Consider the following 288,358-nt stretch of genomic DNA (forward strand, 5'->3'; position numbering starts at 1 on the left):
ACTGTAGGTTTAAGCAAGGATTCCTAGAACACTGGGATTATTCTAGTTAAATGAAACCTCATAGTCACTGAGTTAATTAACTGGCTGATGGAATACGTCCAAAGGTATTGATGATCCAGTTTATGATATGGCTTGTTGATGTAGCAGTGTTGGGCTGAGAGCTGGGCTGTGGATGACAGACGGTGGAAGTGTAAGGACAGATCCTGACCAATGATAGTGTTGTGGTATTGGTATGAAACCCAAACTGTGGACCCATTGTGGGGGTTTTGACTTGCCCTGGAAGTCCATGGAGAAGAATGATATGAGTGAACAGGAGCTGGGCCGTTTCTTCTGCAGTGGACAGGTGCACAATGACGAGTTAGTGGGCTGTTTTTGGTTGATCATTGTGAGGAGTACAGTTTGCCCATTAGACATGGGGAGCTTGAATATAAGGTCCGTAGCTGGGTAATAGCTGCCCAATGTCAGGAGAGGGTCTCAGAAGGCATTAGGATGCTAAGAGGTTTCAAGCACAGTGTGTCTATGCAGGCACATGACTCATAGGAATCAAAATATGAGTGGATCATTATGCACATTCAGGGTCAGATTACAGCAGCTCTGTCTTAATTTAACTGACGGGATCTTGGCAGAACATACAAGTGGATCTTGACCTAGAGCAATCTATGCTGGATACAGTATTGCCCTGGGTTGCTGCCTCAAATTACTTGGAAGGGTGCTCCTTCCCTGCTGCTGCATGGATCAGTGTTATGTGGTCTTGGGGAATTGCAGCATCTGGGACGTTCTGGGCCTTAAGAACTCATGGGAACTCAGCATGGGTGGGATCTTGGCTGGCAAGAATGTTGCCCATTTTTTGGAACAAGGCATCTGGTTTTATTTTGGGCTCCAGGTGGTTATGTGATGGTGAAAATGAAATGTGTGAAGAATGTCCCAGTGAAGCTGCCTCTGATTCAGCACCTTAGAGTACCTCCACTAAGGCAAATTCTTATGATCCATGTAGACTTGTACTAGGTACTATCCCAATAGGGGTGCCATACTTTGAAGGTTGCTTTGATGGCTAGGAGCTCCTTATCTAGAATGTCATGATTCTGTTTGACTGGAGTCTGTGAATAGTAGGTACAACGGAGGAGGTACTGTTGGGCCCTGCTCTCCCAAAGACATGGTCTCCAACTGCTACATTGGAGGTATCGGTCAACAACAAAGAGTCATAGGGCACAGGTAAAGGTCATCGCGAGCTGGTCAAATGCTCACTGTGCCTCTGGAGGTATGGTGAAAGTAATTTTTTTGTCGAGAAGCACTGTCAGTAGGGGAATTTGGCCTGAAAACCTTGAGATGATGCACCTATAAAAGCTAGCAAACCTAAGGAAGCATTGTAGCTCTTTATGTTTCAGGGGAGTGCCCAGGTCCATATCACCTACACCTATTGAGTCTATTTGGATGGCCCAGGGGACAAAATGTAGCCCAGGAATTCCATGGAGGCTGGTTAGAGGTCTACGTAGAGTATGATGTACTGGTCTAGGATGTCATGGAAGACCTCGTTCATCAAGTGCTGGAATATTGTGAGGCCAAATGCATTACCAGGTATCCATAGTGGCCATATCGGGTTCAAAAGCACTGATTTCCACCCATTCCCGGCTCAGATCTGAACCTGGTTGTAGGCTCCCCTCCCCGGTACATGGTCCAGTAGTTCTGGGATGAGTGGCAGGGCTACTGATTCCTGATGGAAACCTGATTGAGGGCCTGATAATCCATGTATCGGTGCAGGGGTCCATATTTCTGGTTGCCTAAAAACTGGGGCACCGGCAGGAGAGGTAGATAGTGGAATGAAACTTGTGGCCAAATTTTCCAAGAGATAGGAATGCAGAGCAGCCAGTTCAGGTTCTGGCATCATGTAGTTAGGACTGAAAAGTAGCTTGACCCCAGCTGCAGATCAATCAGGCTGCCATAATTCCAGTGTAGTGGTAGGGTGTTAGCGTTCTTCTTCCTGAAGACATCACTGTAGTCGCTATCAATGGGGGAAGTGGGGAAGAGCAATGCTGAAGTCAATACTGGTGGTGGACCCAGGGCCAGGAGGAGCATCTCTTGGTTCTGGGGTTTGTCAGGTGGTGTGCATAAGCAGACTTGCTGGCAGAATTTGGAGCAAAAATTAATCTGGCACTCTCACCAAAGGATGTGTGGATCATGAGTCACCCTCCACAAGAATTATGGGAAGTATGGTGACTGAATCATCCTGAATTGGATGAATTCTTAATGGCCCTGAATAACCACTTCCAGAGGCACCGTCTCCTATGTCACTGGCCTCAGTGACAGGAATGAGCCACCTATACTTTCCACTAGGTTAGGGACCATCTTTTGGGTGGTATCTGAATCAATGAAGTTGTCCACTGCCCCAGAATCCACAAGTGCCCACTGTGGTGGAATTCTGTAAAGCTTGCCTGGAACACTGAGGCAGACTCAAACTTTGAAGTGCAGGAAGTGCTCACCATGCCTGGAGCATGTCTCAATGAGAAGCAGAGGTTATTATCTCAAGGCTCACCCAGGCCATCCCCATCTACCAGGCCTGGGCAGGATTGTTGCCTGTACTGGGTCATGCCAGAGCTCATGATGAGCAGTTTGCAAGAGTGGGGCCAGATCCTCCACAGTAAAAGCACAGCCTGTGGTGGCAACAATGCTTTTTTTCTTCAGGGGCCGCATGGCTGTGGGTGGTATCCAGCTGCAAGGCTTTGGGGTCCATGTCAGAGATTTGTACCAATGGACACTGATCAGGTGGTGGCTTAGGGACCATTCTTCTCATGTTACTCATGCTTGTGATGAGCTTGACAAAGGTATCAAGGTTGTAGCCTCCACAAGAGCTAGCTCATCTCTTTGCGTAGTCCTCACTGGAACTGGTAGAGCTTGGCTGCTTTGCTTCCACCCGGTGTCAAAAACTAGCTGCTGAAAGTGGGCAGGGTAGGAGGAGGCAGGTCCTTGCCCCTGCTAGTTTGCTCTGGGCTGTCTCCACTGAGCAAGCATAATGGACATTGCTTAATGTGGTGGAAAATGCCTGAAGGAAAGCATCCCAGACAGATAGCATCAGGCTTGCTAGTTAGAGCAGGGGCCAAGCCCCGTCCAACCCATGTCCTGGCAGGAGGCTAATAATGAGTCCTGCTTTTGCTGAGTCTGTGGGGTAGACCAGGGGCAGGGCAGAAACAACAGGTAGTATTGAGTATTGGTTAGTAAATCCCGTGAATTTTTTGGGGTCCCCATTAAAACATTCTGAGTTGGGGGCTGGGAGTCCTGGGTCTGGATATGTGACTGCATTACATGCCGAGAATGTAGTGGTCTCATCCCACTCTCATAGCCTCTGGTTATCTGCAGCATGCTGTGCCAGTTGGGCCTGCAGTGTAATGTTTTCATCATTAAGCTGGTTGATGGCCTGCACAGAATTTGGTTCTGTGTTGTGAGCTGTGAAAGTTCAGCTTGCAGCGTGGGGAGCTTCTCCTGGGAGTGGTCAATCCTTTCAGGACTTTTCAGGACCCTCTGGGGCATGCCAGACAGGGAATACCCCAATACCCTTTAGGGTGCCATGTTCCCTCAGTGTAGGCCTTCACTATAGGCTAGGGTGTTCTAGGCAAATTGTCAGGATCCTGACAAGAGCTGTCAGGATCAAGGGTCAGAGCAGGGTCAAACCTGAGGCTGAGAGTAGTGGAGAATTTGTAGTGAAGTTCTTGGCTGGGGTCAGAATCCCAGTCAGGTTTCAGGGTTTATATAGTGTGGGGTGTCAATCAGAAGCCTTGAGACTGCTGCCTTTTGAACCCCTTGAGGCAGGACTTTCCATGGTTTGTCTCTGCAGCAGAGCATAAGCTGGTTACAGCTGCTACTGGGTGGCAGTACAGCTGCCTGGCAGCTCTGTAGGCCTGGTTTCAAGACCTGTTGGGCCTTACACACAGGAAATCGACAGTAGAGTCAGGAGTTCAACCGAACTCTCCTGCATCCCAGCCCAGTGTCTTATATAAATCCACAGTTCACCCACAACTTGAGTACTGAGTGCAGTTCTTGTCACCCCATCTCAAAAGAGATATTAGAATTGCAAAAGTATAGAGAAGGACAACAAAATGATTAGGGGTAGGGAACAGCTTCCATATGAGAAGAAATTAAAGACTGGGACTGTTCAGCTTAGAAAACAGACAACTAATGGGGAATATGCTAGAAGTCTCTAAAATAATAAATGGTATAAAAATGTGAATACTTCTTCACATAACACAAGAACTAGGGGTCATACAATGAAATTAATGGACAGAACAAAGATAAGGAAGTATTACTTCACACAACACACAGTCAACCTGTGAAACTCATTATCTGGGGATGCTGTGAAGGCCAAAAATATTACTGGATTAAAAAAGAAATAATTAGGTCCATCAGTGGGTATTAGTCAAGATGCACAGGGACACACAACCCCATGCTTTGGGTGTCCCTAAATCTCTGAATGAGAGAAGCTGGGACTGGGCAACAGGACTGATCTCTGGATAATTGTCCTGCTCTGTTGAGCATCTGGTACTGGCCACTGTTGGAAGATGGGAAACTGGGCTACATGGACCTTTGGTCTGACCCAATATGGCTGTTATGTCCTCAATCACAGAACAGTTATTTCTTCTGAAGTTTGTAAGTCCAACCTATTTGATAAGCCTCCTCCATGGGCTGAAGTTTTGTTGGGAAGCAGTTCCTAATATAGACCTGAGTGCATATAATTTCTTTCTGAAAAGGGTAATCTACACTCTACAGTAATAAAGAAGCAGATGAGAATAGAGCAAAACTAGAAGCAGATACGCAAACTTGACATTTGAACGGCCAAATGATTACAACAAACAGAAGTATATTCCCCTTTGTCAAAGGAGAAAATTCATAGTGAACCTAGCCCAGTAATTATAACATCCAAATAATCATTTTTTCTCATCTTGCAAAGGAAAAAATAAAAATAGGCAACAGAGATCCTCTTTAGCATAAACCTAACCTGGTAGAGCTATATGAATGTAGTCACCTGAGTCTGATTCAGAGTCACCCACCGAGTGCTCTGATTTTATTTTCTGAAGAAAAGACTTTGCTGATGAGTCTGCAAAGATTAGTCCTGATCACCAGAATAGGCATGTTTGCTGGACTAGTGGCATTTTATTTACCATTACTAGAAGAATGATAAAGCCAAATTCTGCACTGACATGCACCTTGTGCAACCGCATTACTATCCAAATAATAGTTAAAGAGACTTATCTGAGAACGTATTGCAACCTTGTTTCAACAAAATTCAACAAATGTGAGGCTAGATTGTGCTTTGAAAGCAAAGGCCTAGAGGATGGTCACAGTAAAGAAAGAATATGGACAGGAATTCTAGCTGAGGTGCCAGAATTCCTGTTCAGGCTCCTTAGAGGAGCCCTTTGAATTCCTCCTGGAGCCTTCCACAGGATGCACCTTTTTCAAGAAGCAGCATGGATTCCTCTCATACTCAGTCAGCTCTGCTGGCCAGAGCAGACTGTGAATGCAACTATAGCTCTTTCCTCACCCCACCCATTTGGAGAGGCTAGCACTGTTGGTGGCCCTTGCCTAAAACAGTTCCTCCAGTCACCAGATGTGTAAAAGGAAATATTCTTTGTGCCCTGCTGCCTCTCTGCTGCTTGAACATGCTTACAGATATGCTCTGGCCTTTTGTTTGTAGATCAGTGTAGGATAGAGCCTTTATGTTAATCAAAGATTAAATCCAACTGCTTCTGCTTCTGCTGGCATAATGGAGGGCCCTCTAGGTAGAAAGTCTGCCAAATGAAAAGTTGAAGTGGCAGAAAGCAGCTGCTTTTCTTCTTCTGTTGGTATCTCTGGTGTCCTGTGGAACCCCGATCATCATCTACATGTTTCTTTTCCCAGGGGGGAGGCAGCAGTCTTACTGCCTGTCCATCAGGTCCAATGTCCCCAGAAGTGGGATCCAAATTGTAATCCTTGAGCAATATTGGGTGAACCTGGGTCAGGTCTGAAGTTGTATCCTCTAGATAAATTCTTAGCCTTGTCCAAGAACCATCAGTGGTCAGCTGTGTTTCTGTGGTTGATGAAGTGATGGTTTGTCTGCTGGTGCTTTCTCTTCTTGTTTCCATTTACAAGATCGCATTAAGGAGGCCAAAAAATACATTAGAATCATTCCTAATTTTACTTTTTTATGTAAGTAAATGCTGTAGTTACTTACAGTGAGGCTGCATGGTTGTCAGTGGGACAGGTAGTGGATTGTGCATTAATGAGAAGGAGAAGAAAATTGCCTATGCTGCAACCTGCTTGTTATGATATGGTAACTGCTACTCTATATGCACTGTTACTTATTCAGTCCAGTAATGTATGCTATTTCTTTTGTTTAGTGATTGAGATATTTTCATTTTATAATCTGAATCCAAATCTACATTTCCTTCATCAGTTCCTCGGCTACAGTATAACTATAGTACTTTTATCATACCACCTGACTTTGTGAACCCTAATCCTACACTCAGATCCCATGTAGTGTCTTGTTACTTTGATGTTCATTGGACTATTGATGTTAACAAAGGCAAACCAGAAGGATGTGACTTTTGCCACTACACAGGGCACATGGACTGTGTCTCACAGGAGGGGGGAGCGTTGCCTTTTCACAGGTAGTTTATAGACTTTTCAACCTTGCCTGCCTGCTCCTACAGGTTTTCTGATAGAAGGCAGTGACTTGGCCCACTGTATGCCAGAATACTTGTCAGTAAGATCTATGAAAATTTACCTTATAGAGTTGAGTAACTGTAAAAGTATCATTCTATTGAGTTCACAACTTTAGTAATCTTAATATTGTGACCCATACAGCAAGGCAAGGAAAGAAGGCAGGTGAGGGGAACGGGGAAAAAAGATCTAAAACCTATGAGTATGCTGTGTATATATTTGATTCCTAACACTGTTATCGTTTTTGGTCTCTGCCTCCCCAGGGCAGTTAATTGTGCACCGCATCTTGCAGGACTAAGTGCTGAGTGTCAGATTAGACACTGTTTCTTGTAGCTACTTCATACAAATATAAGTCACTTAAAAAGCAAACAAACAAAACTGCCATCATAGGGAACTATTTCTTATGCTTCTAGAAACATCAGGTGCATAATGGAAGTGACATGTTTTTACCTTCCATAGAGAACATGCCAACCACACTATAGTGAGAATACCTCATCCCTAGCTGATTTCCAGGACAGTATTTAACTTCAAACTGTGAAATTTAATGTATTTTGCCTCTGAGGTTCAGTGGTGAGCTCAGCTATGATAACAACATCCAAAGTTTGATCCAATGTTCATTGATTCCAGTGGAATGGGTTCAAGTCCCTGGGAAGATGGAACTCAAAGTATATCAGAGTTTGGAATGTATTCTTCTACTTAGGCATGGCTTTTGTGCCCCAAAGTTTTTTTAAATATTGTGGTATTGTTTTTATAAAATATAAACATACATACATACACAAGATGGAAATAGCATATAAATAACAAAATTCAATGTTCATTATATGCAAAACCTGGGGTGGTGGTGGGGGGGGAAGCAAATAGCCCTTCTGAACCCGTAGAAGTCATACTGGGCATCAATTATTAAATTAACTGAATAGATAAATGTATGAAGAGTCTTTGGCCTCTAGGAAGTCCAACAACTAATACAATTCCTGATCCTGAAGTTCATCTGTAGACTAAATGTTAAATGTATTGGACTATTGTATACTAAACTTCAAGGGCATGCAACAGTTTCATGTGTGATCAGACATCCTCATATTTTTTCAATCACTTCTATTAGACAGACATTCTTTTTCATTAATGCTGAAGTAGAGAGCTCACTAAGCCAATCTGTGTATGACAGAGGAATTGCAGTTTTCCATTTTCTCAAAATAACTCTTTTGTCCACTAAAATAGTTACTGCAATCTGTTTCTTAATGATAGTATGACCTTGTCCTGCACCTTAAAATACACAAGTTTGGAGAAGGAAAGATAGTGACACTTAATTATTTTTGTGGGAGCACTGATCATGGTATTGCAGAACACATGCATTTTTGATGGGTATAGAGGATGTGTGAAAGTTGACATTTGGCGTTTTATATCTTTAACATCCAGTGTTCATTGCCAGTCTAGCTTTAAAGAAATGTTCTGGTGTCCAGTAGGGTTGCCAGCCTTTCAGGATTGTTATGGAGTCTCCAGGAATTAAAGATTAATTTTTAATTAAAGTTTTTCACATTCCCAGCAACAAGGCTGACCAAATTCTCAGGTCAGGATCTCCCCCCAAAGTCAAAGTACTGGTTCCTTTGTTGTGTTAGGTGAAAGAAGGAGAGAGCTTGGGGTGCTTTTGCCACTACTTTTATAGTACAGTCACTTTTTGAAATTCATTTTTTTGATGGTTACCCTTAATAAAGTTCATTCCAACCGTGAGGCTGGAGATATGGAGTCTTGTGGTAAAAGAGGTTCCATTGTGTTGTTTTCTAAAAGGCAGATCGATCTATTCCTGCCTCCCATCAGTGCCAAAGAATGGCCACTTGACAATGATTGCCAATCAACTTTGACATGTGGCTAGAGGCATCAGTTTGTCCTTTGCCTTTGAAAAACAACTTTACCCTCTCTGTAGACTTGTCTGGTAAACCTTATATTCATAACTCTTAATACACACTTTGTACACACATTATACAAGAATATTGATCAGTATTTGTTTTTTAAATGATACCTCACAAGTCATATTTTGCACAAAGATTACAATAGTGTGTATGGTGTGAATACAGGGGTATCACAGCCACCTCTCTACATCCTTGGAAATTTCTTTTAATATATAGTCCATATTTACAGAAACAATTTTGGGAAGATTAGGACAAACCTTATTTAGAAGTTAAGATATTTCCTTGCATATTCCAAATGGAAAATGTTGAAACTGAGAAGGATCTGGTCTTTTGAATATATTCATTGCTTGTGATTTATTCCACTTAATGCGAAAACCAGAGATCTTTCAAAAAATGTCAGTGATGGGATTGATGCAAATGGATTCTTCAATAATACAAAAATGTCACCATATATACTGATTTTGTATTCCTTCCTGTTTATGGTCATGCCTTCAATGGCTGAGTGCTGATATATGTACATTGGCAGGGGTTTGAGACATTAAAAAAGAGAGTCAAGAAAGGACAGTCCTGTTGTGTCCCTCTTTCTAGTTGAAATATGGGAGAATTAATTCCACTGGTTGATAGTGAAGTGAGAAGAGAGTTGTATAATACACTGAACCAATTCAAGACTATTGTTCCAAATCTGGATATGGATATATATATTTTTTGGAAAGCCATTAGAGAAGGCCATTCAATCTTATCAAACAGCCAACAACTGACAACATTGGACTATTCTGACATGATTGTGTTGTCAGCTGTTGGCTGCCTGTGTGTTTTGTGTGTTAGCTGATGCAACAGACCTTGGTCTTCCCAGAAGACCACAGATTTGGTTTAGCAGTGAAGGTGCTCAGCCAGGTTTATCATCAATAAAGCATGGTAATAGCACCGCATAGACTCTCCAGGAATACTAAGACATGTATGCCCATTACAATGGACCAGCTCAGTGAATGGCAGGACTATCCGTTTCTCTCTCGGTCAGACCTCAGCCCCCTCAGTAACCTCTTTTCTATACACTGATAAAAACAAGTTACATATTGACCTTCTGATGTGGTTAGTTACCAACCTTTACTTTGTAAATGTTGGTTTGCTCAAAACATCTTTACTATCACCCTGTCATCCTGACCTTATCTTTAGAAAGTACTGGGTCACACTGACTATATTGTCTGGGAATGTGTTTACACCATAACATGGTATCACGGTGTTTTGGTACTACCCTTTTGGAATGTGTTTACATGAATACTTAGTGCCTCAGAGTGCTTATGTTTCTGTAATGCCAGCCCTGTTCTTGCCAAGTTCGTGTATCAGATAGTGAACCTGCAAGGAGGCATCTGCTTGATAAGAGGGCCTGACTTTTGCTCTTAGCTTGACTCTTGCTAACTTTGCTTTATCACCACAGAGCCTGACTTTAGTTCAGGCTTCAGAAAAGACCCCTTATACCAGGCCTCATGTCTCAGGCTCTCTTTCTACTACAGGGAGGTTTTCATTATTTGGGTCAGTCTTGTGCATTCTCTGCAACTCATCTATTTCCTTGGTCACAAAGTCTAGTAACTTATCATCATTTTCTCTTCTTTTGGGAGGCATATTTCATGCATTCACCTCCTTTGGCAGTTTTCAGAGCTGCCCATAAAGGGTATCTGAGGTAACTGAGTGATTATTTTCTCGTATCAAGTTGGAGATGACTGAATCAACTGTGGAAAAACATTTTGCATCTTTTAGTAGCAGAGTATTCAGCTTCTACTTGGAAGACTTTAATGAGGTGCAATCATCTATTGTAAATATAATTGGAGTATAATTTGAAAGTAATATATATTATCAGTAGTTGCTTTGGGGTTGCTGAAATCTGTTCTGAAGACAACAACAAAAGTCAATTTTGGAGCAAGATGAATTTACTGTAGAGAAATATATATTGTCATGCTCCTTGGGGTATTGCAGTTTCCATATCTTTTAAATCAAGTGCATTCATTAAAGAAGGTTGACCTATTGTGCTTTGAGACCTGAGTGTCATGTAATTGGATTTGTCTGGATGTCTGTCTAGCGTAGTATTCTAATGGCCTCCCAAAATTACAGGAATGTTTATAATAATAATAATAAAAAAGAATGTCTGCAATGTCTTTGGGAAATTCAGAATTATCTCCACTTGGATTGTAAATGTTTCCTAGAATTAACTTTTTGAGTTGAAACAGTCTTCAAAAAGAACTTCAGGATCAGACCAAGACAGTACACATTGAAAAGTTTTATTCTTTTATGAATTTAGATAGATAGATAGATATACCTCTGTTCTTAGAACTCAATGATGAATGATACCCAAAACCTACCCACATCTTCTTGATTCTATCTCTGTCTATTTCTGCTAGATGAGTTTCCTGCAAAAAAGCTACTGTCTTTTTTATCTGATGTGTCTGAGGATTTTAATTCTTTTGGAAAGCTGATTTAAGTCCCCTAATATTCCAAGAGCATACTCTAAGAAAATTCATGGCAAATTTTTTAAAAATATGTGTAGCTTTAGAATAAGGTTATATTTATCCATCAATATTGTAAAATTATATATATAGGATATGGTCTGTATTTATACGTATTAGATATTGGTAAGTTTTGAATGAATTTATGCCTTCAGTTGAGTCTCTAAGGGTGTCAAGTTTACAAAAAGATCTATAGTAAAATATCCTGTCTTCCAAAGTATATTTGTAACAGAAAACAAAAATTAAGACTTAAAACAAGCCAACATGGCCAGATTTAGATCTCCCCTGATGGCTTCACTTCAGTGAGTTCTTCCCCTACCTATATTACATTAGAACTTGAGAGTTACAAACAACAGAGTGAAGAACTGACCAGCCAAACACACATCTCATTAGGATCTGAAAGTACGCAATCAGGCAGGGGCAGATTTTTTAGAAAAGACACAAATACAGTACAGTACTGTGTTAAATGCAAACTACTTAAAAAAGGGAAAGTTGAGGGTTTTTTTTGACAAGGTAAGCAAACTGTTTCTGTGCTTGTTTTACTTAAATTGAGATGGTGAAAAGCAGCATTTTTTCTTATGCATAGTAAAGTTTCAAAACTCTATTAAAAGTTGTAAACTTTTTTGAAAGAACAGCAATAATGTTTTGTTCAGAGTTAAAAACATTTCAGAGTTATGAACAATCTCCATTCCTGAGGTGTTCATAATTCTGAGGTTCTACTATGTCTAATAATAGTCTAAACATCTCTAAATACAATTATATTTGTAAGTCAGATATTACTCTGTAAAAACCATTGGGTATTCTAAGAACATGTATATTCCTGCATATAGAAATTTTTGTGTGTATATAAGTGTGTGTGTATGCACTGACTTACCCCATGTAAATTTACAATTGATTTGGTAACTCAAATATTAATTAAAACAAATCTAAATATGAAAATACAATATTAAAAATCATATTCATAGTATGTCAAATGCCCTGCAGAAAATTGAATAACCACTCTGCTATTTAAGATTTAGGTTATAATCTATTATACATGTCAGGAGTATTGGCTGTTCCAAGGGACTTGTGGTTGCCATAACATGATGCATCAGAGGCAGAGCTAGTTAGGAGATTCTGTCTAGCAGTGCAAGTTGTGGTGATTTGTGCAGATAATACTTCAATCAGTAGCTGGCGCTATATCCCCCAGCTAGTGTTTAACTGTCCTCTATGGACCACTGTACTATAAGCGCTATTACGCTTACTTCCAAAGGAGATCAATAGAAGAGTTCAGCCAAGCTGGTTATCTGCTAGGAATTGGAAGAGAATATAATATTACCATATTTATAAGGATACATAGAAAAACAAACTGCTTTTAAAACTTGTTGAAGTACGCTTTTTATTATTAAAGAAAAATTCCACTATTTTTAGTCAAATCTGATCTCCATCTTTGAAGTGTCTGCCATGCAAAATGGTTCGGAGTATGCTAAACCCATAGTGAAGGTGGATGGGTCCCTGATGCTGTTTCTTTATGCCATTTGAATGAAGCTCTCTCTTTGTTAAGCTGATCTGAGAAATCAGGAAAAGGAGGAATTGTGTGCCCTTTTTACACAGTGTTTCAGATTCTCTGGCAGCATTCCTTAACAATAATTTATTATTGAACTTCAGCAGCTTGAAGATGAGGGGTCTGAGCTTGTCAGACTCCTATTTTCTAGTACAAGGTATTCAATGAGTCTCTTTAATAGCTAATGTGGGCAGCTCGGGGTCCAATTTAAATGCCGGGCAGCAGCTTCTGAAGAAAGCTGATAATATCCTTCCCCCTCTAGATCCTCAGCAATATCCCAGAGGCAAAAGTTGTTTCTTTGCCATCTGTTTGCCAAGCCATCCTGTTTTCCATCTGATTTGGCAGCCTAAACTTTAAGGAGCCAGTTTTTTCTATAATTTCACTGATTTCAATGACCATTTATTTTGTAGCACATATTCAAAGTGAGCCATTTGGAATTTTATGTCACATGCGGCTTTAGAGAGGCCACAAATATCTTTTGAGATGGAATCCAGTTGGTCAGTGAGGAATTATTTCAGTGCCTTGATATCTTAGGCTAGGTTCTGCTGTGGCTTTGAGGTCTCCCCCTTCAGTTGCGTAAGTGATTTAGGTTGAGGTCTTTTGTTGCTTCTTATTTTTTCTTTGGAATCCATGCTCAACATTTTGAAGTTTGTCCAGGGGATTAATTAAAACCCTTATGACAAACTTATTGTCAGCTTGCTACAGAGGTAATTAACAGAGACACATTAATATGTGGGGATGAGGAGGTCTGGGAGCAGAGAGTCATCTTCCTCAAAGGTAGCACGTGACCTCATCTGGAAAACTTTTATATTGCATCAGAATCCTAATGTAAAGTTCAATGAACATTTGGGACAGTTAAATTTCATATGAAACAGGGGGGAAAAACAAAAAACACATAGACTTCTGTTGAGTAATACATTATTTCATTGAAATACAATCTTGACATGTATTGATCTCAAGTGTTTTAAAAATATATTAAGTTGTTATTAATCTGACCTGTGGCATATACTAATGTAGGTGCTTTCACAGCCTTAGGAGATTGGAACGTGGTACAGAGCTATTCCACATCCACTTCTAACCTATCCTATATAGGTTCTTATCACTATAGTATCTGAGTGCCTTCCAGTAGTTCATTAAATGACATCTGTCGCATTAATTTCTCCTCCTCTTCCCCAAGGGGAAAGTTGAGTTTGAGTATGTACATACAATGGGGTGTTTTATTTCGGTATGGTTTCTTTGTTTTGTTAGTTCATGTACATGTTGTTATGAATTTATATTATATATCACAAGATTGGAGAAGTACATCTTTCATTTAGAGTGGAAAGGAGAATTTTGAGATCGTTCTTAGTTCCTGTGAGAATTAATTCTACAGCCTTGGACAAGTTCCCAAGAAACCTTAGTCTCTCACAAAGATGAGCTTATCCCTTATTGTGAAAAGTCAAATTGTGTCATAGGAACATAGATTATAAGGCTAAAAGGGGCCATCCTGGTGGTCTAGTCTGACCTCTTGTATAGGACTTAACCAATTTAATTCCTGTTTTGAAATGGAGTATATCTTTTAGAAAAATATCCAAACTTGATTTTTAAAATTAGTGGTAATGGAGAATCCTCTACAACCCTTGGTAAATTGGTCCAGTGGTCAATCATGGTCTTCCTCTGAGGTTTTTTTTTTCAGTCTTTTAGGTATTCTGGACTTTGCCAGTGGGTATCTTGAAGATAATCACCGAGACCTTGAATTTCACTTGTTCTATGTAAAGCCATTGTAGAGAGTGGAAGATAGGTTTGATAGCCCACATTGCTGGTGAGATACCTATGGTGTTCTGTACTACTTGAAGTTTCCTATGGGCTGATAGCTTCATGCCCAGGTAGATTGCATTACTATAGTCCAGAAAAAATGTGGCACTTGAGGCCCAGTCATTGACTGCAGGATGGGATGGAGTCTTCTAGTCAACTGAAAATATGGGTATCATTACTTAGTAATTCTTTGTATGTGACAGCTTATTTTTGGGATCCCAAAACAATCCTAAACAATGGAATGAAGTGACCAATTATGGGTAGGAACCTTCACCCAAAAGAAAATGTGTTGTCTCTGCAAACATTTCAAACTGCTTTCCACTAGCCACCAACATCATCTCGGTCTTACTTGGGTTCAGCTTCAACTGCTGCTGTCCATACATGAGCTAATCTTGTCCACGCACTGGGCTGCCTTGGTGGTAGTGATTTGATCGTATGTGGTGAATGATAAGAAGAGCTGTGCTTCAGCTACATATTCCTGGCTGTCAACTTCATGTTATCTGACTGTTCACCTATCTGTTGGTGTCATCCCTCAGTTTCTTTTGCCATAGTAAGTGGAGGGAAGCTCTTTTTTACAATATTACAGGTGGATTTTGGTGAAACTAGTGCTACCAATCCTCATATTCGAGATTTATATGCAAAACTTAATATTTACATTGGTATCAGTTAGACCCTGTTGGGAATGTTTTATAAAAACATTTTTCATTGGAAAACTTTGATTTGTCAAAAACCAAAACTGTTTGCAAGAAAGTGTCCATTTAATCTAATCTCCTAATTCAAACACAAATTTAGAAATTGTCAATTTCCCATTTCAACAATTTTTAAACAAAATATTTTTGGTTCGAAATTCTTTGTTCAGAAATTTTCAACCATAAAAAATGGTTGAATTAAATAAAATATTGTGATTGCCTTGATATGAGATACAAAAAAATATATTATTGGTTGGCTAAAATGTTTGAGATTTCAGCTTTTCCTCACATTTTGGATGGGGGACATTTGAAATCTCAAACCCTTGTGGGATGGGAAAAGCATTCCTTGCTCCTCTTGTCAGAAATTGTGATGGGGATGGCCATGCCTAGTGGTAGGAGGCCTGGCAGTCATTGCTAGTGGTTGCAGTCAGGGGGTCAGAGTCAGAATCAGGAGTCCAGAGTAGAGTTGGAGTGGGACTAGGGATAGGGCTCGAGTAAGAGCAAAGCTGGAACTCTATTGCCATTATCAGGGGGAGAAAGCTCCAAGTCCTGGAATGACATTGAGCAGACTGAGCTGCTGTTCCTCCTGTGAAATTGTGAAACTGAGAGTCACTGCACCAGTTCCTGGCTTGTAGATTGTCTGGAGCCTAACACAGGAGTGACTCATCACTTTACACAGGTCTAGTATCCAAATGAATTTGCAGCTTTGATCCCAGAGTAGAATTTTACTGTTTCTATTATTAGGCATAAGATGTTGCTGCAACCATAGCATGACTTTACCAAGACACAGTCAGGAATGTTTATGGGGAAATTTCAGCATTTTCAGTGTGATGGCATTCAAAATGGCTTATCTTTTCTTTTCATTATATTAAAGGTAGTTTCTACAAATGGCAAAAGATTTGAAGCAAAAATCATTCAATTAAAAAAAAAATTCTCCCAGTGTTATCTTTTGTGAGAATTGTTTGCACAGTCCTAATCACAGGTTGGTTGCGTAGGTCCATTTCCTAGTCGATGAGTATCCACACCACAGAATCCATCATCACTACTGGCTCTACCTGGCTCCCTTGTTTGAAAGAGATTAAGGAATAGACTGGGAAACTGCACTCCCCTTTTTGTTCTGACAGACGGTTAATATTAATCATGCCAGAAGCACAATCACAGGGCAATATATGTAATCTTGCATTGCTGCTGCCTGTGTTCTTTTCCTCCAACTGCACATATAAAATCCAGCTGCCTGAGAAAGTGGGAATAAAATAGAGACAGACAATAGAACATTCACATTTTCAGAACTGTTGCTGCTGTTATAATGAGACAACTGGGGCATTGTCGTCTGTTCTGTTTATCTCTTTGGTCTAAGTATTTGATGTATATGGCAAATAGTACTTTGCAGAGATCTACACAGTATGATACAGCCAGTATTTTATTTTTACTCTCTGCAATGGATAATGATTTTTCATTTCACACAGAAATTAAAAGCTTGCAGCAATTCCAAAAAGGCACATACTCTTATCCTTGTTTGCCACCTTGATTGTATTGGACTATTTTTTTCTATGAAAAAATTAGACCTGATTAATGATGATAAATATTGAGAAGGACAGTTTAAATTGTTGATGTATACCATATCAGTAGCATCTCTTTCACCCCTCTTGACTGTTCACCAATTTTTCCTCATGCACGATGTGAGACCTATGCAGCAAAGGGAGCAATGTGCATTAGAATCTATCTGAAACTGTGGGTCTGTTCCAGCAGTCCTTACTCTGGCGAGCCTCCTCCGGTGATGAATGTGAGTGTTATATGGGTAAGGAGGATCTGAGGGTCTTGTTAAAGATGGGACTGGTAGCACTGACAACTATTAAGGTTGCCCAACACTTCCCATTATAAGGCCCTGTTTCCGTTGCCTGTAGCTTTGCCAAAATGTAACTGTTTGGGCTGAAGTTGTCCTTGGTTTTTTCTCAGGCTGAATTGTTCTGGAAAACTTCAACCAAAATGGTTCAGCCATTTCTGAGAATTAGCCTTTTGCCATCCCTATGGAAATCTGCCCAAATCTGGCTAAATTATAAACCTTTAAGAAATCACATATGCTCAGTAGAGACTTACATTTTAGCAGCTAAATTCCCCAAAATTCCATCCACACTGAGCATGCTGCATCTCAGAACTGAGCAGGACTTTCCCTGTAATTGCAGCTGTAGGCTACTGCTAGTCCCAGGCCCCTGAAATGAGATCCAGGAGACTGTTTCCTGTACTCTGTGACCTCTTCTTGGGTCCAGGGAGCTTGGAGGAAGCTGCTTCATTCAAATGCAAAGGGAACAAGAGCCAGACTTGGGTGGTGGTGCTGCAGAGGAAGTTGATTGGAATAAGAGCCTGATGGGTGGAAGAGGTAGAAACAGGACTTGGAGGTTGGCAGTGGGGAGGAGAAACTCGGGTTGGGAGAAGACACTCTGGCTGTCTTTGCCAAGAGACTGGACCTAGGAGAGAAGAGCAAGAACTGGGACTGGAGAACAAGAGAGTCTCCTTTCCCAGCCAGAGACTGGAAGCTGGGAGGGAAATGAGCTGGGAGCCAGCAGGTTGGGGGGAAAATGAGATCAGATGAAGAGCTGGGTGAGACTGGACTGGCTGGGCAAGGAGAATGACTGAGAAGCAGCGAGGCAGGGTATAGGAGATGAGGGATGATGGGGGAGAACTAGAACTGGCTTGGCAAAGACTAGGGGAGCACTGAGATTTGTTGAAGGCTCTGGGGATGGACTCTGACTATGAGCCAATGGGGACAGGGAGTGTGGTTGGGGGTTGGTGTTTGAAGAGTGTTCAATAAATAAGGCATAGAGCTGCACATTCAACAACAAAGGTAAAACACAATTTTGAATAGCTGCTCATTAAGTGAACAGCTTCTTGTGCATTGAATCCATCTTGTGTATTGAAGGAGGTAAGGGTCCATGGAAACAGTGTAAGGGTCTAGAATTACATGATCAACCAAAAAAGTGTAAAAACAAGAGGACCAAAATAAAGTTGAATGTTAATAATGTCCTTTTAATGGAGGGGTGTGTGAGAGAAAGATTAAAACTTAATTTTACAATAAGAACTTATTTAGGCTCTTTCATTAACTTTTATAGAAAAAGCGTACTTTTAAAGTATAGCATATCAAATATTTCAGCAGTGGTAAATAAATGGCAGTGGGCAAACTTGAGCCTGATGTAAATCCAGTGAAGTTTTGACTAAGATCTTTCTACAGTGGTGTAGCTAGTTACCTGTTTGGTTTTATTTCCTCTGTATGGTACAATTTAATTGCTAAGAGCCTCCTGTCTGCCCATGGCAGCTGCCTTTTGATTAAGCAGAGTGATTCTGACTGTAACAGGAGAGACACACACTGAGCTGTCTACTGAACAATTTACAGTACTTTTGGTTTGTTGTTCTATCAACCTAAAAGGCCATTCTGACTGAAAGTGCATTGGTTGCTCTTTATGTATGCAAACTCTAACCTTTATGAAGACTTCTTCTGAAATTTTAGTGGGATAATTAAACAATATTATGGTACAATTAATAATTCAAAAATAACCAAATTAAGGCCATGGTGATGGTAAATCACTGTTTAATTATTCTATAAATAATTCAGAAAAAGGAGCAGGCAAAAACATTTCACTTACTTCTAGGACCTATAGAATAAATTGTTGTTCAACGCATTAAATATTAGCTTCATCTGTAAAATTTTGAAGTGAATTGCTATAACCTTAAAAAAAGCGCGTGCTTTAGGTTAGTTTCCTTCTTATATCTTTCAGAACCAAATACTGATGAATGACTTGCATTCTTATCCTGTTTTAACATAAATATTTCCCCTTATGAGACATACTGTGCATGAAAGCTAACAATAAAATTATTATTTCTAAGAATAAAAAAATAAGATTTATCAAAGGAAAGTATAAGTGACCTTTGGGAAAGCCATTCCAAGAAACTGGTTTGTTTTTCAATAGACTTGCAGTGAATATTTGAATCTTCTTATCCGTGCAATATGTAACTTCATACCTTTATTATGATCAGAGTCTCCCATCACAATTAAATTATGAATGCATTGCAGATTTTCTATTTGTAATATAAATTGCACTGTGTGAAGGGACTTATTTTTTTTTAAATATATTTAAAGTGAAAACTGGACATTCAATACAAGAACTGAAATCAAATTAATAGAAAGATTTGCTACTCGGTTGAATGGTGTATATACTAAGTTCTCCAGATGCATGCCAATTAATGCATGACAACTAGTAATTGATACTAAGTTAATGATGTTGGTTATGAGTTTTAAATCTCTAGACTGTCTAGGATTCAAGTACTTGAGAGCATGCCTCTTTCATTGTGCTATCATATTAGTTAAAGAGACCATGTCAGATCAACTATGGTCCCAGATCAAGGTTATATAAAAATAAGGTTTCTACGTAACCTAAATCCATTAGAAATTAGTCCCGTGTGACTATTTAAAAATTCCAAACTTTTCTACTTTCCTGAGGGTAGGTTTGTCATGCAACCTTCTTCCTAGATGCCTGGCTTCTGGTTTCTCCTCCTTTCACTTATTTTTCAAGCTCCATTGAATGGACTATATCGCAGAACATGTCTGGGAGCATGGCTGACAAATTATAATCTCCAGTTGCTGTGATTGACTGGAACCATGATGTCATTGGTGGGAAAGAATAATAAGCTTATTGATTCCTTGATGCATTTCCACAACACCGCACAGATGACTTAGATTATTTCCATACTTTCCCCCTCCCATTAGAGAGGTGCAAGGGCTACATCCCTATTTGGACAGATATTGGGGCTTAGTAATATTAATACTCTGAGCAAGGATCATAAAAGAGACACTAGATAGTACTGTTCATAGTATCTGGAGTTGGGAAAGATGTTCTATCCTGACAAATTATTCTGGCTGATTTGGATTTTTCATCTTCCCTGCTGCTGTTTTGGAAGCATCTGTTATGAGAGTGACTGTCATGTTTATGGTTAGCTTGTGAGGATGCATGGCTGTGTTTTGTTCTGATACTAAGAATGTGGTGGTTTGGGATGAGTTGCCTACGGGCAAGGAGTCTTAGTTCATTTGTTCTTGGTCACAACTGTCCATTTGCCAAACACCTGTGTGGAGTGTATCCATTTGCCTGGGGCATGAAGTGATGGTGTTACTTCCACAGCAATGTTGAGCCGGAAAGTGAAATTTACAAGAGGTACATTATATTTTTTAAAATGACACTTATTGGCCTACTGAAATATCCAAACTGAGGAAAATGCAACAAAGAGAAAAACACTCCAAGAATACTTTCATTTTTTTAAAATGAGCTGAGGTGGTGTTTTTGACATAGATAAGGAAAACGGATTTCTAAATATATTTTTAACCTGATAGTGCATGTTAACACTGAATGGGCTGCTCATGGTGTCAAGGCCGTCAGTTTTACTTTCCAGAACACAGAAGTGTTATTTATTTGCATTAGTGTAGTCTTTATTCCTCCTTCTGAGTATAAGGTGTAGCACCATCAGACACCATCTTGCCACTCCCTGCCCACTTCATCTTTCTGATGCCAAGTACATTCAAATGGTATTTTTCATTTTTAATGTAACCTGTGCCAGCTTTCCCATACAATACAAAACATACACATTCCAGGTGTCTACTCTTGTTACAGATTTGGCTGCTGGTATTCAATATCTTGCTCTCAGCTTTCTTTGGCTTGCATTGAGATCAGTCATACTTGGGTTTTGAGGTTCATCTGCACCTACTGGCCTCATGCTTTGATTTAATTGAATTGTTTCTGTTGCAGTAAGGCTTTATTTGAATGGCTCACAAACCCTACTGCAGAACCCTTCTTTTATCTAGGCTTGGGATTGGGACTGTTGGTAACAAAGTTACTGCTGGTAGCAGTGGAAGAATTAAGTGTTAAATTAAATACAGCTCAGATGGTTGAGACCTGTCTGCCATCTTCCATATGGTTTACCTGTTAAGCAAGCATTGAATTGGGAACCTGAGTGAGGAAGAACTGACAGACAGTGACAGAGAATATCGAATGCACTGGCACCAGCTGGGAAAGAAGTACCATAACTAGTAAGGGACCATAATCAGTGGAGGGACTGGACTGCCTGATGTGAGAGAGGCACAGGGTGAACTAAGGTCTAAGGAAAGTAAGGATTACAGTAGTAGGCAGATGCAGTTCAATGGGTGCAGTATACAAATCTCTAGTGTAAGTGTTAAATCAGATAATATCTTCTTGGACATATTAAGATGTAGTCATGGGGGTCACCAACCAGCCACAGCAGCACCCTTCACTTCAGCACCACAACCCTAATCCCAGTCCTGAGGGGAGGATCTGGTAGGGGGAGGGGCAGGAGAGCGAGCCCACCTTACATTTACCCTGCAGCAATAGCTCCTGTCCCATGAGGTTGGGGCTGGTTCTGGGCATTGCAGCCTGGCGCATGGGGTCGTAGTGCCCCTCAGGTTGGCGCCCTTAGTTTTATGATTTCTGTGGGTGCAATTGAACCCATGCAAAGGAACCCATGCTGGAACTGTCCCTGCAAAGGCCACAACTAAGATCAGAGCCCAGTGGAGCTCTGTAGTGACCTCATGGAGGGAGGAGGGGAGAGCGAATTTTAAATCTTTAAAAATTAGTTTTAATTTAATGTGAGAGCCATAAACACTAAAAATGTCTTAATAAAAATCTTACAATTATTGCATGGGGTCATTTCAGAGTGACACTTGGGTTGTTTGGTGCCTTAATTGTATATTTCCATGTTTCAACAAGCTTAGTGTTCTTGTAAATTTAACTTTAACTGATTTTCCTGGGTTTATAAAACTTATTTTGGAGAAAAATTCTGAGATGTATTCTCCCATATTGCTGATATATGCACTCAGCTGTAACTCCATTTTAACACAGTTTCTATACGGACTTTTTAGATTTTTGTTCTAAATAAACAGATTCTAAAACATCTGACTTCTATTTTTTTGCAAATGGATAAAAATGAAAACACTTTCATGATAGTTGAGCCCTTTTTCTTTCCTATCCAAGCCCTTCCCAGAATCAAAATAAAACCGCTCCCTGCAAGAAAATCCCATTCATGGACAGTAGTGAAATCACAAGGCTGTTGAGGCCAGATCTGCTACCTTATCAGTCATTTCTCACCGAACACAGTTTCTGAGGCAACAGCAGAAGCTCAGACAGGATGAGCTGCAGTGACATCAGAGGCTTGTGAAAGCTCCTGTGCTGGCTGCCCCTTCAGCCATTTTAGTGCATCCGAAGGCCCTGGCCCCCCGTAGCAGAAAGAGGAAACTGGAGTTCTTGTTCCATGTGGTACTTTATCAGTTTCTACTGTGGGTCTAGTGCCCATTACGTGCACAATGTCCAAGTTCAGGGAATTATGGTTGAGAGTCAATCCTGACTGAAAATTCTCTCCCTCTGGAGGTTATAATAAAGGTGTGGCACACAGGAGTGCTTCCCCCTTAAGGTAATTGTACTTACATACTACAATAATAAGGATCATATCTCTTTAAATATTTATCTCACAACATCTGTGAGGAAGGGAAGTGCTGCTATTCTCATTTTACAAATAAGGGAACTCAGGCACAGTAAGGCTAAGTTTCTTGTCCAAGATCACACAGTAAATCTATAGTAGAGCAAGAAATGGAACCCAGGTCTCTACCTAGCACCATAACCAGTGGGACCATCCTTTGTGTAGTGAGGGATGAGAGACTGTTCATTTCCTGGCCCCAGTCATCCAATATGGGTTAATACCTTGTTCACATGATGGGTCAATATCCACTAATTCCAGGGGCTACTCTACCAAAGGCCATATTTTGTGGACTTTAGAGTACAATTTAAGTCATATTTACTTACTGAGGGCTTTAATTAAATTTCATGGCAGACCCTATAGTTCATTAATTTAAAGTGGTTGTCTGTCAATGAGAGTAATTTATGCTTGTTTTAATTGTTGGGTGCCACCACAATAAGGGCTGCATAAAATACATACTGCCTATAAATAAAATATGAATTAAAACAAGTGAGTAATTATGAATACATCAGCCTAAAGGCAAGAGGCATTTTAATATCAGAGCCAAGGAATGGTGCATGAGTTAAGAAGGATTAATTTTCCTGAGACAGTTCAGAAGTATTTGGCCTTTATTCTGCTCTTATTTACAATGTTTCATATGATACATAAAAATATGAGCTGTAACTTGAGGTTTGAGAAAATATTTTGTTCTTGCCAGCTGATGTTCTTCAACATTTTGAAGCTCCCTTGAAACTCCAGTCCTAGAAACTGCTTTCCATGAATGGATTTCTGTGCTCTTCAGGACAGAGAGCTTCTGCTACTAATCTGTGTTTGTACAGTTGCCTGTCACAATGGGGTCCTGTTTGTGGTTGGGCTCTAGGCACTCCCATAACAAACATGATTTATAATAACAATTGTGTGGAGCCACACGGATGCTTTTGGCAGGATAATAGTCCACCCAGGCAGATCAGCTTCCTGGATCAGGGCTGTAATCTGTTGAATAGGTGCAATCTCCACACTTGTCAGAATGCTGTGATTTTTTTCTGATTCCTTTGTGACAAGAACTTTGGGGGAGGGTGTTAGAGAAGGGCCACACTCTGCTCTTAGTGCACCTGTGCAGCCTCAGCCCCATTTAGCTGGGATTGCAGATATAATTGAAGGTAGAATCTACTCCACTGTGTGTGGAATAGAATATTCTCTGACTTTGTCTTTTGGGAAAATAAGAACCATAAATGTATTCACTTTTTGTTACAGCATAACATGTATAAGGTATGATCCTGCAAGGTGCCGAGTACTCTGGCCCTGATCTGGCATGCCACTTCACAAAATGCTTAACTTTCAGCACATGAGTAGTTTCACAGACTATTTATTTCAATGGCAGTACTTGTGTTCAACAAGTTAAGCATGGATCAAAGTTCTATGCTGGATGAGGGTAGGAGTACTCAGCACCCTGCAGGATCATACCTTACACTTTTTCGTTACAGCGTAACACGTGACAGACTTGCTAAGGTCAAAATATAAAGCCATGGTAAAACTCTATGATTGTGATTTGCTTTCTAATATATTGAAACATATGATTTGGAAACTGATACTTTTGTCATACAAGAGCTCATCTAACTGATTTGCTATTCATATGTACTTGTTCGCATCACACAGCCGCCACATTTTGAAATCATTTGTAATGGTTAGAGGTCTCTGTGGAGGAGAGGCCCAGAACTGGAAAAGGAGAGGTGGTGCAGAGCAAGACTGAAGGGTGCTGGCGTGCAACAGATGTGTTCAGGAAGCTTAAACAGCTTTTGCATGCACTATGAATGGCTTGACCCAGGGCTGCTGTTTATTCACAAGCATTGTATTCAGGAAAGATATTTAAAACTAATAATATTACTATGGACATGTAATTCTTACTCATATGAGATTTTTACACTAGGTGCCCCCCATTCTATATCACCCCATCGCCATTTCTCTAATTGGAGTCGGGCATAAAGGGACCCAGTCCTGCAGTCCTTGCTCACATGCATTATTCTATTGACTTCATGAACAAACTGCTAGACGTGCGCATAAGGCTGTACGTGAATCAAATGTAAGCCTATTCAAAAACAGATGCGCACTGGAGCTGGCTGAAATATTTCAAAATTGGAAATTGAAAAACAAGTTTGAACTTTGTCATTTTGGTATTCAGAAAAAAATGGAAAAACGTTTTTGGGGGGCAATCATTTCTACTGCTTTTTGACCAGCTCTTGTACCCACTTCTGCACATGTTCTTCGAAAAACTGTCTGAAAAATCTTTACAATTCTATCTGAAAAGCTCCTTCTCAATTTACAACACAGAGGGTCTGACTTTGCACTTCATACTTATGTCACACTCTCATTGGTCCCTAATCTTGACTACAACTGCTTCTGTGACTCTGGAGTTCACAGCCTGCCTGGGTTCTGCAGGTGTGAATGCTCCATAGGCCCTGGAGAAAGCACTAGAAAGTTTTTTCCCTGCAAGAGGACGCCATGACCTAGGAAGCTCAGTTTTATAGTAAACTTTGTCGCTTAAAAGTATATCTGGCAATTCTTTATGTATGAGTGGATCCCCTAGCGGATTTTGTGGTAGTCAAAGCTCACTCCCCCCAATGGCACTAGGATCTTCCACCAACTGCTCTTAAGAATTTCTTGACTTTAGGAAAGGAAAATAACAAACTGCACTTCTCTGTTTCCTTACTGGATGTTTCTAATGATGCGTTCTTTCTTCCTTCCCCTCCGGCCCCCCACCCTCCCCCCCACAAAAAAAAAAAGCTTTCTGGCAAAATGTTATTCTTTCCTTGCTGAAGAAATACATTCAGGGCCCTCTACAGGTCAAATTTAACTGGTTTTCATTTCTTCAGTGCCAGGGCCTTCTCCTCTCCTTTGCTGGCTAGCAGTTTAAGATGAAGTCAAATTCTGAAGAGATTGATCCTTAGGGAAATCGAGCCAGTCTTTCCTGCAGTATCCCTCAGGCAGCAGGTCCCCAAGACCACATAGCCCTCATGCATCACAGGCTCATGTGGGGCAAATGGCATGACAAGAAGACAAGATCAATGGAGTGAATAGGTTCCCCAATACTTGTCCAGAGAAACACAGTGAGAGGGGAGCAGGGAAGTTGTGTGACCAAGTTAAGTTCCTATCCATGTGGATAACAGTCTGAACACAGCTGCAACAGCCATTGGACATGAACTCCAAGACCAACAGGAGGTAAGTTCCTCTTCCTCCAGTCACATTCCTATAGTTAATACAAAATCAAACCGTTGCATAAGGCTTTAAGTTCTCTTGGTCAAAATGCTGATTATTTCTCAGCAGCTAACAACCAGTGCAGGAACCAAATAATAGTATTCATGCACATACTCTCCACCCCTACAAAGATCCTGCACTTTCTTTCTTGTCTTTTTATATATTGATTTTAGCTGTCCCAAATGTTCTTTCTTGGTGTGGGTACAGTTTACTACATCTCTGTCTCAGCTGCCTCAGGGCACAAAAGAAATAATTCCCCCCCCTTTTTTTTTATTGGAGAGTCTCCCCCCAGCCAAGAAGATTGGTTGTATTTGTGATCAAGGGTTTAAACTACAGCTTCCCAGACAAGCTGACTTGTGCTCTTTATGCTTTTTCTCTATAGGCTTGTTTGACATTACCATCACTTCCCTTCTCAGCCTCTTGTGATACAGCTGCAAGTCTGAGCTCCCTCTTAATTTTCCATTCTGCTTTTTCTGGGGTTTTATTACCTTTTCCTCTGACTCCAAGGACATCATCACTTGAGCAAAATAACTCTTGGTGGTTGTTGCTTGATTAATTTTGAGCACTTTTTTTTTTTTTTTTTTTTTTAAAGGAGTGTGGGGTATTAGGCAGAGAGCATACAGGGAGATGCTATGTTGTCTTCTATAAGTACCCTGGAATACCCACTGATGGATGGACATTTTTGGTTAACTGTTCTCAAAGGCTGTTGTTTTGTCTCCTTTTATTTGTTTAAATAGACAAATACACAGTGGCATGGTATATACTATAAAAGAAAAAAAAGTTACTTTTTATAAAATTGTATTAATTGCACATACGAAGAGTTTGCCTAATTGTTTGTATTTTGTTGAGATAAACAAAACCTTATTATGATTTTCTTACAGAATAGAAAATGTATTTTAATTATTCTACCTTAATTTGGATTGTCACATTAAATTCACCTGTTGAGTGCTATCAATTGATGTTGGCGTCTGTATCTTGCTTGAAGATGTCCATATTCATTACTGGATTTCTTTAGCTTAACAAAGCTTGGGATTAAATGCAACCCACAAAGCAAGCATTTATCATTCTGAGATACATTCATTTAACAGCACTAGCACTCCGTGTATTGTTTCAGCCATTAGTAGTCCAATCTGATTACGGGTCTCAATCTGTTTCTGGTGGGAACCACTTCAAGAACAACATCATTACCATCTGTGTCCTCAGCAGAGACTTCATATCTGAACATGTAGCATTTCAGAAATCCTACAGATGTTGATATTGCATTATTCATTTTGTCTGCCACAGCTGTGTACTTTCCTGTATATTTTTTCAAGCAATCTGGCATCGACTCTAATTTGAGCTGTGCAAAGTGGAGTGCAATTTTTAGGTTTGGGCCTAGCTGGCCAACTAAAATCTTGGAGCAGCAAAGTGGGACATGTCACTGCACACTTGTCATTTTGGTAATCCATATGACAATTTAATGAATTGAAAATGAATAAACCTCATACATATGGGCCAGTGGTACTGGGATGATTTTCAGAGAATGCTTTCAAAGTGCTACATCAGACTGTCATCAGAGAGATTGATAGGGTGGAAAAGATAAATTGAAAGAAAGAAAAGCGGGGAGGGGGGTAAGGAAGAGACTGATAAGGGGAAGTACGCAAGTTGAAATGCACAGAAAATGAACCATAGAATGAAATGAAGGAATCTGAATAAGAGGATACCGCGGGGGAGGGGGATGAGAATTGTAATTAAATGACATTAAAAAAGACAAGGAAAAACCCAAACTGAACACACGTAGATGTATGAAGAGTTTATTCGAATACTGTCTAAGCCATGTAAATGGGTTAAATGCACAAAATGCAAAGTGGCAGAAACATCAAAATACATTAAGGTTTCTATATTAATTATAATTAATAATTTGTTTTTAAAAATGCCAGGATATTAACATTCAGACTAAAACATGAATCCATAAGGCCAAATCTGAACTGAACATAATTCCTTCTCATAATTGACCACAAATGGGTGATAAGTGGAACTATGTCAATAGCTGACTTTTCAGTTCAGTGGCAGAACTGGGGAGAGAAAATATTTCAGGTTGAGCAATGCATTTTATTCAGCCCAAAATGAAACATTTTGATTCACTTTTAGGGTTTTTACATAGGTTTTAAAATAAAATTGAGGGAAAATCTGAAACAAGTCAATGATTTTGTTTCACAAATGCCAAAATACACCATTTTGACACTTGCAATTTTTTTTTTTCCCACCCAAACAATTTGCTGAAATCAACCCAAATCTGCATTCTTGGAGTGAAAAAAGTATTCATATGAAAAATTCCACTCAGCTGTACTCATAGGGCCTGTTCATTGTCTCACAAGATTGCGTTGGAATGATTGAAACCAATTAGGTTTTTAGAAATTGTGAGGAAGGGCCAAATTCTGCTCTGTTTTGACAAAATAAGTCACAACAAAGTCCACTGACTTCCCTGGAAATACTGTGGAACTACATTAGTATAATTGAAAGTAGCATGTCTGTAGGCACAAGGTCTACGGAAGCAGTTTCTTGGCACATTTAAATGATTGTTCATTGGAACTGCTACTTTTGGAGTACACAGGAGAGAGGTTAAGTAACGTGAATGAGTTGATTGAAGAAATAACTGTTGTTGAGCCTCTGAATGATATTCACCACAATATAAGTTCAACATCCTAGAGGGAAGTATTGTGCCACAACTACTCCCTTGCCATTTAAACTTTTAGAAAGGGTTTTAAAAAAGAAGCTAAAGGAACTTAAGAATGAAATGGCTGAACTGCTAAAACAAAAATATGCAATCTCATTAAAATGAGCCACTGTAGTAGAGCAGTGGAGGGTAGCAATGGTGAACTTGGTATTCCAGAACAGTGAGCCTTACTTCAATATCCTTTAAAATGTATAGAACAACTGAAAGAACATGATATAATAGTATGGCCTCTGAAAAAGAGGATTTTGGTTACAATTTCAAAAGCACCTAACTCCCATTTTCAGTGATGACCTGTCCCATTGACTTTCAATGGACAGCATGATTGCAGATGAAATCCTATGTTAATAAATGCAGTGTAGTACATATTGAATTTAAGTTACTCCTCTACAATGCTGATGTCTAAATTAATTGCACTTTTTAAGGAAAAATGCCTCCCCTCCCCAGTTGAGTAAAGGAGGGGGTTTGGTTGAACAGCAGCCTTTAGGGTCCTGGTGCACAAGGGAGTTAGAAGGAGATACCTAAGCCTTTGTCTTCCACCAGCTGGTGGGTCATAACTTCTCTTTCCCTTCCCCTCTATTCCCCTATTCCTAGGCATGAAGAACAATATGTTTGGAAGAAGGGAGTTATGCCTCCCTGTGCAAGGCTCTGACTGGCCATTTTTTGAGGGGGCTGGAGGAGGTTTCACAGGACCAAGTCCCCTTTTGGGCTAAAAGGCTCCTCCTTAGAATGGGTGGCCATTCAGCCCCCACAGACTTGCACCCATCTATCCCACCTTTGCTTCCTGTTGGTCTCTGACTGAATATACTGTGAACCTAGCCAGACATCTTTCTCAATGTTCAGGAAGGGATGTTAACACACAGCATCCATGGGACTCAGGAGGGAGTGTGACCAGCCCGGATTTGTTTGAGATGAGGGTGTTTTGATATCTTGTGCAGATTGAGCCAGCGTTGTGTGCACCCTCTTCCCCCACAGGTGGGGAGAGAGCATGGGATTGCAACATGGGCTGAATCCATGGGTAAGGCTAAGTGTCATCACCTCTCCTTGTTAAATTGTGTATTCTTATTGGACCCATTAAATAACTGCCTGGCCAGTTAAAGGAGAGGCCGGGGGAGTTTCACACCTCTGCCCTACTCTTTTGGCAGCATTTAATAAAGTTGCAGACTTCCACACTAAATCAGTCTTGTTGTCTGTGCCTTGTTTCTCTGCACATCCAGAGAAAGACCTCCTGTCACGGACAGCTGCAAGAAAACATCTGCTCAATGCTCAGTAATAGTCAAGCCTGCAAACTTCTATGCTGCATAAAGAATGGAATAGAAAATAACAAATAAAATAATCCACTAGAATTTTTTTTTTTAATGCCCTCACATGGAATACTGAGTTCTGCTTAGATCACCTGATCTTGAAGAAAACTGAAGATATCTGAAAAAATGGGTGACAAATTATTAGAGTGACATTCTGTATGAATGATTGATAAGATTGAGAACAGTTAGTTAAGAAGAGTGACATTAGAGAGAGATCCAAAATTATGAATAGTACAGAGAAAGTAAACGAGGCACTCATTTTTACTCTTTCTCATAATACTAGAACAAGTATACCTTCAATGTAGTTGATAGGCAACAATTTAAAGCTGATAAAAGGAAATACTTTTTACCAAATGTACAATTAACCTGTGGAACTCAGAGCCACAAGATATCACTAAGCCCAAAATCTTATTAGGATTATATATTTATTTGGGTTATGAGGACACCCACAGTAACTAGGATAGCATTTGTGTGTAAATATAATGAACATACTCCCTTGTATTGCAGGGTTTAAAAACCAACAGTAATAGCTGCTGGTTCAAGAGAAACTTACTTCACAGACAGGTTGTTCCATAATTGTCTGTTAAGGGTTTTCTTGCCCTTTCTTCTCATGTAGCTGGCCACTGTTAGAGCCTGGATACTGGACTAAGTGTAGCATTGATCTGATGTGGCATGGAAGTTCCTATGTGTATATTTTCTCTCTCACATATATATCTGATGCACTTATCTATATCTGATGCACTTTTTCCTAAATTAAAAAAATTAAAACATTTAGAGTGACAGTTTGAGACCGCCTTATTAAACAAAAACATTGTAAATAGTTATCCCCGAAAGTAAAATCCTGTTTTTTCCCATATTTTTAAATCTAATGTAGATGTGAAATATAACCATATTTAATATAGACATTGTGTTTTTGTATTTAGTGGACATGCTCACTGACCTCTCTGCATGATATTGAAGCTCTGAATTTCTAATTTCCAGTCAAGCTGTTTATCATAAAGTAAGTGTGAAAATAATAAAATTAAATTAGATAATGATGTGCAGCTTCTTGCTCCTCTCTAACCAAATTTCAGTTCATCTTTCTGTTTTTAAAATATTCCTGTCCCTGATTTCTAATGTTCTCCTTTGATCCTTACTGGTCCATTATTTTTGAATGAAGTCTGATTTTTTTTTTTTTACCAGCATTTGTGCTTTAATTTTTGCTGAATTTTATTAACCAGGAGTGTACTTTCATCTTTCTTTGCATGTCCACACTTCTTAGCATCAAACAGTAAAAAATCCTGTCAACCTTAAAGGTAAAGGAAAAGTAGAAGTGGGGAATGGGTTATAAATGATCATTGAAATCTATGGTTTTTTATCTGTGACGTTATAAAAGATCAAAGGTTGAAAGTTTTAAATATATTGATATCTCATCCACAACTGTAAAGTATCTCTAATTCCTACGGAGGCTGCAAAGGGAAGGTATAAAGGCTCCGATTCTACCAAAAACACAACCAAAAAAACTACTACAAGAAAAATCCTATGGCAAAAGTATCCTTGACATCAGTGGAAGAAAATCTGGGCCCAGTGCAAGACCATCTGATTCCCACTGACATCAGATCTGCACAAACAGTCATTCTTGCAGGATCATAGACATGAGCAGGGAGCAAGAAGGAGTTAAATCCTGATCTCACTAGTACTCGTGTGTGCTTATCTTTTTGACCACCAGAAGTCCCAATAATTTCAGGTAGACTACACCTGGTATAAAATTAAATGTATGCATAAGTGTTTGCAAGATCAGGGTCATAGTGGATAAAAGACCAGGGTCCCAATCCTGCAATGGACTCTGTGTCAGTGCAGGACTCCATCTACGTACAGCTTATTACAGGATCAAGGACTGAGTTGTTTTCTTCCCATTGCCTTTTATCCATTATCAATTTGTAATTGTTTCAAAATCACATCACTTCTTTAAGTAATACTTTTTCCTTGATTGCCCACTTCTAATTCTTGGGTAATGTATTAATAACTTTCCATTACAATTATTATTATATGAAAAAAGAAAAATAGCACTCATTTAGGTTTTCTTTCTGTTAACGCTTTGCCTAATTGTTTTTAGAAACATTTTATTAAAAATGGATACTCGGATTTCATCAAATTTTCTCTTTCTTAATAACCTATAAATAAGTTCTTTGGAGAAAATATTTTATTCACATATGAACAGCAGACTGGGTTAAATCCTTAGTTAATGTAAATCAGCATAGCTTCACTGAAGCCAATAGAGCTATGTCAATTAAACACCAGCTCAGGATATTGCCCTAAGTGTGTATGTTTACAAAAATGACACACCTATTTATATCACCTTAGTACCTAGGAGCCCCAGTAATGGACCAGGACCCAATTGCGCTAGTTGCTGTACAAACAAGACAGAAAAGATAGTCATAACTCCAGAGATTTTAAAGTATAAGACAAGAGACAACAGCTGGAGAAGTGAAGAAATGACCTGTTCTTAGACAGTTTGCACTGGAGCAGGGTGAATACTGTATCATTTTCTCTGAAGAGTTTTTGCATTTCTGAACTGATTCATTTCAACAATGTCTGTTTCCCACTTGCATTTGCTTTGTGCATGTATTCTTGAGTGCACACTCTACTGCTTGTGTGACTTCTTGTAGGAAGGCACAGTGGCCATCCTCTGAGTTTGGGCTCGAGGAAGGGCCGCAAGGGCACGATCAGGCTCTAAACAGGCTGGCAGCCCAGTCTGCCCGGCAACTGGGCAGCCAGCCACCGATAGGTTCTGCCGGCCGGCCAGTCCGGCAGCAGGGGGGCGGAACCTCAGTAAGGACTGCAGCTACAAAAAGCAGGCCCTGGGGCTCAGAAGGGAGAGGGCTGCCGCCAGAGGCAGACGTGCTGTCCCGCCAGCTGCAGTGAAGGTCCGAAGCGGGCCGGGTCTCCGCCCCAGGCAACCGCCTCCCAGCATCGAGGCCCCAGGAGCGACCCCAGCGGCCCGCTTCTAAGGCCTGGATCGGACCTCCGGGCCCCCTTGACTGGCCAAGGCCTACAGGCCCGAAGGACTGGGCCTGGCCTCGGGCCCGGAGCGACTGGGATGAGCTCCCTGAAACTGAGGGATGGGAGTTCCCCCCAGAAGCTGGCACGGACTTGGAGGAGCTGCCGGATGCCGAACCCCCGGAGGCAGGACCAGACCTGGAGGAGTTGCCGGAGGCTGAGCCCTGCCCCGAACCCTGGGACCTGGAGGAGCTGCCCCTTGCCGAGGAGCTCCCCACCTTACCACCCATGGACGAAGAAGAACTGGCTGGTCTACCCCGGGCAGTGTATCCCGGCAACCCGGAGGAACCAGCGGACGCTGATACCAGGGAATACAGGGAGGAAGGAGCCCAGGGACAGCCATAGGCGTGGCTGTACAAGGGGTAAGCCCAGTCGGCATGTTGTGGCAGGAGCCCTGCCGACTGAGTGGCAACGCCTTTGCCACTGCTAGGGCCCTGGGCTGGGAAGCAGTGGAGTTGGATGGGCCTGCGTCCCCCTCCCCGTCTCCCCCATCCTTGCCACCCCCAAAGAGCGAATATCGTCTCCTGCCCACTTGACTTGAGGTCACCGCTCCTTCCTCGCCTGCCCTGCCTGGGGGCCGGGTCGAAAGACTCCTTGGTTGCCCGCCCTGCCTGAGGGCCAGGGCGATAGCCTGCGGACGCTAATATCCCCTCTTTGGTGGAGGGTGCAGTGGCCTTCCGCCGAGCCTGGGCCCGAGGAAGGGCCACCAGGACCAGACCGGCAGGAGTCCGTTCTACACTGCTGCAGGAAAACTCATGGGAAGCAGAGGGAAAGAAATTGGATGCTCCGTGTTTCCCCCACCTTGTTTTTAAAAGCATTTCCCCACCTTGGTTTTGCTCTGAGTAAGTTTATCCTTATCGTGTCTGGGAAAAGGACTGCACTTAAGAGGGGAATCATTATAGAGAGGAAGGGCTCAATAGGAATGGTAACACAATCTCAAGCTTTTACACTTGTCTTTGGATATAAGTATGGGATATTGAGGAGGGAATGGGGGAAGAAGTTTGTGTCCCCTGGCCTTGTACCTGCCCTTTGCTTACCCACTCAGTCTCGACCCTCTTCTCTGCATGAATCCCCATGCCAGTGAAAGGGCGGCTGTGAAATCAGGGGAATGGGGAGCCAGGGGAATGCACTGGGAGGTAACTAATGCAGCTTCCTCTGTGGGTCTGTGGGGTGCAGGCTGCCCTAATGTGTTTTTTGATTTCTTCTTCCTGTTGAGGATTACAGAGACTCTCTCTTACAGTAATGATTCTTCAGAAAATATTTATTATTCCATATACAAGCAAAATGTCTCTGAGCTTATTTGATTATATGTAAATACAAGTTCACCAAGCACCAGGCGAAATATCATGAAGTCAAGTTTGTTTCACTTATATAATGACATTTAGTCACAGGATATTGAGATTCTATAACTGATATGCCTTTCTACATTATAAAGTAATGAAAATTATTAAGATTTGGAAAAAAATTAATTTCTAATAGCAACATTCCCTGGCGTAAGGACAGCAGAAATTCCTTAAAGGCTCTACTTAAAATGCTAATCGAGTAGGCACAAAAATGCAGCATCCCTTTAGAATTCAGCTTTATATTATGAAATCCTTTCTGGTGGAAAACATTCCTGCTTCCTAGTGCTAGCAATTTTGTTTTCAAAAATATTGTTTTTAAATTTTCATATCTTGCTAGTTGCTAGAGTAACCCTTGTCTTTCCCTTTAATTTAAAATTTTCCATTTTTTAATATGCAAATTGCGGGGCCTGGATGGTACTGTGTGTTAATGGATTAACCTTTTACTCCAGAGACATGAGATGCAAATAAAAATGTGTCCATTCTTTTCCTTATGGCTTTTTCACTGAGTGGACATTTGACCAAATCGGAAACCCTTCCACAAAAACTCTACTGAGTAAAGTATGCAAATTATGATAGCAGGGACATTTTATCAGTATGTCAAAAATGGAATATACAGACAAATGTTATATAAGTAAGCTTGCACATGGCTTGCTTGCACTATACAGTGTGCTTATTTCTTGCTAGTGCTCTGAGGCCAGGGTGCAGGAAAGAATCTAAGCATGTGTTAAACTTGAAGTGAGTGAGTAATCCCACTGGAAATCACTGTTTGATACACTCACATGTTTTTGTGCTTTTTGGGATCAGGACAGTTATTTTTTTTTTTTTTTAAACATTCATGACTTTCCCAAGCATACATTCAGATTTCCCAAGAATTTTTTTCTTTTAAAATAAAAAGGCAAATTGCATAAATGAAAGATGAAATCCAGAAACTGTTCACTGCAGTTTTAGATCCTAATTAATGTATCTGTTTTTAATAGGGATAGTTAGACTTCTGCAGTTCCATAAGAATTCAATTATAAATTAACTTTAAAGGGAATGTTAGTTTGAATGGCTCATCTTTTGAACATAATGTCTCAGATTCTTGGCTTCTGCTGAGAATCATGCAGTGTAGCTCTAGTGAAAGGGGTGCAAAAGGGTTTCCAGCATTCCTTTGATCTTGGGACCAAATTGTGCCAGACTGATCCCCAATACAAGATAGAGTAGCAATAAGGCTGTTCCTCTGAAAATTGCTCTTATGGTGTTTGGAGACTGATGGAGCACAAAGAACCCCCAGCCACACCTCCTTTCCCCCTGCCACTCTGTGATGGGTTGGACATAGTAGTAATTATGTTGGCTCTTAGCCATTTCAGGATCTCCCTATGCTGGGATGTATTATATTGTGTTTGAAACAAACTTGGATTGGTAGCAGGGTACACAGCATCATGAATGCAGGGGAGAATTTGAGCCAATGTATCTGTTTATCTATCTAGCTTGATATGTTTTATTTCAGCGCAAGAATACATAATGTAGAAGTCATCTTTATTAGAATGTATATAATTGCAAATAGCCAACATTTTTATTAGTAGTTCTCATGAAGTAAGAAGAAATGACTGAAAATTTGTCACTGAAATTCTTTTTTGGTTAAAAATGCCTTTTGAACTACAAGTAATTTTTTTGGAACCTGTCTTTTGTTTGTTTTTTCATCACCAATTTAGGGGTGGTTTTAATTTAAAACAAAACAACAACAAAAAAACCCTGAAAAGCTAGGGGGGAATCCTTCCTCCAATAAAGCTATTAGTTTTCAAATTCAGTTTTTCAGTGAAAATCCCAATATTTTTTTCATGGTTTCAAAAAAAACCCAAAACAAATAGGGACCATCTCAGGGTGGCTGACACTGCAAACTAGGGTGACCAGATAGCATGTGTGAAAAATTGGATCGAGGGTGGGGAGTAACAGGTACATATATAAGAAAAAGCTCTGAATACAAAGACTGTCCCTATAAAATCAGGATATCTGGTCACCCTACTGCAAGCAGAGTTGGTTCAGTTCCCTTGTGTCAAAGCAGCTGTGGCCAGTGAAGCCAATTGAAAAGGACTGGCTTATACTTGGTGCTATAAAGGCCACTGTCAGAGGACAGGAAGAGGGTGGGGAGTTATTGGGACAGGCTATGCCTCAGGAGAGGAGCTAACCCCTGCAGTGGGTCCCTGGAGCAACAGGCCAGGGGTCCTTTAAGGGATACAATCTCTAAAATAAAAATTAGTTGATATTCTCAATCTGATTTTGAAGTGTAGACCTATCTACATCCTTCACTCTGTCTTAATTTTCCTATCACCTTTTCCATAAACTTGTACTGATGGGAAAAATATTTCTTCTATTAAAGGAAGTTGTCGTGATCCCTGGGTAGGCTGCCCCTTCTGAGACACTTTTTCAGTCCCCAGAGTGTACCACTTCGAAGTTACAGACCTATGCTTTGACTTTTTTGGAGGGCAAGATCCTGCCATCCAACCACTCCTCCAACTGAGTCTCTGGATTACACCTCCTTGGGTGTCAACCATGTTGTTCAGCCTGGGCTTGGAATCTGCCAAAGGTCTCTTTTGGGAGGCTGTGGAATGGTTCCATGACAAAGAAGCCATTTCTACAAAACAAAGTGTGATTTATTTGCCCAAATGGTACACAGAGCTAAGAGAAGTAAATTTAAAAATGAGAATTATATTCGTCTATAACTGTTTTACCTAAGATTGGCATTACCTTCAAGTCTTTAGGTAGACACAGCTTAGCCTTAGTGTCCCCTGTCCTTTCTGGGCAGCAAGTTTAATAGCTAGCTTGCTACAGCCTCTCATGCCAATCTGTCAGCATCCCTGCATGCTGACACTGTTCCTCTGTCAGCTTCCAACTGAGCTGGCTATTTCCCTCTTCTTTTTCTACCAGGAACACCTTTTTAATCTTTGAGGGTCTTTTGATCTCTTCCCTAGTTTTGGGAAGAGAAAAATAATCCTAATTTGGATAGTATCAGTTGATGGTCCAGCTATTGTCCTAATTCCTTTGAAGTAAGTACCTGAGAGTCTGTTTTATCTGTGTCGCTGTTTTACCTTTTCTGGAATCCTTAACAACCCCCGTTTACAGCTTCCTTTTGAAATATAAAATTGAACAGGGATGCTAAATGCATTCCTAAAAATAATGCAGATATTTTCCCAGATGTACGTAAGTGAAGAATTGATGTTCTGCCTTCTCTTCGCAAACTTATTCTGTCTTGCACATATCCATATGTTTTATTCTTTTACCAGCACTTAATTTAGTACATGGACACTTAGTTAAATATACAGTGTCTGCATCTGATGAAGTGAGCTGAGTCTCACAAAAGCTTATGCCTACAAAAATTAAATTTGTTAGTCTTTAAAGTGCCACAGAACTATCGTAGTGTTAGAGAAGTACATGTTGTATTCCTTATCTCCTATAAAAAGAGAGCAAATTCCTTTTTTCACATGGTCACAACATGAACAGTTTGAAGAGCACATGCTACTTTCTGGTATATTTTGCAATAAGTGTTTTTTCTAGTGTCTTTAAATTACTCCAACTAGCATATACCTCCTAAATGTCTCTTCTAAAAAGGGCAAAGGGGTCATTTTAGCAAGTGGAAATAGACTGAGCGCAGTGATGTCCTGGCCACATCAAGTATGCTCCCTGCACCGAGAACCATCACCTTGGTTGTGTGCTAGCTTTGCAATTCCCTTACATTAGAAGTATTCCCACATGACCAGATATGCTGGCTTTATAGCCCCTTTTCAATGCCACTGTGCTATAAAAGACACCATAACACCATGAGCAGTTGGGCCCCGTATTTCTTTATTAAAGAGATACTTAAACAAGTATAATGCCCATCTCCAGGATATGATTGCTATGTAATCATAGCAATGGACGTGGTGCGAGGAGCGCCAGGAGCTGTAGGTCCTGGTGCCGCAGATCAGAGCCACTGACTACACCATCATCACCGCCCGTGCCCGGGGCATGCTGGAAAGGTCCCTGAAGGATGCCACTCATGCACTGTACGGGGAGGACCTGAAGAAGAAACCTGATCAGGGAAAGGCCTTCGAATTGAACAGCAAGTGGGATGCCAGCAACCACTATCTGCCAGGGGGCAGTTTCACCCAATTCGCGGACTGGCAGTTCATCCACCGTGCCCGACTCAACTGCCTCCTGCTGCCATGGGAACCGGGACAAACGCTGCAGGAAGTGCGGGTACATCAACGAAACCTTGCTCCACGTCCTCTGCAGCTGCAACCCCCACTCCAGAACCTGGCAGCTGCGGCAAAACGCAGTCCAGAGCTGGCTTGTGAAAGCCACCCCGCCTCACTTGGGAAAGGTCACAGTGAACTCCGCCATCCCTGGATCCAACAGCCCGCTGAGGCTGGATATCGTCATCACCAACGAGGACCGGAAGAAGATCATTATGGTGGACATCATGGTCCCATTTGAAAACAGGACCTCGGCCTTTCACGCAGCCCGAGCTCATAAGGAGGAGAAGTACGCTCCTGGGCCAACGTCCTGAGACCAAAGGGCTATGAGGTTCAGACAGACCCATGCCCTGATTATCGGAGCCCTGGGCTATGAGGTTCAGACCCATGCCCTGATCGTCGGAGCCCTGGGCACTTGGGATCCCCACAACAAGTGTGTGCTGCGGGCCTGCAGTGTTGGTCGGCGCTACGCCTGGCTGATGTGGTGGTGGCTGATGCCTCATGGAGTCTCACACCATCCGGTGGTCGAGAGACATTTACATTGAGCACATCACTGGGCACAGACAGTACTGGGACGAGTAAGCCGGAGCACCACCGCGAGGAACTTATCAATTAAAGGACTATCTACACCACATAACTGATTTAATGAGGGACAATCCACTATTATGGACATACCTACTCCCCATTAACCACATCCTATGTAACCCCTGCAATAAGTGATGTTCCTGAATTACTGATCGCTTGTATTGTTAACTGTCAAACCCATTACTCCCCCATCCAGGAGACGACAGATTATCCTTTCATTGTACTCCCTGACTCCCAACCAAACTCTGTACCCACTGATAATCTGTACATTATGCCTCAATGTCCAGAAACTCTTCCATTTAAACTCTGTAACTGACCATTTTTTTAAAACATTATCTTTAATAAAATTTTTAAATATGAGACTGAATTTTTTGTTCTTTCAACATTAATGTTCTTTACATTTTTAGGAATCTGTTAGCCTTCTGCATCACCTTTGTGTTATAAATGTCCAATTTTAAAGCCATCTTCACAATGTATCCTTTTTCCTTCTTCACTATTTTCTTCCTCCTAAATAATTTCATGGTAGACCTTTTCAAGACGAATAGGATGAAGACCAGAAAAAAGGTAACACATTATTTTACAGTTTAATAAAATTGTAGTTATTAGCGCTCTTTCCATTCTTCATACCCTGACATCCAAATACTATAGTCTTAGTGGAATTTGCTGTCAGTTTAGCAGAGCTGTGTCTGTGCCATCACCAGTACAGAACTCTATAGTTTAAAGTCACTACAGAAAGTTTTCTAGTTCTTCCTTTCTCCATAGCTATACAAAATTGGAGGCATCTATCAAAATATATTTCATGGCCAAACACTTTGCTTAATAGCCAGCTTGTTCTTCCCATTGCCCCTTTAATGAGACCAGCAGAATACTGGCTCATATTAGACCCTATACCTGTAACTGTAATGTGCTTCTAAACACTTTGGGTCAGATTGTCCCTTTCACAGGAAAAAAAAAACAAAAAAAAAACTCTTTGGAGAAGGCTTGGGATGGAAGTAATGAAGGTTCCCTTGTGGTTTTTAAAAAAAACAAAAAAACCCAGATTGCTCCATCAAGGGAGGAAAATTTTGCTTCTGACCCTCCCACAGAACAAACAATGTATTAAACCCCCCAAACCTTATGGATTCCCTGAGATCAGTTTGTCTTTTGGAGATTTATCCACATGGGGGCACTATGTTTTCATGCTAGGTCCCAGATCCTGGAAGTACTCCATCCGCTTTCATAAGCATGGCTCAGGTGAAGCCTTGCTGCCAGGATTTTTTTCCTGGTAGCCGCTTAAAGAGGCCTCTTAAAAGGTGATTCCACAGCACAGGAGGTTCTGCTCAGAAGTTGATGCTGTAATAGAAGTTGTTTAAAGCCTCAGGCTGTATTCATTTCTGAGCAGATTCACAGAAGGGCTGATGAGGTAACAATGCATTCTCTATGACTTCCTCCCCATTCACAAGTCCCCAGCCCCACAGAGGACTATCCATTTGGTCTATAGCGGGGGATGGTGCCATGGAGTTGGTTGTTCCTCCTCCCCTTCCATCTGAAGGGAGATTTATGCATGGAGAATTCTTTTTGTGCCTGTCTAAGGAGCATGGTTTAGTTCACAAAAATAAATCATATGGAGTGTGAATACCCTCAAATGTTGATTATTCAGGTGCTGGACCAACATCTATTCATCCAGGTATTTTATTTTCTTTCTTTCTTTCTTTCTTTCTTTTTCTTTTTTTTTTTTTTTTTTTGCCTCTACTCCTTTACTGTGGTGAATATTGGAATAAAGGCTTGAAATGTTCATGATCACCAAGTGTAACCTTCTTTGTTAACTGTACCTGTTCAACTTATTAAAACAATCCATAGTGTCCTATATAACATGTATGAGGAGAGAGTCTTACCTTCTCAAAAAGACAAACCTGTGGAGTGAGAAATGGATTATAGAGTTTCTCCTGAAACAACTGGAGTCCCCAGGATCCTATGTTGCACTTAGCTTTTCTGAGATCTTTAAAGATGTCTGGAGCAAACATACTTTGTTTTATTTACTTGTGAAAATATAATGCTTCATGGGGGTATCTTCCTCCCACAAACCTTAACATGCAACTTTCCATCTACTGGAAATCTTGATGCACAGAGCTTTCACCTCAGAATGCCCAATTCTTGTCAAATTGAGAAATACAATACCCTTGCTAGAAATCTTGCTACCTATTTGCTAAGGGTCATATTTTCAGTTGGTGCTAATTGGTGTTGCTCCACTGATGTCAGTCAAGCTGTCTGTTTACACAAGGAGGATGTGGCACTGCTATTTCCATTGAAGTCAAGGGCAAAACTCTCATTTGCTTTAATGGTGCAGAAACCAGCCCCAATTTAGCCTTTGTTGTGCTAACTAAGCTTTATCTCAGTATGTAATTTCAGAAGGTAATGAATATGATGGTTTTTATTTAATGCTACTATCCTTAGAATTTGAATGCTTACAGTTTATTACTAGCTCATTTTAGTCATAAGTTTTCATCAGGGATGAGTGAAGCTCTAAAGGTTTCTCTAAACCTTTTGACTATTGAGTGTCTGGCATAAGGGTAGTATATTTACTCTCCTGGCTACTTCCTGTTTTGTAATTAACTTCCAGTCTCTACCCACTTTCACCACCATTTCCACACATTTAAAAAATAGTTGTTAGATTCCTCAGCATATAACAGATCATACTGGTTCAAAATTGAGGAAAACTAAATATAGATGAAGCCCAGTTATCCAAAGGTCTCAGGTGACCCTGGAAACTTTCAGAAAACTAGGTGTTTTGGTAATGGGGGAGCGGACTCAGCCTGCTTTAAAACTCTCTGCACTTGGGACCCTCAGACTCACTCTGTTAATAGATGGATAGTTGTCTTCGTCACAGCTGCTTAGATCGTATGAGATGCAGCAGCAGCAGCAGCAGTTCTCCAGGTTTTCAGTACATATATCTTTATGTGTGGCCAGACTTAAGCATATAAATCTTTGTGCAGTGAAGTTTTAATGTCCTGAATCAGGCATGAAGGCCTCCGTATGTAACTCATATGCACTTAGGCAGTGAAGCCAAACCAGTGCATAAAGAATTGTGTGCTGATGTTAAAACTTTGGGGAAATATTAGACCTTTTAAATACCTATTTCAATTAATCAGGATGTGGGGTAATCAAAGTTTCACTACATTGACATGTGTAAGATGTCCAACAATTTCATCAAACATTGCTAGGGACGCACTGAAAGTATGAGGTGGCTATGCAAACACCTGGACAAATCCTGGTCTGAAAAATGTATGTAATTCTAGAAAATCAGAAAAGTTAGTCATTCAAAATATGGTTTAGATTTTGAAAATAAGACACTCCTAACTATATCATAATGACTGGCTAGCAGAGGATCAGAAATAACACAGCTTTTTTTGTTCCTGGATGACCGATTCTCCTGTAGCCCAGATCAGTTGTGGCCAAAGTTACTAAATGGTAGCTGTTCAATGTGGTCTTTGACCTGAGTGCCTGTGCACTGCAATACCTATAAATAGAACCATTGTTCAAATTTGCACCTTGTTGATCCATTTTACAGTTCCATTGAAAAAATGGGAATTTAGTCTGCAGATGGACTTCAGGATCAGGAATTTTATTAGTTGTTGGACTTGCAAGAGGCCAAACATTGAATGGGCATGGAGAAAGAAATAATATCTAGTGCTTATATATCACTTTTCATCTACAAATCTCAAAGCTCCTCTTAAAAAAATCAGTATTATATTATCCTTTTTATAGATAGTGAAAATAAGGCTATATCTACACACTAGGAGCTAGAAATGTGATTCACAGCCCATTAAATATACTTGAGCTAGCATGCTAAAAGTAGTAATGTAGCCACGGTAGTGCAGTAGCAGCAGCATGGGCTAGCTTTTCTGAGTTTAAACCTAAACCCCCTGGGCACTAATTCAGGGCAGCTCACCTATGCTACGACTGAAACTGCCGATTCTGCCGCAGTTACACAAGTATCTTCAGTATGCTAGGTCAGATGAGAGCTAGCATGATTGTCTAACAAGCTGAGGATCACACTTCTAGCTCCTAGTGTGTAGATATACTCTGAGATGCAGAGAGGTGAAGTCACTGGTCCAAAGTTACCCAACAGGCCAGTAACAGCCAGGGGTAGAATCCAGGAGTGAAATCCTGACCCACCCTCTTCCCCCCATTACACTCAATAGCAAAACTCCTATTTGACCTCAGTAAGGCCAAATTTTATTCCAGGTCTTCTGAATCACAGCCAAGTGCCCTATCCACTGGGCCATACTGTTTCCTACCTTTCCTCTAACCAGTGCTGCTAAAAGTCAGGACTATGGCATATAATCATGGGAGAAGCTTGGCTTGCTGGAACTTGTGTTGTCTATTCAGTAACTAAATAAAGAGTTACAGATTCCAATGACGTTGGATTGACAATAAGGAAGAGCACAGTATTTCATTTAACTTTGGAACAAATAAGACTCAACGCATCCTTGAAACATTTTGTAATAAAACATATTCTGGAATGACCTTTTTAATATCCTGCATAGACTGGAATGTCATACACTTAAATATTTTGGAAGTCAGTTGTTTGTCGATTTCCTACCTTTTCATTATAGTATACTGATGCTTTAAGCAGTGGGGAAGAATAGCCATCCAATCAAATAACAGAATACTGACAAAGGTCAAAATAGTACAGCTTTTACGCCATTTTTTGCCAAATGTACAAGGTTCATACATTTCCTGAAGGGTTTGATCATGAATTGTTCAGACCAGTGGAAACTTTGCCACTGACTTCAACGAGTGCAGGCTTGAACCATAAATGCATGCATGTGTGTATCTATGGTTAATTCAAGTCCTCAGAGATTCTAGACATTTTTTAAAACCTAACTAGCATGTCCTAGTTGCTAGCAAACATTTTATATCCCAAGTGTTACATTGAATTCCCTGCCTCTCAAATTGAGAGTAGGACGTTTGTGTCCTTACCCAATGTAAAATTTGCCATCACTAATGAAAACAGACAGTTATAAATATTGTACTCTTGAATCATTAATATGTTTAGTCTTTTTTAACAAGATTGTCTGATAAGCACTAAAACTAAAGTCAAATTGTCCTTTTTGTATTAGGCTTGTTTTCCATAAATTGCCAGAAAACAATTTATTCAATCAGTCTTTCTTCCAGTAATTGATTATGCGGCTATTATTTATCGTACTGCTGCAAGCACATCTTTGCATAAATTGGATGTGCTTTATCATTCTGTGTTATATTGTATTTACAAATGCTCCATTTTCTGTTCATCATTGATGACTTTATTGCATGGCGAACTGGTCTTCATTAGATGGTGTTAAGCATTAGTATTCATTTATCAGTGAGGGAATTTGCAGAAAAGCCCAACCATGTTTTCTATCTTTATCAAATTCTTTTCCCCAACAAATGTACTCTCAAATCCCCAGGCAGTCTTACGTTTGTTTTTATCTACATAAAAAATTATAAATAGAAAAAATGAATTTTCTTTTCCTCATCCCCATCCCTGAGACATTTCTTTTAACTAGCATTCAAGTTTACAAGCTATTCCAGTTGTACTAATTAATATAAAAGAACCTAGCTTATGCAGCATGCTTCATTGCTTGGCAATTTGTCTTGAGTCTTGATAACTGCCTTCATCAGGTTATCCTTGTTAAAGAGAAATGAAGTTCTCAGTGTAACAATTTACTTGGTTAAAGGAAGGGTTGATTGCATATCTAAAATGTTTACTCTTCTTTTGTGAGCCATGAATAGTGACCACATGTGCATCAGAGGTTGGCTGAACCTAGGGAGCATTGGTACAAGTGTAAATCGTTCTCAGACACTGGAAAACCTGCTTGTAGGCTTTCACTTCATAGCTAGAAAAGCTGTATTTTGCCATAGCTTTAGTGTGATGTAATTACAGTAACTCATCTACAGTTGGAAAATTCCAGATTTGAAAAATCTCTTCTGAGATTGCATGGGAAAAAATGTTGTGTTAAAAAGTGGAATTTGCTTTAGTGTAAACCAAGGGCTTGACCCAAGAAACATTTCCTGTCAGGTGCTGAGCATATTTAGTCCCTATTGGAGACATTAGAAGCTGAAGATGCTCAGCAACTCACAGGAACAGACCAAAAATGCATTTATAGCCAAATCTTGTCCCTTCCTCCATGGTAATGGAGGGCCCCAGTGCAAGGGATCATCTGCTATACTAACCCACTGCAATTATTTCCTGTTTAGGGTTGCTGTAGTCCTAAGAATGCAAGACTGGGTATAGGGTGGTTTGGGAGCCCACCACTTTCCCTCCCCACAAGTCTGACCATTCAAGGTTGAGTGTGTGTGTGCAGAATACATGTACACTAGAAAACATTGTACTATACTGCAGTAACAGCCAGCAACACTGAAGCTTCACAAGTGCTAAGATGCTAATGTAGACAGGGCTCAGGCATTTTTCATGGCACAGTGATAAAAGTACTTGAGACTTACCTATACTACTGCTTTCAACATTGCTGCTGATGGTACAACTGCACTGTTGTTGGAAGTTGCTATGATGTGGTTATTAATTTTTTCTAGAGTAGTTAGAGCCAAAGGCCCAACTTTTTAAAGGTATTTAGGCATAGCTTTACTCAATATCTCAAGGTCTAAGTGACTTGAATCACCGAGGGCTTGTCTATATAAACATTTAGTGCACACTTCAGCTATCCCGCTAGATAAGAGCACACTATGGAACCTGTAGTTTACAGGAGCAGGGTCCACACAAACAGCGTGCAGGAAGCTGGGGGGAAATCTACCTTACATCACCTACTGCTCACTGTCTGTGTGGACCCTGCTGCTGTACAAAGTCCCATTTTCAAAAGTGACTTTGGCCCCCCACTACAGGAAGGATGTGGACAATTTGGAGAGAGTTTAGCAGAGGGCAATGAAAATGATTAGGTGACTGGGGCACATGATTTACGAGAAGAGGCTGAGGGAACAAGGCTTATTTAGTCTGCAGAAGAGAAGAATGAGGGGGGATTTGATAACAGCCTTTAACTATCTGAAGGAGGGTTCCAAAGAGGATGGAGCTAGCCTGTTCTCAGAGGGGAATGATGACAGAACACGAAGCAATGGTCTCAAGTTGCAGTGGGGGAGGTCTACGTTGCATATTAGGAAAAGGTTTTTTCACTAGAAGGGTGGTGAAGCACTGGAATGGGTTACCTAGGGAGATGGTGGAATCTCCATCCTTAGAGGTTTTTAAGGTACAAAGCCCTGATTGGGATGATTTAGTTGGGGTTGGTTCTGCTTTGAGCAGGGGATTGGACTAGATGACCTCTTGAGGTCCCTTCCAAGCCTAATTGTCTATGATTCTGTACTAGGGATGTGAATGCCTAAATGTTTAAACAGTAATCAGCTGTTTAAACATTTTAAACAGCTGATTACATTTAAACTGCGGGGGAGCTGCTTGGCTCCCCCTGAGCCAGAGCAGCTGGGCAGCTCTGGCTTGTGGGGAGGTGCGGAGTCCAGCGGGGTGGTGGAAGTAGGGGAGGCATAGAGCCCAGTGGGGGTATGGGAAAGAAGCCACAGCTGGGCTCGGCTCAGCTCCCCGCCAGCAAGAGCTGCCCAGCTACGGCTCTGTAACAGAGGAGCTTCAGTTAGGCAGCTCTCGCTTGGCAGTGAAGACCAGAACCCAGCACAGCTCCTCCTCCACATGCACACATTTAACCAGTTAAATGTTTTATATTTAGAATGTTTAAATGGATTTTTAAATGAAGTTTTACATCCCTATTCCGTACCTAAGAATTGGATTTACAAAGTGAGTGAGGAGCTACCTACACTAGCCAATGGGAAATGTTAAGAAGTGGGGTGGGTTCTCAGCTCTGCCTCTATTTTTTTCACTATTGTTAAGCACCTAGGGGAAAGAGATCTACATATTTGTTCAATAGTAGTAGCTGAAAATTCTATAACATCACAGTAGTATACCATATTATTTAGAGTCCGTGCTATGGAATGATGTTGTATATTCTTATTGGGAAGTACACGTAGAAATGATCCTATTTTGGTTTTTGGGTCTTATTTGCCTTCTTTATTTCAGTCTACTGCTTTTTATTTTCTTTCTACATAAGCCTTTCACACTCATGTTGGCAGTCTTCCTTACATACAATGGCATTTAGTCCTAACCCTGACTTCTCTGTCTACCAGCTTGCTGGGAATTCAAGATCAATTTCAGTTTCAATTTCAATTTGTAAAGAAGTAAAACAAACAACAACAAAAAAGGGCACAAACCCAACTTTAAAAAGTAATTTGCAGGTCACTTGTAAACTACTGTAAGACTTATTGGATGGATGCAAAGTATACACTTAATTTTTTCTTCTTGCTTTCACGCGTCATTTGTGTGAATGCTTGTGCATTGCTAATGTGAAGGACACAATCCTTGTTTGTCATATTTTAATGGCCTCTGTACCAAGGCTCTGACATGGAGTTTTAGGAAAGTTGTTCCCCTACTATCAAGGAATTTACCATCCCATATAAAATACAATCTTCTGATATGCATACCAAGCTTGTGTGTGATAAAAATCACTTTTGGCTAGCATTCATGCAAGTAACTATTATTTGCTTGACCGTTCACAGACAGAGAGTACAAAAGGGGCCCAAGAATGGCTGGAATTAATTCAATTTTAAACTTCAGCAGATATTCATAGAAATGTTTTTGTGATGTTCAGCTCTAGTGATGGTAAGGGATTCACCTAGCTCATGATTTGTAAAGGACTGCCTGGACTTTATTACTAACTGTAAGTCTCTTTGCAGACTCACCAGCCAGGGAAGGAAACAAAGCCCTCACTACTCATCTTCTTTTCACATTTTCCTCCGGGCTTCCCTTATTTCCAAAAGCACAAACTCCAAACCAGAATAAATCAATTCAAACTCATGGGTAATAACCACCATAAGGCCTTCCCCTATGACAACATCCTCTGCACCAGCTTCCCCTTTCCTTTTCTAACCCTACCCAGATCAGCCATGTATTGAGCAAGTAACCCTATGTATGTGTTGGAGTGCCTTGTCTTTGTCACACTATTCTTATGCAGTAGTTGGTCATGATGATTTACATAGATAGGAAAGACACAGTACCTTCGCAGGAGCTCACAATCTAAGAAGAGCACAAAACAGGACACTTTATAGATGGCATTGGGCAAAAGGATGAGGAGAAAGGGATGAATTTAAAAAAAATTAAACCTCACTCCCATAACCAGGGATTTTAAATAAAGTTACAGCCTTGGTTATCCAAAAATGTATGCATGTGTCACTGGTTTAAAAAAAAATTGCAGAGATTCGGGAAGTCAGAATTTTTAAATTCTTTGGGTGGCACCCCTCACACAACACAATAGAGAAATTCCTTTGGAGGACCAGGTCTGTGAAAGGCGCATTCTGTGTGGTGGGGGCAAAAGCCTCCCAGTTAGAGTTCCTTCCCAATCATTCTACAGAGTGATTTGCTCCAGCTTACCTCTTTTTGCAGGGTTCCTGTGGCAGGGGGGGCAATGTGACCCAGTGTTTTTAAAGCTCTTTGGAATGATGGGTGATATGAATGGTGCTACTGATGGCCATGTTGTTGGTCAGGAGGCAAGTGTGAGCTATATACAACTTCAGAGCTTTATCTACCCCTGTAGAAGCTGAATGAATATCAAATCAAATGTGTATTACTATATGCGGTGGTGTAATTTCTTCCAACAAATTCTTTTCACTGAGTGAGAGTGTACCTATTCAATATATAGCAGTTTTACAATGGTGTATTATGAGTTTATTGTAAATAAAACTTCATAGCTTTCAAAATATACAAACTGCACTGGGGCATTCTGTGGTGCTTTATTGGCAGACTATCATGTAAAAAACTGATAACATTCTCCTTATTAGCATTTGAATTGTAGCTGTAAGAGGTAAAAATCAAGAAAACCCTCTTTATAAAGCAAAACAAAAAATCTCTCAAAAAATGCAAATCTAAGGAGTGATTGATGACAACCAGAGAAATTAAACATGAGAAAAAGATTGACAGCAAGAAAAAAAATAAACTGTTTGAAGAAATAATTAGATCTTACTAACTTGTCATGAAGCAAATTGCCAAAAATACCCAATACCGGAAATAATTTAAACAACCTTGACCCCCATTGTTGTTTCTCACCCTTGGATATGTGTGTGTGTGTGTGTGTGTGTGTGTGTATATATATATATATATATATATATATATATACCTCCTATCTGTGGTTTCTACTTCATGCATCTGACAAAGAGGGTTGCAGCCCACGAAAGCTTATGCCTGCAGAAATTTGTTAGTCTTTAAGGTGATACCGCACTCTCCTCGTATCTGATTGAAATGCATAGAGAAGCACAAACCTAGAGATGGCATTACTGGGTTGGCAAAAGTCTCTTGAAAATCTAAGTGGGGTTACAGAGCATTGCTTTACAGTCCCATAGCAGATGGGAGTTTATGTTGGGGGAGAGAGGCCTTGACTTGACGAGCAACAGGAGACAGCGGCTTAATGTGTTAACACATTGATATTGAATTTAATGTGGCATTGTTCATATTTCAGTCAGAGCTCCTATTTTTAAACTAAGGTTAAGTCACAAACCAAAGTTTTGTGGGTTATTCTATTTACACGGTAGCTGCCTCCTGTATTCCCCTCACTAGTTAGTGTCTCCATGGACACCTGATTCAACCACACCTGTAAATGTTCCAAAATTAAACCAGAGGAGATGGTGTGGTGCAGGGGAAAGTCCACCTGTATTCTCTCCTTTTCTTTGTCTGCTCCAGGTCCAGAATTCAAGAAGTACAGGTATTAGAAAGGAAGTGTTCAAGGTGTGACTTTTTATTTCTGAGTCCAATATTAAACAGAAAGTGGCTTCGGCCTGCCTTTTGAGGACACTGAATATAGATTTGTGCAACAGAGACTGAATCTCTGGTGAACAGCTTGCTGCAGTTATAATTTTAATGAAAATTGAAAGCTTAAGTGCCATCGTTTCCCATATTACTTCTACCCCTCAAATGATTTATTGACCACTTATACATGATACATTCTCCTGTCATGAATAACACACTATATATTTATTTTCATGAATAATGGCCACCATTTTAATTGATAGTTTCAGACAGAGTAGTAGATTTATTCCTACAATGAATAAAACTACTCACAATAATACAGCCTGTATAAATTATTTTAGCACTTATTCTAGTTTTCCCTTTGAAACCCAATATGCCCTTAATGTTAACAGAAATCAATCAAACAAGATCTAATATATCACTATTCAGCAGCTTCTATAAAGTACACTAAAACATTTTTTCTATAATGTTTTTGAAATATGTGTTAAATGATGTTGCCAAAAGCTTTTGCTGAACCAAGAAGCTTTTGACTTGTCTGATATATCTATCTGTAAGATGGCTGTTTCATTTTCCTTTAGCTTATTTGTCTTTCCTTGGCATCCTACCTGTATATGTAAGATATCTCTTTTACTTTAATTTATTATACAGGCTTTCAGAAAATAGTCTTCCCATTAAAAACATAAATGAAGCTTGTTCCACATGGATTTTTAGACACAAAGTTAAGATTCAGCTGAGATGATAATCAAATATTGATTCCTGAAATGCATAACCCTTAAAGGACAGGTGAGTTCTGCATTCATTTCTGTGTGTGATATACCAAATACAATGAGGCAAGTCTGTGAAGGCTTCTTTTAATACTGAAAATGATCATGGTTCAAAACTAAAATTCTCATTTCTTGCAAATGATTTCATTCTGTAATTAATGTTTGAGGCAATATGTGATATACTGTGTGCTCACTAATATGCCCCAGTTGCATGCTACAGCACAACAGACCAATAAAAGAATGAGATTGAATACATTCCTACGTATAACGTAAAATCACAGTGCTCACAGTGAATCATTTAAAAATGGAATTAAAATGCTACAGAGCATACAGGAAGAGATTTCATTAAAATACAGACAAACAAACAAAGCCTCTTGAACAAATTGCATTATGATGCATTGTCCCAAATATCATTACAATGTGTTCACCTACCAGTTATTTTAGAGATCTATTGTGGTTTTTTTTTTTAAGTGAGGAATAATAATGTTTTCATTTCTTCTTTATTAAAGTCTTTTTTTTAAATCAAGGTCAGCATTTTCAAATATGAGTGCTTCAGGTTCAGCACTTAAATCCATATTTAGGCACCCAATAAGGTATTTATAAGTATCCATAATTCCCAATTTTCATTGCCTTAATTGGAAAAATGTGACCTACACCTAAATAACACACTTCAATATTTTTGGGCATCAACAGATAGTTGACAAGGGAAGAACAAAAGAAGGTATGATTGGTGAGGGGCTAAGAAGAAGAGTCGGCAGTAGGTTATAAACCAAAAGGTCCAAATACAGGTCCAAGAATGTGTGTTAAAACATGGAAGTTTTGTCAAAGACCGAATAGAAAGATTAATGTAAGGAAGGCATATAGGGTTAGAGTTAAATATTCTTCATTCTATTCTTGGCTCTGCTACTGACTTGATGCATTGTGTTGGGCAAGTCACTTTACCATCTGGTTGACTTAGTTCATTAATGTATAAAATAGTAATAATTCTTAAAGGCAAGTTCCTACTTTCCATTGATGTTTGTAAAGTACTTTGAGATGCTTGGACGAAAAATACTATAAGAGTGCGGAATATTATTAGTATAATGTGTCAAAGTATAGATGCAATCAGGTGAGCTACCACTTTCAAATAAGGCAATTATACAAGATGTATTGTACATAAGATATACTTTAAATACAATACAAAACTTCAGTACAACATTGCATTTGCTGCTATATATGTATATTTTACTTGGCTAAAGCTACGTTGTTTGAAAAAAAGGAAATGCAAGATGGTATAATATTTGAGTTGCTTATTTCTGTATCTGTATTGTTTCTTTTCTTTTGCTCTAAATTATGTAAGCAATTTCCATGAGAAAACACAGACCATGTGATTGCTAGACTCTATAGTTTGCTACTACAACTAAGAAGTCAAGAGCTGTTTTAATAAAATACTATAGTCAATTAAATTCAGTTTCTAAAGAACGGAAAGTAAAGACTGCTGAAAGTCGATCAAAAGACACCACTCACTGCAGGGGGGCAAGTTAAGTAGAGGAGAACTAGACCTAAAGCAATAGAGTTCTTTCTATTAGGCAGCAGCAAAGTCATTTACATTATTCATTGCACCTTGGAAAAAAATAATCATGAATAGATTGAAAGGAATAGATGGAACCTAGATGTCAAAGAATGCAGACATAAAGTAAGGGAGGGAATAAAAAAGCAAAATGGAATAATACTATCTAGGGAAGTCAAACTAAATATGAAAGGGTTCTAGAAATACAGAGATAATAGGAAATATGAGACCACTACAAAAAATGAGAAAAAAGAACATGCAAATGAGGACTTCAAGATGGCTGAAAAATGTTGAACTAATTTTTGTACAATTTTTAAGGTAAAGGAAGAATGAAGAAAGTAGAGAATATTATGTGGGAAACAATGGGCCAAAGTTTAGTTTAACTTGTGCATAATGTCCTTTATTATTCCCCCTTTCTTTCATTTAATAGTGCTTTACTTTGAGACTAGCTCCACTGAAATCAATGGCAGTGGGAGCCGGGTCAGGGCGGAAATGACAGAGCATATGGATGGGCTCAGTGGGATGGCTTAGTAAGGAATTGTAAGACGGGCTTTTATGAGAAAACCACAAAATCTACGTTAAAATATTGTGTGAATTCATTAAAGTAATGAATGAATGTTATAACTTGATTATCTTTTTCTTAATTCACATCACCTCTGAACCATTTATATGTTAAGCTTTATAGACTGAGATTCTTTAGTCTACCTCTGTAAGGTAGGTTTCCAGACCTAGAGTCATTCTTGAAGCTCTTTCTGAACCCTTTCCAATTCGTCAATTTGCCTAATTGGTCTCCAGAGGAAACTGACAAGGGAATTAGCATTAGGCAATAAATGAGGTAAATTGGATTTAAGAATTGAATGTCTAACTTGGGCCTCCAAAGAAAAGTTTGCCATTTGAGGCTACTGTGTGAAAAGCAAATGCTATTCTCTGATGTATACACCTGATTCAAAGCATGTTGATGTCAATGGGAAACTTTCAGTGGACTTCAATAGGCTTTGCATGAGACCCTATAGAATAGAATCATATGTAAAATTTCTGAGATAAAAGGGCAGCTTTACAAAGGCCTGATGTAACCGGAACAAGAATATTGCATGCAGTTTTTTCCCTTCATGAAAGCTATAGAAACTATAGAGGAAAGGGATAAAATGAATATTGGATAAGATATATGTGGAGAGACAGGGAACTAAAAGTATACAGTTTAGAAAAAATAGTACAGGAGATACATGATACCAGTCTATAAATCCTTTCCAGGTCCTATATATTTTCCCACAATCTCTCCAGGAATAACCTTCCCTCAATCACTCAAGTAATATAAAAAAGGAATGTGATGCATGCTAGACAACTGAGCCAAACTCTTATTAGTGAGAACTTCCCTTCCCTTCCCTCCATGACATCTCTCCCTCAGTTAGGTCACTTCTTTTTTTCTCTTAGAGCTCAGTCGAACTCCCCTTGAAATTTTCCCATTCTCTTTAATGGGAGGTGCATTAGGGCAGTAAGAGATCATTTCTTTAATTTTTCTGCAGTGACTTACACAGCTATGGCATTATATACACTTAATAAAAATAATATTGCTAATGAAGAACTTATTCAAACTTGGAAAGGAAAAGAGACAATGGCATGAAACTAGACATTCAGAAAATATCTTTTATGACTCTGCTCATCAAAGGAGGATGGATCATGGCTCCATTTACAATTAATGGCAAAATTCCCATTGATTTCACTGAGGCCAGGATTTCACTTTATACCTATATTCTTGTATGTTTCATTAATGTTCATCCATTTGTCAGTGACAAATACAGTGCAATTTAGTACACACAAAAATATGCACACAGCTCTTGGCAGCCTAAATCCTAGCATAATATAAAATAGTATCCACTATCTTGATAATCCACCTGAGACATACCCTAAGTTTCTTGTTCTAAGAATGTATGTCCACACAGCAAAAATACCCTGTGACTGGCCTACGCCAGCCAACTCAGGCTTGGGAAGCTGGGCTGTTTCCTTGCTGTGTAGACTTCCAGGTTTGGGCTGGAGTCTGGGCTGTAGGACCCTCCCACCTCTCAGGGTCCTATAGCCTGGGCTCCAGCCTGAGCCCAGAAGTCTATACAGCAAGGAAATATGCCTGCCTGCAGCCTCAGCTCTGCAAACCCGAGTCAGCTGCCATAGACCAGCCTCAGGTTTTTCTTTGCTGTGTAGAGAGACCCTTAGTGGTAACACTTGTAGATTAAACAAACACAGATTACTTGTCAGCACCATAGTCAGTCAATAAGCAAATCCATTCTGCATCATATTATAGCTTTGTTAAATCTTATGGCCAACATTTGCAGGGTACATTGTTTGTCGCTGAAATCTGTGTTAAGAGGAAGTGGGCCTATCTTTAGAAGTGCTAAACACCTGTAGCCCTCATGGAAGTCAGTGGGACATCACTTCTGTGAAGAAAAATCATTGTGGTGGGAAGAATACTTTCTCTTCCCCTTTCTACTCTCCTCGTCCTCCCCTCTCCTCTTCTAGACACACACAATGAATGTTACAGCAAAGAATAAAATCCAGCACTACAGACTCCCAGTCCTTTGTCCAGGCTGCTTCTACAAATATTCTATTTTCACCTAGGTCAGGACCTTTTTAATCTAGTTTCTATTTAAGTTTTTTGAATGTCCTGAGTCACCAGATCACAGAATATCTGATGAACGTCTGTTGATATAATTATGTCATATAATTAAAATAAAGATGAACACCAAATATAATTAGAATAGAAAAAGTTTTCCTTTCTCATTTTTTTTTATTACAGGTAAAATATAAAGCTAAGGTGGGTTTTCAACAATTATTAATACTAGGTCCCGTCAGTAAGAAAAACTTTATATATTATAGAAATATATAAAATATTCAAATCAAAATGAAAAAGCAATTAAAGTCAGCCTTGATTGGTATTCAGCCTTAGCTCACAAAATGGCACTGATTCCTATAATTTTTGTATGTAGCTATCAACAGTCCATCAAACCTTTTACAAGTGGTTGATCCACTTTGAATACTCCTGACAAATCTGAAGCTGCAGTTTGCTCATCAACTTTAACTTGAAATGATGTTCCCTAGGAAAAGTCACATGGGTTAAATTGCATAGCATTGTTATATGACTATTATTTCCACTTCAGTGTGCAGTTGACTGGAATCCTTAGCATCTTCAGAGCAAATGGCCAAATCTTCAAAAGTAGTCTTCTCATAATAACACCACTGAGTGAATAAATACACACTCTCTCTCTGAGCTAAATTTTGGCATATTGGCTTCAAGCTCTGACTAGGGAATGGCAGAGAGCTGCTGTAATTCAAGGAGCACAGTAGAGACTGCTTTGGACAGATGGTCAGTCCCACTTGATGCCACTCAATGTGCAGGGAAGTATGCATTTTGCACGAGCCGTAAGATGGGTCAGGTGCGTGTAGGTAGAGCACGGGAAAACATAACCTGCCTCCTTCTCATTTTCTACATCCTTTTTTATTATTCAGCTTCCAGCAACAAGCAGTATCTGTACTGCATGGAGTGCAGGGACCATTATCATGAATGGAACTGGTCAAAACTCAGAATTTCTGTTCCACCGAAAATTCTGATATTTTGCACAAATTGTAAAAATGTCACAATTTCCCATGGAAAGGAAATTCTGGGGGGAGGGGGAGGGGGAAACCTGTTTAGAAAAAAATATATAAAAAACAAAATAGATCAGCAGGTTGCCCCAATTGTTGTGGACTCTTTGAACCATCCCAACTACCAAGGACTTCCCAGGCTGCACCTGACTTTGGGGGATTCCCTGGGTTGCTCATACAGGCAGCCAGGATGTCCTCTGAAGCCTGGGACTCCCTCATTGTGGAGTCTAGAAGCCCTGAGAGTCTTGTCTTCTCCTGGGGCTCCCAGGAATTCCAGGTTTCGGTCTCTGAGCCAATCCACATGGAGAGGCTGCTCCGGATCCTGGAAGTCCTCAGACCCCCATTTCTGAAGCAATCTATGTGGTAGGACTACCCTGGAGCCATGCACCCTGAAAGTCTGGGCTCCCTGACTCTGAAACAGTCTGTTATGACAGGGCTCCCCAGCAGCCCACAAAGTAAACTGACAAGAAACCAGGCAGGATTCCATCAGAACCTTACCTGTTTTTTGAGGGAAGTTTGTCAGAACCATAAAATTTCTGTGAAACATCTCAGTTCTGTTGAACTGAAATTTTCTAGTGGAAAAACCTTGCAGTTAGAAAATTCCCAACCAGCTCAAAGCATGGTCCTTGCACAGCTGCACAAGAGTTAGGAAAGCTTCTGGCTCCCCACTCCAACCCTGTGTCTCTGGGCCAGGCCCACTCACAATCCAAGTAGTGATGTTCAGTGTTGGCAGACTAAAAGTATATGTAATATAGGAAGTGTTGAGGAGGATAAGTGAGTGGAGACAAGCATGGTCTTGTTCATCAGAATAGAAGTATGAAGCCTTAGATGAGACTGCCTGGGGTTCAGATCAGAGTTCAGTTCTTAACTCTGCTTTAGATTTTCTTTCTAATGAAAGATTTTTCCTCCCAGCCACTCTAAATAAAGCAAATGACATTACTGCAAGATGGATTGGCCCTGACGTACACTTTTATTTTTTCCTTATTACTAGTGCACAAATCACCTTGTTTTCCCAATACCTTACAGGATTTTCCCTTTTCAATTTTCCCCCTAAGAAATAAAAGGCTGTTGCGTTAATCCTCTGTTCCACTGAGCCCAATTCCAGACAAGTTTTAAAGAGGAAAACAATGTAGTTATTTGGCAATGTAATATAGCTTTATTTCCATAACACAATTATGTGAAATTAAGGTGTGAGTGAATGTTGTAGATCACCTTTCATTGTAATCCTTTGCATTTCTTTCACTCGTATCTTATACTGAAAAATTCCTTGAGGCTCAAAGTTTCCAGGACTGGTCTGAAATTTTTTCTGCTTCTTCTTTTTTTCTGTTTTTCCTCGTGTGTGTGTGTGTGTGTGTGTGTGTGTGTGTAAATGCTTGTGCAAAAAGGGTTCAGCTCTTTCCAAGTTTGATGGTTATGCAGAAGATTAGTAGAGACCCATCAGGCTGTGTTATGGGCTCCTGCAAACTTTGCAGGGAGGGAAAAGAAAGAGGAAGGGTCCCAGTAGATTTTATACTCTGCAGGTGGGGAAGGCATTTTGTGCACCTCCTCATGGGGTGCACAAGACAGAGGCCCTCATTCCATACTCCTACGGAGCCATGGAAGTAGATCAGTTCTTGGGGCCCCTTGAACAATTTGGATCAAATGCTCAGCTGATACAAATCCATAGGAGTTTGTGGTGCTATGCTCACTCACAGCAACTGAAGAGTTGCCCTTTAATCCTTCCAGGTGGATATAACCCTATTTGACCAGAAATATTTTTCAGTATTACCCTTAACACCATAAATTATATTTAGTGGATGCTGCAATTTCATAGGATACTGAAAAAAAAAATGTAGATTATGTGTATGCATAGAATGGTGATGAGTGAATGACATCTTTTTCTCTATTTTAGAATAGGTTATGTTCTAGGTTACATATAGCTAAATATACATCTCAACGTATATCAAAACCTATTCTCTTTGAATAGATAGGGCCTGCTTCTTTACCGCATTGCACTTTGTGTAGTCTCTTGCAAATATGCAAAGTGGATGTAGGATGCTATCAATCTGTTTTGGTAGCCTTTTACAGCACTTTCTTTGTACAAGTATAATGACTGTACACAGTAGAAGGCAGTGAAGAATCAGGCCTACATTTTTAGGAAGGAAGGTCTGTGATCTGATGCTTTTCTCCTCATCTTCTTTTCTTCATTCCCCACCCGATTCCTTCCAGTTTTATCAGAGTGTGGGATTTTTGGAGTGTTAGAGTTTTTGCAGGGTACTTCACTCAGTCAAATGCAGTAAAATATCACTTCCTGGGGGAAATTTACCCCTCTGCAGGAAGGCCAAACAATGTCCTCTAAAAACCCCATTTTTGGTTAAATTACTTTTCCCTGCTTGCTGGTGAAGTGCAGAGTGGTAGGCAAGTGAACATGCGACATGGTGTACCCATGATTCCAGCCTATTATCTTGAGTAGAAGCTCATAGCTCCTTCTACCACTTGTGTGGTATGCTGGTGCAAATACAATATATAAGCAGGGACAGTGCAGTCCCTGTCTTGGCCATTCCCAGGCCTGTTTCCATTGCTGTCTTCTATGCTGGCTTTCAGGGAGCTGATGCTGCAGCTCCTCCCATAATCTCAATGCAGGAATTACATGTTTGGAAGGATGTGGAAGTGGCTTTTTCTGCTATGCGTGAATTTCACCCTAAATGCAAATGGCTGATGTTTGTCAACTATTCATATGTCTATTTAGTACTTGCTTAAACTTGTAGATCTATCTGCACTACTCGCCAACTATAAAATCAGCTGTACAAAAATCTGATCTGATACTAATAAACATTTATACACAGCAAGAACTAGTCAACAACCTTCCATTTGCAAAAAGCATCAAGACCCAGGATATCTCCAAGTTGATTTATATGATCCTAATACAACTGCCATAATCAATCAGGAGAAACTGATTCAAAATATTAAAAGAACATCTGCAGACTGATTTCTCCTTTGAATGCCTCTGAGGGACATAAACTAGCATCCATTAAATGATTGCTTCCCAGATAAATTAAGAGCCAGATTTTTTCCCACCCTTTCTCATGTGGAGTATTCTTTACTCCATGAGTAATGCCGTTCAAATAAATGAATAGAATACTATTTTAAATGAGGAAAGGTGGTAGAATTTGGCCCTAAACATGTTATCCAGTGGAATCAATGTTCTATAAGCAGTTTATTTATTGATCTAATAAACAATAAACGTTTCTTTGATAAAATAAAATGCCTCATTGTAAGTATTAAGAAATTTAAACACAAAGTAAAGTGGAATTCTCTAAACTATTAGTTATGATATACCTCACTTCTTAGATGTAATCATAGCAGATGATCTAACTGCATTTAAAATTCTAGAAAAAATATAATCTCACTCTCAGCTACTTTTAGAACTACTTACAATTAAAATATTTCATTAAAATTTTCTCAGAGCACTTCTGTATCATTAATTCTCACATCTAAGAAACTTTTCTAAGAACTGAAAAAGCAAGAAAAGTCTAATTTATCACGTATTAAATGGCTGAATAATAACTAATAAGCTGGCAAAGAATTATCAGTAGAATAGACTGTGATAATGGGGAAATTTGGGAATTTATATGCAATACCACATTTTTACATTTTATTATTTGCTGATTGCTGCCAACATGCCCTGCACTTCACAAACAAATGTCACACATTCCCTCCAGAAGGATTTTATGCTGTTATATATTGCCATCCTTCTCCAAGAAAGTCTGCAGACCCTTATGATGTCTCCCTATTCCGCATTCAGCTCCCTGGAGTGAGAATCAGATCTGTCAGTCAAATGACCATGCCCCTGAAGACCCTACCAGTTTTTTCTTCCTACACCAGCTGCAGGCAAGCTTCCTCCTGCTCACTATCTAGTCTTCCTATTTCATACATTAAGTAGTAATGTGGATATGAGTTAAACTGTACAGGGCCAGTCTTAGCAGTTCAGATTGTATACTAATAGAGGTTCATGTGTGTTGTCTCAGTACCCAGAATTTAAACAAAAATGTTTGTAGGGAGAAAATCTTATGTGAGAGAATATAACGTCATGTGTTGTAGTATCTCCCTTCATAGTTCCATGGAAAGGTCTTGGCTTGCAAATGACAATATATATATATATATATATATATATATATATATATATATATAAACAAATAAAAGGCACAGCAAAGCAAAATATAAGACAATTTACAAAGATAAACAAACTAACTTTGAATAACTGGAAAGCTCACTCTTAGGGCTCAGTAAAAGCCAAGGTGAGTATTTTTGTGTGGTCATAAATGATGAAAAAGCCACATTACAAAAAAGGAAACTTCACAATAAAAGAGAGATGGCATATTTTATTGAACACATTGTTAAATATTGATTACCTGTATTGTGCCATGACAGCTTTCTAGGAATGGAGAATCAGCTATCTGTATGGAAGCTCTTTGTCAGCATAAAACTTACTGTAATATAGTAGTGATCTGCATCTCATTGCAATGCTTTATTAATATTGTCTGAGGTCAATGCTAATTCTTAAGGAGGGGGATGTTACCAGATGAGTGCATCAATTAGGGACCCATTGCATAATGATGACTAAATAGCTATTTGAAGATATTAGTAGCTAGATTGAAGCAGTCACCCTCAAGATGGTCTAAATACCTCATACTGTGTTCATTAGGGAACCACTGTGTTTTGTGTTTTGGAGTCACTGGGTTCTGTGCTCAATTTGATCATCTTTAGAAGCTCACAAGATCACAAGCCAGATTCATCAAAGTGAGAGATAAAGGAGTTATTTCCCTTTGTACAACTTGGTGGTGCAGTTATTTTAAATTAAACAAGATTTTATCCAAATTGGTTTAAAATGTATTAAAAGTTCTGAATTTTGCCCTGGACTGTTGCAAAAGCATGAAAGAATTCAAGAAAGCTGTATAAAACTACTCATATATATATTTATATTTTACACCAGTATGTATGAGTACAATTATGTATAAAATAAAGTATAAAATGATGTTAAATTGAAGCTAGCCCAGAATCTAATAGCAGGGCCTTGTATTGCAGGTTTGTGGGGGAGAAGGGGTTGAGTGGTTTTTTTTTTGTTTGTTGTTTTTTTTGGGCATACAAAATAAGTTTCATAAGCAGAAAAACTGAAAGTTTTGGTTCCTAATTGATAAAAGGATGGATAGACTCTTGTAGCCAGAGCTGAGCTTAGGATCATGAAGCCTGTGTCCATTGGTCCTTCTGGTCTGGAAGAACTAAAATAGTTTGGTGAAGGAGAATTGTGACTTCTTTTTCTTTCTTTATAAGGTAAGTTTCTAGCCATTTTTCTTTCAAAGAGAGTCTGGGAAAAGTAAACTTGAAGGAGACCAGTCACTAAGACTGAGATGAATAGGCATTTGGGAAACAGGATCCTGGGGACACGGGGGTAGCTCATGACTTGGAGATAAATCAGACTTGATACTGTCAGGACCCACTGACCCCTTTGGAAGTACCTCATGGGAGTTGTTTGGGTGCTTCATATCACCATTTTCCTCTTTGGGTTGTACTTTCCAGCCAGACTACGTCTCATATAAGGCATCATGGTCTTTCTTCTTCCTGAATGACTACAGTGCATCTTTGGAGTCTATAATCATGGTACATCAAGGCAGGTGTAGCCCATGAGGGGACCTGGCCCATAGAGGAGAATAGGAGCATGAGGTATCCAAACTACAACTCAAAATTAGACATTATGGTGATAATTATTAATCTTTTTTGGGGGGGGAGGGGGGGTGGTGAGCGGGGGTGGCGGGGAGAGGGATTTTGGCCAAAATATAAATAAATAAATAAATAGGGGGGTTTGACTGAAAACTTTTATTTTTTTAAAAAGTCAATTCTCCCCCCTCTCCCTCAAGTCCATTTTGTTGAAAACCCAATTTTCTATCCGAAAACTCTCAGTCTTCTGATGAGTTCTAGTGGTGACAGCAGGTCTGGTCTCCTTCAAGCTTTGAAATGGGTTTTAAAAAAAGCCCTCAGTATAACACTGTTAGATACCAAATATAGGCAAAAATGAATTAACAGGAAAGGAATCTGAAGTTCTCTTTATATAACAGTGTAGAATTAGACATATGCTTATGAACCACTGTCTACTTCCAACTTTACTGATGTTCAAATTACTGCCCAGCAGTCAGTATCCTGTATATCACATTAACATTCTTCTCTAATGCTCAGTTAACAGACATCTAATCTAGAAATTTTTCAGGCAAGTGCAACAAGTATCAGAGAGAAGCAATTAATTGTAAATGCTTTTGGACAGATTGTTGCCACTGAAGATATTTGTGTTTTAGTTGATATGATCTTAGAGGCAAATGCTCACCCAAATGCATCATTACCCATGAAATGATAGAATAATTTATACACAACTCTTATAGTTTGATACTTTTGCACACAAAGACATTCCCCAGTAGTAAATATCTTCTAGCGTTTTAAATAGAAAGGACAGTTTACCAGGTATACAATAGACTTCCAGAGGAAAACATTCCTGGGTGTTTATATTATTTTAATGGAGATAGAAAAGAGAGTGAGAGAACATCATTATGGAGGAAAGTTTGCAGGGCAGGGTAGAATTTCATTTAAGAGGCTCTGTATAGTAGCTCCATTCTGTTTCCTCCCAGGACCCAGTTGCTAACCATTAATTTTGAAAGCATCTCTCTCAGCCCTGAATCTGAGATAAATTTACAGCAGACACAAAAATTAAGATGAAAGATAATTTGCTTAAAAAATGGGCTCAATTCCAGAAGTCAGAATTTGGGAGATTTCAACAGTTTGTAATTCCAAGTTATTTGAATACACTTGGGACCTGATTCATTGGTACAAAACTTGAGTGAGACAGTGGGGAACCAGCACCTGGAAGGTTTAAGAGCCTTCCTATGCCAGAGGCCTTAGTAAAACTAGAAAATACAAGAGAGGTATAGTCTCCTAAAGTGTACACATTGCAGAAGACCACATTTGGTTTCTTACCAGGCCAGACTATTTAAAGGAGAGGTAACCAGGAAGGAAATCTCTGCTCCATGGACATAAATAGCAGAGATACTTAGAGAGTTGGGGGATGAATAGAAAGCAATTTTCCATGGTCCCAATCCTAAGGCACACAACACCTGATTTTAGTGCCTCTGCCTACAATATTTACCTTTATTTGGGGTTCATATAAGCTGTGTTAAGCGACTTGTGTAATTGCAGCAGTGAGAAGAGTTTTCTGTTGTGGTACTTGTAATGTTGCAGGTATTTTTGTTCTGTTTATTGTCACCTGGTAGCCAATATGAGAGCTATTTACTGTTAGAAGCCTTTAGACTGTACTGATCATGCTTCAGGGGGCTGTGTGTGTATGCACGATATGAAATTTCCCAAGATGGAGGTTAATTAGCTGTCTATGTGGACATTTCAGATCTCCATACACTACAGTATTTTACTTTCTTTAAAATCAAATATCTTTAGGTAAATGGGGCCACTTTTACCCATGATTGGTATGCCTGTACTTAGGTCATTGTGGAGGAGACTCATGCCCCCAACACTGATCCATTCATTTTGGAAGCTCCCTCTTTGTCTTCTCCTTCCAGTACCAATGGGAAAGAGAATTTTCAGTCCAATGAGCACATTATACCTTCCCAGATGAACTCAATGCCTTCTTCAATAGAATTGCTTAGAACTGGGGCCTGTTTCTGACTTTACTTACATGGTGCAAATCACGAATAACTCCAATGTAAGCAAGTCGGTGGAGTTACACAAGTGAAATCTGGTTACATAACATCAGAATCAGACCCTTAGTTATGAGTGCTTTCTTTTTAATGTAATGCCAGCAGTTGTAGGATACTTATGCTTATTCTAGGCATGACTGGTAACACCACCTCTTATTAAGATTGTTTGATGTTTCCCATTATAAAAGCCTTATTCAGTGGTTTATAACTTTGCCAGTCATTTCAGGCTGAAGTTTTCCATTGTGTGTGTCTGCTTCAGGTTGATTTTTTTTTTAATTTAAATTTCAGCCAAAGCTGTTCAGCTATGTCAGAGAATGAGGCTAGAATAAAATGCATTGTTTTGCCCAGAGGCATGGTGGGACTGGTCATGGGGAGGGGAGGAAACTAGAAATACATGAGGATATTGGGACTCGGGCAGTCGTCTAGAGGGGAAGACTAGGAACGGTTGGGCAAGGAAACTGGGATATAACTGAATACTAGCATAATGCATACACACAGGGGGGCTGAATTAAGATTGCATGGGCCACCTTAATTCTGTGTTTTCTACTTTTGAGTGCTTGACTTTGCAACCTTAAACATAGTTTGCAACCTTCTTTTAACACAGTTTTCTTGTGTGCAATTTAATGTATAATGTACTGTGTAGTTACTCATTTTTTCATGTCACAAATTATGTGCTGCAATTCAAGAACAAAACACTTTTTAAAAAAGCATTGTTTTATACAAAGCTATTTAGCTGACAAGAGGAGGGCAAAAATCTAAGTCCTGAGGGGAAAATTCTCCTCCCTAGTCTATGCTACAGATCTCTGATTCATGCTGTAGACCTCCATTCTATATTTTGTGTGCTCATTTTACATTAGGTCAATGGAAGTTCTGCACATAGGATGAATGCAGAATATGCAGCAGTAATTTGCACTGCAAACAAGGGATCTGCCCTGTGAGGAGGAGGAAGATGAGAAGATCTGTTTTGTAGATGAGAGCATAGAATTTTGCCATAATTCTTCATATTCCATAAAAATGCCCATACTTCCGGGTATATGTATGCATATCTCTGTTGTCCTGGAAATATCACCTGTAATAAACCTCACTGCATTTCAGTTACCACAGTGCTGGACAAATCTATTAAAGTGTATCAAAAGAATCATTTTTGGCTGAGACTGACTTTTCTAGAAAAATAGCAGAAGTTTATCCCTATGCTGTGTCAGAGGAGCAAATGATCCCAGGAACCAATCTATTCAGGAAAAACCCACTTAACTGCATTCTAGACTTTTTTTGATTCAAGATGGAATCTTTTAAAGCATAAAATATCTATATTGCCCCTAGAACTTTAGGTTTCATGTTCGAGCCAATAATTTTATTCATCTGGAAAAAGGATTAAAAAAAATCCCCTCAAAGCAAAGGAAATTCAGACTTAAAACTGAAACCCAATTCTGAGAACCATAGATTTAGGAGGAGCTGGCCCGGCATTTATATTATCTGACCAGTTTCTGCCCCAGGACTTCAAATATTTTACTTATTGAAAGAACTATGATTCAGTATTGTATCTATTTTATACATTTTATTAAAACTCTTAAACTAAAATAAAATCGAGGAAACATATTACCAGAACTAAAATAAAACTGTCAAATCAGAATCAAATTCTGATCAAATCAGCAAACCAGTCTCAGTACTAGCTTGGAGCTAAATCATCAAATTAGTACTCAAAATAATCAATCCTTATATCATTTCTGAGGAGTCAAAGAAAGTGACTGTCCATTTGTTTATAAATCTCAGCTAAAGAATGTAACTAAAGTCAATCAAATCTATAATGTTGAATTTGGTTAAATAGCTTAATGCTGAAACTAATTATTACCTAATGTCTATCTCAGCAATAGCAGGGCCACTAATAAAGCTTCTTTTTTAGACTTCAGTCCCTATGTGATAACTAACCCTCCCCCCTAACAGAGAGATTTTAATATTAGTTTTAACAGAACCCTCTTAACAAGGAAAGGTTTAACAGCTCATAGAGTAGGAGCTGGAACTTCAGCTAAAGAGCTTCCTGCAGTAAAGTTCTGTCTGCTGTAAAGAGATCTATACCTTGGGGATTTTGTCAACAATTCCTTCAAGCGTGGTCATCTGATGCAACCAGACTATATTAGGAATTAAAATCCACCAAGAATGATCAGGAGGTTTTTGACAAAAGTAGAGACCTTTTTAACCTTCTAGATCAAAGCAGTCAAGAGTGATGGAAAGAAACTGTTTACAAATTAAATTTCAAACATTCCAGTCACAAAGCCTGACAAACTATTAAGAGATTGAGTGGAGTTTCTAATCTGGGCAAGAAGGAATACCCAGTGACAGAAAACTCCATTGCATCCAAACTGGTGGCTAATTGCAGAGCTGCTAATTGAGACAAAGCTTTCAATCATGCAGTTAAAATGGTGGTTGCTGAGAGACAGCAAGCACTGAGTTTAGGCATGAACCTGGTGGCTGCTTTCATTGATCAAGAGCTCAACCTGGATATACATCAAAACCAGTCTAACAAGGTTCTTGGTATAGATAGTACCCTCAATTAGTTCATCTCCCACTTTGGACCAATCACTGAAAGCTTGATCCTAAAATGACTAGTTTGATTTCTGAATCATTGTATCCAGGATTGCAACTTCCCAAAACAACTGACAGGTCCAAAGAGCTACCATTTGATTTCTCTGCTCTGTTGATGGAAAGACTAATCCTGATGTAGATTAATTAGTTGAACCTCAGCTGCTTCATGTTCAGGTCAAATTCAGGAAGGGGACGAAGCATCCAAAATCAGGAATTTGTCTGACTCACACATCTGAGTCAGGAAAGAGTTGGTGCAGTCCTTCGTAGAATATAGAAAGAATAGTTAATGGGTTTTGTGCTTTATGATAGAATAGTAAAGTATATAGCTTGGGAAAAGGGCTGGAAGGACCTGGTAAGGGCTGTCCGGGCGCTAGCACAGCACAAATAGAGGGCAAACATAAAAACAAAAGCTGACCAGAGCTGACCACACCCAGCTAAATAACACTTGAAAGAGCCTATAAGTCAGGATGCCTCAGCAGAAATGCTCACTGATCATGATACTGACCCAAAAGTGACACTGTTCACTGATCGGTTGCATACTGATAGCAAAAGTGACACTGTTCACTGGTTGGTTACATACTGATTAAGCTGATCAGTTTGGTTATCAGCCTGAGAGTATTTAAACCCCCAAAAGTCAGTGGCACTTCAGACTGCAGCCCGCTGGGATCCTCAGTAGCTGGACTGAGCCCTTCTATGAACCAGCAGCATCCAAGGGATAGCTAACACTTATCAGAGTCTACTCAGCCTAAGGGGCTTAAGGAGAGAAACGCTTTTGGCCACGTATGAAAGTAGCACTTACTTTAAGATAACAAATGAACATCCGTCTATTTATCTGTCTGTGAAAAGTAACTAGGATTTTACAAACGACCATCTGTCTGTAAATAACTGAGAGTTTACAAGTGACTATCTGTCTGTAAACATAAAATGACCAATAATAGAATTGTGTATTATGAGAAATGATTGCATGCATAGAAAAATATTAGGCCTTTGTATCCTTCTTTGGTTTCATGTTTGTATTGTTTACATTTATGCTCTTTACTTAATATTAATGACTAAATAAATGAGCCATATTTCTTCAGTTAAAGCCCTATTCGTATTCTTGTTTGGTCACCCTCACCCCTCAGCTGTGGCAACTCCTCTGCTTCCAGAGACCCACACTCCTAAAGCTAAGGCCTTTCAGGCCGCTCTGAGCACACATCCTTATCAATCTGATCTTCGGCACAGTAGGCTGACTGCCAAACTGCTGCTGCAAATTATTCCTTGTAGGCTAGTGGTGTGTTCATCCAGGAAATGATTAGCAACCAAAGCTTCATCCTGAAAGTTGGGAAGAAAATCAGATATCGTAAATGTTTCCACAATGACCTTCCACAAGGGTCAGTTCTGGCTACCCTTTTGATCCATATATACATATAACACCTTCCTGAAACATAGGCCAAGTAGTATTTTGTATGCTGATGATATCTGTATTCCTGACACTGGAAACTACTTCCACAGGATTGAAGGAAATCTCAGCTAAGCTATGGATACCTCGACCATTTACTTCCAGCAATTGAGACGAAATCGCAATGAAATAAAATCAATGGCAACTACTTTCCATCTAAATAATCATCTTTCCAATCAACCCTCTCTATTTGTGTCCAAGGACAGCAATTACCATTCCATCTAGTTGTCACATACTTGGGAGTTAAAGTTGACCATTGCCTGTCATACGAAGCTCACCTGGAACACTTGAAAATGAAGATCTTTATCCATACCACCTTGATATGACAACTATTAGGAATCTCCTGGGGAACCCTTCAGTCATTCATACAGCTGTATTGGCCCTTGTGTTTGCTCTGTTTGAATACTTCTCTGTTGTCTTGGAGTGCGTTGCCACACTCAGTTTGCTAACAAGGAGCTAAATTTGGCTACTTATATTATTAGTGACTTTTTGAACTATATATCAGTCTCCCGTCTGTATGTGCTAGTGCTCACAGCCTTGCCAGACCATTGATGAGATGCCATTGTTGTTAAGTCTGCTTGGAGAGCTGTGCCAGATTAAACCAACCTATTACATCTCTGGTTGACTGATTCCCTGTTTTCACATAGGAAACAAAACTCAGTGCCAACTTGAAAGTCTGCTCATATTCAGGGGAGGAAACCTATTCCTGCAGACTGGGGTGTGATACCAAAACTGATCTCTCTATATCCCTTTTGCTACGGCAGCTCACACACTCCTAGACAAGAGCTACTGGCCATTCACAATAAATGGATGATCAGCACCATCAGGGAGCCAAAAATTATGTGCTTACAGAGTGGAAGCCCCAGTGGGAAAGAGAGACTAAGACACTGAATAATTTTAGGAGTCCATCATTGCACCTGCCTCCTTATTTATGTGATCATAGATCTGGGACCAGGCTCAATAGGCTGCTCAATAGGCTACTCGTCAGCTCAACCAGAGTTGCAACAGTCACGCCCTAGCTTGGCCTAGTTTTCTTCCCACACTGTGGGACAGGGTCATAGACAATAACCCATGTGGTGGAAAAGTGCCCAGCGTGACATCTGGTTTATTTAGGTTTATAACACCTAAACTTCCTTGATAAAGAGGCATTGTGCTCAAACTGTGTATGGATATGTATACTACTTGAATGTATTGTCTTTGCCACATGCTATTGCTGCTGCCCTAGATGAAAGCAAAAAACAATGGTGAAATGATCTTTTGAGTAAAGTAGAACTGCATTCCGTTCTCTGTTACATCCACACAACCTCATTGGCTTAGTTGGAGTTGCACTAGTATAGCTAGATCTGTTTAGAAAATGTTTGGGGTTTTTTCCATGGAAAATGTTGATTTTTGAGCAAAAAAAAAAAAAAAGACAAAAAAACTTGAAAACTTTTAGCTGAAAACCCCTTTTTTTATTTGGAAATACCAGTGTGGTGCCTCAGGGGAATTGTTGTTTGGTTGCCTCATGACTCTATTCTCTTCCGTGGGACACACTCCCTTGCCAGTCTACACCTCTCATGTTGAGCCACAGATTTTCCTCTTGCTGAGCAGTTGTGGTTCATCATGAGAGTGCTTAGTAATGGTGCATCATAGGAGATGTAGTCCATCCAGTGAGCCTGGCACAGATAGGAGAATGGTAGGAGTGAGACAATTGAACTAAAACTTCCCTGAGGTACCATGATGGCATTTCCAAAATTTATTTATTTATTTATTCAGATTAAATTTGTTATAATAAAAGAGAAATCATATTTGACAAATATGGATGTGAATGTGGGGATATGACATACACTGATTAAAAAGAGAAAAAGATGAGTGTTCGGAAGGGTAGATGGAGAGGTGCTTTAATATGAAAATATTGACTAAAAAACTAAACACTTCATCCTGGGAGAAGAAAAAACAAATACATGTTAATAGTGTGTATTTACATAAGACATAGCAGTCAAAAGGATAATGTTTTTTATCACCCCTAAGAATGTCCAAAAGAATAGAAATAAAAAGGAAGCATAAGACAAAATGGGAGGATCTGTATTGACACAAGATATGATTCAGGCTCTAGGAAGGGACTTGTTAGCAGTGGGATAGAAATACTCATACAAACTATTTTAAGCATTACCCATTTGTAACTATAAGAAGCATCCTATCTAAGAAAGAACATAGTCTTGAAATTAATTGTTGTTTTAAGATGAAATTTTCAAGGAAAGGAAAATTAACTTCTTACTGTAGGTGAAAGACAAAAGGGAATGGGATTAAAGTTATACAGCCTGGAACATTCAAAGACCTGGGACAGAAGGGCAGCCATTCCCCAAACAGTATTTCCATGTTACTGACTGAGATCATCTGGGGAAGGGGGAAGACTAAACGTGCAGGGGACTGGCAGGACAGGTGTATCTATGAATGTCTATGAATGTCACTAAGTATAGAAATAGAAACTTGGTACTTCATGAATATTAAATTATGTTACTGTTAACTCTGTCTCTTTCAAGGATATTGAAAAGTGGTGCTTTTATGACTGTCTAGACCGGGTAGTGCACTGTTCAAAGGGAGATATAGATTAAAAAATAGTCCCAACCACAAAGTATTGTTGCCCCTTTTCAACTGAGAAGCTAGTCAAAGTTTGGGGCTGCTGGAATGTTACAGATTAAAGTAGAATTTTCTTTCTGGTATTTTCTTTGGTGCAATCTTGTTTATTTATAAGAAATGTATGAAGTCTTGTGTCTCTGAATGGAGACGGAACCAAGAATAAAAGGAGCAGTTTCTTAGCTTCTGGCCCCCAAGCCTCTTAACTAATGTCAGAACCAAAAGCTCTCTATAGTTTTCTCCCCCCTCTCCCTTTTCTCTTCTCGATGTCTGTGTGGAACTCATTGCCAGTGGATATTGTGAAGTCCAAAACAATAACAGGGTTCAAAAAAGAACTAGATAAGTTAATATAACATAGATCAGGGTTGCAACCCCATTCTCTGGGTGTCCCTAGCCTCTGTTTGCCAGAAACTGGGACTGGATGACAGAGGATGAATCACTCAATGATTGCCTATTCTGAAGCATCTGCCATTGGCTGCTGTTGGAAAACAGGATACTGGGCTAGATTGACCATTGGTCTGATCGAGTATGGTCATTCTTACGTTTTTCCCCTCCCTACCACCTCTATACCTACCCAAAACTATACTCAGTCAAAAGCTCTGGCGTAGATTCGGACTCACACATCCTTTGTTTTAGGTGGAGGCTTATGTTTACTGTTATGTTAAGTGAAGGATGAGTTCACACCTATTAATCTCAGAGGGTTTTAACTCAATCCATGACAAGGTTTCACCCAGCTCCTAACAGTATATTGCAAATCCAGTTTACAGACTTTTACTCTGGGTAAATATGGTATATTTAATTACTTAAATAGAATAGAACCACTATTCATTAGCATAGTTCTTTATTTTTCCTGTTATCCTGAGTTATGAATACATATGCTGTATATTAATGTTATATGAGTTAATATTTCCAGCATAGTTTACATTGTTTTGTTTCTTAATTTTTTCAGTTCTTTCTTACATTCTAGCTCACAATACACAAAGCAAACCTCTAGACCCTTCCGCAGCCTGAGTAAATGGGTTCTACTCATGGGAACTATGCAGGGGCTTGGGAGATGAAATCCTTCAACCTGGGGACACTACTGCTCCCACTACTGCACTTGCTTCACAGAAGTGGTGTCTGTGGCCCACTGGTCAGCCCTGTCTTTGGCAGCTGATATATGGAGCCGCTGTATACAATTATCTTATAAATAGTTTAGCTTAGGCATGAGTTGTCCTCCTGCAGAGCTTCTCTGTGTTTTTCCCTTCTACTGTAGTGGAACTGAACTGGTTCTGTTGAGAGTGGGGCTTCTGTCAGTCCTTGCATATCCAGCAGGATTTGCCCTTTAAATTACCTGGTCCGAAGTCAATGGAAAGACTCCTGTTGAGTTCAGCGGTCTTTGGATCAGGGCCTGATAAATAATTACATGGGAAAGAAAGCAAGAAAGAAATCCTTTCAATATGAGACTGGTGGTAAGGACACACGGAAACATGCACAAAGCTGCTTGATGAAAAAATGATCAGGTGTTTATCACCTTGACTATCAGAGACTTCTGATCAGAAGCAAATAGGAGGACTTGAGAGTGAATTGAAGAAATTGTGAGAAAACTAGGAGCAACAAAGAGCTATTGAAGCAGCATATGCTGCTGTGTACACTTATGGCGCTATATCAATAAAATAATAACCAAGGAGGAGCTGTCTTCCATTTGCAAGAAATATAGACAGTGTTCTAAAGAGACTTCTGTGTGTAATAAAAACTAATGCCTGATGGCACACAATATATTGAATAGAAAGACTAAAAATAAATCCCAGTATCTTTATTTTATTTTCCAGCATGCGTGTATATATTTCTGTGGATTCACTAAAGTCAGGTGTCTGACTTCATGATTTCTTTGCAAGGCTAATGAAACTAGTAATTAAATGAAGTTCATGTGTTTTAATTCCTCACTCTTAGAACAAATAAATAATATGATAACAAGGTGTGAATGTGTGCACATGCATTTGTGGGCAGTGCCTAGCACAATAGGTCCCGGATTCCGGATAGCAATAAGAAAGCACTCCAGCAGAATTTCATTTTCAGCCCACTGTGTACAGAGACCCAGTTTTGTGCCCCCTGATAGTGTGATCCAATGCTGAGAGTTTTGCCCGGACACCCATCTGCTAGTATAAATGGGTTGCTTTGTGCACTTCCACAGCTAAGTGATCCTTTGCTGCAACTGAGGATCTGAGCATGAACACATCTCTCACTTGCTTTATTGTGTTGGGGTTAATAATCCCTGTGTTACTTCTCAGGAGTGTTGAATGGCAAGTGCTTTAAGATCCTAGGATGCAAAGAACTATGGGCTACATCAAGTGATTAGGTTCAGTTCTCAATAAGTGGAGGTATACAGCTGTGCCACCCCAGGAAGAGCACAGCAAGGAGTTGTGACTTGGTGAGTCAGGATCTCTTTTCTGCTTCTCTCCTGCTCCCAGGGGCAAGTAACTTACTGCTGCCATGAATGATGTAGCTTACTTCCCTCTCTTGCTTCTAGCCAGGTCTATTGGATGGTGCATTGGGAAGGGGGTGGACATAGGCCCAAGCCATTCCTCAGACCTTGGCCTTACCCATTTGTTCATGGGTAGGAAGCAGCAGCTGTTCTGTGGCTGTGCTCCCAACAGAACTTGGAGCTGTAACATGAGCAATCCTAATTAGGCTTGGCCAGAAAACAAGAATTGCATTTTGTGAAGACTGTTGAATTTTCAACATTTGTTTCCATTATGCATCAGAACAAAAGTAAGACCTTATGAATTTTTTTGTGGAAAAATGAGAGAGACCAACCCATCTGCCCCAGAATAGCCAATATCCTGATGGTTGGGGCACTCACCTTCGGTGTGAGAAATTCAAGTTCCAGTCCCTGCTCTGCCTGATTTTGATGAGGCACTTGAACCTGGATCTCTCTCATCCCATGTGAATGCCCTAACCACTTGACTATTCTTGAGTCAGGGTCACTCTCTCTGATTTTGACAAGAAAATTCCATTCTGGACATGAGAAACTTTCATGACTAAATTTTCATTGAAACTCACGTTTCCACAAAACATTTTGGTTTTGACCAAACAGCATTTTTGACAGAAATAGATGAGGGCTTTAATATCCTACATGGCCACATTAGGTTTGTTTCAGACCTATCCCTTTATATGCTCAAAGTATTCTATAGAGCCTGACAGGATGAAGAATGTTGAATAATTTAATCTGGAAAAAAAAATTATTTGATGTCTCTGGCAAATATTATTCAACCAGCACAAGTATTATTAACAAGATACTCTACCTCTTTTCTCCTTGTTTATTGACGAACTGGTAGTTCATCAACCAAAGCCATCTTTCCTTTACTGGGAGAGCTATCATAGGCTCGAGGACAAATATAATGAGGTGGCTAGTAGGTTTTAGGTCCAGCTATTTAGTTTTTTGTTTATAAACTGGCTGACTAGCTCAGAATCACCATGCCAAAATATAGGAGACTTGTATATTATTTGAAGGAGAAACAGTATTTCTTATGGAGCTCATTGAAAGGGCTATATTGGGTCTGATAAACTTATTAAAAGTTAAATTTTAAAATGATATTTTGCCATATGAAAATAAATGGTAGTTTTAGTTAGATTCTGCTTTATATTTATTTGTTCTTATTGTTTCCATCAGAGAAAGAACAAGAAAAGAATTATTGTCACTCCTGGGTTTTCTCTTTTTCTGATAAACATTTGCAGTTTTTTTCTTCCTTATCTTTATTCTCTGAATAACTGTAAAGGTCTGATCTTCAGATCCCAGAGGCCCTTTGCCAGCTTGTTTGCTTCTTCCAGGGTTGTTGGGATTGTTTTGGTGGTTGTTTCAAATTGATTTACAAGTACAGTACGAGTGTGTTAAGTCTTGAATTCAAAACTGGTCTCACAATTTATGACAAACAGAAATCTCTGTAAATCTTTTGTCCAGTGTTTTCCCCAGTCTCTCTCTGCTAAATATCTAGAAAATGCCACTGCTCTACTTTATTTATTATATGGTTACTTTTGTTACAGTTTCTCAGCTTGCCCAATAAGTTGGAGCCTCCTGAAATGTGTGTTTTCTCTATAGCCAAATAGTTTCTAAGATATATATATTCCAATTATGTTTGGAAGAATTGGCCATAATGTAACTTGTAAAGAAATAGTCTAGACAATTTCATGTGTATAAAAGCAGTATGGAACTGTTGAATAATAACCCATAGGTATCTAACAAAAATATAACTACATATCTAATGCAAGTTTCTCTATTTGAATAAAATCTGGATGGTCTTTTTAATCTTTATTTTCATATTATTTTTTTACATATCTTGTGAAAAGAGTGCGTTTGTTTGCTTGTTCCTCCCAGTGTTTCCCAAATAAAAAAATATCAGACTTTAATTTAGGGCCAGAATCTGAGTTCATTAACACTTGCATGGATTCAGGATTACTCTACTGACTGAGATCAGGGCAGTTCTCACAGATTCACAAGAGCATAAATGCACCTGGGTTTTAATAACACCTAGCTCTTCTAGAATGCTTTTCCCCATTTTACAGCCACAGAGTGGTGAAGTGACCTGCTCAATGTCACCCAGCAGTTCAGTGGCAGATTTAAATGAGTCTAACAGCCAGGCTATTGCCCTGTCCACTGGATCATGATACCACCCTTCAGCTTGGGTTTCCATAGAAGCACCACTTTTGAAGCCTTAAGGGTAATGGCACCTGTGAGTGGGCATATAAAACCCCATCCCTGACTAGAAAGGACTAACCAATGGCCTGAGATTTAATTAGCCACACCCTCTTACATCTGGATTACCTGATAAATTTGAAATCAGAGTTAGAAAGGGGGAAGAAACCAGCAGTTGAAGGCTGGTTGGGGAAGCGGAGCAGATAGACTGTCCTGTGGTGGGCAAGGAGAAAACTGTGCCATTAGGCAGTGAGATTAAATCTAGGGCATTGGGTTGGCTTTGTTGTGCAGTTTTTGCAGCAGGAGCTGCCTGCAAAGGAAGACTCTGATAGCTGAGTCCAGCTGGATTGAAAATGTGTTTGTTTTAATATTTTTTGTTGGACTTTACCTCAGGGACTCTGAGACCGTGAAAGGAGCTGCATTCTGATATGTGGCTTGGCTGAAGGGTCAGGTAAATCCTACGGCCAGAAAAGGCACTGGTGAAACTGAGGCAGAGTTGTTGCTATACCACTTCCAACTATGAGGGAGAATGCTGAGGTGGCACTTCTATGACAGAACCTCAGTCAGAAAAATCATCTTCCAGTTCTGATTTCTGCTGATGCAGAGAAAGGAGGGCATCTAAAACAACCCTGATCCCAGAAGAGGGTTTTCAAGGAAAAAGAAATTCTACTGTATAGTAGATTTTTGTTGTGCCTTGTAGCAATATATTATAAACAGAGGAAATAGCAGAATGCTTTTAAAAATCTACAGGTATTATTTTCTTAGTGGAAATATTATTGCAGGGTCTTCCATCAAGGAGAATGGAGTTCACTCTAAGATCTATGCTCTTACTTTTCAGTTTTTTCATTCAAGAGCTATGTGGGAAATCTCTTGGTCCAGGAGAGCTGAAATGTGCTGCTGTCAAAACTTAGCGTTGTTGTTCCTTGATTATCAAGAAAAGCACTGAAGAATGAAGGAATGCATTGCGCTCTCCACAAGGAACTGAAGCACTCCAACCATCTGCTAGCCAGTGAATGACTAAAATGTTAAGATGCAGATTTTCAAAAGAGCTCAGCTCCCATTTAGGCACCTAAATGCCTAGCAGCACCCATTATTGGGTTCCAGAGGGGTAGCTGTGTTAGTCTGTGTACAGCAAAATATGCAGGAAATACAGGAAAATGCCCTTGGATATGTAAATGTTGCCTTCTATATATTTTCTAAGTTTCCTATTTTGCTGTATCATTTCTACCAACTGCATCTGAGGAGGTGAGCTGAGGCTCACGAAAGCTTATGCCTACTGAAATTAAAATTGTTAGTCTTTAAAGTGCTACAGAACTCAAGTTGTTTTTACCCATTATTGGGCTGCTCTGTTCTCTCTCTCTCTCCCTCTGTCCTCTTCATTTAAAGCTGCAGTGTTGCTGGAAAGAGGAAAAACTAATTCCTTACATGACGTTCCGTGCTGCGTGGCTGGTGGAGAAAGACTTCCTCTGGAAAAGGGGAACAAGGAGTGAGGAACCCACCAGCTGGCATAGTGTTGGGCTGTTGGCTGGGACTCCAGTCTCTGGGATCAGTGTTCAAAACCCAGGCCTGTTGCATCCTGTTGATTACTAGCTCTAGAAAATGTACTCGTGGGAACAAGACAGCATCGTCTCTCCCCATCTCCAATAATATATATGTCCATGACAACTTTAAAGTTTTGGATTTAAGTCATTTTTGTAACGATCTACCTTAAAAAACAAAACAAAGTTATTGTTTTTTTAAAGGGGAAAAGCTTTTCATCCTTTCCAAGCTCAAAAATAACTGAAGAGATTTTGCTCAAACTTGGAAAAAAAAAAAAAAAAATCACTCTCAGGTGGAGACCAAGCACGGAAAATTTCAATTTAAAAGGGAAATATTTCAGAAAGTTATAAACATGGGAAAATGGGATTATAACTAAACATGTTTTGTAACTTTAACTATAACAGGTGCCAGTGAGACTCGCTATACTAACCTTTCCCTGTATTTCTTCTTGTATTTAGGGTTATAAGACATAAATAGAAGTCTTAATGCCAAGAAAAAATACTACATTTTTTTTAAAACAATGCAAACATTTATTGGATCTGATAGACTTTACTGTCTTTTTGTCATACATTCTTTACAAATACACAAATTCACATGAGCCAAGTAGGTTGTCTAAAGTTAACATTTCTATCAGGAGATGCATATCTGTTTCTATCATTGACAAAACAGAGTGTTAAAGCTTTATTCTGAATTGACACATAAAAACCATTATTTAAAACTACATTTTAAAAACCATAATTGTGAAGCCCCTGTAATGTCTGTTGATTATATGGTGTATATTTTAACATTTATAATAATCTGCAACTGGTAAATTTATTAGAAAATATAAAACTGTTCATTCCCTACTACTAAAGCTTCTAATTTAGGAGGAAAAAACAAAACAAAAAGCCCTCAAGGAAAAATCAAAATAGGTTTTCTAGCAAGTAACGCGCACGCACGCACACACACACATAGTGTTGTCAGCTCCGTCAACAAATGCTGCCAGTTCAAAATTAGTGATTTATTTGTCTATTCTCTAATAACTCTTGAATTTTGCTCATACTTTGTAAATTCCTTTTGTCTCTCTGTTCTCTCCATGCTTTCCCTCACCTGCTGATTTAACTCAGTAGTCAGTGGAGTGACATTGGTGTATAAATGGTGTAAGTGAGAAAAGAATCCTGTCCAGGGAACTTTCCTGATAGTATGGGCCAGATTCCAGTGCCTTTGCTCAAGTTGAGGCATAATATTGTACTGCCCAAATAGTCCCATTGTTTTCAGTGGAAGTATTTGTGGAATAAGTGTATCAGAATCTTGGCTCTTGAAAACAAGCAATGGACGTTGGCCATGCACACTGAAGTCATGGCAAGACAGGAAACATCATTCAGTTTTATTTTATCTCTTGCTCACTATTTCCCTTTTTCATCAGCTACCCATATCCCAGCATGTCAACTTTTTTCCCCATCTGAACTGACCTGAATATTTTTTCTTATTTTAATTAAAAAGGACCTCCATTCAGGATATCATATAATCTCTTTTTTAACTTTAAGCACATGCTTACAGTCGGGCTTAAAGACAGTTGAGTGGAATGATTTAGTTGGGGTTGGTCCTGCTCTGAGCAGGGGGTTGGAATAGATGACCTTCTGAGGTCTCTTCTGTCCCTAATCTTCTATGATTCTAAATGTTTAAGTACTGTGCTGAACAGGGATGCAGTGTTGAGTCAGGGCTACGTATAAAAGCAAATTTACAGTTGCAATTTTTTGTGTGCAAAACCTTAATCGGGACATGCAAATCAGAAATTGTGCATTCAGCTACCACTGAGCATATGCAAATAAATAGCCATTAGTAAAATAACAGTTTTGCACCTGGAATTTTGTGAGTGCAAGTTTAAAAAATACTTTTGAAAATTAGGCCTATACAGTATAAAGACACACTGCATTAAAACTGAGACAGACAGTACAGAAAGACAACTTATTTTTCAGACGTCAGGCTGAGAATACAGTGTTAGCAGTTATAAAAATCTTGTTTTGACTTGTAAAGTGAGAAAGTTGCTATTAGAATGGAATAAATATAGAACACCCAGATGTCATTTATACATTGTCACTTCTCTGACCATAACCACACATTAAAATGAGACTTCAAGATAAAGAACATTCAGCAAATGACATGAAGTAATACATCTACTAAAGATTACATGACAAAAATTGACTTTATTGGAAAGATGTGCTCTCTGATTAGTGTTAATGAACTCTATGTGAAAACTATAGATTTCAAAGAAATGTTGAAAACTGAAATGCTGGAGGAAGGTAATAAAGTGTCAGAGTTTCTGCCATGCTATTCGCTTTAGCATAAAATGAATGACTTCTTTGGCTAGAAACTGTTATTTTCAGATTATTTTTGAGGAGCTATTAACTATTTCTGAGAAAGTTATTTTGTTGTGGACATGAAAAAACAAAATAAAACCCTTTCTCTTCCACCTCTAAAAGTATAAGTGCAATGCTGAGTTATCAAACCTGCCCTCTGCAAACTGAGTACAGCATTCCCAAAGGGCCAAGTTAAATAAACCCGCCTACTTGCTCATACCAATTGATTACCAAACAATTAGATGTTTTCTATACCAGCATAGTGTTAAAAAATGAAATAAGAATTCTGAGAATACTGGGCAGATTCCTCCCCTAAGGAAACAAGAGTGGATGGTGCAATTTTGCAGAGACAGTATTTACATATGAGAAGGGCAGGCAGTAGAGCCCAATTGTAAATCCATCTGGATTTCTATCACGGTTGGGGGCTGCCTGGATATGTATTGAATCACGCACACAATTTCAGAATTCAGCTTCAGTTCAGATTCCATAAACATCTACAACTTTGGATGCTAATCTCTTATTCAACCACTGTAGCCCCATTCTCTCCACATCTTTTAACTCATTCTCTACCATTTATATGATCCTCCTCCTGTAATCCCCTCCATCAAAAGACCCCTTCCCATAGCTGGTATCTTGTAACATGGGAACTAGGGTGAGGGAAGGGAAGATCTAGTAGTCTATCTGTTCCAAGAGCTTCAGAGACCAGATGATATCCCGCTTCCTCCCAATTTCCCTCTTCCATCTTTTTCACCTTCCCCCAACTCTCCATTTTTCTTTGATGGAACCTGGAAATGCCCAAGAGTTCTTTGGGCTATTCACAAATCCCAATTCCCATAAAATGGGGCTGGACAACATCTGCCCCAAAGGTCATGCTAATGCTGGTGGAGTTGGGAGATTAGGCCAACCAGCTTGTCCTTAATGAAGTGGAATGCAGAACTGGCCAGTGGCTCATTCTCTGAACATACTGGTAGGAGAGTCATAATTCAGCGCAACTGCACCTACATCTCCCCTCAGTGGTTCAGCAAAGGCACCTTCTGTGAGCTTCCAGCTTCCTCAAGCTATTGCCTTTCCAGATGGAGACCTACATCTCTCTTCCTTCTGACAGGCTGCATTATCAGGCTGCATGGTTCCCTGCCTTCATTGTGTTTCCCAGCAAAGGCAGTCTGCCTGAACAGACCTGCTTGTTTTCTCTTCAGAAACTGATAACAGAGTGATTGCTACTGATATGTTACAACACAGTTCTTTCTAACCATGCCTACTTTATTTTTATGGTACAAAACATTACAGAGAAAACATTTAATCCCTCCTCCCCCCCAAAAAAACAAGCATACTAATAAACTTGCCGGACATCACCCCCAACCTAGGGGTTTCTTTGCAGTTACAAATTCATCTGGGCATCAGCTCAGAACAAACACGCAGTCTTATGGAGCCTTATTAGGCCAAATATTTCCCATCATCCCCTAAGGACTGAGGCCCTCTGTGGACCAGGTGTCCTGTCCATTTGCTGGATCAGGAAGAGGCCCTGAGTCAGCTTAAATCCAGGATTTTTATGCAGTACTCTTTTCTTTGTTGGTCTCTGAAGAATCCAGTTTGAACTAGTATATGTGTAAGCAGGGGAATGGGCCCGCTACTGTGGGGAACTTTCCTTGCTCATACACTACCCCGGTAGAGTTGGTTATCAAAAAGATCTGAGTCCCTGCTCCCACTCTCTTTACCCAGAGGCCCACCTGACCTCGAGGGCTTCCCTCCCACTCTCCTGTGTGGTGGGGTCCCTGTAACCCCGACAAGGCTGGGCCCAAGATTCCTGGGCTCAATGCCCAATCTTGCCATGGTCCCTTAGGGCAGGGGCTAGGGTGTCCCCACTCCAGGGTACTAACTCTGTATTGGGCGCTTCCCTGACCCACTAACCATTGCATACAATGCAAAGCAATACAATTTATTAAACAACAATCAAAAATCAAATAAAAAATAAGAAAAGAGGAGAAAGGTTAAAGGAAAACACCCAACACTGGCCCCTGGCACGGGGGGCACCACAAACAGTGTTTCAGGGGTGTAAGGGAGGTTCACAGTCTGTGTCACACATTGCAGGCCCACGGTCCAGGCCCTGACTATGCTGCAGGGATGCAGAAAGTCAGACACTTGCTCTGGCAGTAGCCACACACTCCCAGGGTCCCCCTCGTTCTCCCCTGCTGCTCACCGCACCCAGCTCCAGACAGCCCCGGCTCCTGCTCTGCTCAGTGCAGCTGTGTTCAGCTCTGCTTAGCTTGGCTCTCTGGGCTGTCCCTCTGGCTCTGCTGCTATGGGCCAGCTCATCTCAGCTCCTTGGGCTCCTTCTCTGGCCTCCGCACCCAGCTCCAGATGGCTCCAGCCCCAGCTCCTGCCTTGCTCTGCTTCAGTGCCGCTGCTTGGCTCTCTGGGATGCCCCTCTGGTTCGGCTGCTGTGGCTCAGCTCAGCTCAGCTTTCTGTTCTCCTCTTCCGGCCTCCCAGCTGCTGACTGCTTTGTCCTTAGCTCGGCTCCACTCTGCCCAGGCATGCCAGGCAGGCAGCTCCAGCTCACACAGAGGGCGGGGCTCCCTCCACCCTCCTGGCTTCCTCATTGGCCTACATGCCCTGTCAATCAGGTTGACCTGAGTTGGCTTCTCCCCACTGGCCCTGGGGGCTGTGTCCCGCTTACTCAAGAGATGCCAACCAAAAAGAGGGTGAGTTTCAGTAATGGGCTAATAGACCCCTTACATATGCCCATCTCTCCATAGGGGATGCATCAAAGATTGATAATGGAGAAAGTTCATTAACATCCCCCCCCTCCTGTTTTCTAGGGAAGCACCACCACAAAACATACACAATTGCATTTTAATACAATTTGCCCCAAAGGTATTAACCCTAATTCAATAAAGTTCATCTTAATTCCATAAAGTTTGATCAGGATATTGTCATTCTGTTACAGGGAATATTTAGAATGTCCCTGTAAGAACTAAGTTTCATGATCAGGAGCCAGGTTTAATTGGATCTCTTTAATGAAGTTCTTTCCTTGTTTCTCAATCAGATCTACACAATTCACACTTCCAGCTAATAGTTAATCTACAAAATTTCTTCTGCAACTTGATGTATGCTCACACCCACATGAAGTAAAAGATTTTGCTAAGTCATCTTGAAAGTTTCATTTTCCTTTTTCTCCATCCCTCCCCTTTCAAGTGGTACAGAACTTTTTTATTATTTTATTAAAGGAGTTTTTTGTGGGTTTGTTTTAACTTTTCCATTACTTGATAAGCTTTTGTACCACATTTAAACAAAACCTTCATTTGCGTTTCTTTTTGGCCTTGGGAAGGTTACATGTAGAAAACTCATGGTTGTGGTCCTGCCAGAACAGGGATCTAGAGGGATGGGCTATGAGGTAGCAGACAGTTCCAAACCGATGGACACCTGGAAAAGCAAAATGAAAGAGAAGCCTGTTTCTTTTTATTTTAAAAGATTTATATAGCCATTAGACTGCCCAGCTGAATTCCATATTATGAGCTTGTAACTGTGTAATCTGGAGTCCTTTTGTTTATCATCACAACTTCATGTGAAATCTCTGGTGAATAGTTTGCTGAAGTGAAGATGTTGACCTGCGTAGACAGTATGATCTCAGACATCCATCCCTGCCCACTATGCATAACTTTTCAGGACAAAAGAATTTTAAATGGGACCGTTTGTATATGATATTTTATGATCATTTATATATTTTAGTTTACATGGTAGACTAGGAGATATCATTTTTATAAGATAAAACAATGCTCTTTTAACTGGAGCAGGAGAAGTAGCTCTGCTACTGTTTACTACTTATGCATGTAAATGATTCTCACAGCAGGAATAAAAGAGCATTGAAACCTTGGGTTCAGCTACCACAGCTTATTTTGCAACATGCAGTAGAATTCACAAGCCTGTCATTTTTAATTGGTTGGTGCAGGCCACTCAAACACACTGAGGGGTGAGAAGAAAATATCAGCACCATTCATCAGGACTGGTACTGTGGTAGAAGAAAGCATATTTCTGATGTGTGGTGGTTTTTTTTAACTGTTCTCAGTTAATTATGGTGAGTAGCTTCCTGGTTCTAAAGCACTAGGAAGGCTTAGGCTCCAGTTTCACTAGATGATTACTGTAACCTATAAAGGGTAATCTGCTCTTTTATTTTAGCCTTTAATTCTATCCTTTAATTCTGTTTTCTCTTGTAAGCTCTTGTGCATATACACACACGCCATCCATAAAACGAACCACCACATTTGGTTGACATACATCCACAAAGTAGCTGTTCTTACGCAATCATGTGTCACTCAGATTTGTGGGAACACAACTGGCATACTGCATAACTGTGCTTATATATGTGCCTTCTGGGAAAATCTGGATAGCTATCCCATATACCTCAGTGGAAGACAGAATCCAGAGGACATACATAGAAAAATGGTACAAGGAACATGGAACAATGCACTGCATGGCAGATCATTGCTACTATTTATACATCACACCACTTCAGAGGAATTGTGTAGATTGAAGGGCCACCAGAAGTAGAGCGGGAGGAAGAATTGGTTGTGTGCAAGCAATCACTTTTTATCTATGAATTTTTCATTTCCTTGTTGTTTATGAGAGAGTATCATAGGAAGTTCTCAAAAGAAAATGAAAACATAGGAAAAATGTTAAGTGGCGTAGAGTTGTTTTATTAATGTCGTCTTTTTAACTTGACATTGGATGGATTCTCGGTTCCATACACTGTAATAAACTTAACAATTTTACATTTAGAGGAAAAGGTAAAAAAAGAACTAAGACACCTCATTTTTCTCTTCTTTAAAAGGAACTTGTTGAACAAAGGGTGTTGTTTTAGGATAGTATGATCTCAGTCACTTTGTTTTAGCTGGGACTGTGAATGAACAACTTTGTACAGGCATGTAACTTAGGGGAGATAGATATTCTTAGAAAAGAATGCAATTTTAAGAAAATAGATCTTAAATAATATTTATAGCCATCTAAAATAATAAGGTCAATCAAAGGTCGGTTTTCGAGGAATAATCTGATCATCAGGTGTCAGGATGGAATTTTTTCCCTGTAATTGAGGCCAGTGGCAGCTGTTCAGTGCTCAGCATTTGTTAAGATCAGGTGACTTATTTAATAAAAAAGAATTAAAAATCTGAAAAAAGAGTCAGAGAGGCTCATTAACTATACAACACTGCTTCACTCCCTGAGCACTGTCCATCCTGTGCACTGAATGAGGCTGGCATCCTATGGAAAAAGTAGTGTGATAATGTAATTAAAGGCTGTATTATACTGCATATGTACTGTGAGGATTCAATTTAAAGTTGCACAGGCAATCTTATTTCTGGTATTTCCCAAAATTTGAGTGCCTGATTTTGTGACCTTAATATTCTTTTGCTATCCTTTTCTGTATTAATTAATATATAAAATGGAAGCTAATTATTACTGTTAAATTAATTATATAGAGGGCTTTATCCTGCTACTGCTGCAATGAATGGAAGTTGTGTCATTGTGCTGGATTCATCCCATCTTACTTTATAAAGCTTTCAAATTTTGGTATAAAAAATAGGCATGCATTGCTTGGAATTAACAATAATATATTAACACCATTTTAATAATACAAATGAATAATATAATTTTTAAAGGAGAATGTGGCTTTGCTTAGGATTCCATCGTCTTTGACAGTTGATGTTCAACAATTTGCAGTGCCCATCATGCTGTACTATCCAACTTCCCTTTGATGCTGATTAACTGCATAAACTACTTGACATTCCATGGTGACTTAGAATAATATGTTAGAAGTAATGTATGGAAATTGGATTTGTTTGAAATTAATATGGGAGTCCACCATGTATATATCTTGCATTCTTTGATTTGGCTCAGATAATGTGCAAATGTAGCAGATGGTAAGAACTTTTGAGTTAAATTGGACTGTGTAGGAACAATTGAATGACTTTGACTTTGTGGCTGACATTACTCTACTCTCCAGTAACTCTTATAAACTGTATAAAGTGAATGATTAAATGGGAAGCTGGAAATATCTGTGGTGTCAGTAATATAAATCAGTGTTGTATGCATGTGGAAGTGTTTGACTGACTGTCATACTGTATTTCTTAATTGGGCATAATGTCCACTGATTTGGACAGGAGATTTGCCTGAGTCAGGGCCACAGGATCTAGTTCTCTTCTGTCAAGCTGTCTTTCAGTGACGCAAGAGTGTCAGTACCAACCTCAGGGGAGACTGTTAAGAAGCAGGGCATAAACCACAAATTAGTTGTGAGTTCTACCCAACCGTTTATTAAGTGTAAACTCCACAAGCATTATAACAGCCTTAGATTGGAGTACCCAAGGAACTGTTAGTTACTCTATGTTGTCTTGCTACACAGGTAAGCATACCTTTGTGATAGATGGTCCCTTACATCAAAGATCACAGCAGTATTCAGGTAAATGCCAGTCCTAAAGGACAAGTCACTTATCCCAGGATCAACTGCACCTTAGATCTTTTACCAAGACAATGCTTGTAGCCAATCCTACAATAAATTATCTAAAGCTTTATTAACTAGGAAAAAGATATAAGAAGTTTACAAGGTTAAAGCAGGTAAGCATATATTCACACAAGTGATTTCCCAGTCTTAAGTTTTAAAAAGTAATAGAGGCTTCTATAATAAGCAAACTCTATATGTTCTGTAGGGATAACTCAGTCCAAGCAGTGAGGATCTCTTGCTTATGCCTGGGAATCTTGCCTCCCTACAGTCCAAGCAGCAAAGAGATACAGTTCCTCCTTGTTAGGGCTTTTTATTCCTTTCCCCCTTCTGATATGAGTTGCGAATTCAGCTGTTGGGAGGAATTCATTTGCATGTCTCTTCTTCATAGGAGCATGGGGGGACAGCAATCAACAGTCTTTTGTCCACTGATTTTTCCACAATAGTTCATCTGGTCTTGATGGGCCTCCTTTGTTCGGCAGGAGATAACACCTCTTGATGGAAACTAGTATTTCACACTCAAATGCTTCACTCCTATGTGGTGATTTATGGTTACAGAGCAAAAATTTACATATTACCTTATAATCTGGGATAAAGATATTACAAGTGAAACTAATGTATGCAGCACCTTATAAGCATTCCATAAAGTCTAAAAACATTCTTATAATTTCAATATCTATTTTCAATAATACTGTCACACAGATGAGTCAAACTGGTTCCTGTTATGTATTTGTCAGCGTTCAGTTGGGTTCTAAGGGTCTTGGCATGAGCTGGCACCTGGTCTACCAATGTCTCCTCTTGTTAATGTGACTGGGTAGTCATCAACTCCAATTCTCTCCCAAAATGTTGGGGTTCACATAAAGTAAATCAGAACCACATGTACCATCTGTAGCACAAGAAATGAAAACACCCTTCTGCTATTATTTTCTGTTTATTTCTGCACCACCATGATCACCTTAAAAAGAAAAATGTGTGATAAAAATGTCAGGATAAAAAGACACATGACAAAGTTAACTGATTATATGGATTTTTAACACTCAGATGAATTATTATTGTTACAATAAGTAACAAAAATTGTAGGCATAAAATGTTCTAACTCTGCTTTGCTCTTGAAGGCTTGAAGCCTAAAAACCTAAATATTGTAACTATTCTTTATGTGCACAGAGTCTAGCATGTTGTTGAATATTTTTTAATTTTGTCCAACTCATAAATTAAAAACCTGGTATGTTCTTAAGAAACAACTTTAAAAGAAAAAATGATGCCCTTTGACCAAATCCTTCAGTTGGGCCTGCCCAGGTGAATGCATAGGCCCACATGGAACCCCTTTGATCACTGCTTGCTTGTATGTATGTGCTTCCCTTGACATACACAAATAGTCCCAGGGAAGTCATGTGCGTAAGTGTATGTAGGATTGGGCTCTTTGTTTTGTTCTCAAGCTTTTGGATGTTAATTCTGAGATTGCTGGAAATGTGGCTATTTGGCCATATATCTTACTACAAAAAATATTTGTCCAAGCTCACAGTCAAGATTTAAGTGTACAATCTCTGCAATTACAGATCAATTGTACGCTATTGGTCCCACTAGAGCTATGAAGAAACAATTTCTCATTGCCAGTAAAACTGCCAAGAAAAACTATAACCACATAGTTTCATAGATTCCCTTTCATAGGAAAGGGAAAAAGCTAAGATTTTGCCTCCCAATTCAGGAAAGCGCTTAAGCATGTGGTTAACTATAATATATGCTCACATCCCATTGACTTTAATGGGACTTAAGCACATGCATAAAGGCTTTCCTGTCTTGCCACCATCAGATAGATTCTTCAAGATCAATTGAGTGGAAGTGAAGACCCGCTCGATTGATCTGGAAGTTGATTTAATAAATCCACCCCCAGAAAACAAGTAATGCTGTGCATTTCCCATTAGCACAGCGAAATGAAGATGCTGTGGAAAGTAGAAGTTAAGAAGTTGATGGGAAATACGCAAGCTACTCTATGTAGCTTGCATATCTTCCGTCGACTGCCACCATATTTCCTGTCAGTGTAGACCAGGCCTGACAAAGAATCCTTTCCCAAACTGGGGCCTTAAAGTTCTTGCCACATAGCTCACTGAGGGCATGATTCTCCCCTCCCTTTCACTGGGATCTTTTTTGTGTGAAAAGACCCAGGGATTTCAATGTAACTAATTGTAAAGATGAGTCCCAGCCAATCTAAAGGTGGAAGAATTGGGCCCAAAATCATGCTTGTGTTTCATGTGCTCACCCAAAGTGACTATCCACCACAAGGAGAAAAAGGTCAGCAAAAACCTGTTATTTCAGCTACAACATTATAGCTATTCTTTATAGCCAGTTTTAGCCTGCTACTTTATTACTGCTTTTAACATTGGTCAAGGAGACCTTCTGTTAAAATACTATAAATTGATATTAGAAATATTAATGGAGAAACAATTATAAAGAGAAACAATACCTTGTCTTACACACATTCTGAATAAAGTACCAGTATGGCAAATTGCAAAGCTTAGTCCTTTCTATATTCAATGCTACGTTAGAAGAATTTGTATTATTTAATTCAAAGAGGAAACTAGATGAATGTCTTCTTCCCAATTCTAATAATATCGTTTGTTACAGTAGTATCTGGTAATGGAAATATTTATCTGCATACAATATTTATCTGGCAATATTTATCTGCATACAATACATGAATTTTTAAAGATATAAAGCAGTCTGCACTGGGGTCAATTACTTGACCAATTCCAAGAATATTATAACAATCCCCCCACCACTATTAAAAAACCTAATAGTTCTTCAGTTTCTTTTAATCTTATTACAGGTACTGCTATAATGCATAGAGTAGATCCTTAGCTGGTGTAAAATTGTCATAGTTCCATTGACTTCAATAACAATTTATACCAGCTGAAAATCTGCCCCAATATGTTTAAATTGTATTCTACATAATTTGTCCTAAAATTTAACGTTTGATATTTTTATAACTACATTTAGAATACAAAAACCAATTCTGTTTCCATTATTTATGTTTCTGAAAAACTGAAAAATGTAGATTCTGGAAGAAAAAAATTGTTTCTTTAATGAATAAATTGCCAACAAATATATTAGTAATGGCATGCTAGAAATACAAACATATTCTCACTTCAACGGTTCAATCGTTATTATTATTACTTTCCTTTACAATAATTCCACAGCCTTCCATTAGGATGATGCTGTACTGTGATATGCATTGTATAAATATATATCCCTGCTTTAAAGAGCTTACAGATAGAGCTGGGCAAATTTTTTTCCCAGAAAAAAAAATTTCCCCAAATTATTTGTGAATTTGACACAAATATGCTGAATAGTTTTGGCCAGAAAATAAATAAATAAATTTTAAAAACTGGGGGCTAGATTCATAAAACAGCCAGAGGGGGTGGTATCACCTCTGCCCACCTTATAACAGTTAGCCCAGTGGTGAAAGCACTCATGTGGGATCTGAATCTAGTTTTTTAAATAGGACTTGAAACAAAATGTTTGAGTCAAGTGACATATTAAATTCAATCCAAAACAGACTTTTCTGATTTGCTGAAATTTTTAGGATTCTTTTAATTTGGTTTGACTCAAACTGACTTAATATTTTTGCTTACATGCTTTGCTGATAGGGATGGGGTTAAAGATATGCTTAAAGTTAAGCATGCGCTTAAATGCTTTTCTGAATCAGAACCTTTGAGAGATGGGAATCTTTTCATAGGTGATGGACTGGACATTCATCAGAACTTCTATAAGTGACTGGTTTGGAGAAAGCCTTCTGTTCTGATAATTGGTCCAAATGCCATCAAGGTAAATCAGATGACAGTTGTTCCTGGTTCTGGTGTAATTTCCTTTGTTTGAGCAAGACCTACTTCTCAGACAAATCTGAATTGGATGAATATCCTTCATAGGCATTGATACAAGAGGGCAAATAAGAACACTCATTTGACCTTTTTATCAATCGTTATGTTATATCTGTATCATGCTTCTTTTTATTCATCTCTGTTCTAAACTGTCCTTTACCTGTGATTCACTGTAAAGGTCACACAGATTCAGCAGTACTGAGTGCAGCTGTACACCTTCTGAATGGCTGATAAGAGCACATCACACAAATACTATGACTCTTCATGGGGTGCCAGTAGCTACTGGTTAAAATATCAAATGTTAGTCAATATGGCCCAGATTTTTAAATGTTGTTGTAGCCATGCTGGTCTCAGGATATGACAGAGACAAGATGGATGAGGTAATACCTTTTACCAGACTAATTACCTCACCCACTTTGTTTCTTTAATATCATGGGATCAACATGGCCTATGACAACACTACAAACAACAATGGAAGATATTCAATTTTGCCATCAGACATGGAATCTGCACAACATGAAGAAACAAGAAGTAAAATTTAACAGCACCATCTACTTCCTGAGCAATTGCAAAAAACAATTCTCAGAAGGTAGTCCGTTAAAATATGGACTCCCTTGGCTGTCAGATTTTTAAATGCACTTAGGTATTACTGCACTCAGCACTGCAATGTCTAACTGATTTAGGAGCCTAAGTCTCAGTTTCAAGCCATTTTCATTGGCTTACTTAAGAAGCAAAATCCTATGGACATTTGGAAGGATTTAATCTATTAAGTGCCTAAATACCTTCTGAAATGAGACTTGGGTTCAGATTTTTAAAGGTATTTTAGGCATGCTGAGCTCAGCATTGCAACGCCTATGTATAAAGTCCTAAATAGCTTAGAGCAGTAACTGTATCTTGGCCCTGCCTCACAATCTGTACTCGACTGGTACACTCCAGCTAATTTTCCCAAGGACAAGGGTTGTTGAAACTCATGGTGGTAACTCATTGCCTTTGAACTTGTTTCCACCAGAATTCACTTAAACCCAAGCTTTACTGCTCCCAGAAAATGCTATGCAGTACACCGAGATGAGCTGGTGGTCCCTTCTGGTTTTAAACTCCTATGACACCTGTTTGATCAGACCTTTCCATAAATACTGACTCAGTTTTTCCTATCCTTGTTAGGATACCTGGCAGATATCAGAAGTCATGCTTTTATCATGGGTAAGAATACAAAACTCAGTATTTATTTTTTAAACATACAAAAACAAAATTTTTCATTTTCAAATGTGAACTTGTTATAGTACTAATCATATTAATTGCTCAGTCAATAATAGTTGTAAAGCGTTTAGAGACAGCAATACAATAAAATACACACAAAAATCTGGGGAGTAAAAATAAAAGCAACTAGCAAGTATTTCTTGTTTTCATAAACATATTGTACTTGCCTAAACTACATGGTTTTATAGATCTGTCATCTGAAGCACATCTTTATACAAAAGAAAGGAAACTTCTTACAGAAACAGTGTTTTAGTAAAGAAATGCATTTTAAATGCATCTCTCTGAACATTTCCTTTGTCTTCCACCATTAGAACTGATTTTAAAAAAATCTATTCTCATATGTGATAGGATATACAACGTTTTTGGGTCTTGAGAAGACCCTAGAGTGGGGCTAGCCAAGAAGAGTCAGACTAAAAAATCTTTCCTTCTTTCATGCTTGTTGCCAGGATTTACAGCCCAGGCAGGAAAGAGGTAAGAATCTGGGACATTAAGATAGTTGGAGCCCATCAGGCAGCCTCATCCAAATGATTTATATACTGAGAAGGAAAAAGAAGCCAGCAACTAGAGTTGGGATCCCTGATATTAGACAAAAGAGATTATGGATCAGGAGAGAAGTTTGCAACATTTGTTTACTTTTTGAGGCTGTTTGTACCCCAAAAAGGAAGAAACTTATTTTGGGGACTATTTTGTTCTGGAGAGGAGAAGGGCTACTGAAGGAGCCTTTATGATGCAGCATTTGATTGTTTTAAGTCCAAAAGAAAGGGAGATAAGCAGTGGAAAAGGGGATGTGAATTTTTGTTTGAATCACAAGTGCAGAGAGCAGAGCAAGCAGCTCAGCTAAAAGAGCCCGGAAACATCCAGAAAAAGGGTGTGGCAGTTACTAGACATGCTCAGTCGTGGTTTCTGAAACTATATAGAAAGTTTCCATTAAGGACAAGCAGTCTTGGAGACCTCATATCTATTCCACTATCTGATCACTGAGCTGATCAGAGCTTAAGAAGAGAACAATTATAAATACAGACGTTAAAGACAATCCTGTGGATGACAAATGCAGGACCAACAACTGTTTCTGCTGTAAGAATTGGGTTCCCAATACCTATACTACTTTGGAAACAGGTTGCAGATTTCCTGTCTCTCCAGGAAACTGAGGAGACCAGTCAATTATTAACTGAAGGATTAGAATGGTGCTAGCTGTAAGGATCCTCAGACTTTGATTTGCTGACAAGGCTGAAGTGTCTGAGGGGGTAAAAAAGAACTGAGATGTTGGCATTTTTTATACATTCTGAATACATACATTCATTGTACATTTTAAGAGAGACTGAGGCCAGGTCTATGTCACTCAGGGATGTGAAAAATCCATACTACTGAGCAACGCAGTTACACTGACCTAACCCCCTGTGTGGACAGTGCTAAGTCGATGGAAGGATTTCTCCCATCAACATAGCTACCATTTCTTGGGGAGGTGGAATAACTTTGTTGATAGGAAAAGCACTCCTGTCAGGATAGGAGTGTCTTCACTAAAGTGCTCATGGCGCAGCTGCATCAGTGCAAGTTTATATTGCTATGAATAATTGGCTTCTCCCCTCTCTTGAGGGGGCTAACTTCAGCCATAGACTTTCCTCTCTCTCAAAAATTGCTGGGGAGTCGAAAGGAAAAGGCCCATATCTTACTTGCTTCACGTGACCTAGACATAGATAGAATTGAACTCATAATATGCAGGGAACATCAACCTCTTACAAAAGTAGAGTGGGGGAAGGAGAGAGGCACCAAAAGCTTAAATGCATCTGGTGCTTATTTGTGGATGCAGCATGAACTAAAACCAAAGGATGGTTTTGGAACCTTTATAGTTCAAGTCTAATGCCTTTCTCAGCTCTAAACTGCATTCTCCAACCTTCATCTTATTCTCATGTTATCTTTTTAGTTTATACTGAATGCAAAGATTATTTGGAAAGTTTGGGCCAGATCCTGAGGCTTAGCTGAGCCGTGCTTGTCTCAATGAAAGAAATAGGTGCAAAGATGACTTTAAATCATCTTCACACTCCTGAAAGCCTGGGGCTGTTGTTCACTCTTCCAATGAACCACTTCCAGTTAGAGCACTTTGGAAGGGCCTTAACTTGCCCTAACTACAGGTGCCTCCAAGGGGCCATTACAGCAGCTGAGGATTGAAGGAGCACAGGAATGCTCTGGCCACACTGCCAAGCCAGCCACATGCATGGGGAAGCAGGAGTCAGGTGGTATAGGAACTAATCCAATGCACTAAAGAGTCTGGGTCTTTCAGAGTAATTCTAAAAATATATGCTACAATCCTTTCAACGAAGTCAGAAATCTCTGAATGAAAATTCTTGTTGATCATGCTGATCAGACTCATTTGGTCAATATATTCCAAGCTATTAATGATGCTAAACTCACAAACACACTCACTGTTAGAGCAGGGTCTAGATTCATATTTAGTTTCATTAATACCATTTAAAAAACACAAGTCCCTTTTGTGTATTAATAGTAGAACAAACTTCTTGTGTAGTAAAGAGCAGAATGTGGTAAATAGTTTTCTGCTTCAGTGTAATGCAAAGTGTCTGAATTTTCTTACAAAAATGTGGCTGCAGACTGCAAATGGAGAGTGGCTAAAACAAATAGGGCTGTACATACCAAGAAGATATTAAAAAAAAGAGAAACAATTTTAATAATCAGCTTAAGACAGGAATTCAAGCCTCTTAAACGTTGTCATCCCCCATAGTGTATCCAAACACCTGCTTACACAGAGGTGTACCTAAAATCCCTGCTTTGCCCCTCCCCTAATTAACATCCTACCTTTCTTAGGGGGATCTTATTTAATAAGTACTCTGTCTGCCATTTTGAATTCTTTTTTCAAAGAGACATAGCTTTCTCCACAGGGAGCAGCCGGAAGGAGGTAAATTTATATTACTATGTTATACTACCTTATTTCTTCTGTCCATATTTCCTCCTCCATCTTCCTGCAAACCATGACTCCTGTTGTATTTTTATATTTCTCCATAATCCGTTTCCATAGTGTACTAAAACATTATAGTGGTTTACCTTAAGTACCTGCCTGTTTTTCTCTAGATAATGTTGCCTTTCTATTTGCATTACTCCGTATACTTATGGGAACTAAGCTGGGACCCTATGTTTGGAAAGTAACCTTTTTATTCTTAATGTTCATCAAACAATGGTATTTTTTTGCTACCAACAACCTTAAGTGCCTGGTTTTTCATAGAAAGGGATAATGATTTCCCTCTGACAGCTTGAGAGTTCTTTATTTTAATGTTACTGGGTGTTTTTTTTTTTATTGTTGAGCTGTTTGGTTTGGAAAATAAAGCTATTAGTCAAGTGTTCTGAGCATAACATTGGGCTGAACAGTTCAAAAGAGCTCCATCTTTGTTGAGGATAATCCTCTTTGCAGAAGATATGAAGAACAGAGGCTCAACTTCATTTTCATTCATGGGAATTTGGTTATGAGAACTGAGACCCTAATCCTGCAGTTGGTTCAGGGTGGGTGGACTATTGTGCCTGTGGAGATCTCCAGTGAAGTACCTGCTTCTCGCAGCCCAATTGCAGGAAATGGAGCCTACATCTGTTTTTCGCACGTCCAATCATCAATCCTATCATAGCAAAGGATTTTTTAGATAAACTCATAATTAAAAATATTCTCTGCAAGATTTAGAAATTACTAACCTTAGAAGCATGAATGAAGAGTTATTAATGAGATAAAGTGGAGATTACTAAGTTAAGTAATACAATATGACAGTATGGGAAATATTCTGAAATGTGGCTGGAGACACAATGAGTGATTAAGGACTATAGAATTAGACTTCACACCTTGAAGCTCTTGCTAGTGGAGGCTTAGTAGATTTTAAGAAGGACTTAAGTAGTGCATAGGCCTTGTGTAGTACAGGTATGATTTTCTCACAGCAGGAGATGTACTCTATAACTGATGTCTGAGAATCAGGATCTCCTAACAGAGACAACTGACTCCCTTTGTGGCCTCAGATAAGTCACTCAGCCTTTTTGCCCCTGTTTCCTATTTGTAAAGTTGGAGTTGGTGCTGCTTATTTATTTCTTAGGGAGCTAACTAAAGTTCTTGAAGCAAAGGTGAAAAGAGCTTTTATAGGTGAAAGTTTTGCATAGGTCTTGGGCTGGCATGGAGGTAAATTTTATCCTTTAAGTGGTAAACACTGCAGTAGGCTTATAAAATGGCCTGACATAAGTATAAAAAAGGATTTTTTAAAAAAATTATAGAAAAAACGCAAATGAAAAAATAAAATTACCAAATATAAACCTATTACCTATTTTTCAGTTTTTTATTTTCACAAGTTTCTTGATGCTAAAGGTTGTGGCCTTGTCCATCCATCCTTTCTGTTGTATTGATCATAACTAAACTGTGTTGCTGGAAGTGGTAATCTGTTATGTCTCTGGCAGAGAATGTTTGTTTCCTAAAATTCAGTTCACATAGAAGAATGTTGAATCAGAGATTTTTCAGGAATTTTGATCCAATTAATCTAAAAACAAAACAAACAACTGAGCCCCAACTGTTGCGCTGATCAGAAGTTCCTTAACTAAAACAAGGAAATCCAACCCCCACCACCAACTTTCAGCTCTCCTTCAGTGCTGTTTGGGGCCCAAATCTACTTTTAAAATACAACTCCTCTTCTTCCCCTAATAACTGAATCTGTATGCTCTATGCCATGCATTTGTACCAGAGTAAGAACTAGGTGATTTTTTTTATCCATCCAGTATATTTCCTATAGATTAGCAATTCAGTACAATGTTTTGAATTAATTTTCTTAGTCCACATATACAATATGTTATTGAAACAGTCAACTTTCACCACCATTGATAGACAGAAGATTTATATGAAGGAAGAATCATCAAGCTAATGACAAACTTTTGCTTGCTGGGAATAATTAATTTTTAATTAATTTAGATATGATTTGAAAATGAAACCAAAATCCCAAGTTTGCATGATAACTTAATGAGGCTACTGCTCTGATTGGGTCACAGTCACCCTACATGGTGTTAGCTTCTTGAACCAGCTATGTGTTTATAATCAGGCTGATTATTTACTTAGCAATAAAACCACAGTTCTGTGTGTACATTAAAGCTTTGTGTGTGACTTCTGGTGTATTCTTTCTCCCAGGAGTCCATCAAGTTGCTTTTCAGCACTTCATCTAAGACCTTAAATAAACTTTTGCCCCATATTTAACATCTAATAGATAATTATCTCATTTGTCCCAAATGTAGCTTGCTTTCTTTAGGGTCTGCAAATTATGGGTAAAACAAATAATCCATTCATTGACTAGCATGAATATCTTGCTTTCTGCTGACCTGAATATTTCCCAAGCTATCCAGGCAACATTTGACTGGTGAATGTTCTTTTTCCATTCCTGCTAATGCAGATAGCAACTGCACTGTGTTGTCAGCAGCAGCAGGCAAGAAGCTTCATTGCAGCTCTTAGATCAACCTGAGATTATCTGGGCATGCCCCCCTTCTCCCAACTAGGCTCTGTGAATGTGTGGGAGAGAGGAAACATCTGAGTCTCTTGGTCTCATAATGGAGGGGGATATTATGGGTTCTGTTGTTGCCTCCTGAATTATCAGAACAAAAATGTCTCACACCCTGCTATTGAGAACGGGGTTTCCACATAAACAGTGAATTCTCAGGTATCTCTCATCCTTGTAATGCTTTAAAGGACTGTGAGGAGCAGCGACAGAGACCCAAAGGTATTTCTGATGCTGTTTCATGATGGCATGAGTAGGCAGCTTGTCTTCCCAAGGAAGATAAAATGCAGCATTAGAGAGGGAGTGGGTTTAGTGTCATCTTACTGAAATAAATGGGAGGAGCAGCAAACTGCCTCCTGAGCTTCCAGGAAGGAACTACCTAGCAGGGGGAGAGGGGATGGATAAAAGGAAGTTGTTACCCTCACGCTAACTAAACATAACAGTTTGTAAGGGAAGGCAACAGGGAAGAGGGAGTAACTGTGATGTGGAATGAAGTTCTGTGGATCAGAAGGTAGTTGTTCATTTTCAAATGCTATTTTTATTTTTGGGTCAAAGCATTGACTTAACACTAAGACTCTTAATTATTAATGTTCTCTGAATAAAAATATTTGGCTATTGAGGCTGGGAAACATTTAGTGTTCCTCTTCCTACAAAGCTTTTGTAGTGCCGCTGTACATGGTGTTGAAGCAGTTTCCACATCCATCCTGGTGTGCTGGCTTTATAATGACGTATTTGAAAAGCTTTAAGTGGAAGTCCCCAAGAATTGGGACACTTATTCAAAAGTTGAAACTTCAGGGGTCACAGTTTAAGAATGGGGATGATGAAAGAAAACTGGTTCCAGTTTCGCCTTTCTGTATTGTAAATAGAGGTGGCTAAAAAGGCTATAGGCTGGTGTTGGCTTTGCAAATATTTGTTGGTGAGATTTTAGTTTAAGCGAAACCCAAACTATGAGAGCCTCACCAATGTTTGAAGATCATGGGGCGTTAGATAAATGCTTCTGGTTTTGGTCTGTCTAAAATTGTGCTGCCCCATGTTTGAGATTTTCAAAAGTGGTCAGCACTGGACTAACTCTGCTCTCCTTAAAGCCAGTGACAGTATTATTGCTGATTTCAATCTGAAAAGGATTAGGCCAAAGTGGAGTATTTTCAAAAGTCCCATCCCATAAATCTTGGAATTTTTTCTCCCTTCATCCAAGTCACTGATCACTCCCTCAGGAACTTCACCACAAAGATTTGCCCCCCTCCCCCCCTTTTTTTTTTAAATAAACCTAAATTGTTTTGTGATGTCTTATAAGAAAAAAGCTATAGGAAAAGATTGCACTCGATGGTATTGCCCAGTTCAAGGCCTTCACTACTTAGGGCTCAGATTTTAAAAAGTCTATGCTTGTGAGTTGCATGCCTAAAATACTCATTGCACATATACATGCTAGCAATGCACGTTTTAAAGTGTGGATCTTACTTTTGTGTTTATTTTCTTTTGGGTCCCCAAGGGTAAAACTTCAGTCCTGTCCAATGAGGGCCTAAGTGCTACTAAAATGAATTTGATAAGTACTTAAGACTTAATTGAAACTTTTAAAATTCAGGACAGGGATATTTTAAAAATGCAATTGATTACAAGGCCAAATAAATTAGCTCATTAGGCACTTCAGATAGAAAGGCCAATCTAATTCCAGACCAATGTTTCCGAAGGAACTAAATGACTTCATTTACAAAAAAAAGAAAACTCTTGTCAGCTCCTCTGCTTTTGTCATCTGACACCTATAACTAAATCCCTTCCCCAGCAGGACTTCTTAAAAAAATACAAGAGAGTTTAATTTCATAGTATCTAATGCCAGCAAAATAAACATATCAGAAAGCTGAATTAGTTTGTTAGCAATACTCTGGGTTTCTGCTTTTCTTTGAGGAGCAGGGGGAGAAGTACAATAGGTCTCTTATTTAAGCTAAGAACTAAGAGCTAAGAACAGTCTAATTGCAGAACATATTGTCAGAGTCTCGCCCAAAATCAGTGGCTTCCTTCACAATCTAACTTTATTAAATGAAAAAATGTCAAGTGCCCTGAGTTAATGGAAAAAGAATTATCAGTTTAAAACTAACTGTAGAACAGAATTATTGGGCAATGGATAATTCTACAGAAGTACACTATAAGCACATGAAGTATTTTTCTTTTCAGACCTAAATACTTGCCCCTCTTTGAGAATTATACAATCTTCCCTTCAGCTTCACTGATTAAAACCTCTCTGAACTGACTGCCTGACTCACCATAAATAACAAGTGGATGGTGTTGTGACAGGGCAATTTCCTGCAATATCCTTGGAATACCATACTATCTTAAGTTTATGTATTATTGTGGGACTCTATGGTCCCTCTAGGGAGGAAATGCAATATGAGGCCTGGGAGTTCTAAGGACTACATTGGAAAAAGTGCTAGATAAGAATGGACTTCTGGGACAATAAGTGTTAAGTGGATTTCCTAGGGAAAACCTAGAGAGAAGTTAATACAAATTCACCATCTCTGGTTATGCAAAAGCATAACCTGTTGAAGTTAGGCCCTGAGGAGCGGGTCATAGTCTGCTGATCTCCTGTTCCCCAGAGACTGGAGATCAAACGCACAAGCACTATAGGGAAATGACTGAACTGCCCCACCTGGGTTCTGGTTCTGAATCTGCGATAATTATGAACTTGTAATCACAGGAGTAACTTATTTGTGGGTTTTGAAGAACTGACATCTACCAGAGCCCAAGGCTGAAGTTGGGGATGACCTCTGATCAGCTTTTTAGCCAGTGTCAGGTTTTTATTGTTTAATATGTTATCTCTCCAATTTTTTCACCTTGAGTACATGTGCTTGTCTGGGAAAGGCTGTGTGGTAACTGAGACACTGTTGGCAATTACACTGTTTGTAAACTCTGGAGAGAAAGTAAAATGTAGAAGCTGGCCTTTTAGGCAGTATTGCTTGCTGGGTATAAACACAATGTAGGTAAGGAAATGTGCAGCCTTAAAGAACCCCCTGGTCAGAAGGGAGAGAGACGGCAAGTCTCTGCCCAAGAGAGGTGATGGCTGGGACCTGGAAATCTTTAAGTGGGTTCACTCGAGGGACCATGGAGGGGGAATACAAGACAGGTGCAGTTACCTTGAAACTTTGAGATATATAATACTAATGTGTTTAAGATATATGACAGTGTGATTTATCATAAGTGCAACGGCATTGAAAGCAAGTACTATGAACGGGGAAAAAACAGAGAAAAAAAGTCTCATAGCCTTTTTGGGACAGGAATAGTGAAGAGAGACAGGGGAAAATGAGTTATGAACAGCTGAAGAAAGATCAGCTAATTGAGCTACACAGAGAAAGGCAGCTCAGCACTAGACAAAGACACAGCTAGCTGACTTCCGGTATTCTGATGATCAGAGGAGGAAGGATGGTCCAGGTTCTCAGGGAACATCCACTCCATTAGCAGAGTCCAGCAGGCAGAGGAAATTTTGGAGCCTACTCCTTGGAAGGAGTCCAGAAAGCAGTTGACAGAGGACATGGTCTCATGTCTGGCTCCACTGCTGGAAGGGACATTTTCTTCCTCTGCGTAAACAAGCTTTGTTGATAAAGTTTAAATTGACCCCTGATGTATATAGGAGAAGATTTTGGGGAGTTCAGAAAAAAAGGGGACATGACCTGTGCAGCAGTATCATCTCATATTAGGGGTTATGTAAGAATATGGGGAACTGGCTGGGGGGGATACCAGAGCTGATGAGGCCTATGAATTAATAGGTTTAGTATAATTCTAGAGATTGTCACTCCAACCTAAAAGCATGGTTACTAGACAAAGAGTCTAGGGATGTCATGATAGCTTGGAAACTGCCAGAACATGATGTGGGTTTGATAGAAAGCCTAATAGGGATGGAATAGGATCAGAGGACAAGGATCAGGCCCAAGCTGAGACCCACATTCAAGATAGGAAAGCCACTTCCAAGAAGCCCCAGGATGGGTAGGGAAAAGCATTGTGCCATGCATGGCTAGTGGGTCACTTCACCCAAGGTTGCCCAATGAGGCCCAGTGCAGTGTGGGAAAGGCCACCTGCAGCCCAACTTCACAGTTAACTGTGACTGAATCTCCAGAGGGAGGGAGCCACGCAGCCAGTCTGTTAATTGCATATTATGTTCATGCTGACGCATTCACCGCCTAAATCACTGCCCACATATCAAGCTGTACCGTCTTGGGTGCAAATCCATTGGATCCAGTGGGAGTGGAGGTTACTAGTTAATGAGAAGACATTAATTGAATGGAGAGGTACTGGAGCTGCTAATACTATAGTTAAGTCCCATGTACTGAAACTCATCAAATGCTCCAGTGTGTGAAATCTGGATTAAAATTCCTGCTGTAAAAGCCTTTGCTATACCTACAGCGCAGATTTTTATACAGAGCTAGGAAGGGTCAGGGATGGTAGCAAAAGCAATATTGTCAGATATTCCCTATCCTTTGCTTTTGGGGAAAACTATTATGGCCTTAAAAGCAGAAGGGGTGAATCAGTCCCCCTCAAATAGCTCCAGAGTGGGAAGGGACTGTGTTCTCCATCTGCATTTTGGCTCAGCTGACAGTGAGGTGTGGGGTGTATTCCCCCTGCCAGTATCCAAGAAGAATCTAGGTGCCTACCCAGAGTTTGCAAACAAATATGTGGGGAGAGAGGTGTGTGACACAGCTTACTACTCCAGGGGAGTGAGGCACTTTTCTGACTTGAAGGGAAATTCTCTGGTTCCTGAACCCCATGCCAGGGAAATAAGCTCTATGCCTATCCTTACCAGGGAACAAGAGGCAGTACAATGCATGATGAATTCCGTGTGTCCAGTCAAAAATAGGGACATGTATGTAGCTATGGTGCATGGACAAACCAAGAGTGGGAAATGCACAAATAAAGCGTATGACAGCTGCTTGGGAAATGACAAAGCTAACTGCAGCCAGGAAGGAAGGGAAGCTTCTTCCCTGACTGCCTGTTAGTCTGTGAAAATGTATAGGAGCCTGAGTCTGGTGGGGGAAGAACTGATGTGCATCTTGACACAGTATATGGGGATCAAAGGAGAACCCGTGTGTGTGTGTGCGCGCTCGGCGGCAGGATCAGTACTCCTCCTCCCTCCAGAGAAGCTGAGGTTAGGTCACTGAGCTCTCCAGCCTGCATGCCTGTTGAAGACAGTAGGAGTCTTTCCATGGACTTCAATTGGCTTTGGATCAGGGCCAGAAAAAACATAAATAGGCCTTCTGTCTTTTAATACTTTGGATACGGATTGAGGGTAGAGTGTGAAAATATACTCTGCTAGTGCTTTAGAATGACTCCCTTTTAGCCCTTCCCCCACATCATGGGGAATATAATTATACAACCTTGGACACTCAGGACGAGAACTTGCTCTTGAACTTTCATGTAATTAAAAGGAGGACTTATGTTCTGGAAGCTGATGTCCAGTGTAGGCTATCCCCTGGAAATCTTAGCAGGCATCCACATTGTTGCTGTTGAAATTATTCAGGGTCATAACAGCAGTATGTCATGAAAGTGTCCATTTAGCTGAATTTTCCCAAACTAAACCCAAAAAATCCCCGATTCAGACAAATTGAGAAATTGCCAAAAGTATTTGTTTAGAAAGATAATAGGCGTGAAAATAGACTTTAAAATTGGAAAAAAACAAAACAAAAAACCAATGCAATCTTAACTGTGGAGTCCCCACCCATTAATGAATGGCTTGCTCCTGTTCCCAGTGAATTAGTGCCAAAGTTCCCATTGGTTTTAATAGTGCATGATCAGATTCTGACAGAGTCACGACCATGTTAACTTGAATTCCTTAACTATTGCTGGCAGTTCTTAGCTGCCCGATGAAGCTGCTTTGTGGCCTAGTTGTCTGAGAACATGCCTTGATAATCATGGAAAAGTAATTGTTTTGATTTTCAGTCTGGTCCAACCTGTGAACTGGGAATTTTTGGCCAGCCACTAGGTCTCATTGTTAATGTCTCTGGTAAACTGGCTTTCAAATGGGACCTCACACTGAAAGTCAGAGGCTGTAACGGGAATAACTTTCCTGAGAGCATTTTTTTAAATAAAACCCCTCCACATAAATATAAAGGCCCACTTCATTGAACTTTAGCATTTGATTACAAAAGACCTTTATGGACACAGTAATCTAAGTAATCTTAAAGATATCACCATGAAAAAAAGTATGTGCTGTTTTCACCAGGAATGACTTATTAATTATCTGAAGACATTTTGCTGGTCTAATGAGTAAAATAACCTAATAACTAATTGAAACATCATTGAAATACAAAGTCATTAGACAAGTAGTATCATATCTAAGTAAATTAACTCAATTTTCTATCCTGAATTATCTAGCTGTTGTGCTTTGATCACAGCTGAATTGGATCATTAACTAATTAAAAGTGAAGCCAATTAAAATAGCAAAGTCTTATGTAAAGATACTGTATTTCTCTTTCACAAAGACATTTTAATAAGAAGTCTTGAAAGTTTTCCTCTGAAAGTGCTTAGGAACTTAGCAATTGCCATACTAGATCACACTAGGGGTTCATCAGTATCAGTACCCTGTCACCACCAGTGGTTAGCACCAGGTGCTTCAGAGAAAAGAGTAAGAAACCTTAGAGTAGGTTGATATAGAATAATCTGCCTCCTGGGAAGTGTCCTCTTAGCCTCCTGAGCACAGATGTACTTCAATACCTTTTTAACAATATATATTAAGGTTTAGCCTACCCATTGACATTGTCCCAGACTCATTGAAAGAAAGACAAGAGGCAAGGGATATAGTTTAATTAGGTTGCAACTTTATTATCTCATCTGGAATAATTCATAGAGGTCAGGCCATCATTTCTTCCTGAATCATTTCCACCTGGTGGATGGCTGCTATCAGTCCCCAATACCCCCACTACTGGTCCCAGCCTGTTGCTGGAACCCCACTGTGAAGGGGCTAAGAGGCTGGGGAAAGTGGGTTTTCTCATTTTAGGAACCGCAATCCACTTCTCTCAGCTTCTTTAGGGGATGCCTTTATGTTAAATCCACTTCCACTGTGGTTTTTCAGGGCATCAGACCCCCTATAAAATAAGAACTGCCACTGGACACCTGACACACAGAGGTACCAGCAATTAGCTTGGCTGGGCTCAGGATGAAGGGGCAAGGTTTATATACAGTCCCTTGGGTGCATAGGTTTACACTTCCAGCTCAAGTGGGGCCACCCCCATTTCCCAACACCTGAACAAAGGAGCCACTTTTCTCCCAGTAGTCCAAACAAAGACCACTTTAAAGGTTCCCTACTTCTGAGGTTTTAGAAGGTGCATTGAATGTTTTTCTAAAAGATATAGGAATTGATCTGAGAAAGTTCTATGGCCTGTGTTACACAGGAGGTCAGACTGGATTCTCACAATGGTCCATTCTGCCTTGGAATCTATGAAGCTATTAATTGGGTTGCATTGTTAAGACTGCTCTCCAATCTTTGTTCTCAAATGCCATATATTAATGAATGAGGGACTGACACTGATCAAATGTACCACTGCTTCCAAATTACCCGTTTAAAAGAAAAAACAAAAACAAACAAAATTAGTTGGCCATCATTTGGTCACATTTTAAACTAATCATTATTATGAAATTACTTAACATAAAAACTAACGTAAAGCATACATATGACTAATTCAAGCTACCATACAATTGTACATCTGTAGCCCTTCGTTAATGACCGATTGTTGCCTCCTTTTTTTAAGGGAGGTGAGGGTGTCACACTGTTCCTATTAGACTAATAGGCATGTCTGGATATCCTTTGACCTTTAAAGGAGATCATTGTTCCCCTGATGGGTGAATATATTGATTAGTTATTAGGACTTTACTCCGCCTCCCTTACAAAAATATTTCTGGAATAGGTCCCAAGATTTGCCCAATTTCCTATTCACATTTCTGTGAGTTTTTAATACTGATTCCTATGTTCTATTCAACTTATTAAAAATGGTTCAAATACATACTAACAGCTTACAATCAAGTTATTACAAGGTTTTGGATCATTACTCCAGAATTCTTCAGTGTTTGACATTTTCTTTTCACTCAACTAGTTCTGTTGCATTTACTCTTTGCTTTTGGCTTGGGAGAGGCAGAAATACATTAAATCTTTTGCAGAAATAGAAATAAGTTGCTAATTTAACAAATCATACTTTTAAGTTTTTACAACTCAGGATTTCCCTTCATAATTTTTTTGGATCTGGGTTATGTTGCCCAATGGAGTAGGTATTTTATATTTTGGACTTCACCTGAAGTGAATCAGTCTAAGGGAAGCCAACACACGCTGGTGAGGACACAAGCATATGTTTTGGGGTAGTTCATATAGAGGAATTTCTGTAAGAATTTGATTATAATAATATATGAGTGCAGACAAGTCTTGTTTTTCTACAAGATTTATGTCTGCATGCAGTGTTAGAACTATCAAGGTTGTCAGCATGTTAATGGACAGACATATGTTATGACACTAGAAATCTAGAAAACCACCCACTAAACATAGCACACGGTTAAATAACATAATAGAGAGGAAAGTTTTGAGTCTTGCTTGGAAAGGTTGCCATATTGCAAACTTAGCTAGTCCATAGAAAAATGTGCTTGTATTTAGTGTTAGTCTATTTTCTCTCCTCCCGCTGCCCTGTTAGTTGAAGACAAGAAGTAACAAGTGATTGAAACGTATAAAGATCCTAATCCCACAATCTAATCTTCACTGAAGTCAGCACAATTTGGGCAAAAATATGCTGATGCACAGCACATTGTGGCAATGGGCAGGGCCCTAAAACTGTGAACTTTTTTACTGTATGTTTATACAATGCTTGGCACAATGGGACCTACCTACCCACCTCAGTTGGGGGACCTTGTTGCTACTGTAATATAAATAATACAGGTGACCCAGGATTATGTGATTCAAACTGAAAAGCTAATGGTAAGGAATCATGCATCCCAAACCATTGCAAATATTGCTTCACTAAAATGAGACTTAATCAATATACTAATTCAGCAATAATACCGAGCATTTATATGGGACTTCACCTGTTCAAGGACCTGTATTAACAATAATAAATTAAACTGAAAGCTGTTAAGGACTAAAACATATGAGACAAAAAAGGAGAGTTATTCTTTGAGAACTAAGTCTTAAAGAGCCAGTGCTTAAAAAGCTATGGGCCAGTTCATACCTTCCATGGTAAAACACACTGAAATGACCAGAGGAAGGAAATTTATGCAGTAACCTTGTGGCATGCTACCCCAATCCTTTCTTCAGAGAGTTTTCCCTTTGTTGGAATAAGCCGCAGCATCCGTATCTTAAAATGTACAATCTGCGTGGCGGTAAGTACATCATGGGGATCTGCGGGAGACTGGTTATTTGAATGAAAGTCTTTTGCTTCTGTGCCTGTTCTATCCCATCAGCATTCCCACAGCTGCTTCTTGGCAGCATGGCTTCAGTACTAATCCAGAGGGCAATCTCCATTGTGCAGGTAACTCCGTTAATAGAAGCTCACTCTATTACTTTTCTTGGAGAAACTGTATGGAGCAGGTGAGATGTTGTGTGCATCCCTTGTTCCTACCCAATCCAGGGCCATACAAAGTCTCCTTCGAACTTCTAGGTGTTTTCTCTGGGAAGTGGCTTCCCATAGGACTGTGGGCTGGGAAATGGTGTGACAAATGCTGATAATTCCTCCTCTTCTGTAATGAGGCTTGAGATCTACACAGGCAAGTCATAAAGGAGCATAATCTGCCCCAGAGGCATGCACAGGAATAAATATGTGATTCCCTTTGGAGGAGGACATTCTATGCTGTCACTATAGCTGGAGGCCAGAGGAGCTCACGCTCCCAACCTGGCTCTACAGGGGATCCTGTGCTCCCCCCTTGACTGATCCCTTCCTTGCTTACCCCACCCCCAGTGGTTCTGCTCACTGCCTCGATACTATTGGTTAGGAGGATTTTCACTCATCACCTCAGCTTCTATTTGGTAGAGGCATAAAAAGGGGCAGGATGGATGAGTTGAGAACACAGTGTCCTGGAGCAGGTGATCTGGCTGCCTAGTACTGCATCTAAGAGCTTTGTCAGCTCCAGACCCGTGGCTGGAGGAGTTCTGTGCTCCTTTGTGCACGCACCTGAACTGACCCAAAACACCAAAGTGGGTGTACATTGTATAAAACAGAGTGTAGGCATATTACAGAAGCAGAAAACGAGGTCTCAAAGCAGTGTGACCAGATGTCCTGATTTTATAGGGACAGTCCTGAGATTCAGGGCTTTTTTTTATACAGGCATCTATTAACCCCCACCCCGATTTTTCACACTTGCTATATGGTCAACCTATCTCAAAATAAAATGAACTGATATCCATGAAGTGTTAAACTGTGCAAAGGCATACGTGCCACATAAGTCCCACTTATTTTCTCAAAATAAGGCTTACAAGGGACTTAAATGGTGCATAAGATTTCTTTTGGCCTTCTGGAATTCCCATTTCGTTGTTAACTTTGCTTAATTGGTACCTCAGTAAACATAGCCCCAATCTTGCTCCTATCACAGTCATAGTCTAAGTGCCATTTAAGTGGCGCAGGATCAGACTTTGTATCCATGAATACAGAAATGAATACCAGCCAAAATCAAACAAAAAGTTGTGCAATTATTTCTCCATCAGATTTATTACTACTTGGTTTTCTGTGAACAATTTCATACCACATTAGTTGTTTCATTTAAAAGAATGTCTAACATAATGACCTCTGTGGAAAAAAAAACAAAACACTCTTTTACACATGGAACCCTTACAATGTAGTTAGGCAATTTAGCATTTAATAAATGGGAAAAGTAACCTACATTTATCAGAAAAAAAACTGTAATTTAATGAAAAAAGACTTTTGTACAGCCTGTAAAATTTCTTCGGTATGAAATGTTTTACAGGAACACACTAGAGTTAAGCTGGCACGTATTTCTTCCATAACTCCAAAATAATTTCCCAAGGCAGCAATTTATGTTGCTTGTTTAAAATGCAGCATGAATGATTATGAGGTGACAAAGACTAATGAGACTTCATTGTTACTCAATTGGGACTTAAGATTGTGCATTATGTGAAAGACTATTTAAAGGAAATACTGTTCAAGAAAATTGGGGAAAATATCAACGAAGGAAAGCTCATTAATTTTAAATCTAAATTAGCTATTAATTCGAATGGTTCTGCTTTCAAAGCTGTAGAAACAAAATGTCGTTATCTTGTTAATAAAACTGTTGAAATGATAAAATGTAAAGTTGAATTTGTTTTGGCAAGAAATAATTATTTGTGCTTCCATTTACTGCTGAGAACCATGCTGTTTCCACAGCAGATAAAATTATTATAATTATATACAATTATTTTGTACCTGTCACATTATTTCACAAATATTCTATAGTACTAAGGGAATATAAATATATTTTACATGCACATACAGTCTGTGTGGAGATATTTCCATATGCTATTTTCACTGGGTTATATGTATTGTCATCTATTAATCCTCAGTAACAACTCAAAAGTTATTACAAGTTTAAAGGACTTAATTGAAATGTTTGCAATATGTCATTTTTTTTAAAGCTGCAATCTTTTTAATAACTCTCTTGCAAATTTGATGCTGAAACCTCTTTCTTTACAGATATGTTTTCTCTTCCATTGTAGGGTTGCTCATAAATGCTAGGTTGTTGACACAGATTTAAGTACTTATTTGAAAGTCTCTCTAAATAATTAGAAACAATTTTACCTCTCTCAGTCTTTTCTCATATTTAAGTGCACACATTTTCAGGAAAATAGGACTTTAGAGATTGTTTACTTATTTCACCCACTAACCCTATGAATTCATAATCCTTAATTTAGCATCATAACAGCTCATTCTGGAAGTTGTGACAAAGTGACAGGACTATAAGTAGACAGCTAAGAAAAACTTTGATAGGACAATTTTCTGTTGGGGAATGAAATTCTATCGAGACACTTGGCGAAATGGTGTCAAGCTTCCCAAAATTTCATTTTGGAGAACAATCAGAAAAAAACCCCCAAACAATTCCAACAGTGCTGAAATGTCCATTTTGTTTTGTATTGACTGCATTTCCAAATGTTTTTATTTTGTATTTATATTATAGTACGAAATATAAACAAAGTTTAAATTGAAATTAAATTTTTTGATCCCAAACCATATTTTTTCACACTTTTCTTTGGTGGAAAACTTTGTAATTTTGGGATTTAGTTCCAATTTGGAATGAAGCCAGATGTTGAAATGTCAAAATCCTTCACAAAACAGAGTTTGTGTCCACTGCGCAGCTTTAATTCTCACAGTAGGTGGGGAATATGTAGCAAACATTTGAGAGAGAAAAAAAGATCCTTATTAACAAAGAATGAGGGGAAAGGAATATGAGTAGACGTCTAAACAAAATATTTTTCAAAGTTTTTCCATAAACGTAAGCAGCTCTTTAAGCATACTCAAAATCTTCTTTTTCTGCAATTTGCAAACACTTTCAGCATTTCACATTTGTCATCTAAAGCAATTTGAAACCTGAAGAGCATTGAGAGGAAAAAATATGCATTGTATGTGCTCAGCATACTGTACTGACTAAATTTCTGGCTAGTGCCTGAAAACAGCACTAATGGCTTCCCAATACACAAACATCCTGTAATAACAGTGCTAAAATATCTATGGATCCTAGCTTACATCAGTCCTATGCACAATTCCCTTGCATAGTTTAATCCGAGTAAGAACAGACAAGATCTATGTATGATAGATGTAGAGGCCCTTGAGAGAGAAAGGAATGTGTGTAAATAAATGTGCAAACAACATCCCTGAAACCCCTCCAGGGCTCTGGGCCGGTGGAATAGCGTCTCCATTACTTCTTAGAGGCCAGAATAGGTGTGGACAACATCATCTCTGTCCTCCTGCTACTGATTATAAATCAGGTATCATTTTCACTTGTGAGAAAATAACTTCCTTTATCCATGAGTTATTTCTTATGTAGAAAACTACAGTAGTGATCAGAACTATATTGCACATATCCATGCAATTGTGTGATATAAGCTTATCATATTTACTGTCAACCATCAATAAAAATAGACTGAACCAAATATTCTTAAGAAAAGTAAATTAGCTTGCTGAAATTTGGATCTTTTAGGGTATGTCTACACAGCATGCCAATGAGTTGATGGGATGATTCCCTGCAACACAAGCATTACATAAAAGTGAGGGAAAGAGTATCAAACCAAGTGTAATTGAACTTCTCAACTTGAAAAATGGCCTTCTTGATGCATTGGTGAGTAGTAGCATAGCCAGACACATAAAAGATATACACCTAACTAACGTACGATGATTATTTATAAATTTATCTGTTGAAATGATTATGGCATTTAACACTACATTAAGTTGATGCAAAAAAGCTAAATGAAATAAAGGAGTCTGTAGCTGGCTAGATTCATTATGCCTTGTTCCAGAATGGTGGTTATCTTTCAGGACAACTTCCTGAAAGAAAATTCTTGCTTTAGATCATTGTATTTTATGTTTATAGCAATTATCCTCTTATTAAATGGGACGGTTTAAACTGTGCAGATGGTTGTTTTGGCCTTGTCCTTTATAAAAGGAGAATGTTAACTAGAGAGCAATCTGAGCCACAACTGTATATCCAAATGCCCCCAAAATGTTATGCAAGGTTGACCTGAACTTCACAATTCTCCCAGCCTGTAAAATGAGCCAAGCTAAATCAGTAGATCTCAACATCAATTCCTTGAGATTCAGAGAAGTTTGGATCTGAATTTTATGGCTTGGGCCAGCTCTAGTTTTAAACTGCATAACTTAACCCATTATGCCCTGCCCACACTTCTGTCCCTGGCTGTCTTCCATACTGCCTCCAACATCTGGAGATCGCTCTCTGACTCAGACTGACATGCTTCATCCTCTCCTCCTTAAAGTCCTTTATGAAAACTAGCTTCTTCAAAAATACCTTTAAATCATAGTCTGCTTGAACTCCCTTTATCTGTTGTGATGATGTGTACAGTCACACAGTTAAAAAAAATGTTGTGACACTAACAGTATATATACTTAACTTCACGGCTGATCACATGGCCTCTGCTGATCTACTTTCCCCATCCATTTTCACTGTGTTGTCTGGTTAGATTGTAGGCTCCTTGATGCAGGGAACACTCCTTCATATTTGGCCATAAAACATCTCGGACAATGTTGGTATTGTGCATATAAATAAGTAGTAACACATCTATATATGTATATAGATAGATTTTACTTCTGAATATGCTAGGTTTAATTTATTGTTGGTGGGTATGTTGCCAAGGGTGCATGGTAACAGAATATTTTGTCAGATGAGTGAAATTACATGATATTTCCTTGCAGATGTTTAATTAGAACATATGCACATTGCAAACTTAAATTCAGGCCATTGATGTCATGCTTCATATATATTAGTGGGGATAATGTCTTATTTGGAGTTTATTTGCTTTTAAACATAAAGCAAGATGAATATCTTGTCTGGTTTCAGGTTTTAGTAGAAACATAAATTCAGGAGATGATTTAAGCTAGCCGAAGAACTTCTCTACAACTGCTGTCTAGCTACAAGCCTTGTAGCTTCACCTCCAACTTTCCTTTATTTTGAGAGAATCAAAAAAAACCCTCCCCAGTTGTAGCTGGAATAAAAGTTGGTTCAGAAGGAGAATTGTAGTATTAGTTACTGCACCAGTGCAAGTAGTTAGCAGATGCATTTTGTCACGGTGCCAGGGTCACTGTATTTTTATCCTCTCCATGGTCCGCTCCAGGAGAGCCCAGTCAGTCTCAGGTCTCCATTTGTCACCTGTCTCTGGGCTGGGGCCTTTGTCCCACTCCCTTTTGACCATAATGGGGTGGTAGGGTTAATTTACTCAGCTCACTGTCTTAGGCTGCGATATCTCGAGCAAGCCAGTCTGCCTGAAGGCTAGCCACCCTGTGCCTTGCCTTCTTTCTGAAGTCTATGACCAATGTATTACCAGCAGTTAGAAGTTACCACACAGTACTTCATAAGCAAGCATGTTTATTCTTAAGGTAAAAGCATGAGAGACAAAACATAAAAAACAATAACAATTCCTACATGCTAAAAGCTTACCAGAGGTCACCCATCAGTATTATGGGACCCTAGTAGGGTATCCTTCCAGCACTTCTGAAAGGGTTGAGGCTCCCCTTAGACAAGAACTTCTGTCCATTTGCTGGATTGGAAAGAAGGTCCTGAGTCTGTTTAAATGCAGTCTTTTAATGTCAAAAGCCCTTTGTCTGTTGGCATCTAGAAACCCCAGGGGGTGGTACCTCTTGCTGATTCACCATAATCATCCCCCACTCTTTCTTGTTCCTGGAGGAGTTGAGGTACCCCTGCTCCCTGGAGTTGCATACAATCTATGGCCCACTGTGATACATACATTTCATATTGTATGGCCCCCAAATATATTCCATGGGATTGTAATATTTGTTTCTCATTTTGCATTAAAGATTGCACATTGTGTTGTGACTAGAAAGCCTTGTCTTCAGTCAAAAGATCCTATGGAATTGTACAAATTCGTTAATTTTAGAAACTTCATGTTTTTTCTTTAAACTACACTGTTAATCTTTAACTGGTATGTGTGTATAGGTTGGTGGATATGGGTGGTTGTGTGTGTGTGGGAGGGTGGGGGTGGCTGTGTATGTTTAATGTTTAAAGCTGATATGTAGGATAAGTAAAATTATGAAAATGGTGCATTCTATTTCTTGAGTACTATAAAAATTAGGCCAAATATTTTACTGCAAAAATGTGAAATTAACTAATTTACCAATATTTTCTAGTTTCCTTTACAAAATTTGTATTACGTGAAAACAGTAAAATGATCTTACTGTTGATACATTTATTTTGCTTATACAGTGAAACTGGTAGGGTTGGATTATATTACTGAAGTAGATCATGCCTTTTGGTACTATTGCTGTTTTATCTATGGCATTCAATTTGTTTCTCTTAGTATATAAATTAACATCATAGTCAAACTCATAATATCAAAGGTTTTAGATGCATTGTTATGTTAAAAAAGCCTTATCTCTAGTGGATTCTAAACATCAATTCTATGTAACTGCTGTCACAGTCATTGGGCATATTAGTAACATTTTATTTTAATCATTGTAGTACCTAATTGTAATACACTCATTTGGGATTCATGTAGAACTAATATTTATGTCCATACAGGGTTTCACAGTAATTTAGCATTTGTTCAATTATGAATGCTGGATTGCTGTCTGTTCATCTGTCCATCTTTTTCTGTTGCCTAACTGTTAAGTTTGTAAAATCATTTTCCTACTTCATTATGAATGAGACGGTTAAATTTGGGACCAGACCCTCAGCTGATGTAAACTGGTTTAGCTCCATGCTGAAGGTCCAGACTTTAATTTTTTAAATTCTGTTTTAGGAACATAGATTATTTATTTGAAAAATAGCTTATGTGAGTAATTTATTCTGTGTATTTTTGAGCATCAAATACAATGGCTTTCTTCAAATGCCTCATAAACACATAAAACTACCTTTTTTTCTTTGCGTCATCTTTTGAGTATGTTGTAGATCAGATCCAATGTTGTTGGATATTTTCAATAGAATCAAATATAGAGTAAATTCCCCTATGACCATTTGGGGTAATACAGCATTGTTACGTGATGAGCAACATTCAGGCATGATATTACTACAGTCAATTCCAGCTGTAATTCAGTTGTCGATGTGAACATTTAAATCTAAATAGTCAAGGAGTTTGATGTGAAGAACTCATTTCTAGATGTCTCCTGGTCAATATGCATGTATTGCATAGCTTCACTTCCAATGGCTGTAGTCTTGATAATTATGAAAGTGAGTAATGGCTCTTGGAAACAGATTTCAGAAGATTAGAGATTTATGTTTATGCAGTTTGCATGCATAACTACTGTATATCAAAATCTGTTTTCTACAGAAGGTGCTAGATTTTCAAAAACATTGGTACTGAAAAATTGATACCTTTATTGCAACACTATTCATCACAAAGATAAAAGGCAAATAATCCAGTCACATCCAGGTAATTGGATTTATGTATTAATGATCAGTATAGAAATGTAATAAAGAATGGATTCCAGATATCAAACAAGTTATTCACAATCCCATTGTTTCTAAAGACATGAAGATTTCATGTGACATAAATAAGTTAAAGCAATAAGACTTTTGTGAATAGTTTTGCTTAGAGTACCTCATATATCAAGTAAATTTATGCTGTACAAATGGAAATGAGAAACAACAAAATAGAAGCATTAATTAACAACTGCTGTAGCTTGCATAAAATGCAACAACAGACATCAGTGGCCCACACTAAGCAGATGCATGTTGAGGTTCACTATAGGGCTATGCCACAGAATCATACTAAAGAATTGAGAATGCTGTGAAAAAGTTTTTAAATGGGCAAAGTTAGTTTGAGAGTATTTTTTCACAGCAAGGGCTCAGTCCTTCTATCCAGCAAACACCTGAATTGCCATTGTTGTTATAGAATACTAGAGAAACAAGGTGGGTGAGGTAATATCTGTTGTTGGACCAACTTATGTTGATAAGGGAGATAAGCTTTTGAGGTGACAGAGCTCTTCTTCAGGTGACATTGGTCCAATAAAGATATTACCTCACCTGTCTAGCTTTTCCATTGATTTGAAGCAGAACTGGGCCCTAGCTATACAACTATTTTTACTTTCATAAAGCAAAATCAAACAAACAAAACATCTGTTATCAGAAAAGAGAGTATAGTTCTATGGCTAGGCTAGATTCTGTGGCAAATTTCACAAGTTAGTCAAAAATATCATATTTATTAAACAACATGCCCCTATGTCTAAATTATGAAGGTACTGAGAAAGTCAGTTGCAGTTACTCGACATCTCACAGGATTTGATCTGTACTCATGTTTATATGCCATTTTCCACTGGATACACAAGTGTGTTGCAATCAATTTTTTAATTTTTAATTTTTTAATCAATTTGAATTCATATAATCCTTTAACCAATAAGAAGGAATGAAATGTCCCTACAAACCAGCTATGGGCCTGAGCCATGAAATCAGGATCTGGACTATCCCAGATTTTGAGGAGCAGAGATATGGCTCAGTTCTAGAGTCCCAGTTCATGTCCATCTCTAATAGGTAAAGTTTGTGAAGAGACAGTCCAATCAACACTTCAGTCAAATTAAAGATAAAGCTGGTGATTATTTTTGAGAACTCATAGAGGACAGGTGAGGTCCCAGAGGATTACAGAAGGGAGAACATATAATACCTCTCTCTCTCTCTCTCTCTCTCTCTCTCCCCTTTTTTTTTTTTTTTTTTTTTTTTTTTTTTTGTAAGGACCACAGGAATTATAGACCAGTCAGCCTAACTTTGATAGCTGGAATGATACTGGAACAAATTATTAAGCAATCAATTTGTAAGTACCTAGAGTATAATAGGGTTGTAACAAATAGCCAGCATGAGTTTGTCAAAAACAAATCATATCAAACCAACCTAATTTTGTTTTTGGACAGGATTACTGGCCTGGGGAAGGGATGAGTAGTAGACATGATAGATCTTGATTTTAGTAAAGCTTTTGATACAGTCCCACATGACATTCTTGTAAGCAAACTAGGGGAATGTGGCTTAAAATTACTAGAAGGTGGGTAAACAACTGGTTGAAAAATCATACTCCAAAGTTTTCAGTGCTTAGCTTTCGAATTAGGAAGTCATAGCTGTGGGGTCTTGCAGGGAACTGTCCTTGGTCCAGTACTATGATTTGGTTAATGGAGTGGAGAGTATGCATATAAAATTTACAGATGACACAAAGATGGGAAGGGTTGCAAGAACTTTGGAAGACAGGTTTAGGATTTAGAAGGATCTCAACACATTGGAAAATTGGTCTGAAATCAACAAGATTAAATTTAATAAAGACAAATGCAAAATACTATCTTTAGGAGGGAAAAATAAAATGCAAAAATACAAAATGGGGGTTAACTGACTATGTAGTAGTACTGCAGAGGAAGTACTGGCTGTTGTCTAGCTTGTAATCCTTTTTTTCTTTTTGGTACTCTAATTTTTCAAAACATCAACTTTGAAAAAAGTTAATGGCAAAAATAAAAATGATACTGAAACACTCCTACTCTGATATTTTAAGTATGTCCAGAATTTTGATTTTTTTCAGCTTTTGAAAATGGAACAAAACAGAAGTTTCAGTTCAAAGTTTCCTGTTTAGAATTTTTTTTTTTTTTTTAAAAGGTAATTAGTCAAACTTTTGTCCCCAAAATGTTGGTTATTTTGAAAGCATATTTTTCTGTGGTTAAAAATTGTCAGATGAAAAATTTCAACCAGCTCTGAATTGATGCATCTTAATGAAAATGGACATAGTAATAACTATTCTGCACTCCTTTCAATGAACTTGAAAGGAGAACACATTCAAGGCACAAACAGTACCAGCCACCTGGAAATTATTATATGCCACATATCCAAACCTACTACCAATATAGAAGATAAATCTTCTTAAAAATTGATAAAGGCGTAGCCTGTATGGGTCTTAAAGACTAAGAAAGAAGGGGAACTTTATACTTCAAGTTAAAACATACAAAGCACAGAGGAACTAAATAGAAAACAATGATTCTTGGAAGCCGTATATCCTATTTTTCTTTGCTAGGATCAGTGTTATGGTACATAAGTAGAAGGAGAAAAATGATTGTTTTTCTGGAGCAATAGCCTTATGAGGAAATGTTAAGACTAGACACATTTAACTTGGCTGAGTAAACAATTGAGATGAAACATGAAAACAAATATTTGTGAACAAACACCAAGAGTAGATAAGGCATTCTTAGCAAAATATGGGATTAAACGTTAATGAAAAAGATAATTTCTTTGGAATATTGGGAAAATCTGTTTGACAATAAAATCTACTAATTTGTGGAATAAGTTCCCAATGGAAGCCTGTGCAACAAAACTGTAATAAATGGACAGCAGTCCTTTATTGTTTGGGGGATGGATTGGATAATTGTATAGGACTTTTCTTTCTCTAATTTTGAAATTCATAGGAAGGGTTAAGACGGTGTAACACTGACTGAACTGGTGCATCAGAAAGACCTCATGTATCTTCAAATTAGTTCAACTCATTTAATTTGACCATAGTTCTGAGTCCTTTAATATCAAGTTCTAGGGGAAATCGAAATGTTTCAGAGGTTTAAGATCATAAAGCTGCTTTGCAATAAAGATGACAACATAAAAAGCAATTAGCAAACTGTCAAATGAATATATGTTCGCTAAAGCTTTGATGCACTTAAAAGAACTAATTACAAAGAAAACTCCACTGCTGAATGTAATGATTAGCAATATGCAAATCACTCAAATTCAGGCAGACAAAGCTCTACAGAGACTGAAAGTTTGCCAAAAGACTTCTAAATTCAGTACATGATGGTTTAATAAGGTTTGTGACTGTTTTTCCTGGAGCTAATTGACATAGTGGTCATTATTCAAGGACAGTGAGAAACAGTAATGTAGATTACATCATCATGAAATCTATCCTTTCAATGCAGCCATTTCAAACTAGGTACTGTGGAAGAGCCTTTAAGCCATAAGATGCCATTTCTATAAAAAATGACTGAGGATGATAGAAGTCCTCACAACTAGATTCAAATTTATGATCTGCCCTTGCCTGCAAGAAATAATTAAGTCACAAGAAATTTTCCACACCTAAAGTGTGGTTGAAGTTTTAAACCTCTCATTTTTTACAGAGAGAAATTGGATATTGTTAGCTATGTCCTTTCACAGTGTTATATTGTAGACCAATTTAAAAAGGGATAGTGTATACACCTGGACTAAAGTGGAGTCCATAAGAATTGTACTGTTTTTGTTGGCCATAGATGCCAGAACATGATCCCTTTTTTAAACTAATATTCAGACTTCCAACTTTTGTCTAAATCTAGAGATTGAACTGGAAGAGGGGAATGAAGGATAACCTGGCGCTCTGTGCTCATCTCCACTTGAAAAAAGTGAGGAAGAGAATTATGTAAGAAGAAAAGTATTGGCCATCAGGAAGAGGAAGAGGAGAGTTAGTGGAAGAAAGAGATGATGGTAGTTAACTGCAGGATGTAGTGAGGAGTGTATGAGGCCTATTGCAATGGTTGGGAATGGAAAACTTGGCGTTGGAGAAGGAGCCAAGAGTGATATTTCTTATACCCTACAACCTTGATTTTTGGGCACATTTGCATTGCTAAGGAACCTTCAAGTAGATGTTTATTTCTCAGTGAGTCTAGTGAGACCTTCACTGCACAGGGAGGGCTTTCTCAGCCTTGTTGACAGCCTGAGAAACAATAGCTAGTTTGTGACCTCCTGCCAGGAGCCAGTGATTAATATTCAATAAACTGAGCTCTTAAACAAACACACAAAAGCCCTCTACGGACTGATTTAGTCTTGGTTATACCAGTGGCATAACCCAGGGAGAATGATTCCCAGGAGTGGAAAGTTTAGTAGTTGTGGACACCTTGCACCACAATCCCTGCTTCACCAAACATCTCTCAGCCGCCCAGATTTGTCCCAAACTGAATGTCCCAAACTCTGATGTGTGGGTCATGGTCCAGGACACTCATGCTCCAACACCACCTGCTTGCCTGCACTGTGAATACCTTTCTTGGCACAATAGTCCCTGCTTCTGTGGGGCTGAACTAAATCCAGCAGAATAGGATACAGGTCAATTTACAATCCAAATAGTAAAAAAAAAAAATTGCACATTTTATTTCAATGACTTTGGCACATGTGTTCAGGCCTATATGCTGAAATAGCAAACTTGAATGTCTTTTAGGCAGCATAGAAACTAATAATTGTTGTATGATTTTGAGAATATTTAAATAGGAACCGAGGAGAGACCCCAGTAACCAATGGAAATGTTAACCAGATCAGCATGGTCAGTGCACTTTGGTATAAATGATAGTTCCTATATCTCATGCAGATTACTCCCGCCTCTGGCAGGAATAATCTTTCCATGGAATCACAGCCTATTTAAACATACACGTCCACATGAATGTATCTTTTTGTAATGCATGAATGTAATGCCATCTACATACCAAAATGGAATAGGACTTGAGTTTAACTCAGTTTGTGGGAAACATATGGAAACAAGATGAACTAAAGGAGATGTCGAAATATTCCCATTAAATTCAAACTTTAGAAAAGAGTAAAGGATAGGATTAGTCATAAAATTATGCTACTAAGCCCTTTCCTTTTAATTTTAACTTAAAAGTATTTGTTGTATCAGAAGTGATCATGAGGCATTCCTTATATATTTACTTAATGGCCCTACCAAGTAAAGAAGTGGTAGTACATTTCATAAATTATTATCAGTCATTAAAGCTAAAAGTGACAAGTATGAATCACTTGTCTTAATTAACACATAGTTGTCATTTTCAAAATGAAAAGGCAACAAGTAAAAGGCAAATTTGTGTTCAGTTAATGTATTCACAAAATTTCTCCCCCATCTCCCACCAATGCACTCTAGAAATTCTATACTCTAGTATGGGAGATCTATTTTTTGCAATTATAATGGATGCTTTGCTGATATATGCATATTGTTCTTTCTTTAGAAGAATGTTACATATTGTACTGATTTAGGATTTTCTGCATTCCTTGTTGAACCCAAGATTTCTCAACCCAAAGATTTCAGTATTGGGACTCCAATTGTATGTTGTAGATCCCACTACCTATGAGAGTGAGAGGAAATTGCATATTTCATTTTCTGAAAACCAACATTTAATAGGATTGAATTGTATCATTTTCTGAATTAAAATAGTTTTTGCTAACCAAACTGCTTAATATATTTTGCTGGCAGATATTTTATACAATTAATAGCGCAAGGTACATAGTTTATGGATCAAACTGTAGTCTTTAACATTAGTACTGCATAATTGTATACTTTGCAGTATGAAATACATGCATTACTGGCAGCTTATTACTTTAACATGCTTTAGAGATTAAATTTCATCTTAGCCATTGAGTTGCTTTTCTTTCTAACAAAGGTAAAAATTACATGCTTTGTTAGCTGCACATTGATGATGTGGTACAAATTTAGCATACTGAGCTTCACTGCTTCGATTTTTCAGCAGACTAAGTTCAATAGCATGTTAGAGCAAGATCATAAACACTTTTTGAGATTTAGTAGATAATATGGATCAATAAAATAACACTTAGTGTATAAAGAAAAAGACCTTTATCTTAGACAGTTCACACAAGAACTACATGGCTTGCAAATGCCCACTTCGAAAGTAAACTCTGAGTGGATGGCCTCCCCATTGAAGTGATGGGGCTTGGTTGAAGGTTCAGTGTCTCTGCCTGTGTGGATTTCAGTGAATGATTGGAGCCTTATACATTATCTAGTCATGCCTCCCCATCCTCCTACATCCTTATTCATTCTCCTATGTTCAATCAGTATCAACTCTCTTCCAGATCCTCAGTCTCATCCTCAGTTGTCAGCAAATTTAAATAAATTTGTGAAATATGTTCTATAGATATTTTGTTCATTTACTTTTTAGCCCCACAATCTGTTTCAGCATCTGCCAACTAATGGTAGTGTCTGGCTCATGTCACATTAAAAAAAGGAGTAAATTAGAATACTCAGTGTGATGGAAATTATGGGTATTGCTCTAATATAATATCAATCAATGGAATTCTGAATACCTCACTATGACTTTTGCTTGAGTAAGGACTGCATGATCAGACTTGTCAAATTTTTTTTTCTCAGTTAGTTTTATTTTTCAAGTACACTATACCAGACCTATGCTAACAAGGAATGCATTATGTCCGTGCTAAATTAATTTACTCCATACAGTTTGTGTTTGAAACAATGGGAGGGGTGGAAGACGGAGGAAAAAACACCCCCATAAAAATAATCTTCCAAAACCCAATTGTTTCTTCCTTCAAGAGATGCCTACATTTCACCGTAGGAGCATGTAAATACCATGTATCCTGTTGCTCTTCATGAGAATAAACAAATAAAAATAAAATAAAGGATAATGATTGTTGCAGGGTCAGTTGAAGAGAGAGATTGAGCTGGGTGGAGTGATAAGGAGCATTTATTTGGTAACAGCCTCTAGTCCACTCGTTCCCCTTTGCCTTGTGACCAAAAAAGTGAGCCCCGAGTTCACTACTTTACAACTTTTTATCTAAAATAATATGTAAATGCACACACTTCTACAACGCCCCATAAAATCCCTATTTGGTGACATAAATGGTTATAAAATGAATATTGATGGCTATGAGAGGCATATAATTATACCCACCCCTGTTTGTTGTTTACTACTTAACCTGCATGGCATATGCATTCTTACTATAAAAAGAACAAACTAGCAACAAGGGAGAACCAGAGGTCTGGTAAAGAAGAGATACCACTCTTCTTACTACATTCTTTGTCCAGGTGATGGGGGGAGGAATGAAAGGGAGAACATAGCCCACTCATATTATGCCTTGGTTACCATGGTACCTAACTGGTAGGTCTGCCCTGCTCCAGTCACTGCTAGAACGTTGCCCTGATTTGCTCCCTCTGTCCCTAAATTCAAGGCTAGAAGGTTGCTGTGGTTTGCACATGATTATTGCTTGTGTAGTATATGGCCTTTTTAGCCCAAGTCAGGGGTCCTGCAGAGGACAATTCATGTCCAAAGCCTGGGCCCAACTCCCAACCCCCCCAGGAATGTGGCCCAGCACAGACATCCTTTGTCCCATGCCCACAGTGATAGAGATGGGCAGAGGGATTGACGAATATGGTAATGGAAGGTTCAGATGTGAAGGATGGGTATGGGTGATGAGTATCAAATGTGGATCCAGTGGATCAGAGATCCTGGGCTTATTTCATGAAGTGATGCTTAAGTTGGTATCCTTGTACTATCTTCCAAGATCTAGGACCTGATCTACATGGGGAAAAAACCTGCATTAGCCTGTGCATACTTGCTACTTTGTGCTAACTCCCCATGTGGACACCCTGACTGAGCACTGAGTGCCTTTATGCATAGTAGCCTAATGCACTTTGGAAGTGTACTAAGCTAAACTGCCTGAGGGCACTCCTAGTGCAAAGTAAGTGTGTACACATGGGGAGTTGGCTTACCATGCACTAACTTCCTCATCTAGACAAGCCCTAAATCTCATAGAGGTCAGTGGAAAGACCCCCAGTGAAGCTAATTTGGATCAAGCCCTTGGTAAGTAGGTCTCGATTGCCCTTTCTTGATAAGGTGATTTCTTCCATTGAAGTGTAAGTGCAAGTCTCATTTTCCATTCTGAAAGTGGGGGAAAGCCAGACTGTTTCACCTTTCTTAGGATACTTTTTGTTTGTTTGAGTAGGTCTGTGAACCTATTTTCTGAGGTACTTTTGTATAGAAATGTTCCTGTCAAAACCAACGAGAATATGAGTTATACAGAGAAGGGTTACAGGAGAGTTTAGTGTTTCTGAAGATTGAAATCAGATGAGAGATATTTCTGTTAAGAGAGTGGTGAGAAGCAACAGAGAAAGTGATAACAGGGGAGTATGGATGGAGTGTGAGTTCCCTCAGGTAAATTGTCCTTACTTTTTCTTGAATCTTACACTCAAGTTAAGAGATTATTTTGGGGGATAAAAGCTACAGTCTGGTTTAGAGGCTATAACTAATTGCCAGGGCTGCAGCTGTTATGGGAACAGTTAATAACAGCAGTCAATAAAGCAGTCAAACTCTGATTGTAAAATTGGTTTAAGCTTAATATTAAAGGACTTTAATACCTTTTACCATTACTCTTTCAGTGAGGCATTGTACTAGGCTCTTTGGAATGAGAGACTTCAGGAGATTAACTACCAACGATAAAGGATGTGGAAGGAAATAATCCCTTTGGGTTTGGTTCCACATACCTATATGTACAGAGCTAATCAGCAAAAAGTCCTTCTCAGGTGAGGAGAGGACCCAGATAAATTGAGAAGCCACTCCAAGCAGATAGAAGATCAGCAGTGCACAGGGTGGGTTTTGCCCTGTTTATTGCACAGACTGCAGAATGAACAACCATTTGCCTTGTGTCCAAGTAGCATACATATGCACCCAGTCCTCAGAGCCTATAGTTCAATGAGGTAGAGAAATGTAGAATAAAGGTCCTGGAAGCTAAATTTAGATTACTAATTAGAAGGCTATGGGTCAGGGCCTCATTGGTAGAGGTGGGCAAATGTTTTGGTTTTATTTCTGGCTGTATTTAAAGGGCAAGATTCGCAGAATAGGATGAGGAGGTGGTGGCAGTGCTGGTGCCTCCTTTATAAGCTTTAGCCCAGCAGTTAGGGACACACACATGGTGTAAGGGAGACCTAGGTTCAATTCCTCCCTTTGGCTGATTTGGAGAAGGGATTTGAAATTGGGTGTCTACATAGCAAGAGAGTATTTAGCCACTGGGTTATGATCTTCTGATATAGCTCACTCTGTCTCTTCTGTTGCAGTTGTTCTACTGTTTATAAATAATTAGTCATTGGAACAGGGATATGAACTTGATTCTCCCATCTCCCAGGTGAGTGCCCTAACTACTGAGCTATACTGAGTAATTCTGTCCCTCTAATGTAATAAGCATTTCAGCTGAAACAGCTTCAGCAGGTGACATTGAGAAAGACCCAAATCAGATGTCAGTAATGCAATGGTATCTGTGTATTGAGGGAAGGGTAGAATGCAAATCAAAACTAAAATAGAACAGGGACAGGATAAGAATACAAAGTTAAATTCTGTAAAATCAGCAGGGTCAGATTAAAGAGTTAAATAAAAAAGATAACTAGTCCAGAGTAAAAACTATAAATGTCTATATTTAAATACAAGACGATTAAAAGCAGAAATAGGTGAATAAGAATGGCTTGCAATTGATGAGGACTTTGGTGGCATTATGAAAACATGATGATTATGAATGATGAAAACCAATAGGATACTGTAAATTCTGGTTACAAATTATACAGGAAAGACTGACTAGCGCAGAGAGGTACAGGAATAACGCTGTATCTAAAGGTTTCCATAGAATCTATCAATATAAAAATTGAATGGAGTGGACCACTCTGTTGAATCTATATGGGTACAATTCCCAACTAGTAATAATATTAATAGGGCTATGTTATCAGCCTCTGGAAAAAGAAAATAGGATTGAATGTACAATGCTGAGAAAGATCAGAGGCAATAAAATTGAACAAAATGATTGTGTGGGTAATTGAAGTCCCCAATTACTGGTCAAAAGTCACAATAGGACAAAGTTTAGAGAAACAATTTCTCAACCCTTGAACTGATCACTTCTTGGAACAGTTCTAGAGCAGAAAAGAGTGTTTTTAGTCTTAAGCAACACACAGGAGCTAATTCAAGAAGTGACATTAGCTGATCCATGAAGTAATAGCACAAAATACTTGAGTTCAACATCCAAGGGACAGGTAGAATATCAAGAAGAGACACAGAGAGACAAGGTGGGAAATATCTTTTATTGGACTATTACTTAGTGGCTCAGCTCCTGTCACTTCTTGGTACTCAACCTGCCCCTTGTATATTGCCGCTTACACATGGAATGGATGTTCCTTTAAAAAAAAAAAAGTGTCTTTGAAGAAAATAATGAGTCTAGTACCACAGACCAAAAAGGGAACAAAGGAGGCAAGGAGTAAACCTATATGGCAAAGTTTAAAACAGTATTTGAGCCAAGTAGAAATCCTTCAAAATCTGGAAATATCACTCTAGCAAAGCTAATACATAGGACCATAGCTGACAGCAGGCATTAAAGTAACAGAGAAAATTAGAAGGGCCAAATGGATTTTGAAGAGCAAATAGCTAAAGATATAAAACAAACAAGACACTTTAAATATCAAAAGCAGAAAACTTATGAAAACACTGGTGAGTCCACTGGATCACTAGGGTTTAAATAGACCTATTAAGGAAAATAAAGACATTGCTGAGAGCTAAATGATTTCTTTGCATCAGTCTTCATCACTGAAATTGTTGAGGGAGATTTCTACCCTGACCCTTCTCTTCTCTGTTAACAAAGCTGAGGTACACTCAGATATTGAGGTGTCAGAAGAAGAGGTGCTGGAGCAGCTTGATTATTTAAAATACAATTAGAAACCCAGCCCAGATGTCATACTACCAAGAGTTCTGAAGGAGCTGAGGTATGAAGGAGCTGAATTGCTACCAAAAATAAGCAATGTAACATTAAAAAAGTGATAGTGGTAGAGGACTGCAGGGTTACAAATGCTGCATTATATTTTTTAAATAATTTAGGAGTGATCCAGAGAATAATGGACCAAGTAGGCCTTCATCTGTAACTGGCAAATTGGTTGAAAATTGAAATTAAAAAGCAGAACAACACGTGGAAAATCATAATATGATAGGATCTAACCAGAACCGTTTCTGCAAAGGAAAACAGTGTCTTACTAAACTCTTATAGTTATTGGAACATGTCAAAATAGTATATAAATGAGGACCAGTTGATGTAATTTATTTATGTTCTGACAGGTTAATGATCCCCGAGAGTCAATAATGAGTCGATTAATGACTAAATGAATTGTATTATAAAACAACAGGAATAATATAGATTTTTAACCATTTCTAGACTAATACAATAGAATATGAAACAGACAATTACTATACAATATAAACTGAATTTGAACTGACAGTGAACTGCAAGACACAGAATGATTTTAAACAGACAGTTAACTGCCAGGTACAAACTAATTTTAAAAAGACAACAAACAGTTAACTGCAAGTTACAGACTGATAGGGAGGAAGGAATGTGAAGCTGCAACACAGACTGACAGTTAACTCCTTACCATCCAGGCGAGAAGGACACAGCATAATAAACGTAAAAACTTGAACTCGGCCGGCTAACAGACGATTCGCGCTCGGGGGGGGGGGGGGGATGCAGGAGAGTCCAGACCAGGTGATCAGGCTGGTAGTTCGGGAAGGCTCTTAAGCAGGGACGTGGATAAGACCCCTTTTATGGGCTTCGTGCCAGCACCAGATTGGCCGGGGGATACTTGCAATAGGTTTCGTTTCCTGGTTGATGTTAAGTTTCGTTTGCCATATATGATGTGGGAGCCGAAGGCACAGCCGATTGCATAGGCATACCCTAATAAGGTCAGGTCGTGGATTGACTGTTAGCACCGAATGGGTGGGGGGGGGGGGCAAGGGGTGGTCATGGCAGAATTGGTGCAGTGACAATTTAGACTTTCAAAAGGCTTTGGACAATATCCCATACAAGATGCTACTAAAGAAGCTGTGTAGTTGTGGGGTGAGAGGCAAAGTATTGTCATGGATCAAAAACTGGATAGGTGACTGAAAACAGTAAGAATAAGCAATCAAATTTTATCCTGGCAAAAGGCTAACAGTGAGGTTCCTGAAGGTTCCATACCAGGTCCCATGTTTAATATATTTATTAATAATCCGAAAAGGGGTTGGCAGAAGCTGCAGATGGCATAAAGTTCTTTAGATTAGTCAGTACCATAGAGAATTGATGATTACCAGAAAGACCAAAATGAGCTAGGTGTATGGACAACATGATGGCAATTTAAATTCAATGTCGAAAAATGCAAAGTAATGCATGTTGGAGGAAAAATTGAAATGATTCATACACCTTACAGGGTTTGAAATTAGCTGAATAAGCTCAAGAATGGGACATTTGTAGCTGTGGTAATGAAAAATAAGATGTTAACATGCACAAGGAATGGGATGGTGAAATATATACATAATATAGTATGGTCTTGTATATAAAATTGATGCAGTCTTATGTGAAGGACTGTGCACACTGCTGGTCACCCCACCTCCAGAAGAATCTTGCAGAGGTAGAGGGGGTTCAGAAAAGAGCAATGAGAATGAACCAGGTCTGGAAAAACTCTCATATGAAGAAAAGATTGTTTACCTTAGACAGGAGATAAATAAGATGGTATGTGATGCAAGTATACAAAACAATGAGAAGGTCGATCGGGAGTTATTTCTCCACATCTCATAACACAAGAATCAGAGGACATTCAATAAAACTAAAAGTTGGCAAATTCAAAACAAGGAAAAGGAAATTATTTTTCACGTAATGTGTAATTATACTGTGGAAATAACTGGAAATAATTGCCACCAAAACCTTAAGATTAAAAAAGGATGAGACCTAATGTGGGGGGCAGATTATCTCACTACTGACTACCGGTGAATTTCTTACACTTTACTTTGAAGTATATGGTACTGGCCACTGTGAATGACAGAATACTGACTTAGCTCTGACGTCAGATCCACAGAGGAACTTCCTATGTTCCTCAATCAGGGGCTAGTTGGTTCTCCAGCAGGCTTTGGAGTTTGCAACTTTTAATCTTGCTAGAATCCACAGAACCTGTTCAGTGTTTGATTTGAGCTACACAAAGATATGTGATAATTCTAGTTGCCTGGTTACATGGCATTTTACATAAACAGAGATTATGGTATGAATTATGAATGAAATATTAATTTTATATCCCTAATGTTCATTTAAAAAAATTCAGACATTCTCCATATGTTTAGATTACATTAATGGAAAGTATAGGGTACTCTGGGGAGGCTAAAATAACACTTCCCAGTTTACATGTAGCTGGAGTATTTTATGGTGCATAGGAAATAGCTGATGCAAATAAATATTTTTTTCCAATTTGCCTGTAATAAATGGCAGAACAATGTTTGAACAAAATCTTTGAAGCTTGATTTTTATATATTTATTTGCAATGCAATTGTCTGAGAAGAGTTAAACAATAATGAGCCACTTTGGGCCACTTTGGACTTTGCAAAATGTCATCAGATGTAAGTACTGGTTTATGATGACCTTGAAGTAGACATTAAAATTTACCTGAATGTTACCAGACTTAAGGAAGATTGATTTTGAGGAAGATGGGACAAGCTTTTTTTTAACTTTATAAAAAAAATCTTATATGACTGAATTTACCAGATTAAGATATTGGTCATTGGAATTCTAGACTGACAGGTGTTGAATCTTGCCTGGACATGCTGAAAATGACATCCACAAGGATGTTAGAGCTGGAGTGGGTGGGAGGATGGTGTGACAAACTAACATGATACCACCACAACATGACTTGTTAGATGCCTATGTTTTAAATATACTCTCCCCAACACTCAAGATCATGTGCACACATTGTTGAGGGTAGGGGAGAATCAATGGGAATCGAGAGTGCTCAGCACCTCTGAAACTCAGGCTTTTTATATTTATGTGAATAACTTTGAACAAGCAAGCTTGAAAATGTTGGCCAAGAATTTTAGTGCATTGGCTCCCTAAATATGTATACTCATAGCTTTTGTTTTCCCTTGGTTTTTATGTATGGAATAGGATTGAGGAAGTTAAATTTAGAAGCTATGAATTTGATTTTTGCAAGGCCTGTTCTCAGATGTCAGCAACTGCATCTGTGGAGCTGATTATTTTATCTGGGGTGGAAGATGACCCTAGGCTATTATCTGGTTGTAGAAAGATATGTAAATGACAATATTATACACTTGCTTTTCTATGCCTGGATATATGTTATGTGCATGTTTTTTAACAAAATTCTCTTTGATTTTTGCTTAAAAAAAAAAAAAGCACTTCCCTGATAATCCTGCTCTCTCCGTGCCCATCCCTGACTTTGTGAAAATATAGGACCCATTGAGAGAATCCACCATAAGAAGCTTAGCAGAGGCACAATCTGAACCTGCAATTCTGTGGGTCAGCTGAATTTTGCCCTCAGTTCACCTATGTAAATTCACCTATGCCCTCATTTCACCTATAGCTCTGTTTCTGACTGCACACCAGGTTTACATCAACATAAATCCACTGTCTTCATTTATTTGAGTGATCCTAATTTACATCATTGAAAGGCAAATAAAGCTTTTTATCTTCAAATTAGTGTTTGGGCACAATGGTGCAATCCCATTTATGATGAGAGAAAGTGGCCCTTCAAATGGAACTTAGTTAACAGATCTGTTGAGGATACATAAGTCAGGAAAGAATCCATTGCTTTCTCCCATAGTTTCATTGTGTCTGTAGTGATGAGTGAAATACTAAATATGGGGTTTTATTAGTATAGTTAGCAGATCTTTTATGACTCTGAATGTACACAGGGAGAAGTTCTGTTCAGCATGAAGGTGCCATTTTTCCATCATCGTTTTTCAGAGTAGAACGTTTTAAGGCCGGGAATAGCTTCAGGAGGACAAAGGGAAACACAAAAGAAAGGCACATGGGAAGATGCAAAAACTGTATTCTAAAACTTCCAATTAAAAAAAAGGAAATTAACTGTAAGCAATCAATATTAATTTTAAAAGATGTATTGGTTAATGAACATATTAAGTATGACATTGAAAATTGTACAGTGAATGCTAAAGCTTTCACTTTTTCTAAGTGAATTATTTCTACAGGGGCTTCTTGCAACCAATATTGGTTTATATGTAGAAAGTACCTTGAGTTATTTAATCTATTTTGTTTAATAGAACAATGGGAATACAATTATTTATTTAATTAATCTTTAAGAATAGATACTGTTGCCTATAAATTGAAGTATAAGATTTCCATATGATAACAAAGAGGCTCTCCAGGGAATAACACTACAATCCCAGATGTACCAATATTATTTTGCTACACTTTTGCTGGAAAAAGAGGAGAGAAATTATGGGGTGAATGAATACATTGAGGATGTGTGGAATATACTTTACTGTGCCATATCAAAATAACAGAATACAGTGGATGAACTCAGCATGGCTTAGGGAGGTGAAAATGGTTCTAACCAGCCTTTCTGCCTCCCCTGATATTGAGGCTGGTGGACGGATTCAACCAGCCTCATCACAAAGTTAGAGCAGCCTAAGCTGCTATAACCTCTCCCAGCTTGTGGGAACTGGACCTGTATTTTGCTTAGTATTCCAGTGAGGGCACCCATTCTCAGGCTACTAGCTCTCCAGCTGTTGGCTCTCTTGGATGGAGACATGTGTCCTTCTCCCTTTTGACTGGGGTATTTCCAGGCTGCACAGTTCCCAGCCAACACTGTTATCTCCAGCACAGACAGGCTGCCCCAGCAGAAATTGCTTGCTTTCTCTTTAGGGACAGTTAACACATGCAAGTGCCGCAGTGATAAGGTATCACACCATTTATTATGCAAGTCTTACTTTATTCTTAAGGTATAAAAATTACAGAGAAAATATATTGAAAACAATGAAAGAACCTACACATGCACTAAGTAGCTTACCAGTTAACCTAACATGGATTCTAGCAGGAGCAGTCTTCCAGCCCCCTCATTCAAAGGGATTCCTTACAGTTACAAGTTTTTCACAGCTTCAAGCTCAAAACAAGCACCTAGTCTTATATGGCTTCCATACACCCAGTCCTTCCAACTCTCCTCCAAAGGCTGGACCCTCTGATGACCAGATGTCCCGTTTGTTTGCTAGAATAGGAAGAAAGCCCTGACTCAGTTTAAACCCAGACTCTGTATCCAAAAATCCTTTCTTTGTCTGTTGGAGCCTGGAGTTTCCAGTTTGAACTAGTATATGAGTGCCTCTCCAAGGCATGGCTTTGAAGGGCTGATAACAGAAGAATTGCATTAGCATCCTCTTCCCCACTAGAGAAAATACATACAAGTCTACAATAACACATACACAATCGCGTTTTTAATACAATATATCCCAAAGGTACTAACCCTAAGTCAATAAGTTTATCTTAATTACATAAAGTTTGTTCAGGAAATTTCCAGTCTGTTACAGGAGCAATTACACCAGTGAGGACTGCTAGACTGCTGTGTGTCATGCCCCCACTAATCTCCATGATGCACCCTATGCAATGCGGTGGAACTAGGATCTAGCACAGAATCACATACCTTAGTATTATGCCTTCAGTACCTTCAGTATTAGCTGAACATTCCCCTATGATAGGGCTATTCTCAGTTACTCCTTTAGAACAAGTGTAAGGTCTCTTTATGCACTCTGGAGTCCAAAGTAACCATAATAGGGATGAGGATCTGGCTCAGTATCTGACAGCAAAATAAAAATAATAAAGACCAGTTGCTGTCTTAGCTGTTTTCTATTGCTGTTTAAATTATGTGATTTTTGTTGTTATTCCATCTCTATTTTTTTAAACTAACATAACATTTTAAAATATGTTCATTAAATCAAACTTTGTACATCAGAATTGGAATCATATCAGTTACATTTACACATATCTTTAAGAGCCTGCCACTTAAAAAATTTCTGCTAGAGATGGGCCTGAACCAAAGAACAGGTCCAACTTCCTATGCTTTTGTCTCTTTTAACTCAGCATGTGACAGAACACACTGGTTCCACCGTGGCCAAAGAGACAGGGACAGCATTTGCTTCCTTAGTATATAAAATATTGTTTTTTTGTTGTCATAGATATGGTAGCTGCAGTAGGTACTCCCATCTAGTAAGAAAAAGATAAGGAGCAGATAAAAGGAAAGAGGCATGACTGAAGCAGATGGATTAACAGACCTGGCTTAGTCTCACATAGTGATCATAATTTATAGAGATTTATTTAATAAATTTGCTGCTTTTTTTCTTTTAAATAAATCCTTTGTCACATTCTCCTTTCTGATCAATGTGCTGTTAAATTCTATATTAAGCAACAGCTTTAAACAAACCCTTGTTTTTGGTATTTATTTCATCATTTTTTTTTCCAGCAAGGCATGTATCTTTTCAGGGCAAGTGTTAGTGGGGTTTCTTTAGTAATTGCTTTTTTTTGTCATTGAATAATAGCTTAATTAACATAGCAAATCTCCATCCTAACTCTGTAAACAAATCAGAGTTCTCTCTACACAGGTTTTTCTCACAGATCCATCCCTTTTGTCCAGATTCCTCCATTTTTGAATAACATAATTTTGTGCTATGAACAGGTCAATCCATGTTTAGTCTGACATTGCCCCTTTGTGTGCTGCCTCATTTCTCTAGGGAATAATGGAGTGTTTGTCACTTCTTCACGGGGGAGAGGGCTTTAATGAATTGCAGAGGGTGTGCGCTAATTGGCAGTAATACATTCTGTATTTTTTTTAATTAAGTCTGTAAAACTTCCGCAGCTAAGGTGGATAATTGTTTTCTGACTTATGCCCTTCTATTTGTATTGGTTTGCCTAATCTTAAAACTTACATTAAGTAGGTCACTTAGGGGACAAAGAACGTCATTTCTTTAATCAGATTATTATATTTAATTTTCTCTACCACTTCAAGAATAATTTGCTTATATAGAAAATATTTCTATTTGATTTGATTTTATTGTTAACCTAGGAAATGCTTTAGGAAAAAATAGTATTGAATGATTAATGTAACCTCCATATTCATGTGTCATTATATTTTCAAACTGAAAATAAATTAATATTTTTTCTTTATTCTTGGCCTGTTTAATTTGTATCATAGTTTATTCAGCATGGGTGAAATTCGCCCTTTTTCAGAGGGTTAATACAAGGCCTACACATAAATTAAATTCCACTTAAACCCATTGGGCCTGATTCAAAGCCCTTTCAGATCAATGGAATATTTTCTTTTTGTTCAGACAAATAATAATTAGTAATCTTACTTAAAGTATTTCCAGCATAGAACAAATAATAGAACAAGTTAAAAATATAACTCAGTTGTGTCTAGGGAGAGAAAAAAAGATGTTTAAAGTGATATCTATCAGCTGGATAATGTTGGTCATTAATTGTCTAAAGGGGGCAGGGAATAAGAAGCCATTAGTGCAGCAATCTTGGGAGTGTGTGGTGTGATGAATTGCACATTGATGCAACATCAAAGGATCTTTCATCTTCTTTTTATGGGCATGTGAATGGTCAGCTCTGATTTCTGTAAATCCACACAATCATTGAGGACCAGTGGACCTACTTCCGGGTGCATCTTTCTTGTGTACATTTCTTACTATCATATGAATTAGCTCTTAAAGGATTAAAATAGAATCAACTGAGATCACAGATGTGAAAAGCTGTTGTTGAAGCTGCTCCTGGCACTTTAAAGAAGCAGCATGAAAACTGAGTATTCAAATTCAACATGGGTCTTTGCTGTTCTGAAAGAAAGAGGTGTGGCTTATACACATTTATAGAACTCCATAAAGTCTGTGTTAGCATAAAGTGTCCTTATCCTGAATAAAGGTATTTTATTACTATAAGATTAAAAACAAAACAAAACAAAACAAAAAAACTGCAGTACATCAAACCAATTATGTTACCTTGCTTTTGTTTTATATAAATTAGCAAATGAAAATTTACAAACATCCTGACATTGATTGCTTAGGGCTTGGCCAAACCCAGAAAGGAATTTTAAGACTTTAAAAACATTTTTGAAATATTATTAATGCAACAAAGTATATGGTTAAGCCTGCATTGGCCCCAGGATGAAAATGAGCAGGAATCACTAGGGTTACAAATGATATGAGTATATGCAATAAAAGGTGAATCTTTTGAGCCTCTTTAGCAATTAAAATTAAGTCCTACCAGTTTTTTGACTAGTTCTATAACATAGACAATAAAACTGTACTGTTTAGATAGGTAGTAGCACATTCATGTCACTGAAATTAGTTTATTAATACTGGTCCTGTACTCTCTTTATGACATTTCAATATTTCTACCAAACGTTTAGTTAAAACCAACACATGAACTCCAACATTTCATCAGCAATGCATTTCAAACCATTCCATCACCTGATTTTATATGTAAAATAAATACATTTAGTGGTGGATTCTACTAAAATTTGCCCATATAACTGTTTCCATAGTTACTAATGTATTTCAAAGGGGTAGAGCAGATTAGACTAAAAACAAAAAAATAGGTGGCATAAACAAAATATGTGATAGGAAGAAGTGTTATAAAATTTTATTCATATTAGTTTGGGAAAACATGCCACTTGTGAGTAATGTACTGATGCCAAACAGATGATACAATAAAATATGTATGTTATGTAAACAGTGATCAGCTTCAAAAGAAAAAGAATCTATACTAGTGTTCGTATATGATCCAAAGTCATAAAACGAGATTATTGTATTATCATAGGATGTACTGTTTAACCAATGATATTTTATATGTATTGATATATTCCCTGGACACTGATACAAATTGTTTTAGTATACCTTTATTTATTTATTTTTTAATGTGCTGAAGTCCTTTGGAGCACATGAGGTGGAATTCCGGCTGCTTTGAAGTCTATGTCAAAATCCCACTGATTTCAAAGCGGCAAGGATTAGATCCATGGGCTTTAATGTATAGAAACAGCTTCCGCATCTGATCTTCACAGTAGGAAGTTATGGGAATGCTCACCAGCTTCTTTTCAAGGATTTCTTAGGAAACCAGCTATGTTGCCCAGATTCTTTGAGGGAGGCAAAGTTGAATGTCATTTACGGGCATCCATCAAATATAGGAAAGCAATGACTGATTTAATTTTGGTGATATGACTAATATTTAACAAATCATGTGAGCCCAAGTAGTTCATAAATACATAGTTTCTGAACTTCCAACTTGATTTCAAGGTACAAGAGCTTCTTCTCCTGCCTGTTCATATCACAACCCTGTGACATAAGAAACTACACTTTTTAAGGATAGACTATTATGATATAGATATGTGTACATGTATGACCTTTTAGTTAGAAGCAGCAGGAAGGATAGATGAATAAAAGTATTACTCCAGTTAAATAATCAGTCCTTAAGGAGTGGGAAATGGCTGAAATTTACTGTAATTTAGATTTATATAGCATAATCCTGCAGTCTAATTGTGGAAACTCCTCTTTAAAAAGTCACATTGTTTAAGGCAAAACTATAAATTGTTATGAGCACATTTTATTTTATTCTGCTTATTTGAGGAAACTAATAACATTTTATTTTTTGTTATTCGGTTTACTATTAGTGCCTATAAAATAAGAGAAGAGAACTCAGTGTCTTATCCTTAGAGTTCAGGTTCCCAATTTTATAAAGACTAACCTTAAAGTAACAGGTGATTTTGAAACATAGTTATGTGTGAAAACAAGGCAAGTGAGCCTATGAAATACGGTACCCAGATTATCACCATTGGATTAACACACAGACAACCCAGGGATGCTGCACAGTATTTTTCTGCTTAGAAGAAATAATCCAGGCCAATATGTTCAGTATTTCCCTTGAAGGAAAAATATTTCACCAAGACAGAAAAATGAAATTTGAAAGAAAATGTTTGTCAAGGAAGTTTCTTTTCTTCCATACTCCAGAAAGGTAGATAAAATGTGTGTTTGCTAGAAACATAGGAACTGTAGATCATATTAACAGAACACATTTAAAACTTGTATTTCAATCTCATAGCTGGTGATTTTAGATTAGACTTTTTGGGGAAAGGGACAGCTAGCTCTCTGTCTTCTCAGAGTTCACACTGAGGACTTGGGTTATTTTATATCTTTTTTCCAGCAAAGGAAGAAATAAAGGGTAGACCTTTGCTTTTCCATTCTTTGATTTCACTTAACTATTTTTTAAATGTGAAAACTAGACCAAGCCCAATAAAGACATTATTGGAATGGCTAAAAAAAAAAAGAAAATTTTAAAACAAATTTCATACCATTCTGAATAAAAAAGTGTATTGAAACTTTATCAGAATGGTTATTGAAATTTTTAATTTTTCAAAAATGTACACTTTGATAATCAGCAACAACAGAAAATAATATTTTTATTCAAAAAAGAAAAGAAATAATTCTGTTTGAAATGCTGTCAAATACAAGTCAAAATATCATTTTTTTCACATTTTTGTTTTCATTTTTTTTTTGGCCACCTCTAAATATTGTATCTGAATGGGGAGAAAAGCGTTACCTTTTCCTCTCAAATGATCTCATCTTAAAATACAAGGTCATCTTTTTATATATCTCAAGCAATAAGGTAATCTGTTTTCTATATATGTAGAATAGTCCTTACTTATGTTGAGCAGTACTTTATTCTGCAAGTAGATCCATTGACTCAAATGGGATAACTTGTGGAGTAAAGTACTATGTGTTATAAAAAATGGTGGCAGAAGCTAGTTTATTATATAATATTATATTGCTACCATTAGGAAGTACCACTTCCAAAATCTGAGACATGCAACTATAAACTTGCCCTTGTTGTCATCCTCATCAGGAAATCTTTAATAATATTTTAATGTTTATTTCACAGAAAAGCAAGCAGAAGATAGCACTGTTAAGACATCAACAGCAGCAGGTGCAGATACGTTGCTACCAGCATTGTCCTCATATTTAGTTCCATTGAAATCTGCATTTCTCATGTGGGATTTAGCCCAGGGCATTCTGACAGTTTGCAACCGACACAAAAGAAGTGTCTATTCCATCCCTACCAAATATGAGGGATGCAGACTCTTGGATCTTTCTCATCCAGTACAAGATAAAGCAGGGTAGGCTCCAATCTGATATTTAGTCCTTGCATAAGAGAGGATTTCATACACTTATAGATTTTGATTTACTATCCAGGCTTCATTGGGATTCAGGAAAGCTAGTTCAGATACATTCATTGAAAATGCATACATAGGACTCAGAGAGAAACCCGTGAAGGAGACAGAGCTTTCTCTGAAGGCATTCCGAGATTGTGGGACAAACTCACAGGAATTAAGGAACATCACAAACCTCATCACCTTTTGCTCCAAGTGTAAGACATACTTCTCTAATATAGCACATAGCAGCATGTACATATTCTTAAAAAACAAAACCCTACCAAAAGAAAGCATGCCACAAAATTGTCTCCCCGTGGAGAATATAAGAGAGAAGATAACCCACACATGACAGATGTTGGTCATGTTGCTTAGTGCATTAATGAAAGGTGCTCAGTTGGACTAGTTGAAATAGTTTGAATGAAACATTTTCCCTTTGGAAAATGGGGTTTTGTCTAAATCAGAGTTTTCCATTCTAATGCTCAGATATCGCAGTGATGCGGGCATTATAAGAACCTCTATAAAATAGGATAGGAACATATTTAGTTGACAAATTCCTGATACTGAAAGAAGAGTTGTTAATTGTAGCTAAATGATTTAACTAAATATTAATATTCCATTAGGAATCCTATTAGTCTGGCTAGAGAGGAACCCTGACTAGCATGCAAAACTCCATATTTACAGTGAACCCAGGGAAAATGGATATGATTGCAGAACTATTGGTCATAATAATAGCAATAGATTTACCATCTGTCGCATTTCTGACCAAGTATATCTGGATATAGATGCTTCACGCTTGAAAGATACTTTTAATTCCCAATGTCTTTGACTTCTCCACCAAATAAAGTCCTTACAGATTTATTTGTTATACTTTTCCATCCAGAAAGCAGAAGCTCGCGAGTCTTCTCATGAAATTTTGTAATTGGCAGACTCCTTGACAGGAGACAAATGATCTGAGGTCCCTGATGGTAGCGTTGGTCCTCTACTTTCCCTGCATATTGGCTCACTGTACCCAGATTCCTTAGCATTACAGGAAAATCAACCAGAATTTGAATTATTCAGTGAATCCATGGTCTAAATTCCCCAGGTGGTAAAATCAATAATAAGGTTCTGGCCAGTCCATCACCGGAGTGTATATTACACACTAGGAAGGAGTGTCGTGGAATAGGTAATAAACTAGAGGTCTGCTCATTGGATTAAGAATGCATCTTTCTTTATTGCAGCCTTGTAGAAGAATCTAATGAAGAATTTCAGAGTTCTGTAAGTCTGAACACTGGGAAACCAGTGACGTTTTGCCATAGGTGCACAATCCCATTTCACTTTCCTGAATAGGAATGCTATTCTGATTTGGGACCATAAAGACTACTTGCTGCTCTGGCATAATATCGAGATTTTTATAGCCAGGTTGGTCTTCTGCTGTGATCTTTTTTTAAATATATATTGGGTCTTTTACCTACTCTCATCCTGGAATCTGAAGGATCTTCTCCTGCTTGTCTTTGAGAGATCTGTGCCTAGACTTCCTTGAATTTGTAAATATAGAAATGATAAGGGCTTTCATAGTGTTATGTTCATCCTTCTGCACATGAAGTCAGGCCAGGATGTGTGTAACAAGGTTTTGCTGCTTTTGGCTGTATGGAGAAATAACCATTGGAAAGAGAATAAGGCTATTAGAGATCACTGCAGCTTTTTAAAATTACTTTTGTGACAATGGTAGCAAATATCACTACTTGAACTACTTGTTGATTTTTTTTTTTGGGGGGGGGGGGGCGGGGGGCAGAAAAGTGAATCTCCAGAAGTGTAAACTGAAGGAAGAGGTCAGAATGCATGCTTACAAACATGAAGCCTTTTAGCAGCTGTGCTATGTACAAGTCTTTGCAGTCTTTCTGCACAGGACAAACATCATAAGCCTCCAATAGAATATTGCTTCTTTCCAGGAGACTCTTAGGAATGCATTTGTAGTATAGATGCACTGGAATACTGAGGGAGGTTTTATTTAGGTTTCTTTATGGAAAATTCCCTTTGTTTACAGTCATTTTAAAATGTTCCTTTACTGCCTATACATAATGGCTAGTCCTTAAAAAAAATAAAAAAATGAGGGAACTGAGTTCTGGTAGTTGCCTTATATATTGCAACAGGGTATTTATCATGTTTATGAGCCTTGTCTTTTCATCTTAAACCAAATGGCCTAAAGGAACAGTATGCAATGCAGCATTTTAAAATACAATACACATTTCTTTTAATTAGTACTTCTCAAAAATACACTTGTGGGAGCTATGTTGTTCTTTCCAAAGAGATGAAGTTGTTCACCAAATCTCAGCTCCAAGTTAGCAGGACATTACAAGACCTTTATTTCAATATAGAGTATGCCTTGTGAATATCAGGAAACCAAACACTATATAGGAAGCATGCTGAAACATTCCACTTCAGTTTTTGTAAACACTGTTTGAGTCATGGGGTGGAGATAGGCTAAATGACTGACTGGTTCTTTGCCTATATACTAAAAAATGGTATTTTCTCCACAGAATAAATTGAATTTTTGTGTGTGAAATATTGTAGTGTAATATAATTATTATGATTCCTGAAGGATTCTGGCTGTGCAACTGAATTAAGCATTCTCTTTCTGTTATGAATTCCAGGCAGTAAGCTTGTGGGAGATCCTATAATTCAATTATGTACCCTATAGGAAATATCAGCGAAGTCATGAAGATAGTGGGTATCACTTCTCAGTGAGGTCAAACAGTGAAAGTCATATAGCCTGCCTGCTTGCATTAGAACACGTGTCCATCATTCACAAGCTGTGCTCAGCATATCTTTTTTGAAAAATTAAGAATAACTTTCTGTTCACGCAGTCTGCTCAATGCTTTTAGTCCCTTAGTTATTCATTGAGACAATCTGCTCACATAACAAGAGGCCCTATAGAGAGAGACAAACTAAAACAGATTGTCAATAATTCAAACACCATTACTTACAACCATATATCATTGCAAGATGATATTTATAAAGGACAGGAAGGAATTTATACACAACAGAGAAACTGCTCTCCATTGCAAAGATTTTTCTCTTTAAAACACTTCATTAAAATTACCGTATTTATTGAATGATCATTCATCTTAAGCAAATTAAATAATTCATCAATAGTGAAACTGCAAGAACAAGAATTTTACAAGTGAAAAGTATGTGCAACCTGCTTTGTTTAAACTTATTCTTTTAAGAGCTCAGAATGAAAATGTAATGTTTTCTGCTCTTGCAGAGAATGGATTTTTAGGATATTTCTATTGGCTATAGAACATTAAATAACATTTCCATCAAACCTCTTCATTGCAACTGATTATAAGTTGTGTCATTCATTTTTTACCCAAATTTACCTCTGTCCATCACAAACATATCATCTCACTCTTATTGTAGGTGGCTGACAAATGCTGAATCAGGAAAATGAACTTACAGAAAATGTTAAAACAAATAACATTTACACCACTTCAGGCTTCTGCCTCTGTTAATTTGTGATGTGTAGCTCACAGTGGTTTTTGTTACATGTTTTAAAAATCCTTAGTCACATATTTGAGACTTAGTGGACTAGGAGTCTCTATTATCTGTCATCAGTTTTAATCTATAATTACTTGAGCTTCTTTTTCTGTCTACCATACCTCCCTCATCTTAAATCCTGTGAGTTTTATATGATTTCATGTTAGTTAACTAACATCAACAAGAATAGCCAAAGCTAATACATAAATAATAGAAAATTTGCTAATGTATACAACAATTATATTCCAGCTCATTCATTTTGTTTTCCTTTGTATTTCTTTTTTTACAGTACTCAACATTTTAAAAAGTCAACATTTTACAACTGCTATCAGGTAATTCAAATACCTTGGTTATTTCCTAGTAGATGATAGCAGCCCTTTCTTTGGGAAGACAGGGCTATCAGTGTTGATAGCTGGTGTACACTAACTCATGTTCGGTGGAATTATTAGTTACATTATTTTAGTCAGAGAGCAGCCTGTGATCAACGAAGGGATAATTTTAACTTAATCATGATCATTTATGCATGATTTTCAGGGTCCTAGTAATACAGCTTTTGATTTTTCAATGTATGGAAAATAGAATGAAATAATGTTGCCATTCTTTAAAACACTGTAAAACTGGGAAACAAATGGACAAATCATTGGTTAAGGTAATGTTCAAGTTGACATTTCAACCAACAACAGTGGAAATAATATGCTCATAGTTTCATAAATTCTAAGGCCAGAATGGACCACTGTGAACATACAGTCTGACCTCCCGTATATGACAAGCCCAAGAACTTCCCCCAAAATAATTTCTGGATCACATCATGCTCCCAACACCTCCCTCCCCTTCTCTTCCTACTCTCAGGTGAAATCCCACATTCCTATTTTGTTTTTAGAATAATAATAATAAAAAAAACCTCATAGGCTTGATCTTCTTGTTTGTCAGGGAGGAGTGGGGACTTTCTACCACTACCCCAGTATCTGCGCTGCAGGATAATGGCACCTGGTCTTTAAGAGCTGCTGTAAGTTTCACTGACTCGTAATGGCCCCGGGGCCATTACTCCAATAATTATGCATTGCCAGAATGCAAAATGCTTCTGCCAATCTCCCTCCTGTTCTTGCCATACCTGTAAGTAAGAGGTGATGTGGAACTGGCCGGGTTTACTCTTCTTGAGGACTCCCACAAACTGAGAACATACTCAGTCCCCTTTTCATTTTTGGAGTCCCACACAGGGAGATGAGACCTGTCCCTGTCTAATGACAATTTTTTTAGATTGTTCCACATGGTTGTTGTTAATTGTACTCAATTTTTACCTTCTCTCTTATACCAAACACAGCAATATCTTTCTAAACATTTCTAAAATCCAAATCAGTTCTTCTCTTTTTAAAAAGCCTAGTGGGGAACAGAACATACAGTACAAATTCCTGGCTACTTCATTTGTTGGCTGTAAATAAATGGCTCAGAATTTTTATTTTTTTTTTAATCAAGGTCTCACTGGGATGGAAAAATCCATAGGCTCAGCAGTATGTTAGTTAGTAAGACTCCATGTGAGTGCAAACTGCACTTGACTTAATCCTCTCTGATTATAGATGTATTATTTTCAATGAGGGAGTGAAAGAGTTAAAAAAGCTGACATTTCCATTTATCTTAGCTCTATTTTGTATCAGCAGTATGTTCTAATGACCTCTCCACTTAGGAATCTAGCTGTTTTCTTTTTAAAAGTGGTTTCATTTACATTTTAACAATACCAAACAGCACACACGTGATAGTTTCGCAAATACAGTAAAAGCATCGAACACTGAGGCATTATGATCTGACAGCATGGATGTCTAAACCCACGCCGAGTCATAGTGAAATCAACTGGATTCTGTGGGGGCATAACAATCAGCTCTTGTACATAGCATAGCAAGACCCGGGCCTTAAATTGTCCGATTTTATTGCAAACAAATCTTAAGCCTCCCAGTCAAATTTTATGAGTAATGAAGAGTGTTGAGTAAAAGGAATCCATTTTTCCCCTAAAGCTTTGGTCCTGTATCCCCAAAATATATAAAGCCTTCAATTGTTCTCCAAAGAAGAGTGATATACTTAAAAGTCATTCCTTTCATATGCTAGATGACGTCTATGCTGCACAGATTAGATGCTTGAATGAAATACTTTATGGAGGAGATCTACAGGCATTTGTGATGCACAGCAGTAACCTCCTTAGGTTTAACAGATTCCAAGGTCAGAAGGGAGCACTGTAATCAGCTAGTCTGACCATCTGTATAATACGGGCCATAGAGCAAAAAATCCCTAGAGCATGTCTTTTAGAGAAACATCCAATCTTGATTTAAAAATGGTCAGTGATGGAGAATCCACCGCAACCCTTGTTAAATTGTTCCAATGGCTAATTACTCTCACTTTTAAAAATGTATGCCTTATTTCTAGTCTCGCTTCAACTTTCAGCCATTGGATCATTATCCTTTTTTCTGCCAGATTGAATGCCCCTTATTAAATATTTGTTCCCCATGTTCATACTTATGATAGTAATTGTCACCCCTTAATCTTCACTTTGTTAAACTAAATATATTGAGCTCTTTGAGTCTAAAACTATAAGGCACATTTTGTAATCCTTTAATCATTTCATGGCTCTTCTCTGAGCTGTCGCCATTTTATCAACATAGGACTGGAATGGACCTTGCAAGGACATCTAGTCCAGTGCCCTGCACTTATGGCATGACCAAGCATTATTTAGACCATCCCTGACAGGTTCTTGTCTAACCTGCTTTTAAAAATATCCAGTGATGGAGAGTCCACAACTACCCACCTTGAATTGTAGACATGAGTACTGGACAACCATATTCTAACAGTCATCACACCAGTGCCAAACACAGAGGTAAAATAACATCTCTATTCCTACTTGAGATTCTTCTGTTTATACATCCCAGGATCACATTAGCTTTTTTGGCCATAGAGTCACATTTGTAGATCATGTTCAATTGATTATCCCCCACAATCCCTAGATCTGTTTCAGAGTCACTGTTTCCCAGGATAGAGTCCCGATCAAGGCCGATATTCTTTTTTCCTTGATGTGTGTATTTGCTTTTAGCTATATTAAAATGCATATTGTTTGCTTGAGTCCTGTGTACCAAACAGTCCAGATCACTCTGAGTCAGTGAGTCATACAGATGTACACAACACATTAGGATCAGATCCTGAATTTGTTTAACTTCATGGGACTATACTCCAGAGTAAAGCTCAGCAGGTACATAAGCATTGGCAGGATTTGACTCCAATTTTTCATTAAGCCTAATCTCTGATCCTACACTGTGATCTATGCAGCTGGACTACTGTGTCTGCACAGAAGTTCATTGTCTCTGGTAGGACCCGTGCAAGTGCAATAGTGCATCACAGTGCAGGACTGAGGCTCAGATAACAATTTTTATTTTGGTAAATATTGCAGGTAGAAAAGCTATCCCAATATGAATGTAAATAGTTTCTGAGATCTGCATTGGCAGCAAGAACCAGAGCTCCTCAAATTTTGTGACATATTTTGTAAAATTTCAGAGCTACTCATCATTGCATAACCCAGATACAAGTTTATTAAAATAATTCCTCAAAACTTCCACATTCAGATCAAAGACATTTTCATTTTCAAAGTTTCTCATATGTTTTATGGAAATTGATTTTTGCACAAATGAAATTTTAAAAATGTTCAGTTCCACTCAACTAGTCCTATTTGCAAGTGAAATATATGAATTTTCATTGGAGAGGGGTTGTTGAACCATATTTAAGTATTCAAATTGAAAATCAAAATCCTCAGTTTTCAAATATTTCATGGTTTGTTTAGAATTTTTCACACAGATGTACACAACACATTATCTTAGCATCATGGAAAGCATCAAGGAGATACTTGTGATAGATCAATAGATTAATTTTCTGTTGGGGGAAAAAAATGAAATTATTACCTATAGAAGATTTAACAAATACATGTATGTACACGCAGGTCTAGCATGCCACTTAGTTCTGTTGATTATGACAGTAATGGATCACTTTGGGCTTGTTCTTGTACACTCATCAGGAATATTGCTGCCACTGTATCTTTAAATGATATGACCTATGCTCCTAGTTATACTGTCTTGCTTTTTCTCTGAAATTATTTTTACTTTTGGCTCGTCGTTTTTTGTACTTAAGCAGAGAGGCACAACTGACTGATTTGTTGTAATACATGATCTCTTGCTCTCTGGAAAGGTGATGAGTTCTTAGGTTCTGAGGCTTTTACAAGAGATATTTCCAGGGGTCATTTTAAATCTAAATTTGGCTCAGTTAGCAGTCATCTCTGTACGACAGTTTCATTTACTTCACATGCTAATCTGTCACTTAACATGGCATCTCTCATTGCCCCCAAATTCACAGCATTCATTTATTAGCTTTATATTTGCAACAAACGTGAAAACAGATTCACCTTAATGCTGAACCTTGCCATTACATTTGAATCTTTTTGACTGCTGATGGTTTGGGGGTGAGAGTGCTGTTTTAAAAGTTCTATAATCTCTAGCAGTAATTATCATTTGCTGATTTAGTTACAATTTAGCTGAATGCGTTTCACGTTCCCAAATGATTAATAAAATGATTTTTTTGTTTTTGCCATATCCATAATATAATTTGCAGGGGGAAAAAAAACCAACATCCAAGTATCTTTGCAAACTGTTTCTCGGTGTTTACAAATCTCGCTCTTTTCCCATATTGTGTCATGGAAACCTACGTACATTGCATTTGCAAGATTTATCACAGTAACTGATTTTACCTCCTTAGCAGAATTTTAACAGCAGTATTAGGCACATAATAATAATAATAATACCTAATTAGGCACATTAGAATTAGGCACATTATTATAATAATACCTAACTCTCATAAAGCACTATGTATTAATATGGTTTCAAGCATTTTACAAAGAGAGAAAATATTAGGTGGTCACATTTTCTGTTACGTTATTTTGGAAAATTTGGTTTTTGTAAAGTTGAGATTTTTCTAATTTCTATTTTGATTTTGCTGAATGTTTTGATTTTTATAATGGGAAAATCAAAATGAAACATTTCATTTAGGGTCAGGTTGATCCAGACTGAAAACATTTGGGTTTTCCAAACCAAAGAAAAACATTTTATCTCAGGTGAAAATTATCTCTGCTTAAGCTGTGTTGGTGCCTGTGTTGCATAATTACAAACCAGATTTCCCTGCTTTGATAGCAATATTTTCTCTCTAGTCAATGATAGGCAGTTTCCTTGGCAAAAATATTAATTTTTCTGGTGAATAAAGAAAAATATGACACACAATTTTATTTTATATTCTTATAATGTTTATAGTGAGATCAGGGTTTTATTTTCTAGGCACCTTACAAATATTTAGTACTTAGAATATAGACTCAGTCTTTACCCTACAGAGTTTAAAATCTACACAGACAAAACAGACAAAAGGTGAGCGGGGAAAGGAGAGGCACAGTGACTTGCCCCAGGTCAGACAGGAAGTCAGAGGCAAAACCAGTAATATACCCCAGCTCTCCAGACTCTCAGTCCAGTGCCCTAAAGACTGAATCCCTCTTCAGGTGATTTCATTTAACCTTTTTTTTGTGAAAACTTGGAAGAGATAAGTCATTGGTTTCACATTATCTGCAATAAGCTTTTTGAACAGTTTTGGCTGCAAATCATTGTAAATATAGTTTTCTACAGTGACAAACACTTTAAATGTTTCACTTTCTATAGGAAGTGCTTCATTTTTTTAATCAGAAATGAAGCTCGTATCTAAACTCTACTACTAGTAGTACAGTAGTTATGGAATTTAAAAGAGTAAAAATGTAGAAATATTCCCTCGACGCTCACAGCTATTGAGAATGGAAAAGCTAAATGCTAATATAATCTGAAAATTTCATTCTGCTGCTTTTTTTATGTCCTATACATTTAATTTAATATGGTAAAAGGCTAATCTGGTTTTGTGAAGGAGCTGTAATTTAAAATGATTATATTTGTATTGCTTTAGGCTAACATGGAACAGAATGATATAAGATGAAACTGAAAATGTAGGATTATGTTAAATTTTGTGTGGCAAAGCAGGTGTTAGATTTGGTGGGTAGAAAAGGTACCCGATTCTTGTCTCATATCATTTTACATTAGTGTGACACTGTCAACTTCATTGTGTTTACTCTTCATTTACAGTGGTGGATATACGAACAGAATCAGGTACATAGATTGGTTTAGGAAGGATTGCTTGCCACACACTAATAATATGGGAATGTAGTACATTTACTATTTGATTCTCACAAGGCCCCAGTGAGGTTGGTAAACAAATACCCTCACTTTTTGGTTGTGAAAACATTGATAAATTATGTTTATGTGATATATCAAAACTACCTTCCAACTCTAATATTCTATGATTCTATGATAACTAGGATTACAACTCAAAAGAATTTATCCTAAGCCCCAAGCTCCATTCACTAGACCATACTGTCTCTAAAAAGAGCAAAAAGATATATACAGATTGCTAAACAATTGTAGAATGAAGCAGTGATTAAAGTAATGAAGCATGACACAGTGTCTTTTTGCAACATACGTTGCTAAATATACCATAGAGAAAGCTGAGTCATATCACTATGGAAATCAATTTGTTTTATTGAATATTAAAATGATGTGCAAACATTGCCTGAATTTATTCTTAGTAACTATTTCAAACCAGCTGCTCCATTCTTGCCCTCCTAGCAATTTGGATTGCATATGCTATACTATCCATCCAGTTGAATTTAAGTGAATCACTTTGGAGCCTAAAATTCTGAGCTGCGGGGATATTAAGAATTAGTTTTCGGTATCTTCCACTCTACTATTAGCCAAAACACAATAATGCAATATGTGACAAGAAGACTTTCCACTGCCCACTGCTCCTGATTTTGTTCGTGAGACTGAAATTTCCCATTGGGAGAGCTGTGTAATGCCATTATGCCACTGGGCCCCCTAACGTCTTTATTTTGTTTGTTTGCTAGTGTGTTACCTAGCAATCTTAGCAGAAAGGGTTGAGGGGGAAATCTGCACCACATGTGTACTTTTGCTATTTAAAATAAAAAGGGCTATATTGATTTAGACTCTTAATTCTGCACTGTAGTAATATTTTATCTTGTACAGTATCTTGTACTTTCTTGGTAATTTCATACATTGAAAATCAACAAATCAGATGCCTTGGGGGGGAACATTACTTTTATTTTTTTTAAACATAAAATAGATGATAACATCTTAAAGTTCTTTTGAAAACAATGTGAACATTGACATCGCTATTAGGTCATACCCTTGAGGCATGTAAAATCCTTTAATTGTTGTATAATGTCGCTTTAAAAATGCCTTTTCTCAGTTCACAAACATGTAAGAAAAAATCTGACTTGATGACCTTTCCATTGATATTTATTCCTGAATTAAGATTTAGGAAGGTTATAATTAAAACTTGCCATCAAGGAAACTGCTCCTGGTTTCTCAGCTTCAACTTGCCTTTATTCCATTGTATGTTATTAGTATACCACATATTACAATTGCAGTGGTTTTCTTTTTCACAATAATAATCACTTCTAAAATCATGCCCAGTGATATGAAAAAATATCTTCTGTCTAAAAAAGGAGTAGAATTATCAGAAAGCACTAATTCTGCATAATAGAAAAAAAGTAGATTAAATGTTATGAAAAATGTGATAGGTATCAGAATGGATATCAGTGGATTAAGCAGCCAGGGAAGTTTGTGCAATCCTTTTCTTTAACAGTAGTCAAGTCTAGACTGGACAGTGTCCATTTGATAGAATTTAGGAATAATTGAATTAATCCTGCCACAGTGTGGAGGGCAAGGAAATAGCCCAGATAACCCACTTTTGGATATTCCTTGCTGATCCAACTGATCCCACTAGTCTGTCATTTTGTTGCTTGTGAAGTTACACAAGTTATGACATCGATTTATTGTCTAGTGAAGAAGAGAATTAAAAATAGATTTGCAACTGAATTGTGTGCCCATGGAGAAAAATCATCATAATATTCCTCCCACTTGTCTGCACAGGTTGCTCAAACCTTGGATCTGTTGTGCAGGACTATAGGGTATACCTCTCAAGGAAGAGAAAGTGGATGGCAATAGGGGTGGATGGAGCCCTGGACCCCGTCCCCACCCATGGAACATGACAGTCAGCATAGATGAGCCATTGCCCTGGGAGTAGTGTTCGCTGCTAACGTTGGCCAAATCCCCTACAGACTAGAGAGTGGTGGTGGGTGGAAGGAGGGAAGAAAGAGAGTTCTCTCTGAACCACAATTCCCTGACTGCACTGCTCCTGGGGTGGTATAACAAATACCACTCCTTGCTATGGGCTGTTCTTAGGGACATAGTCTAGCTCCTAAAAACAAAACAATTTATTAAATTTGTTCACATTCGGTCTCTTGTCCCAGACGACAGATTTCCTCTGTCAGTGTATTTTGGCTGCATAACTGCTAACCAAATGTTCATCTACTGCATTTCAGAGTGTATTGGAAACCTTTGGGGCAGATGATGTAAAGGGAAGGGAAGGGAAGGAAATATTCAGAATGTTCCAACCTTAAATATATTTCTCAATAAACTGCAGAGGGTGTCTACAGTGACTAACTTCCATTTAATATATTGTTCTTTCGTAACAGTACATCCTCCATCCTGGTAATCTGTATTGATAAAATAATATAACCCCACTAGTAAGCTCAAGGGGTCTATGGTCTAAATATTTAAAACTGAATGTAAGCAAGAATGTGTTATTCAAATACTCATACTAGATTTTACTTGAAGGGACCTTAATATTCAGTGGAGAAAGAATTTATGTAGTCTGTTGGAGAATTACAGGCTCCAGGTAACTGAGTTAAGTGAAATATCACTTTAGAGATAGGAGAAATACCTACTTTTAAGAGATGATGGATGTTACTTAGGGTCTTGTCCTGAAACACTTGGGCAAAACTGCCAGAGAGCTACCTGCAGTTGGCCTAATCCTGCCTTCTTTGACATGCCTAAACTCTCACTGATTTCAATGAGAGTTTTGGGTACACAAGGAATATAGGATCTGGCCCAATATCCCATCTGTCCAATCCCCAGAATCATGATGCTCAAAAAATCACAAAATAAGAAAGAAAATAACTTTAAATACCCTTTTTACTGGCATTGTCCCTGCCCCTGTAACTAACTCTGTGCAGACTTATTGCTGCACCTCCAAGGAGTCCCCTTAATTTCAGCTTGGCACATAACACATGGCCTGGATGGAGTTTGAATGTTTCTGGAGGAGATTGGAAGAATATAGGATTAAATTATGTCTAAAATTTGAAAAACATGAGACCCATAGCAGCTGCTATCCCAAAAAAATGTACCTTGAAATTTCTGGTTGGACAGCAGAATAGCGAGAGGGTTATCTTGTGTATTTTTCTATTTATTTTCACCTCTAGTACTAATAAAGTAGAACTTCCTTTGAATTTCTGACATACGATGTGGTTACAGGTTGATGAATCCAAATTTTATAAGCATCTGCCGAACTCGCTTTAAAATATTGCCTCATTATTGGATCCTGTTGTTGATTATTCAGCATTGAGCTAGAGAGACAGAAAGGGCACATTTTTATATGTTTTCCTATTAAAAATTGAATCAAAGGCTGATATTTTGAATTTGATCAGGGCTGAACAACTCCTAGAATGAGTATCAGGATATTTGGCAAAGAGAGATTTTATTTATCTGTTTAATTCATGTATTTTCAGTTGTGGAAGTTGTATATGGAAATTAGATATGGATGAGCAACTGGGAGCAGATGTGTTGGCGAATGGCTGCTAGAGATTTTGGCAAACATTTTTAAATCTATTTTTGAGGATGAGAATCATGATTATGAGCTCTGAGGTGAGATATGTACCTGGATGTTGCATAGAGAGGAGGGTGAAAAAGGTGTCAGACAATTATGCAATATAGTATAAATGTTTGAAATTGTCAGGAGGTTAGCTCCTTTCTGCACTGTCCATATGACTGCCAGGCCCATGGCAGGGGAGTAGGTCTTTTCTCCATCACCTGATTCCATAGAGCTGACTGAGGAAAAACTGGGATGGCATGTGAATCAGGTTCCCATTCACTTTCCACTTTCTCACTCTTTCCCTCCATAAGAGCCATTTGATGTTCTCCCATCACTAACTGCAAATGCGTTGTGGGCCCTGGACAGTTTGTTTCCAAAGACTGACAAAACGAGTTGTGGATGAGTACTTGCTCTGTCAGGCAGCAAAATAATTGATTTTATCATAACACTAGTTTACCCACAGTAAAGAAGAACAGTGATATTAAAGTTTATTTTCTTACCTTCTAAGACACTCAAAATAGAGCTCCCAGAGATTCCCTTGCATAGCTTTATTCACTGACTGGGAGGCTTACTATAGAGAATTTTGCCAGAGGCTTAAGGAAGTCCGTGCCAGCATTCACACAGCTCTTAAAATATGTCTCCAGTGGATGTGACTAAACTTTGAAAGCTCAGTTTATATTGACCTGAATATATATTCACCTTATATTCACTCTGAATTTTCTCTTTTGGAAAATGAATTTTTAAAGACATATTTTTTGTGAGTCCTAGATGAACCCTTAAACTGCTGGCTGGGTTGTTTTCCTAATTATTGTGCACCATCATCTTCCACACATATGCCAACAAAGTCAAATCATTTTGTCTACCTTGCTGTTGCATAATGTGTTGTGTATATTTTGCTGATGTCTGATTGTTTCTTGGGAAAATTAAATGCAGCATGTTGTTTTTAATCTTTCTATTTGGCACAGGTGTGCAATAACAATAAAAATATTGCACCTTACATAATTGTACACTTTGACAGTGCTCTGCTGAGACTTAATCTACATGCAACATTTCTGCAGCATGTAAAAGCCTTAATAAGAGAGAGTCAATGAGCCTCATGTACCTTTTATAAAACATGACATAAGGCAATATAATTAAAACTAAACTTATTTCCTGAGGTGAAATTAACTTACAGAAATGAAGGCGTTTATTTATTAAATAGGATGTCTGGAGCTCTTGCCTTATTCTTTCTCCTCCTGGGAAGGTTTTGATTGTTTGTTTCCTTTCTTTGGCCTGTTTGCTGTGTAATTTAAAACTGGTACCTTCCTCTGGGAAACAAAATTTGATCGGAGAACAGCCTGCATCACCAGCTAAACAAATTATCTATGTTTTATTCACTTTTCTTCCCCAATTCTTTTTTTTAACCATCAGAAGAAATGTGTGCAGAGGTTTACAAGTGCTATAGTACAGTCCAGATTGAATTTGCTGCAACAAGGACACATTGGTCCCTTTCTTGATAGGTAGATGCTTGATGGCTGTAAGATAAGAAGACAACAGGTTATTGTTCTCTTTTGCTATAGTTGGTCTTTGTGTATATTTTTGCAGGGGAGGAGAGAGATCAGGAGGGTGAACTGTTGTTGAGCACTCTTAATTTAAATTATACAGCATCTATCTGAAAACAGATAGAAAGATGTTTTGTGCAACAAATTAATCTATGGAACTCACTTCTGAGATATACTACAAAGGCAAACGGTTTAATAAGATTTACAAACAGATATAGTTACATGAATAAAAATAACATGTGAAGTATCACTAGAAATTCAGATTAGAATGACTATCAGTCACCATGCTTCAGCCTTTTATGTCATTATCAGATTGGATCAGGAAGCAATTTTTCTCCTATAGTGTAATAAAATTATAGATAAATTAATTAGTGGAGTGTTTTTCTTCCTCCATTTTTTAAGGCCTCTGAGTGGGTGCAGAAATCTGGATTAAATGAATGATTGGCATATTCTGTTATGGACATTTGTTTCTTACAGCTTTCTGATTTCAGCTAATAGGATTTATGCAAATATTAATATTCCGTAAGAAGTCAAGCAGGCCATATGCAAGCCCTTACATTTTTGGGAAAGTTTAGTAAGCTAGTGTTTTTATTTGAGGATCGCAAAGCACTCCATGGCTTGGACAAAATCTGGAATGTCCGCTCCAAACATCCTTGAACTTTGAAGGAGTTTGCGTTTGGTTCAAAATCTGGTTCTGATGTGCATGATACTTGAATTCCTTGATAGTATCATCCTCTTCCATATAACTCTCTGAACAAATAAAGTTGAAAGTATGTTACTGATTTAGTAATACTTAGAAAATTGATCACAATTTATACCTTCTTTGTGTGAAGAATATACAGATTTTGTTTTTCCATAAACCTGTCCTACAATGATTAAATATTATAGACTTTGTTTACAATTTCTATATTATCTTTGAGATCTGAGAGTTGATTTGGATGTTTGTTAGAAACAGTGAGAGATTAGGTATGGTTGCATAAGGGCTCCAAGCCTTTTCATAATTCAATTTTCTCCACTAATCATTAAAATTCTCTTAGAAAATTTACAAAGTATAAAAGCAAATATTTTGTCGTGCAAGTAGGCATTTTGTAATCTGATGATTTCAAACTGTATTGATATCTGGACAGTCTTTTCCATTTGAGGAGTTCTTTATTGTAACAGTATATTGCAACATGGTGGCTATATAAGTACTGTAATGTGTCCATTGTAATGATTTGCTGAAAGTACTGGCATTAAGTATTGTTACACTGCTCTCTTCATCAAGACAACTCACTTTTAATTTGGGGCCATTTCTAGTCTGGTGTCACTGTTGAAATGTCCATTTTAAGGATTATAGCTGTTTTAGGTGAGATTTTGAGGGGGGGAGATTAACTTGAACCTTTATTATTATTTAATATTGTTATGATTATTTTTTACCATGATGCCTAAGAGCCCAGGTCATAGAGATAGGGGCTGTACAAACACTGAGCAAAAAGAAACTCCCTTAAGGGGATTTGTTTTGACCCTCTTTCCAGAACAATTCATATGTATGTGTTGTAGTAGCTGTCTGAACACTCACGAAAGGGTGGTACCTGCTCCAGGAAGCTCACAGTCTAAAGACAGACAGAAAAGTGGATGAAGTTAAGGGAGGGAGCATAACAATAGGAAGTTAATATAAAAGTCAATTTGACACACAATTTGACTTTCACAAGCAGCAAGGATATTTTTAAAGCTACAAGCAAAAACCTGTTCCTGTGGTGCCGAGCTACTATATGATTCCCAGTAATCTTGCATTTGGGTTTTTATTTTTAATAAAATAACAGAAGCCAATAATTTAAAAAATATTTGTCATTTAATAGCCAAATTACTGTAGCTAAAGGAAACCTAAAAAAATGCACACTAGTTACTTAAATGTTTTAGATTTGCTAAAGTAAACCAAACAAAGAGTGACTCATTGCACTTTACTGAGACTCCCACAGTGCAATAGTGAACAGAAAGACTACAGGTACTGATACTGCTCAAAGGACCAAGATAGTTTTTACTTACTGGTTTCAGAAAAAAATATTATTCATGAGTCATCCTATGAAAAAGGATACATTGTTAACTCTCTATCCTTCTGGAAAGGGAGATGAACCAATAGACAGAGAAGCCCACCTAACTGTTACCCAAAGAAATAGACCTTTTCTAACAGTGATTCAGATTTGTTATGGTTGTGATTTGATGAAGAAGCACTTTGGCTTGACCTTTATATGAAGTATCAAGAGGAACAAAAATGACTCTAAAAGCTGCCCGTGTGGAAGTTAAAAAAGCTCCTTAACCTTTAAAAAAGCATACACAATACTGTGCTTGTTTCCATGGCCCCAGCAGTATTTTATTTTACAGCTTTTTAACTTCATTTTTATTTTACTGTAAGGTGGCCAGGGAAATGGGCATTAAAAGATTTTTAAATTGAACAAAAGTCCTTCTGGAAAAATATTACTTGCACTTGCCTAAAATAAGTGCTCTTGTTTCACAGGTATTCTCTCTAATGTTTAGAACTTCTAAAAATTCCTTATCTGTTATAATTTTTAATATCTTAGTTCCGACTTTTCTTATTTATCTCCTAGGGTAAAACACAATCATTCCATAGGCTTTAAAAAATGCCCCATTATGCACTTTTTTAAACTCTGGATATTTGATTTCTGAAGAAATTAATTTTTCTCCTCCTGGAGCTTCCCATTGACAGTTTCAGAAATGTCACCCTCTTATTTTAAAAAGAATTAGTCATAAGAAATGAATATGTATTGAAAAATAGACTTCAAAGAGGTTTCTTTGATTCCATAATCAGACAAGTACCCTGCTTCCATCGCTAATCTTGTGAATCTGATTACTGTTGACTTAGTCACATGATCATTCTCTATATCTGGTTTCCCATGTGGATTGCAGATCATCATGGCTCTATTTGGGGGCCTTAGCTTAACCCCGGGAATTTTCAGACATTCATATGGCAGAATAAGGGAATGAAATTCAGTGTCTTCTGAAGCTTGAGTGCCCTCATCTAGGTTCTCCTACTTCATGTGACGAAATGTATTAAATCTCTGTATGTGCAATGGATAGACATCTCTTTCCAACATCAAAGACCTCTTTCTTACCTGATAATTTCTTGGCCATTGTGATCAGCTGAAATATTCATTGCAACTCTCCATTTGGGTATTTTGTTGGGGGGTGTTTTTTCCCAAATTAAGTTATAGGTCAAATAGAATAAAGTTCATTCAGTCAATTTTTCTATATCTACGTGTCATTGCTTCTGCGTCTAAATCAGTGGGTACATGCTGACAAAGAAACTGCTTCCTCATTTAGAATCTGGATTTCATTCAAATGACTTGTCCTGCTTCCCAGTGCTGGTCATGGCAAATCTGATTGCTATGGCTCAGTCATTTGATGTCCATATACATTTCTAAACTGTTTTAGGATGGAAAATATTCCCTCTTCTCAGTTTAATTTTGTCATGCCACAAACTCGGACCAGACCCTGAGCTGGTGTAAGTCAGTGGCATTCAATGCAACTATATAACCTTATATTGGCTTATGAACTGGCCATCTTTTTGTTGTTGTTATTGTTTGTTTTAATGTAGTGCCAAGGAGTCCTGATTATTGACCATGACCCCAATGTGCTAGACAATATAGAAACAGAACAAAAAGACAGTTCCTGCCCCTAAAGCATTTATAGTCTAAGTGATACAACAGATAGATTTAGATAGACCTCTGGGGGAGCACAAGGAAACAATGAGACAATATTGAGCAGCAAGTTAGGCAGTGATCTTCCTTTGTGATCTTTGCCTAGTCCCTGAATGAACCTGGAATCTGATTTTGTCTGTTTCTTCAGCCATTTGTAACAGGCATTAAAATGTCATATCACGTTATGGATCTCCAGCTTTTTTTTTTTTTTTTAAGTGGACTTTCTTGTCTTCAGCATCAGCCTTATTCATACATGTTTAGCTTGATACTTAGTGAAGCATGGACTAATACAATCCTTTCTGAAAGTCATGCCATGATCACTGAATTCCTATCCAGTTAAACATTTTTGTCTATCAAAGATTACATGAATCTCCCCATGAATATTTGTCAAAATCATCTCTCACCCCACTACTATTTAGACTGGAATGGATTTAGCAATTTTAACTGCATGAATGCATAGTGAATACCTACATTGATCATATATTTTGAAGGTCTGAATGGTTCCATGAACTATTTCAAAGAATGGCTAACAAAAGATGATGTAGTGTAATACTCCCATCTTCTTTCACCAGCATTGTAAATAATTTGGTTAGGGATGATTTCTGCAGTACTACTCTACTATGTTACTGGACAGTGGGCTGAATTTTAAAATTAGAAATGAGGATCAGTCCACACTGTGTGTGTCTGTGTATGTGTGTGTGTTAGCTACTGCTCACATGCTTTTTTTATGTTACTTGGTTATATTGCTTTATTCAGTGTTGGGTTAGATCCTCAGCTGGTGTAAAATGGTGTAGCTCTATTGATTTCACTTTACATCAGCCAATTTATACCAGCTGAGGCTCTGTCCAATGTGTCTAACATGAAAGCTTGCTGCAGGATCCATCACCATAGTACTGAAATGCTGATAGTGTCTGTACCTTTGATTTGGTAACATCTGAGCAAGGACTTCAGAATCTATTCTGTTATATGCTTGCTGTTATTGCAGTATGTTAAAAAAGATGATACATTTTCATTTACATGCTATCTCTCATATTTTAGCATGAAGAATTATGTCCATGCACTATGTGCTGATTCTAAGCCTTCGCCTTCAGTGCTGGATGGGAACATGCAGGGGGGCATCAAAGAGCCTTTCAGGACAAAGTTGAAAAAATACCTTGTACAGCATAGAAAAGGCTGGACTTATGCCATTTGACATTTCTATTCCAAAAAGGTGGTTTTCATAACACTATCATATAGTAATTTATTGAAAACCTCTGTAAGAGCAAAGCACATACTCATAGTAATGGTCTTTGATGTCCAAGTTATTTGTCAATAATTATTTCAATGGTTTAGCTCCGAGGTAATTTTGTTTGCCAACAACAGCGTCTTAATTAAATCATTTTAACTAAATAACATAGTGTGAAGAAAGCCTTTCCTTCCTTCTGGAAAAATTGAATTTAGGAGCAGGTTCCATATTCATGTTTTATTTACAATAGTAAATGCACATTTTTCATCAATATTTTCTGACAGGTTTGTATTGGATTCAGGCCCAGAAGGTTTTCTGTGATACAAGGTTTCCAAAAGCTATTGTTTTAGTGATTTTTCATAGTGTATTATAAATGGCTTGTTTTCTTTACTGATTTCTCTTCATTTCACTCTATCTGAAGACATGCTCTGCAGATTAATGAATTCCTACTGGGTCCAACCAGGGTTAACGTAGCCCTTCATGAACTGTTCTTGTTTTTGATGTGGTTGGGGACTATGGCTTTGAGTACTTCATGTTTGGAACTAAAGATTTATAATCTGTGCAGCCTTCATTCACCTTTCTGCCATAAATACACTGCATGCTTCCTCCTCTCCTGGCAATAAACAACATTTAGGATATAGCACTTCATTTTCAAACATGTCTCAGTAGTTTACAGTCCTTAACCATTACCCATGAATGTGGTTTTCCTAACTTTTGATTGATGTTTAGCTTTGACATAATTTATATAAAAGGAGAGTGATAATAATCTCTATACCTTATAAAACACACATGACTTTTGTGAAATGTATTATAACCTAAAAGTGTGGGTAGGTGGGAAATCGCGCGCGCGCGCGTGTGTGTGTGTGTGTGAGAGAGAGAGAGGCCTTTTAGCTTTTTATTAGGGAAGTGAAACTTAACAATAACTTTAAGTTAATGCAAACATTTTAACTGCGTGAACCAAAGCTGCCATAAAAGTTGAGATATGGGAGGAGGACTTTCAAAGGTGCTCATGGGTGGCCTAACTCTATTCTTATTGAAGTCCATGTTAAAGCTCCTGCTGCTGTCATATGTAAGTGCTTTTGAAAATCCCATTCTATATATATTAATTAGCTTTATATGGTGATGCTTCCAAGGGGATTAATATGGTGCCTTCATGGTGAGTTAATTGATTGAAGATGGAGGAAGACTAGTTTTATAGTTAAACCAGTGGATTGGGATTCAGCAGATCTGAGTTCTATGTTCGGTTCTTCCACAGAATCTGTGTAGGATCTTTAGCAAATTGTATAATATCTCTGTGCCTCATTCCTCAGCTGTACAATGAACATAATCATACTTCTTTTCTTCCACTGTCTGTCAGTTTTGCTTGTTTAGACTCCAAGCAGCCTGGAGCATGGACTGTCGCTTATATACAGGGCCTAGCACAATAGGACATTTGTTTTAATTGGGGCTTGTAGGCACTATTGTAATAAATATAATAAAACAATTGAAAGGGGAAGATAAAATTTTGGCCAGCCTTAATGTTATGCTTCAACTCCTGACCGTGGTTAAAACAAAGTTTCTTTCTTCCTGTACTCCTGTCTATAATGATAGATAGATAACCATGATGCAGTACAGTTCTTGAGCCACAATGATACCTTTTCTTTCAGGTCTTTGCTGGCAGGCCACAGTATTTCTGAGATGGAAATATAGTAATACCAGAGTTTCTACTTAGGGACTAAAATGTTTGCACTATATTTTGTCTCCCCATAGAGTTTATTTGCCACAGGATGAGTGGCTTAGCTGCACTGTACTTGGAGGAAGAGCTACGGCATGGACTGTTTTACAAGGTATTCAGAAACAATAACAGCAAAAGAAATGGTAAGAACAAGGAGATATTTCTAACTGATATTAGAAAAATCCATCTGTTACTTAAATGCTTTGGAAAGAATTGTCTTCCTTATGTAACTGTTTCCCCTGGAAAGCTGCCAGAGCCAGCGTTAGCTTGGGTTAGTGGTCATGTAACAGTTGATGAGGCATGTCAAAGCTGCCTGGAGTAGTATAAGATTAAACCTGTGTATCAAACTCTTTTCCAAAGATCCATATAGATAGAGATAAATAAATAGAGAATTATACAACCATGTGGGCACTGTGGCATAGCTGCAAAATATTAAAATACCAGTCCAGTTGCACTAATTATTACATATTAAATAACTGTGTAAGTACATATTAAATAACTGGTGTAACTTTTTTGCTTATTCTAATATTTTGCCGCAAAAGCACAGAGTACTTATCTATTCACCTGGTCAATGTTTAGAGAATCTCATTTTTTCTTGTGACTACGAATGATTGTGATGGAATGACTCTTCCAGCTGATTTAGAGGAAATCTGTGTTTCTCAAGAGTAATTTTCTTATCAACACAAGAGCCATCAAACTGACTGGAAGAGTATATGGTTAAAATAGGTTTCTTAGCATTTCAAATTAGTTCTACATATTCAAATTCTGGAATGTCTTCAGGTTTATATGGAAATAACACAGACACAAAATAAGATGAATAGTTATATTAGTATATGTAATTCTGGTTTCAAGGAAATATTTTCAAGAATTTGTTTGGTAATTTAAACAATGGGACTAGGAGAACAAGTTATTCATAAAGAACCTGATGCTACCACCCTTATTCATGCTGAGTGCTTTCTTCCTTAGTGCATTAACTTTAACGGGACTATGTGACCAGTAAATCATCCCTCAATATGAATCAGAGTGGTAGAACTCAACCCTTAATCTCCTCCATTGAGATCAAATCAAATGACTTTGAACTGCAAGATTTGCATAATTACCGGCTTTCCGCTGTTGACTCTATAAAATGTTGTTACCTTTGGTTTATGACAGAAATTTTCATTAAAGAATAGCTTTGGATAATTGAGCTAATACCTTTGTTCAATGCATCCCTTTACCTTTCTAATATCCATTATGGAGAATGTCCAAAACAGTGTGCACTTAAATAGTGCACTTAAACAGTGTGATGTCATTTAACAAAGGAAAAGGATGAGGGAAGGATGAGACAGAAAGTTTCCTTGAAATGTGAGCATGTTGCATTTTATTTTAATTGCATGTTTTAAAGATATCTGCAGATTTTCTTTAAATTAAGCCTGAAGTCTATAAACAAAAATGCATGTGTAGATATGTATATATAATTGCCTGATTTGCATACACAGTAATATTAATTACAAATATCTTCATTTTCGGCATGGATCTGAGTGATTTATCAAAAATATGTACTGAATAGACCCATAAAGTGTAATGTTGTAGGAAAGTGCTCTGAAAACCAACAAAAATTGAAAATCCACAATACTTTTAAAAAAGTAAACTGAATTTGTTCTGCATCTGTTTTTGATTGCTTAAGCTCATTGTCTTTCCCAACCAAATCTCTCTCTCTCAAATGTTGAAACAAGGTTTGCTAGATGCCAAACACCTATCTTTATAAACTCAAAGGAATTGCAATAGGTGGTTGTTACAGTTTGGTACTAGCTGTACCATTGACCCTCCTTACTCCCTCTTTCTCTCCCCCTCTCATCCATGGGCACCCTTTCCAGTGACAGGCTTTGTTCCTTCACTTGTCTCAATGTGGATTCTCACTACAGGCTCTGGCACCCTTGTGTACAAACGGATTCCCTTTGGCAGCTATAACCAGTAGGTGATACAGTGACTCAGAACAGCTGTTTAAGAAAAGAGTAGTATTCATTTACATCAATAGGAATATAGCAGCCAGAGAAAAGTGCTAAAATAGCCTATATTCATTTGTCTTACTAAATCTTAAGTAGTTGTAATTTATCTCAGAAACCCCAATCTCTGGGAGTGAGGTGTCAGTCTGCTTACCACTGCATCCTTAAGTTTCTCTGTCAGCTTCAGTTCTGGGGTTTCATTCCACAAAATGGAATTTTTTGAAAAGTCAGGTTTCAGGTTGAAAAGGTCAGGCTTTCACTCCGGGAGTTGGGAAGAGGACAGGATTGTCTCTCTTTCTCTAAGTGACTAGATGGTCTACCTGGACCTCAAAAACCTTCCTGGCAAAAATGTAGTCAAAAACCTCTGCATCTCCATCAAAGATTTTTGTCTTTGATAAAACAATATATTGTGATGAAAAACTATTTTGTTGAAAAATTTCCAGCTAGCTCTGTTTTGGTGCCTAATGAGAATTTAAATGTCAGTATTAACCCTGCTGAGCATTTAAGCATAAACTTTGAGCTATTGTGCTCATTTATCAATGTTCAGGCAAACACTGAGATGGGGAACATGGGTAACTAGTTACTATTGCGCATTCCAGGAATGGGGAAATGAAAAACGGAACCCTTCCAAAATTAGAGTACCCTCTGCTCCTGCCCAAAGGGAGGACGGGAAAGTTGATTACCTTCCCCAGAACCAAAAGCCTCAACTGCCTCCTAACTACTAGAAATCAAAACTACCTCCTACATTTTTCTAAGTGCTGAAAGCCTCGCATGTCTCTTATCCAGCTGTCAAAGCCTCCAGCTTTCCTCTGACAACTTATGCAATGTAGCAACTCATGGTCAGTACAGAAATCTGCAGCACTTTGAAAAAATTGGAGAATAAAACAAATTCCTTTAATGTTGAAATAAATGACACAAGAAATACCAGATTGGGGAAAGTGACAGAGAGGATCTGTGGGAGGATAGTGCTACATCACTTTGTGGTCTCTGCCACATAATTTAGGTCTAAAGTACTGGACAGAACATGGGGTTTGACTATTATTCTTTGGATCTGAAGCTGCAGCTATGTAATATGACAGTATTGTTATCACTTAGTTCAAAATGAAATTAGCAGTTCTGATAGTGGCTAGTTTCCTAGAAAACATCCAAATTGATTCTCCTGTACAGTATCTTCAGCAGACTGCCTTCCGAACTGTCCTTCACAGCATGAGGTCCTAATTTTACCATGTAGAACCAGGCTTTGTCACAGCAGGGATGAGAAAATGTCCATACATAGCTGCAAAAAACCTCAAAAAACAAAAAACAAACAGGCAGAACAGAGTCCCAAATAACTCCAGTCTCTGCAGAGTCCACCTTGATGCTTCAGTTATTTTTCTGTCAGTTAGGATACCTACATTGACATAAAGGAGACTTTGTATACAGATTCAGAAAAGGAACTTAGGAGGGAAAAGTGAGGAGTTTGGTGAAGGAGTGCAGAACAAAGGGTTGGGGGGCAGGTTATGTGTAAAACTGTGATGCTTCAAATTAAATACTGCAGCTATCTAACAGTGTCATACATATAGCTGTTTCATAAGAGGAAACATTGAGAACAGAAGTTAGAAGTGGGTGTGTCTGGAAAAAGTATAGGTTTTAAAAACAAAGATTCAACAAATTCAAACTCTTCCTGGGCACAAGCGTACGTAATAAATGGCTTCTCTGAGCTAAACATGACCATTCACCTGTAATTGTGATGCAGTATTGCCAACCCTAAGCATTCAGAAATCACAAGTCCAGCCTAAAAAAAAATCATGTTTAAAAAAGAAAAATAGATTTTGGATTCTTTATCTTTGCCGTCTGGTTTTGGAAACTTTCGAGTGTACTCAGGTCACATTTATCAGCTTTTCTCCACAAGAAAATTCCTCCAAAGAAGCTCACTCTGCTTTTATAAATGAAAGCTGAGAGTCTCCTTTGACTTTAGAAGCTGAGGCTTTCCCCAAAACACCAAGTACTGTGAGACTTGTGATATAATCACAAGAGCTGGCAACATTGCAATACAATAGTGTTGTAGAGCTGGCAATAGTGTACAACTATTATCACACTCCCTTTTCTTGTGCCTCACCTTCACTCCTTGTTGCAGTATAGGCCACAGGCCTGTCTTTTTTAGGACTTTTCAGAAAGCATTAAACATACTCAAACTGAGGACTGTTTTACTGAAAATCCTGTATTCAGGTTTTTTTAGAAGCTGTCAGTCACTTTCAAAGAGAGAATATCACACACTTGTTCAGTACTCTAATTTGCATTTAACACAAATAAAAGTCCAATGTTTTACTTAATGGCCATTGTAAAGGTGTTCTATTGGAGAAGGTTTGGGTCGTGAAATATGCTGACCAGGAATTTTGACCATTCACCCCACCCTGGCCTCCCAGATTCTACACCCACCCTCTGCAGAGAGATTGAGGGTGTAGCAGAGAAGGATGAAAGACGTTGGAGATGTGGCTCTTCTTTGGGCTAGTAGGTAGATCTGCATGTCAATGTTTCTCTTTTACTTGTGAATCTAGGGTCACTGTGATGCACAATTTTTATTTATTTCTTGTAGCTATTTTTCCAAAACCCATACCTTTCATCTGGTTTCCTGTTATGATTTTGACAGTCAAAAGGGGAAACTTGTCAGGTTTTCCTTTATGTGCAGATTTTTGATCTGATCTGTACCAGTAAAACAGTCTTATTGTGAGTAAACCTGTCCTCAATTCATTTTGTTTCTCTCTTCTGTGTGCCTACATTTAACATATAAAATACAGGCATTATGTTATGCTGAATGCAGTTCTCCTGAGTGCTCTAAGTTGAACAAAATATTAGACAGTCTCCTGTATTTTTGAAATGTAATGACATCCAAAAAATGACAATGCAAGTCTTTTCACCTCGTCCTGTGCTAAAAGAATACTTGAAATGTTACTGTTTGCAGTGCTCTGGTGATATCAGAGAAAATTTCTTATGCCCAAAACTTTTATTTTAAAGAAAATTTCACAAAGAAACAGGCAGCTTTCAATGTTTTTGGAAAAATGTTATTCTGAGAGGAAATGTATCCATATAAAATGCCAACTGGGAATTAGTGCTACTTAACAGTAGCAGCATGTGTTCAAACAAAGAAAGCTGCTATCTGAGGGACAAAAAGGGATGAATAAATATTTGTTCTGGTTCAGTATATTATTATGGAGGAAAAGTTCTGACATATAGTGGTCAACATTAAGCCATCAACATTTATCCAAAGTGGTGGTAGAGATATTGCAGCAATTCTCTTAGAACACGAAATGACTATCGTTTCTCAGGCACCATAGTGATAATTGTGGATATAAATGTTTATTTTGGAAACATGACTTATTTAGGCTCAATCTTATGCTCATTTTGTACATGAGATGTCCAGTGAAGTGAGTAGGAGTTTTAATGGTAAGGACTGCAGGAGTGCTGAAGAATAGGCAGTAATAACAGTGGATGCGGTAGGATACAGTAAAGATCAGTTATGACTGGGTGATTATACTATAATATGTCAATGAACCAAGCCATATAGTTTAACTACATGTACTTGTTAGAACTAAATTAGGGCCAGATCACACCCTTTACTGCCCAAAGTAATTCCAACCCAGGGGGGATCCCTGACATGGAGGAAGAGCATTGCAACTTTCTTCATGCATACATGAGTGCTCCTCTGTTGGTGCAAAGGAAGGCCAGAGTCTTGATGATGCCTTGTCTCCCAATTCCTCCACTCCCCCCATTGTCTACTGTGTGGGACTTCATTCTGCCTGGCCTTTGCATAAAGTAGCTCTTTGTGCCTGTTGCCACACACAAATTCCACACCACCTCTCTAGGCTTCAGAGCACAAGCCACAACTTCAAAGCACTGGCTACACAGCTAATTTTAGGCACTAAAATGAGCCCCACTAGCCAGAGGCTGTCCACCTTGGCTTGTGGCTCACTCCTGCTTAGTCCAAAATGCCATGCCCTTTATTTTGTGTTTGTACAGCGCATAGCACAAGGGGATGCAGTCTGGTCATGGCCTTTATAGTCCATCACAATGTAAATGTTAAGTATTGATAACATGCATCATACCAGAAAGATACATAGTGGGGAAAAATTAGGAAGTGTAAAGTGATAATTAAATACAACTGAAGTAGAACATGGAGACACGGAAACCAGACTCTTAATGAAAGTAGAGATTAAAAATCAATGTGGTGAGTTCAAATAAAACATGGCCTTCATGGTCATTGCTCACAAATGCCCTGCTTATAAACTGAAAGTTCAAATGACACCCTTCTTTACTATGAGTCTGTTCACAAAGTCATTTATCCAGTTCTTGCTCACACAAAGCTTTTTGGTAGAATAGTATACCTTACTATATATCAGAAATGCAGAGTGTGTCAGTCAGATTATTAAAATGTGGTGTATGAGTATGTATATCTTGTCAAAACTGAATGGATTATAAATTATCCTGACCGGAGAAGCATGGAATGGAGATTTCTCTTTTCTGTTAGTGGACAAAACTCCTCAGCAAGAAATTTTAGATATGCCCATTTCATCAGCTAGCCTTTCTATTGAATTTCTTTACTTATTTTTCTTCTTAAAAACAAACATCCTTATTTCTCATAATATGATGGAGTACATGAGGATAACACCACCTGGTTTCAGTACTAAACACTGAAACAGAAAGCAATGGACAAAGAAAATATGCTCAAGGTCACTTATTTATTTAAAGAAAACAATGAAGTTTGGTGGAAAGAATCAAAAAAGAGAAGCAAAGTAACATTCTATCATTTAAAAAAAAATGGCTGACTTCTAAAATATCATGTACTATAGAATAATTATGTATCTGATCCCAAAAACGTCTTTTCTAATAAGCTTATGAAGTAAAGACTAAGTCATCCCTATATGGACGTGATATATGTTTAAGAACAGCCATGTTAGTTCATAACTAGTGCTAACTAAGCAATATCATTATTAGACACACACAGAAAATTAAAGACCAAGTTTTCCCTAACAAGGGGGTTTGTTTTAAATAAACCATGTATAGGCCAGATCCTTCATTCCTTGCACATCCCACACTCTTATGGTAGTTGCAAAACCTCACACTCCATGAGGTTTGGTCATTCCTGCTTTAATATATTACCACTCATGTAGATAAATGTACAGTATGCTATAAAATAGAATGTGGAAAAAATGGAAATGCGAAACACAGGCAAATTAACATTGTGATACAGACCTAAAAGTCTGGGATTTTCTGGCTTTTGGATGCTTGATTTTTAAACATTAATATCATGTTAACATAAGTTGTTACATTTTATTTTTATATATAATTATAGTAAAATACACAATTTTTTATTTTATCCATCTAGATAATTACCACTTTCAAAAATCACTTCAAAAAATTAAACACTCCAGTCTCAGTTCTCAGCCCTATATCCTAGTATAGAATCTTTTATTCACTTCCTCATGTAAAGCTGAATCTGGCATTTCAGCTTGCATGAGGTATCATTGTCTAATAACTCATGACTTTTGGTGCAGAGTATTTGACAAGATTAATGATATAACTAACAGCTTTGTGCTTTTCATTACCTATACTTATCTTAAAATCCACATGTGAACATCTAATATGGACTAAATTTGTTTAACCACCGAGCTGAAAACAAGTTATGACACATGGAAGGATGCAGCCTTAATTAAATACAGGTCACTAGGTAAATCTAATAAATACCAAACACAGATTTAAGAAGACTTATACTTAGAAAAATACAATGTAAACCTTATTTTGAGTAACTAGTCTCTAAATACTATGGCTAATAATTCTCTCTGACCTTCCAATTTTAATGTTTGCTCTGTTTTCAGTAAACAGAAGAGAATATTCTCTTGAGTACCAATGCTATTTATATGTTGGATAATTTGTAATCAACATGATAGATATTTATACTGTTGTCAGTTATTTAATAGCTTTTATTTTCTGATTTATTTGTTTTATTGCCTCTTTTAAATTTTTTTCTGAAAACTATTATTTCAATAAAAACAGGGAAGCACAAATTTGAGAGAGATTTTACAGTCAAGATCCAAATTTTGTAAGTGACCAAGTAAATCCAATCATAATGTCCAGGCTTATTGATATTCATTGTAAAGATAACAAAAAGTGATGGTTTGGCTTTGCAATGTTTTATGATGTGTATTGCAACTGCCAGAGACCTCACCTTCCAAGCATTAACCAGGCAATTTGAGGTAAAATGTCAGCTAAACACAGTGATTGGCTACACTCTCCTTAACTATTTAGTATCATAAATACAGAACAAAAGAATATGTCAGAGAGACAAGGAACTGTAAGTGCTCTCTTACCATGCTCCTTTCCTTTTCTTTTCACATCCATTATTCTTCACTGAACTCCAGCAGTGTGCTGTATCTAGCAATCCCTCTAAGCAGTCTATTGTACCTTTCCATTTAACACAGGTTCTCCTAGATCAACTTATTTAATAGTGGTATGTGCTGATCCAATATTTTGAATTTAGTTGAAGTCTGTGGCGATGGAGTCAGAACTACTTCCAGCTGAGAGAACCGTAGTACATATTCTATTGCTCCTACTCATCCAGGGGATGCAAGCTCTAAAATTCAAGCAGTAAAGCTTCTACCCTGATATCATATGTATCCCAGCTGTTGAAGTCCCTGTCAGATAATTGTGTAGACTGTATAGGACATTTTTTGAAAACACACTTCTCTTATCCTTGCATGTCTAATCAGGCACACAAGTGGCACTTGCTCACTTTGTTTCCGAAAGATGCCATTATGATGTGTATTACAGTAGCACCAATAAAATACAACTGACATCGGGACCCCATTGTACTAGGTACTGTACAAAAAATAGAGGGTAAAAGACAGTTCCTGCATTGAAGTACTCACAATAAAGAGAAACAAAACAGGCAAATGATGAAAGAAAGGAAGTTGTATCCACACTGAGAGACTGTGACTTATTCAAAATATCACAAGAAGCCTGTGACAGGACTGGGAATCAAACCCAGATTTCCTAACCCAGTCTACCTTCCACAAATCATCCTTCTTCATGGCTGGGTATCCATTCCACAGAGGGGACCCAGTTCCTATTCATGGATCTAGGCTTCTGCTGGCAGACAAGACAGCAGCTCTTCCTCCTCAACCTCAATGAACTTCATGCTGGCAGAGGATTAGGTGTATACGGTGGGGACAGAGGATGTAAATGTTTACTTTTCCTGCTTGTGGGTTAGGATAGCATCAGAATGATCCAGTGGATCATCAGCCCTTAAGCCAGGTTAGAGCAGCTATTACATAAAAAAGATTACATCATTCAGCAGCAAAGAATATGTTGAACGAAATAAAAGATCCAAAGGCACCTTAGATGGGGAATGGCAGAATTTTTTTTTTCCTTTAAGAATATAGCTACAACTTTCAACCTTCCTAAAATGATATTGTAGATTACTACATTTTAATCAATAAATACACATTCAGTTAATTATCTGTAACAACTCTCTATTTGCAATGCTTTCTTTTGCATTTTCTCTAATTGAAATTACTCAGTGGCAGGTGGATTTGATCTTGAAATATTTTTTTTAAAGTTTTCTGCCACACGCGTGAGTTATTCTGAAGATGACATTCTTACCCAGCTATTGAGATACACATGCTAAAATATATACAGTTTACAGGTTGTCAGAGAGACTAGTGTGATGATAAATTTAGGAAAGGAGCTAACTTTGTTTTCCATAGAAAGCAAGATCAGGGCCTTATGCCTGAAGTACTTCATATACAGAGAGAGAGAAGTATATCTTTGCAGACGTGAATAAAAGTCAGACAACAATCCAATGGTATCTTTGTTTAAAATGACACCAAAGACTTGAAATTGACAAAAATGTGACAACATTTTGAGTAATAAATAAAACCCATTAATCTTAAATATTTAATTTTGTGGAGCCATTAGCCAAGGATCAGACTAATGTGATTACCTTCTGAAATACTTTGTGAAAGGGGACATTTGGAATATTGAAATTCAAGAAAATGTAAAAATGTATTTTAGTAAAAGTCAACAATTAAAATGCGGCAGAAAATGTACTGAGTGAACAAAGCACTTATCTGTCAAATTCAGTAAACACTATTAAACTACAGGGGAAGCAAATGGAGTATTTTTTTTTATCAACAATCAAGTTAAACAATAAAGTTTAATAAATATAGTAAAGTTAAAAAATAAGAAATCAACCAAAGTTAAACTAATGGGAGATTTTTCTCTGCACTTAACTATATTTGTTCATATTTTCTTATGTAGATGCAATTTAGCAAACAGGAAAAAAAGGAGCGGGGGAACACATGCTAAGCTAAAATATGATCATTGGAATTGATGCTCATCTTCTTTCACCTAACCTTAATACATTTCAATACATGATCAAACTAAACAGTGCAAAGATAGGAGAAACATTTCAGTTAGGTGTAACAATGTTATTGCCAACGTGTCAATCAAATGGCTACATTTTGGCCAATCATAATCCATTCAGGGATGTGCATGTGCCTTGGTGCAATGCAATAGTTGACTGACTTCAGACAAGTATTTTCTCTGGAAACAATTATTTTGATGATGGATTATGGCAGTAATTTCACTATTGTATCCAAACCTCTCAGACATGGGTGGCTCCAGATATACATTGAGGAAGTGAAAGGAATTAATTATCATAGATGGACCCAAAAGAGAAAGGTCAGATGCAAAATTCTTCAATATTTGGAGACACTAAAGTCTCATTGGCTATAGTAGGATTAACCTAACATTAAAAGAAAAAGGGTGATGATTGAAAAGACTTACTTAGACTAGGTGTAAAAATATAATTTCTTGTTTGAAAGCACAATTATTTTAAATGAAAGCTAATGTGACAGTTAATAACCCCACAATAAACTTGTATGGGGATGTGCACAGAAGAGAAGAGTCGCAGTATAATTTTAAAATGGCCACTCTGGAATAAACTCAGTAGAAATTCTGACTGCCTAACAGGCCTGACAGACAAAAGACTACATGGGAGGTGGTTGTAGCCATTGGTTTCAGCCATCAGTAGCTCTTTGTCCTACCACTATTAGTCTGGCAAAACTTCCATTTATTTATGTGACTACTTCTTCCCTGGGTCAGCCAGTGAACTTACCTTATTAGTTGGTGTACTTTATGTCTGAATTATGGTGTTTGATTTCAGTGGGCTTTAATTAAACAATGGAAAGATTCCCATTAACTTGAGTGGGCTTTGGATCAGGTTTTTAGATTAATTCCTTATGGCAAGATCTATGTCTTCCTATGTCACACGTACAGCACCAAACCCAGTGTCTCTCGGTACATAATATACGACAACAGGTGAATGGTAGAATGTGGTCACTACAAACCTATAGTAACATAGATTTCCTTAAGTAATGTACAAATGAAGGACTATGTATCCTATTCCCCTGATGGCTTTCTCTTTCAAAGTGTTTTGAACTCTCAATACCAAAATGAACACCAAGGTTAATATATCAAGCACTCCTTGAAACCGTTATAATCACTATGTAATTGCAAAGGAGTTGCATAGTAATTGTTATATTTATTGACAACAGTACAATGGTTATACAGATCTAAAGCTGTAACAAGTTTTGATTAAGACAACTGACGTCATTATCTAGAAGTTAGAGTTTGAGAACCCTTGACTGGAATGATGTGGTGTATTCTAAAATGTCGCCCCATAATATATAAAATACACACACACTTTAGTAAAGAGCTGCATGACAGATGGCAAATACAACATTAAATTCAGGCTGTAGATGTAAGTTACTGTAAGCTTCTCTAGCAGTTATCGATGTGCTGTTCATTAGAGGTAGCATTGACCAATAAGGATGAAGAAACATCCTTATTAAATGAGCTAAGTGACATCATATACATTGGAGCTACATGTAAATATAGATATATCACTGCACAAAGGCTGATGATCTAAAATATTCACGATGAATATGTCTACAAATGGAGCTTGTTATTAATTTTGATTTCTAATCTTAAATATTGTATTTTACATACAAATCAAGAGAATACTAAATACAATAAATACAACAGGTAAAAGTGTATTTGGTATCTACATTTGGAATTCCTCCTAAATCTCAATTATTATACAAATTGCTTGTGTAACTTGTTTGCATTGCTTTTGAAACGAATTGAAAATCTTATTTCCCTGTTATCTTTATATTAAAGTGGATTAGTGTGACATTTTGGAAGAGTGGGATATAGTGACATTTTGGAAGAGTGGGATATAATATTCTGCAGTGCCCTGCTTTGTTGAACCATCGCATGTTCTCATTTAATACATTTTATATATAAAACCTAGTTTAAGTTTCTTGATGTGGAGGCAGAAAAAAGGTATTCCCTCACAAGTATTTCTTTCTGGTGATACTAAATTGTATTTCCAAAGTGCTAGATTAGGTCACATCTTGTATATGTAAAAAGCGTAACACAATCTGATATGTCAGAAATTTATTTTTTAAAGAGAGAGGCCTTTTATAAATTCACACATTTGAATACCATTTTCTCAGACAACCCAAAAGGGGCGAATGGAAAATACTGGATGAAAAATGTGTACAGAAAGTTTTCACACATCATTCTATACAATTCTACTTGTTTCCAAACAGGGAAATTATTTTCTCCTACATCACGGTATTTTTTTTCTCTTTTCTTGTGATTAAAGAATCAAATGTCTTATTGTCCTTGGTTGATCAAAAAAGATACAGTAGGGTCCAATCATTTAATCTATATATCAGTATAAGATGTCAGAAACTGGGATGTGGGTGATCAGGGCTAGTGATCAGAACGAGTGTCAGATCTAGTGGTTAGAGCTGGAATCAGAGGTCAGGACTCAGGGCTAAGGGTCTGAACCAGAGCTAGAACTTAGAAATTGGAGCTGAGGGTCAGACCTGGGTTCCTGAAGTGGGGCAAGGCTGGGAACAAGACAGGAGCTATCCCACTCGTGTGTGGATGCTTTGAGCAGCTGCTAAATTGCTGCTGCTACTTGGCTTAAGAGCTGGACTCCAGACTTCCTACCAATCAGGCGGTGAAGCCCGTCAGGCAGTCTGCTATAGACCAGCTGTGCTTGTTAGATTGCCCAGAGCCTGTCTCTGCTGCAGGCCCTGATTCCTGACACAAACAAATTAAATAGTTGATTGATTTATGCTGTACATGGATTTAGAGCTTATTGAATCTTCAAGTTCACTCACCTAATTTTCAGTAGCTCTTAAAATAAAAGCATTTTAAGGCCAGATGCTGTGTAAGTAAAACTCTTTCAGCATGATATCCCACTAAGAAAAATTCACTGATTCTGCCATTTAGGCACAGCCCTCACCGAATAGGGGTTAGCAAGATGTCTTGTGGCTACACTAATGTTGATGTATATGTATTGCCTCCTTGAAATCCTCAGTGCACAGGTGAAAGGCACCTATTCACCATCCCTTAAGAAGGCATAGGTAGTGACCTCCTTGGCTGGTCAGCTCTGCCCAACAATGTGGAGGGAACGGGACAGTGAAAAATATAATGTCTAAAATTGTGACTGGCTACAGCATGGGGGCTCAAGAGCATGTTATTGCCTGGCCCTTAAGCTGTAGAAAAAGGTAAATGTATTTGGCAAGTAGTGCCAAAATGATATTGCTGTGTTATAAAGTGCTACAGTTCTTTAATTGGATACCCACATATTCTAGCTCTGAGGTTGGGGTCACTAGGATTTTCAGTCTTGAGTTAAACAAATAAACACAATAAAGACCTGGTCCAATCCTCTCTGAAAGTCAATGAAAATCTTTCTATTGATTTTAATGGGAGTTAGACTGGGCCTTAAATGTTTCCTGTTCTTGATACGTATCAGCAGAAATTTCTATTTATATGGCAACGTACTATAATATATATAAAATTATTATTGTACTGTTACAACTAGGCCAACCAGGTCAAGGGCTTTCTGAAAGCTGTGAAAATAATGACGTGGCAACAAGCTATCTAGCCATGCTCCATGAAAATGAAATCAAGGAATCGGTGGATAAGTACAGGTGAAGCTATCTGCAAAGTAAGGAAGATGGAAGGGTTTTACAGGTTTAATTTCAGATTGGGATGCCTGGTAAAATTGTCATGAGTGTCTTGTAGTATAATGTAATTCTGTTATCAGAACGCATCATATTGCAGTTGTGCCATTATGCTGGTAGCATGGCTCTCCTTATAGTAGCTGCAGATAAATTTATATTTTTTCCCCTGATGGATCCCATCTATTTGCAAAATGCAGGATTCTACATTTTCCCTGGCTTCAGACCTTCTTCCCTCCTCTCCTCACCCAATCCCCTTCAATCCTTGATATTCTCTTCTGTTATGGTTAATATCTTTACTAGGTAGGCCTGAATCAATTCCCTTTAATGCCAGACAGTGCTACTTTTACATTAGTCAGCTGAACAGAGCTACTCTTTCTCTGTCCTAACCCCAACAAAACCTGAAATATTGCTTTATTTATGGTCTTCGGCCCAGGAATTGAGACTTGGATGATATTTAACTAAGAACACATCCAGGCTACAACCAAACTGTATATTACATTTATGAATGAATTTCAGAGCAGAGCAGCTTATTCCAGGAAAGGGTTCACTGCCTTGAAATTCAAGTGGAGGTAGATGCCTCCCGTCGACTGGGACTCTGGGGCTCAACTCCCTGTGAAGGGCAGGGCTTAGGCCACACCTTTCTCCTCAACATTTTCTGCTGGGTAGCTTAGACAGCTCCCTGCTCTGCTTGCAAGCTTCTGTGAATCCCATTCTTGTGTGCTTAACTGTCCCCATGTTTTTAAATAGGGAGCCTGGGAATGTAAATAAGGGATCTGCATTCCATTAAGGACCTGGGCACCAAAAGTTAGTCGCTGCAACAATGAATCTGTGTCTTTTGTGGATTGTGCCTTTAAGCTCTTTGTGCCTCAATTCCCTATCTGTAAAATGTGGATAATAATGTTTCCCACTTAACTGAGGTGTTGTGAATATAAACTCATTAAAAACTGAGTGTTGCCCAGATACTACAGGGGCCATATAGGTACCACAACTCGACAAAATGAAATTAAAAAAGACCCAGACTGTAAAAGTTTTCCAGTTGGGAAAGTTTTCACCCTCACTCACAAAAAAAAAAAAAACACTTGGGGAAAATTTGTGCACACAAATGTAGAATAAACAGATTTATTTTTTCTAAATTGTATTTAACTGTGTTCTCCAGGAACTTTACAGCTTTATGAAAATAAATCACAGCATCTTTTTGTGGAGAGAAACCTCATCTACCCATGTAGATTGCATTTTGTTTGTTTTTGAATACCAACCAACCTTGAATGCAGCAAAATGCAATTTGGAAATGACTGAATAAATCCATTTGTTCAGACTGTGTTAATTTAATGTACTGTGGAAAATACGCAGAAATAATTAAAATGATCAACATGTTGGTATTGTATGCTACCTACAATGTTTGTTTTGCATAAAAAGGGCACATAGGAAAAAAAGTCCATACTTTATGGATTTAATTGGCAGTTTCTGCTTATTTGAATAGAGGATTATTTTCATTCTTAATGTACTTACACTGAATTTAGCATTTGTGAAAGGTTGAAAGGTGAAAGATTAGGTAAAAGGTTGACTGTAAAAGGTTTAGCTCTTGTGGATTGACAGCTCTGGGAAATAGAGACTATTTATTTACAGAATCACATATAGCGCAGACAGTCCCAGAGTGAGCCAGGTGAATTCCTGTGGTGAAGTAAGGCAAGGGGGGTAGGGTGGGGTGAGGGGAAAAGGCAGTGGGGAAGGCTGAGGGATGGGATAGGGCAGGGGTATGTGAGAGTGAGGGAAGGTGGATGGGGCAGGGCAATGAGGAGAGGATGGGGCAGGTAGGAGGGGAATGGGGTTGGAATGGAAAAGAGAAGGGGCTTAGGGGAATGCTACCAAGCCACCAAGCCCCACTTCTCCAGGACCTGGACTCCCCAGAGTCCCACACCCAGACTCCCCTGTGAGCTCCATCCCATCCGCACCCAGACCTCCAGCTGAGCCGCACTACCTTAACCCAGAACCTGCCCCCCAGGAGTCCCTGGGCATTCAGATCTGCCACTGAGTCGCCCGCACTCAGATTGCCCTGCACAGAACCCTCTCACCTCACACCTGGATCCCCCCACACTAATCCTCTCCACACTTGGATCCTGCTGGGCTGAGCTTGCCTGCCCACATCATGTGTGCCTGGCATAGAGGGACAGGGTCCCTGGGTATTTCTGGGGCAGGCTTGCTCTTGCACTGTATCAGGACCAAGTGTAGTCTCACTGCCGAGTCCCTGTCCCAGAGGATGAGGGGAGCTGTAGGGTTATTTCCCATCTGTGTTCCCCACTGCCATTCTGGAGCCTCCACATTTATTTATTTTTATTATATTTTTATAATTTTATAATTATTTATTATATTATTTGACAAATATAATATGCAGGATTTTAAAATACTGTGGACAGAATTTTTTTTTTGGTGCAGAATTCCTTCAGGAGTAGGAAATGTTCAGTGCATCAGAGAGTAAAAAGAGAAAACCAGTGTAGAAGGTATGAGAAGACTTTGTTTGTTTCTGTTCATACCAGTGAGTTAGTAAGAGTACAAAAGATCGAGTCCCTTCGGAGTTGAGTGCTCTACATGTGAGCAACATCATTAATGTGACACAGATAATAGGTTAGGTTAGATTAAATGTTAAAAGGGGAAAATATGTTGACAGCATAATGCTTGGCATCTACCTGTGGTATTCAATTTGAGGAAGAAATTACTAATATGAAAAGCTGAGTATGAGGAGTTGAAGCAAAAGATAGCAATTGATGCTTATTGTTGTAGAGTCAGTCACTGAAAAACTAGATGTGATCAGATTAGGATTTGTGAGAGAATGGCTAGGGTACACGCATGAATGAGCAGCCTGAAACTTTATTACCTTAAATATTAAAGAGTGGGAAGAGCGTGCCACCCCGAAACCTTTCCACTTGATTCATAATTCAGCCCATGGCTCAATTTCATCTCCCCGTGTGAGGGGAATGAGGATACAGTTAAGGGTAGCTTAGTCTGCAAAGAATTATGATCTCCTTTTGCCTCCCAGGCTAACAGAGTCAAGCAGTCCCTCCCAGGTCTTGTGCTCAGGTTTATCTCAACAGTTGGCTTCTGGAAGCCTCTGGTCCTCGCTGGACAGTAGACATAAATTGTGAAAATATTTGACATTTATTCCCCTTCCTAGTTTATTTTCAAGGGGCTGCCTTTTCTCCTTATTATCCCCATCTACCACTCTTCCAGGATGCTGTGAGGAAGGGGAAAAAGCTTACCAGATGCCCTACCAATCTTATCTAGATGGAAAAAATCTTTTAGTGCGCTAGCTCCACTGCAAGCCTAGAAACTCACTTCTGATAACTGCACTCCCTATAGAGCAGGGTGGGAAGGGCAGCTTTCAGCAGGCTGCTGTGTGGGCCTAAGAATGCTTAAAGACACAAAGGTGTGGGGATAGAATTCACTGGAGCCAATCAGCTCTGTCACCATGCCACCCCATATTAACCAATGAGTGGCTAGAGTAGGTGGAGCCTTGCTCCACTTCGTACAGGCTCCACCACATCTGGTCCAATGTGTACTTTGGGCAGAGGAAGAGGGATGGAGATGGTTCCTGATGCTAGAGGTATGTTTTCTCTCCAACCAAGAGTCTAAGGGAGTGGACATTCCTCTGAAGGGAGGAATCCCCTGCTGCTAAGATCTAAAGGGGCATGAGAAGAATTAAAACTTCTAAGGCCTGGCTTACATAATCATAATTTTTCACTTGAAACATTCTAAGGGGTAATTTATAGTGGACCTTAAATTCCATCTCTGCCCTAGACAGAAATGAAAGGCATTAAAGGATTTTATAATGGACACCTCTGGAGCATATAGGCAAGGTCTATGACCAGTCGATATCTGGTACACAAGAACCTGACAAAAATATGATCATCTATATTTTAGATAAGAAGGAACATATAAAATTTAACACCAGAATTTAAAAAACAAAACAAAAACACTTTTAACGATGCTAAAGCCATGTTAAATAAATACTTCAAATGGAAGTTTTGCCTCAGGCAAAGATCTCAGGATTTGGCTCGCTAATTAACATATTATTAAGCCACTTTTAGATAATGAATCTGTAGGATTTTCACACTCACATTAGTCTCATCTCAGTAACAAGAACATAAGATTAGAGCTAGATCAAGTTCTGGTTTTGCTTTGCTTGCTCAGAATTAAAATAATTATATCTGAATGTTGGCAAGCATCACCTTTTTGAAGCAATTCATGACGCAAAGATGTGTAATATCTCCTTTCAACAAAAAATAGAAGCTCAAAGCTAAGAATACAACTATCTGAAATGCAACAAGTTTGAGAGATTTAGGATTGGTAGCAGATCGTTAACAGCAGAAGTTATTAAAAGTTCAATATTTGTCAGTCCTTATGATACAGATATCACCTGGTCTAACTGTAGAGCAAAACTGTGGTAATCTTAGATACCAAAAGTAGCACTACTGCAACCACACCTGGAATATTGTTTGGCATTTTATTTTCATTGATGGGATTTGGGTGCCCAACTCCTTTGTGTCCCTTTAAAAATCTTGGCCTAATAAAAGGAGGCAAGGCTGAAGGAACTAAAATGAAAATAGAAAACAAAGAGAAGGCAAGATTATAATCTGAAGTACCTTTGAAATAACAATATATTTCAAGGAAGAAACTATATAAAGTTGGTAGGGCAAAGAGCAATAATTGAATATAGGATAAATCACTTAACAGTAAGCATTTAGGCAGAGGACATACTACCAAAGGAGTTGTTTGAGGAACCATCACTGCAATGATTAAAGGAGAGATTGGGCAAGATGTTACTGGGAATGATGTAGTTTAAATTCTGCTAATGCCAGAGGTTTAATAGAATGGCCGAGGTGGTTTCTTTTGGCCCCTATCTGTGATTCTCTGAGTTTGTTTGGTTTATTTAGAAATCCCCAAAATTTTATTCAAGTAATATACCTTAAGAAGGCATTGACTTTTCTAGAGGCAAGCATCAATCTTTATTGACTGGAGAAGTAAATATTGACCGAAGAAAAGCCAAAGTCAATTTTTATCTCAAAGAACTATAAACCTTAATGTTCACCAAAACATAAAGTCAATATACAGTGTTCACCATTCAAACCTTGACAAACAATTTTACCTCTGCAAATAGATAACATTGCCATGGTATTCTTACACTTATTAGAGAAAACTGTATAGCTGCTGAGGTAGCGTTAAATATATGCAAAGGTATCTGTAAAGATTTAAATGTTGCTTATTGCATGTATTGTTACAAAAATGTTTTTCTCCATCATGGCTACAAATTTCTTAAGCGTAACAAAGAGTTTTGGGGATTTTTTTTTTAAACTAACATTTTAAAGAGGAGATGAAAATTAGAGTTTAAGGGCTTTTCATTTTTGAGATTGACATATCTATGTGATAGTACTTGCTTCAGCATGAGTTCAAGGAGGAAAGGCAATGACTTCTGAGCCAATTAGAATAAAATGTACATTGATAATACTAAAAATAATTTATATGTACGTTTTCAAATAACAGAATTCAGTTTGGTTCATTCTTTGAGGTCATATTGTTCCTGAGTATTCAGTGTTTACAAAAATGATAGCAAATATTTAAAGTTTGACCAGTTTTCTCATAAATTATTATTTGTTTGAACATTCACACTAGCCCTATTAGCTTTTTTTTTAATCGTTGTAGTCATTCAAGACCCAATTCAGCAAAGCAAGTAAGCATGTGCTTAAAGTTAAATGCATATGTAAGTCCCAATGAAATGCTGAATCAAGGTTTCAGCCACACAAAAGCAACAATACTGTTGCTGTAGGTCCCTGTCTTGCAGGCTGATGGATATGGGTTTATAGAATTCAGTGGGTCTCTAAGTTGACATAAGGGTCTGCCTGTGTGGATCAGCCTGCAGGATCACAACCTCAGGTGATTAGTCTCAAATCATAAACAATGAACAGGCAAATAGTTTGTAAGCAAGCCTTTGTTGACACGTTCTCAGAAGCTCTTTGGGGAATGCTTCAAAATAACAAACACATTCAGTGTAATCTGGATTGATGCATGAGCCATTTGTAACCAGAAAAAAGGGCTGAATTCATAATGATTATTATTTACAAGAAATAATATGATCAGCCCAAAATCTGATACAGGACTTTACACATTGATCTTACTTATCACACTTGTCCCAAAATTGGTAGTGTTATTATTTAATAGCCCTCATCATACTCCTTGCCAAGCCATGTGGGACAGGAGCTCCCCTCCTTCCAGGGCAGACTTTCAAGCGCACACATTCCTGGTAGGTGCTACAGTGTGGAGCAGGAGTTATTTTGCACAGACCCCAGTGGCATAGTGGTGACATCAACAAAACTTTTTTCAAAAGAGATCTGTGCTTCAGATTATAGAATAGTAGCTCTTGGAGACAGTGATTACTGAACCTGACCATGGGACAATGATATAGCCATTATTAACTCTGACTGTAGCATGAGACGCGGGGTAGGAAATGAAGACCAACAAGCCTGTTTTAAAACAGACATACAAGAATCATCATTAATCCCAGGCAGTAAGGAGTGGAGAGGATGGAGTGCAGGCAGCATTTGACCACAGGGAGTGTGGGTAAAGGGTGTTAAGCTGCAATCAAAATATGGGTTTCCAATGTTTAAAATGTACAAAATGAAGTTAGGAATTTAATTAATAAATAAGAAATAAAAGAAATCAGTAGCTATATATAAATAAGGAGTCTGGGGTTTCAAATCCTAAAAGTCAATACCAGTGTGACCCAGCGGACGGTGCGTGTTATTGGCCCTCCTCTATGCCTGATCTTCAGTGAACATGAAATAGTTATAGCCCCCAGTTACAGAGTCATGGCTATTTAGCTCAAGTTGTCAAGATTCATGTGTTTAGTTCTCATGGTTCCCTATTGAATCCCTATGTGTCTGCCACTATGGCGGTTATTGGATGATAACAGTTTTCAAGTACGTAAAAGGTTGTTACAAGGAGGAGGGAGAAAAACTGTTCTCGATAACGTCTGAGGATAGGACAAGAGGCAATGGACTTAAATTACAATAAGGGCAGTTTAGGTTGGACTTTAGGAAAAAAAATCCTGTAAGGATAGTTAAACACTGGAATAAATTGCCTAGGGACATTGTGGAATCTCCATCATTGGAGATTTTTTTAAGAGCAGGTTGATCAGGGATGATTGAGATAATGCTTGGTCCTGCGTTGAGTGCAGGGGAAGGGACTAGCAGACCTTTTGAGGTCCCCTTCAATCCTATAATCCTATCATTCTATGAATGAGGGTTTGTCTGGGCCGCAATCAGGCACTTGGGATGAGTTGGGAAGTGGTGTAGATGGGCAGTAACAGATGCACATCATCTGTGGATCCAGGCTCAGAGGGCCACATGAAACTCACATTAAATATAGGCCAGACAAAATTAGGGCCTAGGTTAAAATATATAGATAACAGGTATATTGGGAAGAGTTTTGTTTTTAAAGTAAAATGGACATTTTATTTAAAAATGTGGTAGGGGAGAACATGTGTATATTACACTTTCCTTTTACTTGTGCATTCTTTTTATCCTTTTCTCTCACAATTTTCTAATTTATCTTTTATGCTGTGTCCCTGCAGCTGCACGGGCATTATCCACTGAAGTCAATTATGCTCCTCATGGGTGTAGATATCCCCTTGCATAGATCCAGTTGCAGGACCAGGTCATAGAATATAAACTCCTTGAGGTAGGGACCATTTCTTTTGCATCTGTGGAGCACTTAACACAATGGGAGACCAATCCTGAATGGGGCCTCCGGGTGTTACTGTAATGCTATTATCATCACTACTTATTATTTCTCACTCTACGATTAAACGAATGAGAGTATTGATTCATCATGACTGCTTCAGCCAATCATGAGTCAAGTTTTCTGTTCATAGAAAAGTATTCATTACACAATGCTGAAGTTTCAAGGAAATGTTACTTAACTCATGCTATTTAGAATCGTTTGCCAAACTTTAGATGTCAGAAAGAAAGGAGGGACTTATTTTGGGGCATTGATTCAAGGGATTGAAATTTCCAAAGAGAGGCAAACCTTTTGATATTTGAGTTTTTTGTAATAAGTGTCTCTTCAAGAATGGTTGGAGGAAAGGAATTTGAGTGACAGACTGTAGAAGGGATGACAAGTGGCAGCATGTGAATATGATAGGGCGAGCAAGTAGCATCTGAGTAACAGGAGCATTGTGTGATGATGCAAAGAGACAACTCTGAAGACTTAGGCTGTGCCTACACTACCACTTACATTGGTATAACTTAAGTCACTTGGGTGTGAAAAAACACCTCCCTGAGCAACACAAATTACACTGACATAAGCGCCAATGTGGACAGCACTATGTCGGCAGGAGAGCTTCTTCCACTGACATAGCTACCACTGCTCATTGAGGGGGTTTAATAAAGTTGATGGGAGAGTTCCCTCCTGTCAGCATAAGCGGCTACACAAGAGATCTTACAGTGGCTTAGCTGCATCAGTACACCTGTGCTGCTGTAAGCTGTCTAGTGTAGACAGGGCCTTCGTGTGTCCGAGAAGGAAAATTGAGAATGAGAGAAGAACCAATTTTTGGTGCTATGGCAAATTTGAAAAGTTGAAAAACAACTGTTTCAGATAGTCATTTTCAAAAAGTTTTAGCAAATTGGAAAAAGAAAAAAAAAATTGTTCGAGAAAAATTTTAGTACAACTTGAAGCAACATTTTTTTTTTAAATTTCTAGCATCTTCCAAGTTTGTTTATCTTTATTTTAAACTCGTTTTGAGCTAAAAAAAATCATTTTGGTGTTCCTCAAACTGCATTTTTCAGTGGTCAAAAATTTTTGCCCAGCTCTAGGTCTGAGCAAAAATAGGGGAAAACAAAAAAGAGTGAGAGGAAGAAAACAGAAATAAAATGATTGTTGTGATGTGATACTGAAATTCTCCCTATCCCATAAGATTCTTAGGAGCAATGGGAATACCCCCTTTTCTCCCTCCTTCCCTCCCTCTCTCTTTCCTCTTCCTCACAAACTTCCTTTTCCAATTTAGGAAAGCAACCTCAACATTAGGATCTGTCACCCATCTGCATGATTCCATCCATCCCCAGACCTGGACCCCAACTGGGAGACCCTTTGTGGGTCTTGGGATCTCTTTCTTTTTTAGCATGTGATCTTTCTTCAAAAATAAACAATCACAGTTTTGAATGGGTAGTGAACAATCTGTATGCAGGACTTTTCATATCCTGCTGTCTTCTACCCATATTGCAACACAGGATGCCTCAGCTGAACTCTAGTCTGATCTGCAAACTGGAATAGCACATTCTGGTGCAATGAGAGAGTTTCAAAATTTGAAATAGAATGTAATTGTTTAATTCTAAATAATTCTAGCTTAAAGGCAGAAAAAAAATCTAATGACTTCCTTATGTAAAACTATATCTCAAAGAAATAATGCCACTTCCCTATAACGTTGTCACAGGATAACGGTCTCCTGCTGCTAGGTAAATGCTGAAGCAAGATGTCTTGTATTTTCAAAGCAGGAAATGCTGTCTTTGAAATAATCTTGTAGATATTATATGACAGAATGCTAAATAGGAGACTGATTCAAGATCTTCTGACAATGTTCTATTATAATGACTTTACTGCTATTATACCAAATGATTGATGTAGAGGTAATCATTTTGTCTGATGGATGTTAGCGTAGCAGAGTGACATTTGCTTTCTGTACTATTTGAATTCTGATTTGCTTGCAGAATAAATTTGAGCAATGCAGTTTTTTAAAAAGTTTACTATACTTGTGTGAATAAACTAGCATCTGACTGACATTTATTTATTTTTATCACTATAGAGGGGTCAGTAATCCTAGCTCTTTCATAGTTTAAAGTGAATTTTAATGCTTATGAAAGGTACAAGATTGACAGCAGAAGAGATTGAAGTCCTCTCTTTATACTGTAGACATAGCATAGACCGGAGACAGTGCTGGAATCAACTCTGAGAGTTCATTTTCCATTTCAGTTCCATCTTATATGGCTTTCAACATAGCCCAAAGCCCAAACAATCTGAATTAGGGTACCACTGTTATAATAATTTTGTGACCATATAGGGACACGTTGTGATGTGGCCCGTGAAGCCATACAAACGTAAAAAGAACAGTAAGACTCCAAAGTTTCCACACAGCATCCCTGATTTTTTCCTGTGTGGGGGGTATAGGCTTGTACTCCCTCCCTTCCCCCCCCCCCCCAAGCAATTAGATGTGGAGTGGACAGAGAGGGATGGGGAATGGGTGGATCTTTGGCTACATCCACCACAGTATACTGGCTTTAAAGGTTCAGTAGCAGATTATTACCCCCTAGAGAAAACCTTTTCCTATACCCTGCCATTGTATGTCTTTTATTACTACTCTTACTATTTGTCTCTTTCTAGGACTTCTAACAAGTGTTCCAATTGTGATGGTAGTTTCTATAATGCGGGCATTTGTCTACTACAGATTGTTTTGGGAGTACCTGCTCATTTTACAGAAACCACCAAATAGTTATGAGGGGATAATAATAAGTGACTTTTAGGGCAACACTTTCAAAAGCTTGTTTTAAGGTTCCAATAGTCATATGAACACTTAACTCAGGATATAAGAAGACAAAATGAAAACATAGGATTTTCAAATAGAATGCCTGGGCAACGTGTGTGCAGTAAGGGTGCATGCTGAAGGTTGGATTTGCCAAAATTGACTGGGTTACAGGCATAGCCTCTGGGAAAGACTTGCAAAACTTATTTTCAGAAATATGTGGGGCTCAGCAAGGCTGACATATGTGTTTGTCCTGGGTCAGGTAAGGGCTAGCCAGGAAGCACATATGGATTTGGCCTTGACTGGTCGCTCTTTCTAGCCACTGGTACAAAAGACTTAACAGTTAAAGGGAAAGAGGAGGCCTACATATTAAAATCTCTCAACCATGCAAATTCAAGATGACAGTTCAGTTCAGTCATTTCTGGCACATGGCAATTAATTGAGTGAAGTAACTGAATAAAAAAAAAACCCTGCCTATTATAAGGAGAGCAGGGTTAATAATGGACTTTTTTGTTCACTGGCTAGTATGAAAAATAATTTAAAAAAATTTCAGGTCTAGTCAAAAAATATTTTTTTAATTTTTGAATGGGTTTTTCTTTTTTGGTGACTAGAAAAGTAAAAAAAAAAAAAATTCTGATTGAACAAAGTGTTTTGTTTTGATTTTGTTCACTTTTTCACTCTTAAAAATGTTTTATTTTATTATAAAACTACTAAAGCAAAAAGTTATTTTAATTGAAAACTCAAAATGTTTCTTTTCTAAAATGTTGAAAAAAAGTGTTTCAATTTTTTCAAAGATGTTTTGGGGTTTCTTTTTTTTACCAAAACAATTCAGTGAAATCGACATAACGACCAAACATTTGCAAATTTACTTTTTTTGCCCCCCCAAAAAAACTTCATCCTAATTGTAACATTGGTCATTAGATATTAAGTTGTTTTTTTTTAACCTTATCTCAGTCTCAAATCCAGCCCAGGTTGAAAGCTAAAAGATAAATGGAAGTCCCATTGTAAAATTTCTTGGCAATACCTATTTCTAATCTAACTTTCAGCTTCCTGAATGTGCTCATAAATCTTTGAAAATAGACATATTCCTCTGCATGCATGCATTCATACACATTCAAATACACACAAGAGTATTTGAAAACGTGACCCTCAGTGATTGTTGACTTGGTTTAAGATGACCTGGAGGGAAAAAACTCAATAGTCATGTATGATATATCAGTTCCCTTTAATATTATACAAGACTGCCATGTAGTAATTGTGATTCACATTCTGGTTTTCAGCTTCTTTAATTTGAACACATGTTTTGTATCTGTAGCAGTGACTCTAAAATGTGGCAAAATAATTCCAGTGATTCTAGAGTATTTCTTTTAACTGTGCCGGGGCCTCATTCTGTCACCCTTTTGTTAAGTAGTATGTTACCCAGTGAATAATCCCGTTGAAATTACTCAAAAAACTTGTGGAGAAATATACTATTCAACTCAAGTCAGGGTGAATCTGGCCCCAAATCAGCCGAGTACAAAACTAATTACTGTAGGGAAACAAAGTTCCATTTCCAATAATTCAACTGAGATGGAATTCTCTAGTATTTCAGCTAATCAGCACAACACTAAATTCAGTCTCACTCAGAGTCTGAAATCTTTAAAAAAATTCTCTGATTAAGAAAGACTGTGATTTGTGGTAATTTTTTTAACCTATCTTGTGGAAGGCAATAGTTCTGAATCTGCCACTTTATAGATACAATAACATCTTCCTTTGAAATTGTGGCTTATACATATATATGCATATTCACATAATCCGAATGTGATTGTATTTTTGATGCAAACTCAGTTCTGGTTCTGGAAGGACAGTAGAAGCATTGTCTCTGTATTAGCACGTTAGAGTAGGGTTTTTTTTAACAGTTCAGAGAGATTTGCAGACATATTTGGGGACCTTTTAGGAAGAAAGGCACTCTATGAATATATTTAAGGTCTGAAGGAACCATTTAATCGTCTAGTCTGATCTTTTGTACAACACACACCATAGAATTTCACCCAGTTACCCCTATATTAAGTCTAATAAATTTTGTTTTACAAAAGCATATCTTCCAGAAAGGCATTCAGCCTTAACCTGAAGACATCAAGAGATGGATAATCCACCACTTCCCGTATTAGTTTGTTCCAATAAACCTCACAGTTAAAAATAAATAAATAAATGCACCTTATTTCTCATTTTAATTTGCCTACCTTTAACTTCCAGCCATTAGTCTTCGTTATGTCATTCTCTGCTAGATTTAAAAAGCACTTTAGTACCTGGTGTTTTCTCTCTATGAAGGTACTTATGCATTGTAATCAGGTCACCTCTCAATGTGCTTTTTGATAAGCTAAAGAGACTGAACTCTTCAGGTCTCCCACTGTAAAGCATTTTCTGCAGCCCCCAAATAATTTTTCTGGCTCTCTTCTTGCAACCTCTCCAATTTTTCAAACATTTTTTTTTTTAAATGTAGACACATGAACAGGATGTAGTACTCTAATATTATATAGAAACCCAAAATCACCTCCCAATTCCTACTCAATACCCTCCTGTTAATATATCCCAGTAGATATATATATGCACTGGGAGTTTGCTGAATTGCTTTTCTGTTCTGATGTTGTGATGGGCTGTCTAACCTCACAGAAGCTCTGAGAAGGCTAATGTGGATCAGAAAGGGCCAATTATTTTATATGCTGCACCTGGAGGGCAACCAGGGATTAATAGGGCCTAATGGCAAATGAAGCCAGCTGGGCTAGGATTATGAACAAGGAAGTGAGAGCAGAGCAGGAAAGGGCTGCAAGGAAGAGGTTGGAAGTCACTTCCTAGAGAGAAATGGAGTTGGCCGGCAACAAGGAGGAGATCCAGGAGGAGAGTAAGCTCTGGGATCCTGACCTAGACTGATGATTCCAGAAAGAGGCAGAAAGGGTGAAGTAGCCATGAGGAGCAGAGGAATTTCTGATAGTAAACTAGATATAGGCAAAGAGATAAAGAGGTGGGGTAGGAAGAAGCCCAGGGAAATAGCAACAGGGTCTGAGGCTGAGCAGCCCTGGATTGCTAGTCATATGGTCTCTAGGCTGGAACCTAGAGCAGTGAATGGCCCCAGGTTCTCCTACCTCCAGGGAAGTGACACAGAACTTGGAGTCTTGGAACAGAAGACAATCTGAGACAGTATCTGGACAGCATGTCCAGTGGGACTTTGTTACCCTGGAACGGGGGAGGGACTATATGGTGTCCTGGCTGGAGGGCTGAGTCACAAAGAGGGAGCATCCCCAATCATGGAGGGAGAGAGGGGGTCATAGTGCGAACAACTGACAGAAGAGGGCACTAGATGGGGTGAGAGCTAATGCCCAGACCTAGCTACAAGGAGGTGCACTTGTGGTGAGTGGAACCCCTTTACAGACCCCTACATTTTCTTCAGTCATTGCTTTCCAGGCTACCCTATTCTTTATTCTTAGATGTATAACCTTGCATTTGTCTATATCAAAACAGACTTTATTTAAATGGGCTGAGTTTGTTTAAATGGGCCTAGTAATCTGGATCATAAATGTAGAAATATTATTTAAATATAAATGTAAGTTATTTTTAAGGTCTGCTTTTGATTACCTATGTAAGAGGAGGACTGTTCGAGCTCAGGCAGCTTTGCAAGTGTGCTTGGGGATGGGTTTTCCTGTCAATTTAAATTCTTCCAGAACTCATTTTCTATTGCTAGCCTGGTAGCTGATTTCATACTTTTGGGTGGAATAAAGTAAAGTGGATAATAAACTATAGTTCATATATAGTACAGATAGTTTGTATGGTTTCTACAAGGATGTGATAAATACACTTGTTTGGAGTTTAACCCATTCTCTTGTACTTGCTCATATTCTTTCTCAGATATCAAATGTGAATACAGAAAATCAGAAGATCAGAGGTAGTGTAAAAATGTAAAATGTATGATAACATTGGTATTATAGGTATTTGACATTTAATATATGTTTCTCCCTTTTGACTCAAGCGGTTAGCCAAATTTTGCAGCCCTATGAGTTGTTTTTTTTCAAAGATCATATGTAAAGTTGGGTTTCCCTGAATACAGTAGGAATCAAACATCAGGAGACAGTTTATTTGCTCACTGTACCATATCTGCCTTTCTAGCCAGTACTCAGTGCCTAAAAAGCTTTCTGTCCTAGCTTTCTTTCACTGCCACATTAATGTTACCATCACTTTGGTCTTCTGGCTGCTTCTGTGTGTTTCTGCCTCTGTCACATACACAAACATACACGTCCTCACAAAACAATACCCAGTGAAAAAAAACCTTGCACGTATAGCTTTAATTGTTGAGGAACCTCGCCTGTACTTTTATTTTCAGCAGCGATATGTACCAACGTTTGGATTGAAGACTGCTATTATTTCATAAAAGAGCCTGTTTCTTACAGCTATCGTAATGGCACTTACACCCATCAGTTTCAGTGATGTTTTGCCCAACTCACTACAAGGACTATTTGATAGACACAGCTAGGTCTCATTCAGCAGGCTATGGCTTTTTCTGATTCTTCACACTCCATGGCCTCTTTCAGACTTCATACTGATCCATTTTTGGCTGTACTTTTTGAATTGATATTCTAAAGTGAGGACAGCCCTGTTAACCAGCTTCTTGGAGTCTCTTTGTGTACTTGATTTACTCATGTTTCATCATGACTACTGTTGTGTAACCAGAAGCTGTATTTTAGAACATTTTGCACTCAATGATAAACTGATTAGTCATGTGGTAAAAGCTCTTGCATACATGACTGCTCCTTTTATTGCTTGCTTTCATAACCAAAAAAAAAAAAAAAGACATCTCACCAAATGTTTCATGATTGGCTTAATTGAATGCTAATTGACTAGTCGCTACCTTTGTGGCTGTACCAGCAGGGACCATAGAGGAAATGCCTGTATTTGGTGATGATGCAGTAAGTGGTGCATTATGCATATATATCTAAAGAAAAGGAATTAAATGTCTTCTATAGGTTTAATTCATACTGAAATCAAATCTAAAGATTTGTCACAACAATAGCTACTTAGAAGCATCGGTAAAAGTAGATTAAATGCCTAGCGCTCAGCAGTTGTGGTGGCTGTTTTCATGGGTCTCAATACTATGTGGTAATGAAGCATTCCCTCTTATGATGATGGGATGCAACAAGGGGAAGAGAAGGTGCATGAAGATAAATGGATATGAAAGATGTTACTGTTCCCAACAGGCCTACAACTAGTCGAAGATCCCTGTGCATGTATACAGTGCATGGAGTTGGGTAAGGGCACAGCCCTGGGGCTTCCCACCATCATGCCTATCAATGCCATTGTTCAAATTTGACCAGAATGGAGAAGCTATATTAATGTTAAAATACAGGTCTGATCAGGCTAATTCCTCAGAAATTCTTTGAAGTACCTGATGTAAAAAAGGGCAGAGGATCCAGAGGAATGTTCTTTCTCTACCCTTGGAAGTAAAGGGAAAGCTAGCAAGTGGGACAGATCTTATTTTCTGGAGAGAGGAGCTGAATAATGGACTCATAGCGGAGACAGTTGCTCCATCCATTTATAGGAGACATGAGTCCAAAAAAAATCCTCAGCCAGGCACAAGCTGTTCCTGCTGCTCCTCCTTCAGATTCTCTGTTTGGTGCAAGGTCATTTCATCAGTCAGAATAAAGGAGGGAGTGGGAGGGGGAAAGCTTCCCCAAGCCAGAGGGAGGGTGATCTTTTAGTAGAGAAGAGGAAGCTGTGTCATACTGCATGCTCTTATTTTCTTCTCTGTGTAGTGTTAAGATGGAGAGATGGTTTTAATTACCTTTCCTAAAAGACAGCAACTTTTTAACATTTCTTGGATTAGTTCCAGCAGTGCTGAACTTTAACATTTATACTCAGGGACCAATTTGCTTTAATTTAAAGCATCCTTAATTTACATAGATCATTCTAAAAATGTCAAGCACTTATAGGATGAGGTTGTACAGCTGATGTTCACAGGGGACATACAGCACATTAAATTCCTTACATAAGTGCTGCTATGTATAGGGAATCACATAAGTTGAAAGGTGACAGTTCAGTAATTCTTGACATATGACATTTCATACATCTGAAGTAACCTAATGGGAAAAAACCCAGCAGTCCTAAGGGATTGGTAATTAGAGAGTGTTTCACCCCATGTTGGTGTTTTAAAAATAATTTGAGTTTGTAGCAGCCAAAACGTGTTACTGTCCGCAGGCTGTGTTATTGGCCTACATGAAATGAACTGATGGTATTAGTGAAGCTCAGATGTCTACATCACATTAAGCCAGATGTCTACATCACATTAAGCACTTCTTAGATTATAAACTTCTCAAGAATAGGGGGCTGTGTCTTCACTTGGGTTCTGTACAGTGACAGTACTCAAAAAATAATACATCATAATAGTGTACTCTTCTTAGTATTTATGATGATAATGATCATTATTAACAATTTCCGCAGAGAGTCGAAGAACTTATAGGCCATGAGACTGAATTACACTCTCATCACTTAAAGGTTGGTCCTGCAAATGGGGGATGATTTGGGGAAATAGGCATCATTGTTGCCCAAACTATGCTCTTTCTCTTATGTGGAAAAAAGAGCAGTCTACAATCTCCAGGCCTGTCAATCACCTTTCACAAGGTCTGAGGTCATTTACATTTCCCTGTCCATAAAAATAATAGAAAACCATTATATTTTTTAAAAGCATGTTTACATTCGTTTTGGGAGAAAAATATAAGAAGTGAAATAGATGTCTTTGGACAAAAATCTATTAGAATATATGCTCATGTGTTTCTAGTATGGAAAAGTGCTCTAGAAGAAAAACAAACATTTTCTCCAAAGGTTTTACCTCCAAAAATGAGACCGGTAGCTGTGATAAAAATGCCTGTTGGCAGGGTCCCTTAATAGGGCTAAATCTTACAGTAGTAATATTATTATTGTAGGGGGAGAGCTTACATAAATAAATAAAAATGCCTTTATTGTCCTCTCCTGTATTTTAAACTTACTTCTAATGAAGTAGGGGGTATAAAACAGAAGCAATTAAAGCAGAAAAAATAGCACTAATAACATGTGGTGCCACCATGGGCCATGATGTAAAACAGGAGGTATAGATAAAACACCTTAAAATTAGACAGCCATTGATGGAGGGTGAAAGCTTAATATCCAAGCAGAGAAGCTCACTTTGATCCATATTTTTTTTAAGCAGCACCTTTTAAGAAAAGCATGGCCTAGTAGTGCTGAACTGCTATTTTATTGAATGTCATTGTTCCCTCTTCTTTTTTTTTTTTTAATGGCACATTCAAAATTATTACCAAAGGCCCCAATCCTTCAATGGGATCTGTGGAATCAGAATCCTGCCCCTGTGTGGACCCCTATTGTGTTCCTTGGGAACACCACCACTCCAAGTATAAGTGAACTTGTGTGAATTTCTTTGAAGGACTGGAGCCCAAAACCAGTAAATTCCCCATTCGTTCTCTTTCTGTTCATAGCAAATGTGACATAGAAAATTGAGAGCTACAAGAAAAATGCCTTCCAGGTAATGTTATATTATTATTACATTACGTCACACTTTTCTCAATGATAGATGTTCCTCATCCAAGCTCTAAACAGAAATATATAGTTAGCTCTGCAATATTTTAGTGTAACAATGTATTCTTGCTAGATTTGGTTGGAAAACGTTTTTTCCCTCCCATTGAAAATTTTGACTTTTTAGGGAAATTCAAAAACTGAAATATTTCATTTACAAAAACTGCTGCGGAACCTCATGAAAGTTGTAGTTTAGGTGCCTCATGCCTCCATTCTCCTCTATTATCCAGGCTTCCTGGTTGCACTACATTTCTCTTGATGCACCATAGTTTCACTCTTGCTGAGGTGCACCATAGGAGTGACATGACCAAAGTTCATCATAGGCTTCATCCTGGGGAGCCTGACCCATAAAGGAGAAATGAGATCTGAGGCAATGGAAAAACAAATTCCATGAAGCTGTGTGGAAGCATGTCCGAAGAGAAATTTTCAATTTTCAGCCAAAATATTTTTATTTTTGGACAAAAGATCTAAATGTTCTGCAGAAATTTTTTTTCCAAAAAAATTCATTAGTCAAAAACCAAGAACAAAAAACCAATGTTTCATTAAAAAACAATTTCAATGGCCAAAGTATGATCAGCCCTACTTCCTGCATCTATCCACGGTCTTAGCTATAGTGAGATTCCACTTCTGATGCTTTTATAGTATTTAATCACAAAAAGTGGTAATTCAAATAAAAAATATTTAGGACTAAGCACAAATTATGAAAAAAGAATACTACTTTAATGAACATTTTGCATAAACTGTATGTATAATAATTGAAAGTTGAATTTAAAGTTTAGCCCTACTGAGGAACTCAAGGAAGTGAAAAGGCTGCCTGCTGTAACTTTTAGGATTTGCTCTAAAATGATGCTAAAACTCGATTATGGTGTATTCTTTTTATCACAGTTGGAAATGCTATTATACGGTATGCCATTATCATAATGTTTTTTCAAAGGAATGCATTAGCTACTTGTAATGCCACAAGAAGCTGAAGTCACCACATAGTATATTGGAGTCACTAAAGATGTTCCATTTGAAATACCTAACCTTCTCACAGGGATTTCCTGTTAGCTCCAAGCACTGGACCTAGAATTCAAAACATTAATCTAGAAGGGGTTTTAAACACTGAACATGCATGTGTTTAAACAGCATGTGCAATGTCATTTCTGGAAGTACAGCATTGCTACCAATAAGTAGAAGAGTAACTCCAAAGTGGTGGCTGTGGGGAGGAGAAGAGAAAGAGACTCCAAATAAGGAATGGGGTGGGGCACCACTGGAGAAAGGCCCCAAACTGGGGAAGGACAAAGATAAAATACAATGTATCAGAAATAGAATCTGTTAACCAGAGGACTATTTTCTAAGCACAGTGGCCTAGCTTAATCCCCACATATTGCTTTGAAAATATACCTGTTTGATCTGTCTCTTAAGATTTTGGAATAAAATACCACTTCACCTCTCTATAAAGCACACATTGACAACATTTGCAGTGATCAGCATTTCACCTTCCATGCGCTGGGAGCTACGTATTGACCTCTTAACCTCCACATGTTTGGAGATTGCAACATGTAACATCAAACTTCCTTGACCCATCTCTCAGTATTTTCATGTGCCTTTTATCTAAGCATTGCCAATTACTTTTTATTTTTAGAGGATTTTAGTGTCCTTGATTACAAAAGACTGATAACACTTGTCAGAATTAGGCACAGCACTGATAAACACTGTGTATATTTCTCCACATAACTACAACAGCAACCTTCTACTCCAGACCTGGTCCAATTTTAAAAGAAGTTTTCTTGAAGAAATCGTGCTGCATTATGCCAGATGTTATTGTGATGTCAATGAATATCCTTTAGGGAAAAGATTGAGAACAATAATATCATTTCAACTGGAACCTAAATCAGATTTTAAAAGTCATCATGAAAACCAAGGGCCTGATCTTGCAATTCTTACTCAAGCAGAATTCCCACATGTCAATAATAAAGGATTTTTTAATATATCAAAAACTTATTTAAATAATACTGAGGTTATAACAAATATAAAAGGAAGGTTGTGCCCCACTGACCTAAGGATGGCAGAGATTTCATATCAAACTTTCATACCACATGTGAAGTAATCTCTAGGCATTGAAGTCAATGGAAGTTTTGCCTGAGTAAAGACTGCTGATTTGATTCCCATGAGAGATTGATAAGAGTATTGTTTCTGACATTAGAATCAGCTAAGGGTAACAGACAATAACATGGCTGATTACTAAAGTAGAAGATGTAAATTCTTTCACATTTCTATGAATTAAAAAGACTTAGTATTCCTGAATTTTAATATAAAATACAATGAAGTGTATCAAATAAGATTCCCTATCATGCTTTGTAATAATAAATTGCAATGGGCACATTCAAAGGACAAAAAATGGCTTTAAAGAGCCCTTGCCTCATAAGGTTGAGAAAAAAATCTTATTTTTACTAAAATTTCTTTTAACTCTCCTGTATCTTTTTTTTTTCTGTATTTCCTTTCTGTTCTAATTATTACTATACATGTGTGTCTGGTCTGTGCCCTCACTAAAACCAGGTAGGCAGAAGGTGGATGATTAGGATTATGCTAATGAAAGCTTTTGTGTATATATAATGGACAATCAGCTGTAATGTGGAGGGAAATATTCAAGTATATGAGAGTTTATATGGTGAAATGTGTTTTGTAGAGTTTTGCTAACTCTGGTAAGATTTCCCATTCCCTCCCTCCACCTCTTCAGTTGTACATATCAGGCCAGAGTTTCAAGTATTTGGCACCCTCTATTAGAATCACATTTTCAAAGAACTCAGCTTTCATTTCACCATCTAAATGAAGTGGCTAGGTTTTCTAAGGAGTTCAGTGCCAGTCAACTCCCATTTAGAATAAGAGTTCTTTTGAAAAACCATGAACTTTAAATATAATCTAAACGAATCTACTTATAATATATTTATTTAACCCCAGTGTCTGTGCATGGAAGGGCTACTGCTCAATGACTACAAAAGAGTAAATATAATATTTACCTATTTCAGCCTTGTCAGGAAGAGGATATGAAAAAAAATGAAAACCCAAATTTTTTTTCCAATTAAAATTATAAATCAATAAAATAAAAAAAAAAATACTCTTGAGCCACTAATTCAGATCCAAATTATTCCATAACTTGGGAGAGTTTTGATCTATCATTAACAAACTGTGTGTGATTATATAAAACTGTGACATCATAGATCAAATATTTCAAATGGGAACAGTATTTTAATTTTTCTTTTCGTATAAGACAGTGCGGTTTTTAAAATTGATTTTGAAATGATACCTGGTTTTTAATTTTTCTTCCATAATAAGATTTTAAAAACCTGTTGGCATCTGTAGAGTCATGTGACTTGGGGAATAATGGCATTTTCAGCACAGTCTATGAAATTTGAGAATGTTCTAACGCTGCTGCCAGCTGTTCATTTCCCTTTGAAATGAACACAGGATCACCAAAATGAGAGCAAGGAGCTTTCAACTAAATTACTTACATGAATATGCTTATTGTTTTTTTATTTGAGGAGTAATTAACATAAGACATCCTATCCCACTTTTGTTCATCTGATACCCATTATCATGAGGGAAATAGCAGTCAATATCAGGTCTAGTTTTCAGAAGTTAGCCCCCTGTCTGAAGTTCACAAAATTGGTATTTGTATTCAACTAGTTTTCTGTGCAATTTATTCAGGAAGAGTAAAGTCCCAACCTTTGGATATGTCTTCATCGACAGTGGCAAATTCACCACAATCAGATTTATTTATCCGGATCGATTGAGCGAAAGTGAAGACCCGCTCAATCGATCCGAAAGTCAATATAATAAAACCAAATCCCAAAAAAGCGTAGCTCTGCATCTATGGGTATGTGTTTCCCGTTGGTGCAGTGCCGTGGAGATGCACAATAAACGGAAGTTATGAAGTCGATGTGAGTTACGCATCGACTGCCCATCGACTGTTGCCAAATTTACCGGCAGTGTAGACCAGGCCTTAGTAGTCCCCTTGGTCACCAGCTAATTGCCTAGTCAGAACTTTAGTTAAGATGCCTACACCTTTCTATTAATTTGTCTGTTATATCAAATTACTGTTGTTGTTCAAATGATTCATGATGCCTACTTTTCTTGGATATTGTGCATGCAGTGCAACAAGACTGCTGATATAACATGCTCTGAAAATACAGTGAATCAAATCCATGATAAATAAAAAGACTTTATATAATTTTATACACACACAATGATGAGTGAATATCCTTGTACACAAATAAAAAGTTACGGTACTTTTTTACGATTCTATCCAAGTTATTGGATATTTTTTATGTTTACCATCAGATAAAAATGCAGATCAGATTCTTGTTTTGAATAATCTATACTATACAGAGAGCCTTTTCTAAAGTGAATTACCTATTCTCAGCTCAAACATTTAGCACACATTTGCATTGTCAATAGATGGCAGCATAACTCTTCAGGAGAGCACCATCAGTTACGTATCTATTTAGCATTAAGGTAATTATCTTGGTAAAAGTTAATTCCAAGTAAATGTTATTCTGCTACATTTTCCTGAGTTCTATAATTATTTTTCTGCTATATACTTTTCAAACTATACCTAGAAAAAGATGAGGATGGGACAGAGGATATAGGGTTGCTTGTATACTTAGATGTACAGTACTATGATAAACTTATTTTTATCTGCAGTTCTGGTCCATACAGAAATATGTTGTCCAGTCCCAATATATTGATTTATGAGCTATAGACTTGAAACTTGTCTTTCTTCATTTGGTAAACCCTGAACTGTATTCATAAATATTTAACATTAAAAGAATAACAGTTTGCTTGTGAGAGTAACAAAAACTGAAAAAAGCAAGGAAATGTAAAGTAAAAGTTCATAGAGTACTTTATCTGAACTTGTCCCTTTGTAAAAGCTAGAGATCACTTCATGTATGGTACAGTATGTAAGACTGCATGGTGCTCAGAGATGTCTGTCACACCTAACCTCAGGGAAGCTCCTGCTTTATTATTTATGTCTAAAATGTATAGTCCCAAAACAGCAGTTGTGGTATTGTCAAATTCTATTATACTGTTTAAAGAACATAAAAGAAATCAGTAAAAAATGGTATGTTCATTGTGATCTGGTAATTTGGGATTCAATTAGCAAACTGCTAAATTCATACATGATAGAACATGTATGTACATTTTGCGATAACGTTGTATAGTATCTTCTCTGGGTCTGAGCTTTACTGAGATCTCTCCCACTGTGAGAGTGTATGCAGAGAATTCTTGAAAAGAGCCTCCTTGAAGGGCATTTAAGGTTAGCAGTAGATGGAGGCTCTCTGCTGAGATGCAGACTGTGTTAGACAAGTAGGCAATCAGATCAGCAGAAGCGCAGCTAGAGGCCAGCCAATAAGTTATTCAATTTTTGATTTTTGGGTACTTTGAGGCATAGGGTAGCACAAGTTGGTAAAGCAGATCTCCTAGTCAAAAGCTTCCACCTACTTCTATCGTCAAGCTTGCCCTGGCCTTCACAAACACACTGTATTTCTCCCTGTGATTGGAGATTTTATATGTATATGTAAATTATATATAAATATATATATATATATTTGTTACAATTATTTAATAAAAAAGAGAGAAGTTATCAATTACATTCTGTTTTGATTATTTCAATAAGTAGGTTAGAACCACTGACAAACTCTATGTGGAGGGTTGGAGCTGCTTAGACATTTTTTGCATCATGAAACCACTTTCTTTTAATTATGACTCTTTAGAATGCCACCTATAGCTTCAATCAACACATACCATGAAGTGTGTCCTGATCCTCCTGATCATTATCAGTTGAGAGAGTTGAATAGCATTTTGTGTTAAGTAAGCCCCATTTGCTTGATGGACATTGCACTAAAGAATATAGGGTCTGATCCAAAACCAATTGAAGTGACTGCAGGACTGATCCTGTGCCCGTTGAAGTAATGGAAAAGCTCCCATTAACTTCAGTGATGCAATATTATGTCTTAGCAGGCTTTCCATTCAGGGCTGGCTGGAAAACAGGAATTCTATTTTGTGAAAAAAATTGAGGTTTCAGAATGTCTTGCTCTTAATTACACACAGCTCTTGAAGCTGGGTCTCCCATCTCCAAGGTGAATGCCCTATCCACCTTTTCTAGGGTGGAGTCTCTTATTGTCTTTTTGGTTTTGAAGAGAAATTCTATCCAAGACCTGAGAAACCAAAATTGACAAATTGGCATTTTCTGATTAAAAAATGCTTTCTTGTAAAATTCCCAACCAGCTCTATCTCCATTGACTTCACTTGGGGGCAGGATCAGGATTGTATTATGTAAGGTAAAAATCCTCTGGCTGAGGGAAGAATTAGATGACACTAGAGTGGTGTATTCTTGTTTAATTTATCTGATTCAGAGGATATTCCTCTATTAAGCATACTATTGTGCAGAAAGCTCTACAGCCAAAAATTTTACTACTGTGATTCAGGCTTTTATTGTAGCACGTTAAGGGATTGTCCAATTACGGAACTGATATTTTCTTTTAAATGAAAAATATTAGTTAGCCATGAGACATGTACTAAGTATTGTGGCTGCTGAAAAGAGAATCGGAACCAAAAATAGGGAGGGGACTTGAGGCCAAAAGAGAGAGAAACTGTATTCCAGAAATGCAAGGAAACTTGAAAGAAAAAGAACCAAAGTTAATTAAACCACTGTATGTAATGACTCTTTTTTTGTTCTTTTAAAATGTGATTTGCAGTTTTTCTTTTGAAATGATATTGACCTAAAACAATTGATGAAAGATTTCAGATTTGGATAGAAACAGTTTATGATCACAGTAATATTCTCTCTGTTCTCCATAGATTTTATACCATGTTCATCACTGTAGTATCTGTGAACTTTCCAGCAGTGCAATAAGTGACATGACTAACATCTGTCATGTGTTTGTTTTCTCATCCTCTCCTCAGGAGGAGAAGTATATGCAATGGAGTGTTTTGTTTTGGTAGGATGTTTTTTGTTCGTTTTCAATATATGTATTGATATATGTTTCTGAGAGAAAGGAAAGTCAAAGAAACATGCTTTGCATTTGGGATGGAAGCTAGTGAGGTAGTGTAATAGTCCTTAGTTTCTGTGGGAGATCATTGCACAGTCTCAGACTGACCCCCTACTGTTTCCTGTCCAGACAAGTTTTACCCTTATTGAAGAGTTCCATTGTGCCCAAGGAGCAAAGTTGTCAACCACAGTCTTCGTCTTAGAGCTTTAGGCAGTCTTTTAGATATTCCTGACCCAGGCCGTGGAGCACCTTGAAGATAAGGAATGAGACCTTGAACTTAATCTGATGTTCTATGGAATGCCAGATTAGAGAGTGGAGGACAGGTATGATATGCTTGAAGTAGCCTGTGTTGCTGGAGAGACACGCATCAACATTCTGTACTAGTTGGGGCTTCCTAAATTCTGAAGACTTCATGCCAGATTTATTGCATTGCTGTAATCCAATCAAGAGGTAACAAAGGAATGAGTAACTGAGCCAAATCATTGCCCACCAGGAGTCTTCCAGCCAATCAGAGATGGTCATAAGCATTCCTCACAGATACTACTATGCGAGCACTCAGCATTCGCAAGGAACCCAAGAGTACTCTTAGACTACAGGCCAAATTGACCAATTGTGAGTATGTGTTTTCAACCAAAGTAGACTGACTGCACCATGGTTGAAAACTCTTCAAAGTGCTTTCCTCTGCCCACCCATATAACCTCTGCCTTGTTCAGCTTCAGCTAGCTGTTCCTCATCTATGAGATGATTTTGGGCATCTTCATGGTCTCTGTGTGGTCCTATGTGATGTGAAGGATCGGTAGAGCTATATGTCATCTGCATGTTGCTGGCGCTTACGTCAGGATTGTCTGACAATTTTACCTAGTGCTTGCATCTGGATTTTGAAAAGGACCAGAGAGAGAACTGATCCTTGTGGACTCCACAAGTGAGGTCTATGGTGCTGGAGGTGCAGATTCCCTTCATGAAGCACTCTCAAATTATCTCAGTGTGTTGCCCTGGACCCCATGCCACCTGTATCGGGTGATATAGCAGTATCTCATGGTCAACTGCATTGAATGCTCCTGAGAGGTTCAGGAGGTTCAGAATAGATGTCTGTCCTCTATCTACTAATAGCAGGAGATCACTCATCAGTCCCACTAAAGCAGTTTCAGTTCTATACCCTGGCTTGAAACCAGAATATTAGATTATATTATATGGATTTAGAGTTGGCCTTTGGCTACCTTTTTTATGGACTTGGATCCATGCTGTTTGAGAAGGTTTCCCGAATGTGCATGATCTTTTCAGTGAAGTAGGATGGTAGTTCATTGTAGCATTTGGTGCTTGATTCTGATGAAGGTTGTAGATACTCAGGATTGATGAAGCAGTTTACCATTTCGGATAGCTCCTTGGGATGGGATTTGGCAGCTTCATGGGAATCTGATAGGAAAGTTCTAGTTATAGCTTTAGTATAGGCTTTGAAGAATTAATTTATGTTTCATTCTGTCCATATCAGCCTTTTTTTTCCCTGTGCTCAAGTTTCTGCCCCTATCTCTTCATCTAGCACAGGGTGTCAAAATATGGGTGATGGGGAGGAAGAAGCCATTTGGAGGCCAGTATATTGATAGTCAAGGCTATCATACAATGATAATGAATCACCAGTTCCTTGACACCTTGTCCTGTGAGTGGAGTGCTGTTTCTTTAGCAGGCTTTGGAGTGTGCTGGAGTTTGAGTCTTCGTGGTCAAATCTGAATTACTGGTCTGTTTTGTTGGTTAGCCACTGGAATGTGTCTGACCACTGCCTTGATGATGTTATGGCCTGTCTAAGACAGTGAAATAGTTGCAGTTTCCTCAATCTTGACATATAGGCCAAAGATCAGGTCCAGGGTGTGACTAGCTGTATGGGTTGGACTATAGATGTCTTGTGAAATTCCTAGGGAGGCAAATGAAGAGATGAGTTTTGGGGTATTTGCATGTGTAGCTTGTCAGTATGTGTGTTAAAATCTCTGGGGTATTTAACCACCATTGCAGAAAAAGTAAATGTGAGCTCCTTTATCAATTCTGTAGTCTTTGGTGATCTGGAAATAAGCATAAAATATAAGTTGCCTTTGGATCTATTTTCTATTGTCAGATAATGAATTTGCCATCTCACCTGTGGCACCTATCTTGGATTTCATGTTTGCAGAGAAGATGAATGCAGTGCCTCTTCCTTTTTATCCTGTTTGAGACTGTGGTGTATTGAATATCCAGAGGGGATGAGGTGGGCTAGCACAGGGCTCATAATGTCATCCAGCCAGGTCTCAGTGAGTCAACTATATTAGGTGCTTCATCACTGATGAATTCATGTCTTGTTTGATTTTATTTATTTATTTCTGTTAGTGGAGTTGATTAGCATCAATTTTAGTTTGCATCACTTTGTGCTGTGTGGTTTTGACCCATGCTGATGTAGTCTTTCTGTGTAGTGTATAGGTGTTAGATGTCCGGAATCTATTTCCTTATGTCTGCTTTTCTTTTTCCTTGAACAGTTCCTCCCAACTAGAACTGCGAAAAGTGACAAAGTAGATTTTCCATGGGATGATCTGAGTGGAAAAACAGTTATCTGGGTCAGGAGGTGCCATGGGAAAGACTTGTCTGTTGAACTTTTTGAACTGTAACATGGTTGAGTCCAGGTTATGCTTATGGTTTTAATAATATGCATAATCTTCAACAAGAAAGAAAACCATGTTCATTAACATAGCCAAAAAGTTCCATCCTTGAGCATTTTACCTCATTGTTCCAGAATATCATGTATGCTATTCAGTCAGATGTTTCTTACATGAAGTTTAAGAGTCTGTAATATGGCAATATTCCAGCATGACTCTCATTCTGTCATGTTTCAAGAGTTAGGTAGGGAATGCTATAAATAAGGCGGGGTGGAGGGAGGAATTCCATTTTTATTCACTCCATTTCACAATTTCATATATGAAATTATACCTGTTATACACACGGTTCACATAATGAAGCCAGAATAGGTGAGAAATTATCAATGTACTGTGTCTCAATATAACACAATGTTTACTAGATATAAAGACAAAATTCAAGAAGGTACAATCAGTAATGTGTAAATTTATTTATTTCAAGAAAATCTTTATAAAATGTATGATGATATTAGGTATATTTTTAATTACAGATATATAGACTCTGCCTTAATCATAGTATCCAAAACTGTTAGATCACTGCGATAAAATATACTCAATTTGGCCTCCTGGCTTTGTCTGTGTGTCTGGAACACAAATTAAGTTTACCCATTTTTTAAAATAAAAAAATCACTGTCCAAAAATATTATCCAAAAATGCCCTGAGCTGTCATCCCACCCAATTGTTCCAAAATAAAAACAGGAAAATATAATCAGTGGTAAAAGGCTTTGGCTTCTTTGAATCAGACTAAACTTTAATTTAATGTCAGGTATTCAAACTATCTTCCTATCCATCCTATCCTTGCTGTTATCATGACAGCTTTTAGACTTCAGATGCTCCTTACCATGGAATCATAGAACTGGAAGGGACTTTTGCAAGGTCATCTAGTCCAGTCACCTGTTCTTATGTAAGGACCCAGCATTATCTAGATCATCCCTGCAGGTGTTTGTCTAATCTGCTCTTAATTCCACAACCTCGCTAGGCATTTTATTCCAGTGCCTAACTACTCTGACAGTTAGGAAGTTTTTCCTAATGTCCAACGTAAACCACCCTTGCTGCAATATAAGTCCATTGCTTCTTTTCCCATCCTCAGAGGTTAAGGAAAACATTTTTTCTCCCTTCTCCTTGCAGCAACCTTTTATGGACTTGAAAAATGTTATCATGTCCCACCTCAGTCTTCTCTTCTCCAAACTAAACAAACCCAGTTTTTCCAGTCTTTCTTCATTGGTCATGTTTTCCAGACCTTTAATCATTTTTGTTGCTCTTCTCTGGACTTTCTCCAGTTTGTCCACATCTTTCCTGAAATGTGGCACCCAGAACTGGGCACAGTGCTCCAGTTGAGGCCTAATCAGCATGGAGTAGAGCAGAAGAATTACTTCTTGTGTCATGCTTACAACACTCCTGCTCATACATCCCAGATTAATGTTTGCTTATTTTGCAACAGCATTACACTGTTGATTCATATTTAGCTTGTGATCCATTATGAACCCTAGGTCCCTTTCTACAGTACTCCTTCCTAGGCCGTCATTTCTCATTTTGTATGTGTGCAACTGATTGTTCCTTTCTAAGTAGAGTACTTTGCATTTGTCCTTATTGAATTTCATCCTGTTTACCTCAGATCATTTTACCAGTATGGCCAGATCATTTTGAATTTTAGTCCTATCATTTTAATGCTATCCTCCGAAGTACTTGAAACCCCACGCAGCTTGATATAATCTGCAAACTTTATAAGTGTACTCTCTATGCTGTTATCTAAATCACTGATGAAGATAATGACAGAACGAGATCCAGAACCCTGTAGGACCTCACTTGATATGCCCATCCAACTTGAATGTGAACCACTGATAATTACTCTGTGGGAATGGTTTTCCAACCAGTTATGCACTCACCTTATAGTAGCTCTGTCTAGGTTGTATTTCCCTAGTTTGTTTATGAGACGGTCATGCAAGACAATATCAAAAGCCTCACTAAAGTCAAGATATACCACATCTACTGTCTCCCCCTTATCCACAAGGCTTGTTACCCTGTCAAAGAAAGCTATCAGGTTGATTTGACATGATTTGTTTTTGACATATCCATGCTGACTATCATTATCACCTTATTATCTCCTAGGTCAGCGGTTCTCAACCTTTTTTCCCCGAGTACCACTCGGGTCAGGTACAGTCAGGTCAAGTACTGCTTCACCTGGCTGTACCTGGCCCGAGTGGAACTCGGTAAATAAACGGGGGGAACACTTTTGGCAGCAGCGAGGTTGCGTGGAGGGATCAATGCCCGCCGCCGAAACCCTGCCGCCGTTTGACCGTTTTTGGCGGCAGGGTGGGTGGGACTTTCGGCAACAGTGGGTTTTCTTGGCAGCGGGGGGACGGGGGGGGATTCGGCGGCGGCGGGATTTCGCGGCGGCAGTGGGGTTTCGCGGCGGACGGGGATTCGGCGGCGGCAAGCTTTTTCGGTGGTGGCGAGGGGGGTTTGGCGGCGGCGAGCTTCCGTGGCGGCGGCGAGGGGGAGGAATCGGCGGTGAGGTTTGCCTCGTGTACCACCGAGCCCTCTTCCGCGTACCACTGGTGGTACGCGTACCACCGGTTGAGAACCGCTGTCCTAGGTGTTTGCAAATATATTGCTTAATTATTTGTTTCATTTTCTTTCTGGGTACTGAAGTTAAACTGGCTGGTCTGTAATTTCCCAGGTTGTCCTTATTTCCATTTTTATAGATTGGCACTATATTTGCCGTATTCCAGTCCTCTGGAATCTCTCCCATCTTCTATGACTTTTCAAAGTCATAGCATCATGCCCATTAAATCCAATGGAAGGAGCCCCCCTGAGCGATTCTCTATATTTTGAACTTTAAAACTTGCACTTTAATATTTGGGAAGGAGCTTAATGTAAAAATAACAGTTTGACTAAGTGATAACTAGCAGGCAATTGTACTTGGAGATGAGGGGAGCACCAGTACTTAAAGAGTGTAGGAAGGAGGGGGAGATAAAGAGTAACTAGGGCTACAATAGCAAATGTCTAGAAGCAATGAGATGAAATTGAGAAAGTGAAAGTTTGGCCTGAATATCGGGAACATTTTCGTAAGAGTCTGATTTAGTAAAATTAATGCAACCATGACAATTAGTGCCAGATCTTATGTTGGCATAAACTTTGACAATCTCTAGGAGCAAACTATTTGCTCAACACTCACAGTGATATGTCACAATAGAGCGCTAGCCACTCAACTTCCTGAATTGCTTTACTCAGAACATGGCCAATCCCTACACAGTCAATGTCACATGCTCTTCTTTTTGAAATCTTGACTTCCCTTGGCTTCTGTCCTTTCTTGGTTCTCATCCATCCTTTCTTGGTTCTCATCCAACCTCTCTATTTGTTCCTTCAGCATGTTCTTTAGAGGATCCTCCTCTTCTCCCATCCCTCACCCGTGGTTTTCTGTGGGGGTGCCACAGGGCTCTGTCCTTAGTCCCTGTACATTTTTTAATCTGGGTTCATCTGCAAAAACAACTTCAACTACCATTTTTATGCTCTTGATTCCCAAATCTACCTCTCTACTCCAGACCTATATCTTCTATCCAAATGTAAATCTCAGCCTGTCTCACTGACATCTCCTCATGGGTATCTGGCTGTCAGCTCAAGCTCAGCATTTCTAAAATAGAGTTCTTTATTTTCCCACCCCAAGCCCTTCCCATAACTCCTGTCATGATTACTTCGGACAACCCCACCATTCTGCCTCTCACTCAGGTCCATAGTACTCAGGTCATAGCTAAGTCTCGCAGATTCCTTCTGCTAACATCTCTAAGATATAGCTCTCTTTATGTTCTTTCCAAAACAATTTTCTTGTTTGGTTTAATCATGATGCTTTATAAGTTACCATTGTAACTCTGGGTCTCTTCATTATCCATACACATTCACTTTCATGTTTTTTAATCCTCTTAAACTCTTGGCATAAACTGTACCTTGCGGGAAAGATTTTCACAGGCTAATTGTGCATTGTGTGAATAAGTATTTTCTTTTTATAATTATACATTTTCTGACTTTCAATTTCACTGAATGTCCCCTTCCTCTTGTATTATGAGATGGTGAAGAGATGTGTTCAAACTATCTTCTCTTTACTGCTCACTATTTTATATATCTTTTGTCAATTCTTCTCTATTCATCTCCTCTGTAATGTGAATAGCCCCACGCTTTTCAATCTCTCATCATGTGGAAATTTTTCCATGTTTCCACTTTTCCTCACTCATTTCTGAACTCTTTCTATTTCTGCTACCTCCATTTCAGATCTAGTTATGCTTTCCAAAACAGAATATTCCAAGGGACCATACATTATTGATTCATACAATGGCAGTCCTGTTCCTCGTCCCATTTCTTATGTGTAGTAACTGTTTGCTTTTTTTGACAATGGCAGCTCATTGAGCAGAGGTCTTTATTCAGCTGTCCACAGGATACCCAATTCTCTCTCCTGAATTATTAAATTTAATTTAAAACATAGTCCTTCCAATGTGCATTTATTGCTTCTTTCAAAAATCAAACAAACGGAATCCAGAAGATTCAAGTGTGTAATTAGTCATTAATTTTGTATATTAAATGGTTGTGAGAAACCACAATAACATTTCCAAATACACTCCCTAACTACAGGAGTGATGACAACTCTGGAAGACTGATAGCACCAATAAAAGCAGCAAAAGCAGTAGATTTGCATCATTTTAATATTTTTGCAGTCTTTAACACTGAGATAAGAAGGAATCTAAGGCTCCAGTCCTGCATACACGTAAGCAAGTGTGTAACTCTACCTATGTGAGTAGTCCCCCTTGAGTTCAAGTAAAAGTCATACAAGTTCTCCAGTGTTTACAGCTCTGGGTCTTTATACTTCCTGAGTACCTGTGGTCTCAGATGATGATATTTCCCCAATTTGTTACAATTGCACAATTATTCTTCTTCATGCTAGAACTGGTCAATCTAGTTTCTGTGCGTGAAATCAAATTTGTCTGGATTTGGAAAGGTGCGTTTAAAAAAATATTTTAATGAAAACTTGTAATGAGGGTTGAACAAAGAGTCCTTTAAACTATTCAATTGGCTACACAGCAAAGCTTCTATGACTTATAGCCTGCTTTTAGCATCTTTCTGTGTTGTGCACGGCTCTATTCAAGCTAACAGAATTCTGGGATGATTTTTATTCCATATAAAACTTCTTATAATTTTTAGCATTATTTTAAAAATGTTCAGCATATTCAAGTGTGCAATTAACTAAGCAGTCTAATTTAGAAAATTAGTCTGTCATTCTAGGTTCTGAGAACAACCATTATACTTTAGTGATGTGTAGTGCATAGTCTGCTAATTTCCATTCCTTTACAATTTCTTCCTCATGATCACTTTCTGCTTGTAGCAGGGTATTATTTTTCTGGAGAGGTTTACAATGAGCATTATTAACTGGTCATGGCAAACCTTTAATTAACAGACTTTGATGCAGTGTGTATTATTACCACATTATCAAGTCATCCTTTTCTTCAATTGGTTCCTTAAGCTATTTATTTACTTTAGAGGAACCCCAACAAGATGAGGGACATTTTGTTCTTAATCAATATACATTAAGGTGTTCCTTTAATGTCTGCTGCCATGCATTATTACCTTACATGGTGGCTTTGTCAGATCTCACAAGCAAAGCAGTGTTGTGCTTAGTCAGTACTTGGATCAAAAACTTCAAAGGAAAACCCAGGTGGTTGCAAAAATTGATCTTGTAATTCTGTAAGTAGTAGCCTTCTTTCTGAATTACAATTGAACAACTATCCTGAATTTTTCAGAGGGGCAATGGTGAAAGAGTGCAGCTGATGAGCACTTTCAGATAAGATTTGAAATCAAGGTCGTGACCATTTGTGATCATTAAGATTGAATCCAGTTTTGGGCCCCTCACTACAGGAAGGATGTGGACAAATTGGAGAGAGTCCAGAGGAGGGCAACAAAAATGATTAGGGGGCTGGATCACATTACTTATGAGGAGAGACTGAGGGAACTAGGCTTATTTAGTCTGCAGAAGAGAAGAATGAGGAGGGATTTGATAGCAGCCTTTAACTACCTGAAGAGGTTTCCAGGAAGAATGGAGCTAGGCTGTTCTCAGTGGTAATAGATGAGAGAACTAGGAGCAATGGTCTCAAGTTGCAGTGGGGGAGGTCTAGATTGGATATTAGGAAAAGCTTTTTACTTAGAGGGTAGTGACACACTGGAACGGGTTACCTAGGAAGGTGGTGGAATCTCCATTCTTAGAGATTTTTAAGGTGCAGTTTTACAAAGCCCTGTCTGGGATGATTTAGTTGGGGTTGGTCCTGCTTTGAGCAGGGGGTTGGATTGAGGTCCCTGAGGTGCCTGAGGTCCTAAAGTTCCAACCCTAATCTTCTATGATTGTATATGATTCTCTGGTCACATGACATATTTAATAGGCTCAGTAGTGTGATTTAAATTCCTGACTCAGAACTATAGTCCCCTGCACTATCTGGTTCTCTGTTCTTGCCTCCCCCAAAATGCCCGCACCAAACCAGCATTAAGGCAGTAATAAATAACTCAGGGTTGCAATAAATATAGTTCCTAAACATATATTTAAATAAAAAATAATACAACCCATAGAAAATCATCCCTCAAAATACTTTCCTCTACAATCTTTTATAAATTAGTCATTCAAAGGAATGACTTCAAAATATAAAATTAGTAAGAAACAATACTTGCATGTTCCTGGCTATCTCACTGTCAGAAATTGGTACCCTGTTGTGCTTTATAAATATGTTGTAATAAAAGGCACTCCTGTGTTCTTTTTAAGGCACAAATAGCTGGCATTTTACACTTGTTATTTTTACAAAAACATTACATAACAATAAATGATTAATGAAACTTGCAGCTGGCTACAGACTGTTCTGTCCCTGATTCCAGAAACAGAGTTTGCCCCATGGTCTGTGTAGCCATACCCCACATCCTTGCATAATAATAGTGCCTGCTTCACATCCATGACAAACCATGATACATAGATGAAGCAAGCAAATGTAAAGGGATGAGGTCGAAGGAGAAACAAGGTCAGAGGCCATGATACAAACAAGCTTTAGCACAGACTGGATGTCTGAACAATTTAGCTTGCCACCAGCGTATACATTTAATGTCTGTCACTAATTAACGCTTATCTTAAGCAAGCCATAACATAACCACTCAATGGAAATTATCCAGTTTAACATGGTTCAGATTTCTTTGGGTTCAAAATTCTTAAATCCCCTCCTCAAGACATAATTTTCTTTTCTGCTCTCATCCTCTCTGTGCAACTCTGAAATAAAATAGTGGTTCTATGTGCTCTCCTGCTCTTTCTCCTATTTAATGCATTATGAGTCATTCAGAATATCCAAATATCCCACTTGAGGATTGTTTTTCATTAGGGAGATCCTTTCTAGAGTAATGGAAGTATTAACTCTCGTGCCCTAGGAGCTTTGTGATCTGCTCCCACTCTCACCTAAAGCATTGTGTAGTGGGTGGAGCTTCATCTCTGAAGGTGGAGTGTGGGTGTTTCCTCCCTTCTTTTCCCACAGCTGGAGACAAAATAAAATGTGTCTGGATTCTTCTTGTCCCATGAGAACCTGGTGACAGTGGAAATGTGTAGGTAGTGAGTGTAGAAGGGGTGGAAGATTAAAGGAATAATACATAAAAGCATCTTGAAAAACCCCTGTGATCTACTTTATTCTTCTTAGCAATATAGCTTTTTACTGAGACTATATTCATATATCCTATACAAATCAGACTATTCAAGATGCACTGAAATTGTACATTGATCTTGTGCTTTTAATTCTTTTGTCATAGCCATCTTTATATTTACCAGAAAGAACTTACATAGAAAAAAGGTAAACTTCAAAATATCTTTACTGTGTTCAGAAATATGGACAATGGTTATTTTTAAATTTCACATCCACCTGTAAGAAAACATAATTTGATTAAAACCCCAAACCCTGAACGTTGTCCAATTCAAGGACACTTTTAAGTTGAAAAGTTCATGGCAAAAGAGGAAAACTTGTTAAAACACAACAAATGAAAAAAACTTTCTTAAAACAACACACCTCTCTCAGTAAAATGGAAAGTTCAGTAAAAAAGCAATAAAGACGTTTTGCTGTAACACAACTAAGCAATTATGTGCATTATCTTTCTACTGTGGGCTAACGAGCACTTTCTTTCTCATTAACTGGTCTGGTCTCCTCTCATATAAAACAATAGCATTATCAAATATATGGATATTGAGACAGGATTGACATTGATATTTTAATTATACAAAACTCATGAAATTCACAGTTAAATTTCCCTTCTCCCCTGGTGTGCATGCACTGCAGTGTTGGGCCATATTTCACAATCTCATAACATGAATGCATTTGTATAAAATTGTATATATCTGAAGCAACTTTAAAAAGGATAATTGACAGAAAAAACCCTCTATTTGTTGCTCCGCAATAGACACAAGAAATATATCAATTGAAATAAAAATATCTGTGAAATACTTATTGCATTGTCAACCTTTCTGTGACAGTAAATGGCTCTGAATTTCCTTTATATACTGTAATCTCCCTTATCTATCTGCTGCAAGAAAAATTGACACTCTCCGCTTGCAGTGGAAACTTAGCACAGTTGCCAGCATTTACAAATGTTCTTCTTTTTTTTTTTATTTCAAGGGACAATTCTCTCTAAACTCATGGGCGTCTAGACTGCAAGCCAGTGTCATGGGTTAGTTTGCATCGTGGTGAATTTTTGCACTTGGAATAGCAGCGTATAAATATTATCTAATCAATACAACATCTCTGCAAGGCAAATTAATATTATTATCTCCATTTTACAGAGGTGGAAGTGAAGGCTGAAATGTTAAACTCGTTCACTAAGATTAAGGAGGGGAAATCTGTTCCAGAACCAGGATTGGACTATTCAGTCCCTAGTGATTCGTTTGCATTGGTTTCCATTTTCAGGGCTGTCGTCACAAGAGCTACACATTTTAATTTTTTTAGTGGAAGCTGAGATAGACTTTTATACTTACACTGTTGATTTCCAAAGTTAGGAAGAGATTCCTGACCATGTACGGGTTCCATTCTCTTTATTTGGCTTAACTCTAGTTTATGAGCTAATAAAACAGTCTTTGGGAAGTAGTGTTGAATTTGATCTCATAGGGTCAGCTATGAGGTCACCTATGCAAATACTAACTAACTCTAAACTTATTTAACATTTAAAATTGGACAAGATTTTAGAGTTCTTGGATCAGAAAGGCCATTAGTTTTTTGCCCATATTAAATTCAGTTTTTAAATGCCCAGTATTTTAAAAATTTCTAACCACTTTTTTTAAGCATGCATAAATGAATTAATTAATTAAATAAAGCACTAGAGACATGCAAAATTTAAAAAGAAATGGCCAGATTCTGCCTTTATTTGCTGTCAGGAGGGCAGTGTAGCTAACAATAAGGGCAGAATGTGGCCAAAAATTATTTTTAACATGTCCTGGCTTAAGGAAATGTCTCAGCAAGTTTCCTAATGAATGAAAATTAATATGCAGTTTATTTTTTTCTCTACTACCTCAAACTCCTCTTTCTTTAAAATAAACAAATTAAATAAATAAAAATGAGAAAATCTCAGATGAGACCAAGCATGAGGAGGTTCAGCCCAAAAGGTTGTTTTCTGACAAATATATAAGCAACTGAAAAATAGAGACGGAAGAACCTCTCAGACTTAACTAAAATGTTGTGAGATCTGTGACATTATAATTAACAGCTTTCAAGATTACTTTTTTGCCATGCCTAGTGAATTCACTTTTAAAAAAAAATACCCAGCAAGCTCAAAAACCTTTTCCAAGTGAGCCAGAAGCTTTTTTCCCCCTCTCTTTTCCCTCTCTAGTGAATCACTTACTGGATTTCCAATAAGGTGATGGTAACACAAGCCCAGTGGAAAAATTTAGCCTTAAATCAAAATATCAATTTGTTTGACTATTTGAGCCTGTGAACATCTCTCACTTAATTCAGTGGTTTTCAACCTCTGTATAGCCTTTAACTAAATATAATGCATTTAACTGTAAGTAAAGTATAATGGAGACTTTAAAAAGTATTTTAAAGTTTTTCTGTCAAATGTCTTGATAGATCTACAGTTACATATTAGTATCTATCTCAGTATAGGCTTAGTTCATGTACAGGTTTTTTAATTTCTCTTCTTCTGAGTCCTATTTTAAATATTTCCATTTAATTATAAGTGTATGCTATCAAGTTAGAGCTAAGCAAAATTACTGGCTTTCCCTTCAGAGATGTACGACAGTGAAAGTAGAACACAGTGTCAGTATAAAATGTGCCCCCAAAGACCAAGTCTTATATATTTGATATGTTCATGCATCTCTAAATTTAAAGCAAGTTAATGTAATGCACACTTAGGGGTTTAGCCCTTGCCCTCTGGTCTCTAAAAGCAAGGTGTGTCGGTGAGAAGTGGTGAAGAAATTGTGTATGGGGGAGTGCTTCTATAAGAAGACTATTTCAGCTCCAGTAACTGGGATCTAAAGAGGCTTGTGTTAGCTTGTGAAGTTGCCAGCTGTAGCGTAGGCACTCCACATCAGATTTTCCAGTGCTGCTGCCACCACAAATATCTATCTATCTCTAATCTGTATTCTTGTAGGAAGAAGCTGTTAAAAATCTAAAGAGAAGGAGGTGGTCTTTACATGACGTGGTTATTTGTCAATACTACATTCTGACAGGTTGGCTACTTTAGGGTAGCACAGTTTTGCTTTGGAAATTGCAGCTGCAGCACAGTGCCAATTTCATCTAAGCACTCTGCATCTGGAAGGTGCATGGACAAGTGTATATGAACAGTGGTGTTCTCTGAGGGTTCTTATGACTAATGGGGACTACATTTAAATTATTATTTATTTTCAAATGATTGCTTTTTCTTTCTATGTATTGGGTTTCTTTATGTGACATGTGTCAGTGGTTCTATCGATCTTTGTAAAGCTGTACCCCCTTAAAAATTCTGCTCAGAAGTGGCTCAGTAGAAAGATTTTGTTTAAAAATATAAATGATTTATACATTTTTGTTAGTGTCATGAGATTTTGTAAATGGTTTACAAGAAGACTTTTTTTTTTTTTTTGCATTCCCTGATATTTACACGAATTCAAAGGTTCAGTTAGATTCTATGATCTCTACAAATCATCTGTACGAAGGCTTAGAGTGTGGGAATGACCTTGAACTTACCTTTTATATAGTCTCCTTAAGTATTACTTAATGTTTAGGAGTAATTCATTGATGTCTCTTTTCTTCTTCCTGAACTGCATGCTCGTGTTGCTGCAGATGTGGGAAGCAATAAACCCTGACTTTTGTGACCCACACAACTTAGTCATCCTAAAAATACCTCTGTATCTGTCATAATGAGCTTTTTGATGTTTTATATTTTAAAGATGGTAAAGCTTTATACATAAAAGAACTTGAATAATAATAGATGTTAAAATTAAGGCAGGAATAATATTGGCAGATTATGGCTCACAGTATAATCCCTTTTGTGCTGCTCTGGCAGCACAAAGAGACCATAAACCTGCCTTAAAAGCCACCCATCCACTTCAACAGATTGATGAACCTGATGGGGTCTGAGGTGAAGGGGGGCAACCCAGCAGTGAGCGAGAGAGTCACTCAGTGAGGTACATCAAGTAACCCAATGTAAATTATCAGCTAAGGATTCCCCTGGATCTGTGCCATTGCCTTTCGTCTCCCAGGGGTATGCTGAGGGTAGGATGAACCATGGGCAGAACAAACTGACCCATGACTATCTCCAACCAGCACAATCCTAGGAGGCCAATACAAGCTAGTTTAATTTAGAGCAGCCCCGAAGCTGATCTAATTTACATTAAAGTTGCCCCAGGTAAAATGGAGGAGAAGGGGGTATTTTGCTCCCTGTTGTGTCCTGCACTGAGCATAATGTGATCTGACTTGAGAATCGGAGTCAGTGTGTAGTTTCCTAAGTGTTGGTGGTAAGATAAATGCTGTTCACGAGTAAATAACTGAGTCTTGTACAAAATACATACTGTATATACGAGGTCTTATTTAAGAATGGCCTACCTTACTCTCCTATGTCTCTGCACGATATTGCCAATATCCAGAATTTCAATTTGCTGTATATCATTATCCAAACACTTATCTACCAGTAATTTCTCCTACAAATTGTTTTCTGGATGTTTCTTTTAAGGAATGTTAATGGTTTTGCATTTCTGGTACTAAGTGCATTTGTTAGTATTCAAGGTGTCAAATAGAAAACTGCAGCTTTGCATTCTGTACTATATCCCTTTAGATAGTGATAATAGACAACTTAATTGAATTCCCTTTATGCTTTAGACTGTACTAGTAGATTCACCTTTCCTTATGCTTTTTTGGATTAGTTCAACAAGAAGAAGGTTTGCTTCCTTATTTTGTTGCCTGCAGCTGGAGGCTATCAGTTCTCATTTTTATAGATTTATAGAAATGTAGGGCTGGAAGGCACCTTAAGAAGTCGTCAGGTCTAGCCCCCTGCACTGAGACAGGACCAGGTATACCAAGACCATTAATGATAGGTGTTTGCTTCAACTATTCTTAAAACCCTCCAGAGATTCCACAATCTCTCTGGGAAGTCTATTCCAGAGGTTAACTACCCTTACAGTTAGAAAGTTTTTCCTAATACCTAACCTAAATTTCTCTTGCTGCAGATTAAGCTGATAACTACTTGTTCTACCTTCAGTGGACATGGAGATCACCATCCTCTTTACATATTTGGAGACCTGTTATCAAGTCCCTCCTCAGTCTTCTTTTCTTAAGACTAAACATGTCCAGTTTTCTTAACCTTTTATAATTTTTGAACACTCTTTAATTTGTCCACATCTTTCCTAAAGTATGTGCTCAGAATTGGACACAGTACTCCAGCTGAGGCCTCCCCAGTGCTAAGTTAGAACAGAAATATGTTCCTCCTATGTCTTACTACAACACTCTTGTTAATGCACCCTAGAAAGATATTAGCCTTTTTTGCAACTGTATCACATTGTTGACTCATATTCAACTTGTGATCATATAATCCCAGATTCTTTTCAGCAATATTACCACCTAGCCATATATTCCCTATTTTGTGTATTTGATTTTTTCCTTCCAGGTGCGGTACTTTGCACTTGTCTTTACTGAATGGCATGTTGTTGATTTCAGACCAGTTCTCCAATTTGTGAAGATCATTTTGAATTCTAATCCTGTTTTCTAAAGTGCTTGCAACCTCTTTCAGCGTGGTGTCATCCATAGATTTTATAAGCATATGCTCTACTGAATTATCCAAGTCATTAATGAGAACATTGTATAGAGTTACTCCTGTGGACTCCACTAGAATCTCTCTCTCATTTTGACAGTGAACCATTGAGTATGATCTTTCAACAAGTTGTGCACCCACCTTCTAAACCACATTTCCCTAGCTACCTTATTAAAAAAAGTCTTGTAGGACTGTGCTAAAACCTTACTAAAACCAAGATGTATCAGATCTACTGCTTCCCTCCTATCTACTAGATCAGTAATCCTGTCAAAGAAAGAAATTAATTTGGCTTGTCGTGATTTGTTCTTGACAAATCCAAGCTGGGTATTCCTTATAATCCTATCATCCTCTAGGTATTACAAATTAATTCTTTAATAATTTGTTCTAGTATCTTTTCAGGTATCAGTGCTAGACTGACTTGTCTATAATTTCCCCTTTCTATAGATAGGCATTATGTTTTCCCTTCTTGCGTCTTCTGAGACTTCCCATGTTGTCAGTAAGTTTTTTAAGATAATTGTTACCAGTTACGAGACTGCTTTAGCAAGTTCCTTAAGTACCCTAAGATGAATTACATAAGGCCTTGCTGACTTGGATACATGCAATTTATCTAAATATTTTTAAACTGTTCTTTCCCTATTTTATTTTGCATTCCTTCCCTTTGTTGTTAATATTTACTGTGTTAAGTATCTGGTCACCATTAACCATTTGCCTTTTCTGTGAAGCTGTGTGAAATACTGAGTTGCCTGCATACTGCCTACACTAAAGAATTCAGTATCTGCTCCAGATTGGCTAGAACTCTATTAATTAGATTCCATTCACTGCATATGCAGTACAGAATTCCAGTTATACTGGTCAAAGTCCATTTTCCATAAGACTTCATGGACAATGAAGCTAAATCAAATTATATCAGCTGAGTTTCTAAATATCTGAATCTGTCCCTCTTTCTCTTTTTATTTTCTCTGCTCTTAGTATTCTTTGCATATTTTAAAATATCACTTATGTGGCTTTAAAAGGAAAAGTGTTGGTGAAGGATAGATAATCCACTGCTGTTTGCTACTCTACATTTGTGTCCTATAGCTTTAGATAGCTATTATATTCATGAAATGCAAAGTGATTTTCTCTGTTTGCTGTTCTCCCTTGGAATCTGCATATAACAATGAAATTATATGCTAAGTTGTTTAAGCAACATAAAAACAGATAGTAAATTATTAAGCTTCTTATGTACTATTTGCAATGCATATTCCATTTAAAATGCCACATTTTCATAGTCATCAGAATTAGAATTGGAAAATACTTATGAGGTCATTTAGTTCACCCCTAGCAGTGCTCTTTATGGTGTATGTTTTTCTAATGCTTTTCCTAGTCCTGTTTTAAATCACGTAAGTGATGGGGCTTCCATCATTTTCTTTTGAAAACTATTCCAGCATACAATTAGTTCCCACTATTAGAGCATTTGTCTTTTTGTTCAGACAATATTCCTATTTGCTTTTATTTTTATCCCTTTATTTCTAGATACATCTTCTTTAAACTCCCTGTGAGCAAGCACCTTTTCCAAAGTCCACACACTGTGTAGAGTCAAAACTCATTATTTTACTGCGGTTTGGATTTATTAACAATAAGATACCAAAGTTATTAATGAGACTAACTCCAGTGGGAGCTGCAGGCTGTTCAGAACTTATATGAGGTTACTCACTCACATATATGTAAAATAAGGTGACTTAGACTTAGGAGACTTAGAAGCCTGAGTTAAAGCTCCAATTTTTGAAAATGTTGGTTTATTCTGTCCCTATTAAATAACTATTTCTTCTTTTAAATTGTTTTGAAAATTATCTCCTATATCCATAAGCCCACAGCAAAGATTATTTCTAGGGTTCAAATCCTTAAAACAGAGGGGCTTTTGTTTTTAAATTATCAGGCATTCTTAACATCTATAATAAAATGTAATAATTTTTTAGTACATCTCATCTATATTTACTGTACCAAATTCAAGTTTTAGTTTACTATATCCAAACCCAAAAAGTCTTTTTATATTTCTGTTCATAGTGCTCTAAAAGATAGTGGACAATTAAAAAAAATAGTGTAATCATCCCTAATTTGAGATGGGTTGCACATATGCATACATGTGCATAGGAGATACAGGTTCAATAAGTAACTTAATATGTCATAATCATTACTATGTGCTCACAGTGTGACCCTTGCAAAGAAAACACCATGATTGCCAATTGCTCTGTTTCTTATTTTACTGCAAATTCAATTACAGGAGAATAGCAGTCAATAAATTCAACTGATGTATATGTTCTCTAGGAGAATTTTAGATATCCTTTCTCTGAGATACTATTTCCTTCTGCCCCAATGAACCCCTATATTTTGGGACTTAGAGACAATGGCACCTCTCTAAGGATCTGGCTGCTAACAAACTCTTAGCATCTGTTTTGAGCTAATGTGCCCAAGTTTGCACACCTCAGCATGGTCAAAGCCTGAATTCAGTGGAAAACAGAACTCAACAAACAGACTGTCTGGTCAGGTTACTTCTCAGTCTATGGAATGGTCCCAGTTTTCATGCAGTGTTTCTTGAGCCTAGCAAAGATACTAAGTAAAATGTAAAGACCCTACAGAGGGGTAGAAAAATCAGACATGTGCAGTTGTTCCACTTCTTAATATATTTGAGTAGTCATTGGGCCAAACAGAGTGAAAATGACTCTAGAGTCCAGTGGTTATGACAGCTGGGAGGAACACCCAAGTTCAAGTCCATGATCCACATCAAGCAGAAAGGAAAATTGAACCCAGGGTTCCCACATCCTGGATGAGTGAGCCAAAATGTTAAGGGGACGACACCACTTTCTCTACCCCTGTTTTTTAATGGCATCAAAGTCCCATTGTAACTCAAGCCCAAACATGTTCTGGGTTTGTTTGGTTTTTTTTGGTCATCCATGACTATTTAGGTGAATTTATAGTTTCAGGTTGACTGAAACTGCATTTTTTGGCGATTAAATGATTTATGGGGGAAAAAATCACTGATCCTTACATATAAGAGTCCTTACTCCTATCTTTCCATTGGACTGTCCTTTACCTTTGAAAATCTTGTCCTCATGGGACCTAGCAACTCTGTGAGGAGGGGTGCTACTTTTCCTACGTAGTCTTATGATATAAATAAAACAAAAAAGATGATGATGCAATGCAAACAGGGAATTTTTGGGTGACCAGCCTGAGACACTTCAGAAATCTTGTTTTCAGAGGATGGGTGCTCAGCATTGTGTGAAAATCAAGCCTCTTTAAGATGTCTCATGTTGGACACCCAAAAATCAAGGTACCCAAAATCACTAGACATTTTTGAAAATGTAGGGTTAAATTGTTCTCTTTTGGCACTGACCATTATTTCCTATGAAACCAACGGCTAAATGCACATAGTTAATGATTCTGGCATAAACAGAATGACACGTCTTAATAATGTACATTTTTTGTGCCATTCGGTTAAAAGCATTGCTGAAATTGATGGTCATTGTTTGTTTTGGTTTCTTTGTGGCATTGACTAGTTCATAATACACTTTGCCAAAAGTCTGAGAGATTAATGGTAGACTTGTTCACTGAAATTTCCTGACATTCTGTTTCAACTAAGTGTAAAATAATATTACAATATGCAGGATTGTCTCAGTGAGGCTGTAAATGCTACTTCAGATGTGGTCACATGATTTTCATAGGACCCAATAGTAGTCCGCTAAGGGCGTAATTCAATACCCACTGAAGTCAATGCTCATGATTCCATTGAATTCCTTCAGTATAATGTTGGATCAGGACTTTAATGAAGATTACCCAGTCCATTATTCAACTTTGCATTTCTATGGGAGCTGTGTGGTCCCTGCATGTTCTATACACAGGGACTGGAAGTGGGAGTTTGGGGTTCATGAAAGAGTGCTATTTCTGGATGTAAAAACTGACTTTTAAATAAAACTCTGAAGATTCAGCTCTATCTCAGAGGACTTTAGTTGAGGGTCAGTTAAACTGCTTGCTGGGAGTAGGGATGGGGTGCTATGGAGTGGGATGGAGAACTGTACACAAACTTCCGACCAGCTTTGGTGATCAAATCCTTCACCTGGACATCTGAGTTGGGCAGTGGAGAACTCAGACTGTCCCTGGTTTGAGGTAGGTTCTAATTTCCATAGAAACTATTTCCAGATTCCTAATTTATATTTGGGAATGGGCACAATAAGTCAGTATACTATGCACAGTATGAGGGAGTCCCAAAAAATTATCATCTTGAATCATAGAGCCCCCTTCATATTATTAAAACATTTATTTTAGATCTGAGGATAAAAATAAAAAAGACCAGTAGTGTTCGAATTTTATTTATGAGAATAAAGTGAACTGACCAAGAGACAAATTATCATATCTAATTACTTTTAACTAAATAATGAATTATTAACATAGTTTGCTTTTGAAGAAACATTCAAAATGGGGTTTCTTTTGTTCCTCTCTTTCTCCCATAGTACCTATTCCTCAGCTGCTTAAAATTCTTTATGCAACAATATAGAGTTGATTACAGCAGAGTAGGTTATGATTTTCTGTTTGAAGGGATATTTGTGTTCATTATGTAGAGATCTTTGCATGCTTCTGATTGTCTCCAGTGGTTAGGCAATTGAACCTCCTGGATAACTGCAAGTGTAATCCAGCTCTAATAAAAATGTATTTTTTTCACTTCTCAGCCTAGTTTGAGGCAGTTGAGAGTTATTCATATTCTTTCCTCAGGAGAGTTCTGGCATTTTCTCTAATTTAAATAATGTGTCTTCTTCTAGTTAGCTTCAGGAAAAAAAATATGGAAAGACCCTACCTGATACTCAGTACACAAGTGGTTAACTCCAGCTTCCCTTCTCCTTCCCCAGATGTTCAGAAAAAAGGAGATGAGAAGTGCTCCTGTAGAGGTAAAAGGGGGGAAATGTGTGTGGAAAGCTAAAGACTCCTTCCCAGGCTCTGTAGGCAAGGCATATCTAAAAGTTGTGTTCCTCTTTATGCCGATAGTACTTTATATTGCTTTCTAATTATGAACACTCTTTCCTGCTTGAATCAGTTTCTGGCTGTGTTTTGTTTCTATTCAGACTCCCCATCAGTTTACAGGGCCTATTTAACTCTGAGAAGTGCCTCTATCTTCAGAGACAATGCACACTGAGATATAGGCTAGAAACCAGTGTTCTAAAATATTTAGAAGTAAACTGACAGTTGAGGGCCTTACTGGGAATGCTACAATGAAGAATTGGTATTTTCTTTTCATATCTGGAAGGAAAACATGAGCCAATTTATTTTATTTATACAAGGAAAAAAAATTGTTCTAGATTAAGCAAATTAAGTGCTTGTGATGGATGGCACCAGACATCTGCAGCACAGTTAAGAACATGAAGCAGTGCAAGCTTCCTCACAATGCTCCACCAATATGTGTCAGCCCTGTTCTAGAGAGACCACTGTAGGGCAGCTGTGCATCATGATCTCCATGACTGTTCAGTTTCCAATAGGGCTGCCAAACTATTAAAATAATGAATCACGATTAATTGCGAGATTTAAAAAAAATAATCCTGTGCGATTAGTCACAGTTTTAATTGCACTATTAAACAATAATAGAATGCCATTTATTTAAATATTTTAATGATCTCTACATTTTCAAATACATTGATTTCCAATACAATACAGAGTACAAAGTGTACAGTGCTCACTTTGTATTATATTTGATAACAAGTATTTGCACTGTAAAAAAGATAAACTAAAGAAATAGTGTTTTTCAATTGATCTCATAGATGTACTGTAATGCAATCTCTATCAAAAAAGTGCAACTTTACAAATTTAGAATTTTTTTTGTTACATAACTGCACTCAAAACAATGTAAAACTTTAGAGTCTACAAGTCCACTCAATTCTACTTCTTGTTCAGCCAATCACTAAGACAAACAAGTTTGTTTACATTTACAAGAGCTTATGCTGCCTGCTTCTTATTTACAATGTCACCTGAAAGTGAGAACAGGTGTTCGCATGGCACTGTTGCAGTCAGTGTTGCAAGGTATTTACGTGCCAGATGTGCTAAACATTCATATGCCTCTTCATGCTTCAACCACCATTTCAGAGCACATGCTTTCATGCTGATGATAGATTCTTCTTGATAATGATTCAAAGCAATGCAGACCGATGCACATTCATTTTCATCATCTGAGTCAGATGCCACCAGCACCACTTTTTTGGTGGTTTAGGTTCTGTAGTTTCTACATTGGAATGTTGCTTTTTTAAGACTTTGCACAGCATGTTCCACACCTCATCCCTCTTGGATTTTGGAAGGCACTTCAGATTCTTAAACCTTGGGTTCAGTGTTGTACCTATCTTTAGAAATCTCATATTGGTACCTTCTTTGTGTTTTTGTCAAATCTGAAGTGAAAGAACAACATATGCTGGGCCAACGAAATATATGGCAGAATGTGGGTAAAGCCCCAGAACAGGAGATATACAATTCTCTCCCAAGGAGCTCAGTCACAAATTTAATTAACAGATTTTTTTTTAACAAGCATCATCAGCATGGAAGCATGTCCTCTGTAATGGTGGTCAAAGCATGAAGGGGCATATGAATGTTTAGCATATCTGGCATGTAAATACCTTGTAACCCTGGCTACAACAATGCCACAGGGAATGCCTGTTCCCAGTTTCAGGGGATATTGTAAATAGGAAGTGAGCAACATTATCTCCTATAAATGTAAACAAACTTGTTTGTCTTAGTGATTGGCTGAACAAAAAGTAGGACTGAGAGGATTTGTAGGCTATAAAGTTTTGTTTTGTTTTGTTTTTGAGTGCAGTTATGTAACAAAAATAAATTCTACACTTGTAAGTTTCACTTTCACAATAAAGAGATTGCCCTACAGTATAGGTACTTGTATGAAGAGAATTGAAAAATACTATTTCTTTTCTTTATCTTTTTTACAGTGAAAACATTTGTAATAAATAAATATATATATATAATCTGAGCACTGTACACTTTGTATTCTGTGTAGATTGAAATCAATATATTTGAAAATGTAGAAAAACATCCAAAAATATTTATAATAAATTTAAATTGATGTTCTATTATTGTTTAACAGTGCGATTAGAACTGTGATGAATCATGGTTGATTTTTTTAATCGAGTTAATTTCTTTTGAGTTAATCACTTGAGTTAACTGTGATTAATTGACAGCCCTAGTTCTTAGACTTTCTGCTCAGTTTGATAAGAAAATGCTAGCTGTGATTATTTTCTATTGTAGGAACAGAACCAAGCCCACCAAAACTCATTTTATTTATGCCAGTCAAGAACCATACGATGAAAAATGACTTAAGGCTGCTATTGACCTGATTCAGATTTGAAAATTCAGTCTATAAGCCAAAGATAATGCCCCTTATTAATACTTTGAGTCATCCCGTCTCTTTAAAGGTAAATAAAATGATTTAGCACATTCCAGAATGTGGTATATTCTACATGTCAGAGCACAGGAACATTCAAACTACAGGTGTGTGAGGGAGGGGAAAATAGAATTCAAGTGAGTTATTCCCTAGGTGTTAAGATTTCTATGAGCGGTGGGCAAGGTGATGTGGAGGACATCCCTTGAAAGATGTCCCTTGTTGCTCAGAAGATTATTGAAGGAGGAGGAGGGATGAGGAGAGGAGGAAGAGAGTCACTGCAGCAAGTGGGAGAATAGGAAAGGTGATTAACAGAAGAGAGAGTACTAAAAAATTCTGATATTTTGGATAAAGCTTCTTAGCATTGAGATGATTACCTGAAGTTAACTTCTGAAGATTCTCTGATCACTGTTCTAAATCTGACAAGACTGGTATGTTTCTAAGCCCACTGTGTAGAAGATGCAATAACTGCTTTTGTAAATGTGCACAGTCTTGCCTATCTATCGATCCATCCATCCATCCATCCCCCCAAGGTAGAATATGCAGACATAAGAGCCTCACATTTCATACGTGAATCGCTCAGTGCTTTTCAGTGAGGTCTCAGTCTGTCACCCCTTAGCTTTTTAGTCCGCCTTTTCAAAGAGAGTTCCGAAGTCGTTCAGAGCTTGTTAGATAATTTTGTTTCAGATACAGTACTTTTAAAAAAAAATCAGTCTAGCCTGCAGGTATACAGATCATGTTGAAAAAGATAAGATTTGCAGTCTTCCTGCATAATCTAAAATCTAAGTAGCAATAAGGTCAAAATTTTGCATGTGAACTACAAAATGAGTGCTCTACTATTCCATTTACCTCAGGCAGTTCTGAGAATCTTTGAGTGACTCCATTTGATATACTAACCAGAATATTTTTCTGACTTTTATTTTTAAAGACGTATTAGTTCACACATAATTTGATTTTTAAAAGAGGAAATAAACCTGTGTGAATCTATTAAAGGAAGTTGTTGGTTTTTTGTTTTTTTTTTAAATTGCTTGGAGACTTAAAGCTAGATTGCATTCTTCAGATATGTGTGGCATGCCATTGCATATCCCAGATAATTGCCATTATTATTTATTATTTGTAGTAAAACAGTACATCAGTGCTACACTGAGTTCAGGGCCCCATCATGCCAAGGACCATGCATACGTATTTAAAAAAAAAAAGGCAGTCCCTGTCCTATAACTTTTACAATCTAAATAGACAAGACAGGCAAAAAATAGTAACTCCATTTTACTGAAGAGGAACTGACACCCAGAGAAATTAAGGGTATGTCTATGCTACAGCAGCACAGGTTTGATACTGCCGCTGTGTCACCATAGCACTGTATTATAAATGCTTCCTACATCATTGGAAGGTGTTTTTCCATCAAAATAATTTAATCCACCTCTCCAAGAGATAATAGCCATGTCATGGAAGGATCCTATCAACCTAGATGAATCTACACTGGTGGTTAGAACGACCTAACTACAGTGCTCAGCACATGAAATTTTTCACAGCCCTGAGTAATGTAGCTAGTTCAAGCTAAGTTTTTAAGTGTACACCAGGCCTAAATGAGCAGCCTGAAGTCACACAGAAGTCTGTGGCAGAGCTAGAAATTTAACATCGGCCTCTGAGTTCAAATCTAGTTCCTTAACTATAAGACCTTCCTCCATTTCTTGGGTACTACTGTGTGTTTGTGCAGAAGTGCTCTATAATCAGTGTGCCCTTGTTCCCAGAATGGTTAATGTCACATTGGGCTGAATTAGTAGGAGGATTGCCAGCAGATTAAGGGAAGTGATTATTCCCTTCTATTTGGCTCTGGTAAGGTCACACCTGGAGTATTGCATTCAGTTTTGGGCCCCCCACTTCAGAAAGGATGTGAACAAATTGGAGAGATTCCAGAAGAGGGCAATGGAAATTATTAGGGGCTAGGGCATATAACTTATGAGAAGAGGCTTAGGGAACTGGGTTTACGTAGTCAGCAGAAGAGAAGAGTGAGGGAGGGATTTGATAGAACAAGGACAGACAGTATCATGTTGCAGTGGGGGAGGTCTAGGTTGTATATTAGGGAAAACATTTTCACTAGGAGAGTGGGTGAAGTGCTGGAATGGGTTACCTAGGGAGATGGTAGAATCTCCATCCTTAGAGGTTTTTAAAGTTCAACTTGACAAAGCGCTGGTTGGAATGATTTAGTCGGGGTTGGTCCTGCTTTAAGTAGGGGGTTGGACTAGATGACCTACTGAGGTACTTTCCATTCCTAATCTTCTATGATTCAAAAACACATAACTCAGTGTCAGGTAAGTGATTTCTCAATGTTTGATTTTTGTTGTTGTTAAACCACAAACAGGGCAAATTAATCTGTTTCCTTGTTGTCATCAGAAAGTGAGAGCTGTATGCTGATTCATTCACTAATTATACTGTATTAACCCCATAATATTTTATAATTAGACAAAGATGGTGTGCTAGCACTGGTATTAATCCCCTAATAAGCACCTGGAGACTATTCAGTCCAGCAATCCTTCCTCTATATAGATACAAGACCCCACTGTAAAGTCCATACAACTTATGTACAGTAGCATACATAAAAGTCTGCTTTTTGAAGCATTAGCTTTAATAAACTCCATCATAAAACAGCAAAGAGTAACCTTCCTAAACTTTTTTTTTTAAAGTCCTGATTGCCATTTGTAATAGCATAAGAAAAATAGAGCTACAGCATCGCAGTTGCTTGAAGTCACATTTTTTTCCCTAGAAACAGATATCCTGACCCAGAAAGTCTGAAGCAAAAGTACTTCCTTTTCTGAGCTTCATAAATCCCACAGGTAACCTGTGTACAAATTATAGAGACTCAGAGATTAAACCTGAATAGAAAATTTTGGAACTGGATTTGCTGCCAAATTTTGGGGTCCAGGCTTTTTTTTTTTTTTTTTTTTTTTTTTTGGATCTGGATCCAAATTTCTGAAACTTCACTGGTGTCTTGTTCTGGAGTTTGTATCTGGACCCAGTGTTACTAATAGAATTGGGTAACATGGCCTTTTCTGGTTAGCACTCCTGATATACTGCCATTCAGAACAGAGAGTATGGGTACTATCTAGAGCAAGCCAGGAAACTGAATTTCACCTCTGTGAAGAATTCTGAGGTTTTGGATTTCTTTTTCATCCCAGATTGGAATGAAAAGTCCAAACCTCAAAATTCTACATATTTAGTTTCAGAAACACTTAAATGTTCCAGTGGTGGACTGTTTTGGTGTTTCCAAAATGAAATAAATGCCTCAGGATGCCAGGCTTACCAAGAGCCTGGAAGTCCTGAGATCCCCAGCTCTGTGGCAGCCTGCCAGGCAAGCTGCCAAAGAGTCACCAAGACTGGAAGCCCTCGCTCCCAAGCTCCAGGCCATGTGGGCTGCCTGGTACCTGGGCATGTGAGCTGTCTGGAAACCAAGCAGCATTCCCTCAGAAAGGGTCTGGGTTTTTTTTTCACAATTTTTTTCAAAATTGACATGCTCCCTTGGAGCATTTTGATGAATCAGCATTTTCCTACAGAAAAAAAAAAAATCTACTAATTTCCCAAAAGAACATGCTGCTACTGCAGCAGAATAGCTTAAGGGGTCTAAATACAACTCCATTAGTGGTAAATATGATAAATATTTAAGTTAACCATAGCTAATACAAAAATCATTTTCAGTGTGTACAAAGGGCCTTTTTAATAATTTTTTTCAGCTCAGCTCCCTGGAGCTTCCATACTGTGATCTAATACAAGCGTGAGGTATTGTATGACCCAGAAAGAGAATACCACTAATTTAATTGAACACTAACATTTGTGTTGGGATTGGGGGGATGAGCAGGAAATAGATGACACAAGATATGTTGCATCCTTAAAAATTGTGATTTTGTTACCCCTCTATGTAACAATATTTTTCAGTGTGGTTTTATATAGTAATATCACATCATGCTGCCCAATAGAAAACATGGTAAGCATTGTGGGCTGATATTAGGTGACCAGATGTATCATGGAGGAGACATGATAGGTCAGGAAGAGAGGTAGAGGACAAGAACCTTCGATGCTTCTGGCACTTTCTATTAGTCAATCTTGGGTCTTATTCAAGGCTCACTGAAACCAGTGGAAAGATTGATATTGACTTCATTATCCTTGGATTGAAGCCTTTTATGAGCAACCAGAATGAAATTATTACAGGAGCTACTACAAACACATAAACAGAATGAGGAGAACTTACCCAGTTGTGTGTGTAACTGTGGAGGGAAGAAATGAGGTATCTATTTCTGAAATGTTATAAAAGTATGAGAAGTAGAGAGGGCAAATAGGAATTAAGGGATTTGGGAGCACAGCTCCTATTGACTTTCAGTGGACTTGTACTCTTAAAACCTTTAGATACTCTTGAAAGATGCCCGTGTATGTGTGAGGTTTGTTCTGCTGTCATTCTGTCTGAGTTTGTACCTTCAATGCAAGAAACCCAGGTTCACTTTCCTTTCCTTATATCTCACTCTGGATTGAAGGCTGTAGAAGGGTAGCCTGATAAGCTGAAAATAAAAATAAAGTGTCCACACTACACTGAGTAGAGGCCTCTTCAGTTGATTGAGTGGTATTAATTAGACTCCAGAGGGAAATCCATCCAGTCTATGTTAGAAGGAAAGTAGAGGGTACAAAGAAATGAAAAACAGTTATGGATCAGGCAAAGGGGCTTCTTGGGGAAAGATTGTAAGAGTCCTCGGGACAAAATGCAATTTGATTCTTTTCTATTCTACTGAATACCTGTAAAGAGAAGTTTTCAATTTTCAAACTTAATTCATAGTTATGTTCAGTAAAGTGACTGTAAAAATGTCATCTTTTTGTTCAGTTTTTACGTCTGTATCAAATGTGCTTAAATTACAAGCCAAATCAAGATTTTCTGTTTACAGGCTCAACCAATTATCCAAAATTTCAAGATTTGTTCTTGATTTGTGATTCAGCAATAAAAATTTTAGAATCAGAAACAACTCTGATGCATGAGACAGACCGTAATTCATCTTGCTTGTTGAATTTGTATTAGTATTGCAGGTGTGTGTGTGTGTGTGTGTGTGTGTGTATTGTAAGTTGATAGAACTTATCAGATCTGAGGACGGATTTAATTTACACTGAAATATTTTAGCTTCTTTTCTTTTGTCTTTCCTTGACTAATGAGGATCATATAAGTACGTACCAAAGTGCCATTTCTATAGTCAGTTCTCTGACTGTAACCACATTTTAAAACATGGCTATTAAGTGGAAACCAAAATCATTCTATACAGTATTCATCATTCTGACTGAAAGTCCTGAGGCAGAGAGTGTAAATAGCACAGCCACTGCTTTAAGAAGTGTGAAAAATCCTTCATGCTGTTGAGGGGAATTTCCTTAGTAAAATGTCTGGTAGCACTATTAGATTCCTTGCCACAGTGGCACTGCCTGAATAATGCCCTTTTACTGCTTTGATTTTATGGGATTTTATCTGCCTTTCCCTTTAGCTTTTTAGACATGTATGAGCAGGAATGCAGTCTATGATTTATTTGTAAGTGCATAGGGAAGGGAAGGAAAAAGATTTTGCTAACGAAGTCAGCACTAGAATGTTAGATAGGTCAAGAGCTTTGTCAATCCGTTCCTTCAGTCACATAAAGAAGGTGAATGTGCTCACATAAAAATAGTCAATGCATTATGGAATGAAATTCATGCCATGCCACTTTTTTTCTAATTTGAAGTTCAGAGTATTTCTGATTCTTAACATCAGCAAGCCTTTTGAATTGTTAAAATGGACAAAATTTAGAAAACTTACCACTATTCACCGTCTCAAAAATATATTATTTTATGGAATTGCTCCTCTGACATAATAGAGTGGGAGCATCCCAGGCATGCATAATTAGTGGGCACCCTTAAAATAGACAGTACTTCCCAATTGTCAACAGTTACCACACAGTGTTACTTCAAGGATGATAGTTTTTTCCTATTATTAGATCAAGAAAAAATTATATATGGTGCTGGGGGTTCCATTTGCATAAAGGAATCCTCCCATGGTATAAAGAAGATGTAACAGGTTCTGCACTGTGTCTGTAGATTCTTTTGTAGGTAGTGCTGATGAGGAAGCACCCATGCATTCTGGTACTCTCCCCTCCCCACACTGTAACGAATACTTGCCATTGCTGCTGATACAGTGTAGAGCAGGCCAGCGGCTGCTCTAAGTTGTTGCATAGTGTCTGATGGCAGTGAGGTAATTTGTCCCAATGCATGTGTGGGAGGAGTCAGGCACGTTACTCTGCCACCAGAAATAATTTCACAGAAATGTTACTTTCTCCTCACTCCCTTAATAAATCCATCCTCATCTCCAATTTCTTCTCCTGTAGTTTCATCTTTGATCTGGCTCCAGTCCAATGCTGCAGTAGCCTACAAAATGCTGAGTTTCAGCCTTTCAATTGATGCTTTTATTCTCGTCTCTTTTTTCCTTCCTTATTACTTTCCTGTGAAAGGCCCCCAGGTTATCCTACTTTTCCCAGTCTCCCCTCCCCTCAACTCTCCTCTATTAGAGCCTCCCTCTGTCTCACCAATCTAACCTCATTCTTTTTCTTGCCCATTCTAACCTACCTCTTTACACATCCTTCATAATTTCCTGTGTAAACTGCTTCACACTCCACCAATTTTTCTCCTCTTTAAAATCCTCCATCTTCTTTTCCTTTTCTCAGCCATTCCTCACTCTTTCCCCAAACCACCTCCTTTTTCTGTTTTACTCAGACTTTTATAGTGCACTCATCATTGTAACATTCTTACTTTCTGGCAAATGTTCCACTCTCTCCTGCCTCTCTTTCAAACCCCCCATTCATTCCCTATTAACTCTTATTAACTCTAGTAGTTATTAACTATTAACTTTAGTGGTTATCACTTTCCAATGTCTCCCCAATTTTTCCAGTTTCTTATTTTCCCCAAGTCCCACATTATGTCCCCTCCTGCTTATCTCTCTATTTCCCTAAATCCTGTCTATTTTTCTCTTTTTTTCCTCCTTTCAGATGTGATAGCTGCCATCTTGGCCACCATGCTGGGAGACCAGCAGTGTTAAATGCATGAGTCACTACATTACATTATGAAACTTGTAGTTGGGGGCTGTAACAGACATACATCATCTGTGGACTGGGCACAGAAGGGGACTAGTGAGCTATTCAAACGTGTTTCATTCCCATTCTCCACCCCTCAAACCCTCAGTCTGTTACTCTCCTCTTCAAATTCGCTACTTTCTTCTCCATCATCCCATGTCTGGTAGACTCTCTCCAACCTCTGTCACACACTTGATCTTATTTCTCCTCTTTCTACTCAGATCCCATTCCCCTGTATCTCATTCTTCAATTCTTTCCCTTTAAACTCAACATCCTTCTGCAGCCTGCAGCCTCTTTTCAAGACTCTCTCAAGACTTTTTATAGTCATTTATCTCATTTGTTCATTTCACAGCTCCAAATGCCTTATCTTTCATTCATCATCCTTTATTTCCTCCTACTCCCAGGATCCCCTATCTCTACCTCATGGCATTACTTCTCATTGTCACTACTCTTAAGTCAATGTCACTGGAATCCCTATGTGTCCCCAAGTTCCAAGATCCCTTTCCTTTAGTGGTGTCCTCCTTTCCTGCCCACATTAAGGTTAACATTTCCTGTGTCCCTCTACTGGGAATCTTCTAGGCATCTTCCCTAGGTCCTACAGTTACTCTCCCCGACAGGTCTTTTCATGCACCTTGGCAACCCCCTGATACGTTCCTCCATTTCTCTCTGTGCTTGTCCCTCCTTCTAGTTACCCTATATCTTCCCGTTTGGTAGGCATATACCTGGCAGCCCCAGGATCAGACAGACAGGTGTCCAATGACTATTCATGAGAATCCGGCTTTATATAAGCAAAATGCGTGTTGTTAAAGTATGCATGGTTGATGAAAACTGATATTTAGGACCCAGTTCTGCAGCAGCTCTTTTCCTGAAAATGCCATTGAACTCATTGGGGTTCTGCATGTACAGCAGCTGTGGAATTGGACCTATAGTAAGAATTGACAAGATATTTTTATCTGTTATAAATGAAACTAAACAATAGATCATAATGGGCTCCCTAGAAGGCCATGAAAATTCTACAACGTGATGGCTATTTCTGCTAGAGAGAGCAAGATGCCAAAAAGGAGATAAATGTCTCTCAAGAAACAGACATTCAACTTTTTAAAAAGAGTTTAAGGAAATAAAATAAGCGAATGGACTTCTTAATCAAATAGAAATGAGAACAGATTTATTGTCGCTAAAAATAATCTGTCATAGAGCTTTCACTCATATCACATAGAGAGGACAGAATTGAGCTCTTAAAACTTTAGAACACCATGCTTAAAAGAAACAACTTCATTAAAAGAAGCTCTCCTTTTTTCAGATAAAATTGATGAAATAAGGAACTTTGCAAAAGATTAAGCTTTTGGAGGCACCACAGAAGGCTCAAAAGAGGGCAAAATCAGAGTGTATTTGTACATTTCCCAGAACACACAATTCTGTTCTTAACACTTCTGGGCCAGATTTTTCAAAAGGGCTCAGCACCTACAATTGGAGCCAGTTGATCAAAAGAATTCAGCTCCTACTTGGCCACCTAAATTAAGTGGCCAGATTTTTCAAAGCACCCAGCACCTCCCATCTGAACTGGAATGGAGAAATAGAACCATAATGTCTGTGATTAAACTAGGGGAAGTGAAAAAAATCTTTCTTATTGCATACTTAGTTATATACAATTTAAAATGTCTGTTGCTGGTAAGATATGAATATATTTAACCATATTTGATATGCAGATACAAGTAGAACCTCAGAGTTATGAACACCAGAGTTACGAACTGACCAGTCAACCACATACCTCATTTGCAACCAGAAGTAACAATTGCAACAATCAGGCAATACCAGAGACACCTCCCCCCCAAAAAACCAACAACAACAAAAAAAAAAAAAACCTAGCAAATGCAGTTCAGTACTGTGTTAAATGTAAACTACTAAAATAATAAAGGGAAAGTTTTTTTAAAAAAAGTTTTGACAAGGCAAGGAAACTGTTTCTGTGCTTGTTTCATTTAAATTAAGATGGCTAAAGTCAGCATTTTTCTTCCGCATAGTAAAGTTTCAAAGCTGTGTTAAGTCAGTGTTCAGTTGTAAACTTTTGAAAGAACAACTATAACATTTTGTTCAGAGTTACAAACATTTCAGAGTTAGGAACAACCTCCATTCCCAAGGTGTTCATAATGCTGAGATTCTACTATATTGCAGTGAGCATTGCAGTGAGTGAGTCTGAAGAGTGACCAAATGTTTTTGGATGAAACTGAATTTCATTATATTTCACAAACATCATTTGCATATCTATAAAAGATATAATTCTACCAAAAATAACCTACAAACAAATCAGTTTTCTTTTTATCTGTTAGGTGTATCTGAAAAGGTTGCAGAGGAGAGTGGATGATCACAGACCATACGTCAGTATTCACTAAGCATTGCAATAAAGAACAGAAATTAATGAGGCAAAGGAAGGCAAGCAGTACAATAAGCAGCAAGCAAATATAGGAAGAACCAGAGTGCTCTGGGAGACTAAAACATGACTACTCAGCCTTTTTACAATATGACATAACTATGTATGTACAGATATGAACAAAGGGCTATTATAGTTATGTATCCAAATCTTCATCAAAGTTCAAAACAGAAACAAAATGGCCGATAGTGTTATACATAGTTGAAGAGGAACGTACAAACAAACAAAAGAACCTGTTGACACAAAGCTGTGTAGTTTTGTAAAACAAATTATTTCTCTGTAATACCATGTTGTCCTACTGCTGTTCCAAAACTTTGCTATTCTGCTATATTACCACTGGGACAGACTATGAAAGGTGGTTTTGGGGAAACCTCTCCACCTCTTCCACCACAGACTGCGACCACCGCGAGGCCTTATCATATTTGCAGACCATGAACTCAGGGAACTGCAGGGACTGCTCACATGATATGCCCCTAAGGTGAACGGTGCCCCACAGGAGGGCATGGAAGAGGCAATGTTATGGCACTCAGACCCCACCCCAATATGGGGATACATTTCCCACTCCCTAGAGATTGTTCACACGTTAGAAATTGTAAACAGCTTCAAACCATCATACCCCTTTCAATCTAGCTGCTTCAGAAATATTTCCTCTTTTCCTCCAAATTTGAAATTTCCTCTCCAGATATTAATCTAACTTTGGGTCCAGGTTGGCCCATCAGTCCTGGACCAATGACAGCTATCTTGGGACCCTTAAAGGTGAGAAACTGATGCTATATATCATTAAAAAGGCAGACTCTTGACTTTCCAGTGGGACACACCTCCTGTTAGTCCTGGAAAATCTCAACACGTTACATTTTAAAATGATACAGAGTGTGCATGTGGGCGTGGGTGTGATGATGTGTCTATTAGATCATTTTTAGAAGTTCTAAAAATCACTACTTTTCTCTCTACACTGAGGTCAGTGAACTGGATTTGTGATAGAAAAGAAACATTTTTTACAGCCAGAATACTTAGATAGTCCCAGTGATTTTTAAACACACAACCCTCTAAAATATTTCTAAAGTAGGTTGTTCCTCCCCCTGCCCCACTAGATGTGTCAATATATGTGATGTTTTGGGTTTTATTGCAGTTATTTGGGCTTTGCCACTTTGATGTGATATTTATTTATTTATTTAGCATCTAGGAGTCCCAATCATGGACCCAGGACCCCATTATGCTAGGCACTGTACACACACAGAACAAAAGAACAGTCCCTATCCCAGAGAGCTTACAATCTAAGACATGAGGCAACAGATGGACATTCCTAAACTCAGGCAATGAAAAACTAGTATACCATAATGTGCATTTATTTTTTGATACACTTGCATAAAATGGTGTAATTCTGATTTCAGCTATGTGTAGCTCTTAAGATTATCTCATTGTGGCAGGGCATCTGCCCTGCACTGGCTAGTAAAGGGTCAAGAGGGCCTTTGGAGCCCTTTGGGAAGGGGTTGCAGGGTGACCAATCAGGGCCCAGGAGCCTGAAGGTATGTACACACCAATGGCAGCAAATTTGCAGCCATCAGATCAATCTATCTGGATCAACTGAGCGGTAGTGAAGATCCCCTCAATCAATTCGGAAGTCGATTCAATTAAAACACCTCCTCAAAAGGCATAGTGCTGCATTGACGCGAATGCATTTCCCATCAGTGCAGCGTGGTGGTGACTACGTGCAAAAGAGGATTTAGTAAGTCGACGTGAGTTACGCAAGTTACTCTACATAGCTTGCGTTACTCCCATTGACTGCCGCCGAATTTCCCAGTAAATATGTACTAAGCCTGATAATAAAAGGGAGTTGCAAGCAGAGCAGAGGCAGTCATTCCCAGGAGCTGAGGGAGGGAAGGCTGGCTGCCCTGCAGACTAAAGGAAGGCAGCTCCCTGGACAGAGCAGTGGTTGACTGCTGGTGCTCTGCGTGAGCTGGAGGCCCTGATACAAGGGCAGAAGAGGTACTGGGGGCTGCAGGGAAGTGGCCCAGGGAAAACTGTTGAGGAGTTGGGGGAAGAGGCAGTGCAAGGTCACTGCACACAGGGTCCCTGAGCCAGGGCCCGGAGAAGTGGGTGGGCCCAGGACCCTCCCCACCTCCCCCAGACCACCAGCGGAGTGGTGGTGGACTGCAGTGGCCACTGAAGTAAGTGGCAGAGCTGGGACTCTCGAATCCTCCAGAAGGAGGGGAACATGGGTAGTGGCTGTAGCCTGATTTTATAGTTATTAATTTATTGAATAGGGTAAGAGGTTTGCCAATTTCTCTAAGTAAAGGATTATGAGGTTTGTATCCTTAATCAGGCTTCAGGTGAGTTTATAAGGACCCCGGGTACAACACAGGAAGAATTCCAATGATAACCAATATTTGTATAATTTTATAAATTTATTAAAATAACATAAAATAATAAACAAATGACTGATATAGAGAAAATAAAAAGAATAATCAAATTGATAATGGATTAATACAATCTTAAAGGTAAAGACTTATTTGATAGATATATCTATGATATGCTTTAAACCAGTATACTCACACCCTTCCTGGACTTGGTTGAAAGAGATGTCTAATTTCTCAAGTTGGAGTTAAGTGGAATAAGAAATGCTTCAAAGCTAAGAGCTATAAGCTAAGACTAACATTACAACTTTAAGAATATAAAATAAAGAATGAATCTTAACACTAAATAAAACTTCAAGCAGGGATAGCTGACAGTCGACTGTCCCGATGAGCTGGATTTAATCTTTCTTATACCCCCAAGAATATGGATCCTCCTTCCAGGCCCATACTTGGCCTTTCCACCTCCAAACTTTTGGGGTACATATAATCTATTGGCTACTAAGTTCGTACGTATTATTGACGTATCCACATCCCTTTCCAGGTGGTCTTTTATCTCACCTTTGTTATTTCTAGCTTATTGTGGGTTCTGTGGTGTTCTTGTAAAGTTTCTTGGTAACCGGGACAGCCCCTTCCCCTTTTAATGTCCCTTTACTTGTCTAGGGTAAAGGTTATGACCATATATGTCCTATCCTGTTCTACATTTATCTAAGCCAAAGGTTGAATATATATATTAACGGTAGCTGTCATCCAGGATGTGGCCTGGAAGGTACCTTGCATTACAGCTGAATAAAATATCTAATTTTATTATTGAATCACACAATCATATCAAAATATCTCTAATAATAATAATGCAAGCAAGCAGGCTAGTTCTATAGGCTACATGGCTTGGCCAGAGGTCCAGGTCCCGATGAAGACACTGTGGGTCCTGATGGCGGCGAGAAGGACTACCGGGGAACCAGGGGAAGAGTGACGGAACCCAGGCTGCAGGTGGATAGCTGCTTGAGCTAATTCCCAGACCACCAGCAGAAGGCGCCTTTCAGGCAGTGAGTGGCAGACAGCCCATCACACTCGTATATCTGAAAGTCTGGGAGGAGAGCTGGATCCTCTTTGACTTCAGAATATTCTTCCCATCAGTGAAGTTAGCAGACACTGGAGTTCCTCTCACTTGTTCAAATGAAAGGTGTATCCATAGTGCTTCTACTCTTGGCACTCCTGAGAAAATTTGTGCTTATGATGCTAATGAAGGAGAATTGACTTGACCTGGAATTAAAGACGCAAGCCTAAAAAACCATTTGCCCGAAAGTAATTGCAGACAAGACATTGAGGGAAACTTTCCATGCAGTAATTCTTCAAAAACTAAGAGCAAAGAAATGGCACCTAATTTTTCACCCTGTCAGATGAAAGAGAAAACATTCAGGGATAAGGAACCTAAGAAGTGCAGAAATAAAACAATGAACACCGGAATCATTGATTAGTAAATAGCTACTGAAAGTTGCCTCTGAGTGTTTGGTAAATCCCAGTGCCATAATATGGTTGCCAAAATTCTAACTAAACTTCATTGCTGCATAATAGAACAGCTTAGCTTTAGAACAGGTCAGTTTATTGATTTTAGTGGCAAGGGATTTGAAAGCATTCACTTTATATGCTGTTATTTTCTTGCTTTCTGAAACTAATCTGCTGTTGCGACTTGTGAATTAAACATGCAGATATTCTGATAATCAGAGAGAAAATGAAGTGTGCGCACTAGGGATGTTGCTCTGATAAATTACATGAACCATCTCTTTTGAAACCCCTGCCATAGCAAGGAATTTCTAGACTAGATTATACTGCTGATTTTATTATTCATTTTCACACACTATTAGTAGGATCAGTAAAATTAGATACTTTTATTTTTAGCTTTGATTTTTCTCCCCAGTGCAGTATTTGTACATTTAATGAATCATGATATTTATGTTCAGCCCAGATATTCTGTCCTGGATATGAATTAGAATGAATCGGAGCTATGTGTGTGACAGAACCAAAAGGAAGGGGAAAAAATTAAATGTGTCTGTGTAAAACAGGGCTGGGTTTATTTGTTTGTTGTTATTGTTGTTTGTTTTATTTATTTAAGTCATTATTCTAATGACAGAGTTAAACCATAAGAGCAAATCTTAAGTGGTTTGTATATTCTACTAGAACTCTAACCTTTGCAGTATGTGGGACTAAATGTCATCCCTCATTGAACATGTATGACTCTTGCTGGTTTTTTTCCCCCCATTTGCCAAGAGCAACCACATATTTTTCAATAAGAGTTAGCTTTATTTTACAGTAAGATTCTTTACATTCTTTAAGGCAGGGAACTAAAGGGGTGAAAGGAGCTCCCTTACCTCTCTACAAAGGCTACCAATATCAAAGGTAAGAGCACACCAGAGGAAACAGCTACCACTGGCTTGTTACTCCTGTTAGTGTAGTCAGATAGCAAGTGTGCAAATTGGGACAGGGGTGGGGAGTAATAGGGGTCGATATAAGACAAAGCCTCGAATATCAGGACTGTCCCTATAAAATCGGGACATGTGGTCACCATATTCCCTGTTCATACTGGTGGATGGGGAGTGGATAAGCAGGTGGGTGGATCTGGTGGAGCATTAGCACAGCTTAGCCTCTTCAGGAAAGGGTCTGGTGCAACTAACTTTCCTCATGGAGCAAGGGTAATCAGGGATCAAATTGTTACTTTAAGACATAGTTCAGTCCCTGCTCTGCTTTTGGTACCATGCAGGTATGTGCTGCCCTTATTCAGGCCAGATTGTCAATAGAACAGAAGTAAGGCTTCTGAGAGAGAGCACAGTGTGCATCTCCTCTGTAGCAGGCTTTATTTGAACGGAATTCAACTTGGTGTCTTCCATCAGCTGACTCTATGAAACGTAAAGTGCAGTACATACAAAATCATAACAATTACATAGCTACGTACATTTTACTCTGTTGAGGTCAGTGGGGGTTGTACACAAGCCCTGCTTCTGGTGCAATGCAGTTACATGCTGCATATGTCTTTCTTACTTAGGCTTTGAATTTTTGTGTGTTTCATATAACACTTTAGAACTACCAAAACAAATAAATAACAAAACACAAATATACAAGATGTGGTAACCAGCCAACATTACATTGAACAACTTAGATGATTGCTTTTCTAGTGCGGTGTTATTCTGATTGGCTAGAATATTTGTATACTTTTTTAAGATAAGAAATCGGGGTTCTTTTGGGGGAGATATTTTCAGTGTGATGATAAAAACAAAATTAAAACATCTAAAAACATATTAGATCATCCAGTTCAACCCCCTATTAGTGCAAATATTAATCGACATTAAAGGCCTAATTCAGCAAAGACTGTCTGATTTTTGGAAGACGTACATTTGTATGCTATATTGGACCTTGAGAGGTTTACAATATATGTGAATATATGTATTCCATTGTTGTTCTCTAACTTCAGTCCATTCTATAACATAGTAAATTGTAGTACTTGAAAGGCCATAGTTTCAACATAATGATGTGAATAATTGCATGTATGGATTGCACACAGAGTATATACACATGGACAATCTCTCTGTGTAATCATGAGCCCTCAACTTTAAAACTGGGTCCCTAAAACTCTATTTTGTAAGGCAGAAGATAGATTGGTTCCAATTGCGTGGCAAGTTCAGCGTCATCTGCTCATCTGACATCAGTACACACTGGTGGCAATCCACAACATACACACAAGGGGGCTGAATGCCTGATTTTGTGCTCTAGGAGTATCAGGGAGGCTGGTAGTCAAGCCCTCACCTGCTGATCTCTGCAGTGGGGTCCCACTTCCTGCTCTGAAGCTTTGTATCTGTACTGAGGCACAAGAGGCTACTTTGATCCTCTTCTCTACCAAGGGTGGTTATGCAACACAGGCAAAATTCAGCTCTGCACACTACATACATATGTATGATATGTACATAGATATTAAACAGCATCTTTAGTAAAAGGAAAAGCAATTTAAAAAGTTGGCCACTGCGGCTAATCAGTAATGATATATTCTCATTAATCTCCGAAAATAACTATATAAATAATCTAAAGTTTAAACCGTAGTTAAATTGAATGACCTTATACTGTAGTATGGTGTGTGTGCATGTGCACACATGTTTAAATGTGCTATATCATACGCATCGCCTACTATGAGTGTTTAAAGTAAGTTTTATTGCATGATGATTGAGCTGCATTAATCACAATTAGAGAGGAAACTTTATCATTTTTATGCACAGTATCTGACCTTGCAAGGACTTGTGAAATTGCCTCAAGAGAGTAGGCAAAAATGATCTATTCTTTAGACTTCTTATCTATATTCACCTTGAATAATGCTTAAAATAAAAATTGTGAAAGTATGTCTGAAATCTAAAGAAAACAGTAGCTATTATGATGAAACTGGCTGTGGTCTTTTATAGCTTTCTTTATCTTTTATGACTGCTCTGTTCCCTGCAGTGTATCTGTGAAGTGCAGAAAAAGTTCACAGCAGATGATTATACTAAGGTACCAAAGCTAGTGAAGTGTGAGATAATCTTTTGAGCTGAGAATTAGTGTCTCAGGCAACCAAGCAAGAAACCAAAGGGGAGTTATTCTTTCAGTAAAGTTTAACATCTAAGACCCACCTGAAGCTATAGCCCTTTATTATTGCTCAAATCAATACTTTTGACCATCTGCTTACATGTTAATAAAGGCTATTTTTTTACAGTGACATGGGTGCTTAACTTAATGCAGTGCAAATTCCTAAGACTCTAAGAAGCACAGCATTCGATATTATTAATATAATGTTTACGGTGTCATTCTATGGATTAGACCTATTTTTTGAAATGTACGTAAGTGAGAAGGGGGAGATGTGTGGGATTTCATGGTTTCTGAATTTTCTCACATATTTACTTTTCATTCTGCTAGATTCTAAACAATACTATGTTGTTACTATACACTTCACCCACTATTAAAATGCATTTACCTCTGGGGTTGAACTGGGTAACTTTTAGCAACACATACTACACAACATGTTAGGCTAGGCAGTAGCCTGTACTCATGAAACAGAGATTTTTGAAGACTTCCAAATATTATCTTTATGATGAGTTGCTACTGAGGGGAAATACTAACCCTTCCCCTCCCCTCCCCCCCAAAAGCCACATTAAGAAAGAGTGATAGTTATTTCAAGTAGCAATACGCTGTAGGCCAGTCACACCACATTCTTTTGCAGTTCTTATGGAATGGGGAGTTCTCTTGGTGTCATGTTTTTCTACGACAGGATTCAGGTATGTCTCACATGTCCTGTGATGTGAGACAACAGTAAGGTCTTGTTAAGAGGAAGGAAATATAAGGATATATTAATCTCAGATATGAGGGTGACTTTGGGACTGGTAGTGTTTGGAAGAAGACCAGAATAAAAAAGAGAGGATATAGAAGGGAAAGGTGTAAGAAGTCCAAAACAGATAGACACCTTGTCCAACCACTATAGCCATATTAAGGAAACCAGTTACAACATAGTTGTAACTTAACTGTGTTATATCAAACTTTGATTTTATGTGTGTAGACATATAACCATGTTATAACCACATGAAAAGCGTCATGCTACTCCCCTGGGAGGAAGGGAAAGTACATTTTTGAGGGGAGAGACTGTTAATAATGGGGGAAAAAAATCCCCCATTTTCCTTCCATTATTTAAATGTTTCTAATTTTTCTCTCATGTTCCTTAGTTCTCTCCCTCCTGGGACCATACTATGAGAAGGTTGGCTCAGAGAAGGAGATATACTAGAAGACCAGAACTATCTTATCATAAATTCCATTGAAATCAATTAAATAATCTTTTGGACTGTATAACTCATCCACATCTGTCTTACACAGACAAATAGGTAGAGTTGTTGAAACAGAGATAATGGGGTTGTGTTATAAAAAGAGATTGAGAAAATATGACCCTAGGGTTCATAGCAAAGAGAGAGAGTTTGGAAAGCAATGGAAAAAAGAGGAAGGAATAAATGATTACATTAAATAAAAATAAATGAAAAAACCATTACTGAATGACATTTCTGAGTTTCTAGGGTAGAGAACATTTGGACAAGGTTTTATTTTCATCATACTTATTTTCATCTTTGTTTTCCAAAACATAGCTACTGGTTCAAAAGTTTCTTTGCCTTTATTTTTAAGTGTTCACGTATTGCTCCAATCATGAAATTACACTTTTCATCTTTCAAGTATCCTCTTTTGCTCTGTCTCTTTTGTATTTTCACAACAGGAATTGACATGAAATATAGTTTCAACCATTAAAGCATCAAGCCAAAGATGATTAGAGGTATAAGGTAGTAGTAAAACACCTGCCATTCCTAACAGTCTTTAGATAATACAAATACAACCTGCTTTGTATGGGTAACTGACCCATTAATTATGTGCTAGGAAATCCAAGTATGAGGCCTGTTGGTTTGTGAATTGAGTACTCACCACTGATTGGCTTTGGAAAAGCTATCAACAGGATAATAAGAAATGATTTAAGAAAAGCATTAAAAGTTAAAAACAAACTGTTTATGGTGTTTGATCTACTATTTAAATGTGTGTAATTAATACATACTGATAGCAAATGCTCTACCTGACTCTTTCAATGTTACAATTTTGGTTAAATGAATTATTTGGTATTTGTTGTTGGTGGTATAATAATAATAATGCCTATTTCTTCTTTTCAGCAGTAGATCTCAAAATGCTTCACAACTTATATATTATTATTTATTCTCCTGTGAGGTAGGCAAGCATTATGATCTCTGTTTTACAGATGGGGAGCTGAGACACTGAGAGCCTAAGAGACTTGCCCAGGGTCACACAAGAAGTCCTGTGTTCAACTCTGTGTGTGTGTGTGTGTGTGTGTGTGTGTGCGCGTGTGTGCGTGTTTTCCAGTGACGTTTAAAGGAGAAGACTTCCTTCTCTGTCTGTCTCCCCAAATTAAAATCTCATCATTCATATGAAGCCGGAACCATCATATTCTATTCATTTTCTTATGCATGGCTTGCCAAGAAAGAATGGCTCATTGGGGCTTCACCTGCCCATCTTTGGTCCTTTGTAATGGACCTGTCTGCAGTATAAAAATGACCAAGATTAAATATGACTGTAAAACAAAGGAGGTAGTAAGCCATGTTTTATAATGTGGTTTACTTTTGGCTGTGTGCTTAGGGGGAATAAAAAACATGTTGGAGAACCATGTCTGAGTCTAGTCATCTTTCAGAGTTTAGACATGGCACTTTGATATGATTATGACATGTTCTGTTTTTCTGCCATACAGACAAAAATAAACCATGCTTCCAAGATGGGGTGTTTTTCTAAAAGATATGCTCTAGTTCAATCATGAATTAATTCAGGGATCCCCATGGCCTGTGCTGTGCAGGAGGTCAAACTAGATGATCTTTTGGCTTCATAGTCTGTGAATAACATGGACTGGTTATAGTCAGTATGATTGTTACAACATGGGTTTCTTTGTTGTATGTGATGGGAGCGGTAAGTCTCTAGTTCTGATAATGGTTGATGTACCTTATAGTAATAAGAATGGTATATTTTGTTTATCTTGTTTGTTTATTTTTATTTTCAGAGGTTAGTTTTTGATATTTGTATTAACAATTGACTGTGAATAGACACACTTTTGGCAGCCAGTCAGTGGCTGGTTTGTAGCAGATATGGCATTACATTCATAATACTCAGGATTGATGGAGTGGCGATACTCAGAAATAGAACTTTAATTGATTGGGTCTTTCTAAGGGCATGCCAAGTTGGTGGATTTGCTGGCTGAGGTTGCTGGTTTGCTGCATACAGCCTTTTAAACTCTCTGTTGCTTTCAGCCTTAGAGAGATTTTCCCATTGAATTGTGATCAGAATCAAAATTTCATTTTCTCACTGGGCAGACTTGCTTAGACTCTGCTTAATTATCTGTCTAGCTGATGTGTCACCTAAGAAATGAAAATCTCCTGGCAACAACAGCACTCTTTAGAGTTCTATTTCAAACCAGGATCCGGTACATTGGGAGATGGCTCTTCGGGAAGCAATATGCACACAACAGCTGTTTCCTATCCCTCCCATGTGGCCACTGCTATTTCAGAGTCACTAGTTGCAGTTGGGCCAACTGGTGCAATTTTTTTCAAGGTGACTGGCAGAATAAACAAAAATAATTTGCCATATGCTGATTATATACCATAGTATATGGCACTATGCCACAGTAATGGGCACAATATAAATACATTAACAGAATAGAAACAAAGATTTCTAAAATAATAATTATTTCTCTGGTTTTAGATATAAACATCAAGTCTTTGATTTTTCTTTCCTTTTCTAGAGGAATTTAGACACCACTTTGGAGCCTTGAATGGTGATGTCACAGGTGAGGCAGTGACTTGCGTTGCAATTCTCCTTGCCCTCCACTGTTGCACTCTATTGTCTTTATTTTCTCGGCACCTAGCCATGATTAACACTTGGCTGAAGTTGAAGCGAAGAAAAATGGAGATGTTCCTGTCTTTAAGATGAAAGTATTTTAAAGATCTCACTGTATCCATAATGTCACTCTCTGTTGAGATCCTCTGCTTTCAGGTTAAATGGCAGTCTTGGGGTCCTTGTGCAACAGGATGCCCATGAAGATGTGGCTACAGAAAACCACTACCTTCCCATTGTATTTAGCTAAAAGCCAGTCCCATTCTACTGGGCTCAGGTCCGGTGGTAGTGATCTATGCATTTGTATCCTCTGATTTGACAGTTGCAACTCTTGTGTGTTCATTCTGTCTCCCTGTAGGACATGTGGCCAGGGTCAGTCTTCGGGGAGGTAAAGGGCAAAGCAGCAGACTCTGCTTTCAGACATTTTCTAACTTTAGGCATACAAGCTTTAACATATTGCTATTTGTTCATAATACATGGGTTTAGCACCCCACAATTCCTTTTTTAAAAATTTTTAAATGAGTCATTCAATTTGTCTTTGCAAATTCTATACATGTCCTACATATATGGAGGTTTAAAGAATATATTGATATTTTAGATAATGAAAACACTAGATAACTTGACTTTGTTTTTTTTGTTTTGTTTTCTGCTTTGGTCATGCTCTGTCTATTGCTGTTTCAACTCTGCCAATCAACACTTATGAATGAGTCATTTGCTCTGATTTTTTCCCCTTCTTTTAAAGCAAATGTGCTTTGTTTGGTGATTAAAACCTATCGGTTCTGCTGCTGTTTAATCCTCAATAGGGATTATATTTAGTTTGTGTCAGGCTTCTGACTAATTTATAATCCCCAATTACTGCTGGATGTTTAACAGGAAAGGGGACTACCTTAGCTGCTTCTAAAAGGGGAGGGTAAATTGTGAAATGTTCAGTGGTGTTATTTTTTTATGTGAAGACTAAAAGAAGGATCCAGAAGTAGAATCAAATGACTTCTGATAGATTTCTATATTGTATCAAACCAGTGGTTCAGCTAGACACATTTCCTGTCTCTGACCATGACCAGAGGCTTCAGGGAAAACCTGGTGGGGAACAATAGTGGTATAACATACCCCTAAGTGAAGTTTCTTCCTAATCTCTGTAAAATGAATTTGATTTATACCGTGAAGCATGAGAATTTATCTCTTAATTTTTAAACCTATTTTCCACCTAAACATCTAATCCTTTTTTAAATCCTACTAAGTTAATGGTCTCAGTGATATCTGGTAACTCTAAGTTATTTATGCATTGTGAAAAAATCATATTCCCTTAACGTTTGTCATATTTGTGTTGATTTTGCCAATTTTTTTTCAGTTGGGGAGGGAGGGAAACCTAAGAAAAATTCTGAAATAAAACAAAATGTTTTGTTTCAACACTTTTGAAACAAAATATTTTGATTTTTTTTTAAATTCTAAATGACTTTTAATTTAAAAAATATCCTCATTTATTTATTTATAATTTGGAAACATAAAAAATGCTAAAATCAAAACAACATTTCATTTTGGGTCAGATGAAATGTTTCATTCAATGTAGTTTTTGACATTTTGATTAATTAAAATTTGTTTTCAGTTTTGGCCTGAAACTATTCTTCCCCCCCAATTTTTCAAAATTGCCAGCAAACTGAAAACCAGCTCTAGTCATGACCCAATAGTTGACAAACCTTTCTCTAATTAATTTCCTGGCCCATCTCTGAAATTTCCTTTATTTCTGCTATATTCTTTTTCAGAGATTGGGTGACTTGAACTTTACATGGCATTCTGGCTGATTCAGATGTATTCAGCCCCCTGGGGTGAGGGAAATCTGTCCAGCAAATCTTTACAAATCTTTTAATACCGAAAGATTGAAAATATACTTCTTCTTTTAAAGATTTCATTCCAATGAAGTAATAAATCTCTTCAGATTAAATTTGAATTTGTAAGGAAAAGTCATTTCATATGTAAATTTAGAAGTTGTATCCTCAGGTTAATTCTTTTGTGGTAAACAGGAATCATGCCATATTAAGTGATCTGAAATATTCATTAATCTGGATCTCTATATTAAATGAATATTCCCCTCTCTTCTTTCCCTGAGTTTACTAAAATGAAAGTCATTATTAATAAAAATGGGCAGAAGAGCTATCACAAGGGTGTATATAGACCTAGAGGCTAGTACTTGGGGTGCCCTTTGCCTGTAACTGACCTTATAGAGAGGTATTTTAATTTATGCCAAAATCCATGTTCTCTGCTCTACATAAATAAAAAGATGCACCAATATTTAAAATGTGACTAGTGCAAATATTTTAACTTTATAGAGGACAATTAAAAAAAAAAAGACAGTGAATGTTTTTAGCACGTCACTTTCATGCTATTCCAAATATGTCTCAACTAGCAGTGTTACTTTAAGAAACATGAAACTTTCGATAACACTGGCCTACACCTTAAATTCTTACCCTTTCCTGATTTGAGAAGACTCTTACTGAAGGAAGAGGGAATTTCTTCTGGTTTTGATCCACTGTTATTTTTTACTTAAAATGTGGCATTAGATGGGTAATATATATAAAACTGTTTTTCTGCTCTTTTAATTAGATAATTTAAAAATCAGCAATGGAACTTCATAAAGATTTTACTGATGTATTAGAAGAATTTAAGATGCTATTAATTCTTCTGAGGTACTTGGTTGGGAATTTTGGGAAGCTAATTCAAGTTCTCTCTTTCTCCGATATACATATATGACCCCTCTTACCATAATATCTGAGTGCCCCAAATCTTTAATGTATTTCTCCTCACAGTGCTCCACTAAGAAAGGGAAGTAATATTGTCCCCATTTTACAGATAGGAAACTGAGGCACAGAGTTACTTGTTCAAGACCATGCAGCTAGCCTGTAGCAAAGCAGGGACTAGAACTCTGGTCTCACAGGTCCTAACCATTGGATCATCCTTCCAGCATCTAAAAATAATAATAATAAAAATCTACACCTTTTTAGTGTCTTTTAATTTGAGGATCTCAAAGTGTTTTACAAGACCTAAGTAGGCTTCATAGCACCATTATAAGACAGGTAGCAACACATCAGTTCATTTACTGTGGTGTAGAAAATAGAACTGAATAAAAAATATTTGCATGTAGTACTTCGGGGTTCTTGTTTAATTTCAGGTAAAATGTTCTTAATGCTTTTTTGTGTGTGTTTTTTTTTAAATGGTGCAAAACTATACAAAAGAAAAATAGAATATTTTTTGGGGGGGGAAAGATGAATAATCTTGGACTCCTTTTCCACTCAATCCCAAATCTTCCCTAGCAGTCTTAAATCTTTCCACTTGCACCTGTTTTTTTTTTTTTATTATATATTAATTAAATTCTTTCCATTTTATATTTAATCATTGATCTTATAAAATGATCATGTGAAACATTTCTGTTGTATCAAAACACGCATCTTTTAAAAGTGGACCACAAAGGTGTTGTGTGTGTTTTGTTTTTTGTTTTTGTCTTCCTTGCACAACACAGAGCACAGTTAAAGTATTTATTATAACACACACAGGTTCCCTCTACCAGTAGAATAGGAACATCACATCTGCCTAAACTCAGTATTGAAAGAACATGGCAGAAAAGAAAGCTGATGTACAATGGCTTTTCATTGGCTACAAAGCCACCTTTTTTTTTTGGTGATGTCTCTAACATTCTAGAGCAGTTGGAAATTCATAAATTATTTTTGAGTAATTCTGAGACTTTTGTGTTCAGTGAAATGCGTGTGTGTGTGTGTGTGTGTGTGTGTGTGTGTGTGTGTGTGTGGCCAAAGGGGCGAATAAGGAACCCTTAAGACCCGGTTAACAACTATTATAATTATTTTATTTAATTTTGTAGGATTTTTTTCAGGGGAAGACAAGTTTCCTTAATGAGGAAGAGTTGTTGCTCTGAGGCTTAACCTAATTGGTTATATGTGGGATGAAAAAGAAAAATACATTAGTAAATAGGCTAATAAAAGGGGGGATTCCTTTTTGGTAGGACACTTCTGAATTTGATGGGCCCTATTGTAATGTCTGAGCTGCTGCTACCAAAAACAGTACAGTCACTGCAAAAACAAAACTTCAGTATCTGTAGCCATTTGCAGTGAGTGGTAGAGCAGGAAATTAATATTTGTTATTTACAGGTGGCTGCAGTGATTCCACAAAATCAACGTTATCTCCTTGGGAAAAAGTGAGGAAGAGAAGATTTTATTCAGTGTTTTTGTCAAAGTTTGGTGGAGTATAATCTGCTGTCAGTCACAATGGAGTGATTTATTCATTTTTTAATTGCTTTGCACTGTCGGCAAATAGGTTACTTGAGGGATAAACTGTGAAGAAATGCTTGTTTATTGGTGTATAAGTTCTATGATGCAAAGGAACGCTGGGCACTGGAGCATGTTAGGAGTGAGTTAGGGGCTTGTTTGTTTTTGAAGCTATGGTAGCATTTATTATATACTATATTGTTTGTTTGTAAGAGTGTAGGCCCTGATCATGCCATCTGTTGTATGTGGGCAGATTGCTATCCTTGTGTCCATTGACTTAATAGACATAGCAGGTAACTCGTTTTCAATAAATTGCAGGATTGAGGCCTAATGTTATGTTTGAGCACACATAATAGGAATATTGGGCACTTATTCCATTTCACTATAATATTACTTCATTGACACCAGATGATATCCACATTTCAAAATAATATGTAAACTAATGAGTAGTGACTCAGAATAGAAAACCAATTTTTTATTGCCTTGTCCAGACATGTTGAATGCTGTAACAAATGTATGGTGCTCTTTAGTAATTATTAATACTCTATCTTGATCAACCACTAGCCTGGTGTTTCTGTATGGGGGTTGGTAAATTCAGTCTAGGGTGCATAGCAGAGTCTACCTACTCAGGGAAAGAAAAAGCCCTTTTTTATTATTGCTTAACAGCTATGGGTCATTAAGAGATAATGCCTAACCAAGTACTCTTGATGGATCTGGCCCAGTCTGCTGGGCATCCCCCAAACCAATCTGAAGAGAAGTGTCAGGCTCATGTACACTAGGGAAAGAAGCCGGCAGGGAAAAGGAAGGGTATGTGGTTAATATAAGGACATACTCTCTCAAGGGGGAAAACAGGACAGGACCAAACAGAGACCCAGAGATACACTGGAGGATCCTTTCTTGCTCAGAGAATGAGAATTGATTTTGTTCTGTTCCTGTATCTCAAGAGGGAAGCCCATCTAACTTAGCTTGCAGTGGTGTGTGGGATTAGATGAGGCTAAATATGCCTGTAGGATGTTTTGTTTTAAATCCTTTTCCTTTATTTCTTTGTATTAACTGCTAAATAAAAATACTTTGTTTTAAGAAGGCATCTGTTCACCAAATGGAGGGGGGGCTCAAGCAGGTGTTGAAATTGAGATGGGTCTGCCTGGTGATAAGCAGTTGGTATACAGTGATAGTTTGACCCTGGTCCTAATCAAAAAGTGGAAGAATTGCAAAATTCTGCCCTGAAACAGGAAAGTGCTAAGGCCCACAATCTGAGGAGGTGCATTCAGAGACCAGAAAGTGGACAGAGGGATAGTTAACCCTATAATCATGACATACACACATTTTCAGCTGATTGTATTATCCATGACACATCAAGTGTTTTTTTATGTTATGTTTCTCCTTTGGCTGCATCTCTTTCTTCTTTGGGCCCAATAAGTATGTTTGATTGGTTTGTTTTTCTTTTTTTCCTCCTTTATTTGTGGCCAGTTATAACTTTTCAGCATGTGTTTTTAAATTCTCCATTTTCTATTGGCAGCTGCACTCTTAAGTGATTTTGTGTCCAAGGCCCTATTTATGTTAGAGAAATTGGCACCAGTATAGCCATATGGATGCATTATAAGAGGCAACCCAGTAATGTAGATGAGCTTCACCAATGTAAAGCAGGGATTACAATGATGCAGTTTACTTTCGTAACTTATTGGAGTAAGTTGTATCAGTGTGAGCACTGCATCACTTTGGTGCAGTATCTCTACATCAGGGGTTTATACCAAGTAACATCATCTGTCTAATTATACCAATGAAAATTTTCCAAATGTAGAGACAGGTTCTTATGAATATATCTAGGTGCAACTCTGCTGCATTTCTCCAATTTTCAAGTTTCCTCAAAATCAGATACCAATGTAAAGGTTTTTAACTTAAATTTAAACATTCTTTGCTGACATAGAAGATCCTAATAACACCTCTGGAAGCCTAAGAATGCCCTTTTGACACTACCAGCTTAGAAATATTTTGTTTATTTGTGTCTCTTCAATAATTGAGGACCAGAGGCCTGGTGTTCAGCTGATGTAATCTGATGTAGCTCAAGTTTCTGATCTATTGATATTTTAAAAATAACATTTGTATGAGTTGCATAAGTAATGAGTTGATAATGTGTTCTCTGGTCTGCACCTTGCAATTTTAAAACTAAACTGCTTGAATCAACCAACCCTAACGGCTGCTGCAGCCCCTTGGGGCAGTTCTGGTGTGAGCACTGAGTGTCACAGTTCCAGTCAGCTGCTACCACTTCTTTTCAGCAGCTGCTTATGAGCTCCCCAAGAACCTGCCTGCTGCATGGCAGTGGAAGACAGAGGTACTGCCCCTGAATGTTATATTGCCTGCTTCACAGCAGGACTGGGGGACCCCCCCAGGAGAGCAGGATAGGCGCTTGACTGGCTCTTCCCCAGTCTAAGGGAGTGCTTTGCAAAGGATTACTCCCATTCCACACATAGCCACCTAATCACGTCAGAAGAGGGGAAAATGAGAAGTTGAGAAGAACCAATCAGTTATGGCTCTCATACTCTCTGACACTGCCAGAGAGCATAGAAAGATGAGAATAACAGAACTCAGATTACTCCAACCATCTCCTCTCTCTACCCTGACACACCCTGCAGTGGGAGTTACATACTTGCAAAACCTGAAAAACTACGTGTTCCTACACAAACTACAGGTTTGTGGGAGTTTAACCAACAGTGTTAACACTTGTATATTGCCCCACTTTCAAAACTGACACATTTTGAAGTGTTGTAGCCATGTTGGTCCAAGGATATCAGAGAGATAAGGTGGGTGAGGTAATATCTTTTATTTGACCAATTTCAAGCTTTCACAGCACTCTTCTTCAGGTTTTGCATGTTGTTCTGGCTGGGCCTGGTTCCACCTTGAGTTGATGTGTCCTGGTCTGTGGCGAGCTTGCTTCTGATGAAGAACTTAGAGAGATTGGGGGATTGTTTAAAGGCCAGAAGAGGAGATTCAGGAAAAATGTCATTCAAGATGTGACCCTATTGAGTATGGACACATCAACTCAAAGTGGCACCAGACCCTACCTGAACAACAGATGCAAAAGCTGCAGACTTATCTCCACTGCTACAATGATCAACATCCCCCACAATACACCATTCAAGATCCATGGGTCCTACACATGCTTATCATAACATGTGGTGTACCTTATTCCACAATAACAACTATGCAGGTGAAACCAGACAATCACTATTCCCTCTCATGAATTCACCAAAGAAAATGATAAAAGAGAAAACCACCATATCATCTGTGGGTAAACACTTTTAAAAAAATGGTCACTCTATATCTGACTTCTCAGTCCTCATTCTCTAAGGAAACCTGCACAACAATTTCAAAAGACAAATCTGGGAGCTTAAATTCATAACTTTGCTAGACACTAAATCATGGACTGAATAGAGACACTGGATATGGCTTATTATACCTCCTGTCCCCACCCGTCCTTCCCAAGCTTCCTTTTTTTTCTCTTTCTCTCTCCCTTCCTTTTCCTCCTGAGATTGGAAATGTGTTAACAGGCCACTTCATCTTGAATAATCCCTTGTAATATGTGTTTACTTATGCTAAACAATCCATTCCATCTTGTATTTAGCTGTGACACTCTGAAACTTTAGTATACACTAGCAACTTATGTCAGCATAATTATGTTATGGGAGGTGTGGGTTTTCCAACCTAACTTCCAGTGTAGATGGTGCTGTGTCAATGGGAGGGCTTCTCCTGTCTTCATAGCTACTGCCTCTTGGGAAGGTGGATTATCTACGCCGACAGAAGCAGCCCTGCTCTAGGTAGCATCTTCACTGAAGCACTACAGTAACACAGTGGCGCCTCTGTATTTTTTTTTTTTAAGTGTAGACAAGCCCTGAGTATGTTTCCCAGACCTGAAGAAGAGCTCTGCGTAAGCTCAAAAGCTTGTCTCTCTTTCCAACAGAAGTTGGTCTGATAAAAGATATTACCTCACCCACCTTGTGTCTCACATTTTGCAGTGTTGAATCCTAGCTTCAGCCACAGGGTTAAAAATATCTATCTTTGTTTTGTTGTGTTCCAGATTGCCTCTGTCACTGTTCTTGGTCAGTTTCATTATTCTCAGGTGTGGGAGCCTTGTTTTAACACTCATCTTGCTTGTTACTTAAAGCAACATTCTGCTCATTCTTGTTCATTTTGCTACTTGGTGGCTGTACTGTTAACTGTTGGAAAAGAATGTTATCCTTCTGTGGTGTCCAGTAACTACTGTGAAGATAATGAATGGCTAATCAGATTTCTTTCAAGGACAGCTTTACATGCAGAGGAGTGTCCTGCAGTCTAAATGTCTGATGTATTTTATTTATTTAATTTAGACTTCATCAATAAATGTATTAAATAGGAAAATGATTGAACTGGACAGCCTTTTGAGGCCAATCCTTTGACGTACTAAATGCCCTCAACAAACATTCAATAGGAGCATGAAGATTGGGCCCTTGATGAATACATGAGGGCATTCAGTGATTCATTTTTCTTTTTTTTAAAGCTTATTTAAAAATGTAAGAATGCTTTTTGTTTATTTCCCTTACTACTATACTGCCCATATGACAAATTCAGTGATAAGAGGCACTGATGGTCTTTTTTATAAAGGTTTGTTAGCAAAAGTTGATTGATGACCACACTGTTTCACAAAGAGGATATACCACAGAGTCGGTCCATCTCATCTGAAATGATGACATACTTCTGATGTTAGAAAGCTTTCATCTGCTTATTTTCCATGAAAAAGATCTTTCTTTCATAATCTCATGTTTACCATATCAATTCAGTGCGGGCTTGCGGAAATGCACATACTCAATTGTTCCTGCTTAACACCTGTCAGGTTTTTGTCCTTCATATGTATTAAAGATCTTTGGTGAATTATTTTTTTTCATTTGGCTTTGTTCATTTCTTTTCAAACCATTAGCAGTTCATAGAAACAGGTGAATTTAAAACAAAGCAAAAATAATGCAATCTAGTTATCTAATACAATGTTATGTCTACCTGAAAGGAAAAGGGTATATCTCATCTATTTCAATTTTATAAGAGACTGAATCTTCTTCTACAAGTTAAAAGTCATGATTAAATTTTTTTTTAAATAAATGAGGACTAAAATTTGGGTAAATTCAGTAAGCCATAATGCAATATATAATAGTCACTAGTTAACATAGCTGTGGGTGGTCTTTGTGAAATTCTAGATCACAACTGGAATAGCTTAAAACAACAGCAACAAAACTTGTGGGAAGCTTGAATTTGAAGCAGGTCTGTATTTGGAACTCTCTTTGGCTTCACTGGGAGTTTAATGCATGAAGCTGCAACATGGTAGGTTCTTTAGTTTTTCATGGAGCAACCTATGAGTCCAACACTTAGCCCCAGGTTAAGCTCTGCGGAGATGCTTGGGTCAGGAAATGAGGGGAAATGGAATCCAGCTCTGACTCAGGAAAATTGCTTCATAAAGGCTTCTAAAGCTTAAATGGTAGAAAAGACTTCACCCTCCCTTATGTAGTCCACCACAAGGCAGCAAGAAGATTAGATGACATGCTTATAATGACTCAACTAGTTTCACCCAAGCATCCTTAAATCTTCTCATTTCACAGCAGATCAGCACTGATTCCACTGCCAGGGATCCTGAACAAAAAGCTGAAAGATTTATCCCAATATGATTTGCACACTTGTATGTACATTCTGGGTTTAAAATGGAAGAGGTAAAGTTACCAGCTGATCATGATTACTAGTTAAAAAAGCATATATAAACTATTTACATGCATTCAAAGGGTTTCAAGCCAAATAGCTACAGCTAAGTCTGTAAATTAGTCTATCAGTCCGACAAAGGAAGAATAAACCTGACAATAGAAGGCTCTTCATTCTAGCAGACAGAGGCATAACATGAACTAGAGACTGATAGTTGACAAATTCACACTGGAAATAAGATGCAAATTATAATAGTAAGAGTAATTTACCATTTATCTTGAAATCTTTAAATTGGATGATTGGATGTGTACATGGGCATTTTAGCAATCAGCCAGGTGTCCAAGCCACTGCCAATTATTGGGATGAACTACCATTTATTCTGCTTGCTGCTTTTCAGCCATTTTTAGGCCTCTGCAGAAAATTTTGCATAACCAAGGCAAACCCGGAGGGTGGGGGGTTAGACAGTGAACATGTGAAGTGGACTCAACTATGCGTTCTCTCTCTCTCTGAATATGCTGGGGCGAAAGTCTGTGAAAAACAAGAAGTCTGGATATATGTTGGAATTGTTGATATGGGGAAATTTAGCTATCAAACTAGCAGCTTAAGAATACTTGCTTAATATATTTTTAGTGACATGTCTCTGTAACTCCTGCTTCTACCCAGTGATTGTTTTGTTTGGTCAGCTATGTAACATTTTCTTGATTGACATGTGTCTGTCTGACTTAGAGGAAGGTAGCGAGTCTAAGTCAGGTGGATCACTTCGTGGACGCATTGAAAAGATCTCTATGCACAGACTGAACGACTGGCCATCTGGAAATCTATGACTGATTCACCCAAAGATTGCTTCAGACTTGTGGGGAGTGAGTATCAAGTTTTAGGGTACTCTAACCTCCTGTTGTATTTGTATGTGCTTAAGAGTAAAGAGTAAAAGTAAAAGAGTACCTTTTGGTAAAGGTAATTCCAATGATAATTGCTGGAGTCCAATAAAGAAAAGCTTTATGTTAAGAGCACTTGTTTTTAATCTTTGTCTATGCCAACCATATAGTAGGCAGAAGTACTGTGTTTCTTTTGGTTTATTTCTTGACACCAACTCACAGAGACTAAAAGTTACTGGGTCGAGGAACCCTGGATGACACATGGCTTTCTAAAAGTTTAGCTGTAGCCACTCAAACAAGTGTAATGAGGCTTGATGAAGGAATTCCTGAAGTTGTATGGGCCTGTTTTCAGCAGGAGATCAGACTAGAGGATCACAATGGTCCCTTCTGGCCTTAAAAATTTATGAAAGGCGGGGAAAAACTCCATTCAAGCCTTGCCCTATTCACCTCAGTGAAATATGTATTTCAAAGCTTAATTGGTGTTATTAAAATTCTAACTTTACTAAGAACATGCCATTTATTTTCCTTTTCTTGAAAAATGCTTTTAAATGAAAAAAATATATTAAAAATTAGGGGTTTGCATATTTAAAATGCAATAAATCAGGACATTTTAAAAAATTGAGAAATGCAGAAGCTGAGGGTTGTATGGTAGTAATAAGTTGTTTGTGTTGCACTGTGCTTGAAAGCACCCCTGTATTCACACCCTAGATATTATTGTAATAATATGCCTTGTGATGTATCATTTAAAAACTAACAACACACTGATCAATAATAATTTTGTGTAATGTATTTGTACATGCCTATTAAGAATTATGAACAAAAGGTGAAATTATGTCTAAAATATGTTTACCAGACAAGTCCAGGGAGGGAGCAAATCTGTTTTTCAAAGAACAAGCTAACACTTTTAGCCAGTATCATTAAAGTTGATTGGACATGTTATCATTCTTTGGCAACAAAGTGGGGCAAGAACAGATTGATCTGCACTCCAGCAAACAACATGTAACCTCTTTCACTATGAGACTCCTTGTCACCTTCCTCACAGCTGGAATTAACTTTATCTGGGGAAAACCATTAGGAAAATGCATTTCAAAAGGATGACTGGCCTATAAAAGTGAGGGACAAAACACCCAGGTTCTCATTTTCTTTCTCTCTCTCGCCCCCTCCCCCAGCTAAGAACTCAAATGAACCAGCCCTTTGACTTTAGGGGTGGGGGAGATCCTGACTTGAGAATTTGGTTAGTCATGTTGCTGGAAACATGCAGTAAGGATTATATCTTGAACCAAGTCTAGCTTGTTAAGTATTTGCTACAACAGCAGAGCATTATGAGGCACCCAAGGCTGTGAGGTAGTTGGTGACATGACCCCTCACTGGTCTTGACTGCACCCTAGAATGTGACAGCACCTTCCATTTATTGTATATCATAAAATATATTCTGTCAACATAGTTAAACTACAATTTTAACAAGAAATACAGAAATTAAAAATACCACATGTTAATGTAACTTCAATTAATATTGCTGTAAGAATCTTAAAATATTAATGTCACAGGTGAACTATACCTATGATAATTTGATGTGTTCCTAAGTAAGGGCATACCTAGCTACAGTGTCCATCAGTAGAATAGGTAGTTGGCTGCCTACCAAACACATCCAATTACCAGACAAGAAGATAGGCAAATGGCGGAGGTTTTATTGTTCTGACCCAAATCTTTATGGATAAGTGCTAAAATAATTTACTAAGTCTGGAGCAAAATCTGTCCCTCTCATTCTGAGTTTGGTTTTAGTTCATTGTGTGAAGAAGGGGAGTAAAAGAACCCAAATCCATACACGGGCCAGCATGCCATGGGACACAGTTTTGTCAGGGCTTTCTCCTCCTCAGCACAAAAAGTTCATGTCCATGGAATTGTGACTGAATGAATATTTCAAGTAGCCATCCCAAGAATCAGAGCTTGTACGTGATGTGGGATCAGGCTGTATCAGTTTGCTCAAAAGTGATGTTTTTCCCTCCAGCAAATATCTAGAAGGATCTCATTGTATTTCTGCATTTTTCTGTACCACCTTGTACATTTAGAGGAAAAATTTCACCTCTGCTCTGGAGATTTCTGCTACATATTCTTAGAGCTGGTTGAAATTTTTTTTTTTAACAAAAATAACCTTTGTCACAAACTAATTTTTTTTCAAAATAGACTTTTTCCATAAAAATATTCTAATTTTTATACAAACTCTCATTTTTCAAAAATATTTTTGAAATGAGAATTTTCCCTAAAATTTTCTTTTTAAGTTTTGACATTTTTTACTTTGAAACTGGGGGTAACTAATCTCAGTTTTTTATCTGTTTAAGTCTGGAAAAATGTGTGAGTTTGGGGATTTAAAAAAAAAGTTAAAGAAAGAACAAAAACACTTCCTTTTAAAAACACAGTTAGTCTCAGATTTTTATTTTTTTAAATACCTCTAAATTTCAACATCTATATGTTCTCAATATCACTGGATGGCTTTATTGACTAATATTTCTTGCATCTATAGAAAACTTGGGAGGTATATTTTAATAGTTGAAAGTCCTCTGTAAATACCATTGGCTAGTGTGATGGGTCATTACTTAATCAGAAAGAAATGGACAAAATTCAGAGATTTGCTGTAAACCAGCAACTGAATAAATAATGGTTACAGAACCCTCAACTTCTGCGTTACAAATTAAAAATCAACACATTTCAAAAGGTTTTAAAGTGGTGATATGATGTTTTAAATTAGCTAATATATTTTGAGTTCAATGATTCTCTGTTTCTTACTTAACTATCAGTGTTATCAATTACAGAAGAAAACTTAGATTTGGGGATAGTACTATAGTTAGTAGAGATAGTACTATCTATACTATCAGTTACAGAAGGAAACTTAGGGGCCTAATTCTGCTCTTAATCACCCATTGAAGAGAAGGGGGGAGGGCTCACAGGTGTAAAAGAAAGCTAATGTGACCAGTTTTTATTGATGGTGATTGTTGCCAACAAAAGGTTCAAATATTTACTACAGAAATTTGACTGAAAGTCTCACCAAGAAGAGGCTTTCTGAGGTATGCAGTCTTGTTTCCAATAAGTATAGAAATACCACAAGAACAACCTTTGATTATGGTTCTGGTCAGTTCTTTTTGTATCTCTTACTTCACTTATCCCTAGTTATACCAGCATTATTTTTGCAGATCTTTACTAGGAATGGGTATGTTTGTATTAATATATTTATAACTTCCTATTTTTCTCCCTCCATTTGAAGAGCAGTGTCAAGCTTTGTTCAATATGCAGACAAGATACAGTGGAAGAGGAAAATGTACAAATTATTTCATTAAAGGTACAGATAAGGAATTCTGGAAATCAGTTCTGTCTTTAAAAATAGGAGCAAAGAATTAGATGGAGATGTGAAGGGGGGGAAGTATTATCAGAGATTAAAAAATACTTTATCTGAAAAGCTGTCAAAATATCAAAATATTGCACCTGGTTCTGCACTTATACTGATTTAGCTCACAAGTAACTCTAGCGGTGCCACCCTGCTTTGAAACGAATGTATATGAAAGGAGACTAAGACCCCATTATATCTTGAAAAAGCAATAAATTCACCATTACAAAGTCAGATATTTATCTCCTTTTATGATTTCCACCAACATATAATGTGAATTCCTCAGATATGTGTTTGTGAGAATAAATTAATTAATGTTTAGAAGGCAAAGACATATTTTATCCCAGTTTTACAGATAGCGAATGATGCAGAACTTACTGACACAAGGTACTACCAGAAGTTTGTGGTAGCACTGGGAATTGAAGTCAGATTCAATAAATGCATGAATCTGACCTTTTTCTTATGGTTTTTGTATTATTGTTGAACACAATAACTAACACGAGAGAAAAAAAGTGTCAAGTGAATTACACAAGGTTCTACAGGAATAACATAAAATGTCAATGCTTTTCTACATATTATAGAGTGCAAGACTAGGTCTGGGTGTTGTTTTTCTTTGTGGGTATCTGTGCTTTGTGCCATCTGAAGTGGTATGTAGAAAGACTTAAATAGGCATTATCCAACCGTTTCTTGTAAGAGCAATATGCAATAGTTCCAAATACATTTTAGTCAATAAAAACAAGAACACAGCACTTTTCTACATGCATAAACTGCTTATCCCTTCATTTTATACTCAGTAGCAAATCTGTGGATCTCAGAGGGAAGTTGAATATCTCTCAACCTTAACTGGGTGTTGTGACTATGAATCACATCCCATATAGTTTCCTGCATTGGATGGATGGAGGACTGGTATTTCTGATTATTTTTGAGTCACTACCCAAGCTTTTTCTCTTTGGTAGATTCTTCATCACCATCAGAACCTGTTGTGTGTGCAGTAGACTGCATAGCCTGCTCTTAACTTTTGGCTGGTGTATTCTGCCTTCAGAATGTTAAATTTTTATTCTTTCTAATACTATACACAGTTCAAAACTTTGTTAGGGCTACTGTATACAAACTTTCCATGCTTGTCTCTAGCCGAACCACCTCACTTTTTAAAGCCTTTTTTTTCATTTTCATTCTTTATTGCCTTCTCCAGCTGACTGCATATTGCCACTACTTTTAGTTGTATTCTGTTGAAATTGGACTGAAGGACTTTGCTGTATGATTTTTCTGGCTGCTGCCTGGTAAATGTAAATGTTCTCCCTTTATGCAGCTGTAGGCTCCTGTTAAGTCTTTCACTGTGCCATTTAAGACAAGGAGAGAGATTTCACCCTGCAACCTAAATAGAAGAAGAAAACACTTTAAATAACTGTGTGGCCAACTTACATTTTTTAAAGTTAATTTTCTATAATTGACACAATCTCTCAATATGGATCATCAACTTATTAGAATCATTCTGCAAAAGACCCAGTGTGTGCTTTCAAATGAGTCTGTTCATTAACAAGCAGTGCACATTTATTTTATGTTGTTTGGGTGGTAGTGACATAAAAACATAACATATTACACTTTTGATGATTTTTTAAAATAACCTAATATGGATATCAGTCCTGCAACTTGCTCATTGCTTTCAACTCCTATTTGTTTGGGAGACAGAGAAAAGGGCTATGAAAGCCTGCACTAATTTTAGTGGCATGTTGAGGTCAAGACAATTAAAAAAGAAAAGAGTAAACACCTGTTATAAATGTTGGTTAGTATAATCACATCTCAAAGATTCCCCTGCCTCTGCTTGATTAATGGAATATGAGATCTATGTACTTGGCTTTTGTATGAGAAGACCGGAGCTGAGCTTCCTGCTCAGGTGACAACTGAAAATGAATTTGGAAGCTTTAATATTAGTGACTGTTTCTTTCCTATAAAAAGTTCTGCTCTTTAGCACCTCCTCTTTTCTGTTGTTTGCTTCTGTCTCTCCCTACATTTGTGTCATTGTCAATATTTTTTTATACCTTCCTCAGCTAAGCTAAACATCCACCACTGTCTCTATCAAGAACTGGGCAATGAATCTTATAATAGTACTGTTGTTGCTGATTGTATTGGAGAGCTTACAAATATATCTCCCCTAACTATGATTAAATATAACCAGTGCACAATTCAATATTATTAATTATATAAAATATATAATTGTAGGATGAAAAGGCATTATATAAACATAACCTGAAAGACAGTAGCTAAATATATCAAATGAACATACCCAGTACCATGTAATCTACATGGCATATACACGCTGCATCACCCACTACTGAAATGTAAACACATCTGGGCTGAAATAGTAGAATGGCTTAATATCAAGCACCATTATTAAGAACACAGATTCTAAAGAAATTGCTGGGGGTCGGAGAGTGGCTGTGGGAGGAATCTAAACACCGGAGATGGAATTTGAGCAGGATACTGGATACATCTCTTACAAAAAATGGATGAGCTCTTTAGTAGCTACAAGTGGTTAAGAACTATTTTATTTTACCTGAAAGGTGAGCATTAATTATTTACCAAATTAGTTCTGAATATTACAAAACCTTGTCATCAGCATTTTGCCACTTATTAACCAAAACTGTCTCACCTAATTACACCAAATAGAAGCTGAAAAAATAACTTTATGTATAATAAAAACTAAGACTTTATAGAGGGGAGACAATTGCCAGCTAGCTCACAAGCAAAGGAATTTCTCAAACTATCACAAGCTCCACATTTTCCACTTGCCTGCTAATGGTTAGAAATGAATAGCAGATCTTAACATTCCCATATATTTAATTCCCCAGAGTGTTCATAGGGTGGAAAAATAACCATTTAAATAGCTGTTCATGTACAGTTTGTTTATATTTAATTTTCCAATTGAATTTGATTGACTTTGTTTTTCACATCTTGAGAAACCTTTTTTTCCAAAAGTAGGTGAACTATATATACTTAAACCTGTTAAAACATGGATGTGAATTATTTCACCCTATTAACATTTAAATATGAGTAGTGCACTGAAATTACTGTCATACTTTACAGTAATAGTATCACTACAGATATCATTGACAGTAGATGAATTATACAATAAGTTGTGGTGGCAAATTTTCCTTGAAAGGTATTAATTTGAGCATACTCTTTTATGTGATTCCTGCCCTGCCTAGTAAAGCCAATGAAGTTGATTCTTCAGCTGTGTGGAGAATAGGTAATGTAACTTAGATAGCAGTCTGCTAACCAATTACTTATGATAGCATTTGGCCAGTCACTAATTAGTTGTAGCAGGAAATGGGTGACGGGGATGGATCACTTGATGATTACCTGTTCTGTTCATTCCCTCTGAAGCACTTGGCATTGACCACTGTCGGAAGATAGGATACTTAGCTAGATGGGCTAGATGGACCATTGATGTGACCCACTATGGCTGTTCTTATGCTCTTTTGTTGTATTGTATATAGACAGATTTTTTATTCTGTTTTAAAAGCAAGAGATGGGGGAAACCATTTGTGATTCTCTAAACAGTAAGGAGGAAGAAAAGGAGTCAGTGATTTTTGCTGACTCCTGGCCAGACCTCATCACTTATGACTTGGTGCATTGATTTGAGACAATCAGCATTAAGATTGCTGATTGGGAAATAGAAAACAGCATTGTAGTCATACATGAAAAACAAAACAGTAATAAAAAGGGAAATCCCTCTATGGGCAGGACTGCCAAAGTCATAACTCATTTTATTTATCTTTTTATAACCAGGTAAGAAAGAAAGCCAAAGACTACTTTAAGTTCTCTAGAGATTTTGCCTTGTGGCCCTAATTTACCTGGGAAAGTTAACTACTATGACAATGGGCACAAAGAAAGACTATAGAGAGAGTCAATGAATGACTCAGCAATCTGTCACTTCCCCCTTTACCATGCACACACACACAACCAAGAATGAATATTGAGTATAAAATGTCATGGCTTTGTTTTATTTTGTATGATAGGGTTAGACCGGATGGCTACTGGAGAGTGCTAGAAGGCCAATATATCAGACCCAGGATCAGTAAGTCTCTTTTCACCTGGTAGTTGAGCAGGGGTTATTCCCAGTTAATTAATACACCTGGAGCCAATCATGGCCCCGACCAGGACTTGTTAAAAAGCCTCCCCTCCAGAGAAAGGGTGTGGCTAGAGTTGAGAGTGAGATGAGCTACCATAGTGTGTGAGAGCAGGCAAGATGCTGTTAACAGCCAGGAGGGTTTAGGAGAAAGAGCAGAATGCTGGCAGAAGAGAACCCTATAGGTACAAAGACAGAGGGAGGGAAAAACCCTGCCTGAAGAAGGCAAAGGACCTTTTCCAGGCCTGGATGCCTAAGGGAAGAGACCCTGCCAGAAGGGAAAGATTGAACTGGACATTTTGTTTGGTCACTACCATGCCCAGTGGGGCTGTCAGAGTCAAGAGCATTGCCTGGCAAGGAGGGCCAGGAAGGACCCCTGTCAGAGCAGGGTATGGATATTAAGTCAAGGGGCACGGGGAAGTAACCCAGGGAAGCTAGCAGCTTTCCTGAAGCCACAGTGCAAGGCTGCTAGTTGTAGGGTCCCTGGGTTGGGGCAAGGAATCAAGAGTGGGACCAGGCTCCCCCTCCCCTACCGGCCTTCACTGGAGGGGCAAGAGCTCCAGCGAAGAGGGAAGGGCCTGTGAGAACCAGAGACAGGACCAGGAGCCAGCAGGGAGCAGCCATCTTAGAGAGGCTGTATTACCCTTCGCCCTCCCCCCCACTAGAAGGTGGAAGGACACTAAAGGGTGAAACAGTTCCCTGACCTACCAGTAGAAGGAAGCGCCGGACCCACTAAGGTAGAGGAAGAGCTTTGTCTCGTTTGTCTAGTCTGACAGAACCCAAACTTAAGTTAATGAGCAAATTGTGGAAAAGACAACATTAAACTGAGAACAGCAACTGTTTTTTTCCCCCATATATCACAGTCACCCTTTTAAATTATAACCGGGCCTTTTAATTACCTGCAAAAATTCAAAGTGTGTCTAAATACCTGACAAACACATTAGCTACATCTAAAACATTGACAAGAGAATAGGCAAACAACTGTCAGGAGGACATCAGCAAGAAGGGCATGAAATAAGTGTCCTTGAACTTTATTTTTATTTGAAAATATTAATTGTCCTGTCTGAGTATACATATATCATAGATGATCTGGCCCTTATTCAAGGGAATGACGTGTCAATATCAATGTGTTACAGTATTTCTTTCCCCTTTACTCTTTTATTTAAAACTTTTTAATGAGTGCCACTGACTTCTCTGTAATCCATAAATCATAAGCTAAACAAAATGATCTAAGGCTGAATTCTGCCTTTGGATATGCACATATCATTCCCATGATGGTCAATGGAAGTTTTATATACATATCCATTGGCAGAATTTGGCTTTCAGTGTTTGAACAGACTATTGTGAAGTTCCCTGTGTTGCACCCTGATGCACTGTAGTGTACTATGCTAAACATATTGTGATGCTGCTTTGTTGTGTCACTTGCCCTGTTGTAGTCCAGAGGATTTTCCAGTGGTCTTTATCTAAAGAGGAAGAGAAGCAGGGTATGCAAAATATATACTGTAGGAGGTTTTCAAAATTGCTTGAAAGTTAATTCAGTAATCAGCATTTCACCTGCTGCACTGAATATGTGCTATTAAATATTAGAAGGTAGATTTTTCAGCATGGTGTATAGAGAATCATACTGACAACTCTCTTTGATAATGATTGGAATTCCATATTTAATTCTGCATGCCTTATTGATTATAAGATAGAAGCTGTATGGAACTTAAGTACAGCTAAAGCTGTCTACTACTCCAACTGTTGTTGTTTGTATTAATTTAAGAACAGCATTGTTTAGAAATAGGAAAGAGGTAAACATAGGGGGGTCTCCATTAAAAAACTCTTATCATTTCCCTAACATCCTGGTGATGATTGTCACCTGTGTCTTGCCTCATGGATTTGTCTAAGTGTGGAAAACTGTTCAATTAAAATTACTAGTGATGACATGTGGGTAATTTTAAAAATGATGATTTTCTATTATCAGTGGAGGCCCACATAACAAAACATTGCTTCAGTGTAATATGGACCATGTTATATTATTGTCACATCCACTGTAAAATGATTACAGTCTGTTGAACTATTGCTTTCTTTTTTAATATTTTCCCAGTATTGCTGGTAGAATATTTTTAGAATCCTCATGAATAAATACACAATTCAAAAGTATTTTAGTTTCTCCTTTAAAGGAGCCTGAAGATTATTGTATATGTAATTCCTGGAATTTTAATTATAATCGCACAACTCCTTTTTAACCATACTTAGTCATCTGACTAAAGACATCAGAATTATTTCTGTGATCCAGCAGCAAAATGCAACAACATATCTACTAGCTTTCTGGATGGAATATTAGTCTCCCGGTTAGTTGTTTTATAAATCTTAAGCTAACTTTTTTATATTAGAGGTGATGTACTAGAGAAATAAATAGGTTTGTGGCATTATTTTTCATGTATGTATAATTTGAGGCAAACTGGTATTTTGGTCAAAACATGGGCCGCATTCTGATTTTAGTAATAAATTTGGAGTGACTCAGAAATCAGAGTGAAGATTATACCAGTGTAACACAGCTGAGAATCTGACCAAATGTTTTCATCAACACACTCTTCCATAGTATAAAACTGTGTATCTCACTACTTCCTGTCTCATTGTTACTGTTACATTATACTGCTCAGTCTAAACATCTGTAAATAGAATATTAAAATATTCTTGGCCCTATTCTGCTTTCATTTACATCTATTGAGTTATATAACATATTTCTTGTGGTGGAGTCAGTCTTTCTGTCATAAGCACGAATACATGTTGGCTACCTGTGCCCTGTAGAATGCTTCACTGAGAATTAATGGCAGGGATACACCACTGGCACATTGCCAGAAATACATGATCTAATGTAATGTCTTGGATTTAATTTTAAGAGTTTGGAAAACTGCAGCCTGAATTGGAGGGGGAAACAAACAAAAAAAAAAGGTTTGCACTGTGAGCCCTTTATTTGTGTGTTGCCAAGAAACATTAATCTACATTTCAAAGTGTAAGTAAAATATTAGTTTTTGTAGCTACTGAATAAACATGTAATGTTTATGTTATCCAGAAATCAGCTTTATGTGTCACACATTGTTTTTAAAAGTAAAAGGAAGATGAATTCTAAAATGTGTGTAATCATTTCCTTTGTAAACAAAGGAAAGACAAATGGGAATGCAACATTTCCCTCATTTTCATTGGGAGGAAATATCTTCCTTTTTCCGGTTTAAAAAAAAAAGTTAATTTATTTTAAAACATTGTGCTAAAATCTGTGAAGTGAATAGACTGTTCAATATTTCTAGAGAGACAAGGTGGGGAAGGCAATATATATTTTTTGGACCAACTTCTGCTGGTGAGAGACAAACTTTCGAGCTACATAGAGCTCTTCTTCAATAGTTCTATCAGTCATATGGGGAAGGGAAAACTGAACTGGGTAAAATAAAAACAGCCCATGCTTAGAATCAGTGATAGAGGAGAATTTTGGGAGGTTTTGAGATGGTTGTGGATGCTTCTTATCCCAGTGACCATTCTTTGCCTCTGCAGGACCAAGTCCTCTTAGGATAGCTGTCACAGTAGATCCACATTAGCAATAGATCACTTCTTCAGCAGACACCCAAAGCGTGTCTTTTGACTCTTTTTCGGAGAATAGCTGTTCAGCCTGCCTCTCGTATTTCTAAACTTCAGTATGTTTTCTCATTTGCTTCTTCAGCAGCAACTAAACTGCTCACTCCTGCCAGTAGCAGCTAATCTCCTGGGAAAAAGAGAGGAAAGAAAGTCACAATGTCCAAGATGTCACAGTTCCATGGTGCTTTTTGAGATGTTACTTCAGGGGGATGGTTAAATGTTAATATGATCAGTAAGATCTACTTGTGGGGTTATTGAGTCCAGCACTATCAAGATAATTCATCCTCTCTGGCCAATCCTCATAGATAAAGGATATGCTGATCAGTTCTGGAAGGAAGTGAAGGCTGACTGGTTATTCCTGAAAGTAAATGAGAATCCATAGTAGATAGTTTGAGCAGTGTGCCTGCTACCAGCAGAAGTTGGCCCAGCAGTAGTGTGTGGTGGAGGATAATTGTGCTAGACTTCCCTCAAGAGGGCAACACAGGTGCATAAGGGGAAGCAGGAGTGTTTGGAAGGAGAAAGGTTGAGTGGAATGTCAATGTTGTGGATCCTGGTGGAAGTACTCAAAGATCCAGGCAATTAGATCAAATAAATGTTTTTCAGAACTGAAAATCTGAACATTTGTGGGATCATCTCCCAGTAGAATGAAGAAGCCTTTCTTTTCATAAGAAGAAAATAGGCATATAGTGGCTAGGTGATGACATTAAAGAGAGAACTTTCAACAATTGCCATGTAAATCAGATTATAAATCATTTTTATAATACCAGACAATGGCCATTGCATCTTTTGGAGCCTTATATACCCAACAGATGCTTTTATGTTGGTTTATAAAAATATTAATGGTCCTTAAATCCAATCTTCAAAGACAAGTTCATCCACAGAGGTACCCTTATTCTGCCTTAGTAGGGAGGGACAAGAGGATTCAGATATGGGATGTGTCCTAGTCTCATTCACCGGTCTGCCCTGATTAATCTGTCATTTTATTACAATAATCTTTCCTCTTTATTATCATAGAATCATAGAGTTGGAAGGGACCTCAGGAGGTCATCTAGTCCAACCTCCTGCTCAAAGCAGGACTAACCTCAACTAAATAACCCCCGTGAGGGTTTTGTCAAGCCACAGCTTAAAAACTCTAAAGATGGAGATTCCACCACCTCTCTAGGTAACCCATTCCAGTACTTCACCACCCTCCTAGTGGAAAACTTTTTCCTAATGTCCAACCTAAATCTCCCCCACTGCAATTTGAGACCATTTCTCCTTGTTCTGTCATCTGCCACCACTGAGAACAGCCTAGCTCCATCCTCCATGGAACCCCCTTTCAGGTAGTTAAAGGCTGCTATCAAATCTCCCCTCATTCTTCTCTTCTGCAGAGTAAACAAGCCTAGTTCCTTCAGCTTCTCCTCATAAGTCTTGTGCTCCAGCCCCCTAATCATTTTTGTTGCCTCTGCTGGACTCTCTCCAACTTGTCCACATCCTTTTTGTAGTGGAAGGCCCAAAACTGGACACACTACTCCAAATGAGGCCTCACCAATGCCGAATAGAGGGGAATAAACACTTCCCGCAATCTGCTGGCAATGCTCCTACTAATGCAGCCCAATATGTTATTAGCCTTCTTGGCAACTGGGGCACACTGCTGACTCATATCCAGCTTCTTATTTACTGTAACTCCCAGGTCCTTTTCTGCAGAACTACTGCCTACTTCATCGGTCCCCGGTCTGTAGCTGTGTATGGGATTCTTCCATCCAAAATGCAGGACTCTGCACTTGTCCTTGTTGAACCTCATCAGATTTCTTTTGGCCCAATCCTCCAGTTTGTTTAGGTCCTTCCGTATCCTATCCCCACCTTCCAGGGTATCTACCACTTCCCCTAGCTTAGTGTTATCTGCAAACTTGCTGAGGGTGAAATCTACCCCATCCTCTAGATCATTAATGAAAATGTTGAACAAAACCAGCCCCAGCACAGAGCCCTGGGGCACTCCGCTTGTGACCGCTGCCAGCTAGACATGGAGTCATTGATCAAGACCCATTGAGCCCTATGCTCTAGCCAGTTCTCTATCCATTTTATAGTCCATTCATCCAACCCATACTACTTTAACTTGCTGATAAGAATACTGTGAGAGACTGTATCAAAAGCTTTGCTAAAGTCAAGGTATGTCATTTCCACCGCTTTCCCCACATCCACAGAGCCAGTCACCTCTTTATAGAAAACAATCAGGTTATAGATAGATATGTTTGAGCTCATGAGCCTTATTGCTACCTAGCAGCCCCCCAACCATGAAACAAACAAAACATACTTCCAGGAGTATGGATGTGATCAATGAAACCTAACCCACCTTTCCATTTTAGAAGCCACAGACTATCAAGTGGCCTAGTTCTATAGTGCACAGTGTCCACCAAGCGAGTGGTCAACAGGGGATGAAATTTTAGTCTTTTCATCATACTGCTTTTAAACAAATCAAAACAAAATTAGGAGCTCGGTTTAGTTTCTCCTTAGAACTGAGATGAAAGTGGTGGTTAGACCACAAGCTGTTTAAATGTCACCTGGGGGCCTTGAGGCTGGCCTCTAAGGCCAGGGATCTTGGGGAAAAAAAGGAAGAAAGAAAAGGTAAATTATATACTAATAAATATATTCAAAATAGTAAGGAAAATATTGTATAATCCTTTCCATGTTGTTTGTCCATTCTTCTACTATGTAGTAGGATTTAGGACCTGATCCAAAACACATTGAATTCAATTCCAGATCAGTTTTTCCATTGACTTCAGTGGGCTTTGGGTCAGGCCCATATTGTATTTGAAACCCCCACAAAATGTTTTTAAATTTTTGCAATGGAATGTACATTAAGCATCCATAATGTAATAGCCATAATCCACCATAGGATCATTAGTAGCCCATTCATGCCTTTCTTTCATAGTGCATCTGAGGTGTACACGGATAGCCTACTAAGTGGATTCTTGATGTTTTTACTTGATTATACAGTCTCTATCAAAGCAAAATTCTCATTCAAGTCACTGGGAGTTTTGCCTGCATTTAAATAGCAGGACTGGGCCCTTAATATATGATGATTTGTTCTGATAGTCAACAGTAGCAATATTCAGTGTCGTAATCTATTACCCACCAATAACACAAAGATTAAAAACATCCAGTGCTTTGTGGACCAGGCTGTGAAATAAGCATTAAACAAAAAGTTTTTCTGTGGTAAACAAGGCTGTAATGTCTGAAGGGAGGTATATGAAAGGAGAATAGTCTTATAACAGGAGACATCAATTATGTGTATAACAAAAAGGAGGAGAAGGAATGATGAGTAACAGGGCCTTTTACTCTGCCTGGAATTTCTTATCTTCCAATAGCAGAAACTGAAAAATAAAATAAAACTTTAAAAATAAACTTCAAAATATTAAAATCCCTTAAAATTATAAAAATTACTGGAACAGTTAAGTCAAAATAATAAATATATAGAGAAAAGAAAAAAAGAAAAAAGTAAGAAATAATAAATTATATTATTTGCTTACTGTAGATGTGTTCTTTCTCTCTATCTGTGCACAAACATGGCTACTTTTTATGTAGGAATCAGAGTTCATAACATTCAGAAAAAAGACATCTTCATTTGGCAAGCTTCATTATTTGAATTCCTAAGATAGCTTAATAAGCATATTGCATTAAAGAACACCCTTCAGTAATTCCATATGAGTTTGTGGGTTATTAATGGCAATATCATTCCTGGAGCAATCATAAATATTTAGTTACCTATACAGAGTTTAATCAGCTAAAAATATAAATTATCCTGGGGTTCTTCGCTACATAGAAATATATGCATATCAACTATGTCATATTATTTCTATTAAACTGTTATATAAATTTTCTCCTTCACTGCTACCAAGCTGCTTGAGTTATGCTTTTAATTATTTTAATTAAGTCTCTCTATTATGGAATATAGTATTAATGACATTTGTAACTTAAGCTATTTCAATAATGTGATGGAACTGATTAGATGAATTGCACTGAAAATCTGCTATGTAAATAAATAATAGAACCCCTACAACTACAAATTGCATCTAATCCTTCTAATTACATTTTTCTAAGATTCTCTATGAAAGATTAAAAGTATTTTTATTATTGTTTATATTAAAATACTAGGTCACTCAACATTCACTTGGATTAACTGTATTTCACAAGAAAATATTTACTGTATAAACTAGCAATAGGCATTCAGTGGTGACATAAAGTTAATGTAGGGACTGATCCAAAGCCTCTTGAAATTAATGAAAATAATCATATTGCCTTCAATGGGTTTTCAGGTCAGATCTGTATAATTATTTTCTGGAAATCTGTATCAAAATTCCCATTTTCTACACTGAGAGCAGATTTGGGCCATTTTTCTGAATTACTGTATTTTGAAAAACCTCATATTAGAATTCTGACACATTCCTATGAATAATCTCAGACAGTGGTTTTCAGTCTGTGGTCCTCAGACCCTTGGAAGACCACAGACAATATTTAAGATTTCCAAAGGGGTCTGCACCTCCATTTGAAAGTTTTTAGGGGTCTGCAAATGAAAAAAAAAGGTTGAAAACCACTGATATAAGATCGGTGTTGGGCTCTGAAAAACTTAAAACTTAAAGTCCTGATTCAGACAGCTATATAAACATCTGTAACTTTGAGTACATGAAAGTATTCGTTTTTATTTCATTTGAATTACTAATGTTCTTAAAGTTACACATGTGATTAAGTACCTTGTTGAATCCAGGAACTCTTTGTTTTAGAAAACATAAGAAATGGATCCAAAGTCACAGCTCACATAACCAGTGTTTGTTTTTTCTAGATGACCAAATTCATTCAGACAAACAAAAACCCTATGGATTAAATCAGAGTTCTCTATGTGAGCTGTGGCAATGCATGATACTGGTGATTTATAATTCACAGGACATTTAGATTGTTCCATATGTAGTTTTTGTTTATTAGAAAAAATTAGTCTAAATTGAAACTCCTTTTCTTTCCTCCCTGGATTCTTCTTCTATGGGAAAAACACAGGTATCTTAATTTTTGAGAAACATAATATGAAATCCTTAAAATACTTAAATGATATATGTCAGCAAAATAGTAATGGCAATGCTTGAATAAGTCAGAGGACAAATGGGCCCTAGGGGGTTCTGAAATACCTGCTATCACAGGTACCACCTTTTACCTGCTGACACACCAGGCTGACACTTCACTAATGATTTTGTCAGCTTGGTTAGATTAACAGTATGATTGAATTAGTTCGTTCACCTATAATATGGAGAGCAAAGCAGAGTGAACTGTATAGAAGATTTTGCAGTGGAACTGAAGAATTTGTCCGAAATTAGATCCCAAAATATGTTTTTGCCAAATTAATGTTTTCTTATCAACTGTCACTTTGAAAATTAAGTGAAAAATTAGTAGAAAATTAGCAGGAAACATGTAATGCAGTCTGATGCGGGGGGAGGGATGGAGATCATGAGGGTAAGGTTAGGGTGCACAAGTAATGAGTGAGACAGTACAGCCAACTGTGTGGCAATGAACTATATATTTAAATTAACACAAAACGTCATTAGATTATTTTGAAAATCTAGTGGAGACAAAAAAATCAGTCATTTCAGCTGGCACTATATCAATATCTCTTCGACTTTGATGCACAATATTTGTAATAATTGTGTACAAGTCTTTTGTGTAAAATTTTCAGAATTCATTGAAATTTTCAAAACTTTTGAGTAGCTCTAGATTAGTGTGTGGCAATGTAGGTGTCAGGGAGGTCAGAGAAGAGGAGTTTCAAGATGGTAGATGAGGGAGGCCTGGACTGAAAAGGACAAATTTATATGGGGCTATAGACAGCCAGCATATATTAGCTCAATTCCAAGGCTTCTCTGATTTAAACAAAAACTGGACCAATGACTGGAAATCCTCAAGTTCAAAGGGGCACAAAGTTGTCTCAGCCCTCTCTGGATTCATGTCAAGTGATCATCAGCTAGTCCAGCGTATATGACCTACATGTTCAGTTTTGAACATGTTAAGAGTAAGTTGATTGTGGATGTCAGAGCCAGGCTGAGATTCAGGAGTAGAGACAGATTTGTGAATCATCTATATGCAGCTGGTAGTTGAAATTGTGTGAATAGAGCTCCTCTAGAGAGGGAGAGGATGTACAAAGAAAAGAGGATGATGCTAAAGATGGAGGCTTAGCCAACATGGATTGCATTTGTGTCACTTTCAAAGCTAAAACACTCTATAACCATTTACCTACCAATCCTCTGAACCATCCAGTCTTCTAAGAGCTGCTTTTCTGTGAGAGGTCTTGTAGGTGGTAGCAGTAATGTTGTTTCAGAGCATCTTTGAAGTAAGCGTATTATGACTTTGAACTAGAAAATATTTATTTATTTATTAGTATCAACTGCAAGTTCCTTGATCTATTTCTGCATAGTGATTGTGTGAAATCTGAAAGAACCCCTGGGACATTGAGTGGATAAGGATGCATTCTTTTGCAGTTTACCTTTCTCATCATGAAGTTGATCAGTGAGCTGTAACAGAGAAAGAGAAAGGACAAGAGCCTGAGAGAGAAAATCCACTTACACAGATTAGGCTCAAAGCCCATTGATTTAACACAACAATAAGAGCTTTTCAAAGAGGCTCTGCAGCAAAAAAAATAGATTTTCCATTTTATTACAATATGAAGAGAAGAACTTACAGAAATAGTCACATAAATTAAATTAGATATAATGTTTTCACTGGCTAATGAGGAACAAAATATAGCTTTGTTTGTTTTCCAGAGAACTAAAAGTATATTTATGGAGATAAGTTCTATTTTTGAGTTTCACTTTCTTTCACAGAAAATTCCATTTAAAAAAAAAAAAAAAAAAAAAGACAAACTGTATAAATTTTTGACTTTTCCAGAGATGAAGATATCACAGTTCAGGGCAACTGCACCTGTATTCCTCTCACCCCCACCACCACCATAGTCCATCGGGGCACCCAAGTTTAGGCTTCTGACTTCCAGACGTCACCTCTCTTGGGCAAAGACCTGTGTCTCTCTTCCTCCTGAATGGGGTTTTTCCAGGTTGCCTGTTTCCCTGCCTACACTGTGTTATTACTAGCCATCCAGACAGACTTCCTAAACAGACCAGCAGATGCTTTGCTTACTCTTTGAAGGCTATAAACAGCATAATTGCTAGCAGTTAAGAGTTACCATGCAGCTCTTTGTAAGTAAACACTTTATTATTAAGGTGAAAGTATTAGAAACAAATATTTAAAATAATAAGAGAATCTACACCCCTGTTAATAAGCTTATCAGAGATCACACAGCCCAAATCCAGCAGGAGCTGTGGTAGGAGTTAGTTCTTCAAACCTCAGCAATGGTTTCTTCTGTGATTAGAAATCTGTAACAGCTTTAGTTCAGAACAAGCACACCCATGCATAGACTAGTCTTTCTTGTATGTAGCTTGGGCCTTTGATCTTCCCATTTGAGGAACAGGAAATCAGCAGACAGTAATCCCCTCCTCGAAGTCTGGGGTTTTGCATAACCAAAGGTGGGAATTTGCATTCATCTTCCCCTAGAGATTTCCCTGGCAAACCACTTGACACTGTTAGTCCAAAAGACCATTCTTTTCTTGCCTGTTGTTGAATGTCATCCTTTTAAGTTCATAACCCTGACAATAATACACAACCTTTGCATTGAATACAGTGGACTCCAAAGATACTTAAACTTAATTGAATAATGTTTTTCAAGGATCTAGGAGGAAGTTGCCATTTATGTCACAGTCTATATAAGAAAACACTGGAAGAATCCAAAGAAGTTAAATATTTTTTCTTTTTATTTTCTTAGAGAAGTTGGGAATTTCTGCAACTGTGGTGAGTGAAAAGTAAGTGTTACCTTCCCCACACACATTTTGGGGGGTTGTGAGGGCAGAGGAATATGTAATATAGTGGATTTCAGTTAAAATACTTGGGGCCCGATCCCCTTTACTTCAGTAGGTGTGGATGGTCAGATGGCTATGGCACTGGACTGGAAGTAAGGAGGGGTTCAGTTCTTGGCCCAGCCTTAAACTGTTTGTATGACCTTGGGAAAGTGTCTTTAAATAGTTTAAGCCTTAGGTCCCCATCTGTAAAATGGGAATAACATTTCAATGCTTTGTAGGGTTGCATTCTTTCTATCTGTGGACTTTTTAAACTTCTTTTTTTCGTACTAGATAGATACTTAGGGCTGTGTGAACAATGTTTTCACAACTTTACCAAATTCAGGTTGGATACCAGTTGAACAATTTATCTATCTGGGTTCTTATATTGGCTCCCATCCTTACCATATCAGCCCAGTTGTACCTTGCCTGTCTGGGAAGGACTAATGGACTAAAGTTCTGTGAGCGAGCAAGCAAAGGGCTCATTGGTATCAAGAGCAAAAAGACCCTGCAGAATATAGTGTGTGCAGCGCACATGAACTGAACCTTGCAGGGTCTATTCAGCTATAATACAGACCTATACAGGCTTAGACAGTAGATATGGTTAGATACTGAATGCAATTGACACAGGCACAAATATGGAAACTCCCCGAATCTACAGCTGTACTTCCAGATCTGCAAAATATGACCAGAGCAGATTATGGAATAAGTTGTGTTGCCTTTACCAGGGCTAGGCCAAAGCTCACTGAAGGCACTGGAAGGACTTCCACTGACTTCAAGTGGGCTTACTGCACAGACATACACCGATGGTAAAGATTTCCAGCTAAAAATAATTACAATAGAGTTCTATGAAAATACATGTTTGCCAAAGCACCTGGACAGTTTTTAATAGCCAGTTAACACATTACTCAGCTTTTATCACAGATATTTTCTTCTTCTCTATGTAAATTTTCAATTTTCTTGTTTATGCATGCTACACATAAGCAAGTGTTGAAAATTCATGTTAAAACTTGACTTGACTCAATTAGTTGATACTTTCACATTTTTCCTTTATAGTTCCAGAAGTGATAAACCTATTTCATAAGATCCCAGGGAATACATTAGATAGATTAATGTGATGATGTGAATGCTATCAACTGACATTTTTAGAAATGATAGAACTTGTTTTATTTAGAACATTTCATCCCTTAAATAATCTTTAGGCACACAGTTTTATAAGAAATTAGCTATAAAACATGTTTGCTTGTATTAAGAAAGTGAAATGGCTCAGATTTTAACATCTGATTTTACTGAAGACAGGGACAGAACTAATTTCAAGATCTTACATTTAATAATATAATGTAAGAACAAAGGAAAGCTTTACACCACCTTTATGGAAACAACATTGTCATGCTGATATAGTTTACCCTTGGAATTAACATGCCAGTATTATTCAACCCCTCAAAAAAATCCCTTGTCCTCATTTAGGTTTATGGCAATCAAATAGGAAATTGAAATAGAATTAAATTGTTATATCTGTGCTCTCTTTTTACTTTAATTATTGCATTTCTTCTTTTTTGCCCAGATTAGTTGTAAATATGTATATTTGAACAATTTAGGTAAAAGAGAAGCAACAGAAATAGGCCAAAACATATATCATTTTGACATGTAGCCTTTTCCATACAATTTAAATCTCTTATGTTTTCTAATTAATGGTAATTTATCTGAAAAAAAGAAACACATTAAATAAGCCAACAATGCCTTTACTGCTAATCAATGGAAAGTAGCAGTTTTAAAAAAATTGATGTTCCTGATTGTGCACCTTTATTTCAATGAGCATGAAGATCTATGTGGATATCTTGATATTTATATAGGCTTATGCCTGTATAATGTATATCTAATAGGTACACATTTAAATCAGTAAGGTGACTGGTATGAAGTACATGCCCATCATGTTCTTTTAATTCATTCATAGCTTTTTTTTTTATCCATTTTTCTTTTAAATGAGCAAATCACATGCTGCTCCATGAGAACTATACAAAATATTTGTACTGAAACTAGAGCCTAGATGAAACTCATCTGTTTTGGATTTCTGGTACAAAAATTAACCTTAGAGACCAAATGTCTTTACAGAAGTTTGCACATCTGAAAGACTACATAAGAATATCAGAACATTTGAATGAAGGCAGCCCTGGATCTCCCTCTTCCCTGCACAACCCATAGTTTCCCTATAGAATACATGGGGAGAGTTAGGACCCTAAAAAAGGGATTCATAAAAGTCAGCATAATGAGTGGGGATCTGCTTAGGTTATCCATTAGGAAATGCTAAGGAGAAGGCTATGGCCATGGCCTAAGCCCTGACCCTAAAAGGGAGTTAAGTGCTAACTCTGGGCTGGAGGGAGATGCCTCCTGCCACTCAGTGTTCACAGCCAGGAGTCCTGGAGTTAGGCATGTATACACTTTTGCAAGAAAAACATTATCCCAAGTGGTTAGATCGTTCACCCACAATATGGGAGACCTGGGTTCAAATCCCCACTCTGCTTGAAAGGAGCCGGAATTTGAACTCAGGTCTACTACCTCCTAGGTGAGTGGCCTAACATTGGACTATGGGGCATCTCTCTGGCTTGTCTATTGGACCAGAAAGAGAGAGAGATTCTATAACCTGGGATTAAGATACTGCTTCTCTCAGGCAACGTGGGGCTTTGAACCAATGGTACCTATCTTGCAACTGGGTGCTCTAACCACTGGGGTATTGGGTGTTGAGGAAGCTATTAACATCATCAACTCCTCCTCATTTTGTGTGGGGCATGATCCAGGATGCATGGTCTAAACCAGCCTCTGCGCACATATACTGGATTGGGCCTTACAGTTGAGACCGGGGGGAGTGGGGAGACACCTAGTTTGTAAATCCCATTGGGGTTTAGATGTGAGTTAGTTACTATGCTGCTTGATGGTGTCGGGGCTAAGGCAGCTATGCGCATTTCCAATGGCAGAAATGTTTGCATCATAGAAAATTTACTACAGGATTAGGTGGCATCTGAGGAGGAGTTTCGAGAATCTACATTTTGACTTAGGTTCCTGAAATTTGCAATTAGGTAACTAAGTCCCCCTTGTGAATCCCACCTTGGAGATTTAGGTTCTCATGAACCTGAACTCTAAGGGTACCTGAACTGGAATCAGAGCACTATCACTACAACAAGCCTATAATTGCAAAAATGAGGCTCAATATTTTAGACTTCCTTAACAAGCACACACTTAAATCAAGTTATCTGATTAATCTTTCTGACAACCTTTCCATTTGTATAAGCACAATATTTTTTCAACTAAACCCCAATGTTCAATTTGGTAAATTCATTATTTTATTATATAACAAAACCACCAGAATAATTACCTAACAGCAATAGAAGTAAATTAATTTGCTCTGCAACACTTTGGCACTCTGGGCAAAATACTGCAACTTTACTAACCAAAATAAATACAGTATTAGGACTTGAAAATTACTAATTCTTAGCAGCAGATAAATTGCTTGCTCTAGGCATCTGAAAAAAATTAATTTCTCAATTGTAATCTGTGTCTGTCCCATTCTATTATAGTGACATTAGACAATATCATCATAGCTAAAGATGGATATATCAACCTCTCCATAGCAAAATACTTCTTTGGGACCTATCATTTGGATCTCAAATCTAGTTTTGGGTGAAACATGCAATTCTATATAAACATATTTTTTACTTTTCTGTACAAATGTTGATACCTCTTTCCAATCAACAGTAGTTAAACTTTTGCCTGTCATTGGTGTGCAGTGATGATTAATACAATTTTTATTTATCACAAACAATGAAAAATGTGAAATAGACATATTACTTGGGTTTAGAGACATGGGCCTGTGATTTTAGTGTGGAGAATTTCATATCATGTTCAGATCACAGAAAAAAACCTGTAAAATAGAGAAAGATGGACAAAATCTATCATGACTGAAACCGTGTCTTACCAATCACAGACAGGATGGGCTGCTTCCACGGAAACAAATTTGGCCATCAGAAGATAGCAAAGAACTGGATCACCTAAAAATGTGTGTGTTTAGGAGAAGATATTTAAAAATGGCAAAGGATAAATAAAGCGCGTACAAGAGAAAGATGAGCACAGATGTGTGGATGATTCAACTTTAGTTTTTGAACCCAGTAACTTTCCATGCTAGCAAAGGTTAGATGTGTTGAGGAGAAAATCCAAGCAACATTTGGAAGAACAAACATGTGCTTCATGCTGCACAACAGGGACTTTTTTTTTCCAGTTTCAGAATAGCAGGGACAAGGTTTGAAGGGTGGGATGATAGAGGCTGGGTTAAAGAAGCTGGATAGTATAAGGATAAAGGTGAGGAAACAGAGACTGAGAACAATGACATTCCAGCATGAGTTTGGTTAGAGAAATTAGCCTTTGTTGAATGCTGAGAATATGGATGTGGTAAATGGGGGTTGAAGACATGGCAAATTATACTTTTTTAACAGTACCGCCTCACATACATACAGGAATCCGCTTCATTTTGTTTACTTTCAATACTGACATTTCATTATACTAAGGATGATCGTTTCCTCCACTTTTATGAATGGAATGGCCTGGGAGATATGTCCTCTAGTAGTTCCATTAACATTACGTCAGCCCTTTTGGCATAAACCTTGTCCTTAGATCTTGCCAAAGACCCTCAGAGTGTTCAAAACATCACTGAGTAAAGTTAATCTGGCTGACAAATCTCTAGATCACTTACCCATAGCTTTTGTACCTTAGCTGAGCCCTAATTCTAAGGCTTCAGAGTCCATCTTTCCTATTAGAGAGAATTAGATTTTCATACTCCACATCAAGTGCTTTCTTACATGAGTTTTTTATGCTGCTGAAATTTTGCTGTTAGGAAAAAAAATTATATCTGATATATTAATTGCTCAGAAAAAAATTACCATATCAACTTTTGAATTTAAAGAAAGACTGTTCCTAGTTCAAGAGCGAAAACAACTAAATATAAAATCACTGGAATCAAAAGGGAAAAGATAAGCTCCTTTCCTAGTGATGGACAAAGGACAGAATATCTATAGTCATTCCTTCGGATCTGTCAGTAGCCTTTGATAGTGTTCATCATAAGGATTTATTCATGTGACTGAAGATACTGGCAAAGAAGGACAAGATAACATTTGAGAGATTCTATTCCAGCATGTTTTCCATATAGGACCTTCATCTCTGGAATTTACACCCTGTTTGCTCAATTTTGTTGACCTTTAGATCATGGTACGTAGTCCATCTGTGACTTTGCCTGAAAAGGGAACAATAGGGTGTATTTGTGTTGATGTTTAACATGCAGAGCTGAATCTCTTCATATTTATTTCATTATCAACTAAATCTTGTATATTTATTTTTAATAAATTATATCCATGTGCCCAGAGACACATGTGATTGATGCACATTGACATTGCAAATAGAAATTGAAAAATAAGTGACCTGAAATCATCCACACTTTTCCTAGTATGTATCAAGCATTTGGCTGGCATTATTTTTCATAAATATTCAAGTGATTTATTAATGTGATATTTTCTGTTCAGTGTTGTGAATGTGAGTTTCTGTTTTCCAAATTACAGAATTTTCCTTTTTATAGTAAAACCATCTTAAAATAATCAGTTCAGTATTGAATATTTTTGTTTCTTTAGAGCTGGGCAAATACTGCAAAAACATTCCTATAATTAGTCATCTACTTACATTAACTAATTTGCTTTAAATGTGGGAGCATCATTTGTGCTCAAAATGCCTATAGAAGACATCACAGTGAAATCCACAAAAGCTTTTAATAGTTAAAAAGCCAGAGAATCCATTTTTATGCTAAAACTATTAGAAATGTTAATTATAAACTCCACCTTAAATATTTTTGTGGCAATGTGTGATGAGCAAGCAGAAAAAGATTGCAATTAAAGAGTTGCTAGTTTATAATGATGCCTGACCCACTAATTTGCTGTGTGACCTCAAGCCATGTCTGCTCAGGAATCTCCACAAAGAGCTAGTTTTCAATAGGAAGATAGGGTCAAAAGAGAAGAGGAGAAACTCAAAGGGCAAACAGGTTGAGAGTTTTAAGAAAAAAGATATTACTCTCTGGTGAAAGAGAAAATGGTTGCATGCTCCTCTTAGGCTCTTGACGTGCTGGAGACAGGTAGCCAAGTTTAGGTCTGATATAACTCTGAAGTCAATATATTTATTCTAGAGATGAGTTTGGCCTAGAGAAAATAAATCTTCGGTATGTGTGGGAAGGCCCTCTCCTAAAACCTTTCTTTGTGACTGTGCAAGGGATAGCCACAAACTGCATTTTTAAAAAGTTTGCTTCCTTTCTGGAATTCTTTGAAATAACAGGTTCCCCAAACATTCTGTTCACTAATAAAGGGAAACGGAAAATCTGTAAACTTTGAGCTGGAATGGAATTTAAGCAGTATTCACTAGCAATCAACATTGAGCAGAAAGTAACTAGAGGTTTTCTCAGCATCACAGATTCTTAGCTTTCATTGTTCACTTAAATGAAATAAAGAAATATATATATATATATATATATTTAAAATGAGTCCAATTTTTTAAAACCAGGTGCCTAAAATGAGGTTTATAAATCCTTATTATGCAAATCCATATCAAGCTGTGAAATAGTGTGACTTTATTTTCAGAGACGCTTAGCAGCTGTAGGTCCCATCCAAAGTCAATTAATTACAGATAAAGTTCCATGGTAGCATTCAAAACAGGGTTGTGTGTATCTATGGTTTTAGTATAATAGTACATTAAACTTGCATAGCATGTTCTTCAAAGGCTTTCAAAGCATGTTAGTGAATTTGGTCTCCTAACATTTATACGAGATAAGTTGTACTTCCCTTTTACAGATAGGTGAACTGAGGCACAATGAAGTTCAGTGATTTGTCCAATGCTTAGAAGAAATCAATGATACTTTTGGTGATAAATCTCATCTCTCTAAACTCCCAGTCCTATAGTGCAACCAGAGGAATTTCTATTGTAATATCTCATTTAAATATTTATTTAAAAGTCATCAGTTGCTTGACACAGAATTATAAATTTGAGTAAAAAGAAACAAAATTCTGCAAATTCATGGTCACTGTTTTGCTGTGGCTTTCTATGTTTACATTAGACACTGATTGATTCTTTGCATTTACTTTTCTGTAACAGCACAGACACTACAACAACATAGTTACGACAATACTTTAAATGTCTGTAGTACCTTGCTTCTCGGGATCACAAAGCACTTACACATATGAATGAATTATTTGTCAGATCTCTGTGTAGGAGATATCTCCATTATATAGATGGGTAAATAAGACAAAAAGGAGACTGGTGATTTGCTCAAGATCACAGATGAAGCATACAGCAGAGGCAGGAACAGGACTGAGATCTCCGGATTCCTAGTGCTATATCCATACTTCCTTTCTGATAGATTGCAGAAGATGAGGCGAGAGAAAAAAACACTCAATGCTTTGAGACTCAGTAGATAGGTTGGGGGTAATGAATGTGGAAATCCCTAGTTGGTAACATAAACTCAATCAGTCTGCAGATATTACACAGGCACAGCTGATGAGCCTGTTGTTCTGTACTGTCTGGAAGAAGTTATAGTATAAAATGGCAGTTATTTGTATCCCCTGTGAGAACACAGCCACTTCTGCTGCTTTCAGCTGATAGATCATTTTTTAATTAATTTTTCTCACTGCCCTATTTTTTTTCCTTTTCACTTTAAAATTATCCATTATCTTTAATTAACTTCACCAGCCTAGCAAACATATTTGTAAATCAGCAAAAAGCATGCTGGTTTGGCAAGCAGAGTTTACCCAGCTTGAATATGAGTAGATTAGTAGTGAGGGTTCTCTATTTAAAATTTGAATTTTAAATTACAATTTTCTGTGGGAGGCAGAAGTGGGGAGAGAGAGAAAAAGAGAGAGAGAATATCAGTGACTTTCCAAGCACCATAAAGAAGGTAGGCCATGGAGGCTTATGCTTTGGACCATTCCACAGCACTCAGAGGAGAAAGGTCAGTCTACATCTGATACCAAAACAAATCAGCTTTGCAATGGCAAGATCCAGAGTTACTGAAGTGGGAGAAGTCAGGCTAATGAGCTTCTCTTCTCTTGTGCTCTAATGCCCAATTCTAAGGACTGTCTCTCTCCCTATTTGGAGCAGTGTTGCCCATGGGAGTAAATTCTCTGATCAGCAGGCAGTGGGGTACTAGACAGCTGTAGTCTCAGATCTGAATGTTTAAAACAAAAATACAAATAGATGATCTGGGAGTCATGGTGTGCCCTTTCTTTCCTTTCTGAATACTGAGGTGTAGGGAACAAGAGAATCAAGAAGAGGAAGCTACTCATTACTACTGAGGAGTGCAACAGGATCCTCCCCTCACTTGCTAAGAAGTGAAGTGTCATTATGAGGGGGCTGGATCCCTTTTAGCCCATACATCTAGGTCATATGGTCACTTGTTTCCTATCTCAGGCTGATTTCTAGAATGGAGCGGTCTTTTAAAATGTTTTATTGTTCTGGCAGTCGCAGCAAGGCTGTCTCCAACACCCCAGGCAAAACAGAAGTGTAAATATGGACAACAATGATATAAGGTTTTGGACTGTAAACTCCTTGGGAGTGGGACTGCAACATATTATGTATGTTGAGTACCTAGAATAGTCGCTTCCAATCTGGTTGATCTCTAAATGCTCCTGCAGTATAAATGTTTAATAACAACAACATGATGGTGTGAAAAAGAAGCGACTACCACAGGTACCACCATCATTATTCTTAAAGCCAGGTGAGTTTTGGTTCTCAACATTCAAAGTGGAGAGCCTTGAACTGTTTCAATAGTCAGGATTGGTCATGATCTTTGCCAGTCCTTCAAGTTACTTTGGGGCTGAGCTGCTAAAGACTGGGAGTATATCTGTCTCAAGTTCCCTCTGAGCCTGCCCAACTGGAATGACATAATACTCCCTTAAAGTACTGCTAGAGTCTGGATTACCTGAATTATATTGATTATAAATTCTGAATTTGGTTCATTTTCTGATTTTCAAAAGTGCTGAGCACCCTTATGCTGACACTGATTTCAGTCGGAACTCCTGTCTGCTCAGCACCTTTGAAAATCATTTATGTAGGTTTGCCGAATTAGGCGTTTTAGGAGCCCAACTTTAGGTACCTATTTTTGAAAATCATAGCCATAGTAAGTAAAAGTACAAACTGCATTTATCTCTCAGAAGCTTTTAAATTTCCCCAGATTGGAAATCCTCTTTAAGGTAAAGTGTTAACAGAGTATATAAATATAAAATGTTAATCTGGGTATCTTGGCAAGAACCTTGAACAATATGCACAGTGTTAAAATAATCTTTTATAGCATTACTTGCATCAGTCCAGGACAATTATAATTTTTAAACCATAATCTCCATGTATTTCCTCAAATGTCATTGTGCAGTGGTGGATTGTATGGGAAAGGATAATATGCATATGATACTTAGGATTAAAAGAAAATATGTATTTTGTTTTTTCTTCTAATAGAACACTTCTTTACAAAACATCAGGGAGTGTATATTCACAATGTGCATTACAGAAGCTACATTTTCCATTAATTATTTTGTAACTGAGTTTCTTTCAACTTCAAACATAAAAGTGAAGGGCTTTTTGTTTTTGTATTAATTGCTGTCTTTGTGATAAAGCACTTTTTTGCTCCTGTGGCTGATAAAATAATAGACATTAAGGGTACATATGAAAATATTCCCTTAGGGTTCACTTCAAAGACTATAAATGAGGCAGATTTTCATACGCATGAAGAATTGGTTTAAAACAGTATGCCACATTGTTTGATAAAACTTCTGAAGCTCACATTAAAGTTCAACCTACAAACAAAATAGTATGTCCTTTTCAAAGTAGAATTATTTTTTTAATCAGCAAAGGACACCTATATTTTTTTTTAAAATCAGCATGTCATGATGTCACAATCATAATGTTAATTCCAGAGATATTGCTGGTCTGTATATTTTGATAGGTTGTGGAACACTGAGAGAGGCTAATGGTTTCTTTAAGCTCATTAGGCCACATACTGCACTTGGCCTAACACACACAACTCCCACTTCTGACAATGAGAGCTTTCTGGTGGATTGAGAACAGAAGACTTCCCAAGCTGAAATTCTTATTCAGTCAAAACTCCTATTGCTTTGCACACCATAATGTAAGCTTCAGAATTATTTATCAAACAACACATCATAATGGTTAAAACCATTTCTTCATGCACATGAAATCTTCCTGATTTATAGTCTCTTATTTATGGAAGTCACTGTAAGTTTTGCCAGAGTAAAGAGTTCAGGAACATTACCAATTATTAGGAAATACTAGGGATTATTATACAAGGCCAAATACTCCCTTTGAACCTTGGATGAAGTTCCCACTGATAACATCAACAGCAGTATTGATGATAGATCTTACTAGTGCAATAACGTGCACCAATAGCAGTCATGTTGCAACAAGAATACTTGACAATAAGTTAATTAGGAAAAGTATTAACAGTGTATCACAGTAGATCTTCATTCTGTGTGTAGAACTCTCATTTAGGAATTGGCAGGGGTAAAATAATACTTTCTATTCCACATAGGTTCCTCTATCATGTTCTTCTGAACTATCTGAAAGACTGAGCCAATATGGATCTAATCCAAAATCCATTGAACATGGTGGATAGTGGACAGATTCTCATTGCTCTCAATGGGCTTTGAATTAGGCCCCATAGGAAAAGAACTATGTTGCTATAAAAGAACAGCTGCAAATATAACATGCATGTATTAAGGGCTCCAAATATGAGGAGCAGCTAGGTTTTGGTTTGTGATCACCATGGGCTAGATCCTGCTACTGCATATTAACTTTTTGAGTTAGGAAGGAGTGGAAAGCTGCCCATGCAAATTGACCGCCCCAAAAAAAGTATTTTTCTTTCAGACTTACATATTACCATTGGTAAGTGAAAATATAGGATCTAATTTTCAATAAGCCTCCACTTATGCACATGCAAGTTTGTACATGCACGTATCTGCAGGCCCACTATAAAATAAATAAATAAAGATCCTGGTTAGTGTATTACAGCTTTCTCTGCATTGCCTCATATGTGTGATTTTTGATTACCCTTTTCTACTTGAATCACTATTCATTCGTTTTTGTGGACTGATATTTTTTATTTCCTCAGGAGTAAAAAAGGTGGTCCAGTCATTAGTGTGCTAGCCTGAGACTTGGAAAACCTGGGATCAAGTTCCTGATCTGCCACAGTTTTTCCTGTGTGCCTTTGGGCAAATCACTTAATATCTCTTTGCCTCAGCTCCCTGTTAGTGTTTCTCTGTCTGACAGTAGTACTGTGAGGAGAGATACATTAGAGATTGTGAATTGTCCTGATGATATAGTAATGGGTGCCATATATGTAAGTGCCTTAAATAGATAGCCTATTTCTTTAATTCATTAGATTGATAATCTAATCCAAAGCACATGTGGTATTCAAAGCATCATATTATATATGGGCTTGATTACTGTGTTTTTCACTGCAATCAATAACTTGCTAATTAAAATATCACACAGAATTTGCACCTAGGAGAGACCCCAATGAGGCTCCATCATACATCTTTCAACTGAATCATTACAAAATATTATTGCTGTTCCAACTTTTACTCAGTTCCTAACTGCCGTAACAGGAATCAAAGGAGTTGTATGCAAAATTGGAGAGTCAAAACTCTATTTTTTTTTGTTTTCAAATATTAATTGGTCAAAAAGAAACATTTTGTGTGTGTAAGAACTGCTGTTCACAAATAAAATGTGAGAGAGAGAGATGGCAGAACAAATTATTTTGATTTCTGTGTGTGATTATTTATACAAGTGGTTTGATTTTTTTCCACCCAGCTCTAGGCAAAGTTCCCAATATTGTGGAAGCATGTTGAACACCTACTGCAAAACAAAACATTAAACAAACCTCTTCTCCCCACCAACACAAATACATAAATTATAAAATGTTTTGACAGATTCTACATTAAAGTTACAAATCCCCTGGGTTTCAGTTTTTAAACAATTTTTGATAAAATTATTTCTACAAAGGGACATGACACTGGTTTCATAATGTGACAGATACCTGTTGTGGCTTGTGGTCTATGAATACATGCTTTGACAAGCAAAAGAGAAAGTCCTGTAATAAAAAAAAGATGAGCTACAAATGGTCAAGTAGTGCCAGGGTCAGGTAGTACAAAGGGTCTCTAACCCAGCCTCAAATGCCAAGTAGAGAATTGCATAATGGGAAATTCTTGACTGGTACATCTGTGCCACAGCTGGATCCCACACTTCCATACCTACTTCTTCTCCGTAGAGGAGTGTTTCAGGGCAGGGAGGAGGTGGGGGGAGCTCACATCCACTATGTAATCCTGCACTGTGTTGCAACTTAAATTTGCCAGAGTTGGTTCAAAGAACATGGAGTCCAAAGATGCTCTATGATGGCACTAGAGTAGATATAATAGTTAGCAGCAGAGATTTTTCAAGAAAATTTTTGTCAGAAAAAGATAAAATATAAGTGTTCTGTAGGAATGGGTTGAGTCTTATTAAATTTTGTTTTGAACAAAATCAAAGAGGAACATTTGGAAATGTCAAAAGTCAAAATGGAATGTTTCTATATTTTGGTTTGAAATAAAAATTAGTGCCATTTTGTTATATATTTTTCATTTTAGTTTGTTTATTTTTATATTCTCAGTTGCAAAGTTGCAATACTGATTCATAGATTCCAAGGCCAGAAAGGATGACTATAATATAATCTGATTTCTGTATAATACAGGCTATAGAACTTCCCCAAAACAATTCCTAGAGCTTATCTTTGGAAAAACATCCAATCTTGATTTCAGAATTGTTCCAGCGGTTAATTACTCCCCATTAAAAGTTTACACTTTATTTCCAGTCTGAATTTGTTGAGTTTCAACTTCCAGCCATCGAATCATTTTATTAAATATTTGTTCTTCATGGAAATACTTATAGACTGTAATTAAATCACCCTTTAACCTTTTCTTTGTTAAACTAAATAGATTGAGCTGCTTGATTCTATAAGGCATGTTTCTAATCCTTTAATGTTCTGGTGGGTCTTCTCTGAACCTTCTCCAGTTTGTCAACATCCTTCTTGAATTGTGGGTACCAGAACTGGACACAGTATTCCAGCAGTAGTTGCAGTATTGCCAAGACAGAGGTAAAATAACCTCTCTTTCTACTCCAGATTCCCCTATATGTGCATCCAAGGATTTGCATTAGTTCTTTTGGCTACAACTTCACACTGGGAACTCATGTCCAGCTGATTATCCACCACAACCCACATAGCTTATTTCAGCCACTGCTTCCCAGGATAGAGACCTCCAGATGTATAGTTACCCATATATTATGTTCTTGTGCCCAGTTTACCAAGCAATCTAGATTACTCTGAATCAGTGACCTGTCCTCTTCATTATTTACCACTCCTTCAATTTTTGTGTCATCTGCAAACTTCATCAGTGATGATTTTATGTTTTCTTCCAGGTCATTGACAGAGATGCATTTCCACTATTAATGGACCAATGACATTTTCAGAGTTATTTTTTCCCCCTAATATATTTTTAAAACTCCTTATTGTCCTTATCTCTCTGCTGACTGTATATTTAGCCTTATGTCTGTTGGCTTCCCTTATCAATTTTCTACAATTCCTGATTTATATTCAATGCTATCAATATCTTGTTTCTTCCATATGTTACATATTTTTTTAATTTTTTAATTTTTACAGCTATCTTCACTTCCCTTCTAAGTCAGATTGGTTTTTTAAGCAGCCCAGCCTTCTTCCTCAGTTGTAGGATTGTGCCATTTTGGGCATCTAGTAAGCAATTTAAATGTATTCCTAATTATCATTCACATTCTTTAGATTAAATCCTTCCTCCCAGCTGATTTGGGTCATAATTGTTTTCAGTTTAGTGAAATTGGTCCTATTAAAACGCCAAGTATAGATCTTACTCATCTGTCCTTTATTCTGCTTGTACTATATAAACGTGAACAAGTCATGATCACTTGTGTCTAACATACCCTTAACTTTTAGTTCCGTGATCAGTTCCTCTTTGTCTGTTAGGATGAAATCTAATGTAGATTTCCTTCAGGTTGTCTGCAACACTCTTTGGGTTAGGAAATTGTCAGCTATAATGTTTAGAAATTCCAAGCATATTTTAGTATTGGCAGCATGAGACCTCCAACATATGTCACTCATATTGAAGTTCTCCATGATCGCACAGATTTTGTTTCATACACACTATAGATAGTTGTATAAGATGGTGGTCATCCTGTACTCTAGAGTGATTCGGTGATCTGTAGCTGACATCAATTTGTACCCTCATCTTGTGCTTTATCTGTTAGGATATTGATCCTATATAAGCATTCAAGATCTTTATAAATGTCCAGCTGGAATACCAATTACCACTTTCAATAGTAACTGCCAATTACCAGATAGAATAGCCATTGCAATACCAATTACCGGTTAGAATACCATTCACTAATTATTACAGTTTAAAAATATAACATTAAATATAGAAATAAAAATATATAAAAGTCAAAATCAAAACTAAACGTTTCAACTGACCTAACAAAAATATTCAGAAAATTAATTTTACAGGAAATTTAAACATTTCCTTCTTTTTCAGAACAATACATTTTAAAAGGTTAACTTTTCTATAAAATGGAAATATAAAATGGTTTTGACCAGCTCTAGCTTGCAGTCAGAGGATTTATAAGTGCAGTATAAAGAATGAACTAATTTTGGGGCAGGTAAATTTCAGAAGAATTTGAAAGTGGAAAGTAAGAATGACCTAGTAAGAGTATTTGTTTGAGTAACTGCTCACCAAGTCTGAGTAAGAGTTCACAATCTGAGTAAGAGTAATTTACCTTGCTTGCTGAGAATTTTTTATCAGCAAAATGAAATCAACAAGAAGGCAATGTTTCTTCCATTTTCATTTACACTGAAACTCCAGGGAGGATGGAGCTAAGTTGTTCTCAGTGTTGGCAGATGACAGAACAAAGAGCAATGGTCTCAAATTGCAGTGGGGAAGGTCTAGGTTGGATATTAGGAAAAACTTTTTCACTAGGAGGGTGGTGAAATACTAGAATGGGTTACCTGGGGAGATGGTGGAATCTCCATCCTTAGAGGTTTTTAAGGTGTGGCTGTGACAAAGCCCTGCCTGGATGATTTAGTTGGGATTGGTCCTGCTTTGAGCAGGGGGTTGGACTAGATGACTTCCTGAGGGTCCCTTCCAACCCTAATATTCTTTGACTGATTCTCAACAATTCTCTGGCTGTGGGAAAAGATCCAGCAGCTACATACTTCAGTATGGATGCAGCCTGCTTTCCCTGCAGCATATAGGTACACATACCCAACATGCCACCACCAATGGTGTCAGTGCAGACATACCTTATAGCAAAGGAATTGCCTATGTCTCAAAGTTCTCAAAAGCAAAATTAGAGTAGTATAAGAATTTTGGACTCAGAGCTGAAATCACTTAAATTGTTGTGTGCAGCCGACAGCTATTGCACTACACATAAAGATAAAAAAGAAAAGCTGCTTATCTCATGCTCTTTAATGAATAATTAAGCCTAAGAAGCTGTAATTTAGCATATTAGAATGTAATTTTTTTCTTTCCTGAGGAGGCTTTTTATGAAAAATAAATAAGAAAAAAAATCAGATTTGTACTTTTGGTACATTTATAGCTTTAATCTCAAATACTATATTTATATCATCTGTACATAGCTATTCTGCAAAGCAAAACTAGTACATGAAGCTTGATTCATTCAGCTCCTGGAATCTAAACTGCTGATGTCAGAACATCTGCCAGAAGGGGCAGTGTTGTGTAGTTCAAGCTGCCTGCAATCTCTGCTTCTTTGTGAAAGCTGGAGCTGGCCTGCATAGGCTAGAAATTATATGCTGGGGCTAACCAACACTGAGAGAGTCAGTGCATTCTGGAGTTGCATTGCATCATTCTGGCAGCTCAAACTGAAAAAATGTCCCATTGAGCCCTCTTGGTTGCTACACTACATAGTTTGTTACAAAATAGGAAAATATGGGATCGTTAGTGATGTTCTCCTTCTCCCTCCCACCCCCAAATGTGAAATTTTGACTCCCAAAATCATTTGAAATGTAATCAAAATTATAAAACAAAAATTTCAGAACTGCTCTAGTTTTATGTTTGAGACCGAAAGAAACAGGGAACTGGAATTCTTTATGAAGTTTTGGCATATCGAACAGGGTTATAGTCAATGTGTCAGATCCCCATCTAATGTAAATTGTCATGATTCATTGAAGAAATGGAGCTATGTCAAGTTACACCAGCAGAGGTTCTGACCCTTTGTTTCTACTGAAAGTCAAGAAAAGGCATCAATGGTGGTTTGTAACTAGTACAGTACTCACCTAGACAGGGCCTGTAGAGCTGCGTAGAGAACAGGCAGAATTTCAGCCCTTCTTCTCTGAAGAAAACCAAGCGCTACAACAGAGTCAGGGAGGGTTGGGGTCACGGTGCGCACACACTCAGGTACCAGCCAGAGGAACTGCCGAGCTACACAAAGAGGAATGGGCAAGCCACATCTACTCCTCCCTCTGCTCCACCAATAATATCAGCTCAATTGCACTTTTGCGTTTTCTCTCATCAAGTGGTATTCCTTGTTCATGAGAAAAACTTCCAGCCATAATCTGTGAAATCACTACCTTATCTTTCAGTTTCATTCTCAGAACTCACCTCTTTTGTAGTGCATGTAGTAAAGTGCAACCTGATTATGGCTAGGCAGGTGGCAAGCTGTGAATTCTGTTTCTGACTGGCTAATAGTAGTGCACATCCTCAGCCTGTCCGTCTTGTTTGCTTCATCTACCGGTTAGGCCTTGCCTTTTAGATTGTGAGCTCTGCCATTATCTATATTTGCACAGCACCCAAAATGATGTGGCCCAACCTGGTTGAGGCCTCTGGGTTGTACCACAATATAAATGTAAATAGTAATATTACAAATAAGAAGGGTGTAGCTCCAGGTGTGTTTCCAGCAAGCACTGGTAGGCAGATGGTTTCTCAGTGTTCCCCATAGGGACAGTACAGGTCTGCTCTTTTCCAATGCAGGGCTATGCCTAAATGGCCCACTTAAATACTTTGTGTTCATTCTGTAGTTCAGATATGCTTGTTAATTTTACTTTCTGGTAGTCACTTTTGTAATAAATTGCATGGAAGTGTTTCAGCAGGCTTCTGTATATCACTTTTATCTACTCTGAGGCTGAGTGAAGCTGAATTTCTAGTGACTTAGATTCAGTTTTGTGCAGTTTTCTCCTAATCTTTACAATGCCTTCCATCTCCACCTCCCCATCTCTCTGAGGTTAATAACAAAAATTACCATCCCACATAAACCAGTTGTCCCACTTGCAAAATATTCACTGTTGGTACCTCCATGGACTTTGTATACCCACATATTCTTCTGCAGTGATTAGCATGTAAGTCTGTTTTAATATCAATGACTAAATTATTAATAAAAATGGCCTTTTCAAATAAGCATGTCCTATAATGTTTGTGGTACATAATTTCAAAATATTGCACACGATAGCTGATGTTACAGCTCCTTTTTTAAAAACTTAGATTTTGGAGAACATAAAGTTATTCACATTTGCCTCTACAACATATCACAACACATTGTGTAATCATTCATTTAAAAGAGCAATTCTTATTAATCATTTATTATGATTAATAAGCTATTTATACTTGCTACTTTAATTTAAAGTATTATTCATTCTTTTCTATAGTGCCCGTCTGCTGTACTATTCCAGATAAGAAAAGCCATTACAAGAACTGACAGCAGCTTTTCGTACTAAAACTGTGTCACCTTCAGTTTTCAACAAGAAACTAGTATTTAAATGCCCCACATCGATTTAGCACCTTGCCACACTATACAATGTAGCACAATCTTATGGTGCATGGAAATGTGCAAAGCATGCCCAATCATTGTTTTTTTTTTAATTGTGGTTTTATTTGTTTACTTCTCCTAAACATTGAATTATTAATTTTATTTATATAAATGATTAATGCTTTGAAATCTTCAATTCAAGAACCCTATGCGGTAATTAGGTTACATTCAATTTAAGGGGTGTATAGGTTTTCATATGCCTATGTTCTGAGCCTCACAAACACTGAAGAATTGTAAAGATAAGATTCCCAAATACATATACATGAAACTGAGTTCAGTATAGCAATGAGTTGTCCTTTCTACTTTTACTCCACAACATTAATGTGCCCCTCTTGGTACTGCCTCAGTGATGTTGGGGTTCATCTCTCTACCACTTCTGGTGATTGATTATGTAGTACTTAATAAGTTAAAAGAAAAAAAAAACTTATTTTTAAATAGTTACTTATTCTGGGTGTTTTGGATCCTTGTAAGGGTATAAGGGATACTATTCCTCTAAGACGAAAGGCTTGGAGCTGTCTGCCTGATTAGTCCCACCTGCTGCACCTGAGAAAGCTGGACCTTAATTAGCTGACGGGCCAGGGGTGATGCTCCCAATGGATGGCTACTTGAGCTACTGTAGAAAAGGAACTATTCTAGAAAAACCAAACAGACAGAAGGAGAGACTGTTTAGAGCACATAATTGCTGAGACTCAGAAGTGAAAGCCAGAAAACCGTGTGACTGGATTTACTTGTGTGAGAGACAGACTTAGGAAGGGGACTACTTTGATTGCACATACTTTGAGCGAAAAGTCTGAAAGGATTTAATTGTTTTGTTATGAAGGCTTAAATAAAGCCATTACCCTCTCTTGTAACCAGCTTCCCTGGA

The 288,358-nt window shown here is 38.0% G+C and overlaps 1 long non-coding RNA gene across 1 annotated transcript; it reads left to right on the forward strand.

The window, feature by feature from the left end:
• Window positions 1-93,221: 93,221 nt before the first annotated feature.
• LOC137141356 (uncharacterized) lies at window positions 93,222-229,104 on the forward strand. The gene is made up of 4 exons (XR_010916600.1): window positions 93,222-93,281; window positions 139,059-139,101; window positions 156,799-156,906; window positions 228,769-229,104. It is a non-coding gene; the product is annotated as an uncharacterized lncRNA (long non-coding RNA).
• Window positions 229,105-288,358: the final 59,254 nt, after the last annotated feature.

The sequence above is a fragment of the Emydura macquarii genome, unplaced genomic scaffold (assembly GCF_026122565.2).
Source record: "Emydura macquarii macquarii isolate MOO-44397 ecotype Brisbane River unplaced genomic scaffold, CSIRO-AGI_Emac_v2 contig_3044, whole genome shotgun sequence".
Lineage (NCBI taxonomy): Eukaryota > Metazoa > Chordata > Testudines > Chelidae > Emydura > Emydura macquarii.